The following is a 235,829-nucleotide window of genomic DNA, read 5'->3' as shown; positions in this document are numbered from 1 at the left end:
GAAAATGAGCCGCTCAGAACTCCCAACAGTGGGGAGCGTAACTGACTGCTGTTCCAGCTTGTAAACTCTGAAAATCCATAACTGCATCCGCAGTAGGGCCACACTTCCCAGGGGTTATTCCAGGCAATGACTGAGGATGGCAGGGATACTGAGGCCCATTTCTAGGAAAGGCTGAACAGTTCAGTCTCAATTCAGTCTGTTTCCACCCACACATCTTTCCATCCCTCTCCATTTCACACAGGGTCAGACCTGCATCGTGTTTAACGGCTCTTTCACTCACCCAATTTTTCCTACAGATGTTATCCAAAATAATTTTTTTCGCAGAGCGAATTCCTCCTTTTTTTTTTAATGTTTATTTATTTTTTAGAGACAGAGTACTAGGAAGGGAAGGGCAGAGAGTGAGGAAGCACAGAATCTGAAGCAGGCTCCAGGCTCTGAGCCGTCAGCACAGAGCCGGATGCAAGCCAGAACTCACGAGCCATGAGATCATAACTCGAGCCAAAATCAGATGCTCCACTGACAGAGCCACCCAGGCGCCGCCCCCCCCTTTTATTTTATTTTATTTTTTTTTTGCTAATTTTTGTATTATGGTATGGTAAAATGCACAGGACACATCTGGGTGGTTCAGTTGGTTAAGCGTCCGGCTTCAGTTCAGGTCATGATTTTGCGGCTCATGAATTTGAGCCCCACATCAGGCTCTGTGCTGACAGCTCTCAGAACCTGGAAACTGCTTTGGATTTTGTGTCTCCCTCTCTCTCTGCCCCTCCCCTGCTCGTGTTCTGTCACTCTTTCTCTCAAAAATAAATATTTAAAATTTTTTATTTTTTAATTCTTTAAATCTTATTTAGAGAGAGAGAGAGATGGTGTAAGTGGGCAGGAACAGAAAGAGGGAGACACAGAATCTGAAGCAGGCTCCAGGCTCTGAGCCATCAGCACAGAGCCCAACGCAGGGCTCAAACCCACCAACCATGAGTTCATGACCTGAGCTGAAGTCAGACGCTTAACCGACTGGGCCACCCAGGCACCCCCCAGAAATTTCTTTTTTAAATGCACATAACACAATATACCATGTTACACATTTTTTTCTTTATTAGTATTTTTTTAAGTAATCTCTGTGCCCGATGTGGAGCTTGAACTCACGACCCTGAGATCAAGAGTTGCATGCTCTACCAACTGAGCCGGTACAGTTCAGTGTATTAAGTTCATATTGTTGTGCATCCATGTCCATAATTTCTCATCTTGTAAAGCTGAATCTCTATACCCATTAAATATTAACGCCCCATTCTTCCCTCCTCCCACCCCCTGGCACCAACCATTCTACTTTCTCTATTTTACTGCTCTAATTACCTCATATAAATGGAATCATACAGTATTTGTCTTTTTGTGACTGACTTCTGTCACTTAGCATAACGTCCTCAAGGTTCACCCATGTGGCAAGATATGTTAAAAATTTCCTTCTTAGTGGCACCTGGGTTGCCCAGTTGGTTAAGCAGCTGACTCTTGATTTCAGCTCAGGTCATGGTCATTAATTTGAGTCCCATGTCTGGCTCTGTACTGACAACGTGGAGCCTGCTTGGGATCCTCTAAACATGGAAGAAAGAAAGAAAGAAAGAAAGAAAGAAAGAAAGAAAGAAAGAAAGAAAGAAGGAAGGAAGGAAGGAAGGAAGGAAGGAAGGAAGGAAGGAAGGAAGGAAGGAAGGAAGGAAAGGAAGGAAGGAAGGAAGGAAGGAAGGAAGGAAGGAAGGAAGGAGAAAGAAGGAAGGAGAAGGAAGGAAGGAAGGAAGGAAAGAAAGGGAAAAAAGAAAAAGAAAAGAAAGAAAGAAAAGAAAGAAAGAAAGAGAAAGAAAAAGGAAGGAAGGAGGGAGGGTGGGAGGAAGGAAGGAAGGAAGGAAGGAAGGAAGGAAGGAAGGAATTTCCCTTCTAAGATGGAATGATATTCTATTGTATAAAATACCACATTTTGCTTATTTACTCTGTCAGTGGGATACTTGGGCTGCTTCCACATTTTAGCCATTACAAGTAATGTTGCTATGAACGTGGGTGTACAGATATCCCTTTGAGACCCTGCTTTCAGTTTTGTTCACCCAGAAGTGGAATTGCTGGGTTATGGTAATTCTGTTTTTAATTTTTTGAGAAACCACCATACTGTTTTTCCATAGCTGCTGTACTATTTTACATTTCCACCAACTGTGCACAAGGGTTTTAATTTCTCCACATCCTCTCCCACCTTTTTTTGTTATTTTCTGTTTTTGTTTTTGTTTTTTTAATTTTTTATTTAAGTACCCAACACGGGGCTCAAGCCCAAGTCCTAAGATCAAGAGTCGCATGCTCTTCTTCCCATTGATCCATCCAGGTGTCCTCATTTTCTGGGACCTTTTTGATGGTAGCCATCCTATTGAGTGTGAGGTCATGTCTCATTGTAGTTTTGATTTGCGTTTCCTTTATGATTAAGATTATTTTAGTTTCCTAAAGAGCTTGAGCGGGGGAGAGGGGCAGAGGAAGAGAAAGCTAAACAGGCTGCATGATCAGTGTCGAACCTGACACAGGGCTTGATCCCATGACCCTGGGATCATGACCTGAGCCGAAATCAAGAGTCGGATGCTCTCTTGATTTCAGCTCAGATCATGATCTCATAGTCTGTGAGTTCGAGCCCCACATTGGACTCTATGCTGACAGTGCAGAGCCTGCTTGAGATTCCTGCTCTCCCCTCTCTCTCTCTGCCCTTACCCCCACTTGCTCTCTCTCTCTGGGATAGAGAGAGAGGGATAGCTAATTCCCTTTTATTGTCTGCTTCCTGGCAAACATAAACTAATAGAAGCTGTTCTGGGAGTGTTCCAGAAAACAGGTAGTAAGATGGGGATGATGGGACCCCAGAATAATTAAGACCAGATGGTGGTACTTAACTGCAAGCATTGAGGAGACCACAATTACCATTAATGCCACCAAGACTGAAGAGGCAACCAAAGGGTCAATCATCAGGGAGTTGTGGAGAGGGTTAATAAAAGATAGCATCCCTAGGGGCAAAATAGATGCAATCAACAAGGGTGATTTTTAAATCCATAACCAAAAAAGTCCATAGAAATGGAAGAGTGGGGCACAAAGGGTGGCCATCTCCAGTAAGTCATGTTCCTGTGCCCAGTGTCTAGACCTAAGCCAATTTTCAGATCCAGAACAAATCAATGGATGAATAAGTAGCTGGGAGCCTACAAACAAAGATCCTGCAACACCAGGGAAAATGTATACCACCACAGTGATTTCCTCAGTCCTTCCCCCAGAGAGATTCATGGCCATTTACTTGGGTGACTGGATACTGGTGAAAGGGAAATAACCAAATATTTTGAGGACCATTGGACACTCGATCTGAGTTGACCCTTAGAGACCAAAAGTATCACTAGCCCCCTGGCCTCTGGGGGCCAGTAATAAATGGGATCCTGGCTAACGTATGGCTCATAGTGGCGCCCCTTTGTCCAGCGATCATTTCCCAGTCCCAAATATATAACTGGAAATGATCTAGAATAATGCCACATTGCGTTTCTGGCCTGTGGGATAAGAATTATAACCGTAAAAAACAAATGTAAGCCTTGGAAACTGCCCTCCATTACTGGCCAAAACAGTAAATTAAAAGCATTGTTTTATTGGGGGATGAAGGATGGTGGAGATTAGTGCCACCATTAATGACATGAAGGATACAAGTGTGACTCTGAAAGATGATGGAGAGTGAAAAATATTCCCAACAAATGGAATTGCAAGCCGTGCCCTTGGCTTTCCACTTTGTATGGAAGGGCAAGTGGTCTAAGGTGAGATTATGTACAGTTCCTGGGCAGGTTCCAGTGGACTGGTGGATGTAGATGAACTATATGGAAGAAGGTACAACATACGATTTTTTGGATATGCCAATGCGCACCAGAAAGCCTCCACCATGGAAGAAACACAAACAACCAAGTAGGCAAAATGACTAGGTCAATCGACATTAGCCCGTGTTCAGTCCTTGCAGACTTGACATGCTGGGCCCATGAACAGAGTGGCCATGGTGACAGAGATGGAGGCTACATATGGACCCAAAGTCCATATGGGAGAATGGGCTCCCACTTACCAAGGCTGCCTCTGAACGTCCACCCTGTCAGCGATAGAGACCGACACTGCATCTCTGATATGCACTATTCCTAGAGAAGATCAAGCAGCTTTGTGGTGTTAAGTCTGCCACAAAGTGCTCCTTCCTTCCGAGAAGGCCCAAAATTCATCCTTGTAGGGCTATTCTGGATATGGATTTGCCTTTCTTGCTCTCAGAGCGTCAGTCAGCAAAATGCCTGATTGAGGCACAGATTACCACACAGCATAACATCTCACCCACGGGACTCAATTTACAGTGAACTCACCACCCAGGGTTGCAGAAGGGGGCCCATGACCATGGTATCTGCTGTTCATATATACGACATTCTCCAGAAGCAGCCAGCTAATAGAACACTGGTAATGACCTTCTAAAAGCACAGCTGAAGCACTAGCTCAGAAATAACACTCAAAGCATGGGGTGCCATTCTTCAGCGTGCAGTACTAAATAAGAGACCTCCATATGCTGCTGAATCCCCAGTAGGAGGAATACATGGGTCCACGAACCAATGTGGGGAAACAGGAGTGACCCCACTTACCATCACTCTCAATGACCAGGGTGATTTTGTGCTTCCCATCCCAACAACTCTGGGCTCCACATGGTTGAAGTCCTGTGTCCCTACAGGGGGTGCACCTTGCCAGAGGACACAGCAAAGGTCCTCCTGAACTACAAGTTATGACTGCTACTTTGGGACCTTGTGCCCAGGGACCAGTAGATATAAAATGGTGGCAGAAACTAACCCTGATCAATAGGAGGAAGTAGGGCTGCTTGTACATAAGGGCGGGGGGTGGGGGGGGAGGCAGGAGGAAATAGCCAGGTGGTCTGCTTGGGTGCCTTCTGGTTCTCCGTTGACCCTCTGTAAGTATAAACAGATATGTGCAACAATACCGCACCAGACTGAGAAGGGTACAATGACCAAGGATTCAGACACTACCACCACCAGCAACCCAGGAATGAAGTCTTGGGTCACACTACCAAGTAATCCACCGAGACGTCTAGCTGCTCGTTGAGGGTAATAGAAATTCAGAATGGAGAAAAGTGAGTACATTGCAGCCCTGAGACAACTTGCAGCAGTAGATGCTAGTTTATCTCGCTGATGTCGCTCATCTGAGTTCTTACCTCAGAAAAAGAGATCCGTGGAAAGTATGGAGTAGCTGTTCACCAAACTAATGGAGAGAAAGAACTCTGCGGGGTCCAAAGGGTGGAGTATGGTGGTCATGAAAACTTGCCTCTCAGATCTCCCACGGTGGGAGCTCGGTTGACCGACAGACTGATAGTGCTCTGAAATCCATCACCGCGTTCACGCTGAGGCCACATTCCCCAAGGGCTACTCCTAGCCAATGACTGAGGTGTGGCAGAGATGCTAAAGTGGGCTCATTCCTGGGAAGGTTTCATCCTCATGAATCTCTTCCATGGCTCATCCTGTCTGGAGACTTCTTCTTCTCCTTCTCCTCCTTCTCTACTTTCTCCTCCTCCTTCTCCTCCTTCTTTTTAATTTTACTTATTTAAGCAATCTCGACACCTAGCATGGGGCTCGAACTCACAACCCCACGATCAACAGTCACAAACTCCTTTGACCGAGCCAGCCAGGCACCCTTGGAGATCGCTTCTCAGAGAACCCAGAATAACCCGCCAGAAGGCAAATGGTGGAGTAGATAATGAAATGGCTGTCCTAAGCCACAGTGCCATCCCCAAGGCAGGAAATAAGAGATGCTCAGAAAATAAGTGCTATATAAATGAATATAAAAATGACATGTTGACAAGGGGTTAATCTTCCCAGGGAGGCTTCAAAAACGTTGCAACCTTTTGAGAGGAGTGTTGAGGAATAAGAAAAAGAGTTTCAGGATGGAAGTGTTAGAACTTCAGGGGTCAGTGGTGACTTCTCTTTGATCCTGAAATCTTGGATATGGCAAAGGTCAGGCAGTTGCCTGAGGAGAGGGAGGCCACCAGAGCAGCCCTATACCAGAGTACCGGTTTACTGAGGACCCGCGGGGATCAGTGCCAACTTAGTTGGAAAAGGCACACTCCTGGACACCATAATCAGACACGTCTGCAAATCGCTCCAGTGACTGAGCTGCACGGCCAAGTGTGGGGAAGTGATGCTGAACTGTGGAAGCCGCCACAGCCCTCCAATCAGAAGACTGTAGGAAGGGGTGGGCGACTGATCTACCCAATCACCTCTTTTCACCTTGTTTGCCCAAACAGCAGATGACGGAGCAACTGGAGGGTTTCAGGCACTCAGGACCCTTTCAGGCATCCAGCAGTAGGAGAAGCAGCTTGGCCATTCAGTAAGTCCTCACCGATTGCCCTCCGGGTGCCCAACACCACACCGAGCACTCTGGGGGTGGTTGTGACGTGTTTAAGGACTCTACCTTTACTAGCTCTTGCTTGGCGATCAACTCACACCCCTGCTGAAAACCTCCAAGGGCTTCCCGTTGCCCTTATATTCTTTTTCCCATTGCGCTTAAATTTAAGTGGATTTATTATTTTTTTTAATGTTTATTTAAAAAAAATTGTTAACGTTTATTTATTATTGGGACACAGAGAAAGACAGAGCATGAGCATGGGAGGGGCAGAGAGAGGAGGAGATACAGAATCCAAAGTAAGCTCCAGGCTCTGAGCCGTTAGCACAGAGCCCGACTTGGGACTCCAACTCACAAGCCTTGAGATAGTGACCGGAGCCGAAGTCGGACGCTTAATTGACTGAGCCACCCAGGTGCCCCAATGTTTATTTTTAAGAGAGAGAGACAGAGTGTGAGCCAGGGCGGGGCAGAGAGAGACAGAGACAGAATCCAAAGCAGGCTTCAGGCTCTGAGCTGTCAGCACAGAGCCCCACACAGGGCTCGAACCCATGACCCATGAGATCATGACCTGAGCTGAAGTCGGATGCTCAACCGACTGAGCCACCCAGGCGCCCCAAAAAATCACATTTTTAAAAAAAATTCCAGGGTTTATTCCATCCCTGATTATATACTATGGGAGTCATACATTCCACTGTTACATCTGTTATAAATCCCTCACTATTGTTGCTTAAAATCATATTCATTGTCCACATATTTATTCTGTCTGTGCTCTTTATTCCCTCCTTCAGTCCTAGACTTCCATCTGGGGTCATTTTCTTTCAGCCTAGACTAGCGCAGGTCTGCTAGAAACGAGTTATCTCACTATCTGAGCTTCAGTTTTCGGAAAGTATCTTCACTTAAACTTTTTTAAGTGGATCCAATTGTATTAAAAATTTTTTTATTGAGATAAAATTCACACAATATAAAATTCACTACTTTAACCATTTTTAAGTAAGCCATTCAGTGTTTTTTAGTATATTCACAAAGTCATGCAACTATCACCACTATCTGATTCTAGAATATTTCCATCACCCCCAAGGGAAAAACTCCATACTTTTTAATTCTCCCTCCCACCTTCCCCCCGCCATCTCCTGGAAACTATTAATCTACTTTTTGTCTTTATGGATTTGCCTATTCTGGGTATTTCATATAAATGCAGTCATACAACAGATGACCTTTTGTGTCTGGCTCTTTTATTCAGCATTATATTTTCTTTTTTTTTTAATTTTTAATCCTTATTTATTTTTGAGAGAGAGAGAGTGTGAGCAGAGGAGGAGCAGACAGAGAGGGAGACACAGAATCCGAAGGAGGCTCCAGGCGCTGAGCTGTCAGCACAGAGCCTGACGCGGGGCTCAAACTCATGAACCGTGAGATTGTGACCTGAGCCAAAGTCGGATGCTCAACCATTCCTTTCTATGGCAGAATAATATTTCATTGTATGAATATACCACATTTTATTTATCCACGCATCATTTCATGAACGTTTGGGTTGTTTCCACTTTTTGGCTTTGATGCATAATCCTTCTATGAACATTTATGTTCTTGTGTCAATACATGTTTTCAATTCTCTTGGGTATATACCTAGGGATGGAATTGCTGGGTCATATGGCAACCCTACGTGTAACTTTTTGAGAAACTGCCAAACAATTTCCCATAGTGGCTGCACCATTTTACGTGCCTGCAAGCAATATATGATGATTCTAATTTCTCCATATCCTGTTCAACACTTATTATCTGGGTTTTTTTTTTTTTTTTTTTTTTTTTGGTCTTTTTCTTTTTTACTATAGTCATCCTAGTGGGTGTGAAGTGGAATCTGGTTGTGATGTTGATTTATATTTCCCTAACGACTAATGATGTTGAGCATCTTTTCATGTGCTTATTGCCTTCTGTATATCTTCTTTGGAGAAATGACTATTCAGATCTCTTGCCCACTTTACAACTGGATTATTTGTGTTTTTATTATTGAGTTATAAAGATTCTACACATATTCTGGATACTACATATATACTTTGTAAATATTTTCTCCCGTTCTGTGGGCTGTCTTTTCACCTTGCTAGTGTCCTTGATGCACAAAGGGTTTACGTTTTGAGGAAATCCAACTGTTGAGGAAATCCATCTGTTCTCTTTCGTTGCTTGTGCTTTGGATGTCATATTTAATTTACCTTCATTTATGAAGTACATGTTCTCTGGGTGTACAATTCCAGGTTAGCAATAATTTGTGGGGTTTTTTTTTCTTCCGGTATTTAAAGTATGTCATTCTACTGCTTTCTGGCTTCCATAGGTTCTAGTGAAAAGTCAGATATTAGTGTTAGTGCTACTTTGAAGATAATATGTCTTCATCCGCTTTTAAGATTTTTTCTTTCTTTTTGATTTTCAGCAGTTTCATGATGATGTACTAAAATGTGGTTTTCTTTGTGTTTAACTGCTTAGGGTTCATGGAACTTCTTGAATCCAAAGGTTGATACCTGTCATCAGTTTGGGAAAATTCAAAGCATGTCTCTTCAGATATTGAGCTGTGCCACTGCCTTTCTCCTCTCCTCTTGGGATTCTAGTTATATAGATGTTAGAACTTAAAAAAAATTTTTTTTTAATGTTTATTTATTATTGAGAGACAGAGAGACACAGAGCACGAGCATGGGAGAGGCAGAGAGACAGGGAGACACAGAATCCGAAGCAGGCTCCAGGCTCTGAGCTGTCAGCACAAGCCCAATGCAGGGCTTGAACTCACAAACTGCGAGATCATGACCTGAGCCGAAGTCAGACGCTTAACTGACTGAGCCACCCAGGTACCCAGAACTTTTTTTTTAACATTTATTTATTTTTGAGAGGCAGAGACAGAGCGTGAGCGGGGGAGAGGCAGAGAGAAATAGGTTGACACAGAATCCGAAGCAGGCTCCAGGCTCTGAGCTGTCAGCACAGAGCCCTATGTGGGGCTCAAACCATGAGATCATGACCTGAGCCAAAGTCGGATGCTTAACCAACTGAGCCACCCAGGCGCCCCTAGATGTTAGAACTTTTGACTGTGTCCCATGTATCTCTTCCACTCTATCCTTTTTAAAAATCTTTTTATTCTTTCTGTGCTTCCTTTTGGATATTTTCTATTGACCTGTTTCCCTCCAATAATGCTGTCTCTGCCATATAGACTGTTTGTGTCCCCTCCCCAACTATGAAATCCTAACTTCATAGTTTCTACTGAAAAGTCAGATATTAACGTTACTGCTCCTTTGAAAATGACGTGTCTTTGTTTTTAAGAGTTTTTTCTTTCTGGGCGCTAGGGTGGCTCAGTTGGTTGAGCTCCTGGCTTTGGCTCAGGTCATGATCTCACAGTTAGTGAGCCCAAGCCCTGTGTCCCATTGGGCCCGGTGCTAGCAGCGCGGAGCCTGTCTGGGTTTCTTGCTCTCTCTCTCTCTCTCTCTGCCCCTCCCTGGCTTGCGCTGTATCAGGTGTGAATGAATAAACTCAAAAAACTTAAAACTTAAAAAAAAAATAAAAACATTAAAGTGTTTTTCTTTCTCTTTGATTTTCATGAGGGTACACAGAGGTCTCATGAATGGGAACAGTGTCTTAGAAGAGACCCCAGAGAGCTCCCTAGCGCCTTTATGCCGAGTGAGGTTTATAGCAAGAAGATGGGGCTGTCCGTGAACCAGGAAGTGGGCTCTCGCCAGGCACGAAATCTGCCAGCACCTGGAATTTCTATTGTTTTAAGCCACCCAGTCTATGGTACTGTGTTACAGCAGCCCAAACAGACTAAGGCACTGATGTTAAAATCATCTAAGGAATTTTAATTCAGTTCTAGAACGTCCATTTCATTATTTGTAGAGAATCCAATTTTCTGTTGAAATGCTCTCTTTGTCATCTATTTTACCTTCTCTTTCTCTTAAGATTTTTTAAAAAATAATCTCTGCACCCAAGGTGGGGCTCGAACTCACAACCCTGAGATCAAGGGTCACACATTCCACTGACTGAGCCTGCCAGGCGCCCCTATTTTATCTTTTATCTTCTCTATTAGCCACAACGATTTTAAAGTCCTTATCTGATTAAATCCAATATCTGAATCATAGGGAGTTTGCTTTTGTTGACTTTTTTGTTCTTTTTGGTTTTGGTTATTTAGTTCAGTTTTGTTTTGTTTTTAGCATGCCCCATAATTTTCGATCCAGTGCTGGATCATGCAGATTAAAAATTGTAGAGGCAGGGCACCTGGGTAGCTCAGTCAGTTAAGCACCGACTTTGGCTCAGTTCATGATGTCACGGTTTTTGAGTTGGAGCCTCTCGCATTGCGCTCTCTGGTGTCAGCCAGAGCCCGCTTTGGATCCTCTGTCCCCCTTTCTCTGCCCCCCCCCCATGTGTGTGTGTTCTTTCTCTCAAATAAATAAACATTTAAAAACATCTTAAATGCATTTTTTTTTTTTCAACGTTTATTTATTTTTGGGACAGAGAGAGACAGAGCATGAACAGGGGAGGGGCAGAGAGAGAGGGAGACACAGAATCGGAAACAGGCTCCAGGCTCTGAGCCATCAGCCCAGAGCCTGATGCGGGGCTCGAACTCACGGACCGCGAGATCGTGACCTGGCTGAAGTCGGACGCTTAACCGACTGCGCCACCCAGGCGCCCCAAAAACATCTTAAAATAAAAATAAAAATAAATAAAAGTTGTAGAGGCTTTCGATGATGTTATCTGTCTCCAGAAGGATTATGTTTTCTTCCTACAGAGTACTGGTGGGTCACTTAGACCCCACGGAGGCATGTTTTTATTAGGGTTGAACTATTGTAATTTTGCCTTTTCTTCTGGGCCAGTATCCTCACTCCTCGGGTGTTGTCCTTTCTCCTGGGGTGTGGCCTTTGTTCCCAGGGTGTAACCCTTCCAGTTTAAAGCCTGAGGTGTTTACCAAGGCCTCTGTGGGTCAGCCGGCTTTAAACTCTAACTTGTATTTCTTTCTTTAGCACACATGAGGCTCCTGAAAACGCTCTCAGTTTATTGCTTTCTCAGCTATTGTTTGCTTCTGAGTTTGCGGAGTCTCACTCTGTGCTTGCACAGCTTAGGAGTCAGCCAGAGACTTGAGAGAAATGTATTCGCAGATTTTTGGCTCTTTCTCTGTGGTTTTCTTCTCTCCAGTATTTTGACCCTTAAGCCCCAGCCACATTGGGTGCTTTGAACGTGTACCTGTGTATTTTCAGCCCTATGAGATTGCTGCTTTCTGTATGGGCTCACTTCTTTTGAGCCACAATTTGGATAGTACAACTCTGAAAAAAATCTGGGCTATGGAATTCCCTTTTCTCAAAGATTGTAGACCTTCATTTCCTGGTTGCATCTGTTATTTCTTTTAAAAACAATTTTTTTTAATGTTTATTTTTGAGAGAGAGAGAGACAGAGCTCGAGCATGGGAGGGGCAAAGAGAGGGAGACAGAATCTGAAGCAGGCTCCGGGCTCTGAGCTGTCAGCACAGAGCCCCATTCAGGGCTGGAATCCACAAACCACAAGATCATGACCTGAGCCGCAGTCGGACTCTCAACCGACTAGCCACCCAGGCGCCCCTGAATTACTTCTAATGTCTTCAAAGACATTTTAAACTTTTTTTTTTTAAGTTTATTTATTTTTTATTTTTTTAAATTTTCTTATTTTTTTAAGTTTATTTATTTATTTTGAGAGAGAGCACAAGCAGGGGAGGGGCAGAGAGAGAGGGAGAGATAGAATCCCAAGCAGGCTCCACGCTATCAGTGCAGAGCCTGATGTGGGGCTTGAACTCACGAACCATGAGATCACGACCTGAGCCGAGATCAAGAGTCGGACGCTTAACTGACTGTGCCACCCAGATGCCCCTTTAAGTTTACTTTTATTCATTTTGAGACAGACAGACAGACAGCAAGCAGGGGAGGGGGAGAGAGAGAGAGGGAGGCGGAATACCAAGCAGGCTCCACACTGTCAGGCAGACTCCATTGCCAGTCTCGAACTCACGGATCGGGAGATCACAGCCTGAGCTGAAATCAAGAGCTGGTCATTTAACCAAGTGAGCCACCCAGGTGCCGTTCAAAAATATTTTACGTATGTTGTCTAGCTTTTATGATTTTCTTTCAGTGGGAATACAAACTCTTTGTTTGGAATCGGAATCCTCCCCAATTACATGGATATATAGAGTCTACAGGGCCCTCCATGATCTGCCTCTGACCAGTTCTCTGACTCCTTCCTCTATTCTCTTCTTTCCTCATTTGAAGTCAGCCATATAGGTCTTTATTTTGAAAGCTTATTCCCATGCCAGGGTCTTCAACTTGTTACTCTCTGCTTCTGAACATTTTTGCCGTGGTCTAAATGTTTGTGTCTGCCCTAAACTTATATGCGGAAATACTGATAGCCAATGTGATTATATTAGGAGATAGGCCTTTTGGAGGTGCTTAGGTCGTGAGAGGAGAGCTCTCATGAATGGGATTAGTGTTCTTATCAAGAACCCCAGAGCACTCCCTAGCTCCTTCCACTGTATGAGAACATGGCGAGAAGTGAGCAGTCTGCAACCCAGAAGAGGCTTCCCCAGAACCTGGCCATGCTATCCCTCTGATCTCGGACTTCCCACCTCCAGAACTGTGAGAAACAAATGTCTATTGTTTATAAGCCAACCGGTCTGTGATATTTTGTTATAGCAGCCTGAGTAGGCTAAGCCAACTTGAGATCCAGATGTTTTATGTGGTTGGCATCTGTATGCCAATTGGCTCTTAGTTCAGTTATCACTCAGAAAGCCTTTCCCCACCTGCCTTTCTATAAAAACCCTCCCATGGGGCGCCTGGGTGGCTTGGTCGGTTAAGCGTCTGACTTCAGCTTAGGTCATGATCTCACTGTCTGTGAGTTCGAGCCCCACGTCGGGCTCTGTGCTGACAGCTCAGAGCCTGGAGCCGGTTTCAGATTCTGTGTCTCCCTCTCTCTCTGCCCCTCACCTGTTCATGCTCTGTCACTGTCTGTCTCAAAAATAAAAAAACGTTAAAAAAAATTTTTTTTAAAAACCCTCCCTGCCTCAGCCACCGCGTATCTTTTATTTTCTTCAGAGCACTTAAACCATCTGAAATGATCTTGTTCTTTGTTTATTGTCTTACTGTTTATCTCAGCCAGTTTTTGAGCAATGCCTGGCATAAACAAAACAAAACAAAACAACCCAAACTCAACCTATACATGTTGAGTGCATCAAGGAAGTGAGGAACAAGAAACAAAAGGTACAATAAAGGGTAAACTGAATTCAGAGTTTGTGATAGGGACAGTCTATTTTGTACTGAAAAGTCATTGAGGCCAGGAGACCCAGGTTAGGTCAACCCTCTTCCCACTGGCTCAGGGGTTTGTGCCTTATATAAAGTCTAGACTTGCCTAACACAGTCTGGGCTGGCCAGGTTCCCAGATTTCTCTGGGTTTCTCGCTTCTCGGTCATTGTGATTTCAAGATCAGCACATACACTCCTCCCTATCTTCAGAGGCAATCTGTGGCTGGGTATGGGGTTTCCTCAGTAAGGCTGAGAGATAGGCAACTGCTGGCTTCTTTTAACAGACTGTCAACTGCTAGCCTTAAACTATTTATCTTTTAAATTTTTAAAAAAGTTTTATTTATTTAAGTAATCTTTACATGCAACGTGGGGCTCAAACTCCTGACTTTGCGATTAAGAGTCACATGCTCTTCTGACTGAATAAGCCAGGTGCCCCTAGCCTTAAATTAGTTTAAAATAATCTCCCACTTGTCTGAGTGCAATGCAGACCCATTACTGAAAATTAATGGCCCTTAGTGACTTTTTAAGAACTTCCGATGACTCTAGCCTGCTGACAACTTACCTATGCCATGTATCTGTTCATGAATATGTACATTTATGTGGCTTACCCTGGGCTGACTTAGTCAATGCTGAAGTTCGGCTGCAGCCTCAGGACCATTTTATGGCATCAGCAGGGGTGAGTGTTGCCAGAGAGGCCAACACACCCTCATTCCCAGAGATAGAGGCCTGCTGTCAGCCAAAGTGGGCAGTTTGTACCCCCAGAACATTCTCAATCTCAGGGGATCCTTATGGGTTCCCTGAGTCCACCTGGCTTTTTAGACTAGTTATGTCTGATCTGATCTTCACTGCCCATTCCTCTGTGCTATTCCTCAGTTGAATTAGAATCCAACCCAGGCCTGATACAAGGCTCAAATGACACAATGGATGTGTAGACCTTTGAGAAGGTATACTGTCTCTTAAGGACATATCCTATCTCTTAAGGAGAGGGAGGGACACCAGTGTGAAGTGAATCAACCATTCCCTAAAGTGCCCAAGATGCTGCTTTCGGGTAAGCACAGTTCACCCTGAGCAACTTGAGGCCTCAAAGATCTTTTTTCTTCTCCTCCTTTATTATTACTTTTAATTTTTTTTTAATGTTTATTTTTGAGGCAGAGAGAGAGAGAGAGAGAGTGCGGGCAGGGGAGGGGCAGAGAGAAAGAGATAGAATTTGAAGCAGGCTCCAGGCTCCCTGTTGTCAGCACAGAGCCACACACGGGGCTCAAACCCATGAACCTTGAGATCATGACCTGAGCCAAAGTTGCATGCTTAACCAAATGAGCCACCCAGGCGACCCTTCTCCTCCTTTAAACAGGAGGTTAAGTTCTAGTCTACAGTCGGGACTCAGGCGCAAAAGGCTTCCCATCTTATTCATAGTATTGGCTATAACTTTTTGAATTCTATATTGTGGGCCAGGCACTTTCCTTATTATTATTTCTAAACTTCACAATTATACTTTACGTTAGAGCTCCTCCTCTTCTTCATGGGACGAGAAGAATAAGGCTCAGAAGTTAAAGGGCTTTCCTAGTCTTCAGAGCAGCAAAGATTATAACCGGGTCTTTCCTTAACTCGGAACCTGTGCTCCTAACCGGGGCTCCTACCCCTTATCCAATGCTGCCTTCTTCCCTGGGTAAGAAAGGTTCTGAGGCAGGTGGAAGGCAGCACGGAGAGATGCAAGAAGAGACTCTCAGGTTTCGGAATACACCTGATCGTGTAAAGTTCACGTCTACACACAAAGTTTTTTGTTTTTGTTTTCCCCCCACCTACCCCCGTCACTGAACAGGCGACATACTCTACCGGCCATCTTGGTTGTGGCAATCCCAATTCCTTTTTATTCTCCTGTGACGACAACCAAGGGAATTATTCATAGCCGCCCTGCCCAGGCTTTTTAAGGAACTCCAGCAATTTCCCCGGCAAAGAGCCTCTAAGGCCCAGGGCGTGGGCCGTTTCAAGCGCAGCCTCCTCCGGGGCTCTGCTCTCAGTACCCCGGTCGGCGCCAGCAGAGGAGGGGCTCGGGTGGGCCCCACCGGGCCCCGCCCGCGCCCCGCCCCCTCATTTAAATACGCGGCGCCGGCGGGTGCGTCGAGCTCGCCGCGGACCCAAGATGGCGGCGTGTGGACGTGTACGGAGGATGTTCCGCTTGTCGGCGGCGCTGCAGCTGCTGCTGCTCGCGGCGGCCGGGGCCCAGAAACTCCCGGGCCAGGGCGGCCACGGCCAGGGCCAGGGCCCGGGGGCCAACTTTCCGTCCTTTGTAGGGCAGACTGGAGGAGGCGGGCAGGCGGGTCAGCCGCTGCTCCAGATGCCTCAGTCATCTCAGCTCCAGCACCAGCAGCAGCCACCGCAGCAACCGCCTCAGCCGCCGCAGCCGCCTTTCCCGGCGGGTGGGCCTCCGGCCCGGCGGGGCGGAGCGGGGCCCGGCGGGGCTGGCGGGGGCTGGAAGCTAGCGGAGGAAGAGTCCTGCAGGGAGGACGTGACCCGTGTGTGTCCCAAGCACACCTGGAGCAACAACCTGGCAGTGCTCGAGTGCCTGCAGGACGTGAGGGAGGTAAGGAGGAGGCGGGACGGAGCCGGGAGGGCCAGGCCTGGTGCGGGCCTGAGGGTGTTGCCGGCCTTGGAAGCCGCTGACGCCGGTCCGCTGCTTCTCTCTCTTCCTCCGTGCTGCACTCGCTCCTTCCCTCCCCGTCCCTAGCTAGCTCCCCGGCGCATTCCGAGAAGAGGACCCCACCCCCACTCCTCATTCCCTCGCCGGGGCGGGGGTCTGGGAGTCAGACCCTGGCTCCTGGCCGCTATCTCCGAAGGCCCAGAGCATGTTTATGTTTGCTTCGGTCTTTTGTGTGATGCTCTAAGCACAGTAGCTCCTCGCCGAAGACCGGCTTAGAATTTTGCTATTTGTTTCGACTTGGACAATTTGTAGCAGCCCTTTTAAACATGAAAAAAAAAAAAAATGGTTGTCGTACTTAAGCCGTTAAGAAACGCTCTTCTGTTTATTGGCAGTAGGTAAGGTTTGTTTAGGTAGCTTGTGTTCTGTTCTGATGTGTATTGTAGTCCAAACATCGAATTTACTGTCTTTACCCTATTCTTTTCTAATTCGCAAATTCTTACTATGAATACGTGCTGAAACTAATGTATGCCTTTTATTTTCTTAATTTCTTTTGGTCAATTTGTAGTGCATCTCAAGTTTAAGCTGTTACTCCAAGTAATTTAGAGTCCCAAAGCTTGAAAAGTTGGGACAGCAGTCGAAGCTGTAATACCTATACAGTATTTGTGATTGGGTTGTGGGATCTTGCCTTTCTGACGTCTGAATATGATTTTAACAGGACCTCTTAATGAGATCTAGATTTGATATTCTTTAACGTGATTCAGTTAAGTGACACAGAGAATGTCCTTTCTAGATTTAATGCTGCAGAATATTTGACAATTATCAAAGTGTCGGAGCAAATCTGGTAGGGGTTTGTTTTGTTTTAAGGTTTAGGTGTATAGAATTAGGCCCAAAGGTTGACAAATAGAACGAAACTGCTCTTGATAACAGTTTTATTTGGGGAATTGTATCATCAGAATTGTCTGGGGTGTTCATGATCATGGGAAGACCACTGGTTTGTAGAAAATTGCTAGCTTTGGCAGTACACCCCTACCCCCCTCCCACTGTGGTATCTGCTTTATCTAGTATTCTATACGGAGTAGTTCACAAGAGGAAAAGACACACATAATCAGAAGACAGAAAGGAAGTTTCCAGAGCCAACAGAAATGTGGGGCCGCAGATGACTTCTCATCTACAGCTTGAAGACTAGAAGGATAATCCATTGTTATTCCTTATTTTTCAGCTACTTCTCTTGTAGATTCAGCTAAGATTCTTAACTGTCAGGCTTTTTGGAATTTTCTGTTTGGTCTCTGAGGGTATATAATAGATGTTGTTCCCTCAAAGTAGGACCCTAATATTGGTGACTGAACACTTTGTTAGTGGTTGTGGCAGAAACAGGATGTTATTAGGGAATAGCAAAAAGTGGCCCATGCATGGAGTACATGTCTCTTTCTTTGTGTGCATTAGGGGCGTTTGGAAACCTCCACTTATGGGAGCTGGCTTCCTTTGTCATGCATGTAGAAGTGTGTAGCAGCATATGTAATCCATAAATAACTTAGATTTGGCCACTTTTTGGAGTCTGTTTAATTTTGTGGACACTGTCTTGCATTACTTAGTGTAAAGAACCTGGCTTGATGTAGTCCCTGCTCCACATTGACTGTGAGATTCTTAGCAAAGATATTTTTCAGTAACTATGTTTTTTTTTTTTTTTTTTTTTTTTCCTTTATGGGGATGATATATAAACTCCTTGAGGGTAGTTAGTAGCTCCTATATTTCCTTTGTAACTTTCCAGAGTACCTAATTCATTGCTGAGACTTAGTAAATATTGCCGACTGATTGAGGATGAATAAACTAATGGAGTCAGTTTTCGCTCCAGAGGAAGAAAGAAAAGGTGTCATGTAATTTGGAGGTGGGGTATTTTGGAGAGCAGGGCTTTCCAAATTTCCAATTTAATTAACTTTCCTATAATTTTATAAACTTAAAAGTTGAAAGAAGAGTACCATGAATGACTGTGTTATTTCTCAGGAGGTGAAACTTTTTTTTTTTCTTCTGTTTTAAGTAGGCTCCACATCCAAAGTGGGGCTTGAACTCACAATCCTGAGATCAAGAGTTGCATGCTGTACAGACTGAGCCAGCCAAGCATCTGGAGGTGGAACTATTTTGAAACTACTTTTTCTTCCTTTAAAGACGGCAGAAGGAAATTTTAACACACTTAGTTTGAGAATTAGTTAAATCTCATTTATATGTTTGAAAGAGTATATCTGAATTAAAGAAATAAACTGCCTAGGCACATTTGAAGTAAAATTATGGAATATGTTTTGTCTTTGCTTTTTGGTAAGTGGGACTGTTTGATAGGGAAGTTGACATAATGTGCTTCTTTATCCCTTTGGATACAAATTTGGAGAAGATTGTTCTCTGTGTACTTGCTATGAAAATTATGAAAAGGCAAAGCGTGTGAGTATTTAAATGGTAGTATAGTAGGGTTGCCTAGGTGGCCCAGTCGGTTGAGCATCTGACTCTTGATTTTGGCTCAAGACATAATCCCAAGGTTGTGGGATTGAGTCCTGTGTCAGGCTCCGTGCCCTCTCTCTCTGCGTCTTCCCCACTCTTGCTTGCTCTCTCTCAAAATAAATAAATAAAGCATAACAAAATAATAATAATAAATGTTAGTATAGTAAACATTTTTATTTTGAAAAATGTTGTTTTTAATGTTTATTTATTTTTGAGACATAGAGAGACAGAGCGTGAAGGGGGGGGGGTCAGAGAGAGAGGGAGACACAGAATCTAAAATAGGCTTCAGGCTCTGAGCTGTCAGCACAGAGCCCGACGTGGGGCTCGAACTCATGCACCGCGAGATCATGACCTGAGCCAAAGTCGGAAGCTCAACCGAGTGAGCCACTCAGGCGCCCCAGTAAACGTTTTTATTTTGAAACAAGATGGGAGTATATAGTGTTAAATCTTAAGTTCAGATATTTTAAGGTTTTTACTGTAGTGTAGTGTTCAAAGTTTTATAGTAATTCACTTACAAAAGTTATTTGCAGGTATTTATGGTTACCTTTAAATAATTTCAACTGATACTTTCAGTTTATTTAATGCATCATGTGCCAACAAATTAAAAATCTATGTGTAAAGTATAGTAAATTTGCAAATGGGCTATAGTTCACAGCTTTTCCTCACTTTGTCCATTATTTTGAAGGTTATGTGTTATGTGAGGGATTTTTTTAATCCTCTCAGATGAATCATGCTTTTTAAAAAAAAAAATTTTTTTAATGTTTATTTTTGAGAGAGAGACAGTGTGAGTGAGGTAGGGGCAGAGAGAGAGAGGGAGACACAGAATTGCAGCAGGCTCCAGGCTCTGAGCTGTCAGCACAGAGCCTGACGTGGAGCTCAGACTCACAGACTGCTAGATCATGACCTGAGCCGAAGTTGGATCAGCTGCCCCAGATGAGTCCTGCTTTTTTTTTTTTTTTTCAACGTTTATTTATTTTTGGGACAGAGAGAGACAGAGCATGAACAGGGGAGGGGCAGAGAGAGAGGGAGACACAGAATTGGAAACAGGCTCCAGGCTCTAGCCATCAGCCCAGAGCCTGACGCGGGGCTCGAACTCACGGACCGTGAGATCGTGACCTGGCTGAAGTCGGACGCTTAACCGACTGCGCCACCCAGGCGCCCCGAGTCCTGCTTTTTAAAAGGTCAAAGGATAGGGGCACCTGGGTGGTTCAGTCAGTTAAGTGTTCTAATCTTGACTTTGGCTCAGGTCATGGTCTCATAGTTTGTGATTTCAGACTCTGCACTGACAGTGTGGAGCCTGCTTGGGATTCTTTCTGTCTCTCTCTCTGCTCCTCCCCTGCATGCTCTCCATCTCTCTCTCAAAATAAAAATACATAAATAAACAAACAAACAAACAAACAAACAAACTTTAAAAGGTCAAGTATACCTGATGGGTGCACTATTAAATAATAGATGTAAGAGTAGTAATGGTAGTATAGTAGTCCTAGTTATTTTTATATACATATACAGATGTATATGTGTATACATTCATGTATATTTACATACTTGTATATACATATAGAACTAATGGTAGTTCTAGTAATTAAAAAAATATAACAAGGATGTATAAAGGGGAAAAAGGAAAAAATATACTCTAGGCTATTCTACCAGGTGGAGGAATAATAATACCAAAGAAAGAGAAGATACTGCTGTTTAGTTAGTATTTAATAAAGAGATATTAGATATTGTATTGAGAGTAATTTTAAGATACTTTATTTTGGCTGAAATGACCAGTATTATCTTGTGTTTAGAAGTTTCTGATGGAGACATTAGTTTTTTGGGAAAAGTTTATTACTTATGTGTATAGTTTTTCTTAGCTTTTTATTTGTGTTGTTTTTTGTTGGGTTTTAAAACAAAAAACTTTGTGGGGCATCTGGGTGGCTCAGTTGGTTAGCATCTGACTCTTGATCTCAGCTCAGGTTTTGATCTTAGGATCGTGAATTCAGACCCTGCATTGGGCTCCATGCTGGGTATGGAGTGTACTTAAAATTAAGTAATTAAGTAAGTAAATGAATAAATAAATAAATAACTTTCTGCTATGGAAAATTTCAAGTATATACATAAATAGAGTAGTGTGGTGATTCTCCATGGTATGCATCACCTACTTTCAACTATCTCTACTAATTTTGTTTGTATGGCACAGGAGTTGGGAGACTGGCATCCTTTAAAGCAAGTCCCAGATACATGTCATTTCACTTTCTAACTACTTCAATATGTATCTTTGACAAGGACTTAAAAAAAAAAATGTAGATACTTATTTAAGATATTTTATGTATTGAATAGGAATTAACATTTAAACATTACAAACCATAAACCTGCTCTTAAACTCATAGATGAGAATTTTTGTTACTCTCTTCTTTAAAAAAATTTTTTTTTAAGATTTCTATTTTTAAGTAATTTCTACACCCAGTATGGGGCTTGAACTTACAACCCTGACATTAAGAGTCACACACTCCACAAACTGAGCCAGCCAGGTGCCTCTATTCTCTTCTTAACCTTTCACTTAACTGTATCCTAAGATCATGTTCTGCACTGTCTATATCATCTCATTTAATGCTCTTGATAGTCCTGTGAGGTGAATATCTTATTACCTTAGTTGAGAAACAGGTTCAGAGAGATGGAGTGATTTGTCTGATGTTATGTCCTAAGTGGTAAGACCTGGTATTCAGTAAGTTCTTTTTGACTTCAAAAGACCTTATGCTTTGCAATCTACCATGGATGGTTGCAGCTAAGGAAATTGAGACTGTTGAGAATGCCAGGGGTTCAGAAATGTACACAAAATAAGAAGAGTCACCTGGAATTAGAATCCTCTTTTCTTCACTACCAAGAACAGTTGGGTAGCAACAGCTCCTATGCATTGGAATATTGTAGGTTTCTCAGGCAGACAGACCAGCATTATTAGACAAAGCTAATTTAATTTATTAGTTTAAGTCCATCATGAGCAGAATTTCTGCTTAATGAAAAGATTTTCAAATTCCATCTCACCTTAAGCAGGATTTGTATAGTATAATGGAAAAATTTAGATATATTTCTCTACTATTTGTATTGAATCCATGGAACAGCACAGTGAACTAGGACTAGAGGTGGCACTGCCGTTAGGAAACCATATGACTGTGAGCAAGTCTTCTTACCACTCTGAGTCCCAGTTTCCTCATGTATTAAATGACAGGTTTGGGCAATACAATTTGTAAGACCCCTGTTATTTAACCTGTACAAGTTTCTTATATCCTCTGCATGCATATGTCGTATGGTTGCTAGGATTTATAGGCATACCATCTCCTGATTCCTTTTTCATTCATGGGAGGAAATAGTGATATGAATAATGCAAATGGCAGTTAATCCAAACATTGTTTGAGTTTAGGATATATTATGATTGTTCTGTTTGAGCCAATGTGGAATTTCCTCCAATGCTAACTCTCAGTGGTTGGAAGCAATCTAACCACAAAATCAAGGCATTTTTGATCTCTTGTTCTGCACCTATCATTGTGAAAGAACACTAGTACTTTAAGACACCGCCACTGCTTATAATTGGTTTGATAAATGAGATTATAATCAAGAAACAATTATATAGGACAGTGTTAATCCCTTGATGTCATATAGGCAGTAGATTCTTTAGGGCAATGAAAAGAGCAGAAAATTAGGATTTAAACTTGGATGGAATCCAGCTCTGCTACTCCAAGCTTAAAAGTTTCCTGCCCCCTTGGTAGTCCTGGGTGGCCCAGTTGGTTACACGGCTGACTTCTGCTCAGGTCATGATCTTGCAGTTCGTGAGCTCCAGCCCTGTGTCAGGCCTCTGCTGTCAGCTTGGAGCCCATTTTGGATCCTCTGTCTCCCTCTCTCTGCCCCTCCCCTGCTCACACATGCTTGTGTTTGCAAGCCCACTGTTTCTCTCTGTGTCTCTCTAAAAAATTAAAATTAAAAAAAAAATTTCCCCTCGCTTAAATTGTGACTGTCTACTTTAACCATGTCATAAGTGAAGATATACATGAATTTTTGAGTTTGATGTGACAGTTATATTTTTCTAATATACACTAAACAAAATATATGGCAGTTAAAGTATACAATACTAATACCATCTGAAATTATCTTGCTTACCTTTTATGTACCTTTTACGGTACATGCTTTGGAAAATGCCAAGACTGGAATATCTCTTAATAGCTCTGATACTTTGTGATTCTGTGATCTGTAAGAAAGCAATTATGTGCAAGTGAATTCTAAGCACAGGTGAAAAGGGAAAATGCTTTAAGAAATTTAGGGGGTTGTACTGTCTGAAATAGAGAGCTTGAGAATTTTTTCAGAGTCCAGATTGTAAAGGGTTTTACATATACCACTGGCTTGTTTTTCAAGTAAAGCCCAGAAATGGGATGTGTTTTCATCCCAACCTGAGATAAAAATATTCCTGCAGATAATTGAGAGTTACCTGTAAAATACCACTGTTACTGATGAGGAATACTTTTGTTAATCTCTACACCCCACATGGGGCTCGAATTCACAATCCTGAGGTCCTGAGTCACATGCACCCCAAGAAATACTTTTTTAAGAAGTCTCTTGATAAAGAGTGCTTAATAGCATATATTTGCTTAATAATTCATTGTTTTTTTGGAAGAAAGTAAAATACTTGAACAGTCTGAAAGATAAAATGGTACATTTCCTTTTGTACATTTCGCCTAATGTGTTCAAAAACAATTTAGCCAGCAACAATCCAAAAAATAAAACTTACCTGTTTATTTATTTAAATATTTATATTTGAGAGAGTGCAAGTGCAGGAGGGAGGGACAGAGAAAAGGGGACAGAAGATCTGAACGGGGCTCTTCGCTGGTGGCAGCGAGCCCATTGCGGGGCTCAAAGTCCCAAACGATTTGATCATGACCTGAGCTGAAGTTGGACACTCAACTGACTGAGCCACCCAGGTGCCCCAAAACTTACTTGTTTATATGAGACATTTATATATTTGAAAAAGAAGCAATTAAAATGGGTTATAGGATGTCATGCAAATTAGTTTTTCTTCCTTCAACAAACATTTATTGAATACCTACTATGTGTAAGACACTGTGCTTAGTGTTAGAAGGTATAAATACATGGTAATTGTTAGCATTTATTGAAGGCTTTTTGTGTGCCCTGTGCTAGCTAAGAGACTAGATGTTTTCTGGGCATTATGTCTCATTTAATCCTATCAGAGATGTATTATTATTATTATTATTAATTATTTTTTAATGAGGAAACTGCCTCAGGGCTAATAAGTAGTGGAATTAAGATTTGAAAGCAAGTCTGTCCAACTGTAAAATAGCTCATTCCTCTTCCTTCTGCCCCCGTGGTAGTCCAGTGTGGTAGTCACCACTTACATGTAGCTGTTGAGAAACTGAAACATGAATTGTCTGAATTGGGTTGCCCTATAAGTGTGAAAGACACACTTGATTTTAAAAACTTAGTACAAAAAAAACCCAAATTTAAGATATCTCATTAATTTTTTATATTGATTACATGTTTAAATGACAGTTTACTTTGGATATATTGGGTTAAGTGCTTTATTAAAGTCAATTTTTTTTTACTTTTTAATATGACTATATAACAAGGTTTAGATGTGGTTTATATTATATGTCTATTAGGGCTGATCTAGAAGAAGAAAAAGAGTTTTATTAAAAATTATTAATATAAGTTATAAAATAGTATCATAGAAGAATGGTAAATTAAATGCTATGGGCATTTATGATATGAGTAGAAGAAATGGTTGGGAGACTCAGAAAAAAGCTCTTCATTCTTCTTAAATTGGTTATTCATATCATGAAATTCCGTTTTTTTTTTTTTTTTTTTTTTTTTTGTAAGATTTTATTTTTAAGTAATCTCTACACCCAGAGTGGGGCTCAAACCTACCACCGTGAGATCAAAAGTCTCACGCTATACTGACTGAGCCAGCCAGGTACCCCCATATCATGAAATTCTTAATTTAGCTACCTTAAAATGTCTCCTAATCTGGTTTATGGATGAATCTTGTCTTCCCTGTGTCTAACTTATGAATTGTAAGGGGCACTCCTTTAGCTTGAGAAGAGCAATACTCATAAAACTGGAAGTCAGTAAGTGGTTCATCTTTGGTTGAGTTACATAAATTTGAAACCTACGAAGGAAGCTCAAGTGATGGTCCTCCGAACAGTGCCAGTACTAATCCTTGTATCTGCATCAAAATAGAGTGTGGAGGAACAAGAAGTGTGGACTGGAATCTAAAAACAATTAAGAGAACTAGGCATCTATTTTCATTCAGTTTTAATAATTTTATTGAAATTGGAAAGTTATGTTAGATTGAATTCATAGTATTTATAGTACCTTCTCCTAATGAAGGCTTGAATAACATGTATAACTCTTTGTAGGGGAAGTCATAGTGAAAATGGGTGCTGACTTGAATTCCTGGATCTGTACACTTATAAAATAGAACAGACTCTGAAACTGTTTTTGTGTTCCTTTAAAAAAAAATAACAAGTGTGATATATTTAGAATCAGAAGCAAGATAAACAGTGAGTTGAAATGGCATATAAGAAAAATTAACCAGGAGAATGTGCATACAAGCTATAAATCAGTTTAAGTGCAGAGTAACAACAACAACAAAGAATAAAAAGAAATGTTTAAAGAAAGATACAGAAGGTATTTTCATTTGTAACTTAAGTTTAACTAGAAAGAGCCTGCAGGTCACTTAACAGAATTCCCAAAGTTCCTGCGTTGTCCAAAGCAGCTCTGTAATGTGATAACCACTCTGAAGTGGACAGAAATTTCAAGGAGGGAGAAGGGGATGTAAAGGAGGGCTTTAATTATGAACAAAATCTGCCATCTGTTAAATTAGTGCCATCTACTGAGCACACCTATTAAGGGAAGATATAAAAATCAGAATTACAATCCTGGATTCAAATCCCAGCTCACTTATCGCTTACTGTGACCTTGGACAAATTAATTTCTCCAACTTTCAATTTTCTTATCTATAAAACTGAGATATGAAACCTACTCCCACAGGGTTATGGTGAGGATCAAACTTTTTAAAATATGTAGACCATGCATCAAATTGCATTTGCCCATAAATGGTCTTTGCCTTCCCTTTCTCTTTGTTGTTGCAGATGAAATTGTTCAAGATGAGGTTTTATGTTCACTGTTTTAAAAGAAATGTGAAGTGAAATGTAATGTGTCACACCTTTTATGTAATTCTTCCTAGGCTCCTTCATGAAAACTTTAGTTGAACTTACTTGAAGAGGAAGATCAAGAACATTTAGTCTTTACTGAGTATTAAAAATGTGTGCGCTTTGAGATTATGGAGTGCAAAGGAGTGAATTCTCTGGGTAGAGGAATTCAGTTCTCCCAAATGTTCTTCAGTTCTCATGGCCTAAATGATGCCTAAATTTGGAATATACTGCCAATCAGACAAAGAGGAAAGTCCCGTTCGTAAATAGGAGAGGAAAAGAATTAGTTCTTGTATTCTGAAGACAGCATTACTTAACGCAGATCCTCCCTCTGTAGAATGGAATGACTAAGAACATAGCTTTTTATTAGCTGAGAAAAAGAACGCATTGATTCTTTTTGCCCTTTGTAAAACCAGATACATTTCAAAATCACTAAAATTTTCCTGAAAATTGGCAACTTTTCAGAGGGGGAGTAATATGTAAAGACTTTGATATTGCTAAGGTTGCAGCATTCTCTGGCTTGTGAAACAATCTATATTAAAGTATAAATACATAAATTAATCATACATTAAGGGCATTGCAAAATATTTGCAGTATGTAAGCCTTCTTCTTGAGGTTATTTGGTAGCAGAGTTCTTTTTGAGTAAGTGTTGAAACAGTTAAAATTCCAGTCTCCTATTACAGTTGATTTGTTTATTAGGAACTCACAGTTGTTTATCATTTTAAGAAGTTTCAAGAATTTATACTATTGTATATTGATTTCCAACGTTGTAGCGTATCTAAAATGGGAGAAAGTAGAGCAGTGAAAGCAGAAGTCAGAAGACATTCGTGTGGTTCCCTTCCTCTTGTGGAGACAAATTTACATTCTTTAGTGGGATGATCTATGCCTCTTTCTCCAGCTCTGCCTCCTGCTAGCTCATGCAACATCCTGCTGTTCTCCCACACAAATACATAGCCTAGTGGGGTAGGCTTCCAGAAAGCACTGCCTTATAGCTTGTGAGCTTACAGTTTTTATGTAAACAACATTTGTTGGTAAAGATTTTATATTCAGTGATTTGGGAATATTCTGCCCCAGCATATTGTTTAGTATCTTTCCCTTTGCTTGGTCCACTGCCCCTGTCCCCCTACCAGCACTTCTAATATTCGATCATATTTGACTTAGAAAAAACAGCAGTTTCATATGGTTCATCATAGTAGTTCCGATTTTGAGTAAATAGTATATGTGTTTGCAGCAACTTCATTGTTTACTCTTTTGTATCTTGAAATTTACAGCTAAGAGTGAGGAGATAGGATGAATTAGTCATTTTCGTGTAGGGCTTCACCTTTGGAGTCTTCCTGAAATTTTCCCCCCAAGCTTTTCATTTGGTTTATCTGCCCCCAGAAAAAAAGAAGAGAATTGGTGTCGATTCACTCATCACTTGTAAATATTTATTGAGCACTCACTGTATGGGTTAATTGATGAGTGGGATTATCTGGCATAAAAAAGATGACTTGAGAGTTTTGTTTCATATAAAATGATGTATTCCAAAAAACTTCTTAGCTCTTTTTTTTTTTTTTTAAGAAGAATAAACTTTTTTTTGTTTTTTGTTTTTTGTTTTTTTTAAACGTTGGCGTGATATCATGACCTGAGCTGAAGTTGGATGCTTAACTGACTGAGCTACCCAGGTGCCCCAGCTTTTCTTAACTCTTGGCGTAGGGGAGGGGAGATGTGGGACCAGGTGTAATGTCAGAGAGGAACTCACCCTAATATGCTTGCTTTTTATAAACTAAGTATTGGCCTAACAATCTTCTCCCTAAATAATTACTATGAGTCATGTAAGTTGCTATTCAATATGTGATTTATGGAATGCTTTTTATATTATTTCCAACTCTTGACAAAATATACGGTAGATAGGACAGATTACCAGCCTTATTTTACAGATAAAAAAATGAATCAGATGGATTGTGATTTGTCCAAGTCATATAAGTTTTAAGAATAAGAGCTAGACTCCAACCCAAATCTGTTTAAATTTAAAGCCTCTGTCTTTCTGTGTTATCACATTGCTTTTCTTTTCTCTTTCCCTTTCTTTTCTTTTTTGAGGGAGTGCATGAGTGAGGGAGGAGCAGAGGGAAATGAAGAGAGAATCTTAAGCAGGCTCCAGACACACCGTGAGATCCTGACCTAAGCAGAAGTCAAGAGTCAGACACTTAACCCACTGAGCCACCCAGGCACCCCTCCACAGTGCTTTTCTGATAACTTTTACATTTACATACATATTTTCATTTTGTTTTTTATAACCCTTTTCCATTTTTAAGTAAATCTGTCGATAAATTTTGAACATATACTATGTGCCTGTTATTTCTTCAAATAGTTTTTCTGTCCTTCCTCTCCTGTGCTCTAATTTTTCATAGGTTAAATTGCTTGCTATTGTCTCAAGTCTTGAGGATCTGTTCTTCACCCTCCCCTCTCCTCTCCCCCTCTCCCCTGCACCAACAATTGTTTTTTCCCCTCTCTGTTTCATTTTGGATAATTACTATTGCTGTATCTTTGGGCTTTCTTCCGTGGTCTTCAGTCTGGTAAAGCCATCTAATGTATTTTTCATTTTTGATATTTTATTTTTCATCTGTAAAATAGATTGGGGTCTTTTATATAATATTATATAGTATCCCATTTCACTCTTTTATTATGTTCATGTTTTCCTTTACAGTCATTTTTTCAATTTTACTTTTTAAAAAAAAATTTTTTTTAACATTTATTATTGAGAGAGAGACACAGAATGTGAGCAGGAGAGGGGCAGAGAGAGGAGGAAACACAGACTCCGAAGCAGGCTCCAGGCTCCGAGCTGTCAGCGCAGAGCCCGACGCGAGGCTCGAACTCACAAACTGTGAGATCATGGCCTGAGCCGAAGTTGGTCACCCAACCAACTGAGCCACCCAGGCACCCCTTTAATTTTACTTTTAAGTAATCTCTACACCCAACATGGGCTTGAACTCACAACCCCAAGATCAAGAGTCACGTGCTCTACCAACTAAGCCACCCCTTCCTTTATAATCTTTTAATTTATTTATTTATTTTGAGAGAGGGGGGGAGAGAGAGAGAGAGAGAGAGAGAGCACATAGGTGTGCATGCATGCGTGAGCAGGGAAGGGGCAGAGAGAGAATCCCAAGCAGGCTGTGTACTGTCAGCACAGATCCTGACATGGATCACAAACTGTGGGATTTGACCTAAGCTGAAAGCAAGTGTTGGATGCTTAACTGACTAAGCCACCCAGGCACTCCTACAATCTTCAGTGTATTTATAATAGCTGTTTTAAGGTCCGCATTTGCTAATTACATCAGTTGTCATTTCTTGGTCTTTTTCTACTGATTAATTTTTCTTCCTGTGGGTCACATTCTTGCTTCTTTGCATGTGTGGTGGTTTTTTACTGAATATTGACCACTGTGCATCTTACATCTTTGAGTGCTGAATTTTGTTGAGTTACTTTAAAGAATGTTAGATTTTGTCTGGCACAGAGGTTACATGCAGATCAGTTTGAGCCTTTTGAGGCTTGCTTTTAAGCTTTGTTAGGGTAAGTCTGGAGCAGCCTGTAGTCTGTGCCTAATTGAATTCTACTAGTAGGATGTGACTCTTACGGGACTCTACCCAGTGTCTCAAGTTATTTAAGGTCTCTCTTTTCTGGCTGCTGGAAAGGAACTACTGCCTTCCTTGTGTGAATGTCAGGAATTAATTGGTCTATTCGCTTTTCAGTTTTTTTTTGTTTGCCACCACACGTGCATAGATAGGATAGGACAAAACCCAGGGTGATCCCTCCGCAGATATCCCGTATTCTCTCTTTTCCAGTACTCTATCTTGCAAGTTCTAGTCCTCTTGAATCCATTGAACTTTTGATTTCTCTCCTCTTCTCAGTGAGAACACTAGATTCTGTCTGGGTTCCCCCTCCTGTGCTGCAGCCTAGAAACCACCTCCAGGCAGTAAGCTGGGGTAGTCATCAGGTACACCTTGTTCATTTCCCTTCTCTTAGGGATCACAGGCCTATGCTGCCTGTTGTCCAGCCACTGAAAATTATTTTATATTTTGTCTACTTGGTAATTACTATGGGGGCAATTCCAGTAATCCTTCATAAGCAGTAGTAGAAATCACTGTGACTTGAATTTTAATTTCCGACGTATCAAATGGGAATGAATAGGGGTAATTTGTTAGAAAAGGAGATCGTGAATTATTTATAAAAATTGTAAAAAATGTATAGATCTTTTGACCCAATAGACCTTCTTCTGAAAATTTATATATAACAGTATGAACGATGTGTAGGAAGTATTTGATTGACGATTTCATTTTTTTTTTTGTAATAGCAAATAATTGGAAACAATCCAAAACCTCTTAATAAGGGGGTGATTAAATAAGTTATTGTGTATCCATACAATGAGCTATTGTATTGCTGTAGAAAAGAAGGTGTTTATGCCAGGTATGGAAAGATCTCCAAGATCTGTTATTAAATGAAGAAAGTAAAGTTACCACTTGGTATAGTATATTACCTTTTTTGTAATCAAGAACAAAGTAAAAAGAAGAAAAATATTTATTAGTATTTGCTTGTATTTGCATTAGAATGCTCTGAAAGGATACAGAAGAAACTAGGCTATTGGAGGATAAAAATGTGTGAGAACTTTCCAATATGCCCTTTATATTTTTAATTAAAAGAAACTTGAGCCAGATATGTTACTTATGTGACGTTTTTAAAAATTAAGTTAAAGATCTTTATTGCCCTATGTTGACAAAACTACTTTAGCAGGAGAGTGCCATAGGTTTAATTTTGTTAAGTGTCAAGGGGTCAGCTTCTCTCTAACTGGGTTGAACCAAGCCTTTTACTAACTTAGAAGATAAAAGATTTCCTTTCGGTTAATGTATTATTTAGGGCAAAACTAACTGCCACAGTGAATTCCAAAATATCAATGGCTTAACATAGGAAAAGTTGTGGGAGACTGTCAGCCATCTGGTGATCCAGAGACCCTGGCCCCCTCCAATCTTGTGTTTTTGTTTCCTAGGGCTTTTTTTTCCCAGTTAAATTTTTTTTTAAATTTTTATTTATTTATTTATTTTTAGCGTGAGGAGAGAGAGAAAGAATCTTAGGCTCCACCCTCAGTGCTGAGCCTGACCCATGGGGGCTTGACCACCCAGGCACCTCCCCGTTTTGTTTTTTTTTTTTAATTTTTTTTAATGTTTATTTATTTTTGAGACCGAGACAGAGCATGAACAGGGGAGGAGCAGAGAGAGAGGGAGACACAGAATCTGAAACAGGCTCCAGGCTCTGAGCTGTCAGCACAGAGCCCGACGCGGGGCTCGAACTCACAGACCGCGAGATCATGACCTGAGCCAAAGTCGGACGTTTAACCGACCAAGCCACCCAGGCACCCCATCCCCCTGTTTTTTTAACCTTCCTTCCTTCCTTCCTTCCCTCCTTCCTTCCTTCCTTCCTTCCTTCCTTCCTTCCTTCCTTCCTTCCTTCCATATAATCCACATAACATAAAATTCACCCTTTCAACCTCCTGTTCTAAAAATCCCTGGCCCTCAGGTGATCACCTCTCTCTTATTCACATTCCAATGGTGATACCTTTTCAGGTGCAGGTACCTAGATACACCGGGGACGAGTAAGTACTCCGAGTGACAGTTTGGTGCTGTGAAAAGGAGAACAGAGCACACAAGTCCTGCAGACAGCTAGCAAGCTTTGTCTTAGTTGTCTGGGCAAGTCAGGTCAGTTTCATGTGCCAGCCTTTGATTTGTCACATGAAGAAGTCATGTTCCTTCCCATTTTCTTTAGGAAGGTGAAAGTTGATAAACAATCAGGTTTTTCTTTTTTTCTGTTCTAAGGGTGTAGAAAGTTTTTTCTTGTGATCAGTTTTCTCTGTTATAGTCTCTTTCATATAAAATATGGAAGCAGTTTCAATAGTACATAATTGATCTCAGTTCCAATTTTATAATATTTTTTAAATTTATTTTTTAAATTTGTATCCAAGTTAGCATACAGTGCAACAATGATTTCAGGAGTAGATTCCTTAATGCCCTTTACCCATTTAGCCTATCCCCCCTCCCAGAACCCCTCCAGTAACCCTCTGATCTCCATATTTAAGAGTCTCTTATGTTTTGTCCCCCTCCCTGTTTTTATATTATTTTTGCCCAGTTTCATAATATTTGCTGAGGATCAGGCAAATCTTGACCTGTTCCTGGTCATTAAGCCCCAAGCCCTAGGTTATTGAAACAGTCTTCCTTCCTTCCTTCCTTCCTTCCTTCCTTCCTTCCTTCCTTCCTTCCTTCCTTCCTTCCTCTTTTTTTGGTGCCATGGTTTTTAATCCATCCTTCTTCCTTCCTTTTCCTGGCAGCTAGGGGATTCTCATTTTCTTCCGAGTTTACCTGTGACTTTGAAAGGATTTCGTTTATACTGTTTATTGATGAAGGCTTTTCAAGTTATGTTCTTTGCTGAAGAACATATATGTTGCTAGAACCTGAAGTTGTTGACTTTTGAGGCAGCCCATTCTTTGGATAACTGACCTTGTTCAAAAGGGACAAAGAAATTATACAGGGCACCTGCTCTGTGCTTATGTACATTATCTTGTTTAATGACCACTGTTTCTAAGAGGTACATTTCATTTTAGCCCCCATTTTATTATGTAAAATTTCAAGCATACAGAGAAGTTTAAAGAAATTGTACATTGAAAAAAAATCATACATTGAACACTCACATACTCAATCACTGAAATTCTATTAATATTTTACTACACTTGCTTTATCACATAAAGATGTTAGTTTTTTTTAAGATATTTGTCAGTTTTTTTAATGTTTATTTATTTATTTTGAGAGAGAGTGCACATGTGCTCATGCGAGTGGGGGAGGGGCAGAGTGAGAGAGGGGAGAGAGAATCCCAAACAGGCTCTACACTGTCAGTGCAGAGCCTGATGCTGGGCTTGAACTCACGAACTGTGAAGTCATGACCTGAGCCGAACACTTAACTGACTGCGCCACCCAGGCGCCCATGTTTTTTGTGTTTTTTAATATTTATTTATTTTGAGAGAGAGGGAGAGTGCTCACACGCGTGCACGAGTGAGGGAGGGGCAGAGAGAGAGGGAAAGAGAATGCTGAGCAAGTTACGAGCCGTCAGGACACAGCCAGCCTCCATCTCATGAACCATGAGATCATGACCTGAGCCAAAATCGAGTTGGACACTTAACTGACTGAGCCATCCAGGTGCCCCAAAGATGTTAGTGTTAAACACTTACTGTAAGCTGGGTGAAAAATTGTATTCCATGTCAATTTTAATTCATAGTTTTTATTATACCTACTAAACAAAACATCATCCTACTGCCAGAACTTAAAACAAACAAACAAAAAAAAAAACAACTCATGGGGCGCCTGGGTGGCGCAGTCGGTTAAGCGTCCGACTTCAGCCAGGTCACGATCTCGCGGTCCGTGAGTTCGAGCCCCGCGTCGGGCTCTGGGCGGATGGCTCAGAGCCTGGAGCCTGTTTCCGATTCTGTGTCTCCCTCTCTCTCTGCCCCTCCCCCGTTCATGCTCTGTCTCTCTCTGTCCCAAAAATAAATAAACGTTGAAAAAAAAAAAAAAAAAAAAAACAACTCTTGCACCTTAGTAGAAAGCAACTGAATTTCCCTTCTTGAAGTTAGGAAAACCAGTGTCTTTTCTGAAGCCAGGTTGGCTTCATTCGGCCCTGGAAAGCCAGTATCCTTAGACTTTCCTTTTTCACTCAGTTTCTCAAGATGTTTTTTTCATAGTTGTCTGGTTCTGGATGTGTTCTTTCCATTATTTTAAGTATCAGTTTACGTAACTTAAAAGGAATTCCAGATGCTTTAAGGTATACCAAAGTTGGGAAATTGAGCTTTCTCCTGAGTGGCAGACCCTGCAGCAAAGCATGGCAATCTGAATTGATACATGTTGGAACTTTTGCTATTATACATGAGAGTTTAGCAATGCCACATAATGGTGATTTATAGATTGCCTTGAGGTAGTGAGATAGATTTATTCTTTAAATTAATTAGAACATATCAAGTAGGATGTAGCAAAAATGCAGAATAATTGTTATTCCGAGCCAGTATCCTCCATCACCCAAAATAATTGTTTGTTTAATAATTTAGTTATAATAATAATAGTTTCTATAGGATGTTGTTAATCTTTTGTGAAATGTCTGTGTTTAGTTTACTTTTTAAAAAATTCCATTATTTCATTTCTCCATTGGGTGATTGAGAAATCAGTATTTTGTGATGATAAATTAATTCCGTTGACACGCTGAAGTTTAGACATAGGTTTATTCTGTATTTCTTGGATTCAGAAGATGGCTGTCAGGTGAAAGTTTCTAAGTCAATTTAGTATGATTGGATATATGTTAAAATGCTTTGGTGTTAGTAATGACTCCTTTTTGCCAGAAGGTGTTTAAAATGTAGGGTTCTGGGTTATTTTTTCTTTAATATGTGGTTAGGTTACAAACTAGAATACTTGTGAAATGATGCTACTTGTTGAGGCAAACAAACTCATTTATATAAAATGTATTTATATAACATTTATATAATATTTCTCCCCAGTGGTTAATTTCTTTCCTTGCAGCACTTTTGAATTCATCATATTTCTAGCAGAAAAAAAAGAAAGTAAATTCAACCATGGCAAATGTTTGCTATCAGCACAGAAACAGATTATTCAAGAAATAGTTGTGTGTATGGTTTTTTATTTTTTATTTTTTAAAATTTACATCCAAATTAATTAGCCTATAGTGCAACAATGATTTCAGGAGTAGATTCCTTAGTGCCCCTTACTCATTTAGCCCATCTCCCCTCCCACAACTCCTCCCATAACCCTCTGTTTGTTCTCCATATTTATGAGTCTCTTGTGTTTTGTCCCCCTCCTTGTTTTTATATTATTTTTGTTTCCCTTCCCTTACGTTCATCTGTTTGTCTCTTAAAGTCCTCCTATGAATGAAGTCATATGATTTTTGTCTTTCTCTGACTAATTTCGCTTAGCATAATACCCTCCAGTTCCATCCACATGGTTGCAAATGGCAAGATTTCATTCTTTTTGATTGCCGAGTAATACTCCATTGTATATACACATATATACCACATCTTCTTTATCCATTCATCCATCAGTGGACATTTGGGCTCTTTCCATACTTTGGCTATTATTGATAGTGCTGCTATAAACATGGGAGTGCATGTGTTTCTTCAAAACAGCACACCTATATCCCGTGGATAAACACCTAGTAGTGCAATTGCTGGGTCGTAGGATAGTTCTATTTTTAGTTTTTTGAGGAACCTCCATACTGTTTTCCAGAGTGGCTGCAGCAGCTTGCATTCCTAGTGCATATAGTTTTTGCAACAACATGTAGTCATTTTGCACATATTCAAACTAGTGATGCCCATTATTTAGTGTTTGTTTGTATTTGTGGGTTTTTTGTTTGTTTTTGTTTTTTTAAAGTTTATTTTGAGAGACAGAGAGAGAGTGGGGTAGGGGCAGAGAGAGAGGGAGGGAGAGAGAATCCCAAGCAGTCTCTGCCTGGACAGTGGGGCTCGAACCCATGAACCATGAGATCATGACCTGAGCCAAAATCAAGAGTTGGGCACTTAACTGACTGAGCCACCCAGGTGGCCCAGTATTTGTGTTTTTAATTCTGCCCCACCCGCCCACCCCTGCCCCACAGCAAACTGATTAATTGGCGAGCAAACATTTAGTTATTCATTGTAATGAATTCTTTTTTTTAAATTTTTTTTTTCAACGTTTTTTTAATTTATTTTTGGGACAGAGAGAGACAGAGCATGAATGGGGGAGGGGCAGAGAGAGAGGGAGACACAGAATCGGAAACAGGCTCCAGGCTCTGAGCCATCAGCCCAGAGCCCGACGCGGGGCTCGAACTCACGGACCGCGAGATCGTGACCTGGCTGAAGTCGGACGCTTAACCGACTGCGCCACCCAGGCGCCCCTGTAATGAATTCTTAATATCCGATTTTGTCACACAACTTAGTTTAGAAAGTTAGTGGTTATTTTCAGGCTGTTAGGCCTATTCTGTTACTAATGGTTTATTTATTGATGAAGGAAAGTATTTTGATTAAGGATGAATATATATAATACTTTTTAAAATTTTGGAGTCAGAAATCCATAGATGCTAAATTACTTTGTGCAGGTCAATTTGGTGAGCTTGTTTCTTTAACTGTAAAAGTGAGCAGTTGTAAGGAGTAAAGATTGAGTGAGATGTACTAGACTTGAAAGCATTTTGTAAACTGGAAACCTTTCTGTGGTTTATAAAGATCTCTACTACTTATCAGGATGTTCTGTGGGAGTTGGCAGATTATTTCATGTCAATTTAGGGTTACTTGGAAGAATTATGGGTCTTTTCAATTTTTGGAACAGCTTATGAACAAGTATTTAAAAATTATTTTTAGGGACGCCTTTGTGACTCAATTGATTATGCGTCTGACTTAGCTCAGTTCATAATCTCACAATTCCTGAGTTTGAGCTCCGCGTCGGGTTCTGTGCTGACAGCTCGGAGCCTGAAGCCTGCTTCAAATTCTGTGTTTCCTTCTCTTTCTGCCCCTCCCTGTTCACACTCTGTCTCTCTCTCAAAAATAAATATAAACATTAAAAATTAAAAAATTTTTAGATAATTTAAAGTAAGTATTCCCATTAATGTATGATTAATTTGATATTTGTATGTAAACTTGGATTTGATTTAATATTTTGGATTAGCGTTTATAGGCTGGTTTTTATGTTAATGATAAGTTTAGTGATAGAGGCCTCTTGGTGTTATGTGTCTACACTGTTTGGCTTAACTTGAGGGCTGAGACCTATGTCTGTATTTGCTTTACACTTTTAACAAAGGTAATTATATGCAGTACCATTTCAAAACAGGTTCTGTGCTTATGCCACTATATCATCCTTATACCCTTTCTCCTTTGTTTTCATTTTGGGCAAATTACCTAATGTCTCTGGATTTAATGTTACACTGGAGATAAAACACAGAACAGTTCAATTCCTTGTTTAGTTCCTTTTGAAAAACCAAATTGGAATTCTTTTTAAAAATTGGTGGCAAAATTCTCATTGTCTTTTTTTTAGTTTGGATATGGTGTGAGGACAGAATTATTTCATAAAGTTCAAGGAGTGTGACTGTTAAGGTTTTTTGGTTTCTTTTTAAATAGTGTTTAGGGACGCCCACGTGGCTCAGTCGTTAAGCACTGGACTTCATCTCAGGTCCATGATCTCACGGTTTGTGGGTTCCAGCCCTGCGTCGGGCTTTGTGCTGACAGTTCAGAGCCTGGAGCGTGCTTCAGATTCTGTGTCTCCCTCTCTCTCTCTGCTTCTCCACCACTCGCTCTCTTTCAAAAATGAGTAAATGTTAAAAAAAAAAATTTTTTTAAATAGTGTTTAATCATGAACCGAGGTCCATTTCATTCTCTGTAAGCACTAATTTTTGCAAGACTATTTGATAGTCTTCCCTTCCTGCAGAATTCTTGGGTCACATTTACTAGTGGTTTTCTAGTTATGTGGTACCTGCCTGACTGTTTGCCTACCTGTTTATTCTTTTTCTAATCTAGAGGTATTCTAACTTTAATAATGCAGCTTTTTAGTTCAGGAAGTTGTTTGTATTAAAACATGAATCAAATTATGCAGGCATGGGATTAGATCTTTTAGGTGTAGTATAAAGGTTTTGAAAATGAATCTTTTCAAATTTTGTTAATATTTCTCTCTCTGTGGTTCTTAACTATACATAATGTGAAAAATCCGTCTGGGAAAAACATTATACTTAAGATTAGAAAACCCACTTTATTTATTTATTTATATTAATTTTTTTTTTTAATGTTTATTTTTGAGAGAGAGAGAACACGAGCAGGGGAGCAGCAGAGAGAGAGGGAGACACAGAATCCAAAGCAGGCTCCAGGCTCTGAGCTGTCAGTACAGAGCCTGACGTGGGGCTCAGACTCAAAGACTGCCAAATCATGATCTGAGCTGAAGTCGGATGCTCAACCGACTGAGCCACCCAGACGCCCCTAGAAAATCCAGTTTAAATTACTGGTTTAAATAATGAGAAAGTAAGCCACTTGATTGTGTTACATACTATTGTATTTCATAAAGATTTTTGTATCATAGCATAGTGACATATTATGGTTGACTTTTTTCTTATTTTTAAGGATATGTTTTATTTATTTTGTATAGAAACAATTTTTTGAAAAGGAAATGTGAAGTTTCTGAATGAAGTATATTATACTGATAGATTTTTCTAATGTTGAACCAGGCTTCATCTGTTGTTTTTGATAGCAGAATTTAATTTGCCATAATTTTACTTAGAATTTTTGAATCAGTGATCATTAGAATTTCAGGACAGATTTATAAAATGAAATTTTTTGAAACTATAATTGATAAGAATATTATAAATAATAATATTAATTGTACCTTGGAAGAAACACATCCTAAGAGATGGCTTGTAAATCTGTTGCCAACAAAACTTGGTTAATTAATATTAGGCATTTGTGATGCAATTAATAGTAACATTTCCAAGGTAATATTACTGGTGGTGGTCTGCAAGGAACTTAGAATAAAGGGGATTCAAAGAGAAGGAAGAATAAGTGTGTTTCAAAGCCATGGCTAGTGGGAAGAGCTGCCCTGAGTAGCTGACATTAGTATTCATGGCAAATTGAGGTTTTTAGTGAAATGTCTGCATTCATTTAGATTTGTTTTTGAGAGAAATAAGAAGTTCCTGAAAATTATGGGTTTGGATAATGGCATGGTAAAATGATTTTTGTGTTCAGTGTAGATTGACATAAGGAAAATATGAAGGAGCTCATTGAGTAAGCTACTTTTGTAATTCAATTGTGAAGTAAAGACCTGGACAGTGGTGGTCTAGTAGCGATGGAGATGGGATTGATGGGAGACTCATTAGCTAGGAAACATTTAGAGTACTTCTGTACATTTATTTGAAAATTTTGGGTAAATATTGTTTATTTCACGTCCAAAACTTATGATGGGTGCTGGGAATATGGTGATTTTCATACCCCTCACCTCCCACTCTTGAAAAGACATGCTCCCTGCTCTCATGGAATTTACCATCTAGTGGAAGAAGTAGCCATTAAAGAATCCACAAAATAAATGGAAAATTAGAGCTATGAGAAGTGCTGTGAAAGATAAGTATGTGGACATTTGATTAATCAGAGTCAGGAAATATTTTCCCGAGGAAATGATTGAGCTGAAGGAACACTAAGGCTTAAGCAGGTGACAGGAAGTCAAAGTTTAACTGTTAGGCTATCTCCAAAAATACATAATTCTTAGCTTGTATTGAATTTGAAATGACAGCCAGGTATTTCAAGCAATTTCCAGTAAGAGGATGTAAATTTGGAACTACATCTTGAACTGAATCTAAATTTTAGTCATTGAGCTTAAAAGGCTGTAGTTGGAGGTATGAAAGTGGTTGGAGCCTCTTAAAGAATGTGTAAATAGAAGAGTATGATTGCAAGGACTGAGCCTGGGGAATGCTCACAATTGAGGGTTGGAAAGAGGCTTGTGAGGGAATTACAGGCAACAAAAGGAGTGGTTGAGAGTTAAAAGAAGATTTAGAAGAGTTTAATTGTGGAAACCAAGGAGGGAAATTTTAGTTGTGGGAGCCAAGGAAGGAGAAATTTGAAAGGAGGTGGTAGTGGTAGTAATCAGTAGGGTAAATAGCGGAATAGTTAAGGTAGATAACTGAGAAAAGAGCATTACTTTTGTCAAACTGAGATAGAACAGTTTCTATAGAATCCAAATTTGGACTCTTTGAGACTGTTTTAGTCTATTTCAGAAGTTTGTTAGAGGCAGGAGGGGAGACTATCTGGAAGGAGGATATCCTAGTTAAATAAAGATTTTTCACGATTAAGGAAACAAGTTTGTTTTAGTTTAAGAGGAACCAATAGAAGGTGAAAGATTGGACGTGCTGGAGAGGAAGAGGATGAATATAAATGCTTATACAAGAAGAAAGGGGTGAGCAGATTCAAATCAGTTTGATAACAGAAAACAAGATATATAATTTTTTTGAAGTACTAAAAGGCTATACCCCTGGACTTTACAAATCTTACCAGTTCCCAAGAGAGTTGATATCTCAGGTTTAACTTACGATCCACAGAGTAAAGATTATTCTGCTTTTCTTCTTTTTTTCCTTCCTCAGAACTGTTTCATTCTGAAGTTAAATTTCAGCAAAAGTAAAAAGATGTTTAGCTCTATTGTCCAAAATAATTGTGTAGCTACTTTCTAAATTGTCATAGTGTTAATATTGCAGAGTAGTTTTGGGGTGAATCCAAACCCTGGAGGCTTTGCACCCCACAAATAATGCCTGGGTGATCTCTTAAGAAAGTAGACAAAAAATGGCTTAAATGCCATTCTGGAATAGATCCAGAACAGTTGGGAAAAGCACCACAAGCAGCTCCTGTAAAGAGAAATTGTAGCTTTAGAAATGTAAAATGTCAGGATCACTAAGAGTAAACATTCTGGATCTAGCTAGAAGTTTTTCAGTACATTATATAATACCTAAACTTTCTCAGTGCGTCTCCTGATTTTGTGTCTGTGTAGAAGGACCTAGCTTTGGGGGGCTCTAGGGACTTAGTTGGTTAAGTGTCCAACTCTTGATTTTGGCTCAGGTCATGATCTGACAGATTGTGAGCCCTGTGTCAGGCTCTGTACTGACAGCGTGGAGCTTGCTTGGGAGTCTCTCTTTCTTCTCTCCCTCTGCTCTCGCTGTCTCTCTCTCTCTCTCTCTCTCTCTCTCGCCCATGTGTGTGTGCATGTGTTCTTCTCTCTTTCTCAAAAAATAAATAAATGCATAAAAAAATAGTAACCATTGTAATGAATGTGAAGTGATATCTTATTGTGGTTTTGATTTATTCCCTAATGATTAGTTTTGTTGAGCATCTTCATGTGCGTATTGACTATTTGTATTCCGTCTTTGATTTGTATACCTTTGTTGGAGAAATGTCTATTTAAGTCTTTGCCTATTATTAATTGGGTTGTTTTTGGTTGTTGAGTTGTAGTTCTTTATATATTCTGTATATTAACCTCTTATCACATAAATAATTTGCAAATTTTTTTCATCCCGTGGGTTGTCTTTTTCACTCTGCTGATTGTGTACTTTGATGCACAGAAGTTTTTAATTCTGATGTATTCCAGTTTATTTTGTCGTTGTTGTCTGTGCTTTTGGTGTCATAGCCAAGAAATCATTGCCAGATTCAATGTTATATTAAATGTTTTCCCCTGTGCTTTTTTTTATAAGAGTTTTATAGTTTTAGCTCTTACATTTAGGTCTTGGATCCATTTTGAATTAAACTTTGTACTTGCTGCTGTAAGGTAAAGGTCCAGCTTATTCTTTTGCATGACGATATTCAGTTTCTTTAATACCATTTGTTGAAAAGACTGTCCTTTCCCCATTGAATGGTCTTGACATCTTTGTTGAAATCATTTGATCATATATGCCCAAGTTTATCTCTGGGCTCTTTATTCTTTCCCATTGGTCTATGTGTCTTTATGCCAGCAGCACAGGTTTTGTTTGTCGTTGTTGTTGTTGTTTGTTTTTTGTTTTTTTGGAGGGGAGGGGCAGAGGGAGAGAGAGAATCTTAAGCAGGCTCCACACTTGGCACTGAGCCTGACATGGGGCTCGATCCCATGACGCTAGGATCATGACCTGAGCCAAAATCAAGTGTCGGGCGCTCAACTGACTGGATCACCCAGGTGCCCCAGCACCAAAGTTTTGATTACTATAGCTTTGTAATAAGTTTTGAAATCAGTAAGTGTGTTTTGGCTATTCACGGTAGGGTCCGTTGGGATTCTATATGAATTTTAGAATGGATTTTCCAAAAAACATTATTGGGACTTTCATAGGCATTGCGTTCAGTTATAGATCTCTTTGGTAGTATTGACTGCATTAAGTCTTCCAGTCTGTGAACATGGCATGTCTTTCCATTTATTTGTGTCTTTAATTTCTATCCAGAATGTTGTGTGGTTTTCAGTGTGTAAGTCTTTCTCCTCTTTGGTTAAGTTTATTCCTCTGTATTTTTTTTTTTCTTTTTGATGCTGTTGTAAATGAAATCATTTACTTAGTGTTATTTTCATATCATTCGTTCTCCTGGGTTTTTAACTCTCAAGCTTGTCTACACTGAGCCTGGAGCAGTCATCAATTACAATTCCTGTGTTCCCCTGAGTACTGGTTCTAGCAGTGGTCTCCTCCTGGGCTTCAGCTTCCGGTAAGCTGTGATTCTCTGTACTTACCTGTCTCTCCAATTTTTTTCTAATGCTTATTTTGAGATAGAGAGACAGAGACAGCAAAGGAGGAATACAGAGAGAGAGAGAGAGAGAGAGAGAGAGAGCGCGAATCCAAAGCAGGCTCCTGGGCTCTCAGCGCAGAGCCCAACACAAGGCTCAAACTCAAGAACCTTGAGATCATGAACTGAGCCAAAGTCAGAGGCTTAACTGACTAAGCCACCCAGACACCCTTGTCTCTCCAAATTTTGGCCAGAGTTTACCCTGTGACTTCAGTTCTCTGATAGATGTAAGAAGAATTGTTAATTTTTAGTTAATCTTTTTTCTTGTTGTAAAGATGGGAGTGATGATTTCAAAGCTCTTTACATAGCGACCTAGAACCTGGAAGTCTCTTAGGCTCATTTTGTACTATTTTCTAATCCTTAGCTCTACAATCAACCACTTCTCCAAGGATCTCTTTGCTTTTAGTGGAGAATGGTATTTAGAAGCCAAGGTCCAGGTGCTAAATGTGCTCAATGCTTCTGAAGTGTTACTGCTTCAACAGGCAGAGCCAGAAAATGTATAAAGTATATGTGTGTGTGTGTGTGTGTGTGTGTGTGTGTGTGTGTGTGTATTTACATACACACTTTCATATGTACATATGCGTACCCAAATGTGTATGTATACACACAGACATCTGTTCATATCTATATGTATAGACACACATGTTAAAAAGTGATTTTTATTCATATCAATACCTCCAGCACCAGAAGGTTCATTCTAGCTTTCTCCCTTTTCATGTTTATAATTCCCTTCTCTGACAGTGAAAAACTTGGTTCCTATTATCCTCAAATTATTTATTTAATTTCTGAATCCTGTAGTATGCTTAAAATAATTTTAGAATGCTAAGCTATGCCTTTGTGAGAAAACCTACTAGAGTTCAGTGTTTGTTTATAGCACTTTTTGTCATTAGACTGAGGATATAGAGTAAAAAAAATACTGTTAATGAGCCACTTAAGTTATTCTCCCTTCCCCTTCCTTCTCTCTCCTTTATGGTTATGCTGTTAATTTGAAATAGAGTTAGGTTTATTTTTTTTTCCTTTGAATTGCATTTTTGCCTCCCCCCAGTCTTATTTTTAAAATTTTGGGTCAGTAAAAATAACATGGTTCTAGAATTACCTTCCTGCTGAACCTTTTACCCCATTCCCATCCTTCCATCCTTTCCTGCACATCCCCAGTGTAGCCAGGCTCTCAGTTTTTAGTGTATACTTTCTGTTTTTTTTATGTACAGGTGAGCAGATATACATATATTTTCTTAATTTCCTTTCTTACCCCAGATGCAGCATAGTTTACTCTTTCGCATTTTGCTTTTTTTCACTTAACATTATATTTTGGAAATCACTTTAAATCATTTCATAAATATCTTCCTTAGTTTATTCAACCACTTTCCTATGCATGAGTATTAAAGTTATTTCTCTCATTTCACAGCTATGAACAATTCTGCAGTGAAATGCCCTGTACTTAAGTACATTTCCTAGAAGTGCAATTTTGTTGGCTTTTGCTACAGCACCAGCAGAATATAAGTTCAAAAGAAAATAAAAATTTTTGAAGTTTTGTACAACTTATTGTTCACAAACAGTTGACTTTTCAAAAACCTATTAATAGATGACTTCCCAAGTACTGCTCCTGGGTGATGTAACCTGGCTGAAAAATTCCACCTAGCTGAATTGTTCTAAAAGTTAAACATGCAAAAAATCGAAACAAGAAGCATCTCCTTATCTCAGTAAGTTATATTCAAGTTCGTAAACTCACTTCTAAGTCAAAAAATATTATATACTATTTCATAATTATTTTTCTTAATTATTTGTTCGTAGTTGCAGTTTTGGGGAAGAGATTATGTCATCTACAGCTCTGCAAATAATATGAAGTACAGGCCTGTCACTTCTAGGGGAAAAAAGCTAGAAGTATATTAACAATACTTAGACTTTTAAAAATTGGTGCTTGATTTAAAAACCAAAAACGTCACAGCATCTGTCGTTAGTATGGATTTGATTCTCAGGGACTTCCTATGGTGAACCGTTGTTTTTCTCTTACCCAACCCTTGGATCTCCTAGGCCTGGAAAAAGCTCACTGGGATTTGTTCTTATCCCTACTAAGAGCAACATTTTCAATTTAGTTCTTTGATTTAGCATCTTTAATAACCTTTAGGATTTAGATCTGTGTTTTTAAAAAATGTGCAGCATGAGATTCAGCTATTCTGGAAGTGTTGAGCTAATACCTTTAAATGAAGATCTCTTAAGTTTTTAAAATAGTTTATGCACTTAAATTTTCAAATCCTAGTGTGTTATCACTACTTAACATTTCTGGGGTAGCCTTGAACCGTCTGATTCATGATCCCAACCCATTTATATGGATTATTAAGAGCTGGCTCTTAAAAAACAGTTTTCAGGATCAGGACACATTAACCTATTTCCAACTAGTTAAAGATTACTGAAATGCCTTGTAAAACCGTGTCATCTTGGTGAAAACATTGTTTCAGAGGTCTTTTCTTTTTTTTTTTTTTTAATTTTATTTATTTGAGAGAGAGACAGCTCGGGCAGAGAGAGACGGAGACAGAAAATCCCAAGCAGGCTCTGCACTGTCAGCGTGGAGCCCGACATTGGGCTCGAACTCAAAAAACCATGTGATCATGACCTGATCCAAAACCAAGAGTTGGACGCTTAACCGACTGAGCCACCCAGGTGTCCCTGAAAGGTCTTTTCTTAAGTCTTGTTTTAACTAGAGGACTCAGGATAATCTATGTAAATGGTATTTTGGGAGAAATTAAGAAAGCCAAACCAAGTCAATATTTCTAGACTGGGTAACTTTTTGCATACTGAACCACAGCAGAGCAGAATAGTGGTACAAGTTCAGAAGATGCTCCCATAGTCTCACATAGACACTATATGTCCTGGCAGGCATATGGCTTTAGTCTTTTTCCCTCTCCCACTTTTTTTAAGTGAATTCTTTTTTTTTAAGTTTATTTATTTTGAAAGAGAGAATGAGTATGAGAATGAGTAGGGAGGGGCAGAGAGAAAGTGGGGGGACAGAGGATCTGAAGTGGGCTCCATGCCCACAGCAGAGAGCTCCTTGGGAGGCTCAAACTCACAAACTGTAATAGCATGACCTAAGCCTGAGTTGGATGCTTAACTGACTGAGCCATGCAGGTGCCCCACCCATCCTTTTTTTATTCAAGTAATACATACATAGTTTTAATACATGATTATACAAGTCAGAGTGCTACCAGGTTTATAATGGAAAACTGTAATCTCTATTTTAGCTCTCCCCACTTTGAACTCAATTTTAGCGTTTTATTTTTGCATTTACCTAATTTTTAAGTAGAATATTTATGTTGTTCTCTTGTTACTTTTTAATATTAGATGTTATCTATTGATTTATTACAAATGATTTACATTTAGTCCTCATAAAGCACACTTGACAGTATTTACTTTGAAATTGAACTTAATAGAGCAAGAAATCCTACAAAGCAAAGGATAAAATAGACTGCTATACCACAGACAGTATTCAGACAAGTCTGTAGATGTAGAATATGGTATTAATTGGCTCAGTTCTGCAGAAAGCTTTTACCTACTTTAATGAGATCAATTTTGGTCCATTTCCTTTTTGTCTCTGTCTCATTTTTATTCATCAATCATGAGTCATCAACATACTCATATAAGTAAACAGTTTTCCAAAAGAGAGATCAAACCCATTGCCTTTAGGTCTGGTTGGTTAAAAAAAAACAACAAAAGCAAAAATCAACCCAAAGTTTTGTTTTATTCATCCTTTTAGCTTTAACAGAGAACAGAAAACAAGTCTAAGTGATTGCTATAAGAACATTTTAGTGTGAAGTCAGAATACTTAGAGCAAAACATGTGATCCCCCTGCTTTGATGTTTTATACTTTTTGTCATTGTATGTGGGATTCTCATTACAGATTACAGTCGTTACAGATTACACTCCTTTAGCTATGTTTCTTTCTCGATCCATAGTCATGGCCCATTTTAACTTTGCAGAGTTCTTTGTCAGAAGACATTTCTAGAGTCTGCCTTTGGTGGTTTCCTTTGTGATTCAAACAATTGATCGGAATAGATTTACTTAGAACGTGTGTGAATCTAGTTTTTAAATTGGGAAATGTTTCCTTCTACATAGGAACAGCTAAGCGTATATATCTGGTCACTTTGACAGAGCTTTATCTGAATTGGCATTCAGTTTTTAAGTTTAATAACTACTGAAAACACCATTTATATAAAACTCCCTATGGATTTATTTTTCCCTTTATAAACAAGTATACCAGGCAGCACTAATACAAAAGCTGTTGCCCTAGCTTTGGCATTTTACTGATCTTAGAGATTCATTTCTCTTTCTTGACGTTTATAGAACCTGTATAGGCTTTGCTATTAGCAAAGTGGATAGGATAATCCTCTGAAAGTTATTCTTTGTGTATTTTTGTTGAAGTCCAGGTTTGTGGAGGGTGGGGTCCAATATATAAAGTATGATAGAAGTCATTAGAAAAAATGGTTTGACCTCAGTAAGATTTCAATGTCTATTTTCCTACATTAGAATTGATACATGATTTTCTCTAAGAAGTAAAAATCAAAATATTTCTTCAGCTACTCATTCAGGTTCCTATGCATAAACAGAACCTTGTCAAGGATTGGATTTTATTTAAAAAAACTTTTTAAGTTTATTTATTTATTTTGAGAGAGAAACAGAGAGAGAGAGAGAGAGTGCGTGAGTGAGTGAGTAGGGGAGGAGCAGAGAGAGAATGAGAGAGAATCCCAAGCAGGTTCTGCACTGTCAGCCCCAATTGTGGGGCTTGATCCCATGAACTGTGAGATCATGACCTGAGCCCAAATCAAGAGTTGGACACTCAACCGACTGAGCCACCCAGACACCCCCAAAGATTAGAATTTAAATGTAAAGAATAAAAAATAAAGTTTTTTTCAGTAGGCCTCATTGTTTTGTTTTGTTTTGGTTTGGTTTAGCAGTTCTTGTTAAAGCATTTTTCCCAAACCTATTAAATTAAAATCCAGAATAGATCTGTTCGCTAATTTCTTTAGCAGTCTTGTTTTATGAAGCACCCATTTATGCCCATTTATATCTTAGACCAGACATTGGCAATCTACAGCGCATGGACTAAATCCAGTCCACAGCCTGTTTTTGTGAGTTTCTGGAGGTAAGAATGGTTTTTATAGTTTTAAAAGATTGTTAAAAGAAAACACCAAGGGGCGCCTGGGTGGCGCAGTCGGTTAAGCGTCCGACTTCAGCCAGGTCACGATCTCGCGGTCCGTGAGTTCGAGCCCCGCGTCGGGCTCTGGGCTGATGGCTCAGAGCCTGGAGCCTGTTTCCGATTCTGTGTCTCCCTCTCTCTCTGCCCCTCCCCCGTTCATGCTCTATCTCTCTCTGTCCCAAAAATAAATAAACGTTGGGAAAAAAAAAAAAAAAGAAAGAAAACACCAAGATTGTAGAGATTGTATGTGGCTTGCAAAGCTGACAGTAATTATGACATGTCCCTTTGTAGGACAAATTTGTCTTAGAATATAATATATTATGTACATATATCTCTTTTTAATGGTTTACAGTCCATCCGAATTAGCATCATCTTCAGCTAGAACAATGTTTTGCTATAATCTCTTTAAGTAATCCTGCATTTTTGTAGGAATTTTCTGAATTTGTCAGTTTTTATATTTGGTATGGACTTTTATTAATTAGGGCCAGTGTGACGCTGCAGACTTTGATTAAACTAGTTTGGGTTTTTGAGAGACAGAAAATGTGCATGGTGCACACGTGAACCAGCACACTTATGCATTCTCTCTTGGGTGGGTATGTACATTTTTGTGATACTGCTTTAGGGGTGGTAATGAATTTGAATATTGCTATTTCTCCATAGATGTAACATTTTCTCTTTGATACCTTTGCTGCATAGAGAGAGTGTTGTTTCCTTGAGGCTGTAGTTTTGATGTTAAATTGGGTTGTGTATGGTTGGTTTGGCTGAGAGTTTTAATACTGGTAGACAGCTTCTGGCAAAAATCCCCTCGTTGCCTGGTTATAATGTTTTGTCATATTTTATTGGTGGTAAAGCATACTTTTTATTTTTTACCTTAACATCTTTGAAATCAGGATGCATCTTAAATTGTATGACATAATTATAATTGGCAGAGTTTTTTTTGCTAGTGGTACATGAAATAATGGGGCATCTTAAAATCATTTAGGTATGGCTTATATAATCTGCTTATATATATTGTCTGTTAGGTGCATCATTTTCTTATTCCTTACATTAATTTCATTCCTTCTTACTTTGATATTGCAGCCAGAATTCATTACTTTGGAATCTTTCATCATTTAAGCGTTTTAAAGGTTGGCTTTGAGGGTTATTGTAATTCTTAAGTTCGTGTATTGATTTAGATCATAAGCACCATCAGCTGTATCTAGTCAACAGAGCAATTTTAGGAAAATGAGCAGTTAACATAGAATATTTTGAGTAGCACAGTATCCAGATCTGTTATTGTTAGTTTAGTTAACAGATGGCCTGTAGCCTGGTCTTTTATATTAGTTACTATTTTGTTCAGTATATTGTAGAAGAACATTAACCAGAAAACCTGTTTAGCTTTAGCCTTAGCTGAAATTTTCTTTAATGCTTGCAACTGGGAATACCCTGTGAATTTATAGTCATATCCTCTTGATGAAAAATAATTAGAAATTACATAGTAATTGTTTTAAGACCTTTAATATCTCCCAAGGTGAGCCTCTTTGTATTACAGAAGACAGTAAGTTTTTAAAAACTTATTTCAATGTAGAATCACATGTCATTAACTTCAAAAAAGGCAAGCCAAATAAAAGGAGAAAGAAGGTGGGGATTAATGCCAACTTTAAATATGCAAGGCCTAAGATAGTGATTCCAAACCCTAATTGCACTTTGGGTGATTTTTAAACTATCAGTACCTAGATGTCTCAGGTAAATTAAATCAGAATGTCTGGGAATGATTGCTGACATTGATTTTTTTTTTAATTTTTATTTTTTAGAAAGAAAGAGCATGAGCAGGGAAGAGGGGCAGAGGGAGAGAGAGAGAGAGAGAAAGAGAAAGGGAGTTGGAGGGACAGAGGGAGGGAATCTTAAGCAGGCTCCATGCTCAAGTGTAGAGCCCAGAGCCCAATGCGGGGCCCAATCCCATGACCCTGGCATCATAACCTGAGCTGAAGTCAGGAATCTGACCTTCAGCTGACTGAGCCACTCAGGCGCCCAGAGCGTTGAATATTTAAAAAAATTTTTTAATGTTTATTTATTTTTGAGAGAGAGAGGGAGAGACAGAACACAAGTGGAGGAGGGCAGAGAGAGAGGGAGACACAGAATCCAAAGCAGACCCCAGGCTCTGAGCTGTCAGCACAGAGCCTGATGTGGGGCTTGAATCCATGAACCGTGAGATCATGACCTGAGCTGAAGTCTGACGCTTAACCCACTGAGCCACCCAGACGCCCCTGGAGCATTTAATATTTTAAATACTTTAAGGGATTGTTATTGTATTATAAAAGCAACTGGCATTGAATTTTTTTTCATTCTATTATTTTATTACAAAATCAATATTTTTATAGATTTACCCTCATATTTAGCACTTTCTTTGTTCCTCATGCCTTCTTGCATCTCTGATCTTCCATTTGGGACAACTTTCCTTCTGCCTACAGTACATTCTTTGGAATTTCCTTTAGTGAGGGTCTCCTAGTGGCCAGCTGTCAGGTTTTGTTTGTCTGGAAAGGTCTTTATTCTACCCTATTCTTAAAAGATATTTTTGTTGGGTCTAGGTGTCAATTATCTATTTCTGGATAACAGACCATCCCAAACTCAATGACTCAAAAACAACAACTGTTTCCCCATGTATCTGTAGGTCAGCAATTTGGGCAGGGCTCAATGGGATGGCTTGTCTCTGGTTTACAGGGTGTCAGCTCAGCTCATTCGTGTATCTACAGTCATTTGTCAGGTCATCTGGGGGCTAGACAGTCATATGTCTGGTGATCGGCTAGGGTGAGAGGGGTAACTGGGCAACATACCTCTCATCATCCAGCTGGCCAGCCTAAACTCCTTCACGTGGTGACTAGCTTCAAAAATCAATGTAGAAATGATAAGTTCCTATGCACAAGCACTTTACAAACCTTTGCTGTCATATTTGCTGATGTCTCATTGACCAGAACAAATTGGGTAGCCAAGCCAAGATTCCAAAGAGTGGAGGAATTAGCCTCCATCTCTCTCTTTTTTTTTTAACTTTATTTATTTTGAGAGAGAGAGAGAGAGAGAGAGAGAGAGAGTGTGTGTGTGTGTGTGTGTGTGTGAGCTGGAGAGAGAGGAGAGTGTGTGTAAGTGAGAGAGAGAGGGAGAGAGAGAATCCCAAGCAGACTCCATGCCGTCAGTACAGAGCCTGACACAAGGGTCAGTCTCATGACCCAAGAGACAATGGAAACAGAGTTTAGTGCTTGACCAACTGAGCCACCCACGCACCCCTAGACTCCATTCCTTGATGGGAGTAATGACAGTATCAGATTCAAAAGGGTGTTCATAAAGAAATGGGAGGGGAGGGGCGCCTGGGTGGCTCAGTCGGTTGAGCAGCCGACTTCGGCTCAGGTCACGATCTCGCGGTCCGTGAGTTCGAGCCCCGCGTCGGGCTCTGGGCTGACAGCTCGGAGCCTGGAGCCTCTTTCGGATTCTGTGTCTCCCTCTCTCTGACCCTCCCCTGTTCATGCTCTGTCTCTCTCTGTCTCAAAAATAAATAAACGTTAAAAAAAAAAATTTAAAAAAAAAAAAAAAAAAGAAATGGGAGGGGACAAAAAGAAATGGGAGAAATTCGTGGCCTTAAAAAAAATCTTTCCGTAGAGAATTTTAGTTTGGAATATTTTTTCTTTTAGCACATTTCCTTCTGTCCACTGTCTTTTGGCTTTCACTGTTAGTATTGAACAGTCAGTTCCTGTGGCTTCTTTTCAGATATCTTCTGTTTCCCTCATTCACTATGATTTTTCTGTGTGGTAATTTCCTTTTATTTGTTGGGCTTAGGGTTTACTGAGTTTCTTTTGATTTAAATTTTTGAATTATTTTTATTTATTTTTTTGAGAGAGAGAGTGCACGTGTGAGCAGGGAGGGGCAGAGAGAGACGGGGAGAGAGAGAGAATCCCAAGCAAGTTCTGTGAGTCAGTGCAGAGCCTGATGTGGGGCTCAAACTCACAAACTATAGATCATGATCCAGCCAAAATCAAGTTGGACGCTCAACCAGCTGAGCCACCCAGGCGTCCCTGAGTTGTTTTTTTTTTTTTTGTTTTGTTTTGTTTTGGTTTAGTGTCTTTCATCCATTCTGGAAAATTCTCAGCCCTTAACTGCCCTACTCTGTCTCTTCTAGAACATCAACCAAGTTAGATTTCTTACTGTTTTTCCATGTTTATTTATTTATTTCTGTGAAGGTTTTAATATACACAGAGTGGGGAGAGGGCTCAGTCCTTGGCAGCTGCAGTACTCTTGGCAGTCAAGACTTTGCTCAGGTCTTCATGTTTCCTATTGGCCTGGTTGTGTGTCCTCACTCTTCTCTTGATGATCCTGAGGGCCTGCTTATCCTTGGAGACTTATAACAGCTTCAAGGTGCTCTGCTTGTATGAGGCAAAGCCACATAACTTTCCGGTCATGTCCCAGAGGAATTTGGTATGTGTGGTCAGGCATCCACAGTGGTGCCTGTGCCTCAGCTTGCTCATGTTCTTGGTCATCTTGTGGCCTTTGTTGAGGTGCATGGCCATGGGGTATCACAGAGCCTTTTGTTCTGTTCTGCACTGGCTGCTGTGGTGGAAGGTTTCACATTTATTAACTTCTTCATGCTATGTTCTGAATAATTTCTTTTGACTTACCTTGCAGTTTACTAGTTTTCTTTTCCATTATGCCCAGCTGCTTAACTCTTTGTACTTTTTTTTTAAACTAAATTACTATAGTTCATCATTTTTTCCTTTTTTACATTAAGATATACTTTACATGTAGTAAAATTTGCTTTTGTGTGTATGTGTGCACACAATCTGTGAGGTTTTTTTTTTTTTTTTTTTAACGTTTATTTATTTTTGAGACAGAGAGAGACAGAGCATGAACGGGGGAGGGGCAGAGAGAGAGGGAGACACAGAACTGGAAGCAGGCTCCAGGCTCTGAGCCATCAGCCCAGAGCCCGACGCGGGGCTCGAACTCACGGTCCGTGAGATCGTGACCTGAGCTGAAGTTGGACGCTCAACCGACTGAGCCACCCAGGTGCCCCAATCTGTGAGTTTTAACACATGGATAGATTCATTCCTTTTGTCTCTATGCTTTTGCCAGTATTTCACTCTTGATTACATTTGCTTTATAATAAGTCTTGAAATCTGGTACAGTGTCTTTTTACTTCTCTTTTTCAAAATTGTTAGGCTCTTCCGGTTCTAGATCTGCTAGATCACTTTTTATATTTTATTCTGTAAAGATTATGTCAAATTTGTCTCATTTCTTTAACTTTTGCTGTACTATAAGGTTCCATTGGACCCAGTTTTAGTTTTTTAGTTTCTCTTTTGAAGAAGAGTATTTGTAAGAATTGATATCTCAAGACAGATACTATATGTTTTCACTCTTATGTGGATCCTGAGAAACTTAACAGAAACCCATGGGGGAGGGGAAGGAAAAAAAAAAAAAGAGGTCAGAGTGGGAGAGAGCCAAAGCATAAGAGACTCTTAAAAACTGAGAACAAACTGAGGGCTGATGGGGGGTGGGAGGGAGGGGAGAGTGGGTGATGGGTATTGAGGAGGGCACGTTTTGGGATGAGCACTGGATGTTGTATGGAAACCAATTTGACAATAAATTTCATATATGGAAAAAAAATAAAAATAAAAAAAAAGAATTGATATCTCATGGCCTTTATTCTTTCTTAGAAGTCTTTCAAGGAGAATTTAGTTTCTATCTTGCAGTTACCATATGGATGCATTACACCCTTTGGTAATTCTAAGATACTATTTTCATAGTTTAGGCTTTTGTTGAACACAGTTGAAAATTAAGAATTTTTCATTTTCTGCCCATACTGGCAAAGAGAAGAACATTGACAGAAGAAAATACTTCACAATTATATGAATTAGGAGAGAAATGTAAAGAGACAAATAGCAGCACTATAGATTTATGCTTTTTATTTGTTTTGAGAGAGAGAATAGGGCAGAGAGAGTGGGAGAGAGAATCCCAAGCAAGTTCCATGCTATCAGTGCAGAGCCTCATGTGGGACTTGATCCCATGACTACAAGATCATGACCTGAGCTGATACCAAGAGTCAGACACTCAGTCGACTGAGCTACCCAGATGCCCCTACTTTTTGGTATGGTAGCCACCAGCTATGTGAGGCCATTGAGCACTAAAAAGTGGACTTGAGATGTGCTGTAAGTGTAAAATATATATGGGATTTCCAAGACCTGGAAAGAGAAAAAATGTAAAATATCTCATTTTTTTATGTTGATTACTTGTTGAAATAACATTTTGGATATATTGGGTTAAATAAAATATATTAAAATTAATTTCACCTGTTTCTTTTTACTTTTTCTTTTTTTATTTAATTAATTAATAGATTTTGGGGGGTTGTATAGATTTTATTTTTTTAATTTTATTTTTTAAATTTACATCCAAATTAGCATATAGTGCAACAGTGATTTCAGGAATAGATTCCTTAATGCCCCTTATCCATTTAGCCCATCACCCCTCCCACAACCCCTCCAGTAACCCTCTGTTTGTTCTCCATATTTAAGAGTCTCTTATGTGTTGTCCCACTCCCATTTCTTACATTATTTTTGATTCCCTTCCCTTACGTTCATCTGTTTTGTATCTTAAAGTCCTCCTATGAGTGAAGTCCTATGATATTTGTCTTTCTCTGGCTGACTACTTTCACTTAACATAATACCCTCTAGTTCCATCCATGTGGTTGCAAACGGCGAGATTTCATTCTCCTTGATGGCCGAGTAATGCTCCATTGTACATACGTACCACATCTTCTTTATCCGTTCATCCATCGATGGACATTTGGGCTCTTTCCTTACTTTGGCTATTGTTGTTAGCGCTGCTGTGAACATTGGGGTGCATGTGTTCCTTCGAAATGGCACACCTGTATCCCTTGGATAAATACCTGGTAGTGCAATTGCTGGGTCCTAGGGTACTGCTATTTCTAATTTTTTGAGGAACCTCCATCCTGTTTTCCAGAGTGGCTGCACCAGCTTGCGTTCCCACCAGCAGTGCAAAAGAGATCCTCTCTCTCCGCATCCTCGCCAACATCTGTGGTTGCCTGAGTTGTTCACGTTAGCCATTCTGACAGGGGCGAGATGGTATCTCGTGGTGGTTTTGATTTGTATTTCCCTGATGACGTGTGACGTTGAGCATTTTTTCACGTGTCGGTTGGCCATCTGGATGTCTTCTTTGGAGAAGTGTCTATTCATGTCTTTGGCCCATTTCTTCACTGGACTATTTGTTTTGTGGGTGTTGAGTTTGATAAGTTCTTTCTAGATTTTGGATACTAACCCTTTATCTGATACGTCGTTTGCAAATATCTTCTCCCATTCCGAAGGTTGCCTTTTAGTTTTGCTGATTGTTTCCTTCGCTGTGCAGAAGCTTTTTATTTTGAAGAGGTCCCAGTAGTTCATTTTTGCTTTCGTTTTCCTTGCCTCCAGAGACGTGTTGAGTAAGAAGTTGCTGCGGCCAAGGTCAAAGAGGTTTTCACCTGCTTTCTCCTCGAGGATTTTGATGGCTTCCTGTCTTACATTGAGGTCTTTCATCCATTTTGAGTTTATTTTGTGTGTGTGGTGTAAGAAAGTGGTCCAGGTTCATTCTTCTGCATGTCTCTGTCCAGTTTTCCCGGCACCACTTGCTGAAGAAACTGTCTTTATTCCACTGAATATTCTTTCCTGCTTTGTCAAAGATTAGCTGGCCATATGTTTGTGGGTCCATTTCTGGGTTCTCTATTCTGTTCCATTGATCTGAGTGTCTGTCTGTTTTTGTGCCAGTACCATACTGTCTTGCTGATTACTTTTTATTTTTATTTTTTAAATAGGCTTCACACCCAACGTGGGCCTCGAACTCAGTGACCGTAAGATCAAGAGTCACACACTATGCTAACTGAGCCAGCCAGGCACACCTCTGTTTACTTTTTTAATATAGTTACTAAGAAATGTAAAATTACATATGTTGCTCATATTTCTGTTGGGCAGTACTGGTCTATAATATTATAGAAGCATCATTTTGGACGGAGTATTCAAATGACAATATCCTGGGTAAATTTTCTGAAACTAAAAATTCAGTGGGTGAACAAATTATTTCTAAGGATGAAAATGAAATACATCTCATGTAATTAGTTATTCATCAAGAAGGTCTTCATCATGCAGTATTTTATGACAAGTACCTAGAACATCTTTTGCTAGAAGAGTATGTGGCAGTGTTTGTACATCTATTATATTTTTGCACCAAAATTTACTAGACCAGTGGACAAATGCTTAAGTCAAGTGTGTATACAGAGATTAATAGAAGGATATAGGTGAAGTAGAAATGAAAACATTCTTTGGGTTTATTTTTCTGATTGGCTTTTATTAATACATAAATAAAATGTTTTGTGGTAATAGAGCAAAGAGGCAGTCCTGTTTCCCACAAAATTATGAGGTATCAAAATTTTAAAAACTGTTGCATTTTGATAATGAAAGTACAGGAAGCAGCAGAAGCAATGATGAGATGGAATCTATTAAGGATGTATTTGAAATCTGGGATCAATATTTACAAGGCGGATATGCTTTAGATTTGTCACTGACAGCTGATAAAGAGCTGGGTATGTACCTTCAAACCCAGGATAATACAGAATAACTGTTTGGGTGTACTGTGTTAAAAGGTATATCAAGATTTTTAATTAAGTTTTCTACTTTGACTTATTCTACTATAAATTATTTATGAAGTATTTAATATAAAAATGGTAAATGATGATTTTCCTAGTATTTTTCTTAGTATTCTGATGATTCTGGTGATTACCTACATGATTTTTCCTAGTATTCTGAAGGTTAAGTATACCATTTATGGGGGCAGGACCATCTTTGGCTCAGGTCATGATCTCATGGTAATGAGTTCAAGCCCCACGTTGGGCTCTCCTCTGTCAGCACGGAGCCCACTTCCACTCCTCTGCCCCACTTTCTGCCCCCCCCCCCCACTGGCCCTCTTCCTCTCAAAAATAAATAAACATTTTTTTTTTAAAGTATGGCAATTATGATTGTTCTCTTATCTAATTGTACCAATAACTGAAGTCTTTAAAGATCTGTTTCTTTGTCTTTCTGCTGATTCTCATTCATGGTGTCTTGTTGCACAGTATGTTTAGTTATTTTTACTGTATGCCACTCCTTGTTTTTTGGGGAAATTATTTGTAGGAATGATTTGGGGCCTAAGATAAAGTGCTGTTTTTCAGAAAGGATTTTTATTTCTTCTGTTAGGCATTTCTGACTGCTACCAGTTCCATCACCCATCACCACACCAGGATCACCTTAAATCAGTTTCAGAGTTTTAAGGTTTTCTGAAATGGCCAGACAATGCAAATCTGAGGAAGAGCTAGTTTAATTGTAGTTTGCCCTTAAGAGTGTAGCCTTTTGAGATTCCAACTTAAAGCAAGAGCATCTCTTATTAGACTTTTTACCTTGGGCAGATCTTGGCTTCATTTCTGCCCACATAGCCCTTCAAAAAGGAGGACCCATTTTGATAGGTATAGCAAGTATATTCAAGGCAAAAATGAGACTTTGAGTTCTATGTTTCTAGGTATCCTTCTTTCTTTCAGCACTAGCTTGGCAATACCTATAATGTTGTTAGCTATTTGTTGCTTTTAAGAAGATTTTTAAATTTTTCAACAATTTGAGTTGATTTTGGTTGGGTTTTTTTCTAAGTAACCAATAACCGATAACCTCCATTATAAGAAATATATTATCACATCTGTTTTTTGTTTTGTTTTTTTTTTAAAGCTTCTCTAGTAGATCACATGTACACTAGGTTTAGGATACTATTGATTAAGCAAATAGAAGGTATACATAGAACTGTAAAAATTAAATAGGTAGGGAGTCAAATTTCAGGAGGGAGAACCCAAGAGTCATTAAAGTCATTGGGTAATGTTCAGTTTAAACACACACACACACACACACACACACACACACAAACACAAACTTGATTTTCTTCAGTTTAAGAAAAGAATTATCTTTGGGTCTTTTGAGTTGGTCAGATATGTTTGTTGTTGTGCTTACCAATATAGAAAATTTAGGCTTGTTAGGAAAAAAATGATTACCAAAACACTTACTGAAGACTTCTGTAGTGCCTGGACAGAAGATCACCCACCCTGTACTCAGAACTTGTGACATGCCTAGTGGAAATGTAATGTTCAACTCTTATATCAACATTATTTTGAAGAAAGCTTAATCTAGTAACTGATATTCATTTTAGGTTTCAGCAGTTGTTTTTTTTTACATTAAGCCGTTTTTCTAAGTTACCTTATATATGAGAACCAAATCAATTGTAATTTGACATTCTCCAGTCTAAATCTACAGGTGAGATGTAAAAGGATGTCATCTAATTATTTTGATTCCTAAAGATTTTCCCCTTCCAAGAAAACAAATCAGAAAGATTTGGGTAAGAAATACCCAATTTCTGTTACATTTACACACTGGTATAGCTAGGGAAATGACAAGTTTTTCTTAACATCTAACAAGTGGCTTTGCTGGCTACTCCCTTTTAAGAATGTGGTTTATTATGTTGCTCTGGACTACACAAGCTAGGAATTAAGGTATTTAAGTATTACAGGAAGATGAGATATTTTAGTCATTTATAGTAGACTGTTGCTATGATTCTTGGTTTTGGTGTTAGTGGTCTCAAATTAGTTATGTCTTGAGTCGCAAAACAGAGTTTTAGAGCAGTATGTCAGAGACATGGCAGAAGGTGAATCAAATTGGTGTGGTGATGAATGGAAGCTTAAGAGTTGGTACTTAGGTCCCCTCTCATACTGAATCTTGTGGTTAACAGAGGCAAAAGAAGTGAATTACTTAATGTAGTTGTGCCATAAGGGATGACATTTTTGCCCCGTATGTGATTTGACAACTCTGCTTTGTAATGTGCTTTGGTTTATTATGCATCAAAGTCAACACTGATGTTTACATTTTACACAATGAATTATGTCTAGGATCATTGTCAGCTGAGATAGTCACTATAAAGTCAAACTGGGGTTATTCCAGGCATTGAATAATTCAAAATGCTATGAATTGAAAAATTGAGAGTGTTAGTATTTATTAGGCTGTAAACATTTAACCACATTTAAAAAAAAATTTTTTTTTAATGTTTTTATTTATTTTTGAGACAGAGACAGAGCATGAGCAGGGGAGGGGCAGAGAGAGAGGGAGACACAGAATCCGAAGCAGGCTCCAGGCTCTGAGCTGTCAGCAGAGCCCGACGTGGGGCTTGAACCCACAGACCGCGAGATCATGACCTGAGCTGAAGTCAGATGCTCAACTGACTGAGCCACCAAGGCACCCCTTAACCACATTTTTATATCAATGATCCAGCCCCACTGTTATGAAAATTTGAGCAAGTTCTGTTGCTATACTTGTCTTTTTGTTTAATACACTTTTTTTGTTTTTTCTCTCTTGACTCTTGCATCCTTATAGTAGTTGCAGCAGCAACAAAACTCTGAGTTTTGATTGGTTTCATTTCACAAACCTATCTCTGAGAAAACAAATATGATGACTTCTTTCCAGGGGTACTTACATGTCACCACCTTCTGGGTCTTCCAGAGAGGCAGGCATTTTATTTTTAATAGTTCTTCAAACCTCATTTGATTTGTTCTGCTGTGAGACTATCATTGAAATACTTTTTAGGATTTCAGCATACTATAGCTGTAGCCAGGGATCTGTTAATAGAATTTGTTTAATATTGAGATATAAACTTAGTAGTTTGCCAGGTGCCCATTAAAAAACAGATGAGACTTCAAATAAGTAGGTGAAAATTTAATAACTCTTCTAGGCATTATTGAAAAATATAATTTAGTAGGCTGAGAGATCCCATTGAGATTAGAAAGATAAATGATACAAAAGTACGTCACGTTACTTTTAGAAGATACTAGACAGAAATTGTTGTATTTAGGAACTAAACAGGCCCATTTGCTGGAGTATAGAGTAGTAAACTTTAATGTCTTAAAAGTATTATGTTTCTTTTTCCCATATCCTCTTAAATTTGACTAGTGACTTCATTGCACTCTGCATATAGTATGCATAATACTATTTGATTTCTTGAAAAGAGACCTTTACTGTGTTGTCATTACAACTTTAAATAAACAGGGTTATATTAAAGATAGTAAAATTATTCTGTGCGGCACCTAGGTGGCTCAGTTGGCTGAGCATCCTATTCGTGATTTTGGCTCCGGTCATAATCCCAGGATCTTGAGATTGAGCCCAGCCTCAGGCTCTGCGCTGAGCATGGAGCCTGCTTGAGATTCTCTCTCCTTCTGTTTCCCTCCCCTGCTTGTGCTTGCACACATGTGCTCTTTTCCTCTCTCAAATGAAAGAAGTTAAAAAAGAAATAAAAGATAGTAAAATTGTTCTAATATTTTTTCTTCACCTTTGTTTTATCTGAGTGACATTTAAGTAAGTACACGGTCCTCACTAAATCAGTTAAGGGTGTGACTCTTTTGTAGTGACAGGAAGCCCTCTCCAAACTAGGTTAAGCTAAAAAGAGAATTTTCTTCTTATAACTATAATAAGGAATAGCAGTGGCTTCGGAGTTAGCTAGATACTGGAGCTCAGCCTCTTAGCTGGACTCATTTTTCTCTTCCCTCCACTTCGGGGTTGGCTTCCTTCATGGCCTCTACCTGGTGGCAAGGTAGCCCGAGTAGCTCTGATCCCTACTGCATCTGTGCCAGCATTATTTGCAAATGTTTTATTGTTTGTTATTGTCTGAGTCCCCGAAACACTTAGGAATGTCACATGTATAGTCTGAGAGTGGAATCATTTGATTTACTTTCTTAGGAATGAGTCCCACCTGAAGCCATTGGAACACAGTAGGACTAAAAGTGGGAGAGACAAACAGGACCTCACTGTATGTAATAGGGTTTGAGTATTGGAAGCAGTGATTTTTGTCTTTGGGAGTTTTACTTCCGAAGTGACCCAAATCAAGATCAGTCCTGTGTCCTAGGAAACTAATGTTTTTGATTCACTTCTTTCATTAGAATAAACAGATACCTGCCACTTGGCTCATTTCACATTCTAACGAGCTGGCATTACAAACATCACTGAACCACTGTGAGCCAGGCTAGAGCTGAGGGAGATAGATGTTACAACACAGATGATTGTGTTCCTTTCACCAAACAACAACAACAACAACAACAACAACAACAAAACAAAACAAAGGAGGCAGAAAATTCTCTCTCTCTCTGAAAGGCAACTCTAAGAAGCCAGTACTCATGTTTCATACCATGAATTATAGATCTCAGCTGTTAATCATTCCTCAGCAATAAGCTTGAGAACTGTATAATAATGAAGTTTTGGTGTTTTGCTGATTTAAACAGTTTTCAACCTTTATGCAATCATATCTCCCTATATTAAAAAAATAAGAATTTAAAATTCTTTCTAGTCAGAAATGTTATTAGCATTTTATAAAAGCAAGGCAAAGTAAATGACATTTGGGAAACTCACACTTTTATTTCCTCAACAAGAGTAAGATTTGTCCCCCCTCCCTGCCTTGTTTTTCTGTTTTTGTTTTTGTTTTGCCACTGTCCTACCATCCTTTATTTCATGTGTTAAATAAATAGTTGGCAAAGCTATACCACGTTATCTCCTGCTTACAGGTCAAGAGACAGGATTGGATCCCTGTGGTATAGGATATGTCATTTTAGTCAGGATTTTCTCCTGTAGAAAGGTCAGGACATCAGGTTTGGGGAGACTGTTGAGGAGTCTGGATTCTTAGACTCCCTACATTCTTTTTCCAGACAAAGACATTTTTCTTTCCTTAGCTTCTTAGTTATAGTTTTGCAACACCTTAAATATTTTCTTATCTAACATTTACGTACCTCCTTGTACATTTACATTCTTTCACACCTTGGCAATATATGTTAGGTTTAAAATAATTAACATTTAAATATTTCTATTGTTTATTTAATTTTTTACAGGCTGTCTTTAATTCCTACCATGGAGATTACTGTGGTGAAGAAAAATATCGTTGTATTTTCTACTTCTCAGCATTTATTTATTATGCACTTTCTATATTCTAGATACAAATCTAGAGTCAAGAATAGGGTTTCTACCTCTGCAAACATTTCTTTCTCATACAGTATGATTGTGTGATATGAAAGGCAGATTGGAGCCAAAAAACACATGGAGGGAAAAAAAAAATGAGATGTGCTCAGAGCTTATTTAAGTCGTCTAGAAGATGAGGATGGCCTGGATTAAAGCAATGACAGAAGAAAAAGATATTGACTAAGTCTGAGCAGCAGTGAAAAGTGACTTGGGAGAGCTTGTTATAGGACTAAGATACAGAACACGCAGGAGTAAAAGGAATCAAAGTAAACCCAAAGTTCCATTGGGTATGTGGGGGTTGCTCACTGAGAAAATGCTGTTGCCATTCATGGTTGAAAGGAGAACTGACGTGGAGACAGAAATTAATTTTATTAAGTCAATAAGTGGGAAAGAAGAGACAAGTTCCTATATAGAATAGCAAATAATTTATATGGATATTTCCCCCTTTAGAGGTAGAGCTTAGCTCTTGAGTATGGGCTGAGCTTAGTTCATTGCTTCCACCTTGAGTATGGGCTGAGCTTAGTTCGTTGCTTCCAAAGAGTAGGCTCTGGGAAGGTGGATGGGAGTCATTTTACAGTGGAGAAATCTGGCAGACACTCCCTTGACCAGATGATCAAAGTTAGCATCATTAGTAATGTCATGTTTATATCATGTATGCCTTTGATATGATGTGTTGAAAGTGGTACTTCCTCTCCAAAACCTGTAACCTGTGAGAAAAATACCACATAAACCTAAATTGAGGGATAGTCTACAAAATACCTGACCATGCTTCCTCCAAACTCTCAGAGCCATCAGAGACACAGAGGCTAGAGAGATATAATAACCAAATCCTGGATGAGGATAATGTTTGACTAAATGTTTGGGCACTCTTTGGCCTAGTCAAGTTGGTACATAATCTTATGTCACTGTCCAAAACTAACAGAGGATTGAGGGTTAAAGAGGATAAAGCATTAAGGAGGAGAGAGTTGTTTTTTAAATAGCAAAAACAGCAGAAAAACCTCAAGATGGTTTAGAGAGGATTATTTTTAATGATAAAAGTCACATGAAGCAAGAAATAGGGAACTGTAGTTAGATTCTTCATTTAAAAAGTAAAAGGAAGGTGTACAATGACAGAATGGATAATAGAATTAGCTTAAAATTTTGTTTTATTTTAAGATGAGATTAACTTTTTGGAGATGGATTTAAATATTTTTATCTGCCCTTCTCTTAGGACATCCTTTTCTTCTAACTACTTTAGTTTCCCAGTACCTGTAGGGCCAAAGTTAAGTAACTAATACATAAAACTGTCCTCAATTCCTGGGGAGAGAAAGCAAGTTTAACAGCCCCTCCTCTCAAAAAAAGCAAATTCTTCACATCCTCTAAAAATGTCGTGAGGTTCTCAAGTGCTCAGATTTATGAACGTGTATTCATAGAAACATGGATGGAAGCCATAGAGGTTAAAAACTTAACGTGTTATAAAGCAGGTGTTCAGTGAGTTAACAAACATTATAAAATTCTAAATTGCTCTTAATCTTTTAGGTACAGTCTTCAGTAATATAGTTCAAATATTTGTGTACATTCTTTCATTTATTATCCATCCTTCATAATTGAGTACATGGAAAACCGGCTTAAGAACAGAAAGCAATCTGTTCAATTAGAGATGCTTCTTTTTGCTAATATTAGCACTTGTGCCCTCCCCCCATCTTTCCCCACTAATTCCTTTTTTTTTTTTTTTTTTTTTTTAACATTTTTTTTCAACGTTTATTTATTTTTGGGACAGAGAGAGACAGAGCATGAATGGGGGAGGGGCAGAGAGAGAGGGAGACACAGAATCGGAAACAGGCTCCAGGCTCTGAGCCATCAGCCCAGAGCCCGACGCGGGGCTCGAACTCACGGACCGCGAGATCGTGACCTGGCTGAAGTCGGACGCTTAACCGACTGCGCCACCCAGGCGCCCCTCCCCACTAATTCCAACTAATGCTAATAATTTCATAAAGGTGCACCTTAAGTGGTGTTACTGCCAAAGGTGAAATATTGGTGGGCAGGTGGTACCTCCACTTAGTAGCTCAAAAGTTTGTCAGCTGGAAAAGTTACCAAGTACACATAGTCATCATAGGGGATGACCATACACAAGACGATTCCTTCAAGTTTAGGAGAAGTAGCTGCTCCACCTAATCCGTAGAAACAAATACAGAAAGTCAAGTAAAATGGAGGGACAGAGAAATATGTTCCAAAAGAAAGAACAAGAAAGAACCTCAGAAAAAGAACTAAATGAAATGGAGGTAAGCAATATGCCTGTTAAAGAATTTAAACTAATGATCATAAAGATACTAACTAAGCTGGAGACAAGAGCCGAAGAACTCAGTGATACCTTCACTAAAGAGATAGTAAATAAACAAGAACCAATTAGAGTTGAAGAACACAGTAATAAAAAACACACTAGAAGGAATCAACAGAAGATTAGCGATGCAGAAGAATGTATCCATGATCTGGAACCCAGGGTAATGGAAAGCACACAAGCTGAACAGCAAAGAGAAAAGAGTGTGAAAAATGAAGATAGGTTAACAGATCTTTTGGACAACATCAAGCAAACAAACATTCATGTGATAGGGGTCCCAAAAGAGGAAGAAGAGAGAGAAAGGGGTAGAAAACTTATTTGAAGAAATGGTAGCTGAAAACATTCCTAACCTTGGGAAGGAATTAGACGTCTAAGTCCAAACAGCACAGAGTATTAACAAACAAGATGAACCCAAGAAGTGGGGCATCTGTGTGGCTCGGTCAGATAAGCATCTGACTCTTGGTTTTGGCTCAGGTCGTGATCTCACGGTTTCGTGAATTCGAGCTCCACTTTGGGCTCCGTGCTGGCAGTAGGGAGCCTACTTGGGATTCTCTTTCTCTCTGTCCCTCTCTCTCTGCCCTTGCTGTCTCTGTCTCTCTCAAAATAAATAAATAAACTTAAGAAAAAAAAAAAGAACCCAGGCCAATATCTGTATCTCTAATGAACATAGAGAAATCCTCAGCAAAGTATTAGCCAGTGGCACATAAATACATTAAAAAGATTATTCACTATGTTCAAGTGAGATTTATTCCAGGGCTGAAAGGATGGGTCAGTATTCACAAATTAATAAACATGATATACCACATCAAAAAATGCAGGATAAAAACCATATGATTATCTCAACAGATGCACATAAACATAAAGCATTTGACAAAATTCAACATTCATTCATGATGAAAACTCTCAACAGAGTGGGTTTAGAGGGAACATACTTAAACATAGTAAGGGCTATGTATGAAAAATCCATAGTTAACGTCATCCTCCATGGGGAAAAACTGAGAGCTTTGTCTCTAAGACAAGGCAGAAGAGAAGGATGTCCAGTTTCGGTACTTTTATTCAATGCAATACTGGCAGTCCTAACCACCAGCAATCAGACAAAAAAGAAGTGAGGCTTTTATATTCGTGAAGAGGAAGTTAAACTGTCAAGTATTTGCAGATGACTGATACTGTACATAGAAAATCCTAAAGACCTCACTAAAAAAACTACTAGAAGTAATAAATGAATTCAGTAAGTTGCAAGATACAATAAATTAATACGCAGAAATTGGTAGCATTTACATACACTAGCAATGAAAGTAGCAAAGAAATTAAGAAAACAACATCACTTAGAATTGCATCAAAGAGGGGCACCTGGGTGGCGCAGTCGGTTAAGCGTCCGACTTCAGCCAGGTCACGATCTCGCAGTCCGTGAGTTCGAGCCCCGCGTCGGGCTCTGGGCTGATGGGTCAGAGCCTGGAGCCTGTTTCCGATTCTGTGTCTCCCTCTCACTCTGCCCCTCCCCCGTTCATGCTCTGTCTCTCTCTGTCCCAAAAATAAATAAACGTTGAAAAAAAAAATTAAAAAAAAAAAAAAAAAAAGAATTGCATCAAAGAGAATAAAATACAAACAAACAAATAAATAAGGGGTGCCTGGGTGGCTCAGTTGGTTGAACATCCAACTTTTGATTTTGGCTCAGGTCATGATCCCATGATCATGGGATCGAGCCCTGCATCGGGCTTCGTGTTGAGTTTGGAGCTTGTTTAAGATTCATTCTCCATTTCTCTCTCTCTCTCTCTCTCTCTCTCTCTCTCTCTCTCTCTCTCCCTCTCTCTCCCATCTCCCTCCCTCTCCCTCCCTCTCCGTCCCTCACCCTCCCTCTCCCTCCCCCTCTTCCTTTGCCCCTCTCCCCTGCTCTTGCTCTCTCTCTTTAAAAAAAAAGCTTTGGCGCAGTGAAGGAAACCACCAATAAAACTAAAAGGCAACCTACTGAATAGGGCAAGATATTCGCAAATTATATATCCGACAAGGGATTGATATTCAAAAAATATAAAGAACTTACATAACACCAAAAAACAGATTAAAAAGTAGAAGATATGAATAGATATTTTTCCAAAGAAGACGTACAAATGGCCAACAGACACATGAAAAGATGCTCAATGTTACTAATTGACAGGGGAATACAAATCAAAACCAGAACAAGATATCCCTTTACATCTGGTAGAGTGGCTAAATTAAAAAAGACAAGAAATAACAAGTGTTAGCAAACATATGGAGAAAAGGAACCCTCATGCATTATTATTGTTGAGAATGCAAATTGGTGCAGCTACTATGGAAAGCAGTATGGATGTTCCTCCAAAAATTAAAAATAGAAATAACATATGACATAATAATTCCACTATTGGATATTTACCTAAAGAAAATGAAACACTAATTTGGAAAGATATATACACTCTTTTTTTTTTTTTTTTTTAAGTTTATTTACTTATTTTGAGAGCGCGTGAGAGAACAGGGGAAGGCCAGGGAAAGAGGGAGAGAGAATCTCAAGCAGGCTCGGTCCTTTTAGCACAGAGCCCAACGCAGGGTTTGATCTCACGAACTACAAGATCATGACCTGAGCAAAAATCAAGAGTCAGACACTTAACTAAGCCACCCAGGTGCCCCAGAAGTTATATGCACTCCTATGTTTATTGCATCATTATTTACAATAGCTAAGATATAGAAGCAACCTAAGTGTCCACTGATAGACAAATGGATGTGGAAGATGTGATATTTATATACAATGGGATATTTCACAGCCATAGAAAATGATGAGATCGTGCCATTTGAGACAACATGGATAGATCTAGAGTGTGTTATGTATTATGCTGAGACTGAATAAGGGAAATGCCATTTGATTTCACTCTTGTATCTAAAAAACAAACAAATGAATAAACACAAGCAGAATCACACCTATAAATACGGAGAACAAACTGATGGTTGCCAGAGGTGAGAGAGTGAAGGAATGGGCAAAATGGATGAAAGGAAATTACATTTTTTTATATTAGAATCTCATTTTTATTTGGGTATCTATCAGTAGTAGTTCCACTGTTGAGCAGAAAGCTAGTTAAAGTGACAGTCATGTCATTGGATTTGCAAGTTGAAGAAATTAATATTAATAAGATACATCATCAAAAGATAATTTTATTCATGCATTTTACAAAGTTTGCGTCTCTAACAGTTCTTTTTCTGTTCATTTTCATCATGGTTTCATGAAGTCCCATCTAACTTTAAGTGACCAACTCATATTTAGCAGCAGTCTATTGAGAAAAATGTAGGAGTCCCAACCATTTATTGAAGAAATCCTGTCTTAAATCATTTTGGAAAAAAAGTAGGATTTAAATACGTAATGCTGAGGAATTGAACAAAAAAAAATTTTTTTTCAAAACTGATTTTGTGCAAACAGTAATTCCCAAGCATCTCCTGTAGATGACCATTTTGTGTTGTACCACCTGGTTTCTAAAGACATGCCACTGAGGTTTATCGTGGTTACAGCCATGTTGCCACAGTTAAGAATGTTGGATGCATATGCTTTGATTGAGGATCTTTAATAATCTCATAATAAATCTAGATTGATAATTTGTATCTTTGTATATGTGAATCCTGATGATGGGATTTTTAGGGTGATTGTGGGGAGTTTGAAGCTGATGGCCAAGAAAGAATTCTTGAAGATGTCTTTGGTACAAAAAGGTGATTTTATTAAAGCACAGGGACAGTACCTATGGGCAAAAAGAGCTTCACTGGGGTTGTGACAGGTAACTGATTATATATCCTCAGGTTGGGAGGGGTTCAGTAACGGCGTAAGTCTCTAAGGAATTTTGGAAGCTGGGTTTCCAGGACCTTGAGGTGCTAGCTGCTGTTAGGAAAATGCCATTTATTACTGTTAATAAAACCTCAGTCATGAGACCCTTCAGATGTATATCAGGAGGCGATGAGCTTGGAGTATGATTGCCAGCATATACCTTGGGGGAGTTGAGATAAAGGAAGTTTCCAAAGGAATTTTTATATGTTAAAGTAGATTTACAGGATCCTGTGGAATGGGGTGGGGAGGGGGTCAGGATAATGTTAAGCCCATATTCCCTTTTGCCCCTAGCAAAGTGTCATCATCCAGGCAGCTGAGCTTCTTGAAGGATGTCACCCTGTTTCAAGGACTTGTCAATGGGCTGTAGCCAGTAAAGGAATTTAATTTTTCATTTGCCTTAGTTTCCCACATCATCATGGCAAACACTTAAACCTCTTTCCTTTGTTCTTGGGTAGCCAGGAATGTCTGAGGATTATCACACATATTCTACCTTGGGAGAGGGGGCATGCTATTAGCCTGTACTTTGCCCTCAGCTTGCTCTATGCTCCCTCATCACTGCTGTTATCACATGGCTCCTTCTATAAAAGAACTGTTTGCCATTGTGGAATTTGGATATACAGTGAAAACTCAGCTTTTATCAGCCACAAGAAGACCAAAATAATGGCAAAGTGTAAGAACTGGAATTGAAACTTCTGTGGGGTCTATACCTGTTTTAAAGAATATTCAATAAAGTTGTCAGTTATTTAACTAATATTGTTAAGTTAGAATCTAAATAGTCAAATCTTGAAGAAAGATGAAGCAGGGTTTTGTGATTCAGCCATGAACTGAAATACAAGTTACCAGGGAGAATTTCTCTCTCCTAGAAGAGGAAGTAAAAGCTGGATTTAGTGAGTTATTTGGGAGAATGGGGAATTCTCCCTGAATCATAACCCACATTCTCCTGAGGATATGGCTGAGGTGTGGCTGCTGAAACACTGTAAAGATAACTCCTTTGAAACCACTTCTGTTGCTCTGGGTCCTTATTGTGCTTGAAATGACCCAAGCTAATTTTGATTTAAAAAAAAATTTTTTGTAATGTTTATTTTTGAGAGAGACAGAGACAGAATGCGAGTAGGTTGGGGCAGAGAAAGGGAGACGCAGAAGCGGGCTCCAGGCTCTGAGCTGTCAGCACAGAGCCTGATGCGGGGCCCAAACTCACGAACCGCAAGATCGTGACCTGAGCCAATGTCGGATGCTCAACCGACTGAGCCACCCAGGTGCCCCTAATTTTGATTTTAAAAAGGCATTTGCAGTAGCAGACTGAGTGATCCAACTCATACACACTACTTTGACACTGGTATATTTGTGGCATATTTACAAGGAAACAAGTTTCCCTCATTTTTAAAGAGTTGAGTGATATGATAAAAAGTATATTTGGTCTGACTGTCCCCAGTTCCAGGCTCAGAGCTCCTAAAACCCATGGAATTTCCTGAATGATAGGAATTCTTTTGTTATTCATAACAAGCCTCTTTCCATTACACCTGAGTTTAAATGAATGGGGTGAGGCCCCTAGGTGGGGCTGGTCATTTGAAAGACCAAGTGATTAGAGGATTGGAATTTTTCAGTCCCACCTACCAACTCCTAAGAAGATGGTGTGGGCAATTGGCTAGAGGTTGAGCTTCATAAAAGCTCTTGAACTAGAAGACCTTCGGAGCTTCTGGGTTGATGAACATATCAAGGCGTTGGGAAGGTGCTTGGAAGCCCTGTGACTCCTCCTCCCACTTTGTCCTAAGCATCTCTTCCATTTGGTTATTTCTCAGTTGTATCCTTTATAATGAAGTGGTAAATGTAAATAAAATGTTTTCCTGAGTTTTGTGAGTCAGTCTAGAGAATTATCAAAACTGAAGAGGGAGTGTTAGCACCCTCAAATTTGTAGCCAAGTTGGAAAGAGGTGTAAGTGTCTTTGGACTTGGGACCTCTGACTGGTGTCTGAAGTGTGGGCAGTCTTGTGGGACTGACCTTCAATCTTTGGGGTCTGTGCTAATTTGGGGTAGTATAGAATTAAGTTTTTTGGCACCCAGTTAGTGTAGGAATCTGAGAGTTGTCACAAAAAGTAAGTTTTGCTTTGCTTTTACGTGTGCTTAGTAGATATTAAAATTTGCATTAAAAAACAGTACATTAAGAATAAGCCTGGTGAAAGAAAGTAAAGATCTAAATAAATAGAGATAATCTTCCTGGATTTGGAAGACTTGCAGATTCAATTGAATGCAATCCCAATCAAAATCCCAGCAGGCTTTTGCAGGGGAGGGGAGGGATGGGAAGGTAGGAAGTAGAAACTGACAAGCTGAGTCTAAAATTTATATGGAAATGCAAGTGAACTAGAAATAGCGTCGACAACTGAAAATAAAATTGGATACTTTGCATTATTTGTATTTCAAGACAGTTTATAAAGGCTTACTATAAAGTAATCAGAACAGTTTGGTATTATCAGAAAGATAAACTTATAAATCAGAGGCCTGTGAAATGGCCGTGTGTTTTGTAAAGAAAGTTATATTGGAACAAAGCAACCCTGTTTCCTTAAAGATGCTTTTGAATACAGTTTCCACGTTGAGTATAAGAGAGACTATATATGGCCCCCAAGCCTAAAATACTGTCTATCCCTTTAAGATGAATGGTTCAGAATAGAAAGTCCATAAGTAGGTCTATATATTTGTGGTGTTTATTCCAGTTGGATGGGGGCCCCCAAATGTGGGGGTGACCCAATTGGGTGGAAGCCGGAGGCACTGGCAGTGAAAGAATTCACTTGAGGTAGAGCAAAGGAGATAAAAGTTTATGGAATATACTTTAAGGGAGTGGGTGGCCAGGACGGCAAAGCAGAGATTTTCTGCAACACAGCAATGGTAGGAGGGTGTGTTTAAGGGGGGAAAGTGAAGGAGGTATGGGAACATGTAGAATTTTCCATTTTGATACCTGTGCCTTGTGGTAAGTAGCCCATTGGTTAGAGTTTATGGATATTGTGAGGTGGGTTGCCTGACAGGCCTGTTTGTATTGAGCCAGGGGGTTAACAGTGGGTCCTTTTCCCTTGGTCAGATTTCCATTGCTCAGGTCTTTTGCCTAAAAGCGGCCTCTACACATATGAGTGGTCAAATAATTTTCGACAGAGGTGCCAATCAGAAGGAAAAGGTAGTTGTGCTAGCACAATTTGTTGAAGAGTCTGTTATATGAGAAAAAATGAATTTCAACCCTACCTCACACCTTCACAGAATTCAAATTGAAATGGATCATAGACCTAAACTAAAACCGAAACTAGTAAGAATTCTAGAAGAAAATACAGAATATTCTTCATCAACTTGGAATAGACAAAGAATTTTTAAGACACAGAGGTACTAACCATAAAAAGAAAACGATGGGTAAATTTGATTTAAAAAAAAAATTTTTTTTTTTAATGTTTATTTATTTTTCAGACAGAGAGAGACAGAGCATGAACGGGGGAGGGTCAGAGAGAGAGGGAGACACAGAATCTGAAGCAGGCTCCAGGCTCTGAGCTGTCAGCACAGAGCCCGACGCGGGGCTTGAACTCACGGACCATGAGATCATGACCTGAGCCGAAGTCGGATGCTTAACCGACTGAGCCACCCAGGTGCCCCTAAATTTGATTTTACAAACTTTAAAATTTCTGCTCTTTTAAAGTCACCATCAGGGTCACCTGAATGGCTCAATCGGTGGAACATGTGACTCTTGGTCTTGGCGGTGTAAGTTTGAGCCACACGTTGACTGTAGAGATTACAAAAAATAAAATCTAAATACATACATACCTACATACATAAATATATAAATATAACCATCAAGAAAATGAAATGGTAAGCCACAGATTAGAAGATATTTGTATCTAGAATAAATCAAGAAGTCTTTAAAAAATAATAACTCCATTTTAAAAATAGGAAAGGGGCTCCTGGGTGGCTCAATTGGTTAAGCGTCCAACTTCAGCTCAGGTCATGATCTCACGGTTGGTGAGTTCAAGCCCCACATGGGGATCTCTGCTTTCAGCATGGAACCCGCTTCGGGTCCTCTCTCTCTCTGCTCCTTCCCTGCTCACTCTCTCTTTCAAAAATAAATAAAAACATTTAAAAAACCAAAGGAAAAAGATTTGAACAGTGCTTTCCAAAAAATATTAAAATGGACTTTTATTACATGCATAAATTCTGTATATCATTAGTCATCAAGGACATTCATATTAAGCCATGAGATACCACTTAACATCTACTAGAAGAGCTAAAATTAAAAACACAAGCAAGTGTTGTCAAGGAGGTGGAGCAGCTAGAGCTCTCATACGTTGCTGGTGGTGATGGGGTCTGAGTTGATATAACCACTTTTGAAAACTGTTGAAATTTTCCTCTTTCAACATACACTTAACACGTGACCCAGAAACTCTGCCCTTAGATATTTACCCAATAGAAATGAAAACATAGTGGGGTACCTGGGTTGCTCAGTTGGTTAAGCCTCCAACTCTAGATTTCAGCCCAGGTCCTGATCCTTGGTTTGTGAGATGGAGCCTCAATCTTGGCTCTGCACTGACAGTGGGGAGCCTGCTTAGGATTCTCTCTCTTCCTCTCTCTGTTCCTTGCACATGTGAGAGCACTCGCTCTCTGTCTCTCTGTCTCTCTCTCTCTCTCTCTGTCAAGTAATAAAAAAAAAAAAAAAAAAAGAGGGGTGCTTGGGTCGCTCAGTCTGTTAAGCTTCGGGCTTTGGCTCAGATCATGATCTTACGGTTTGTGAGTTCAAGCCCCACATTGGACTCTTTGCAGAGCCCGCTTCTGATCCTCGATATCTCTCTTTCTCTCTCTCTGCCGCTCCCCAGCTCCAACTCTCTCTCCCTGTCAAAAATAAATATTCAGAAAAAAAAGAAATGAAAATATACTCACATATAAAGATCTTCATGTGAATGTTCAGAAAAGGTTTATTCATTAAGAGCCCAAACTGGGAACAACCCAATTGTGGGTGAATGGATAAGCAAATTACGGTGTACTTATGCAACAGAGTACCACTTAGCAGCAAAAAGGGAATAAATTACTGATATACACAATGGCAGGAATGACTCTCACAGGCATTTTGCGATTAAAAGTGGATAGACTTGGAAGTGTTTCCATTCATAGGAAATTTTGAATAGGCAGATGTTATCTACTGTGATAGAGCAGAGACCATTAGTTGCCTAAGGCCGGGGTGGGGACAGAAGAGATTGTAGAGGGGCAGGAGTGAACTTTGGGAGATGTTTTGTATCTTCATTGTGGTGGTGATTATGCAGATACATTTGTCAAAAGTCATCAGCCTGTACACTTAAAATATGTGAATTTTATTAACGTAAAGTATGCCTCACAATTTATTTTTTAAAAGAATTTTATTGAAAAGTGATGAATAAACAATTTCTTTTACAGAAGTAATTTCATCTTGTCTATCCCCTGATTGAACCTTTAACACTGGGGTGCCTGGGTGGCTCAGTTGCTTGACTTTGGTTTAAGCCATGATTTCATGGTTTGTGAGTTCGAGCCCCGTGTTGGGCTCTGTGCTGACAGCTCAGAGCCTGGAACCTACTTGATTCTGTGTCTCTCTGTCTGACCCTCCCTACCATTAACACCGTCTCTGTCTCTCTCTCTCAAGAATAAATAAACATTAAAAACTTGTTTTGAAATCCTTTAACATTTTCTCATTGCATTTCTAATAAAATCTAAACTCTTACTTTTAAAGTTGATTTATTGTGAGAGAGAGTGCACATGCATCATCAGCAGGGGAGGGGCAGAGAGAGAGAGAGAGAGAGAGAAGGAGAGAGAGAATCCCAAGCAGGCTCCTTGCTGTGCCCAATATGAGGCTCAGTCCCACAACCGTGAGTTCATGGCCTGAGCTAAAAATCAAGAGTCAGACGCTTAACTGGCTGAGCCACCCAGGCAGCCCACTCACTTTCTTTTTGAATACATTTTCTGCCGCTTCACTTCTCTCTGTGCTCTGTCCACACTGCCTTCTTTAGCTGCTAAAACGTGCCAGACTCTTTATTATATGATGTTCCTTCTGCCTAGGCTGCTCTTGGTGCCTCCCCACCTCTCCTACTCACTTTTTCACAGCTGCATCCTTTCCCTTCAGAGCTCAGCTGAAATGACATCTACAGAGAAGCCTTTCGTGCCCTCTTCACCTAAAATAAATTCCCACTGTTATTCTTTATTCACTGATTTGTTTCTTTCACAACAAAATTTCCTGTAATTTTCGTCTGCCCCTTTTTTCTTTACTAAAGTACTCTCAGAATTTAAGCTCCCTGAGGGAGTGTCCATGACTGTCTCAGGCGGCACTCGTCTCTAGCGCATCTCTAGCCTCTCTACCAGAGGAAATGAAGGAGTGAATGAACACTGTCCCCTCAGCCTGAAATCTCTCTTCCCTCTCATCTGTTGAAATCCCCCCTCCTCTTTCAAGAATTCTTCCTCATTCTGGTGCATAGTTCACCTGGTGCATTTGAAACCAGCCATATAACATCGTTTTAGCCTTTGGCATAACACTTAAAGGCAAGCCCCCTGTCTCCCAACACGCATACTTGCACACAAAACCAACTGCACTTTAGTTTTTTTCAATTTTTCAATTTTATTTAAATCCAAGTTAGTTAACGTATAGCGTAATAATGATTCAGGAATAGAACCAACTGCACTTTAAAGTTGATATTTTCTTTTATTAAAAAAAGTTGGGGGGTGCCTGGCTGGCTCCGTAGGTTGAGCGTGTGGCTCTTGATCTCAGGATTGTGAATTTGAGTCCCACTTTGGGTGTAGAGATTACTTAAAAATAAAATCTTAAAAAAGAAACTGCACTAGGGGCGCCTGGGTGGCGCAGTCGGTTAAGCGTCCGACTTCAGCCAGGTCACGATCTCGCGGTCCGTGAGTTCGAGCCCCGCGTCGGGCTCTGGGCTGATGGCTCAGAGCCTGGAGCCTGTTTCCGATTCTGTGTCTCCCTCTCTCTCTGCCCTTCCCCCATTCATGCTGTGTCTCTCTCTGTCCCAAAAATAAATAAACGTTGAAAAAAAAAAAAAAAAAATTAAAAAAAAAAAAAAAAAGAAACTGCACTCAAAGGCATTTCTTATTTCTTCCTGTCATCAGCTTCTGATTAATATATGACTTCTAGGCATTGATATTCTTAGGAAATTATAACAGCAAATGTAGCAGAAAAAACCAAAGTTGTTAAATTGCTTTTCAGCAACAATGATCTGTATTTGGCATATTTTATTTTTCTTATATCAAAAGCCCAAGCCTTCATTGGTTTTTAAACTAAAGCATCCATTGAGTCATCTGCAGCCTTGAAGTTACAACACAGATTTAGTAGATCTATGGGTAGGGGTCTTAAGAATTTGCAGATGCTGATATTGCTGCACTTTGAGAACCTCAGTAGCTTGTATGACTGTTTCTACATATTGGGGATGGCTGAACCTCAGCTTTCTTTAGGTGAAAGTTATTTGCATTTACAGTTCGCTTTACTGTAGATAATTTGTGCAACGTATTGGGCGGGCAGGAAAATGGAGTTTTCACTTGTAATATTATTTGTTTTATTTTTTAATATTTAGTTTTGAGAGCGAGAGAGACGTAGCACTAGTGGGGGGAGGGGCAGAGAGAGGGAGACACGGAATCTGAAGCAGGCCCCAGGCTCTGAGCTGTCAGCACGGAGCCCAATGCAGGGCTAGAATCCCAAGAGCGGTGAGATCATGACCTAAGCTGAAGTCAGACGCTTAACCCACTGAGCCACTCGGGCACCCCTCAGTTGTAATTTTAGATTCAACCAAGTCCTTAATCTTCAGATTTTCTTGTCTTATGTAAAGCACTTCATAAAACCCATTTTATTTCAGGGCAAACTAAAAGCTATTTTTATTACTTATAATTAACCTAATTCAGGAAAAAGGAGCAGGCTTGGGGAAAAGGCTAGCATTGACACAAGTGTGGAAGCTCAAAAATTGCTTTTCTGAAATTAATATTACCAGCCTTAATATAGCATTTGAAGTTGTTGTTTTTAGAATCCTGGACCTACTTACTCCAATCTAGGACTGCACTTGTAAGGGTTAAGTACAAGCACTTGTAAGTAGTTTGTTGGATTCAACATGAATATTTCCAGGCTTGCTCTGACTTCAAACATTAGATCAGCTTATTTGAGTACTTGGAGTTATCTTACTCTGCTAAAACTTGAAGTGGCTAGAGAGAAATATAGAATCCATCCTATGGATGAACCATCTTTGACCTTCTCATATATACTGCCTTCGTTTGATGTTTTCACAATGTAGTATTTCAAAACCTGTTTTATACATTGCACCTTTATATTTGTGGTATAACCATGGAGTTTTCACTTCAATCCTTAAAACATTATTTTCAGAGAAGAGCTGCCAAGTATTCCCAACTCTTGACTTTTATGTGCATATTTGTCCTATTTCAAAGACTGAGAGCAGTTACCCTATTGAGCCTTGATTACAAAAGTCCAATATTTGAAATCTTTAAAAAAAGATGTTTTTTAGTTTAAAAATTCTTAATGTTTTAAATTTGGGATTTATCACGTTTCATGGCCGAAAATAGCACATTGAATTTTTGGCAGCTTCTGTCCTGCCCATGCCAATAAAAGTAGCACCATATGGTATGAGTGCTGTTCCACTAGGAAACCCACACCCTGTGGAGACATTGCCTGGCATGAAGCAAAGCCGCTGCTCCCCATGTGCTTATCTTTTTAAGTCAGCATTTGGCCAAGATATATTAAGATTCCAGGACATTATGGTATATACAACCAGTTGAGTCTTGCAGCTCTTTTTCCCACCAGCTTTAACGTTTGGCCACATTATAAAAACACATACTCAAAATTTCATGGAATCTCTCACCCATCTTCAGAAAAAAAGCTTTTGAATGACTTGCAAGAAAGGGAAGTATATACTTTTTAGAACACAATTAATACAATAGATTTAGTACCCTTGTGGTTCTAGTACTCCACCTCTGTCTTCTCTGAATAATAATCTCTTCCTCTCCTATCCACCTCCTTCCCTGATCAAATATCCAAAGGAAAGTTATTTGCAAGCATTGGTCCTAGGTGTGGGCAGATGTGTTGGAAGATGGGCTGAAATTTGTAGTTCTATGTGATGGAAAGAGTTTAGAACATGACAGACAGAAGGGACCAATTGCTGTCCTCTCACTTCTGTGTATTTTGTCCTTCCTTCGAATAGGTATATTGTATTTTCCAAATAAGTGTCCTCTCCCTGTTCTTTGTTTTGTGCTAGAGCTGTTATTTAGTTCATTGTGACCTTCATCCAAATGTTTCTTTTTTTTTTTTTAATGTTTATTTATTTTTGAGAGAGAAAGAGAGAGAGAGAGAGAGAGAGAGAGACAGAGCATGAGCAGGGGAGGGACAGAGAGAGAGGGAGATGCAGAATCCAAAGCAGGCTCCAGGCTCCCAGCTGTCAGCACAGAGCCTGACACGGGGCTCGAACTCATGAACCGTGAGATCATGACCTGAGCCGAAGTCAGACGCCCAACTGGCTGAGCCCCCCAGGCTCAGACATGCAGATAAGTTTTCTTTATCATATAGTTTACTAGTTTTCAATACCCTTGTTTATTTATTCTTAAAACAGTTGTAAGCACCTACTGTGTGCTAGCTAAAAAAGTGGAATAGACAAAATTTCACCCTCCAAGAACATAGAAGCATTTCAGTAATACAGTTTAATGATTTACTAGAGAGATATACTATGCTTGTATTCTCAGGCAGCTGATGAAATGACACCTTCTAATATTTTTTAATGTTTTTATTTATTTATTTTGAGACACAGAGAGAGCATGAGCAGAGAGAGAGGAGAGAAAATCCCTAGCAGGCTCTACGCTGTCATCATGGAGCCTGATGTGGGGCTCCATCTCGCGAAAGTTGAGATCATTAAGCGGAAATCAAGAGTGGGACATTTAACTTACTGAGCCACCCAGGTGTCCCTACACTTTTTAAAGGCTCACAGTGGGGCGCCTGGGTGGCTCAGTCTGTTAAGGGCTGACTTCGGCTCAGGTCATGATCTTGCAGTCCGTAAGTTCGAGCCCTGTGTCGGGCTCTGTGCTGACAGCTCAGAGCCTGGAGCCTGTTTCAGATTCTGTGTCTCCCTCTCTCTGACCCTCCCCTGTTCACGCTCTGTCTCTCCCTGTCTCAAAAATAAATAAGACGTTAAAAAATTTTTTTTAAAAAATAAAGGCTCAAAGAAAAATACTACATTTCAGCAGTACAGACAAGTGCTTACAAATGTTATTGCTCTGTCTGTCAAAGAAAATGCTTAAAGCTGAGAGGGAATTAATAAGCCTGGTTCCAACTAAGTGACAAATAACTGAAAAATTAAATATCTCTTTAAATACTTGATGTTGTTTCTAAGATTTGAATATCTGGTAGTCATGTGTGATCTTTCAAACAAAATTTGGGGAAATTATATTTTTGATTTGCATATAGTAGAATACACACACACACATGAACACACACACACACACATGTATTTAAAATTTTAGAGAGAGAGAGAGAGCAAGAGTGCAGCAGGGGGAGAAGGGGCAGGGGGGGGGCAGAGAGAGAGAGAGAATGAATGAATGAATGAGAGAGAGAATCTTGAGCAGGCTCCACGCTCAGCACAGAGCCTGAAACAGAGCTCCATACCACGACCCCAGGATCATAATCTGAGCCAAATTCAAGAGTTGAATGCTCAACAGACTGAGCCATTTAGGCACCCCTAATTTGGAGTATTTTGTTGGTAATGTTGATGCCTTATATTTAAATATTTTAGAATAAGAACCTACAGGTACTTTACCTTTTGAGATGCTAATAGGAACATGGTTCAAATTGGTGTTTTTTCAGGAAGAATGCTTTTGGTGTTTAGGAGGGACCATTCCTCATTGTGCAGGACTGTCCTGTGCATTGAAGGACATTTGCATACTAAGCCCCTTTTATAGTTTTTGTATTTTTATCAAAAGATAAATGCCTGCTTAGAACTGTTTGACCTAATAACATCAAGGCAGCTTTTATTAAGTGTAAGTGAATACAGTATATATTCCTGATTTACTTATTTTTTATTTTTTTTAACGTTTATTCACTTGTGAGAGAGAGAGAGACAAAGCACGAGTGGGGGAGAAGGAGAGAGAGACACACAAACACACAGAATCTGAAGCAGGCTCCAGGCTCTGAGCTGTCAGCACTGAGCCTGATGTGGGGCTTGAACTCACGGACCATGAGATCATGACTTGAGCTTAAGTCGCATACTTAACCAGCTGAGCCACCCAGGCTGCCCCTGATTTATTATTCTTAAAAAGAGTAAATTGTAGTTTAAACATTGCCCTCTAAATGCCACTGTTACCCCCAAGTCAGTGTGATAAACAAAATTTCTCAATATTTTCAAATATACCTGACTGGGAATTGGTTACTGTTAAAAAATAAAATACAACTGAGTAAATTTAAAGGTCAAATTAGCTTTACTCGGTGATGAATCGCATAGCACCACATGTAGCAAATAGAAAGGAGCTCTGAGCTGTACAAAATGGGAGACTTGTGTAGGCAGAACGGGGCAAGGACAAGAACAGACCAAAGTACCTCATATATTTCTTTGGGGACCACAAGGGATCTTTCAGGCAGAAGACCTCACTAGTGCTGACTAGGAAATTCCAGTTTGAGTGGTTTAAGATTACATTCCTGAGAGAGACTGAAACTGTCAATTAGGTTAGGTATGAAGTCTTGAGTTAGTACAAGTGACTCCATTTTGAATCTTTTAAAATTAAATACCATCTATTTATAACCTAATACCTTTGCTTTCTGTATATGTGTACCAGATTTTACTTTCTGACCTTTGAGGACTGCCATGAACTTTAATAAATAAAACATTTCTCTCTCTTTTAAAAAAATTAGAATACATGCTTAGGTATCTGTGGGAGAGGTTTCCAGCTTGCTTGGTGTGGGAGCCTATAAATTTTCTTTATTATAAATCTCACCACACATTTTCTTACACTAGAAATAGTATCCATATCACAGTGTGGAAGATGCAGTACTCAACCTTACCTTTTTTTCTAAACAGCTTTATTGAAGGATATTTAACATAGCCACTCATTTCAAGTTTACAATGATTTTTAGTAACTTTACTGAATAATGTAACCATCACCATGAATCAGTTTTAGAATATATTAAGAACTTCTACATCTCAACACCCAAAGGACAAATAATCCATTTTAAAAATGGGCAGAAGACATGAACAGACATTTCTCCAAGGAAGATGTACACATGGCCAACAGACACATGAGAAGATGCTCGACATCATCATCAGGGAAATGCAAATCAAAACTACAATGAGATATCTTCTCACACCTGTCAGAATGGCTAAAATAAAAAACACAAGAAACAACAGGTATTGGCAATGGATGTAGACAAAAAAGGAACCCTCTTGTACTGTTGGTGGGAATACAAACTGGTGCAGCCACTGTGGAAGATAGTATGGCGGTTTCTCAAAAAGTTAAAAATAGATCTGCCCTATGATCTAGTAATGGCACTACTGGATATTTACCCCAAAATTACAAAAACACTAATTCAAAGGGATACATGCACCCCTGTGTTTAATGCAGCATTATTTACAGTAGCCAAATTATAGAAGCAGCCCAAGTGTCCATTGATTGATAAATGGATAAAGACGAGATGGTGTGTGTGTGTGTGTGTGTGTGTGTGTGTGTGTGTGTGTGTGTGTAAGATGGAATATTACTCAGCCATATAAAAAAGAATGAGATCTTGACATTTGCAACAACATGGATGGAGCTAGAGAGTGTAATGTTAAGTGAAATAAGTCACAGAAAAACAAATAGCACATGACTTCACTCATGTGGAATTTAAGAAACCAACAAGCAAAGGGTAAAAAGAGAGAGAGGCAAACCAAGAAACAGACTCTTAACTATAGAGAACAAACTGATGGTTACCAGAGAGGAAGGGGATGGGAGGATGGGTCAAATAGGTGATTAAGGAATACACCTGTCCTCATGAGCACTGAGTGATGTATAGACTTGTTGAATCACTATATTGTACACCTGAAACTAATTTAACACTATATGTCAACTAACTGAAATTAAAATAAAAACTTTGAAAGACATTGCTCTGTGGCTTTTCTGTCAGATCCTTCTTTCTCAGTCACCTCCTTATAATCAGGTGGTTAAATGTCATGATTCTATTCTTACTTGGTTGAGGTAATTTCATTCCCACCTAAATGTCGTGATCCCCATATCTCTGTCACAGGCCTAAACCTTTTTCCTAAGCTCCAGAAACATAACTGTATGCGGAGGAACTCCAGAAATATAATTCTTGATAACCTTTTTCTTCCCTGTCCTAGTGCTTTTCCATCAAGAAACCAAAATAGTGGACTTAATTTTTTAAGAATAGTGCTCTTTGAGCTCTTTATTTAGTAATTTTTTTGTCCTGTCCAGCTTAAAGTCACTGCATAGTTTTGGTTTTACTTTGGGGCTGTGTTTGCTTCAGATTCTGTCTCCCTCTGTTTCTGCCCCTCCCCTGCTTGTTCTCTATCGCTCTCTGTTTCTCAAAAATAAATAAACGTTAAAAAAAATTAATTTGGGGCTGTGTTAGAGAATTAGTGTTGAAATTAAAAGACCTGAGGGGTGCCCTGGTGGCTCAGTCGGTTAAGCCTCCAACTTCAGCTCAGGTCATGCTTTCATGGTGAATTCAAGCCCTGTGTCAGGCTCTGTGCTGACAGCTTAGAGCCTGGAGCCTGCTTCGGATTCTGTGCTTCCCTCTCTCTCTGCCCCTCCCTTACTTGCACTCTGTCTTTCTCTCTCTCAAGAATAAATAAACATTAGGGGGCACCTGGGTGGCTCAGTTGGTTAGGCGGCCTAATTTGGCTCAGGTCGTGATCTCGCAGTTAATGGGTTGGATTCCCATGTCTGGCTTTGTGCTGACAGCTCAGAGCCTGGAGCCTCTTTGGATTTTGTCTTCCTCTCTCTCTGCCCCTCCCCTCCTCATGTTCTGTCTCTCTCTCTCAAAAATAAATAATAATTTTAAAAAAGTTAAAAAAAAAAAACAGAATGAACAACAAAAAAAATTTTTTTTAATTAAAAGACCTGAAAAATAGACCCAAAAGGAAGAAATTTCAGAGAAGTTTATTTCATTGTGATGCCATTGTCGGACAGCTTGCCTTTGGAAGCCTAGAGATCAGATAGGATTTCTGTCAACCAAATAACAAATGTATATGGAATGCCATTGTATGCCTGGTATTGTGGTGGCCCAAACTGTGATCACTGCCTTCCCGGAACTGCCCTCAGTTATCTTAAAAAGAAAAACACTGCCAAAGACTGGGGGGTGGGGGGTGGGGGTGGGGTGGGGGGGTGTGATCAACCAAAAGTTTATTGCATTAGGATTTTAATACTTTCAGGAAGAATTTCAAGACAGATATAACTTGTAGCCAAATTATTGCAGCACAGTTATTTGTGCCACTGCCTGCTCTGTGATGTCATGGTTGCACCAAGTAAGAATTAGAGCATAGCTTTGAAATTCTTAATCAGTTCAGAATGAATAAGGTGCCCTGTGGCAGATATTTTTAGAGTGGAGGAGCAGCTCCAGGGCTTGCTGTGAGTCAGGTTCTCATTCAGAAACTGATCCTGAATATCGACTTTAAAACTTGGAATCTTTCATCCTGAATTAGTTATTCTTTTGTTCTGAAAATTCAAGTTTAAGCTGTCCTCAGTATATCTCACAAGAATGCAACTTTTGGATAAGAGACCATTTAAATGATCCCTCTTATTGGAAGTGGATATTTTTCACAGATACAAGCTGTTGTGAGTTGGTAATTATACTACCAAAATTGTCAGAGGGCTTCAGAAAGGTATGGCTCTATTTTTTGTAGGGAAAAGGTTTGAAAAATGTGTTTTTCTCTTTTCACTGTAGTTCAAAATCAAAGCATTCTGTGGCAGAGGATGAGATTAATAATTGGCTTTGCCCAGATCATAGCATAAATTAACTGGTAGAATAAGAATCTGAATTAACAAGTTCATAGTCTTACCCGGTCAGTTGCTTTCCTCGCTATGCAAAAAGAAAGCTTAAATATGAAAAAAACCTGAATTTTGTCATGAGTAGAAACTGTAGCCTTAAGCCATTACATAGATGGAAGATACTTTTGTCTGATCTCTTTTGGTCGCAACTAATGATGTAAGCTAGAGCTACTTAAATTCTAAGGCAAGGGTGATTAGTCATCTTTGGAAGAAGAATGTTTATTTTTTTTGTTTTTTATTTCTGACGTTTTTAGAGAAGATCGATAATTATATTAATTAAGGTATTGGTGAAATAGGGAAAAGGTTGAAAAGAAAATTTACATTTATAGGATTTTTTTGTGTGTGCTTGCTTTTAATTGAGGCACTACCCCCAAGAGGGCAGGAGAACAAAATAAAACCAGAAAAACTTAGGAATTTTTAGTGGCCCCAAAGTGAACTAATAAGAGATTGTTTTAAAGCAGAGAAGTCAATTTCCTATTCTTATGCACTGTTTCTTCATCTGGAAGCAGGGACAGTTTTAGTAACCAGTTGAATAAATTATCTTGGTAAGTCGTGTATATTGAGGTCATTTATATAGTGGCAGACCTTTTGGAAAGGAGGTATTAATGCATTCACTTTTCTTTTGAAACTTCATTAACTTGCTCTTAGGCCAAAATTATTCCATATTATTTTATGTTTTAAAACATGTATTTGTTAATTAAAAAAAATTTTTTTTAATGTTTCTTTATTGAGAGACAGAGTGTGAGTGGGGGAGGGGCAGAGGGGAGACACAGAATGTGAAGCAGGCTCCAGGCTCTGACCTGTAGCACAGAGCCTGACGTGGGGCTCAGACTCACATACCGCGAGATCATGACCCGAGCTGAAGTCAGATGCCACCCAGGCATGCCTGTTTGTTCTTTCTTTCTTTTAAGATTTTATTTTTAAGCAATCTCTACACACACGTGGGTAGATCAAGATCACCCAGCCCCAAGATCAAGAGTTGCACACTCCACTGACAGAGCCAGCCAGGCGCCTCTGTGTATTTGTTGATCTGAGATAAAGTTTTAAAATTTTAAAAAGTTATAGCCAAAGGTTTTTGGTACATTACTTAATTAGTACTTAATGTGCTTCTTGAATTCCTTAGGTTAATGGCATAACTAGGTAACAACATTTATAACGTTGTAAGATTCTTTTTTTTTTTTTTTTTTTTTAATGTTTATTCATTTTTGAGAGACTGAGAGCACATGAGTGGGGAAGGGATAGACGGAGGGAGGCACAGAATCTGAAGCAGGCTCCAGGCTCTGAGCTGTCAGCACAGAGCCCGACGCGGGGCTTGAACGCACGAACTGTGAGATCATGACCTGAGCCGAAGTCGGACGCTCAACCGACTGAGCCACCCAGGCACCCCAAGTGTTGTAAGATTCTTAACCAGACAAATGACTCAGAGTAGACATATACTAATGTACAACACCGTTTACATCTGAAGTGTATATTTTAAATGTCAGAATGTTTCATTTTGTGGATTTTATTTATAGTACGTATTACAGAGAAGGTAAGTCTCATTTAAATTTATTTATTTATTTATTTATTTATTTATTTATTTATTTATTTATTTATGAGAGGGAGAGCACATGCATGTGTGGGAGAGGGGCAGGGAGAGAGAGAGAGAGAGAGTGAGAGAGAGGGAGAGAGAGAGAGAATATGAATCCCAAGCAGGCTCCAGGTCCAGTCAGAGCCCGACTGGGGGCTGGATCTCACAAACCATGAGATCATGACCTGAGCTGAATCAAGAGTCACACACCTCACCAACTGAGCCATCCAGGCGCCCCCAGTTCCTCTCATTTAAATCTTAAAACTTTTGGGGCGCCTGGGTGGCGCAGTCGGTTAAGCGTCCGACTTCAGCCAGGTCATGATCTCACGGTCCGTGAGTTCGAGCCCCGCGTCAGGCTGTGGGCTGATGGCTCAGAGCCTGGATCCTGTTTCCGATTCTGTGTCTCCCTCTCTCTCTGCCCCTCCCCCGTTCATGCTCTGTCTCTCTCTGTCCCAAAAATAAATAAACGTTGAAAAAAAAAATTAAAAAAATAAATCTTAAAACTTTTGGGGCGCCTGGGTGGCTCAGTCGGTGAGGCATGTGACTCTTGATTAGGCTTAGGTCATGATCTCACGGTATGTGAGATCCAGCCCCCAGTCGGGCTCTGAGCTGGACCTGGAGCCTGCTTGGGATTCTCTCTCTCTCCCTCTCTCTCTCTGCCCCTATCATGCTCACTCTCTTTCTCTCTCAAAATCAATAAATAAACATTACAAAAAAATAAATGCTTGAAGGTTTTTTTCTTGCATACTAAAGTAAATAAAAATAAATAACATGGAGAATCTAGGTAGCAGGTTAAAAAAATTCTTCTTGGCACCAGAATCAAGACTTTTAGTGAGAGCAGTCCAAGATTGACTTTCTGCTATCCATCCCACCCTGGTCTTTTTTTTTTTTTTTTTTAAACTAAAATGTGTTTTGGTTTGGGGGGGGGAATCTATCTATCTATCTATATGGATGTATATGTATATGTTTTGGGTTATTAGATATCACCTCTTGCTTCTGAGTAGGTATATTTTCCCTGATACAGAGAGCCTTTCCCCAGACAAATTCTGTATTGTGGATTATTTAGTGAGATTTCAGTTAGGAAAATGTTTGCGTGCTTTTTGTAGCTCACTTATGTTGTTTATAAGGTCTGTCCTTTTTCTCTGGTCCATGAGACATTTCATTTGTATCACATGTTAGCATTTAAAATATTATCTTTGAAATACCAAACTTTACTCCAGTCATCGATTCTTATCTTCTCTATTTCTTGTGTAGACTAAAGATCTAAAGACCTTTAATCTAAGCCCTGTATTTTTTAAAGTTTATTTATTTATTTTGAGGGAGACAGACAGACAGACAAAGCAAGGGGGGGGGGGGGCAGAGAGAATGGAAGAGAGAAGATCCCAAATAGACTCTGAGCTCAGTGCGGAGTCTTATGAAGGTTTCAGTCCCATGAACTGTGAAATCATATGGGGCTCGATCCCACAAAATGAAATTATGACCTGAGCTTAAATCAAGAGTTGGACACTTAACTGACTGAGCCACCTAGGCGCCCCCAGAGCCCCATATTTTAGACATTAGATTTCCCATACTCTTCGGAAGAATAATAATTGTGATGATCAAAGTTTTAAAGATACTGTTGTAAGATCTGAGTGTATTTGAAAGAATTATGGTATAGTCCTAGACCTCGTTTGCACTGTTTTATATTTATTACCTGTTTATAGGTGGCTGTCAAGTGATTTGAAATAACACAGACAGATGCATGACATTTAAACTGAATTGTCAAAGTCATTGATCTTGCCTATTAAACTGACCACAAGTAGTATTTACTTGCACAGAAGGAGTCCACTTGAGTTTGGTGTGAGGAGAGAAGTGCATTGAATGCCAATGGTAGGCTAAAAACATTTCCCAAGTAAAATTTAGAAAAGTGATTTTACTTGAGTAATAGCCTTAGTTTGTTTGCACATTTAAAGAGAACTGCATCTGAACAGTTGGATTTAAATACAAAGGCTGTTTGGAGCCTTAAAATATATGAGTGAACAAAACCAAAACTGTTTAAACCTCTCATGTTTACGTAGAAGCAACCTAAATGAAGTTGAAAATAGGTATCACATCTGGATTTGTATATGGGTATTAGATTGAGAGGTAAGGGTGGAGGCAGGCAGAAATTCCACACACACATAATTGTGCTAAGCAACTTGATGAAGTCACTCAAAGATTGTTCTTTCCATTGGCATAAGATTTTTCTACCATAATTTCCTAAGTTAATTTATTCCTTTACTCCAGTTTATCCTAATGTAATTTGGATAATTACATTAATAAATAGTTACATAAATAATGTAGCTATTAATTATCACTTTTGTAATTGAACTCTGTGTGTGTGTGTGTGTGTGTGTGTGTGTGTGTGTGTGTAACTTATTGTCAAATTAGTTTCCATACAACACCCAGTGCTCATCCCAACAGGTGCCCTCCTCAATGCCCATCACCCACTTTCCCTTCTCCCCCACCCCTATCAACCCTCAGTTTGTTGTCAGTATTTAAGAGTCTCTTGTGGTTTGCCTTCTTCCCTGTCTGTAACTTTTTTCCCCCTTCCCCTTCCCCCTGGTCTTCTGCTGAATTTCTCAGGATCCACATATAAGTGAAAACATATGATATCTGTCTTTCTCTGCCTGATTTATTTCACTTAGCATACCACTCTCCAGTTCTGTCCACGTTGCTACAAATGGCCAGATTTCATTCTTATTGCCAAGTAGTATTCCAGTGTGTGTGTGTGTGTGTGTGTATACATATATATATATATATATATGTATACACACACATATCACATCTTCTATATCCATTTTTCAGTTGATGGACATTTAGGCTCTTTCCATAATTTGGCTCTTGTTGAAAGTGCTGCTATAAACATTGGGGTACAAGTGCCCCTATGCATCAGCACTCCTGTATCCCTTGGGTGAATTCCTAGCAGTGCTATTGCTGGGTCATAGTGAGGACCCTTCACACTGTTTTCCAGAGCGGCTGCACCAGTTTGCATTCCCACCAACAGTGCAAGAGGGTTCCCGTTTCTCCACATCCTTGCCAGCATCTATAGTCTCCTGATTTGTTCATTTTGGCCACTATCTTTTATTCATTTTTTAAGAGAGTGTGGGTCGGGGAGGGGTAGAGAGGGAGGGAGACACGGAATCTGAAGCAGGCTCTAGGCTCTGAACTGACAACACAGCCTGACGCGGGGCTTGAACTCACAGACCGTGAGATCATGACCTGAGCTGAAGTCAGACGCTTAACCAACTGAGCCACCCAGGCGCCCCTGTAATTGAACTGTTAAAACTGAAGTTGCCTTCCTCTGGCTAAGAATCTATAGATCTACAAACTTACTCCTGAAGTTGAGGCTTAAAAGAAAACCTCTTTTTACTTACTTTTTTCCTTATTTCTGAGATTGATTTATTGCTGTGTTTTGGAGTTAGGGCAGTACAAAATTAATAATCTTCTAGAAGTATACTATAATAATATTATAGATAATATTTATTGTATGCTTATTGTGAGTACTCATAGGTGCTTTATGTGCTTTGCCTAATTTATTCCTGCATATGTAATAAATACTCATCCCCATTTATAGATAAGGAAATTTAGGCTTACAAGAGTTAAATAATTAGTCCAGCTAGTACTTGGAAGAACCGAAATTTGATCCTAGTTCTCGCAAGTCTATGCTGCATAACCAGTGGTGTAGACTGTATAGTAATGAGTGCTTAGAAATACCTGGGAGCATCTTTAGTTTCCATTATTTGAGGTGAATGTTCTTTACCTGGAAAGTAATGAGTACTTGAACCATCGGCATACTTTATAAAGTATTTAAAAATAGTAAATCTAAAAGCATCTGGAACTGTTCTACCTTTGTCCTTTCACCTTCTCCCATGAACTACTCTTTTTCTATACTTTCACTATTCCCTTTCTGTAACAATATTTTCCCTTCCTCAGAAAGGTAGTATTGGTTTATGGAATCATAGTAGATATGCAACTAGTTGGAGTCAGAATGTCTCACTTTTTATGTAGTTTTCCGCCAATTCCAATTGAAGTGTTGAGAGTTATGATCTATTTAGGTCATACAATGAGCACTGGCTCAGTTGGAGTACCATTAAAGGATCCTCCTGGTCTTTTGTTCTTTACATTTTGATTTCAAAATCCATTAATTTTCAACGTTTATTTATTTTTGGGACAGAGAGAGACAGAGCATGAACGGGGGAGGGGCAGAGAGAGAGGGAGACACAGAATTGGAAACAGGCTCCAGGTTCTGAGCCATCAGCCCAGAGCTCGACGCGGGGCTCGAACTCACGGACCGCGAGATCGTGACCTGGCTGAAGTCGGACGCTTAACCGACTGCGCCACCCAGGCGCCCCATAAATCCATTAATTTTATAATAGAAAAATACCACTTTAAAAGGCAAAGATATGGTTTGGAGATTGTGGATAATTCTTGTAAAATATTGCATCTTTATTGTTTACATTAATCTATCAATATTTCCCAAAGTAAGTGTTTAATTTACATCACTTCAGCATTTGATATAGTGGTGATTATTGATGTATACTTGGTAGTATCTTGTTCTATCAACTGTAGATTGATGTTATCTAAAGAAAAATGTGGGAAACTTGAGAAGATTTCATTAGATTATTCATGTTACTGATGTTTATAAACCACAGAAGATTCAGTTTTTAAAATATATCATTTGAGGTTTTTCCAATTCAGCCCCAAAGTCCTTCTTTGAGCTAGATATTGAAGGATCAGTTGGTATGGACCCCAATATACTTTTCTGAATTACGCCAATCTGTTAATAAAGCAAACCTGAATTTATTAGTACTTACTACAGATAGGAGGATACCACCTTGACAGGAAGAAGTCAAAATTGGGATATTTAAATGCCTTTGAGATCTGACATAAAGTGGTTTCAAAGGGTCTTTTAAAGAAGGGAACTGATTGTGATTGGACAAAATTTGCAATACAACAATTTAGAATTGGTGGACACTTCGAGTTAGAGGTCGTAAAGCAATTCTTCTTAATGTTTTTTTTTAATTAATTTATTTATTTTGAGAGAGAGAGAAAGAGAATGACCTGAGGAGGGGCAGAGAGAGAGGAGACAGAGGATCCAAAGCGGGCTCCAAGCCGAAGACAGCAGAGAGCCCAATGTGGGACTCGCACTCATGAACTCTGAGATCATGACCTGAACTGAAGGCGGATGCTTAACCAACTGAGCCACCCAGGCACCCCTAAAGCAGTTCTTATTGCATAAATATGTTAGTTAGATAAGGAAGTCATTTGCTCAGATGAGAAGATTCTTGTCTCTGGTAAATTGATCTATTAGGAATTCCCTGAATCAAATGGTGAAGTTATTGATTTGCAGTCTGTCTTTCTTGGGCAGAGATTCCCTGAAACAACAACTATGTCATGTTTAACATAGGTGGTCTACAGTCTTACGTTAACAGAATTGGTCTTGGTTATCTGTCCCCTCTTATCCTTCTTCAGCCCAGACTGAAAAATGGAACATTATCATCTGGGAATATGATCAATCTGGGTGTAGACCACTGTTTTAAAGAATTGTGGTTGCATATCCAGTTTCAGGTAGTAGTCATTTCATCCACTACATATATCAACTTTTCCTGTTTGTATTGTAGGATGATTATTTGTTTGTTGTATCATCTGATCCATCATTTAAGACTGGAGATGATGCGTTTGAACACTGCACCTCAAACAGGAGAGAGATTATGATCAGAGTTTGCAGTCCATTTCTAAGCCAGGAGCCTAGAGTGCCCAAATTAAAACAAAAGAACACATCTCATCCACAGTCCAAAGAGATATTGTCCATAATCCAAAGAGCCTGTACATCTACATGTTGGGCTATCAGCCAGATTACTTAATTTCATAATTTCTTTGATTGTCTAGTTCCCATTTCAATCTGTGAACCATAGCATATAAGATTTCCCTAACTTTGTCATTTATAAAGTGTGTTTGAAGAAGTTTGAGGGTAGAATGAAACAGTCCAGAATTCTTGTTGAGTAGTTAAGTCTCCAGATTTCAAATTGAGGCCCACTTCTTTATTTTACTGGTATTTTATGGTAAATACTCATAACATAAAATTTACCATTTTAAAGCATACAATTCACCACAGAGGCCCACATTTTCTCTTTCTTGAGGGAAGTTATCTGGTCTCATTTTTTTTTTGGAGAAAGAAGGGGACTGGTGGACCAGAATGGACCCTGACTCACCATCAGTTTACCAAGCTAAACCTGTCCAGTTTGCTGGCAGTAACCAATAGGCTTTTGGTTATTAGGATCAGTCATTAGGGTCTACCCAATAATGATCAGTTCTTGACCAGAATATTCCTATAGGATTGCCAAAATTTAAGGTATAGTGTTGCCATTCAAAAGAAGTTAGATGCCAGGTAGGAGACTATAAAGTAGAGATATCTCAAGTAGATAAATGGCTAGATTTGATAGGGAATCAGAAGAGTTACTTACAGAGTAAAAGGCCTATAAATATGAGACAGGTATTAAATACACACCATCTTTTTCATGTGACAGTTTGGTTATAGACTAGCTCCTGAAAATAATCATTAAGTGTTGTTTCAGTGGAGGCTGAAACCTGTTTCCTAGGTGTGACATGACAGGAGGTTTTAAATTTGGGGTTTTAGAATGGAGGTTTAAGAAGTAAAGGAAAAGGTGGAGTTTTCCCTTGAGTTTGGATTTTTGTGTTGTGGTGCTGGCTTTGCTTTTTGATTTTTGAAGGAATATATATATTTTTTTTTTACAGCGTGTTTTCAAATCTCAAAACAATGCTCAAGTATGCTAGGTTTTCCCAGTTCGGTTTTCACACAGATTGAGTTTTCTTATGTACTTAATAGCATTTATATGGAACCTTAAGGTTTTCATTCAGCCGTCAATTGATTCAGTGACATTGAGCAAACACCATCCCCATTTTGGACTTAAGTGGAGGGGTAGAGTGGTACAGGGGTGGTTGGGGAAGTGGTTTGGGACTACCTCAGTTGTGTTGAGTCTGTGGTGCCTTAGATAGTCATGAGGAGTAAGGAGGAGGTCCCAAAAGTTTGAAAATTTCTTGGATAAGTTATCTCTAAATTACGCTTTTAATTCTCTGACCTTCTGATGATTCTCTAAGCTTCAGGACATAATATCTTTTAAAGCTTTTGATCAGAATTATTTGCAGCAATGTCTGTAGGTTCTGATAGCTATATTTGTCATTATCTTTAACTGTATTCAATTTTTTTTTTTAATTTCTCTGTTACATTTATCTTTCTCCATATCTACTGTTGTTCAGTGGTGATTACTTTTCCTCATATAGTTTCTTGATGTGACTCCCTTTCCAGGAGACACTATTTGTATAAAACTATTTGCTGTTTCTCTGACACTTTTTGAGTCCATTTAAGCATCTATTGATGCCAAGGTACCAGGTACCCTTCTTCCCGCATTTCAGCTTAGCATTTCCCAGTATTCAGATGGCCTTTATCTCTCTCATCTAACCTAAGATTTGTCCCCCTGAGGCTCCTGCTTCAAAGCTTACACATGCTTCAGAATTATGCAGTTGCTCTGTTATTCAGATGGAAGGCTAGTCCCTGACTCAAAGCTGTTCTCTTCAGAAGCACCAGTCATAGCGGGACCTGGGTGGCTCAGTTGGTTAAGTGTCCAACTTTAGCTCAGGTCATGACCTCACGGTTCGTGAGTTGGGGTGCCACATCGGATTCTCTGCTGTCAGCACAGAGCCTGCTTTGGATCCTCTGTCCTCCTTTCTCTGCCCCTTCCCCTGGTTTCTCTCTTTCTCTGTCTCTCAAAATAAATAAATAAACTTAAAAAGAAGAAGAAGAAGCACCAATCATTTGCGCTGGGTTATACAGAAAGGGCTCCTGCACGTTCTGGCAGCTCTGTGCTCTTTGCCTCTCTTTAGGCCAGTTAAAGTAAGTAGTGCACTAACCCCTGGTCAGTATGGAAGAGATGTGGTATTTTTAGATACTTGAGTATGGTTCATGAGAAATTATATTTCATTTTGGGACTTTTTTTGCATCTTGTAATTTTATATGCCTTTTTTGTTTTTATCTTCTCACAATTACAGAAGTAACATAGTCGGATTGGAGGTACTGAGCTGCATTGACAGAATCAGTCCAGATTTACTGGCCGTAATCCCTAATAGTATTGTCACATGCCTGGAAAACTTCTCTCTTTTCGTTTCCCACTTTGCATTTGGCTCAGTAGCTCCTGCTTTGACAAATTTGGTCCTGTGTATTCAGCTGTTCCAAATCAACTGAGATGGCAAATTAAATAAAACATATAAAGGATGCCATATAAAAATTGATCTTTTGTTCCTTATTCATACTATGTCCTTCAGAGAATTTTGTTTTCACTTCTCATTCTCAAACTCCCACATAGAAGCGCTTGGGTGGCTCAGCTGGTTGAGCGTCCGATTCTTGATTTCAACTCAGGTCACGATCCCAGGGTTGTGGGATCAAGCCCCACATCGGGCTCCACACTGAGCACAGAGCCTGCTTGAGATCCCCCTGTCAACTCAGGCCCTCTTCCCACCTCCCTGTGTGTGCATGCATGCTCTCTCTTTCTCTCTCTCTCCCCCCTAAATAAAATGGAAAAGTAAGTAAGTAAGTAAGTAAGTAAGTAAGTAAATAAATAAATAAATAAATAAATAAATAAATAAATAAATAAATTTCTCACCTAAAAGTTGAGCATACTGACACAACTAAACCATAAAATGGTTAATGTGCTTTTCTTAGAACTACTAATCTAAGACTCTTAAGAGGAGCAGATTGCTACTTGCCATGTTCTAGAAAGTGTGGATTTCCCATATTTCCCTGCCCCAACCATCCCCTTTAAAATACACACTGAAAGAGAAAGAAAACAGAAAAATATGGACTGCAAAGAGTGTATCATCAGATTCCCTTAGGTGCCTTACCTATGATGTATTCCATATATTTTCACAAGTGTCTCTGTTTGTCTTTTTTGTTTATTTTTGAGAGAGAAAGAGAGAGAGAGAGAGAGAGAGAGAGAGAGAGAGAACAAGCAGGGGCGGGGCAAAGAGAGAGGGACAGAGGATCCTAAGCTGGCTCCATGCTGACAGTAGGAAGCTGGATGTGGGACTTGAATTCACAAACCATGAGATCATGACCTGAGCTGACGTCTGAAGCTTAACCGACTGAGCCATGCAGGTGCCCCACTCTGACTTCTTTCTGTTATCCTACCCATAGTGGGTAAGGGGGACTTTCTTCATTCTTTAAAGTATCAGGCCCTCTTCCCACCCCAGACTCCACTTTTTGTATAATGGTTAGGTGTAGACTCATGTTTTATCTTCCCTACCACACTAATTGATTTACTTGAAAGCCAGCATCTATAATCTGTGTCTCATACCCTTTTTAAAAATAAATCTCCCACTGGACCTTTATAGTAAATTCATTCTGAAAAGTTGGTTGAATGTTAAAGAATCACACAAAAGCACAACTCTTTAGTGAATCAGAAAAGCATTGTTGGAGGGCACAAAGCCTATGCTGGTCACTGTCCTTTTGGAAAAACAATACTTAGCAGCAATCCCTGGGTACAAATAAGAAAAGTTAATTCTCATTGGCCAGAATAATGTACTGAAAAGAACTTGGTTATGCATCTGACAGAAGATTAAAATTCAGTTTATACTTGCTCACGGAAAGTTCACCAAGACTAGAAAACTGACTTTAATCATTATCAACTGTATTATATTGAGTTTGCTTTTTTTTGGTGGGCAGGAGGCAGGTGGATTGGGTCATGTTAATAAATGAATTGTTCATATGATTGGCACTTTACTGGGTTCTTAATGAACAAACTCCCAGAAGAAGAATCTCCTTACTATTGTAGGAGAATGTTTCTAATCACAGGGAGACATCAGGTTGTTGCCCAGCCTTCAGATTTGTGCAAGGCTATAAAAGCACTGATACTGTTGACATTTTTTCTTTGTTTTCTCCCAGGTGATTAATAAACAGTGTCTATTATCACTTAATTTAGTACCAGGTGTGATCTGGTGGGTAGTTCAACTTCAGTCTGTCTAACTGTAGAACGTTCCAAATTTTAGACACAGTCCGGCTCCCAAGCATTTCTATTTCAGAAACTGGGACAACTTCCAAGTAAGTTTTGTGAATCCTTCAATTTCTCCTGCCAGACTCATTAACTCAGCCTGTTCACCTTGGGGAGATCAGAGTTCAGACTTGTACTTTCTGTAAAAACCATCCTTTTAAGTGAATGTGATGGTTGATTTAATTGAGAATATTCAGACTCAGGCTTTTCAGTAGTTTATTCTGAAACCTGTTGTGCTTTGGCCAGCAGAGAATGATTAAGATGAAGCACTGGGAAACTGTAGTCATAATATGCAAATTACCCACATTAAAAGACATGCAAATCAATAAATACTTCTATTTCTATTTTCCACATCTCACATCTTATAGCCTCCTACAGCTGCAAAGAATCTCAACCATCTTAGACCACTGTTTCTTAATTTTTTGGTGCCTTATGGTTCTTTGTGAGATTTATCATGACAACTATGAATTCTCAGAAAAATATACTTCCGCACAAAAGTTTGTATTCAGTTTCAAGAGAGTCTCACCCCTAAAGTCAGTTCATGATCCTAGGTGAAGAAATCCCTGTTCTGTCCTCAGGGGTCTGGAGAAGTTAAGTGACACACCAAAATCACACAGCTTCTATAGCTGAATATTTTCATGAATCCGTTGTCTTTTTTCTGTCATTGTATCCCTTTAGTTAAAACCCATTTTGAATTCACAGAGCTTAGAGGAAGGACAAGTAGTTTTAAGCCTTAAAGTGAACTACATCATCTTTTGCTTACCCAACAAGGAGACTGGAGTACAGTAATACCCAAAACATTTAAATCATTGATTTAGAAAGGCCAAGTGAACTAAGCAAAGTTTTTTTTTATAATTTGCTGTAGTTACCATAGGGCTACTCTGGATTCATAGTTGGTCTAATTACTCCAGTCTTTACTTACCTGTGCTTCCTGCATGTAAATTCATCATGTGGCTGTCAGATCATTCTAGAGTACTTGTTCTGTTTATTCATGCTGTCTGCCTTTCTTTTTCTTGCACCTCCTGAAGACCCTCCACCCCATCCCCCACCGGTCATTGTGCTCAACCTGACCTTACGGAGCCTTTTTTGGGAGGCATCACGCTAAAAGCATCACAGTGAGCATTAGTTGCCATTTATTAGCATTATTTAAATTCCTGTTGTGCTGTCTCCTAGAAGTGTACTTTGATCACATTACTCAGTTTTTCTGGATTTTGAGATCTTCATCTGTAAAATTGGACACAAAACCATTTATCTTGCAGTCCATCATGTCAGAAATGAATTTGACATCTAGCTCAGTTAAGTGACACTTTTACCTTTTCCTGCTATCCATGACATTCTTTATTGGAGTCAGGCCGATGTCTCCAAGCACTCAGTGCTTATCTCCTTTATGGTGTTATTGCCACATTGTTCATTCAGCATTATTTGAGCTTTCTCTGTTTCAGTCACTGCCGTGTTGGGTTGAGGGGATGTGTCACACTCTCCTTTTCTCTTTCCTCTGTTCATAAAATTTTTTTATTGATACTAATAAATGTAATTTCAGCAGTCTCTTCTACAAAGTTTGGTCATTAAATTAACAGCTATTTATGAGGCTTTTCATAAATTTTTCTCCTCCCAGATCCATTGCCAAGAGGACAATTATTTATTTTCCATGAGGAAACACTTGATGTAAGAGACACTTATTTCGTCTTTTGTCTTTAATGTTTATTTATTTTTGTGAGAGAGAGTGCCCATGTGAGAGTGCATGTACCAGTTGAGGAGGGGCAAAGAGACAGAGACAGAGAATCCCAAGCAGGCTCCATCCACACTGTCAAGGGCAGAGCCCGACGCAGGGCTCGAACTTGTAACAAAGAGATAGTGACCTGAACCGAAATTAAGAGTGTGATGCTTAACCCACTGAGCCACCGCAGCACCCCACAGACACTTCTTTTGAAGTCCACCGTTCTGTCTCTAGAATGATGGAGAGCAGCTAATAATATAGCAAAGCTCAGCTTCTCATTTGATAGTTCCACAGGCTAGGAGCCTGCTCTTTGCCTCTGATTTAATGGGGAGAGAGTGAGGATAGGACTCCTAAACTGGTTACAAGGAAGGTTTCAGTTCTTAATCCTCTATTTTGATCATGTTCTTCTTTATCATTTGAAAAAATTACTACATATACCACAATATTTTATAGTTACTTATAAAATATTAATTCTTTTTTTTTAATTTTTAAAATTTTATTTTTGAGAGAGAGAGATAGAGCACGAACAGGGAAGGGGCAGAGAGAGAGGGAGACACAGAATCCAAAGCAGGCTCCAGGCTCTGAGCTGTCGGCACAGAGCCTGACATGGAACTCGAACCCACAAACCGCCAAATCATGACCTTAGCTGAAGTTGGATGCTTAACTGACTGAACCACCCAGGTGCCCCTTAAGTATTCTAATATATGCATTATAAAACCTTAAAATGTAAATTAAAAGATGATTTTTTTTAAGAAGAGGTTCTCTGGGCGCCTGATTGGCTAAGTCGATTGGGCACCTGACTCTTGATTTCAGCTCAGATCACGGTCTCGCGGGTTCATGGGTTTGAGCCCTGCGTGGGGCTCTGCACTGACAGCGTGGAGCCTGCTTCGGTTCCTCAGTCTCTTTCTCTCTCTGCCCCTCTCCCACTTGCTCTCTCTCTCAAAAATAAATAAAACATTAAAAAAGTAAAGAGAGATTCTCTTATTTTCTTCTTGAGCTCTAGGGGATTATCTACCCTGCGTATTCCATGGAAATCATTCCTTTGTCTCAACTTTCAGGCCTAGCTCAAGTCCCAGTTCTTGCTTAATTGCATGACTTCACCATTTTATCTCTTCAACTGGATTGTAAACCACCTGAGGTTAGAGACAGTGTCTTATCTTTCTTCTGTATCCCACAACAATCCCTCACACAATTTTGGGTCCATCATAATTATCCAGTATTTACTTGTTGCTTCATTTCTTGGGATCATTTCAGAGTATTATTTCATTGATAACAAAGTAAACAAAAAATCCTCAGCCTTATTCTACCTTAGTAATTCTGGATTTTATTCTCTATGCGATTCATCTTCTTAGGTTAAAGGTAATCAAGCCTATCTGCATTTATAGTTTTGCAGAAGTAGATACATACTATGTCTGATGAAGTGATTTGATTGGGACATCATGGGAGTGGTACAGTCTGAGAATCAAACCTGCATCCGCACCCACATCTGTTTTTGGTCCCTGATATTTTTGCCTTTTAGAGTCTTATCAAATGGTCGTGCTAAACCAAAGCATTTTCTTTTTATACTTCCTCTGGAGTTACTTTGTGCTGGCATTCATGTTCCCACTGTTTGGGTATACTACTTTATTTTCTATATTTTGCAGATAGGTCTCTGTTCACTTCCTCTGAACCATCTCTATGACCTTTGATTCTACAGACCCTTTTAAATTTCTGAAATTATTTGCAGTTATACATAGAAAATCTTCATAGCTGTTTAGTTCTGTTAGTCTCAATGGCCTAACATCATAACCTGGTTCTTTTTTTTTTTTTTTTTTTTTAATGTTTATTTTTGAGAGAGAGAGAGAGAGAGACAGAGCATGAGTGGAGGAGGGGCAGAGAGAGACAGACAGACAGACAGACAGACAGAATCTGAAGCAGGCTCCAGGCTTTAAGCTGTTAACATAGAGCCCCATGTGGGGCCTGAACTCAAGGACTGAGAGATCATGACCTAAGCCAGAGTCGGGTGCTCAACTGACTGAGCCACCCATGCGCCCAAATCATAACCTGGTTCTTATAGCATTCCTATGTTGTCATCTTCTCTTTCTTGGAAGAGATACTAAATCTAAAAAGAAAAAAAGTAAGTTTATTGCCTGTTGCAAATTAAGATGACAAAAGAGACCAAAACGAAACACTGGGCTCCAAATGTGCAGTTCATTTGTGTCTCTGTGGCTCACGTGTTTCTTTCATAAAAGGCTATAGTACTCTGTATTTACTAACATAATTCACTAAATTAGATTGTAGCTATTATCAATTGTGGCTTAATGGATTTCAGATTTTTATTATTCCATTTGCTTGATAGGTATATTATTCATTTTTTTTCTTCATAACAATCTCCCTCAATTTCAAGTTCTCATAATGACAGATACTTACTTTTCTTGCCCGTGGCTCTGCAAGTCATTTAGGATGGCTCTGCTCTGGGCTATAGGTAGGGTTTAAGTCTGCTGCACATGTCTCTTTTCCTTGTACTAGCAGCTGCCTGGACGTGTTCTTCTCTTGGGAAATGGCAGGAGTGTGAGAGTGAAAAGCACATTTAAAACTTCTTCTATTGGGGCGCTTGGGTGGCTCAGTCGGTTAAGTGTCTGACTTTGGCTCAGGTCATGATCTCCTAGTTCCTGAGTTTGAGCCCCGCTTGCCAGCGGGCTCTGTGCTGACATCTCAGAGCCTGGGGCCTCCTTTGGATTCTGTCTCCCTCACTCTGCCCCTCCCTTGCTCATGCTCTCTTTCTCTCTCTCTCACTCAAAAAATGAATAAACATTTTAAAAAGTAAATAAAATCTCTTCTATTGTGTCTATTTAAAATCCCATTGGCCAAAGCAAGTCAGTAGTAGCCTAGCCTTATATCAGTGGAGCAGGGTGTATACTCATTGCGCAGCAGGAGGCTGTGCAGAGTTACAGAGCAAAGGTTGTGGATATCAGATGCTATTAAAGAGGAGTAAAAAACTAGGGGAAATAATCTAGTCTACCAATGTAGGGAAGCAAGCCATTAAAACTGTCAATTTGCTCGTATAGGTCCTGTGAACTGTAAACATAACACTTTTTCCATGAGCAACTTGCATATTATTTAAATAAATTATTTTGAAAATACTCCAATGCTCTGGATTTCTTTCAAGAATTCTCCTTTTTTAGGGGCGCCTGGGTGGCTCAGTCGGTTGAGCGTCTGACTTCGGCTCAGGTCATGATCTCACGGTCCGTGGGTTTGAGCCCCGCGTCGGGCTCTGTACTGACAGCTCAGAGCCTGAAGCCTGTTTCAGATTCTGTGTCTCCCTCTTTCTCTGACCCTCCCCTGTTCATGCTGTCTCTCTCTCTCTGTCTCAAAAATAAATGTTAAAAAAAAAAAAAAAAAAAAAAAAAAAAAAAAGAATGCTCCTTTTTTAAAGTAAGCTGCGCTTTCAACATGGGGCATGAACTCACAACCCCTGAGATAAAGAGTCGTATGCTTTACTAACTGAGCCAGCTGGCTAGCCCCCCTCAAGAATGCCCCTTTAATCCAAAGTTATTGTGTAGTAGAAATGAATACTAGTTGAAATGATAGTGTTACTCATTGGCTTTGTGCTTTGTTTGAGAAAGAGCAAGAATTGCTGATTGATTGGAAAATATTTAAGGGATAGATTAAAACAGGATAAGGCAGAAAGCTGCCTAAACAAAATAAAGCTTTATTGCTAATAATAAACTGTTAAGAGATGTAAGACAAGCACTTGGGATTGAAGTGGAGGGAGCAAAGTTAAGCTAGTTTCAGTCATAGTATACAGGCTGATTTCTGAGACTAGAAAGCCCCCCCAAAAAGGCATTACCTGTTTTTATGTAGACAAGTGGGGGAACAGTCCAAAGATGGTATGTTGTAATTTTATGATTACCTAGGAATCTAATTAAAGTCACTTTTCCTTTTGTGTGTGTGTGTCTATTGATTTTGAGAGAGAGTGTATGTACGTGGAGATGAGGGTCAGAGAGAGAGGGAGATAGAGACCCCCAAGCAGGCTCTGCACTGACAGCACACCTCGGGGCTCAATCCCGGTGAGATCATGACCTAAGCCAAAATCAAGAGTCGTACGCTTAACCGACTGAGCTACCCAGGCACACCTAATTAAAGTCAGTTATAATATTTTATGAATAAGTACAAAAACAAGTTTTTATATTAGTGTCAATGCCTATTAAATTCTACAGTGGAATTAATAGTTCCCTAGAAAACTTTTTCTTTCTGAAGTGATTGATGCTAGTTGTGGCTGCTTAACTTGTTAGTATTTACTATTTATTGCCTTATCTCTATCCGTGAATAGAAAGAATCTTTTTATTTTGAAAATGGCATCTTTTAGGACCTGCTTTGGTGATATTTCATAGAAGGTGCACAGAATTCCCTTCCTTTGAACAGGTTGGAATGTTATGGAAACTCAAATGAAATGGTATTGTCTTACAATTGTATCTTTTTTAAAGGCATGAACAAGGAAACTAAATATGTGTATTGCCGTTATGTAACATTAAGCATAACCTAGCTTACTTTTTAAATTATGGAATGGAAAGTTCATTTTACTTCTGGTACATGTACCTGGCTTTGCAGAGCACATATAGTCATGGGACTATATATATAATTTCTATTTTTTAAAAAAACTTTCTATTTTAAATGATATACTTGCAAGATTATAGGCTCCTAAGAAGTTACATAGAGGTCCTATGTACCCATGACCTCACTTCACCTAGTGGTGGCATAAGACTAGTTTTTAAATCATTTGATGGACCTTCTTTGTCCTCCTTAAAAATCTTTTTCTTAATATGTATTTATTTTTGAGACAGAGACAGAGACAGACAGTGATCGGGGTAGGGGAGCAGAGAGAGGGAATCACAGAATCGGAAGCATGCTCCAGGCTCTGAGTTGTCAGCACAGAGTCTGATGCGGGGCTCAAACTCAGAAACTGCAAAGTCATGACCTGATCCACAGTTGGATGCTTAACCGACTGAACCACCCAGGTGCCCCTGCCCTCTTTAATAAGTCTGTTTTGTTTTGCGTTGTTTTTTTAAGATATCTAACTTTAGAAAGGACACCTGTATTGTGCCTGATTTTCTTTACCTTTCAGAATTATGAAGTGTTCTGTAAGGATCCTGATGTCCCTATAGCTTTGTTTCTTTAGTACTTTATTCTCCCCTGTCCCTATTTTCAGATCAAACCATTGATTACAAAGGGGTTATGTCTCATCTCCTTTTCTGGTATATTTCTCCCCAGCTATCTAAAAGATATATAAGCTCCATTTTCCTTCTTAAATTGAAGAAGCATATTCAGTTAAATATTCCCATTTCTTGTTTTGAGTTTATTTTGGTGGTGTTTGAAAACTTGAGTTTTTTTTTTTTTTAACATTGTCTTTTTTTCCCCCCCTTTTAGCCTGAAAATGAGATTTCTTCAGACTGCAATCATGTAAGTATGGATTTTCCAGAGTTCACTGTATATGCTTTATATGTGTGACGGGTTCAGGATGCTTTTCCTGTTATTCTGAGAAATATTATGTCTTCTTAGATTCCCTCCATCTTAACCACGATGATCGGCCTTATTTAAGGATCATGGTAAATCTGCAAATACCCTTCCATTCTAGAAACCAGCAGGTTTTGTCAAATAATATTTACATACTTAAGTTTAAATTTTACTTCAGTTATAGCTACCATATGAAAATAATTGTTTCTCTGCTTATCAAGTTTACAACTTTAGAATTCCATATTTTAAAGTTGTTTTATTCAGTCATAATACAGTCACATACTATGTACCGTACACTGTGATAGAAACTACAGGCACCTACAAGTGAACACCTAAGGTGAAGACAGAGGCCTGTATTAGAGTTAGCGGAAAGAAAAGTGAATTTTGCTCAGGGGGGATTGATGTCAAGAAAGACTTAAAAGTGGAAATGAGACTTGAGTTGGGTCTCAAAAGAGGAGTGAGTAGTCCTATATCTGACAGTGCTGGAAGAAATCACTGTCACAGTGTAGAAGGCAGTTTGGAGGGCAGATGTAAGAGCAGAGAAGCAGGCTAACTGCTTAGATTGACTGCTTAATCTAAAGAACGTGTAGATAGGTCAGAGATTCAAAGTAAAAATAAAACCACGGGAGTACTAGAAGAAAACATGAACATGAGGAAGGTGTTTTAAAACATGACGGAACATTAAGAACTATATTTGTAAAAAAAAGATTGGTAAATTTGATTGCATTAAACAAACTCAAAAGATTTTATTTTTCCTTCAAAAATGTTCGGTATATTATAAAAAAGTATTTGCAACACCGATAAAAAGGCCTATATTCTTTAATAGAAAGCGCTGTTAATAGACACAGGCAACAGATATTTATATACTATTCACAGGTAAAGAAAAAGATGTCCAGTAAATAATGAAAAAGTTGATTCTCTCTTATAGTTAAAAGTGTGAAAATTAAAAGACAAATGAGTGCATTGTTTTCACCCATCTGATTAGCAAATATAAAAAAATTAATAAATACACAGTATTGATGGGAATATGGGGATTTAAGCTCTCTAGCCCACTAATCAGCAAACTGCTACCCATTGGCCAAATCCAAACCACTGTTACACATAAAGTTTTATGGGAATGCTCCCACGCACATTCAGTTACATATACTGTCTTTGGTTGCCTTCCACGCCATAATGGAAAGGTTGAGTAGTTTCTACAGAGACTTTAGGTCCCTTGAAGTATAAAAGAAAAAGTGGCTAAACACCTCTCTAGCCTATGGATAGGAATATAAATATGAAAAACTTCTTTATAAAGCAGTCAACTTAAAATGTGTATATTCTTAAAAGAATGGATTCAGATGTGTCTATAAGATAATATTTGTTGTGGCATTATTTATAAAGCATAAGATTGGGAATAAAATATCTGCCATAGGGGAAATCCCAGAAAGCAGCTTATCTGTGCCCTAGAACCCCAAAAGGCTTTGGGGGTTAGGAAGGATTTGACACTACTGAATATGGGCCAAATCGTATACAGAAAACAGGAGAATTGATGTCCTTATAAAAAGAGAAGATTAGGACATAGACACAGAGGGAAGACCATGTGAAGATACAAAAAGATGATGGCCATCTACAAGCCAAGGAGAGAAGTCTCAGAAGAAATCAGTACTGCCAACACCTTGATCTCAGACCTCTAGACTCCAGAGTTGTGAGAAAATAAATCACTGTTGTTTAAGACACCAAGTCTGTGGTATTTTGATGGCAGTACTAGCAAAGTAATACACTTTTGGGTCGGAATAGGATGCATTATAATTTTTCCCATTAAAGTTAATGGAACACATTTTAAAAATTAAACAACTTTCCACCTAATAGGGAGTTCTGGAATGAGTTAGTGTTGTCAAGCAAGAGATAAGATTAGTTATGAACAGTTTTTAGGCCAATGCATTTGAAAATGTTTACCCAATGGACAAATTCCTAAAAAAACAAACAACCAAAACTAACACAGGAAGAAGTAGAAAATCTGAGTAACCTGTATTTACTTTAAAAAAATGAATCTGGAGGTAAAAATCTTCCCATAAAGAAAACTCCAGGACCAGATGGATTTATTGTTTTGGTTTGGTTTTGTGTTTTTAAATAAACATTTAAGGAAAAAATAATACCAGTCAGTAATTAGAGATTACAATCACACCTGTCAGAATGGCTGTTATCAAAAAGACTACAAATACCAAGTGCTGGTGAGGATGTGGAGCAAAGGGAATCCCCATGCACTGTTGGGAATGTAAATTGGTGCAGTCACTATGGAAAATAGCATAGAGTTCCTCAAAAAATTAAAAATAGAGCTACCATACGATCCAGCAATTTCACTTTTGGGTGTTTATTCCAAGAAAATGAAAACACTGACTTGAAAAGATATGTGTACCTTCATGTTCATTACGGCATTACAGTAGCCAAGACATGGAAACAACTTAAGTGTCCATTGATGGATGAATGAATAAAGAAAATGTGATATATATACAGTGGAATATTATTCAGCTATAAAAAAGTATGAAATCTTGCCATTTGTGACAACATGGTGGGACCTTTGAAAGGCATTATGCTAAAGTGAAATAATGCTAAACATTATGGGTTTTTTTGTTGTGGTTTTTTTTTTTAACGTTATGTTAAAGTGAAACCCAGTGAGCTCTGCTGAGTGCCTGGCGAGGCCTCCTGTCCCTGCCTCTTCTTTCCTGCTGGAGGTGGGGATCAGGCCAGGCAGACTAGTTGTGGGTGTTTGGGACAGGGGCTGTCTTTTAAATTTTTATATTGTTGGGGTGCCTGGGTGGCTCAGTCAGTTAAGCATCCAGCTTTGGCTAGGGTCATGATCTCATGGTTTGTGGGTTTGAACCCCATGTTGGGCTTTGTGCTGACAGCTCAGAGCCTGGATCTTGCTTAGGGTTCTGTGTCTCCTTGTCTCTCTGCTCCTCCCCCACTCGTGCACTCTGTCTCAAATATTAAATTTTTTTTTTAATTTTATATTGTTGTTTTTATTATTTGTAATTTGAACCCAGGGACTTGCACAGTTGTCGTCTTCACCCAGAGGAGGAAGACCCGGGCGCTGCCTTCCCTCTTGTTGGCGGGGATTTGGGGGACCTGGCACCTCAGCAGCCACCAGGACTTGAGAGTCCATCCTGGCCTGGGCCAGAGCCGGGGAACTGGTACCCCCCAAACCCACCTGGACTCTGTGACCTCTGGGAGCCAAGCCGGCTCCTGTGTCAGCCCTCAGGGTCTCGCTTTCCAGACCCTGCCCCACAAGGCCTGCTGGCCTCTGGACTGTTCCTGCAGGAGCCCCACCCTCCCCCAAGGGCTGTCTGCAAAGGCCTGTAGCCCCAGTAGTGCCCTGACCCCTTCTCCTCCACCCTTGGGCAGGAATAGAGTAAATGTTTGTATGGATTTTTTTTAAAAAAAGAACAAAAACAAAAACACTGGATGCTCCCTCTTCTGTGCTGAATCTAAATAAATTTAAAAATTAAATAAACTAAGCTCATAGTTACAGAGAACAGATTGGTGGTTGTTAGGGGAGTGGGACAAAGGATGAGAGAAATGAGTGAACTGTTTTTTGGTGGTTCATTTTGTTTTTTCTTTTTAATTTAAGTGACTTTTAAAATAGAAATTATGCCATAAGATACAACATAACTATTGGATGGATAAATTTGAGATAAGCCATTTAAAAAAAAAAAAAGGAAAAAGGAAGGGTACCTGCCTGGCTCAGTTGGAAGAGCATGCGACTCTTGATCTCCAAATTCATGAGTTCGAGCCCCACATTGAGTGTAGAGATAACTTAGATACATAAATCTTTAAAAAAGGAAAAAAAAGAAAAATGGGTAAGATAGTTGAACATCCATTTCCTAAAGATGATGGTTGAATGACCTATAAATACATGAAAAGGTACTCAACCTCATTAGTAATCAGGGAAATGGAAATTAAAACCTCAGTGATTCACCATTAGATAAATTGCCAGAATTGTAAAGACTGATGGTATCAGTACCAAGTATTGATGTGACTATGGAATAAGGAAATTTTCATGCATTGATAGTGATAATGTAAATTAGTATAACTACTTTTGAAGCTGCTTAGCATTTACGTTCTAAAGCTGAACATAAGCATAATACATGATACAACCATTTCACTTCCAGATATTTATTAACTCAACAGGAATGTTTGTGTGTCATTTCAAGAATGTTTATAGCAGCTTATTTTAATAGTCCTGTGAGTGAAAGGTTAGTAAAACCCTTTCCCTTTCCTCATGAGAATTTGAATTCTACTCACTATGTAACTCAGATCTCTGGTGGTCTGGTAGTAGTAAAATGCTGACTAAGCTTCAAGGCAGTATAGGTCATGATGAAAATGATCCTAAATGGTACATTCTGTTGGGACCCGAAAGAACTGTAAGTGAATTGTAATTATTCGATAGGGGTGCCATACTTGGGGCTTCCCTGATGCGGTGACTCATACCTGAGTGTGTCCCTTGCAGAGACCCTGAAAGCTTTGCCCAGAGGGTTGTTTTAAGAGATAGTGGTTCTCACGGGGCATGAGTCTTCTAAGCCAGGGCTCCTCCCTGTGCCCATTGTGAGTCTTTTCTTCTCACACCTGAGCTGTTTTCTGGAGAGAACACAGATGACTAAGCAGACTGCCGCCAGGGTTTCCCTGGCGCAGTTGATGACAGTGTGTGGTTCCTGTCTGGTTCCTGTCCTGTCACCTGTGTTCTCTGGTGACAGTGTGTGGTTCCTGTCTTTTATCTAGCCTACTCCTTTCCACAGAACTCCACGCTCCAACTGCTGACTTTATATTTTTACTCTGCCTCATAGTCCTTTCTAGAACCAAACTCTCTACTTTTCCAGTTAGAGATTGGGGATTAATTGGTAATGACCATGGAGAAAAATAGGCCCATGAAATAAATGACTGTGAACTCTGTGACAGACTATAAGTGGAAGGAATGAAATAATGTTCTATATAGCTCAGCATGTATACTTTTGTATAGCATCACTAATGTAAATACTCACCATCTGACATTATGATTTAACTATATTGGGAGAATTGGGATCAGGAAGAAGCATATAAAAGTTCATTCCTTCTCTTTTACCATATAAAGTTTTATAGAATATTACAGAATATCTAAAACTAACAAATCAAGAAATAGCAGTTAATTAGGTAGTTTAAAATTGTAGAGGTAATTTCTGTAAAAAAAAAAAAATCAGCAAAAGGAATTTGAAATATTTGTCTCTGGGGAGTTGGTAGGACTTCAGAAAAGGACTTGTCTGGAAACTGCTTGTTTGTTTTGATTTTTTAACTACTTATTCAACTAAACAAGATTTAAAAGTTGTAAGATGAATGGAAGAGGAAGTGGATAAAATGAGCTATACTTTTCAAGGAGCTTGGCTGTGAAGGAAGCTTTTTGCTTCACCCTCCACACCCAAAACTTGTCATTATCCCAAATACCTCAGATACATCGCATCTTCTTCCAGCCAGCAGTACATGGCTTTTAACTGGTCTGCTAACCTCCCCTCGTCTTGCCCTTCTCTGCACTGTGACCAGAGTTAAGCTTTTGAGTTCTCTGGTTAAAATTGTTGATTAGCTTCCCATTTCTTGTAAGGTAAAATACGCATTCTTTAATGTGAGCTCTAATACACAGTGTGATCTGACCCCTGCCTGTAACCTGCCAGCCCCAGCTTTCATCCCTCAACTGCAGCTGTTCTGAACTGTGGATGTCCCCAGAAGTTATTATTGCGCTCTCTGTGCTCTCTAGCTTTGTACTCCTAGAACCCCAATCTCCCACCTGACAAAATTCCTTCTTATTCTTGGGGATCAAGCCCGGTATAACTTGGTCTTTGCTTCCCACACCTGCCCTTCCTCCACATTCACTGAGCTGTATTCTTCCTTTGTATTCCCGTAATATCTTCTGCATGCATCTGGTGTCAGATTTATCACACTATATTTTTATTGCTTATTTTCTTCTCAGTCTGACTCTTTCAAATCTTTTGGCTCCTATGGTTGAGCTCCTTGAATGCCGAGACGGTGGCTTTTTTCCTTCACTCTTCTCAATTTTGTCACCTAGCTGGATTCCAGATTATAGCAGTTACTCAATATGTGTCTGGGTGAGGGAGATGGGTATGTAGATGAATTAAAAGTGAACATCTTATGTTTAAGAAAGTTGAAGCTGAAATGCATTCTGCTAACTGATAGCACTTATTGTCAGTTGCATTTACTTTTCTTAGTTGATTATAACCACTCAGGAGAGGACATTTATCAAGTATGGTATGAGTAATCCACTGTCAGTAATGAAGTGTGCAATGTGTGTTTTTTAGAGGAAAAGATACTGGTGGCTTCGTGTGCTGAATTCCCTTTCTACTTAGAGTAATAATCATTACTAGGTCATGTTAAAAATAAAAGAGCAGGGGGTGCCTGGGTGGTTCATTTGGTTAAATGACTCTTGATTTTGGCTCAGGTCCTTATCTCACGATTCGTGGGTTCATGCCCCAAGGCGGGCTCTGTGCTGACAGGTTGGAACCTGCTTGAGATTCTCTCCATCCCACCCCCCCATCTCTCTCTGCCCCTCCCCCCCCCCAATAAATAAACTTTTTTTTCTAAATGTTTGTTTCTTTTTGAAAGAGAGAGCACGAGTAAGGCAGGGGCAGAGAGAGAGGGGGGTGGGGACAGAGGATCCAAAAGTGGGTTTCGTGCTGACAGTAGCAAGTCCCTTGTGGGGATTGAACTCAATCTCATTGAACCATGAGATCATGATGAAAGCCAGAGTCATGCTCAACTGACAGAGCCACCCAGGTGCCCCAATAAATAAACTTTAAAATATAAAAGAGCAGGAAATAGATTAATGGTTGCCAAAGAATGGGAGCAGGAAGGATGAGGAGTGACAAAGTGAGTGTAGGGTTTCTGTTTGGGGTGATGAGCATGTCCTAGAATTAGAAAATGGTGATGTTGTACCACCTCTGAATACACTGAAAACCACTGAATTGTACACTGTAAAGTGGTGGCTTTTATAGTATGTGAATTCTATCTCAAAGTAAAAGAAAGAAAAATAAAGGATGAGGGGTGCCAAATTAAAAGTTAAAGACATTTCAGAAGATCTAAGTGATTATTTAAATGGCTTTGACAGAAAATCAGTTTCTAGCCCATCATAGGACATCTGAGTTTGCATAAAAGTAGGGAAGCAATCTGTGGTTTGTATTTTATAATTTTTCTGTCATTTCTTGCTGTTTACTCTAAATCCTTGAGCTATCAGACAGCTTTTCTTGCTTGCTTGCTTGTTCTTTCCTTCCTTCCTTCCTTCCTTCCTTCCTTCCTTCCTTCCTTCCTTCTTTGTCTGTTTTCTTCTTTCTCTTTCCCTCTTTCTTTCTTCCCTCTTTCTCATTCTTTCTTTCTTTCTGAAAGAAATGGCATTGAGTCAGCTACAAGTCACTCAATAAGGAGGGAAATTTTTAATCTATCTTTGGTTAGATATACATACAGAATATTAGAATGTTCTTAATTTTAAAAGAAGAATGTTGCTTTAATTTTAAAATATAAAATTTAATGACCAAGTAGTACGAACTGAATTAATAGATAATTGTAAAATGTGTTTGTCTAAATTCTGACCTTGTCTTTTGATTCACTGGATTCATCTTTGCTTGTGAGGAACCAGGAGGCCCAAGATTTCTTCAGTTAGAGCTAAGCTTCTGTTATACCCCTTCTCAGTTTGGCCTCATATGTCCTGTTATTTGAACTTGTCACTCATAATGGTATAAGTTTGTTCTTTTGTATGTCTGTTAAACAAATATTTGTTGATACCTGTGTGTTCCATCATTCCCTCTTCAGGGCACTGGGCATACACTGTGCTGAACAAGGCAGAAGTTCGTCCTCTTAGAGATTTTGTTATAGATGGTGGCCAGATTCTACTCCTTTTTTTTCTAAAAACTCACTTATTGATGAGAGTCGAGAGATTAGAGCTTTTTGCTGGCTTTTTTTTTTTTTTTGCAAGAAGAGGAGCAGAAATCCCACTCATTTTTCATGTTTTATTTATTCACAAAATTTTCTTTAGTACTCCTATACAGAATTAACTGCTTATTTCTGTATTGTTCCTAACAGGTTATATAAGACTGTTCTCCTTCTAAAAAGCAGATCTGGTCATGTCATTCCCTTTCCCTTTAGTGACTCCCTGTTATTCTCAGGTTGGAGCTCAGACATAGCTTATTAGGGGTTTATGATCTGGCCTTGGGCTGCCTCTCCAGAGTCAGTCTTCCATTGGACTCGCGTTCCTCTGGCATGCCCTGCATCACTTTCAGTGAGCTTCTGTGCATCCTGTTTCGTTTACCTAATAAAATAGTCTTCTCCTTACCCCTTTACTATGGCTAACTGCTTGTCTTTCAGGTTTTATCTTAGGTAGCACTTTCTATGATAAACTTTACTGGACCAAATGCCCCAGCGCAGTCTCGGGTACTCCTTCCCTGTACTGTTGTGGTACCTTGTGTTGCTGTTAATCAAATACTTGCAGTACTTTGCCATTGACCATAGCCACCACTGGACAGTCTTTGTCTTTCTCCTCTTGTTTTAACTCCCAGCTCCTGAAACGGTACATACTCAGAACATTTTTTTCTATTTCCTGTAATAGCCTATGAAGACCTTGAGTTTAGACTTGTGTGGTAGATCATAAGTGCTAACCAGATGTTTGAGTGAATCAGTGAGCGATTGATTGCATTGTTTAGTCTTGGAGTATAGGAGAAAGACTTGTGAACTGCTTCTCCCTCCCCAATCTCTCCATTTTCAGCATCATACAAAGTCCCTGCTCTGTCTCTCCAGCTGAGCCTAGAATAAGGGCTCCTTTGGGCTACTTTTCAGAAAATGAATCATATATTGGAAAAATTTTAAGTAAAGCTGCAAAGCTAAGGTAATATTAAGCCCTCACCTGTGAACAGTAATGGCTTTAGATATTTTGCAGTTTAAAACATGTTAAAACAGTTGTGTAAAGTAGACCTTATGGTGTATATGTCAAGACAAGGGAGAATTTTAAAGGAATAAAGATAGGAAAGGAATTTTAAAGGAATAAAGGAAACTAGATTCCGGGCATCTCTCCTTCATAACACTGATCTATGAAAGCACCGTGGATTGTGAAATCTGCAACTAAAGCTACCAAATCTGAGCTTCAGGGTTATACTTTTAATAGGCTTAATAAAATTTAGCTTGTACAACTTTATTAATGTTTTCTCTGAAAACCTTACCAGAGATTTTAATTGCAGTTTTTTCTTGACTTAAAAAAAAATTCTTCTTAAGTGAAAAAATAAACAAGTATGTCTGAGTGGTAATATTTTATTTTGTCTGCACATTTTTTTAAATGTTTATTTATTTTGAGTGAGAGGGTGAGCAGGGGAGGGGCAGAGAGAGAGGGAGACACAGAATCTGAAGCAAGCTCCAGGCTCTGACCTGTCAGCACAGAGCCCGACATGGGGCTTGAACTCTCAAGTTGAGCTATGAGATCATGACTTGAGCTAAAGTCGGACCAACTGAGCCATCCAGGTGCCCTTGTCTGCACATTTTTTTAAAGAGAGAGAGCATGTGTGCATGTGCCTACGTGAACTGGGGAGGCCCAGAGAAGAGAGACAGAAAACCAAGCAGGCTCTAAGCCATCAGCACAGAGCCTGATGAGGGGCTCAGACTCACCAACTGTGAGATCATGACCTGAAGCAAAAGTAAGAGCAGGACACTTAAGCAACTGAGCCACCCAGGTGCCCTCATTTTTTTTTTCCCTTTTATCTGTAAACAAAATGACATTTTTATCTTACTTTTTCTTTTTTTTTTTAAGATTTAATTTTTTTAAGTCATCTCTACCCAACGTGGGCTCAAAGTCACAACCCCAAGACCAAGAGTTGCATGCTCTACTGACTGAGCCAGCCAGGCACCCCTCTTACTTTACTTTTCATTAACTGAATATGCTTTTATCTGACTCTGTGTAATGGACTTTTGTCACTTACGGTAACCATTGATGGAAAATTTCATACTATTTTAACTGCAGTGTTTTGTTTGTTTTTTTTCTCTTATACCTAGTTGTTGTGGAATTACAAGCTGAATCTAACTACAGACCCCAAATTTGAATCTGTGGCCAGAGAGGTTTGCAAATCTACCATATCAGAGGTAGGTTGTGACAGAATTTTGTGGGTATTTAATGGCTTAGAAGAGAAAATTACATCTGTTGACCAGACCAGTCATTAAGGGAGGAATAACTGACTCAGTTACTTTACTTCCCTTGGAATTCACATCTACATGGTCTGAGAGAGGCCACTGCAGTGGGGAGTATAACTAGCCTCCTGTATTCACCTACAGTTACAGTAGGACGCTATTGATTCAGACATATTGGAAATCAGGCTCCGTTGGTCCCCAGATGGAGGACACAACTGCTTCTGTCATCAGTGCTGCGGTCACACTTTTTACGATCTGCTGATGTCTGAAGCATATCAAAATGGTCTCCCCAAGAGGCTTATCAACGTTTCTGAGTTACACGTTTGGATCAATTGGACCACAGAGGCATATGCTTCAAATAATAGGAGTTAGCATTAAAAAGGTTTGTGGAAGGATTGTGTATGTTGTTATAGTTAGATGTTGAGTATAAAAATAAAAATAATGAAAATAGTATAGCATTGTATGGGTGCTAATTGGGGAAACTTTTCAACTGCCTTGGTTCAACAAATGATATTAGTGAAAATTGTGGTATTGAAATTTTTATTTTATTTTTTGGAATCAGTGATAGGAATTTCAAAAAGCCAGAGATTTCTGCATACTGAAGTATAAGAATCACAAAGAACAGTTGCTGTTTTTCCACCTCAGAGTTAATAATTGTACATTTTGCAACATCTAGATCTGCCCTCAAACTACCCTACTGATGACTCAATTCAGGACCACTTTCTTAGCTCTAAGGGTTCTTAGCAGGACCACCCCTTCCAACCAGATAAGCCCTCAGCTTTGTTCCTCAATTACATCATTACGGGACCCTGTTTAGAACCTGTTTGCTTCCTCACACCTTCTAATACTGGATCTGATATGTTTTATTCTTTTAAAGCAGTTACCCTTCTTCATAGTTACCTTGGGGCTTCAGAACAGAATAGCGTATCTTTGAAAACATTGGGCTTCGGCTTTTAGTATTGCACACGTCATAGTCCCTTAGCTAGCTATATGGTTAGCTGTTTATAGCACTTTGATTGCCTTGTGGAAATTTTGCCCAGAGTCTCTGCATATTCATCAGAAAAATTTCACTCTTGGCTGGCTTATAAAAGATATATATACGTATAATTGGTTTTCTTATAATGGGTATGTAATGATGGTTCTCTTGTAACCTTTTGGGGTGTTGTGGTTTTGTCAAAGATTTCAAGTAAAAACCGGAATTTATCCCTCCCTAGGAGGGAGATTATACTGGAATCAGGAAAATTAAAATCAGGAAGAACCTAATTGCCCACAAAATGTTTTATTCTACATCTCTCTCCTATCTTCTTTCTTGCAATCCTATTTGCAAGGAGAAAAACAGCATCACAAGAATACCTGCAAATTGCAAACCAAACTTATTTACTCTCTGTAGTTGAAGCAAATACTGCTCGCTTCCTGCTTTCCTCCTGCTTCCCTCCTGCTTCACGTCAAAAACAGAGTGACAGCAGCATTTTTCTAATGGCACCTTATGAATCTGCTCCCCAGCCACTTCAGAGTTTACTCCCATTCATAAATATGTTGATGATTTATTGCGGTTCTTGCTGTTAATCTTAGAAATTTTCCTTCTGTCTTATTAAACTTCTAGCCAATGGAATGGCTGAAGGAAAGCATAATCTTCTGAATCAAACACCATGCCCTATTGTAACTGGTGGTGAACTAAAATACAAATAGGTACTCAGTCTCTGTGCTTCAGTAAAATCTCAAGTGATTAAAGCTAAATACACATTTATTTTCTTATTGGGGCTCCAATTCAAAATGTGCTCCTGGCTTTTCTTCAGATTTATAAACTTGATTGCCCAGTATAAGGGCTGTATTGAACTCTTGCACTTTATTAAGTTTTAAAACCCAGGTGTCTGCCACTAGTTTTGTGTTCTTACACAGGCTTTTCATTGGTTGAATTACAAATGCCTTCCTTTCACTTTTGAAACTTTTGTTTTACTCAAAACAAAACAAGCCTTTTCCTGGAAATACATTCATGACCCTCTTTTTTAGGCATCTCCAAAAAAAAACAAAAAAACAAAAAAACAAAAAAAAACCCTCAGGGTTAAGTTGAAAGAGTTGCATTCATCTTGATTGTTGAAGGTCTCTGCTGCCTCTTGAAGCCAGAGTGAGACTATTTACTTAAATTCTCAAGTTTGCTTCTTTAAAAGTAAACAGTCTTCTGTCTTGAACAGAGTGTCTGACTTGATCTGGATTTGATACAAGAATTAGACTTGAAGAGACCTAGTGGGCTATAGGATGATGTGTGTGTGGTGTATTTGTTTTGCCCTCTATACATATTTACGATAAGTGTGATAGTAGAGAATGGTCTCTATTGGTTTCAAAAAACCAGTAAAACATTCTCTTCTCATTTATAGTAAAAATAAACATTTACATTTGGGCCCCTTACTCTTGTCAAAACTACCATTTTTGTTTGTTTTTAATTTCTTCAAATACAGTAGGATTTTTGCAAACAACTTTCCCCATTTTATAATTCAAGCTTACAACCCTATAAGTAGATTTTATTCTTTTAGGACTGAATTTCAGCATTTTTTGGCTAGTTTGCTTCATTAGCACTTGTGGTTTGGGATGCACTTTGCAGGAACAGTAACCATGTGGAATTACTCTGTGCTTGATCCTCTAGAACATGTTGTCTAAACCACCCAAATTAGATTTGCAGTGGCCTTCCCCTTCTCAGACTTTTTGCCAGACTGCACTGAGCATCATTTTAAACATGTTTGTGTTCCAGACCACAGTGGCAAAGCTGGGACTCTACTAAACTTCAAAAACACATGTCCAAATCCACAGTTAATTCAGAACACATTAATGTCATGTCAAGAAGTAATATTATGCCTTCCTGCCTCCCTCCTTTTGGCCATTAGGTTTCCCTGACAGTAATGGTTTGCTGTGTAGCTTGACTTGGGACATGGTACTAGACTTCACTTCTGCACCTGTTTTCCAGACCTGCTTCCCAGATTCATCTCACTGTCCATTGCCTTCTTTGCGTCGATAAAGGAACTTTTCAGTACAGCCATTCTGAAGCTGTAGATGTTAGAAGCTCTTTTTATTTATATCTCAATAAAGCTGAAATTGTAAAAATTTCTTGCAAAACACATTTAGTGGGTATTTCCTAGAGAGTACAACTATCTGAATATGCCCGCCACTATTTTCTTTAAAATAAATGTATTTCTAAGTGTTTTCCTCTTTTTCTCCCAAATACAGAGATGGGAAATCAATAAGAAAATATCACACATTCTCTCTTTTATAAAAGTTACATGATAGGAAAATAAAATACTTGTGTAAAACAGCCACTTTCTTTGGAGCAGATTAAAGAATGTGCTGATGAACCAGTTGGAAAAGGTTACTTGGTTTCCTGCTTGGTGGATCACCGAGGCAATATCACTGAATACCAGTGTCACCAATACATCACCAAGATGACGGCCATCATTTTCAGTGATTACCGTCTAATCTGTGGCTTCATGGATGACTGCAAAAATGACATCAACATTCTGAAATGTGGCAGTATTCGGCTTGGAGAAAAGGTATCTACTATACTGGCTTCACCAAAGGGGTCCTGCAAACTTGATGAATGTAAAGTGTTGTATAACTGGCATGGGAAAAATTTAGGGCTGGAGGTGGCCTTGAAGTAGAGGTCCAGACAGCCCTCAGATCTAAGACTCGTTAACCTGTGAATGCATTTCGTTTGTTTGTGTTTCAGTATGGGGACGCAGAGGAATTAATATCAGCCAAGAGTAGTGTCATCTTCAAAATACTAAACCACTTGCCGGGTACCTGTATTGTTCCTTGCCAGAGCATTTTGTCGTCTGTGGGCAAAGTGGTTGGATTAGAAGAGACTTGAATTTTCTAACCTTTCTCTGCAAATACCTTATTGCTGCTATAAAAAAAAAAAAAATTACTTAGTAAGCACACTGCTACAAAAGAAGATATTTAAATATTAGAAAAGTTATTAGAAAATAACTACCTAGCTAATTTCTTCTTTCTTAATTATATCTATCTGGTCTTCCTTTTGTTCCTATGAATCTGTTGTCCAGGAGGTCATAATGGAGGTTTGGCCAGGTTTATTCTGAATTTGTTGGCTCAGCAAAATGAAGGAAACTCCTGAGAAGTAACAGCTGCCGAGGGAGAGGTGGTCTGAGGCATATGTCTGGCATCAGCTATTAATTGCCACTGCTCATTAACCTGCTCTTTAGGAAATATGATAGGAAATAAAACCCCTTTGTCGCTTTGCCCTCTATTTGTTCATTGTCCCGTGGTTTGCGGGCTTCTGTCACTGACCAAGGGGGCCTGGTGTTAGAATGCCAGAGCTGCACACACCAGTTCATTGGAAGCTTTTAGTGCTGGTTCTTACCTGGCTGTCACCAAATACCTTTTCCTTCCCACCAGCACAGGGCTCTGGCCCTTTCACAGGGCACCTCTGAGTCAGTCTTGAAAGTGCTGTGAATTTGGCATACAGCTTTTGGCAGCTAAAGAAAGGCCAGTTTTAATCAAGAAGGCAGATTTTTTTCCTTCCCAGCAGACTCTAGAAATGGCACAAAAGCACTTAAGCTACCCTAATTATTCAGGAAGCGCCTCTGCCTTTATTTAGGGTGTGAGAGATTATTTCCAGTTCCATATCTCACTCTTTTTAAAATCTTCACATAAGTGTCCTAGACACATTTTTTTAGGAATCAGTGATGACACTTTTCCATATTTGTGATTAGTGGTCCACACCATAGAGTAGACCATTACGATTCATCTCTCTTTGTAGTAGTTTTTCCTTTTGATACCAAGGTAGTTGCTGTTTAGCTTCCCTCCCCCTGGCAATCTGAATTGTCAGAATAAAACCTGCTTTCAACTGCATATATGAGTTATTAAGTTTCAGTGACTGAGACGATCGCAGAACACAGTAGTACTTAGAGCCCAAAGACAGGACAGTGAGGACTATTTGCCCAGCTTTGTTAAAATAACAGAAACACACAAAAGGCTGCGCATTTTTGTCATGGTTATCTTTTGCCATGCCTACTGCTTAGGTGAATTTCTGTTTATATCAGATCCCTATCCTAGCATCAAAGACTTTCTTCTGTATTTCGAGGACAAGAAGATAGATTCACACCTGCACTTGAAAAAGCATGCTCCCTCCTATATAACCCACTCTGGTACTGCAGCCAAGTTTAAAAAGGAGGGAGGCAGGTCTTTAGCCTTTCTTGGCTTTTCTAAATGGGAGTTTCCTTTTCTGAAGCCAGTTGTTTAGATATACAGATTATCCTGAAAATTAATGAATCAGCTTCTGACCACAGAAGAAAATAGGCTCATCTGTTTCATATTTGCCAATGAAGCTTGCAAATTCCTCTGTGACTGGCTTTGAACTGACTTCCTCCAATGGTCAGAGGAAAGGGGTCATGGTTAATCTGTACCCTGCCTCTGTATGAATATAGAAAAGTCATCATTTTAAAACTATTATTTTTTTCAAAATGTTAGTATATATAAATTTGAGAACAAAGATTATGAATTTTTTTATAATGTTTATTTTTTGAAAGTGAGAGAGCATGAGCAGGGATGGAGAAGAGAGAGAGGGAGACAGAGTCTGAAGCAGGCTCCATGCTGTCAGCACAGAGCCCGATGTGGGGCTTGAACTCACAAACCACAAAGACCATGACCCGAGCCGAAATCAAGAGTCGGATGCCTAACTGACTGAGTCACCCAGACGCCCCAACAAAGACTATATATTAATAACATTTTTTTCTGAACAAACACAGTTAAAATGAAAGGGCAGATCATCTGAAGAAAAAGTACGGTGTATCATCCATTATAGGAACTTAATTAAGGAAATGTGCCACATTATTACTACTTTTAGACTTTTCATTCAGTAGTTAAATAATTTTATCATTCCCTGCTTTTAACCAACTGCTTTGAATATGTTTGGACGGTCTTTTTCTCTCTTTGTCTAGTAAGGAAGATCAAAGAAGACACCAAAAATATTGAAATAGAGAATGGTTTATAGCAGAAATGAAAACTGAGTTCTTGCCTACCTTTTTGAGATTAATGTTATTTTTCTCTGTTCTTAAAAAAAAAAAAAAGGACAAGGTTTAAGGGGAAGAAAAGATACTACCTATCAAATTGCTAAAAACTGATCAGGACACTTAGCAGTAGTTTTGAGACCTTTGTCTCACCACAGAACTTTTAAAGTTTCATTTTAAGTCCATTAGCAAGATCATTTGTTACTCAGTGTTAAGCCTATATATTAGTAATGTAACCTTTTTTAACCTAAGTAATTTTGTTTTCCTGTCAATGATGTGCCACTGTGCAGTTTTCCTCCCTTGCTTTCATTCTTATTCTGGAATTAGCCATACAGTCTTCTTTTCAAATATTTACATACATTTCAGTTATAAAAGTAAAACGGGCTAGACTGAAAAGCTCAGAGACTCTGGGGGAACCAATATGAATACTTGAAATATCTTTATTTGAAAAAATTGTCTATCTAAAGTTAAGATGAATGAAAACCTCTAATGGAGATGATGTTATAGCCCAGTACCAATATGTGGTGCTACAATTGCTATAATTATAATTAAATCTTAGATTCCTTAGGGGGTCTTAAACCCTGATGCTGCTGCCTTTATTTAAATCCAAGAAGAAGCAAATGGAACCATTAGGAAATATAACAGCCCTAAATAGATAATCTTACTGATGGCACATTTAAAACCATTACAAACCCTGACTATACAGGGAAACACTTAAGACTCATTACACGGAAGTCATTTCTTTACCCTGTGACCCAAGACTAAAGACTAAATATAAATCAAGAGTTGACTCTCAGGGGGTGCCTGGGTGGCTAAGTCGGTTAAGCATCCAACTCTTGATTTCAGCTCAGGTCATGATCTCACGGTTTCATGAGTTCAAGCCCCGTGTTGGGCTCTGTGTGCTGACCATCCAGAGCCTGCTTGAGATTCTCTTGTATCCCTCTCTCTCTGCCCCTTCCCCGCGCACGCACACACGCACGCACACAAACACACACTCACTCTCTCTCTCAAAAAAAAAAAGAAAAGTTGACTATCAGATTATTATTTTCATGTTTATATGATTAAGACCTAGTTGCTAGCAGCCACCTAATTAAGTTAATGGGCTACTCAACTTTGGTAAAGGATCTTGTTTTGTTTTATAAAATAAAATCATGTTTATAATAATCTTTTATATACTGTGAATAGTAAGTGACTGAGGTTTCTGGCCAAGCCTTTGTTATCATAGGTTTGTTTCTCCTTTGGAAAGTGGAACATGTAGGCCTTGCTTAAATGGGCCCTAGTCAGACAAACCTGAGTGTCACTCATGATTTAGGAAGAAAAAATGAGCCTTATTCCAGATTTCTGGGGTTTGTGTCAACTTTTCTCTCTGTCCTTATCTTTTTGTCACTTGTCTCTTGGAGTTTTGTTTACCTATTCAGAAGTGCTCTCTAAAAAACCTTCTTGGTCCTCTTGGGTTTTTAAGCATGGGATAGAATCATACAGCTAGTGAGCAAGGTTCAGGTACAGATAGAGAATAGGAGGCATGAGAATCTGCTAGTAGAGTGTGCTTCCAAATCTTTTTTGGGTCAGTACACCTTTTGAAAATTTAATGAAAACCGTGAACCCTCCTCAGGAAAAATCTACAACATCCACATACAGATTATAGGAATATCCTAGAACCCCGAGGTTTGGACAAATAAATGATGGACTGTTAGCTAGGCACCTTCCCTTCTGCAACTCAAGACAAGTTGATAAACTCTAGGCCTGTATTTACTCCTCTGCACAAGAGGTACCACAGCTCTTATCCCCTCTCCACAGGTATAATGGGAGACAACTTGGGCATTTTTCTGGAAATAATTTAGAAATTAATGTGCTATATAGAACAAATCGCATTACAACAAAGTAGAAAAACCACAATTTTTTTTGTTGAATTGAAATTTCGCTTAAAGTAGATGTTTCCCTGCTTGTTTTAGGAATCGTTTTAATATGTACAGATGATTTCATAGATATGATATTTTAGTCTAACAAGATTGTGTGTATAAATAAAAGATAGCATATACTTCCTACCGCTTGGTTTGCTGTATTTATGGTTATACCTGTCACGTTTTTGAACCATATCTTCAGAGTATAGCAGATTAGGACTCCTGAATAAAAAATATTTAGGGGAAATTCCTCATATTTTTAGTGAATGGATGCTTGTGGTTGCCATGGGGATGATGCAATGCACAATTAAAGATAATTGGATGGTTTTAGGAGAGCTCTCAAAAGCAGTTTGTATAAAGGGTGATAATCTCATTAAATCTCATTAGGATAAATCCAAAACATCAAAGTGAGTATTACACTATAAATTGTACATATTGGGGTCTTTGTGGACAGTATAGAGTAGAAAAATGAGAAGGAGGGTCTCTGTAACATCTTTTCTCAGTGGATTTTGTGGTTTGCCTTTTTTTTTTTTTTTTTTTTTCCCAATTTGACTATTGGGGAAATACCTCACCTTTGAGGTAGACGAACAGAGATTTCTGCAGTGTTATTTCAACATTGACATGAACCACAATCAGAACGTGGAGCTAATGTAAATTCTTAAAATTTTTCTGACATTTTAAACTTAAAGAATTCAGGTTTCTGTTTTTTTCTTTTTTTTAATGTTTATTTTATTTTTGAGAGAGAGAGAGCGAGAGCTCATGTGCGAGCTGGGGAGGGACAAAGAAGGAGGAAGACACAGAACCCGAAGCAGGTTCCAAGGCTCTGAGCTGTCACCACTCACGAGCCCTGAGATCATGACCTGGGCTGAAGTCAGACACTTAACCAAGTGAGCCACCCAGGCACTCCCTCAGGTTTCTATTTCTAGTGCTAACTTAACTATACTTAAATCTCCCAGGATCTCTCTTTCCATTTGTAGTGTGCAAGTATTCCATTGTAATAGAAGACTGTTGAGGACATTTTCTGTAACTTCCACAGTGTGGTTGGTTCCCAGGGTGGTTGGTTCCCACCTGATTTCTCAACAGAACGTGAATAAGCCAACTATATATTGAATTGAGAATTTTTTTTTTTTAAAGCAAATGATGTTTATTTGAAACTCATTGTGGTGAGAGTTTTACAATATTAGTATCCTTGCTGTTTTAGGATGCACATTCACAAGGTGAGGTGGTATCATGCTTGGAAAAGGGCCTGGTGAAGGAAGCCGAAGAGAGAGATCCCAAGATTCAAGTCTCTGAACTCTGCAAGAAAGCCATTCTGCGGGTGGCTGAGCTGTCCTCAGATGACTTTCATCTAGACCGGCATTTATATTTTGCTTGCCGAGATGATCGAGAGCGTTTTTGTGAAAATGTGAGTCAGCTCAGAAACTGTTCTTCTCTTTAAAATATTTTTTAATACTTTAGTCCAAAACAAAATAAACCACACACTCTCCCGTGCACATAAGGCACTGAAAGGGAAGGTGGAGTTGGTCCCAGGATAACAGAGACTGATGGAATCCTGTTCATACCTATTTCGTGGCTAAAACTACCATATTACATGTTATTTGTTTTGGGCTAAGATAAACAAAACAGCAGGTGGCTACCTTTTAAAATGAAATCCTTGATTGCTATCTGCAGACCTTATAGAAAAACTTGCTAACACATGAAATGGAAGAGTCTCCATTCTTACAACAAAGAACTGAGAGTAACTTGTGTACATTTCCACCCTCTGCTGTTTTGAATAAGCAGTTTTAGCCATCAGAGCCACTGATTATGAGTTTTATTGGCTCCAACATAATGTAAGAAGAGACTGACAAGACACTTCTCTTGGTTCCCTGATTAACATTATATCTGGGAACAAAGGACAGTAGCCACGCATCATGGGAAATTTTTTTTCATCTTTCCTGCAATCACCATTTTCTTCCAAAGGCCACTAAATGTTATAAATGGCTGAGCCATTTGTTCAGAAGTGCTCACCATTATAATAATTTAACAGGAGGTTCTGTATAAGGTTGTGGATAGGGCCCAGCATAACTACTCAGCTGATTGTTATCATCCTCATCATCATGTGTGTGTTCCATCTTACAGACGCAAGCTGGTGAAGGCAGAGTGTATAAATGCCTCTTTAACCATAAGTTTGAAGAATCCATGAGTGAGAAGGTCAGTATTATTTTGAAATACACCAGTATTTTATTCATTTCTTAAAAGTTTTCTCAAATCCTCTCAAATAATATTCTTATAAACTCATTACCAGGATATAAATGATAAAGCTTACCCTTTTCAGAGGAGAGACACTTGGCTTTCAGTAGAGAACCAAAGCATATTTTGCTTAAGCCCAGAAAATGAAGCATTGTGATATTAGATACCGGGAAGCTAGTTGAGAATCAATTTTGGAAGCAAAGTTGGAGAATTTTGTATCACAGTCACATTGAAGCCAGCCTCACATACTCAGGAAGTTTAGGCTAACCAAACCAATGTGCTTTGCAGGTAATTAGCTATTTAATTTTTCGGCAGCTGTCTCATTAAGCATTCTCATTACCATTAGTCTGCTGTTCCTGGATAAATGCAAGAATCTTTTATGACTTTTAAAAGAATAATTATTCTTGGTTTTGCTCTCCTGCCATTTACTGTCATATGCAGCTGAAGAAATGTTTCATTTCAGTTGCTTATATAATTTACTATTGAATAATTATATTTTAAAAGCATAGAATGTAACTTACAGAGTGCTCTGTCAGTTGCCACTTTGATTCTTGTGAAATTTACTTTAGGGATATTGTTGAAGAGGAAAAGCATACTTTGTCAAGCTAATGTATTAGAATCTACCAAGTATGTTTTTAGGTACTGTTGCAGCAACAGTCAGTAATTCACTGTAGAATTCCAAGGGTTTCTCCATCCATTTATCCCTGCCTCTTACCCCAGCACACTTGTGTTCACTTTTAGCCAAACTTAAAGGTAGGCATTTTGGTAACGACCGCAGTTGTTGACATACCCTTGACCACGAGCCTCTGCTTGTATGTGTGAGCAGCCGAACCACCTGAGTGGTCTTACTCTTTGCTACACTCTTTATTCAGTGTCGAGAAGCACTAACAACCCGCCAGAAGCTGATTGCCCAGGATTATAAAGTCAGTTATTCATTGGCCAAATCCTGTAAGAGTGACTTGAAGAAATACCGGTGTAATGTGGAGAACCTTCCACGGTCTCGGGAAGCAAGGCTCTCCTACCTTCTGATGTGTCTGGAGTCAGCTGTGCATAGAGGTAAGAATTAATTTCTTTTTCTCCTTTTCATTCCTTTTGGATTCACATTCTAGCGTCTCTTGTACACGTAAATGTTAATTTCCTCCTGTATTTGCCCTTCTGAGTTTACATGTGCCTTGTGACTCAGGAGCCTTTGTTTGCAAGCATAACTCCTGGAGCTGAAGGCTTAGTATCCCTAATCCTTATTAAAGGCCTCTTTCTCTTAGCTCAATAATTGCCAATTTTGTTTTTCTTTACATGCCAGCTTGTTTTTTTTTTTTTTTTAAGGTATATGTCTCAAATGCAAATAGTTTAATTTTAATTTTTTTTTTTTAATTTTTTTTTTCCAACGTTTTTTATTTATTTATTTTTGGGACAGAGAGAGACAGAGCATGAACGGGGGAGGGGCAGAGAGAGAGGGAGACACAGAATCGGAAACAGGCTCCAGGCTCTGAGCCATCAGCCCAGAGCCTGACGCGGGGTTCGAACTCCCGGACCGCGAGATCGTGACCTGGCTGAAGTCGGACGCTTAACCGACTGCGCCACCCAGGCGCCCCTTAATTTTAATTTTTTAATTTTTTAATTTTTTTTAATGTTTATTTTTGAGACAGAGAGAAACAGAGCATGAACGGGGGAGGGTCAGAGAGAGAGGGAGACACAGAATCTGAAACAGGCTCCAGGCTTTGAGCTGTCAGCACAGAGCCCGACGCGGGGCTCGAACTCACGGACCACGAGATCATGACCTGAGCCGAAGTCGGGCACTTAACCGACTGAGCCACCCAGGCGCCCCTCAAATAGTTTAATTTTTAAAATGCATATTCAACATTTTTAGGAGAGTCATAGCATAGTAATTTAGTGTATGAGCTTTGGGTCAGAGAGGCATGGCTTTAAATTAATGGCTCTATCACCAAATTTAAATTAATGGCTAAGTGACCACTGTTAATATTTCTTAATCTCTCCCAAACTCATTTTTCTTTTTCTCTTTTAAGATTTTTTTTTTTTTTTTTTTTTTTTTTTGAGGGAGCGCAAGTTGGGGAGGGGCAGAGCGAGAGGGACAGAGGATCAGCAGCAAGCCCAATGTGGGGCCTCTAACTCACTGCAAGATCGTGACCTGAGTCGAAGTCAGACGCTTAACTGACTGAGCCACCTGGGTGCCCCACAAACTCATTTTTCTTATCCAAAAAACATAAATAATATTTATGGTGGGTTTTTATGAAGATTGAATGAGGTTATTTGGAATAGCACTTAACATTCAATAAGTGATAGGTACTGTTATTGTTACAACATCAATGATACTAAGAAACTGAACAGTAGGGGTGCCTGGGTGGCTCAATCAGTTGAACTTCCAACTCTTGACTTCAGCTCAGGTCATGATCCCAAGGTTGTAGAACTGAGCCCCCCATCAGGCTCTGCACTGAGCATGGAGCCTGCTTAAGATTCTGTCTCTCACTCTGCCCCTCTCCCCCACTCACACTCTCTCTCTCTAAAAAAATAAATTAAAAAAAAAAAAAATAATAAAGAAACTAAGCAGTAAAAGAAGAAGGGATTGACCCCTTAGAACCACACTCATGGTCTGTTGAGTCCAAAAGTCAACCCCTGAAAAGGAACCAAGAAGGTCGTATAGAAGATGAGGGTTGTCTTTCTGAATATTGGCTGTAAGCTGTAAAAATTAATTTCCTAGCTCTTATTAAATAAATGATGCTGGGACAGTTGGTTAGTGATTGAAAAGATAAGGGGAAAAATCAATCATTAAATAAAACTCGGAACTTTTTGATGATTTTTTTTTTTTTTTTTTTTCATATCTGGATAGTGAAAAACTCCTAAGCTTCAAAGCCATGGAATAGCAACCTGGGACAATGCATGGTCTTGGGTTGAATACCAAATAAAGGACATTTTGGAGACAAACAGAGATTGTTGATTATGGTGTGGATATTAGATGAGATTGTCCTAAAATGGAAAGGTAGAGATTATTGACTAGTACAAGAATATTGTGAAACAGTATGCATAATATAATCTGATTTTGGTATTTATAAAAGTTAATATTCTTAAACTGCAGATTAATAAGAAACACAGGAAGACTCAGTAAATACACTGCCAAAGGCTATGTGAAATAATTCAGAAAAATTACACCAATTGCATAATATTAAAAAGACTGACCATATTACGTGTTAGTGAGAATGTGGAGGAACTGGACTATCTAATGCTTCTGATGGAATTTAACATAGTACAACAGTTTTGGAAAATAGTTTGCCAAATTCTTAGAAGTTAAGCACACATCTACCATATGACCCAGCCATGTGCCCAAGAGATATGAAGGCATATATCCATATAAACTCTTGCAATTGAGTGCTCATAACAGCTTTATTTGTAATAGCCCCAAACTGGCAGTGACCCAAATGTCCAACAACATTTGAAGGAATAAAGAAATTGTAGTCTGTCCATGTCATGAAATAATATTACTTAAAAATAAAAAGGAATGTGCTGTTGATACATGGATGAATCTAAAAATAGTTTTGCTGAGTGAAAGAAGTTAGACAAAAAAAGAGTCTGTACTGTCTGACTCTGTTTATATCAACTTCTAAAAAGTAGAAACTAGTAAACTAGTCTGTAGTCACAGAAAGCAGATCAGTAGTTGATAGGGGAGGGGCTTAGGTGGAGAGGGAGGGAGAGATTCTCAAAGACCATAAGAAAAGCTTTTGGAGTTGGCGGATATGTTCAATATCTTCGTTGTGGTGATGGCTTCAACAACGTATACATATGTCAAACTTCTCCAATTGTACGCTCTAAAAATACAGTTTATCTTATCTTAATTACACCTCAGTAAAGCTGTTTTTTAAAAAACTTTCTTAAGATTTCCCAGTTGGCATTTTTTAGCTCAACGAAGGGGGCTGAAGAGGCTGTAGTGAATATTTGAAGTGTAGTCTTTTCCACAGGCTTTAACTGTGCATACCAGTAGGGGTTGTTCTTAGCTTTCATTGTTACTCTAAAAGTTACCTTATTAATAAGACTTCGATGGAGAGCCTGGGTGGTTCAGTCAGTTAAGTGTCCAACTTTGGCTCAGGTCATGATCTCACAGTTTGTGGGTTCGAGCCCCACGTCAGGTTCTGTGCTGACAGCTCAGAGCCCGGAGTCTGCTTTGGATTCTGTGTCTCCTTCTCTCTCTGCCCCACCCCCACTTGCACTCTGTCTCTATCTCCTTCAAAAATAAGTATTAAAAAAATTTTTTTAATAAAAAAAAATAAGACTGCCATCGGCCCAGCATGTGCATTATTAGTTTAGTAGTATAAAATCTGTATAATGCAGAATACTGTCAAGATAAACCCTAGTCTCTGAAGTCTCAAACTCATTTTATGCTGATGCTTGCTATATCCTAAGCTTTTCAGTCTAGCTAATAGCATAACTGGTATTATATTCTAGAGGAAAACATGTACTTTTATGTGTGGTGATATCTGATTGTAATGCGCACCAGCCATAATGTCGTGACTTAAATCCTAACTTAGGACGACAAGTGAGCAGTGAGTGCCAGGGGGAGATGTTAGATTACCGGCGCATGTTGATGGAAGACTTTTCTTTGAGCCCCGAGATCATCCTGAGCTGTCGGGGCGAGATCGAACACCACTGTTCTGGATTACATCGAAAAGGGCGAACTCTGCATTGTCTAATGAAAGTAGTTCGTGGGGAAAAAGGGAACCTTGGAATGAACTGCCAGCAAGCGGTAAGGAAAAATTTTCTACTGCCATTTGGAATGTTCTATTTTATCGGCTAAGGAGTCTCCTCCTGATGCTGTCCCAGCTTCCTTTGTCTAGATCGTTTGTGGCATCACAGTTAACACTGGGCACTAGGAACCAGACACAGAATATTGTTCAGGCATACCTTAATAAGAACATGGAATTTGCTGCAGAGCGAAAGTTTGAATTTCATAAACAATAAATGGAGCTATATACTTAAAGAAATAGGTAAAATGCATTGTTTGCTGGAGTTTTTAAAGGAAAGTAACTTGCTAGATGAAATTTCTAAACTCAGAACCAAGGCAAACCAGGTTCTGGTAAATTAGAAAACATCCTGCACCAAAAGACGATGTGCCTTTCTCTATAAGCTTGATTAGATTGAGGCTGAAAAAGAGCTGAAAGGAATTGAAAGTTTCTAAGAGTTTGTTGTTTTTTGTTTTTGTTTTATTTTTATTAATGTGCAGCATACTGTGAATTCTTGGCCACAAGGATCAAGAGAGCATGTTATTTTCAAAATGACACCATCTTTCTTGTTACACCAGGGGCAACTGTGCATGGAAGGGTCTTTCTTTCTCTGGCCCCAAACTGTACATGAATTCTATAAAGATATTTGGAAAAGATGAGTGTACTTCTTGGGAAGATAAAGTTATTCCTTTTTTTCCCCTTTTTTTAAAGATAAAGTTATTCTTGATCTAGGGTTCATGAACAGTTGAATAACTACAGGTGAGGGGCATAATATAAAGTTAACAAAATACTGTAGGTGCACTGCATCTGTTTCATTACCATTGTCCACATTTATTACTTTTTACTGAATAAGAGTCTTTGAACCATTCTCGGTACCAAATGGAACAGTGGTACCCTGTACAGTGTACCCCATACATCCCTTAGGACGCACAAAAGATACCATTTAGCTTTGTATCCTAAATTAGGGAGTTGAGTTTCTCAGTGAAACTTTAGAAAACCACAATTCAGTTGTTTTTTGTTGTTGGCATTTTTATTAAAAAATGAGTATTATAGAAAGCCAGGGGCGCCTGGGTGGCGCAGTCGGTTGGGCGTCCGACTTCAGCCAGGTCACGATCTCGCGGTCCGTGAGTTCGAGCCCCGCGTCAGGCTCTGGGCTGATGGCTCAGAGCCTGGAGCCTGTTTCCGATTCTGTATCTCCCTCTCTCTCTGCCCCTCCCCCGTTCATGCTCTGTCTCTCTCTGTCCCAAAAATAAATAAACGTTGGAAAAAAAAATTAAAAAAAAAAAAAAAAGAAAGCCAGAATTTGACCATCTGAAACACAAAATGTCCATAGAATTTTGATGTGGAGTAAAATTTCATCTTCGCTTCTCTTACCCTGACCCAGAGTCGAAAGTAAATTATACATCCAGTGGTGGAAAAAATAGACAAATATATATATATATATTCTCCAGAATCCCGAACCCAGCTAGAAGGAAGGCTTCAGGAATCTACTGTGGTTTTAGTTGGAACATTGTGGTTCTTCAGGAACAATTCTTGCTGGTGATTGTCCTGGGAAACCTCTGTGACGATATGTGTGCTTGGGCCTCAGACCAAGAGTGAATCAAGACATCCTATACTTGAAGCTCATCCTTAATGCAGCATGTAAAGGGAAGGGAGTTGGTCAGGAATAAACCTCTTTACTGAGGCTACACTTATACCAAAGTGTACAAAAAAAAACAAAATAAGTTGGTTTAACTTAATTTCACACCATCTACCTCCAGGGCTTTTTGAAATTTAGCTTGTTAAAAAGAACTAGTGGCTCATCTTGGAAGGTAAATACGGACTTCCCGTCTCACCCTTTTTGTCTAGAAGAAAATTTCTCACAAGCATTTCCCCAGTTTTTTCCTAAGCAGTCAGGGGCTGGAATAGATACATAATCACGTAGCGATTTATGTTCATAGTGTTTGTTTCCCACACTGCTGTCCCTGGGCTCCAGAGTGGCAGTGATCCCTTGGGCTGATAGCCCTCTAGAGTCTGTAAGGCAGTCATTGTCTCCTTTTAGGAGCTGCAGTCTGGTGTGTTCATTTTGAATTCTCAAAATTTGCCTGTCACTTATGAATATTTAACCTGTACAGTTCTTGCAGAGACTTCCAAATCCCCATGATACTTAAAACTTCCCTCAGAAAAAGATGGAAATATTTTGGTCTTTGTCAGCAAACGTTACTACTAAAATTGATGATAATCTTCCTATCAGCTAAGCAGAGCATTTTGTAGCTTCTCCAAATTGCCACCGACAATTGGTATAAATAACTTCCTTCCCAGAATATTGAAAATCTTTTGTTTTCTTTTCTTTTTTAATACTTTTTAAAACATTTTTTTTTTTTTAAGAGAGAGAGAGACAGAGTACAAACAGGGGAGGGGCAGAGAGAAAGGGGGACAGAGGATCCAAAGTGAGCTTTTCACTGACAGCAGAGAGCCCAAGGCAGGGCTTGAACTCAAAAACCACTAGACCATGACTTGAACCAGTCAGATCCTCAACCACTGAGCCACCCAGATGCCCCAGAAATCTTTTCTATTTCTCTCATCTTGATTGTTGACTTTTTAGGATAGATAGAATTGGGATTTTCTTTCTTCATTTCCTTTTGATCTGTGTTCTCTCCCCCCATGTGTGATGGGGTCAGTGCTTTCGTATGAGCCCCTGTGGGATTGTAGGTCACATGTATGAAGATCAGAGAAGACTCTCCTCCAAAGGCTAAATCTGTGACACAGAAAGGACTTTAACTTGGAAAATAGGGAACCCAAACCAGAAGGATTCTAGTTTTTAAATTTGTTGTCTGTTATTTAAGATTCCCACCCCAAAACACCATCTGCTATCCATCTGTACTAATAATGATCTTTTACATATGTAAAGTGCTTTGCAGTTTATACATCCTTCTCTTGTATATGACTCTTTCTTGTAATTCTTCCTCAGTTCAAGAAACTGCAGCTAGAGGTTAATCATGACCATGTTCTCAAAGTTAATTTCTGGCAGAGCCAGAACTATTAATAGAACTCAGGTCCTCTCATCCCTAATTTGGAGTTTTTTCCTCTGCCCCAACTGCTTTCTCCTCAAAGACCGGAAAAAAGAATTAGAGGCCCATCTTCTCATGCTCTCACTTTATTCCATGACAGAGAATGGACCAGGCAAAAATAGATGTTAAAGAAAATACTCTCATTTTCAGCTGTATCATGACAAGCATTTTTTTTTTTTAACGTTTATTTATTTTTGACAGAGAGACAGAGCATGAGCAGGGGAGGGGCAGAGAGAGAGGGTGACACAGAATCTGAAGCAGGCCCCGGGCTCTGAGCTGTCAGCACAGAGCCCGACGCGGGGCTCGAACTCACAGACTGCGAGATCATTACCTGAGCCAAAGTCGGACGCTCAACCGACTGAGCCACCCAGGCGCCCCGACAAGTATTTTTCTGGATATGTATAATGAGCAAGTTCTGCTTTACCTCTTCGTTGTATAAAAGATAATTGAGGAAAAATGGAAATTATAAGTATTGCATTCTTTTTTTAATTGATATTTCTTACAAGTTAAATGAAATCTCACATTTGTTTTTAATAGTGTGGAGCATGCTTGTTTTAATGCCAATGTATTGGCTGCATAATCCAAATTCTAGATTCTTACGACCAAATTAGGTCTCTGACTGGAAATGTCTTCTCTTTACCCTTGTCCACTCAATTCTGGCTTGGCCGTGAGGGTCAGATTTAGCAATCTGATTAACAAATAGGCAGATATGAGGGAAAAGGCAGGCTTTATATCATAAAGAGCTTTTGTTTTGGAAATGTCCAGAGATGGTCCAGACAGGTAGACAAGCAATCCCCACAGTAGCTTAAACAGAAAAACTGAGGCTCAAGGTAGAGAAGCCAGTTGGAATGTATTTGACAGGAGCTCTTATGCTTGGCCAGTGACAATTGTTAATTGTTAAACTTGTTAACAGTACATTGTGATATACCAGACCAAGTAAATATTTGAAAAAATGACATTGCTCTTCCCTCATATGTAAGAGATGTTCCTCTTTCTTAATTTTCTTTTAATCCAGCTGCAAACACTGATTCAGGAGACGGACCCTGGCGCAGATTACCGCATTGATAGAGCTCTCAATGAAGCTTGTGAATCTGTTATACAGACGGCCTGCAAACACATAAGATCGGGAGACCCAATGTAGGTTATCTTATTTGTAGTATTTATTTACATTGTATTGTATTTGGCAGTGTAGCGCCAGAAACATTCCTTCTAAACAGAAACACATACCAACTTTTGATAGAACTAGTACTGAAATGGAGCCCTTGGCTCTGCCTCATCCATGATGTAGAGACACCGAGACCCAGCATTGTGCTGAAGTTCACTGACTGTGACCGAGCATGTATGGGCCTGTGCATTAAGTCTGAAGCTGAATAATCCGTTTAATGGTCAAATGAAAACGAGAGAGAAACACTCAGGATAAAGTGACACATTACTTTGTCTCTGTAGTTCATCCTATTTGTATATTGACTCATTGTATACATTGGCTACTTGATAATTATTAGAAATTAATTAATTCTAATAGAAATAAAAACTGTTGTGGTTGGAGGATATAATCATGAATAAAATGAACTCTGAAGTTGCGTCCAAGATTTAGGAAAGCTATAAAATGCTATGCTAAAGTATTTGAATGTCATGCAGTAGTTTTCTCCATGTGATGCACAAACTAGTTTTAAAACCAAGTTGCAAGTAAAGAACAGGTTTCCCATTCTGCACAAATCCTCATAGCCTGCAGCTGGCAGTAATCAACAATAAAATGAATGCAGTCCATATTTGTCATCATTCTGTTATGCATACACTCCTGCTGTTCATGCTATAGCAGGGGATTAAAAAAGGGTATTCTTCTTTAAAGTTTTTTATGCAGTTGGAGGAGATAGACAAACACAGTGAAGACTAATTAAGAATATTTACCAATATAAAAATAACTGCATTGAGCACGAGGGGTCAAGGGAGAGGGAGGGAAGGAGAGAACTGCTATAGCTAAAAATCATTTGAAGAGACTGTCAATTAAATGCAGCGTGTGGACCTTTTCTGGGTCCTAGTTTGAATGAACATATAAAAAGGCATAAGAAAATTGGGAAAAAATTTGAAAACTAACAGGATATTACATGACATTAAGGATTTTAAAAATTAATTTCTTTTCGTGGGTTATAGTATTATGTTCTCATAGAGAAACATGCTCAAGTATTTATGAATAAAATGATAAGGTATCTGGGATTTGCTTCAAAATACCAGCAAGGGGGTGTAGAATTAAAACAAATTTAGCCATACGTTGATAAAGTTATGGGAAGGGAAGGTGGCTAATGTGTGATTCTTTACTTTTGTGTATGTTGGAGAATTTTCACAACTAACAGTTAAAAATAAAGCAGCTGCACACAGATCTTAAGTAAGCTGAGTCCTAAGTGCTAAGTGATCCTGAAGTTAGAAGCCATAGTCATTGTCAGACTGATTTAATTTGAGTTATTCTCAGAAAAGTAAATCCCTGATTGCCCTCAAAAATAGCTCAATGACTTTTTCTACAGACCAAGGAAATAATGATGTGAGAATTCCAAACCTGTTGCTACAATTTCATCCCTGTTTTATTCCCAGGATCCTCTCGTGCCTGATGGAGCACTTGTACACGGAGAAAATGGTGGAAGATTGTGAACACCGTCTGTTAGAGCTGCAGTATTTCATCTCCCGAGATTGGAAGTGAGTATTTTGAAGCCAGAATCAAGTGTAAGCCTCAGCATGTTCTCCTGTGTAGTCAGTATCTTTTGTATTATTTGAAATAACCGGTAGGAATATGTTTTTAAGTTCTGGGATAGCTGACACACTCCAATCCCTTGGGAAATCTTTCTTGCTTTCAGAATAGTATCTCAAAGCTGAGGCAGCCCCTGCAGGTCTGTCCCAGTGTACCCCCATTCGCTACTATTTTGGAAGTCAGAGTCAAATGTTTCTGATACCACAAACATCTATCCTGCAAGGACTTGGGCACCTGTGGGGCAGCAGAAGCTCTTCAGATACGTTTCTAAGAAGATACTAGTGCATTTTAATTTGTATTGATTTGTGCTGGATATGGGAATTTACTTTTATTCCTTTAATTATTCAAAGTTACTGAATTTTCTATCTTAAGAGGCTCTTATCAATAAGTGACAACTTGATTCTCTAATTCTCTTCTCATCCTGTTAGTCAAGAAAGGAGGGGTAGGGGACGAAATAGAAGAAGGATCTGTGTTGCAGTCAGAATCACTGTAATTTACTGGCTTCAGTGCCCTCCTCTTTTTATGTCTCAGTTTCCCTTCCACTTCCAGAGCAGCCAGGACCCGACAGCTTGGGAAGCTGGCTTTTCCTGCCGCACCCAGGCTCAGCTCCTTCCTGACTCAGTTATCTCAACCCCTGGAGTTTGGTCATTAACTTTTTCTAGTGATTGAGTATGTCACCCACAAACTTTACTGGGAAGTGATTACTCAGAAGGTTCAATGTATTTTTATTTCTGTGTCCTCAGATTAGCTCTGGAAAGGACTACAGAAAAGTACATGGGAATTTCTCTGTACTTTCTCAGGCCGTCTAAGCCTGAGTTTAGACTTAGAGTCTAAACTCTGTTTACGTAGTTTACTGAGTTTACTGCCTTAATCAAAACTCTGTTTTTCCTCTTCTGTAACTCCTTTACCCATGATCAAAAAAATGCTTCACAGGCCTAAAAGCTACTCATTAAGTATTAGCTTTTCTCCTCCCATTCACTAGCTCTCCCCTAAAGTTGACATTATGATGTGGACAGAATTAAGCATCTATTGGTCTGATTTGGAGAAGCTGCAGGCTCATTGCCTTAATCCATTGTCTCCAGAGTCAGAGTTAAATGTCAAGTTTTTTAAGTTGATAAGCATATTCAGGTAAACTAAAAATGGAACTGCCTTAGCTTGCATGGGAGGAAGAAGAGTAACAGTTTTACTGGAAAGGAAGTCGAGTGAGGGATTTTGTTTATCTTGCCATTTCCTGATCCTATTGAATCTAGTGTATCAGATAGGATTGAATTTCACACTTAGAAAAAAAGTATTGAGTGGAAAGTTGCGAATTGCCTGGTGATAAGCTACAGCCCTTATTTTCTCATTTCAGCCTGGGCGTGTTAGTGCTGAGTCTGCTGTTGTAATGTTGCGCATCTTACATAGCTGTCTTGGCCTCTTTGAGGTAGAACTTAAATCTTCTGTGCCAAGGTCAACAGACTTCTACAGATTGACCACTGTGTGTTCCTGAAGAACAAAATTCAGGAATATCTTTTAACTTTATAGGCTGGACCCTGTCTTATACCGCAAGTGCCAGGGAGATGCATCTCGTCTTTGCCACACCCATGGTTGGAATGAAACCAGTGAACTTATGCCTCCCGGAGCTGTGTTCTCCTGCTTATATAGACATGCCTACCGCACGGAGGAACAGGGCAGGAGGGTATGCATTCAATACTGACTTCATTTCTTCTTATCAACCATTTGTTTTTTTAGTTAGTTTGTTGTATTGTGCTGACTTCTGTTATTGTAGGAAACTTTGTTTATTAGTATATCTGGCAGGGAGGGGTTGCTGCACTACTAGAAACTTCCATTATTCAGTGACTAATCATAGAGTTGCTTCACCAGCTTCTTTCCATCTGATTTTACATTTTCAACAAAGTAAGTCAGGGGACATTTCCAGTTTTTTCTTTAAATTACCAAAATCTTTTTTTTTTTTTTTTTTTTTTTTACACATTGATTTATTTTTGAGAAACAGAGTGAGACAAAGCGTGAGCGGGGGAGGGGCAGAGAGAGAAGGAGACACAGAATCTGAAGCAGGTTCCAGGCTCTGAGCCAGTGGTCAGCACAGAGCCTGATGTGGGACTCGAACTCACAAACTGTGAGATCATGACCTGAGCCGAAGTAGGACGTTCAACCGACTGAGCCACCCAGGCGCCCCTAAATTACCAAAATCTAAATGACAAATAGATATTGCCACCCTAATTTTATTTAACTTTAAAGTTCCATTAGAAGCTCTTAACCAGGTTACAGACGGTTTTTAGACTTATTGTGAGTTTTGGTAAATTTGAACTTAATGTTCCTGACCCAAGTGTGTGCCTTTTCCTGAACTGGAGCCCGCATTCTACCCTACATTCATAGAGTAATAGCAGATTAGTTCCGCTAAACAAAAAACTCTAACCTAACCTGAACAAATCCGGTTCACTTTTTATCAGAGTATTTTGAGAAAAGGATGTTGTCTCAATAGTGTATTAGAAAATATTGAATGTATAATCTCATTCCTAGAGATACAGGCTTTTAGAAGTCTCCTAGAAAATTTAATCCTTATTCTGGAAGAGATTTGAGGTATAAAGTTTATGTAAATTACTATAACGTTCTCTGTTAGTTTCCTGACAACAGATATCCTTTATCTAGTGCTTTTTTGTTTCGGTTATGGTGCTTTTTTATTTTAATGTTTATTTTATTTTTGAGCGAGAGAGAGCGAGTGTGAGCAGGGGAGAAGCTGAGAGCGAGGGGGACAGAGGGTCCTAAGCAGGCTCTTCGCTGACAGCACCAAGCCCGATGTGGGGCTTAGACTCATGAACCATGAGATCATGAGGTCATGACCCAAGCTGAAGTCGGATGCTCAACCAACCAGGCACCCTTGCTTCTGGTACTTTTAAAGTATTTTGCTTGTTCTTTCTCATACAGCTTTCACGAGAGTGCCGAGCAGAAGTCCAAAGGATCCTACACCAGCGTGCCATGGATGTTAAGCTGGATCCTGGCCTTCAGGATAAATGCCTTATCGATCTGGGAAAATGGTGCAGTGAAAAAACAGAGACTGGACAGGTAGCTCACATAGCCACCTATTTATCTTATAGTAGTAATAATAATCATCATCATCACAATTAACATTTTATATAGAGTACAGACCATAAAATACAATCTTTATTTTTGTTACATCATTCAGTGTCCTCTTCATAAGAAATCCTAAGGAAATTTTCTCTTTCGTCTCTGTGGAAGGAATAATACTACTTTTCCTAAGCCGTTGGTTTGTTTTTATATTATGGTTACTGTATTTTGTAAGCGATTATTTTCCCCCTTCGTGTTGCCTCTTAAAAAGCCTGGAGCCAAAGGTATGACCTGCCTCTAGCAAGTATATGAGATTTTGTGGTAGGCTTTTGTGTACCAGGTTTGCTGCTAGCCCCATCCCCCCTTCTTTACCATATTTTCTTTTTCTTCCTATTTTTTAACTCATTCTAACTTTATTTTATATTGCCTTTTTTTTCTCTTCTCACTTTTATAAGGTACGTTAAGTCCTTTCGAGAGAAGGCAGTGTATAAATATAAACAATTCTAAATACTGGCATACATGAATAGCATGCATGCCATCCAGTAGTCCTATAAGATATGTAGGAATGGGAATTATCTTTTCCATTTGGTAATTGACAGAATTGAGACTCAAGAAGTGAAGGAAGTGTACTGACTTCCTTTCCTAATACTCAGGTGTAATCCTAACCAGACATCTGGTCCATTGTGTCATAACCTCTCCATACCGGAAAGCATAGAGAAGAAGCAGCCCCCAGAATTATATGCATGCTGTGAGTGGTTCCTAACGATTTTGTGCCTGCTTTAAAAAAATAGAAAAGCTACATTACTGCTTTCTAGCAAATTAAGTTAGAAGGTAGTGTGTCCTCTGTGGTGAGGAGTAAGTCCTTGTTTAAAGCTCCAGTAATACTAGAACAAAGTGTGAACTCAGGTTTCCAGGTTCCATTTTTACTACTCCAGAACATCCTCTGGGATTAAACTATTAAAAACTTACCCATGCAGGAATTGGGTATGTTTAAGAAGCAACATGGCTCACTATTCAGATCTGCTCACCCTGGGAATGCCATTTTCAGCAGGCTACCTCCTGGGCCTGCTGCAGTTCTGTCAAATTTATTGTTAGAAAACGCTTGCAGTTCAGCTTTCTGCTGCCTCTGTCTAATGAAACAAAAGATATGGTCACATGGAATCCCAGAAAACAGTTTCTTTCCATACCCCCTTTGAAGTAACAGTGAGAAAGCTATGCTGTGTGGCAGTCCATTGCTGTGAAGCTTGGCTCAGGAAAGGATTCTATGACTGGGATTTTTCCCTTAGCCATTTATCTTACTCCCGAGGTTTTATGCATTTTCCTTTAGGGATTCCCCACCCCACCCCCGCTTTCTGGGCATTGTATAATTCCTACACCCCCCTGCTCATCCCTTCCTATTCTAATTCCAAAACAGAGACTCTTGCAAAATAGTAAGTTAAACTTGATCCTTTGATAGAGCCCTTTGCTGAGAAATATCTGTTGATATGCTTTAAGAAAATGAGCTTCTGTTCTACTTAAAACCTCTATGTTTCTAAAGGGAATAGTCATGGAATGATACTACGAGGTCTCTCCAGGTCAGTTTCCAAAGCCTAGACAAGATAGTGTTAATGTGCTCACTTGCTTTGCAGTTTTCCTCAGGATCTTTCTATGTGGGCCAAGGTTAGAATCCCACATTTGACTTGCAGGAGCTATAAGTTCTATGCTGTGTTTTGGATCCTGGGTCCCAGCCTACTTTGCTCATGAAAAGTCTTAAAATATTCCATGTCTTTCCCTGTAAATCTGTTGTTCGTTGATTATTATTGGTGCGCAGATTTAAAATGGGAGCAAAGGTGATCAAAACATAGGTTAAAATTGAATGGCAGGTTGTTGGTAGAGTGGAATAAAGGCCTGATAAAATTTTTAGACTCTGAAGACGTCTCGACATTGATTCTTGTTGGACTTACTGATTGGGCCTTCTGGAGGATTTGCATGGCTATTGTAGCCCCTTGTGACCCTCTTAACCACCCTTTTACATCAAGTACTTATTTTTCAACAATCCCAGTTTGGGGACTCAAACAAAGCTTTAGTGTTCTGTTCAGTGAAATAGTTTTTAAAAGGAAAGATAAGGAGCACCACTGAAAAGGAAGTAGTAGACCCTGTTCTCTCTGCTTCCCTTGTTCATTTATATAATTGACACATGCCAAGGGATTGCTTTCTTACTTGCAGGAGCTAGAGTGCCTCCAGGACCACCTTGACGACCTGGCTGTAGAGTGCAGAGATATAGTCGGCAACCTCACTGAGTTAGAATCTGAGGTAAGCAGTCTGCAGCTTGTAGATGGCGGCAGCCCTGTCAGCAACCTGTCCTCTGTTCTCAGGCTTGCTGTTTTTCAGCCCCGAGAGTGTCACTTCTCTCCGCTGGCTTTACCAAGAAGTGTTTTGTTTTGTTTCCTAAACCCCTCTCCTCATTTCTCCAGAGAAATAGCCCATACATTTAGCCCTTTGGTTTTCTTCGTAAATTAGAATTATCACAGTGATTAGACCAATCTTTTCCCTGGCCTTTAAGAAAAGCTAGCAGCTGTGCTTCAGATCTCTCAATCACGTGCAAGACCAGTCCGAACATTCCCGTTCCTGTTCTCTTACCTTAGCTCTTTCGGTTAGGTCATCTGGTAATGTTTGTGTCATCATTAAGAAAATAAAAGGCTGGGATTTCCACTTAAATGTGGAAGATTGAATACACGTGTTTATCCGTGTTTCATCCTGTAACTCACTAAAATATTAAAAAAGAAATTAGAAAGTCTCATAAGCAAGAAATACTATTTAGAAATACAGCATTACTGGGGAAGGAGCAGATAAAAATGTTAAAATGGTCTTGTGGGAGCAGAAATCAGGGAAACGGGAAATTGCTATTTTTTTTATCATAAGCCTTTTAGAACTGTTTGAATTGTCAAAAGTATCAATACGTACAATTACATTGCTCAGCTAGTCTTTTTTTTTTTTTTTTTTTTTTTTTGCTTTCTATTTTTCAAAAGTTTATTGCTTTCTTTCATCTTCTGTCATCTCCCTTCTCCAATTTTCATTGTCCTTATGGGCTTTTGAGGACATTCTGGGGTGTGTCACTCTTTAAAGGAAGATATTATTTCAGCAGCTAGTGCTGCACAGAGGTTGCTGTCTGCTTAAAGGCATTTGTGTATGTTCCCCAGAGGCAGTGGTTTGTCGTCTGTTTTAGGAGCTTATAAACTAAAGACAGATGTCAGTTACCCGCATTTTCATTTTGAACTGCTTAGCCATTTGGAAAAACTCCAAAGGCTAAACACTAGGATTACTGTTAAATGTTTTATTTTCTGTACTGTTCTTAATTCTGCCTTATCTTTTGCTCAGGCCCAAGGGGTATCTGCCTCTAGAAAACCTTGCCTTTCAGAATATAATGAAGGAGCAATTCTCTCTGTGCTGTGGCTGTCTAACCTAAAGACCAGACTAGCTTCCAGATGGACACCTTAGATTATGGCGATGGCAAATGCCCATCAGTTGCTACTGAGTCAGAAACACAAACTTGCCCCGCTTCCTAAACTACTGGCTCTTTCTAAAGCAGAATTATTAATATGTTTAATCTCCCACAGGATATTCAGATCGAAGCCTTACTGATGAGAGCCTGTGAGCCCATAATTCAGAACTTCTGCCACGTAAGTAATGTCTGGAGAAATGGATTCAAAACAAAACCAAATTCACTGGGACTTTGTGTGTTGCACTAACTTCCTTGTCTTCGGCATACATTACTCCTGAGTGATCATCAGATTGACGAATTAAAGTGAAAAATGTAAACAAAATCAAGAGATGGGTGCCACCATCCTCAGAAACCTTATTTGATTATCATTGGTAGATGACCTGGTATGTGGTTAATGGCAGTTGTGGAGATGCCCTTTACAGGGGGCAGGGGGAGGCCCTCCTGAGCATAGCTGTGTTGCCGCCAATACATCAGCCTGGGGTTTGTTAGCATTAATAGTAGCTGCACCTCCCGACTCTCTTCTTGTAAATTAAATTAATTCTGTTATTTTGAACTAGCTAAATTACAGGGGTGAAACCATGCAGGAACCAGGAGGCAATGTTGGGTGTGATGCTGAAAGCCAGCTGCTGGCATCATGTAGGGGAAGGAGTAAAAACCCTGCACAGTTCATGTTCTTGTCGGAGCTTCATGCAGGGCAGCTTGCTGTGCCAATACTGATAAACACTGATGAACATCCCTTGTAATTTCGCAGGCTTATTTTGGTATAATTTATGAGGCATCTTGTTGGTGAAGGCTCTAGAATCAGTCTCGTTTTCCATTTTTCTATGAACTAGGGTGCACGATTTGTTCACTAATTGTTAGAAATGAAATGTAAATGTGCACTGCCTTCCCCAGGATGTGGCAGATAACCAGATAGACTCTGGGGACCTGATGGAGTGTCTGATTCAGAACAAACACCAGAAGGATATGAATGAGAAGTGCGCCATTGGAGTTACCCACTTCCAGCTGGTGAGTAACACCAGGCAAATCCTGACTGTCTTGGCTGCTTCGATGGCTCTGAATTCTTTCTCTTCCAGAGCATCAGGGCACCTCTTCCGTGAGAAATCTTTTTTCTCCAAATATATGTCCTCTCTGGTTCTCAAAAAATACGGTCTTTTCCACTATGGCCAGGCACGATGGTAGGCTCTAGGAATGCAGTGCTAAATAGAGTCTGTACCCTTAGGGAACAGGCGGTCCAGCAGGAATAGAGATGAGTCACATTGTTTGCTTTTCATAAGATACGTTAACCTTTGCTTGCACAGCAAGTATGAGTGGGATCTGCTGTTTTGTCATTGTTCAGTGCAGCAGCCCAAATGTCTATCAGTGTACTGAACTCTTAAGCCTTTTTTTTTCTTCTAAATCGTACTACCCAGGTCTGGCATCCGCATAAGGTTAAACTGTACTTTTCACAGTTACACATGTCTAAAGAAAGTGTTTCTGGTAAAGCAAGCACTTCCTTCCCGGGAGGATGGAATCTGTCATCTGTATAAAATTGATCTCTTCCCAGGGCCTATGGGCTACGTGGCTGCCTTTACCAAATGATATTGAGGGCCTCTGGAGTGTGGGTACTGGAGACAGTGGGCAACAAACCCTGCCCTTGTCTGTTCTGTGTTCTAGTAAGAGAAAGACACAAAACACATTTACAAATAAGTACAGAGTCTCAGGTGGGCTAGAGCTGCATAAGGGCTAGAGGATGAAGGAGAAAGGGGACTTGAGAAGGAGATGTTTGAGTAGAAATGCTGAGGAGGTGATGCGCGGACCAGGGAGGATCTGGGAGAAGGGCTTCGTGGCAGAGGGAGCAGCATGATTGGAATGGCAGGAACGCCAGGGTACCCTTAGCAGAGGGAATAATGGGGAGGTTGGCAGGTCACGAAGTCTGAGATGGAGGGCAAGTTTCACAGGGCATGGAAGGCAGGCTTCTGCAGTCTCTGTGCAATCAGCCAGCACTGCCAATCGGAACTTGCCACAGAGCTGCTGATTTTCTTTCTCATCATCTTTTTCAGGTGCAGATGAAGGATTTTCGGTTTTCTTACAAGTTTAAAATGGCCTGCAAGGAGGATGTGTTGAAACTCTGCCCCAACATAAAAAAGAAGTATGTAACGTTTAATTGATTAATTCTGCTTCCCTAAACTCTGGACAAACGTCCTGTGTACTGGTAGGGTTAGCCTTGGAGGCCTGCACACTCCCTTGGTAGTACGGCCATGCACTTGGGCTGTGTGGCCACATGATCTTTGTGGCTGTCTGCAGCCACAGGGGACGGTGGTGGTTCTGACACAGAGAGCCTGGAGGCTAAAGGGGCGATTTTAATGTTCCCAGGTTCGGGCTGTCTGACTGAAGAGGCAGATTTAGATTGTTACTTAGAGAAGCCAGTTATAGTATGAATAAGAGGTTAACTGCCTCCCAACATCATTCCATTATGTTAACTCTTTGGGAGAGCAGCAGGGGCTTTTACTGAATTAGAGGTCTAGTTTGGAAACAAAAACTTTATTCATTTATGAATTCAGTCTCAGGGCACCTGGGTGGCTCAGTCGGTTAGGCGTCCCACTTTTGATTTTGGCTCAGGTTATGATCTCACAGTTAATGAGATCAAGCCCCGCATCGGGCTCTGCGTGGACAGTGCGGTGCCTACTTGGGATTCTCACTCTCTTTCTCTGCTCCTCCCCTGCTCACACTGGCTCTCTCTCAAAAATAAACTTCAAAAAAAAAAAAAAGGTCTCAGTGAAGACAGTGATGGGCTTTTACAGCATGGCTGCCTGAATTCTTCCATCTTACTCTTTGCAAAGGCATGTTTCTAGAACACATCTCTCTCCCTCATATAAATCAAGTTCCCATTTTGCTCAAGGTTCTGTACCTCTCAAGAATGAATTTCACAGCTCATCAAAGAAAGACACAGTCTAGAGTTAAGAGCAGCATTCCTCTCTGGTCTCATGTTTTTTTTTTTGTTTTTTTGTTTTTTTTTTTAAATTTTTTTTTTTTTTTTTTTTCAACGTTTATTTATTTTTGGGACAGAGAGAGACAGAGCATGAACGGGGGAGGGTCAGAGAGAGAGGGAGACACAGAATCGGAAACAGGCTCCAGGCTCTGAGCCATCAGCCCAGAGCCCGACGCGGGGCTCGAACTCACGGACCGCGAGATCGTGACCTGGCTGAAGTCGGACGCTTAACCGACTGCGCCACCCAGGCGCCCCTCTGGTCTCATGTTTTTAGCAAAACAAGCATCGAACTGTCCTTACGTCCCCTCTGTGGCCTCCCTACCTGTCAGGATTGTAGTGCGCTTTCAGTCATTTGTGACATAGAGAGGTTACTGCTTTTAGCGCTTTTAACACAATGAGACTTCTAGAAAAAGCATTCAAAAACGTGGTGAAGAGGGTCATGCATTCTGGAGTGTTGATGTGGCCCCTGCCCCAGCTCAGCCCCTGGCTCTCTGCCCTCATGTGGCTCCAGCCAGTCTCAGCCTTCTCCTTTCCTTGGCAGGGTGGACGTGGTGATCTGTCTGAGCACCACTGTGCGCAATGACACTCTACAGGAAGCCAAGGAACACAGGGTGTCCCTGAAGTGCCGCAAGCAGCTGCGGGTGGAGGAGCTAGAGATGGTAATGCCTCATAGCACAGCCTCTGGTCCCAGAAACACAGAGGCGGGTCTGGAAAGTTGGGTGAAGGGTGAGGGCAAATTGAAAGGTTTTAGCCATTATTATGGTTGTTAAGATTTGGAGCCTTGTGCTCAGATCTTACCGTGTGACAGCTTCTTGCTTCACTTTTCCTAACCGATAAAGTATTTTTACCACATGTAACTGGAAGCTCACTATAGGACAAGCTGTAAGCACATGATACAGTCCGTGCATCAGTAATGCCCTCAAGGATCAAGGGTCTCTCCCTGTTTGCTTTGCTGTTCATGGCACCAGCTTCATGGTAAGGCTGCTTCCCCTCACCATGGCTACCTGCAGCGGCTCTGGCCTCCTGCTCCACGTCGTCTCCAGCAGGAAAGTAGAACAGGAGAGACCTCCTCCCTCCCCCACAGCCTGTAGCCAGATCCTTCCCTCAATTTGCTCGTGTCAGCTGGAGATCTGTGCCCACTCCCTGACCAACAACAGTCTCCAGGGGAATGCCATGCCCTGAAGAGCTTACAGATCACGAGGTACAACAGTTACTGGCAAGTCGAATGCAGTGTGCGCTCTAAGGGGAAACTTATGTTACTTTTGAGGTTAAGCTAAACAGCTAAAAATGTTTAGTATATTCTGTATTGTGAATTCTACTTATTTCACTTCAGTCTAAATAAAAACTAAAAACTAGTAATGAACACCAAACACCAGTAATATTGCAAAAGTTACATTACTAGATTTTCACGTAGGGTGGGAGTGATTCAGTGGTAATTATGTGTTAAGTGGAGCTCTCCTCAATATCCTAGTGTAATTGAGACTTTGGGTCCCTAGCGTTGGACCTCGCTCTTTCAATAAAACAATAATAAAAGTAGAACCCTACGTTTATATAATGCTTTAATTTCCTAAAGTGGTTTCCACATCATATTATCTTACTTCATTTCACAGCAGTCCTGCGAAGGGGCCGGGTAGGTGGCAGCATTTTGTTTTGCAAAAAAAGTCCAAGGCCATCTAGCTAGTTAGTGCAGAATTGAAACTAAATGCCAGCTCTCCTTTTACTGCGGTGGCCCACTGCTCCTATTTTGCTGTGTAAAGGTTGTGGTCACTAGACAAGATCTGGTCAGTACGTGAATATGTAGAACATTTGACATCTCTAGTTTCGAGTAACCTCACTTTTCCATGCTGGCCGCCTCCCATACAGACAGAGGACATCCGTCTGGAACCAGATCTGTATGAAGCTTGCAAGAGTGACATCAAGAACTACTGTTCCACTGTGCAGTATGGCAATGCTCAGGTAACTGTCTGTTTATATTTTTTAATTGTGAAACTGTGAAGGTAACATTTTGGGACACCTAAGTGGCTCAGTCGGTTAAGTGTCTGACTTTTTATTGCAGCTTAGGTCATGATCTCATGGTTCATGAGTTTGAGCCCCACATTGTGCTCTCTGCTGGCTGTGAGGAGCCTGCTTGGGATTCTCTCTCTCTCTCTCTCTCTCTCTCTCTCTCTCTCTCTCTCTCTCTGTCCTTCCCCAACTTGTGCGCTTGTGCTCTTTCTCTCTCACTCTCTCAAAATACACTTGAAAAAATTTTTTATTGTTATGTTTATTTATTTAGAGAGATTGAGAGACAGAGTGCAAGGGGGGAGGGGCAGTGAGAGAGGGAGACACAGAATCTGAAGCAGGCTCCAGGCTCTGCACTGTCAACACAGAGCCTGATGTGGGGCTCGAACACATGAGTGTGAGATCATGACCTGAGTCAAAGTTGGACATTCAACTGACTGAGCCACCCATGCACCCCTCAAAATACACTTTAAGTAAAAAAAAAAAAAAAAAAAAAAAAAAAGAGAGAGGGGCGCCTGAGTGGCTCACTCGGTTAAGTGTCTGACTCTTGGTTTTGGCTAAGGTCATGATCTCACAGTTCATGCGTTCAAGTCCCACATCAGGCTCCACACTGACAGCACAGAGCCTGCTTGGGATTCTCTCTCTCCCTGTCTGTACCCCCCCCCCCCCCACAATCTCTCCCTGCCCTTTCTTTCATAATAAATAAATAAACTTAAAAAAAAAAAAAGAAAATGTGAAGTTAACATTTTAGCCGTGAATTCTTTGCTGGTGGAATGAGCCTCGTCACATTCTGTCCAGCCTAGTCATCCCCTCCTAAGCTTTACCAGACTTTCCTAAAGGAAGTTCCTTACCTGCATTCCTCATGTTCTCCTGTTCATTCTCTTCCCTCTTTCAGGTTAGCTTGTCCTTCTCCACCTTGTCTGCCTAAGAAGCTCTTCACAATCCTTCAAATGTCTCCTCCTCTCTGTAGCTTTTCTAACACCGTGTACCTCCAGAATTGATTATTCCTTTACTCTGTGCCTGTTGCACAAAAGTTCTTAACTGGAAGTCACATAGGAATCACCTGGGAAATCTTGTTTCTTTAACGCACAGAACTGGGCCCTGTCCTGAATTAGTATTAGTCAGGAATGAAGTACAAAGAAGTGATTTTTTTTTTCTTGTAATGTTCTTCTAGTGACTCAGCTACGTTTTCTAGTTCAGGGAATTGCCCTGAAAGCACCACACTGGTGCTTTAGCCTTTGAGATAGTGGCTTCATTATCGTCTTGTATCTGCTATTGCTGATGTCTATCTCACTCTCGTGTCTGTGCAGATCATCTACTCTGAATTTTCTCTTTATCTTTAATGATCCATAATTCCGCTGGCATGTAATCAGGGATGGGTTTTTTTGTTTTTGTTTTTTTTCTTTATCTTAGTTGGCTCTTTCAGTCTCAGAATTCATGTTTTTCTCAATTTGGGGACATTCTCGATTATTGTTTTCTTCCAAATACTGCCTTGCTTTTACTTCCTTCTAGAACTCATATTAGACAGTTGGAACATCTGAATCTGTCCTCCATGTCTCTTCACTTTTTCTTTCATACTTGCCATTTCTTTGTTATTTGTACTGCATTGAGGTAATTCCTCAGGTCTATCTCCCAGCTTAAAGATGTATTCTTCAGCTGTGTCCATTCTGTTTTTAGAGAGACTCCCAGTTGGGAGTTTTATTTTTTGTTTCCAGAATCTGTTACTGGTTCCTCTCATAACCATCTGTTCTTGATTCTGGTTTACCATTTCTTTCTATATTGTTCTGAGGACATTAAATATATTTTTTTAATTGTTCTCTTACTTTTTCCTCTCAGTTATTTGGTGATTCTTGGTTCTCCCTTGAGGATTTCATAGAAGTCTCATGACTTTATGCTACAGCTCTAGTTCCTGCAGATTCCCATCTGCTTCCCTTCTTTATCATTTATTTCATTTTTTAAAAAAATTTTTTAATGTTTATTTATTTTTGAGAGAGAGAGAGAGAGACACAGTGTGAGCAGGGGATGGGGAGAGAGAGAGGGAGACCCAGAATCCGAAGCAGGCTCCAGGCTCTGAGCTATCAGAGCAGAGCCTGACGTGGGGCTCAAACTCATAAACCGTGAGATCATGACCTGAGCCGAAGTCAAGGCTTAACAGACTGAGCCACCCAGGCGCCCCTCATTTTTTTTTTTAATAATATCTAAAAGGTTGGTGTAAGGAAGGGGAGATTTATACTCAATTCACTATCTTAAAATCCATCATATGGCACTTTATGCTTTTATGTTAACCCGCTCATCTTTTTTTTTTTTTTTAAGGTTTTTTTTTTTTAACGTGTATTTATTTTTGAGAGAGACAGAGCGAGACAGAGCATGAATAGGGAGGGGCAGAGAAAGGGAGACACAGAATTCGAAACAGGCTCCAGGCTCTGAGCTGTCAGCACAGAGCCCTACGTGGGGCTCGAACTCACAGAGCACGAGATCGTGACCTGAGCTGAAGTCGGACGCTTAACCGACTGAGCCACCCAGACGCCTCTCATCTTTTTTTTTTAAGTTTGTTTTTGAGAGAACGAGAGACAGAGTGCAAGTGACGGGAGGGTCAGAGAGAGAGGGAGATACAGAATCCAAAGCAGGCTCCAGTCTCTGAGCTGTCAGCACAGAGCCCAACACAGGGCTTGAACTCACGCACTGTGAGACCATGACCAGAGCCGAAGCCAGATGTCCGATGAATTGAACCACCCAGGCACCCCTCGTCTTTTTTTTTTCTCTTAGATATTTGTTTATTTTTTGAGAGAAACAGAGGGGAGGGTGGAGGGGAAGAAAGAGCGGAAGAGAATCCCAAGCAGGCTTTGCAGTGTCAGCACACAGCCTGACACAGGGCTCGATCCCGCGAACCATGAGGTCATGACCTGAGCTGAATCCAGAGTCAGATGCTTAACCGACTGAGCCACCCATTGTTTTATTTATTTATTATTTTTTGATTTGTTTATTGTAGTTGTTTATAAAAGTTTGCCCTGTGAGACTGTGTATTTATCAGGGGTAGCGACTGGGCCTCATTCATACCTGGCATCTAATGCTCTATTCTCATGGGGTAAATGGTGAGTGGAACTGAACCTCCTAGCTTGTGCCTACTGACTAGTCAGGGATATTGCTCCCTAGAAAAACAGAGTGCCTAATGTGTGCTCCAAAAGGAGTCTTGACAAAGAAGAGCTAGAGGACAGAAAAAAACAAGAGTCTTGAGGGGGATTCCTTCCCTTTAGCCTCCAGTGCAGCCTGCTCAACTCATCCATTATTTTTATACAGTCTGGTTCACTGTTAGACCTAAAGCTGTAAATCTGCAAGCATAATTCTCCTTAGTGAGGAAATTCTGACTCCTCTTACCTTGGAATTAGGAATAGAATGAAAGAGAGGGGATGCACTAAGAACTGAATGCTGTAGTGAGAACATATAGATTATCAATCCCTGATACATCCCTTAACTTGACCATAATTCTTATGCCCTAGATTATTGAATGCCTGAAAGAAAACAAGAAGCAGCTAAGTACTCGTTGCCACCAGAAAGTTTTTAAGCTACAGGAGACAGAGATGATGGACCCAGAACTAGACTATACACTTATGAGAGTCTGCAAGCAGATGATAAAGGTAAGGGATCTCAAACCAGGGGCTAAGTACAGGGTAAATAAAAATAACAACATAAGCTTCTTTAAACTTTGGAGCAAATTTTATAATCTTTCCACTCAACCTGTTTTATACAGAGGAGACAGTGGTTCTCGTGGTGTGGTCCCTAGCTCAGCTGCATCATCACCCCCTGGAAACTTACAAATGCTTGGGCCCTACCCTCTGCCTACTGAATCAGAAACTCTGGGAGCAGAGCTAATAGCTTTAACAAGCCTTCCAGTTGATTCTGATGCACGCTCAAGTTTGACAACCATCGAGCTAAGCTAACTGACCTCACTTTGACCTAAGGCACAAGTAAATAGATACCCAGTAAATATATGATTGATTTTGAGGGCAGTTAGTGGTAGGTATGTTGAGAAAGTCACCACCAAATGTCTTGATCATCCACCTACCACAGTCAAAAGGCTTTTCTATTTTATATGTTCTTTTGTTTCATATACTTCTCCAGTGAACATTCTCTGTAACAGGCTAACTTGAGAACCTAAATGCCAGTTCCTTGTTGTATCCACATGTATAAAGAGATTTAAATTTAAGGTTCTAATACACTTAAGATAAAATAAAAGCAAATGCTTTATTAAAATAAAATGTTACTTAAAAAATAAAATACTACTTTTAAAATAAAATGCTGGTCCACTCTGGAAAACAGTATGGAGGTTCCTCAAAAAACTAAAAATAGAACTACCCTACGACCCAGCAATTGCAAAACTAGGTATTTATCCAAGGGATACAGGTGTGCTGTTTCGAAGGGACACATGCACCCCCATGTTTATAGCAGCACTATCGACAATAGCCAAAGTATGGAAAGAGCCCAAATGTCCATCCATGGATGAATGGATAAAGAAGATGTGGTGTATACATATACAATGGAGTATTACTCAGCAATCAAAAAGAATGACATCTTGCCATTTGCAACTACGTGGATGGAACTGGAGGGTATTATGCTAAGTGAAATTAGTCAGAGAAAGACAAATACCATATGATTTCACTCATATGAGGACTTTAACAGACAAAACAGATGAACATAAGGGAAGGGAAACAAAAATAATATAAAAACAAGGAGGGGGACAAAACAGAAGAGATTCATAAATATGGAGAACAAATTGAGGGTTGCTGGATGGGTCGTGGGAAGGGGGATGGGCTAAATGGGTAAGGGGCACTAAGGAATCCACCCCTGAATCATTGTTCCACTATATGCTAACTAAACTGGATGTAAATTTTTAAAAGTTAAATTAAAAAATAAAAAATAAGTAAATAAATAAATAAAATAAAATGCTGCTTTTCACTCTTTCAGATACCAAATAGAATTGTGAAAGTTAGAAATGTCTTTAGTTGACCCTGGTAGATTTGAGTCCTGTGTAAAAGCTGAAATGCCAGGCTCTGATCTGAGGGAATTTTGTAAGATTTTGATGACTTTTGTAAAAATCAGTCATCAACTTATATTAAGATATCCATAGGCTGTAATTAGCAGATACACTGTTGATTAGCAGATAGAGGTAGAATTTATTGTTAGTCCAAAATGGATCTCTGACTTCAAGGACACTAACAAGTGTACAGGGACTAGCCTCACACCGTTTGGTAGCATTATAGCCCCCATAGTTAAGAGATGAACTAGACAGGTCCTTAACCCACATTCCTGTTCACATTGTTCAGTGGGTAATTTTTAAATTTCCTATTGGGATTGGGTGGATATGGCTTGAGGGCTACCTGGCCACCTGGTACAATGTTATGTTTTTACTTAAACAGTGTTTAAGATCATGAGATGCCATGTAATGTAACATAGGCATGCAGGTACAGAATCAATCCTGTGCAAAATAGGAAACAGTGAGGGTAGTAGGGAGAAATGTGAGAGATATAGTAGAGACTCGATAAAAGGAGAAGTGGAGTCTGGGTGTTTATTCAGGCTTAGCTGTTTCTCTTGTACCAAGTGATATCTTCAAGCTGATTTTGTCATTAGCTCACCAGTAGGTGGAAGGGTGATGCAGATGATGTTCATTGCCATATTTGGATAACTACGTTTGTAAATCTTTGTTTCTTGCAGAGGTTCTGTCCAGAGGCAGATTCCAAAACCATGTTGCAGTGCTTGAAGCAAAATAAGAACAGTGAATTGATGGATCCCAAATGCAAACAGATGATAACCAAGCGCCAGATCACTCAGAACACAGGTAACATCATGGCTTGGCTTTCCTGGTTCCATTGACTGTGGCTTAAATGGAGCTGAGTCGACGTATATCTACCTAATTAAACTACAGATATTTTGTTGCCTGTGGATTTCAAGGGAAGAGTCTGGATCTAGTAAGGAAAATAACATATTCTTCCTTCAAAGAGTATTTGGCAGAATGAAAGTCATAGGAAAGAGGAGACAGAGGAAGTCAAGGCTGGAGTTCTTTGAAAAGTCTAGAGATTTAACAAAACTTCATGCATGTGGCAGGAGAATATATGGGTAATGTTTTTTAGAACAGAGAAATTTCAGCTCTGAGTTGCAAAACCTTATAACATAGTGGGCAAGATGAGTCCAGTATTCTCAGTGTTTTCCAAAACATCTGTTAGGGGAAGGTTGGTGATGGCTGAGTGGTTTTTTTGAGAACTACTAAAGAATACTGGTACCAGCAGACCCCACAGACGTGCTGCAAGGTAGAATTCCTGGGGTCTCTGTGTCCACATCTACCCTTTCATTTAATTATATTGCTGATTAAAAGCAGTGTAGTCAGGACTCTTGGGTGGCTCAGTAGGTTGAGCATCCACCTCTTGATTTCAGCTCAGGTCATGATCCCAGGGTCTTAGGATTGAGCCCTGTGTTGTGCTCCACGCTGAGCCCACGTGGAGCCTGCTTAAAATCCCCCCTTCTTCCTCTCCCCCCCCCCCAAAAATAAAAAATAAAAACATGCACCCAGAAAAAAATTTTTTTAATTTAAAAAATAAAAATAGTGTAATGAATGCTCGGTAAATGTTTAGCAAATAAACAAATCAGTAGTTTATTTGTGGTCATTGATGTAATATGTACCCTTTTGAAAGGTAGATCTTGAATATTTTTGAATCCAGGTGGAATATTTTATCACATACTGACAACTTTCCACTCTAGATTACCGCTTAAACCCTGTGCTAAGGAAAGCCTGTAAAGCTGACATTCCTAAATTCTGCCATGGTATCCTGACTAAGGCCAAGGATGATTCGGAACTGGAAGGCCAAGTCATCTCGTGCCTCAAGCTCAGATATGCTGACCAGGTAAACAGTCCTGGGCTCCCTGCGGAGGTGTGTTTATAGAGGCCCCTCTACTCCTGGCAGGTTTTTCTTTGGAAGCCCCTAGCTTACTCCTACTTTCCCAAGACCTTTTTCGTACCTTCCCAAACCAGGGACCAAATAAAAAGCTCAAGCTGTCTAATAGGCTGATGAACTCTCCTTTTGTCACATGTAGCGGCTCTCTTCGGACTGTGAAGACCAGATCCGGATTATTATCCAGGAGTCTGCTCTGGATTACCGACTAGATCCTCAGCTCCAGCTACACTGCTCAGATGAGGTAGGATTTGGGTCTGAAGCTGGTTGTGAACAGAGCTGGTCAGAGAAGTGTTTGTTGAAGAAAAGTTCTGTACTGTCTTTCCCTTTAGCCCTGAATCCAGGGCCCATCTTCTGGACTTTTCATTGTTTGAATTTCTGGTTCCCTGTGACACTGAATTAGACTTGACATTCATCCTATCACTATAGAGTGTTGGTTCTATATTTCTCTGTTGTATTAGAATGTTCTTTTACTGTATCTGTCTCCGTATAGTTCTTCCTTCTCCTTATTCTGATGCTCAACCTAGAACTCCCCAAGACTTGCCAGAAAGAGAAAGTGCTCCTGGGGTGCCTGGGTGGCTTAGTTGGTTAAGTGTCTGACTTCAGCTCAGCTCATGATCTCACAGTTCATGGGTTTGAGCCCCACATTGGGCTCTGTACTGACAGTTTACAGCCTGGAGCCTGCTTCAGATTCTGTGTCTCCCTCTGTCTCTGCTCCTCCCCCACTTGCGCGCGCACGCTCTCTCTCTCTCTCTCTCTCTCTCTCTCAAAAATAAATAAATGTTAAAAAAGTGGGGGGGGAGGGGGAGAAAGAAAGTGCTCCTATAATAGCACTAAAGAAATGCCTGTCTTTGGACTTTGACTTCCTAGCTAGAAAAGCCCATGTGGAGAACTGTGTTCGACATATGTCAGTTTTAGGGGTCCATAGCTGAAGATTTGTTAAAGATGCTCACTCACAGCTCCCAAGGAAGACTTAAGTTTTTAATCTTTGGTGTGGACTGTGTTTTAGAACCTGTGTGTGTGTGTGTGTGTGTGTGTGTGTGTGTGTGTGTGTGTTGCCAAGTTGTGAGTTGAGGTTGACTCCGAACCTTTATAGATGTCAGCCATTTGCTTTTAGTATTTCACTTGGCTATGTAACCTTCCTCCTGTGGAATCAAGGAGTAGCCTTCTTTGTGACCAGTCCTGGGACACTCTGACTCAAATGTCAGGTTTGACAGCATAAACGTCAGTATACTGACTGGTTTTTGACTCTGTGTGCCAGTCTTTGTGACAGTGAATGGAGCCCAGCATTTCATCCAGGACAGGGGGCGGGGCGTGAAGTCCACTAGGAGACTGAGGAGACATCCAGACCATATGGGAGTGTCAACAAACCTGCAGGTTTCAGAGACAGGGTTTCTGGTGACAGCAGAGATGTGTTTTGTGTGTCTCTGGAACAGATCTCCAATCTGTGTGCTGAGGAAGCAGCTGCCCAAGAGCAGACAGGTCAAGTGGAAGAGTGCCTCAAAGTTAACCTGCTCAAAATCAAAACGGACGCATGTAAAAAGGTAATACCGCCAGTGGCCTTGTTTCCCTGCCTGCTTTTCACAAAACTTTTTCTTCCCTTCTGATGCTGTAGTCTGCATATCTTAGCAAGAACATCTAAACCTTCCTTCCCGGGATTATACGTTTCTTCCCTCTTACGAAACTTTCACTAGATTCTTGACAATTAATCACCTATAACTGAAATATTCTTCCACGTGTACTGATTATTTATGAACATGTCTGATCCCCATGACCAGGCCATGGTTTAAGGCCCTGTGAGTGCAGAACTGAAAGCAAAATGTCAAGTCCAATAGTATCAGTAAAGATATTGCATTCATAAAAATCATTTCAGAAATAGCTTATAAAAACGAAGTTATCAAAACATGACTATTAAGCATACATTATCTTGGAAAATTGCAAATGAAATAATATATTTGATCTTTTTAAAAAAGCTTTGTCTTTTTTTGAAAAGTGTTTGAGTGATGTCATTTTTGAGTCACTGAATATTGTACACAGATATTTTCATCTGCTGAAATGTTTCTGATTCCACACGGCCTGAGGAATAATGGGAGATGGTTAAAAGCTAAATCCATATGTTTTCCTTGGACTAGTTTGTCATCAGATGATCCCATTTAACTTTGAAGAGTAATATTTGAGTTTTGTTTTTTGTTTTCTTGTTTTTATTATTGTTGCTTTACAGGGCCTGTAGTCTTTCTCTTGAGAGCAAACTAATTTTTATTTAAGAAAGCACTTTTGGCCTGTTGTTACCTCCTGTTCTTTCAAGTCTAAATGGAAAGTCTGCAGAGCTGATGTCACTTCCATCATGGTTATGTTCCTCTTGTTTAGGACATCTTTAGACTCACTAAGAGTTTTTCTTGCAGTAAAAATTATGCTCTGTGAATCTTTTTTATCTTTTGAGGATAACGGAGGTAACATGAAACATTATGCAAACATTTTTCTTTGTTTGCCTGGGAGTTTTAAAACTCTGGTTTTTATTTTTTTATTTTTTTTATATATTTTTTTAGTGTTTATGTATTTTTGAGAGAGGGATAGAGACAGATTGCAAGCAGGGAAGGGGCAGAGAGAAAGACACACACACAGAATCTGAAGCAGGCTCCAGGCTCTGAGCTGTCAGTACAGAGCCCAAGGCAGGGCTTAAACTCACAAGCTGTGAAATCATGACCTGAGCCAAAGTTGGACACTTAACCAACTGAGCCACCCAGGTGCCCCAAAACTCTGGTTTTTAGATTTCACATTTTCATTTTTCTTAAGAAAGTAGCCGTATTATACCAACCGATATAAATACTAACATTTAGTATGCAACATATACAGCCCACCAGACTGCCAGAAACCCACATCTGATCTTGTAGCCCCCGCTTCGTTTAGCACATAGCTTTGATCATACTAGGCCTCCGAGTGTATGGAATCAGTTGCTGAGAATCTGCATTCTTTGTGTCATCACCACATTGTCCCTGTGTCAGAGTAAGTTCTGTTGTTAACCCACACCCTTCCCTCCTTGACTTTACTCTTCGTATGTAAAGTATTTGCAGATAACAAATCTGATGTATTTCCTCTATAAAAGCTTGCTCTACGATGATTCTTCCTTCTTAGGAAGTGTTAAACATGCTGAAGGAAAGCAAAGCAGACATCTTTGTGGACCCAGTTCTTCATACAGCATGTGCCCTGGACATTAAGCACCACTGTGCAGCCATTACCCCCGGCCGAGGGCGTCGTAAGTCACTGTTCACTCTGGCCCTCTCTGAACTACCTTGGGAGGAGCACAGACTCCTTCTGAGACAGCACTTGCAGGTACTCTGTTCTCTAGCTGCAGCACAACCACAGACAACATCCTCTGGGGGCCTGGTTGTTGCCGGGACTAGGCTTTTGTGGCAGAATGAAGTTAGGAATGAATAATCCTGCAGGTTTGAACTGACCTAGCCATAACCAGAGGTAAGGTTCTGATGAAAAGGGAAGGTTGAGTTATTTATCAGGGAAGCAAAACTTAACTCATGATCATGGCCTCTTCCCCCTTGGCCAAACTAGAGCAGCTTCATCAGCTCACCCAGTGGCCATACTGGGTGGATCCTGGGCAGGTAGAAGAAAGTTGTTTCTAAGCCAGACATGCCCAATAAAATAAGAAGGTTTTAAGGGTCTCTGGGCAGCTGGTCCCTTGGAAGCTCAACATCATTTTTCTCCATGTTAAATCTTTGGTCCAATTTCCTAGAATGGATTTAACTTTGTGTAGCCTATACATCTGAATTCTCTGGTGATAAGGTGCCTCCTCCCCAACCTCATAGAAATTTCTGTTCTGTACAGTTTTAGACTCTTCTCATCCCTTTTCTTTCACAGAAATGTCCTGTCTCATGGAGGCCCTGGAGGATAAGCGGGTGAGGTTACAACCTGAGTGCAAAAAACGTCTCAATGACCGGATTGAAATGTGGAGTTATGCAGCAAAGGTAATGCCCAAGAGAGTCTCCTGAAGTGGCCATCTCTGTCCGTTCCCCAGATATTCCACTTGTCTTTTTGTCCTTGTTGCGAGACCGGCAGTAAGTGTATTTGAAAAGTCTGTCACTGCCCTTGGAAGCCTCCCTGGCTGTCTCTGAGCCTGCGGCCACCATCTCCTTTTGCCAGTGTCTGCAGGCTTTGCCGGGGCCACTGCTTTGTCCTCACTTGCCCATAGTCCACCGTGGAAAAGTGAGTCACCCAAAGGATGGGATAAAAGCCAGCTGTGCAAAGAGAACCAGAAATCATGCCCAGGGGAAAGCAACCAGGCTGGCCACTGTTGTCTTAAAGCTCGTTTTTCTGATTTTAGTCAGTGTTTGGCAGGAGCATATGTATGTGGGACTAGCCCCGGCCTTTGCCCTCAGCTAGGCTGAAACAGGAACGCTGATAGGGTAGAGAGACATCAGGACAGGTGAATGTGTGTGATACCCAGGCAGACTTGGGCTAAGGGAGATTTTTCCTACAAAAATGCAGCCTCAGCGAGAAGAGTAAGTTCTTCTCATGTGCACATTGCTTTGTGGTGCATAACACTTCGCTGGACATACTACCTCACTGAACCTTGAAACGCAGCAGGCTAAGTGGAGTGATTATTTCCCCACTTTACAGTGGAGGAAACTGTGACCTGCCCAAGGTGCCTCAGCGAGAAAGTCAGGTTTCTAGATCCACATTCTATCACCCCACAACGGGATGGACATTGCCAGTTGCCTTAGGTTAAGAAAGCGATCATGAGGACCCCCCCAGCTTCTTGGCCAGTTCCTCCTGTCACCCACATGAAAGGTCAAGGGTACCAGGCAAACAGGAAAGACCATGACAAGTCTTCACACCTAGAAGTAAGGGAAATGAAGAGAAGGGATCGCAGCTGTCCAAGTAGCACATACGCCCCTCACCCCTTCTCCCGAAGGAACGAAGTTGGCTTGGAAGCCCTCCGTTAAGTAAGGCAGCGGAGAGGGGCCAAGTCAGTCTCTTCCTTCTCTCTGCTTCTGCCGGGGAGCTGCTAAACGTTGCTGCAAAGAGATTCCACTGCTTGTTTTGTGTCGACAGATGTCAGTGCTCAGATCACGTTAATCTCACTCTGCTCTACGTATGCGGGACGAGCATAGAAACAGATGTAGCCAGACATCTCTGGGCACACCCTCTCAGGCACCCAGGCTAAGTTGAGACCCAAAAGAGCAGGTCCCTGTGCACCCGGGCAGCCTTTTGGCCCTGATTCTGCCATAGCAGGCTGCATAGAGAGAGGTCCGTTCAGGAAAGCAGTGAGGCTGAGAATGAAGACTGGCTAGGCTGCAGAGCCTGTGATTACAGGAGCAATGCAGTGTACTCGGTCAGCCTGAGTCATACTTGCACACTGTTTCTGATGGGACCGCGCTCCTTATTTAATGGTGAGTGACAGGGAGTCAAGATACAGAACCAGCATCCAACACAATCTCAACTGTTTGTTCTCTGTGGTTGTTTTTTGTTTTTTGTTTTTTGTTTTTTAATTTTTTTTTTTTCAACGTTTATTTATTTTTGGGACAGAGAGAGACAGAGCATGAACGGGGGAGGGGCAGAGAGAGAGGGAGACACAGAATCGGAAACAGGCTCCAGGCTCTGAGCCATCAGCCCAGAGCCCGACACGGGGCTCGAACTCACGGACGGCGAGATCGTGACCTGGCTGAAGTCGGACGCTTAACCGACTGCGCCACCCAGGCGCCCCTGTTCTCTGTGGTTTTTAATAATAAATCAGAATACCTAAGACCCTGTGTGACCTGGTACAAGTAATCACGTCCCACCCCTTGGCCTGTGGGTCTTCATCTGTAAAATGGGAGGAATACAATCTACTCTCAAGGATTGGTACGAGGACTAAATGATTGAAAACCTGTTGAGTGCTCTGCGAGGGCTTATGTGGCCAGGTCTTGAGTGTGAGGGCTGCTGTCAGGTTGGCAGGGGCGGGGATGGCGTGAGGTGGATAATATGAGACCCCACCTCTTTGTAGTTGTCTGTATTTTCTCGCCTTATGTAGTAGATATATACCATAGTGTGATCAGGAAAAGGAGTTGTAGCTCTGTGTTTGATTGTCTTGTCCCTTGCCCTTTCTCCCAAAAGGAAATGACATAAATTAAACTAGGAATTGAGAGGGGCAAGTTAGAGCTAGCCCTGCCTCCAACCCAGTTCTGTGTCCAAGGCCTGTGCTGCTGTGTGTCCTTCCAGGTGGCCCCGGCTGATGGCTTCTCTGACCTCGCCATGCAAGTGATGACATCTCCATCAAAGAACTACATTCTGTCTGTGATCAGCGGGAGCATCTGTATATTGTTCCTGATTGGCCTGATGTGTGGACGTATCACCAAGCGAGTAACACGAGAGCTCAAGGACAGGTAGAGCCACCGTGACCACCAAAGGAACTACCTGTCCAGTGCCCAGTTTGTACAGCCCTCCTGTATAGTGTACCCACTCACCTCGTTCTTCTAGGAGGTGGCATCAACACCCATGTTAGAGCAGCAGCAGGTGTCCTCTGCGTTGTCCCATCTCAGACTTCGCCCGTGTCCATGGTGTCCTCCTCCTTCTCGACCATTTGTGCAACAGCAGCAGCTGGCCGCTTTGGTTATCGCCTTTGTTGGCAAATTTGGGTTTACCTGCCCGTAGACAAGTCTCTCTCGTACCAATGGAACTACCAGTACTTCCAGAACCAACTTACCTGACCTGCAACTCAAATGATTTTTAAAAAAAAACAAAACAAAACAAAAACCACCAAAAAAAAAAAAAAAAGAAAAGAAAAAAAGAAATTTTTAAAGAAAGAAAAAAATGTATATAATAATACATCTCCTCCAGGCTTGACTTGGGCAATGGGGTTATTTCTTCTCTGTGACTGTAAAATGAAGCAGGACTTACGGGGAAAACACAGCACCCAATATGCTATATAACTGGGATGTCTTGCTCATTTCTCAAAAGCACCTTTGGACCATGTAGGGGCCACGGACTTCACCGACGAGTGGGAAATCAGTGACCAGTCTGCTTTGGGTCTTGTTTTCTTCTGCTAAAACAGTGATGCCTTCCAGATCTCACCTTAATAGAGCCGCTGCTGGTCAGGACCCCAGGCCATGAGTATTTCTATGACCCCCTCACTTCAGTGAGGTAAAGCAAGCATGAGCTTCCCTAAGCCAGAGGCAGATGGGTTGGGGAGGAGGTCAAAAGTGGGAAGCTGGTCAGAGGCTGGACCCTGAGTCCCAAGGAGCAGGATCCCAGGAATCTTCCTCCTCCAGGCTAGCACAGGATTCAGTTACATTCGGATTGACCCTGCTGGGGATGGTGGTTAGTCTGGAAGGCCTGCGGGGAGGCAGGGACTGCAGCAGAGAGGGAGCTCGGGGCAGGAAGGAGGAGCAGGGATTGGTTCACTTTGCTCAGTTTTTAGGCAACAGTGCAAGTCAAAGACAATGGCTTATAAAGATTTAGTGTGGTCTCAAGATGCGACTGGCAGTCCAACCTGACCCTTGTGCAGGCTCAAGGCCACCTTCCCAGACAAGCTCCCTTATGCCTCTTTGTAGAGAGGACTTGGAAAGTTATTACGTTAAAAGATGGAGCCTTTTATCTGTTTTTTTCTTTCTGTCCATTTGCTGCGTACACCCACTGTAGTAGGCATTGGCTGAGTGTTGTACTTTGATGAATCATCAGATGTTGTACTTCCAGAATCTAGCTTTATGGAAGCAATCTTCCTGGCCGTCCTCCTTCGTCCCTCCAGTGTGGGATGGCAGGTTTGGAGTGTAAAAGGGGAGGAGTGCAGGCATCACAGTGCAACTTGGCACACCTTGGTTTGAGTTTGGGGCATGGAGTTAGAGTGGGTGCACAAGAGGGCGGCATGTACAGTAGGAGATATATTTATATAATATATATTTTATTAACCTGTTAGACGTCCACAGAGTATTATAAATCACGTGCCTAAAACTGTCCACATAGACCATGGCGCCCCTCCTTGCCCTGCCCCCCCTTTGCCACTGTCCACATGTGCTGCGGGACGTATGCAACATTTGTCTCCCCTGAAATGTGTTCGATACAAAGTGGGTCAGTTTGTGGATCGGTTGATGCAGATTACTCCTTGTCTCATCTGAATGATGTATATTTGAATACTGTGGTTTTCTTTGCTCGTTGCTCCCCTTCCGGGGGGCAGTGCAATCCAGAAGCCAGCTGTATCCCCCTGCCTAGGGTACTGCGAGTTACCAAGGGGAGCTGCTCAGCTGCTTGGTCCCTTCAGTCCTGCTCTTAGGGTCTTCCTGATTCTCAACAGCTGTCCTGGGGTTCTTCCAAAACTTGAAACTCTTGGAGTCCGAGCAGCATACCCCTACCACCACCGTTGTTGGACTGAATTGAGCTGGTCCGGATAGTCCACCTCCAGGAGTTCCCACCTGGGCCTGGGGGCTTGGGATTGAGAACCGGGGATGTCCTCTCAACGCAGGCCCCCACTGACCTGTCTGGCATGGTTCACAGGATAGAATAAAACATTCACCATTTGGTGAGTGTGCGGGTACCATTCTCCATCTCTGCGTTCTCCCTCCTAGTGTTTGTAAAACAAACCAATAGTTTAAGGTATCTGGACATTTTGGCTTTGTCTGAAGCATATCTGGAAGCTTGAGAAGGATTTTGATTCTTGGTACATTTATCATCTTTAGAAATGATACAATAAATAAAAGGGATAATTCTGCCAGTATTTTTGTTGCTTTTGCTAGAAAGCATTTCACCATCCTGCTTGGAATAGTTTCATATGACTGGTTCTTGAGAGTCCCAGGTAGTGTCCTGAGCAGTTTTCTACCTGCAGGGTGCCCAGCACCTTCTGAACCTGCAGCTCAACTGTATCCATTCTGCCCCCCATTTGGTATAATAACACAGGTTCTGGGGCACCTCTGGTCACTGGCCTCAGAGGTCAATCATGAGTAAATCACCTAGTCGACTCAAGAAGAAATCGCCCTAGTGGAGAAGCTGATGATGGACCTTGGCCTTTATCTCTTCTGATGTCTAGCCTGTGGACAATAACAAGCAGCTGGGGGTGGGTTTTCCACAGTCAAGGCCTCAGGCGTTTGCCGAAAATCCAGGTAACTCATCTGGCCTTATTAGCTCTCTCCAGGGTCTGGGGAAGTCATATGAAGTGTGCTCCAGAACACTCCAGAGGCCCCGAGAGGTTACTCTCCTGGCCTGGAGGCCCTCCGGTATAGGAGATTGGAAATGAAGGGCGACTGTCAAGAACAAGACTCTTCCCTCTAACCGAGTTTCTCTCCCAGAATGGTAGCCCTGGAAGTGAGACCCTTACCCTGGTGCGGCCCTCACCATCCTCTGCTCTTGCTGCTCTCCCAGGAGACGTGTGCTAGCAAGATGTGCTGAGGTAGGAGCATAGCCGAGGCTTGGGTTCACTCCAGCAGGAAAGTCTCCCTCCTCTACATTCCCTGGAGGCCCTCTGGCTGCCACTGCCAGTTCTGTGGGTCCAGTCAACGCACTCCAAACCAGTGCATCCTGAGTACTGGTACTCAGCGGGCATTGGCTCGAATTCACTGCAGGCCTCCGGCTGTCTGATATTCTGTGCTTCCTTTTCTGGGGAACAGTGAGCAGCTCTGCCTGGGCGAGAGAGGGAGGGAGATTCTGCTTTCCTAGAAGAGGTGACAGAATTGTCAGAGTTCACTTCTTCCTATTTCCTGAAGTTGTGTCATAAAAGAATCCAGTGGTAAAGAGGTCTATAGTATCCATTTACTCATCAGACAAAATGGAACGGGACTTCTGTGCCGACTTCCCTGTCTTCCCAAGAAAAGATTCACTCTCTTGTGTGAGTATGACTTCTGGAAATGTCTCCCATCCTCCCCACCCCCAGGCTTGCGGTACAGCTTCTGTCCCACAGATCCCCACTCTAGGGAGTCATCCAGGGAGAGAGAGATGGCTTCATGGGCCTCCTTTCTTACTTAGCTGGTCTCAAGTTCTTCTGAGAAAAAGCTTTCATATCCCATTTCTTCCCCTCCCCCACCAAAAACTACATGTTCTCCACATCCAGCTTCTTTTAAGCAAGCAGATACAGAGAAGGAAGCTGGAAAGGACCCGTGGCAGCCAGCCAATCCAGCCTGACCCATTCAACCTAAATTTTGGCCACAGAACCACAAGCATAGGGCTTTTTGAATTGTGTGCATTTTGGTATATATATTTGTATTTCAGGTTCTTCTGGATTTGGGAAACCTGAAAGATCCTTTTTTTCTCCCCCGCTTTGGACAGCACCTACGTAGCTTTATCGAATGCAGCATTCTGGTACCCTGAATTTCTCCTCGGCCTTCAGGGACACTTCTCTCCTTCACCTCTTCTCCACTGCTCCCTGATTCCCAAGGGCCGTGGGGCCACAGCTCCTGTTCTGGCCTGCCCCTCCTCCCTTCCTCCCTCTCTCTATCTCTCTCTCTTGTCTTTGGTTGGCCATCTCTCTAATACACTCCTCTTGGTCCTCCTCTCCATTAGGACCAGGGTCACATGTTAGGGCATTCGAGTCTGAAGCCGAATCCCCCTTCTTGCCCTGACCTCAGACAACAGATAAGTCATAGCAAACCCAGACTGACTCTTCTGAGTGACAAGCTTCTCCCAGCCGTCTAGTGAGATCACTATGGAGACCCCAGGACTGCTTGTTATCTGGAGCACAAGGTGGAAATATCTGTTTAGTCTGGTGGTAGCAGGATCCTGACGGTGGTTTCCTCTCCTTCCTCCTCCCCAAGATCTGTCACAACACACCGGTAGGGATGTTGTTGGGATACATGGAGTAGAGAAACCTTCCTGGGCAAGGAGAAAATTCAGATAGTGCCTCTATATTCTGTTTTTGCCTTCCCCCAGCATGGAACCCATGGAACCCATGGAACCCATGGAACCTGGACCCCAGAGCCCAGCAGGCCTATGCCAGGAGCTAGGGAGGTTGGAGAGGCCCCGGGCAGACTGCAGTCAGTGCACGGGGTCGGGTGGCCAGCAGGACAGCCGGCAGCAGGAGCCTTCCTAGCAGCTTCTCCCGGCACAGTGTTCCCAAGGTCAGTCCAAGCAGGAAAACAGACTGAACAGCAGATGCTGTGTGACATCTTAGGCCTTGAACTTTTTTTTTTTTTTTTAAGAAAGAGAAAATACAGAAAAGTAAAATTAACAAGCCTCTTTTGTAAATGATTTTTCTTTCTATGTATAAAATCCCAGCAGTTCCTTGTTTTTACATGTTCATGCTGTGTAATTTTGAGATGTTACTGAGATCCTGAACATAATGTGCATTTTTTTCTGTACAGATGAAATGGGAGAATTTAATAAAGAGTTTGCAGGTTTTTACTTGTTAAATCTTCTCTGGTGACTGGGAGGACGCCCCCAACCAACTGCTCTGTGAGGAGCATCTCCCGAGCTGTGCACCCTGACCCTACTCGCTGCGCTTGGTGGTGTCGTTTCTGTCTCCTCAGCTAAATAGGTCAAGCAGGGTAGGACCACAGGAACTTTAGAGGCCGGATCCAAGGTCTTCTGACCGTCAGGTTGATGTGTTGGGAATTACTCACTTTAAACCACATCATAAGGCTCCTTCCTGGGGAGAGCGTAGCTGGGACCCATCGTTGCACATAAGCACGTGGATGCACTGGTCTCTAGTGGTCACCTTCCCTCTGGGCCCAGAACTAGGCCACATTTCTTGTCCATGCCCTGTCAGGTCCCTGTTCATCAGCCCTCACCTCCCCGTTCCAACAGCCCAGTCCCAGGGCCAGTGACCCCTGTGACACCCTTCCTGAGGCTTCTGTCTCCTTCGCTATGGCAAAGCGAATTTGCGTGTGGGTGTTACAAAATCCTCACTTAAGGAGTTTGCATGGACACAAGGATTTCTCGAAGTAGAAACATCTGTACCAGGATCTGAGTGCTAGGATGCCCGGTGAGAAAGGACCAGAGGACCCTGGGCCCAGGGTTTCTTCTCAGAACTCAGATCCACTTTTTGAAGCTGTCACATGGGAGATGGTGGGCCTGCGTGTAGCATGGAGGCCAGGAGAAGGCGAAGCATAGAAGAACAAAAGAGGAAGAGAGAACAACTGGAAACACTCTGTAGGGAACTCTGGGCAGCCATCGCCCTGGATGGGAGGAGTCTGGGGCCAGATGCTCCTGAGAGTCTTAGAGAGGCTGCCTGCTGTGGTGCAAGTGTGGGAAATGAAGTCACTGGTATTCCCACAAGGGAGAAGTGGGTTCCCTAGCTCGCAGCATCGGCCCCTTGACGGGATGCCACAGCAGTAGTGGGGACCGTGCTGCCTTAGCAGTCTCTGAAGGAATCACCCTACCCTCAAATTCTGTGTGATCTTTCTGATTAAAAACCCTTGGCCAACTTAAATCCTCAGAGGCATTTGGCATTTGTTCTCAAAAGGGGCTGAGGAATGAAAGGATTTTAGCCAAAAAGGGGGAGAACTTTAGATACCCAACCCTCTGCTAGATGAAGAAGTGAGAGAGGGTGGGTGTGACCCGGCTTTCTCAGCTAGTGAGCAGCAAAACATGACGGTCTGCCCCTGCCACATGCATTTCCCTCTGACCGGCCAGAGTGGCCTTGGGACCTGTATGACTTTCAGGCTCCAGCCTGCAGTGGCTGACCTGTCCTCAGGGCCAGACCATACCCTGGACGTCCCTCCCCTGGAAGCTATTGGCCTTGGTCCCAGGATCCCACCTCCCTTGCCCAGAACAACCCACAGCACAGCAGTAACTTCTCAAATTCCCTGTATTTATGGAGAAATTTGGACAGCCTGAGAGAGAAAGGGGGACCCGATGGGTAACGAAAGGCAGCAGACTAGGAGGAAGCCGGCCGGAGCAAGGAGGGAGGGTCCGGAGCATGGGCAGCCCCTCGGAGGACATGGAAGCCCCTCGGGCTCGGCCACTTGTGCTCCGGGGCTGCAGCAGGAGTGCACCTCCTGCCCACCTGCGCCCTGGAACCGGGGGCCACTCCTTGACCCCCTCTGGGGAGTGGCTCCGTAGGGTGGGCCCAACAACAGCGATTCCTCCAGAGAGCAGCCAGGATGAGGCCGTAGATGAGAAATGCGCCCAGTAGTCCCAGGTGGCAGTAGGTGGTGGCAATGAGAATCTGCTCCAGCTCCACTGTGAGGGAGACAGGCACAGGGTGAAAGTGGGCCCACAATGAACAATGCATCTTCATGGGCTTCTCCCTGCCCCTGCCTCCTCCTAAGGAGGCCTCTCTGGCTCACTTTATCCTCTGTGAAGTTGTGTTACTCCCCATTTATAGGATAAAAAGTTAGACTTAAGATCTGTAAGTGCAGAGATGGTCTGGACTGGATGGGGTAAGTAGGTAGGTGGATCTGAGGCCAAGAGAGGGTAAAAGACTCCTCCTCCACCTCCCCCCCCCCCAACTCTCCCCCACCCACCCTAGGGGCCACAGAATGTTGAGGGCTGAACCAGGACTAGACCCAGGTGCTTTGGACTGGGTCTACACCTTTTCCAGCCAGAATCTCAGGGCTCAGCTCTGACTGCATCAACACAGGAGCTTCCCAGACCCCCCTGCGGGAGGGCCCCTCTCCTGGCTGAGCTCCTGAATATTTCCTGTGTTCCTGTCCTAGCACCTTTAGTGCAGTGTTCCTTGCATTTTAAACCTTGGTTCAGTGTCTGACCTACCCCTCTAGACTCACTAATATTCAGACTGTGTTCCAGTCACCTCTCTGTCCTGGCAAATACTTAGTACTCCATAAAATGATTGCTGAATGAGTCGATGACCGTGAAAAGTCAAGGCTTCACCACCCAGGGGGTCCCACGTCAGTGTCAGGGGGTCCGTACCTAGAAGAATGTGTCCACTCTTGTTCGCATTCTCCACTTCCAGCATTCTCCTGTGCCCTGGAACAGAGCAGATGCCCTTCGTATAGCTTCCCTCTGCTCTGTCCCCCAAAGGAAATAAGCATGCATTCACCACTAGGGAACACAGAAGCCAGGAGTGACAGAGTAGGTATTAGGACTTTGGGGGTAGCTGGTCCCACAACATTGCACGGGCTCCCAAGCCACGTCCAGGCTTCACCAGAAGCTAGGGCAGAGCCAAGGGTTCTTTGCCACACACAGCAGTGCTTATCTGGACTTTCTGGTTTGCCAGGGAGTAATTGATGTCTGGGTTCCAGGTGTTTGCATCAGGAAGACTGGAGCACAACCCCTGGGTCCTCTCTACTCACCTCGGCCCCAGGGCAGGGGCAGCACGACTTCTAAGACTCCACTCTGGTGCAAGCCTCGGCAAGTCACAGACATTCCTGCCACCTCCTGAGGCAGCTGCAGCCAGCTGACCATGGGATCCCCAGCTCCCCCCGTGGAGTCCTCTTCCTCCTGGTATTGGCCTTCCAGGACCCAGGACACCCTCAGAGGGTCAGGGTTATGTCCTAGGGCCACACAAAGTACATGGAAGGGAGGGCCGTAGGCTGGGATGAACAGGCTCAGCTCAGGTGGCTGCAGAGCCAGGGGTTGCCTCTTAGCTGTGGGGAATGAGAGGAAGAAGGATGTTACCCAATACCACCAGCCTCTTCCAAACTCAGTCCTATTGATCCCCTCCTTCTGGGGCCTCTGGAGACTCTTCTACCCTTCCTCTATGGCCTTCCGTCACCTTTGTCAGAATCTACTTTGCCCCACAACTGGCCTTCTGGCCTATTGAGCAGAATATGAGCTGAGCTTATCTCTGCCACATGTACCTTCTGCCCTCCGGGCCTCCAGTATCCTTACTACAGAGCAAGGGAAGGGAAGGGATTTAATGTTCTTGATGAGGCTTCCCCTCCCAGGACTAAAAAATCCGGTCTAAGGTGTTTCTGTCCATCCTCAAATGCTTCCAGCCAATTCCACCATCCAGCAGCTTGAGCATTTTCCCTGCTGGCAGTCTACTCTCCTGGCCCTCCTTCTCTTTCCCTCATCCTACCGACAACAGCTTCCTCCAAGGGGACTCCACCGTCTACACCTTTCTGCCCACTGCCACCAGCTCCATTGCAATCGTATGCACTAGGGGCACCAGATCCCCACGCTCTTAGACTCACCCTGATAGAGCAGTCGGGTACCTTCTCCAAAGACATACTGGCCTGAAAACCATATGGCACAGTAGTGGGTGCCCTCATCAGCAGGGCTGGCATTGCCCACGGTCAGGAGCGCAGCATTCTGGGCTGGGTCCATCTCTGCCAGAAAGCGAGGATTCACACCAAAACCATAGGTGGGGGGAGCCCCTTCTCGCTGACTCAGCAGGAAGGTGGGGCCACTCCCCTTCAACTGCTGGTACCAAGATAAGACATGAGCCCTGGCAGGGCTTCCCTGCACCACACACCAGATCTGTGGATTGCCTCGTCCACTCACCACAGAAGACCGAGGCTGGGACAGAGAGGGCTGGAGGACTTCTGAGGCACCTGAAGAGGCAGAGAGGATAGTGACCCACTCAAAACAACTCAGTAGTCCTTTATTAGACACTGTCAGCTCAGCCAAAGCGTCCGTCTCACCAGAAGGCCATTTGACAATACCTGTCAAAACTGTACGTCATCACACTCTGTGATCTGGCAATTTGATTTCCATAAATTGACCTTAGGAAAATAACTGGCCTCAGGTATATTGGTAGACCTACAAACAGGACTGTTTGAATGAGAAAATAAATGTAATTAGAGGAGAGGATAAAGTTTTAAGTGAGACACCCGGTCGATGCAGTACTATGCAGGCCCCATAAAAGGAAAATGAAGAACTCTCACTTCTGGGTAGGATGGAGTTGTTGGCAGCCAAATAATGTTCCCACTGAAAACAACTAGAAAAGCCAGAGGAACAGACAATATTTCAGGTTTAAGAGAGGTACAGAAGCAACAGTGGCCAGAAGGGTTAAGGATGTGCGGAGGGAAGAGCCACGGAGGTGCAAAGTGACAACGTTCAGCCATCTGCAATTGCCAATTCTGGCAAGAGGCTGAGGACCCAGGTTTTCCCCAGGGGGAAGGCTGCAGGTGAGACAAGAGGAATTAGCAGAGCCGTTTATACTCTCACAGGCTGCGGTGACAAAACCGAAAGCCTGAGGAACCTCAAGTATATGTTCAGTTATCACCATTACCTGAAGTCTGAAATTTTATAAGATGGGAACCTTAAAAGCTAAGCCCAACCTCTGTGAAGCAGAGCAGAATTTTGCAGAGTCACAGTGCTGAGAAGATAAATGATCAGAGTTTGACACCTCAAAAGGAAACACTCTGCTGTATACACCAGGATTTCAGTTCAATGTCCCAAATGGGTCAGCCCTAGGAACAAGGAAAATGAGTAGTAAATGGAACTCTATTAAAACTGCATTCCATACACTTCTAATTGTAGAAGGAATTCTGGAATTAGGAAGCCACCATTTGACAACCACCATAGGTGGGGCGCCTGGGTGGCGCAGTCGGTTAAGCGTCCGACTTCAGCCAGGTCACGATCTCGCGGTCCGGGAGTTCGAGCCCCGCGTCGGGCTCTGGGCTGATGGCTCAGAGCCTGGAGCCTGTTTCCGATTCTGTGTCTCCCTCTCTCTCTGCCCCTCCCCCGTTCATGCTCTGTCTCTCTCTGTCCCAAAAAAATAAACGTTGACAACCATCATAGGAATCATCACTCAGACAAGAAGCATCAATAGATGATAAAACATTTTGGGTTTGGGTAAGTTTATTTATTTATTTATTTATTTATTTATTTTTGAGAGAGAGAGAAAAAGCACGAGTGGGGGAGGGGCAGAGCTAGGGAGAGAGAGAATCCCAAGCAGGCTCCACACCATCAGGGCAGAGTTTGACGCGGGGCTCGATCCCATGAACAGTGAGATCATAACCTGAGCCCAAATCAAGAGCTGGACGCGGAACTGAATGAGCCACCCAGGTATCCAGCCACATGAGCAAAATTAATATCAACAGGAACGGGGCAAATAGACATCATGTGCCTCCTGATACAGGGCACTGAGAACACAATCTTTCAGTGGTATTCCTGTCATAAATGCATGCCTGAATCTAATCATGAGGAAACATCAGGTTTGAAGCATCAAACCCAAGTTGACGTATATTCTACAGAATAACTGGTCTGTACTCCATCATGAAAGGTGAAAACTAAGGAACTGTTCCAGATTAAAGGAGAATAGAGACATGATAACTAAATGCAGTGTGTGATCATGGATCGGATCTTGGACCATATATATATATGGTCCATATATATATATAGACCATCTATATATATTTATTTTACTCTAAAGAATATTGGAGAGAAAACTGGTGAATTTTGAGTAAGATTTGTAGATTGAATCATAGTAATTTTGGCTTCTTCATTTTGATCCTTGTACTGTGTTACACAAAGACTGATGGATGACTTCTCATCAGAGATGATGGAAGCCAGAAGACAATGAAAAGACATTTAAAGTTCTTGCGTGAAAACAAACAAACAAACCTGTCAACATAGAATTTTTTCTTACCTAATGAAACCGTCTTGAAAATAAAGATGTTCCCAGATAAAAGCTGAGATAATATGTCACCTACAGGAATCCTAAAGGGAAATCTCCAGGCAAAAGAAAAACGACCCTAGATGGAAACAGGGAAATGCATGAAGGAATGAAGAGTAATAGAAAGGGTAAATATGTAGTTAAATATAAATAAATATTGTCTGTACAAAGCAATAGAAATGTGGACTTGAAATGTCTTATAAGAACAACACAGAAGTTGGGAGGAGGCAAGTGAAGTTAAAATACTCTAATATTATATCCTCATTAGAGAAGTGGTCAAAGTAGTATTATATTAGACCATGAAGTCAGAAATGCATATTTTAATCTGTAGGAGTAGCCACTAAAAGAATAATAAAAGAATGTATAATTAACAAGTTTTTAGAGGAGGGAATATTTTTTAAAAGAATCCAGGAGCACCTGGGTGGCTCAATTAGTTGAACATCTGACTCTTGATTTCATCTCAGGTCATGATCTCACAGTTAGTCTGAGCCCTGCATCGGACTCTGCACTCACAGTGTGGAGCCTACTTGGGATACTCTGTCTCCCTCTCTCTCCCAAAAATAAATTGAAAAAAAAAAAAAAGAAGAAGAATGCAAAAGAAGACAACAAATAAGAGAAAAGGGAACGAGAAACAAGGACTATAGTAGGTATAAACCCAAATATATTAGTAAATACGTTAAATATAAGGGGACTAAATTCTACAATTGAAAGACTAGGATAGACAGAATGGATCAAAATCTAACAACTATAACCTGCTAACAAAGATCACACCCTAAATATTAGGACTTGAAAACACTGAAAGTAAAAGTAGTATTATCACTGATACACCTATGTTAACATCAGATCAAATAGGCTTCAAGGCAAAAAATAGTACGAAGAGATGAAGATGTACACTTAACGATGTAAAAGGGTCATTCCACCAGAAAGACATAAACCCAGCCATTTCAATAACCATATTAAATGTAAGTGGTCTAAACACCTCAATTGAAAGTCTGATTGGACATGAATCCTGTGGATATTCCATCCACAAGAAACCCACATAAGGACAAAAATAATTTAAAAGAAAAAGGATGGAAATGTCATACTATGCTACTATTATTATTATTTTTTTTTAACAGAAGGGGTAGTATCGAAATCAGATAAAGTTGATTTCAGGGCAAAGAATACTAACAGTAAAAAGTTTTATTTCATAATGTTAAAGAGTTCAATTCATTAAGAGAATATAACAATCTTAAACACTTACACACATAATGGAATTTCAAAATAAAAGAAGCAAAAGTAATAGAACTGCACAGAAAGACAGACAAATCCACAATAATGGCCAGAGATTTCAACACCCATCTTTTAATATTTGATAGAACAAGTAGGTAGAAAATCGTTGAGGATACAGACGCCTTGAATAATACCATCAACCCAGTTACAAAACGGTACTTATAGAGCCCTCCACCCAACAACCCCCAATTACACTTATTTTTCAAATGCCCACGGAACCTTTATCAACTTAGATCATATTCTGAACATAAAACAAGTCTTCATACATTTAAAAGGATTCAAGTCACACACACATTGTTCTTTGACCACAGTGGAATTCAATTAGAGACCAATGACAAAGATGTTTGGAAAATTCCCAAATGTTTGGAAAATAACTTAGTTCTAAATAACCCATGGGTCAAAGAGTAAATCTGGAAGTATAGCAGTATTTAGAAGTAAATGAAAATAAGAAGGTGATGGGTCAAAAAATGTGTGAGTGCTGCTGACACAATAACTGGAAACAGACACGGGGGATCTATCCAGATGATAAAAGTGCTCTAAGACGCAATGCTGGTTATAGTTGCATTGGTACACTACATTGGTAAATGTACCAATAAACTTGGTACATTTGCTGAAAACAACTAAATTGTACAGTGCATCTAAATTGAGTGGATTGCGTGACACGTATACTTCACAGAAGTTGTTTCTAAAAACACCTAAGGACTGTTAAAGAAGAAATAAAATTGCTTTTGCAGACAACCTAGTGGTAAACATAATAAAATTTTAAATGTATAATCTGTTAGAATTAATAAATGAGTTTATCAAGGTCACTGGATATAAGGTAAGTATAGAAAAATAAATTATAGTTTATATTAACTATAAATAGACAATAAAATTAACAAAATACTACTTATGATAGCATCAAAACCAACAGATACCTAAAAATGAATCTTTTTTTTTTTAAGTTCATTTGGAGAGAGAGAGCACGCACACAAGCTGCAGACGGGGAGGGAGAGAGAGAGGGAGAGAGAGACCATGGCAAGCAGGCGCCGTGTTGTCAGCGTGGAGCCCCATGTGGCGCTGAAACTCTAGAACTGTGAGATGATGGCCTGAGCCGAAATCAAGAGTCAGACGTTTAACCGACAGAGCCACCCAGGTGCCCTCCCTAGAAATAAATCTCTTAAAACTATGCAAGTCCTCTACAGTGAAATCTACACAACATTATTGAAAGAAATGTTTACAATGTAAGTAAGTGGAGACAGATACCACGCGCATGCATTAGAACATTCGCTGTGATGGAGTTGTCAGTTTTTCCTAAAGTGATACACAGCGTCAAACTTAGCTCGTCTTCTGAGCCATAAAACAAGTCTTAGTACATTTAAAAGTTCCCATCAAACCCCAGCAGGTCTTTTTGTGGAAAATGATAAGCGGATTCTAAAATTTTTATGCAAATGTAAAGTTCCTTGAATATCTAGGGCAATCTTGAAGAACAGCAGAGCTGGAGGAGTTACACTCCCAAGAACCAAAACTTTCAAGGGGCTGATGTAATGAAAACAGTGTGGTATTGGTGCAAGAATACACAAGGGATCAGTGGAACATGAGCCAGAATCCAAAACGTGTCTACAGTTTTATGACAAAGCGATGCTATAAGGCTATGGAGAAAGGACAGTCCTTTTGTGCTGGGTCAACTGGATATGCACATATGCACAAGCAGTGAGTTTGTTTGTTTGTTTGTTTTGCACAAGCAGTGAACTTTAATCTCCAACTCTAACTGGATTACAACCAAAAATTTCAGCTGGATTACACATCTAAATCTGGAATGTAAAACAGGAAAGCTTGGAAGAAAACATAGGATAATATCTTTATTTATTTATCAATGTTGAGAGAGAGAGAGAGAGAGAGAACGAGAAGAGGAAGGGCAGAGAGAGAGGGGGACAAAGGATCCTAAGTGGGCTCCGTGCTAACAGCGGAGAGCCTGATGCGGAACTGGAACTCACAAACTGTGAGAACGTGACCTGAGCCGGTCAGAAGCTTAGTGAACTGAGCCACCGAGGCACCCCGAGAATATCTTTATCAGCATAAACCTCGGAAAGAAATCTTAGTAGGCAAAGATTTCTTAAATACGACACCAAAAAAAAGTCCGTTTTAATGGAAAAACTATTATGTAAACAACATTAAAATTGGGAGTGGCTGTTTATCAGAAGACACCATTAACAACAGCGAAAAGATCCATGGGCTGGAAGATACAACACAAATACCCAACAGAGGAGTTCTATTTAGATTTTTAGATTATATAAAGATCTCCCATAAATCATGAACAAAAAGTCAAATGAACCAATAGAAATATGAACAGAAGATTTGAACAGGCCCTTCACAGAACAGGATATCCTAAAGGTCAACAAACATGAAAACGCGCTCAATGCCATTATTGATCAGGGAAACAGAAATTAAGACTATGGGGAGATTAAAAATTAAAAAAAAAAAAAAGACTAGGAGGACATCAGGCGCACACGTACCTCAATGGCTAAAATGAAAAAGACAGTTAATTCTCAAATCTCGGCAAAGATGTGGAGGAACGGGAATTCTCTTACACACGTACGTATCAGTTTTTGCTAATATCCCAAAACCTGAAGGAATTTTTAACCGTTAACAGCAGTAGCGTGTGGGTTCGGGACCATGGGAGGTCTTAGGGCTTTTAATAAATCTACTGCTGTGTAATTTTACTTTGCAGGTTTTACTATCACCGTCAAAAATGACAAGTTTCACATTTTGAAAAGAACCAGTCTCTCCCATCACGCTCGAACACCAAGACCCAGGACGTAGTGGTATTTCCTCGCCCTCATCTCTCTTGACCTTTCTGTGGCACTTACCTTGACCACTCCTGGGTCAAAGCCGGGTCTGCCTTCAAACCCCAGGGGCTGACCCCACTCTGCTCCCCTCCCACCTGTCCATCAGCCCTTCTGGTGCCTCAGTCTCGGTCCCTGGGATCTCTCTGTCACCCTCTCTCCTGGCTCCTGGACAAGCGCACCGGGGGTAGCTCTTCCCTGAGGGCTCCTCAGTTTCTCTCCGGCCTCATTTCCACCAAATTAGAGTGAGGAAGATCCACCCCCCACCCCTGCATTCCCCATCCTCCAGCTTCCCCAGCCTGCAGACAAGTCCCAGTCTCCTGGTCCTGCAGATCCTGTCACACAGCTGTCCTCCCCTCCACCAAAGCCTCTTGAGCCTGGGTCACCTCCTGCCACCCGGATGGCCCCCAGCCTCCCGCTGCTCCTGCTGGCCCCAATGTCATGCCCCAGCCCATGTCACACCCTCCCCCCCAACTCCACCGCTTTCACCAGACCCCCATCTACTAGCTAGCTGTGTGACTGTGGACACCTTATCTAAGCCTCAGTCTCACTGTAAAATGAGGGTTGTAGAATCTACCTCACAGAATTGTCATAAGGATTCCATGAGATAAAGTCTAGCATACAGTGCCTCCTTAATCAATGTCACCAGTTTCTACTCTTTCTGTTCAGCTCCACGGGACCGCAAGGCACGGGTGATCTGACCCCTTCCCCAAGTACCGAGACCGCCCCTCCCACCCCTCAACTGCCCCGCCCAAGCCCCTCTGTCTGTCCAGGTCCAGCCCCTGCACCTCCCCCGCCCCCCTTCTCGGCACCCTGCAGTCACTCAGGCCTAGGTTCCTCATGGGAGGTGGGAGTGAGGGGTCCACCCGGCTGTGCACCAGCCGCTCTCCCGCCTCCCGCTTCCAATAGTCCCCGCTACGCTCCTAAACCAGAATCTGTCCACAGTCACAAACCTCCATCCCCATTAAACGCGAGAGGGGCGCCTGGGTGGCTCAATCATTGAGCGGCTGACTTCGGCTCAGATCATGATCTCACGGTGGTGGGACAGCTCAGAGCCTGGAACCTGCTCCCTGTCTCTGCCCCTCTCTCGCTCTCTCTCAAAAACTAAATAAACATTAAAACAATATTTTAAACGGAGCGAGAGGCCTAATTAGGATCTGGGACAGGGAGAGGGGAGAAGCTCACCTGAGACAGAGCGTAGCAGCCAGACACACAGGGCCCAGCCACGCCAGGACGCCGGGACTCTACTGGGGAGCTTTGGTGGCAACGCCATCTCTCTCCGTATCAGCCCGAGGCTGGACGGAGCGTGCAGCGCTTCTCCAACCGGGCCCTTCATGTGGCCCCAGAACGAGGGGCCTGACGTCGCCTCCTCCCTAGGTGCGGAGGCGAGGGGGGGCGGGGGGTACAGACACAGGCGAGGTGCAATTGTGGGCCAACCCCAATATCCGGGTCTCTCGGAAAGCCCCTGGAGGGGTGGGGGTGGGGCCTCTGAGTGCTGGGGCGAAGCACAGAGGACTACTTGGTTTGCAAGCAGTTCAGCAGAGGACTTGGTTTACTGGCCCCTGAAACCAGTCCCGGAGAGGTCCCGGCCTCGGGTCTGGCTGGGTCCGCAGGCCTGACCTGTGATGTCAGAGGCACACCCTTTTCTTTCTCTCTGCTCTGTAGCCGTCTTTCTTTCCTTCCGTTTGGTTTGCGGGCAGGCTCTCCACACGTGGTGGAAAGATGTCCCCCAGGGCCCAAGGCTCAGGTTGGCCAGCGTAGCCACCTCGGGGAAAAGGAAGAGTCTCCTTCCTGTTACTTGAAGCAGAGGTCCGAGGCTGATGTTGGTCGACCTAGCCTGGACCATGCACCTGCCCAAACCCATCACTGTGATCAGTGGGCTGGCTGGGCCTGGGTCACCTGTGCCCTCTGGAAGCTGAGGCACGGGGGCAGTTTCAGAGGGTCTTTGGGGACTTGGAGTCACAGCGTGGTGGTTCCCAGAGGAAAGCTGGACGCAGTCACCATAGGGTCCAGAGCAGGCACCTACCTGTCCAAAGGGGCTAATGTAACAGAAGAAGGGGAGGCCACTCCGGCCCAAGAGGGGCCCCTCTACTACCTCCTTCCAGCTTCTCAGTTCGGCAGCCGTGTCCCCACACCCTCTCACAAAGCCCCCACCCGTTTCTCCACGTTGCTCTGCTTCCTGACCGTCCCAAGAAGTGCCCCCCAGTTTCTCCTGCGGCTCGGGAAGGAAAGCCTTGACGGCCTGCTCACCAGAGCCCTGAGACATCCTTCAGTCCCAGAGAGACCCAGACCTCGTGGTTCTGTAATAGCAACCAAGATAATCATAACAATAGATAATTGGCCACCTCCTCATCTTCCCTCAGGTTGGGTTGTCCGGTGGACTCAGCGCCAGTGCCACGAGGCACTTAGCACACACGGTGCCCGGCATGTTGGAAGCACCTGGTGAATGAGGTAGGTCATGTTTTCCAACATGGCCACCACAATGCATCTCCCCCCACACGCCCTTTCTTTTTCCACCCAAGTTGGTATTCATTTTCTAAGCTGAGATACAGTTGATGCACAGTAAGCTGTACCTATTCAAAGTGTGCAGCTTGGTAAATTTTGACGTGCATATGCCCCTGAAACCATCACGGCTATCAAGATGTCGAACACATCCACCAGCCCTAAAAGTTTCCTGATGCCCCTCTGTCATCCCTCCCTCTACCCCACCTCTAACATCTGCAGGCAACTGCTGGCGTGCTTCCCGGCACCACAGGTCAGTTTGCGTTTTCTAAACGTTTTATGTAAATTGAATAATACTGTGCATGCACTTTTTTGTCTGGTTTCTTTCATTCACCGTCATAACTTTGAGAGCTGCCCACGTTATTCTATGTACCCATAGTTAATTAATTTTTATTGCTGAATTGTATTTCACTGTATGCCATAATTTACTTATCTGTTCACCTGCTGATGAACATTTGGGGTGTTTCTCATTGTTGGCTCCTTCAAATAAAGCTGCTGTGAACATTCATGTGTAAGCCCTTGTATACACTCTCCTTTCCTTTCGCAGGGATTACCTTGGAGTTACATGGCTGGGTCACAGGGTAAGTGGATGTTTAACTTCCTAACAGACCTCCCGGCCCTTTTCCAAAATGTTTGTACGAGAGCATCCTTGACACCCCTGGGCATGGTCAGTCTTTTTGGTCTTAGACATTCTGGTAGGGGTGTAGTGATAGCTCATTGTGGTTTTAATTTGCCTCGTCTAATGACTGATAATGTTGCTGGGTTGCCGTGCTGGGAGGAAGCCAAGCAGCGGCAGGCAGAGCCCACGTGTAGGTGTTCAGCTGACGACCAGCCACAAGCAATAGACATGTCGGTGACCCTCAGATGGTTCCAGGCCCCGGCCTTCAGGCCTTCCACTCCCCCCGCCGATGCCACACGGGGTGGAAATAAGCTGATGCCACCAAGCGCTGCCCAAAGGACAGATTCATGAACAAAGGAGATGACTGGTGTTTTATAAATGACTTTTTTAAGCTTATTTATTTATTTTGAGAGACACAGAGACAGCACGAGTGGGGGAGGGGCAGAGAGGGAGGGAGAGAGAATCCCAAGCAGGCTCCGCGCTGTCAGCACAGAACTGGACGCGGGGCTCCAACTCACGAGCCGCGAGATCCTGACCTGAGCCGAAGTCAGACGCTTAACCGACTGAGCCACCCAGGCGCCCCCAGAGTAGAGAATTGAGGAGCTTAAGCCCTCCTGTTGTGCTGCCTGGATTGGGATCCTTCCTCCACTACTTCTCCTCTAAGTCAACCAAATTCTTTAACCTCTCCGAGCCTGAGTTTTAGCTTCTTCAAATTGGGAACAGTAGAACCTGCCTCAGAGGGTGGTTATGAATCTAAAATGACCCGTGTCTGGCACAAAAACAGACTTTCAGATCAATGGAACAGAATAGAGAACCCAGAAATGGACCCACAAACGTATGGCCAGCTAATCTTTGACAAAGCAGGAAAGAATATTCAGTGGAATAGGGACAGTCTCTTCAGCAAGTGGTGCCGGGAAAACTGGACAACGACATGCAGAAGAATGAACCTGGACCACTTTCTTACACCAGACACACAAAATAAACTCAAAATGGATGAAAGACCTCAATGTAAGACAGGAAGCCATCAAAATCCTCGAGGAGAAAGCAGGCGAAAACCTCTTTGACCTTGGCCGCAGCAACTTCTTACTCAACACGTCTCTGGAGGCAAGGGAAACGAAAGCAAAAATGAACTACTGGGACCTCATCAAAATAAAAAGCTTCTGCACAGCGAAGGAAACAATCAGCAAAACTAAAAGGCAACCTTCTGAATGGGAGAAGATATTTGCAAACGATGTATCAGATAAAGGGTTAGTATCCAAAATCTAGAAAGAACTTATCAAACTCAACACCCACAAAACAAATAGTCCAGTGAAGAAATGGGCCAAAGACATGAATAGACACTTCTCCAAAGAAGACATCCAGATGGCCAACCGACACGTGAAAAAATGCTCAACGTCACGCGTCATCAGGGAAGTACAATCAAAACCACCACGAGATACCACCTCGCCCCTGTCAGAATGTCTAACGTGAACAACTCAGGCAACCACAGATGTTGGCGAGGATGCGGAGAGAGAGGATCTCTTTTGCACTGCTGGTGGGAATGAAGTTGGTGCAGCCACTCTGGAAAACAGGATGGAGGTTCCTCAAAACGTTAAAAATAGAGATACCCATGGGGCGCCTGGGTGGCGCAGTCAGTTAAGCGTCCGACTTCAGCCAGGTCACGATCTCGCGGTCCGGGAGTTCGAGCCCCGCGTCGGGCTCTGGGCTGATGGCTCAGAGCCTGGAGCCTGTTTCTGATTCCGTGTCTCCCTCTCTATCTGCCCCTCCCCCGTTCATGCTCTGTCTCTCTCTGTCCCAAAAATAAATAAACGTTGAAAAAAAAAATTAAAAAAAAAAAAAAAAATAAGAGGAAATAGTTTTGAATCCCACTTGCCATCATTAAGAATGCAAAAATCCATGGGGCGCCTGGGTGGCGCAGTCGGTTAAGCGTCCGACTTCAGCCAGGTCACGATCTCGCGGTCCGGGAGTTCGAGCCGCGCGTCAGGCTCTGGGCTGATGGCTCAGAGCCTGGAGCCTGTTTCCGATTCTGTGTCTCCCTCTCTCTCTGCCCCTCCCCCGTTCATGCTCTGTCTCTCTCTGTCCCAAAAATAAATAAACGTTGAAAAAAAAATATTAAAAAAAAAAAAATAGAGATACCCTACGACCCAGCAATTGCACTACTAGGTATTTATCCAAGGGATACAGGTGTGCTGTTTCGAAGGAACACACGCACCCCAATGTTCACAGCAGCGCTAACAACAATAGCCAAAGTAAGGAAAGAGCCCAAATGTCCATCGATGGATGAACGGATAAAGAAGATGTGGTACGTATGTACAATGGAGCATTACTCGGCCATCAAGGAGAATGAAATCTCGCCGTTTGCAACCACATGGATGGAACTGGAGGGTATTATGTTAAGTGAAAGTAGTCAGCCAGAGAAAGACAAATATCATAGGACTTCACTCATAGTAGGACTTCAAGAGACAAAACAGATGAACATGAGGGAAGGGAAGCAAAAATAACATGAAAACAGGGAGGGGGACAAAACAGAAGAGTCTCTTAAATATGGAGAACAAACCGAGGGTGGCTGGAGGGGTTGTGGGAGGGGGGATGGGCTAAGTGGGGAAGGGGCACTAAGGAATCTACTCCCGAAATCATTGTTGCACTATAGGCTAACTAACTTGAATGTAATTAAAAAAAATATAAAAAAAGTAAAAAAAATCTAAAAATCAATAAATGAATGAATAAAAGGATCCATGGCAAGAACTTAGCCGACTTAGCCTGGCACCTGCTGCTGTTATTTTTACCAGCGTTGTCCGATGGCTGTACGGATATAGAAACGCCCTCCCTCGTTCTCTCCCAGGGAGCTTGTCTGCCCGGCTCCTGGTGGAAAGGCCTCAGGTGTGTGGGTCGGTCGAGTTAATATTGATTGGTCTAGGCAATTGCCAAACATGGGATCGCTCGGGGTTTTAAAATCTGGACTCTCTCTGGGGCGCCTGGGTGGCTCAGTTGGTTAAGCGTCCGACTTCGGCTCCCGTCGTGATCTCACAGTTCTTGGGTTCAAGCCCCGCGTTGGGCTCTGTGCTGACAGCTCAGAGCCCGGAGCCTGCTTTGGATTCTGTGTCTCCCTCTCTCTCTGCCCCTCCCCTGCTTGCGCTCTGTCTCTCTCTCTTTCAAAAATAAACATTAAAAAAAAATGATTTAAAGTCTGGATTCTCTCCTTTTAGGGCATGTATTGCCAGGCAAATGTTCTACCCTCTGAGCCTGCTTCTTGCCCCCCAAAACAGGGTCAAGGCTGTCTACCGAACAGGGTGAATACGTAGGGATGTTATAAGGCACCGTTCGGACACAAAGTGAGTCCCTGATAAATAGCAGCTATTAACACTAGTAACACTTATCCTGTGATACAGCAGGTAACAAATTAATGACTTTGGAAGGAAAACAAGGGTGGGGAATAACCTTTTTTTAAGTTTGTGTTATTTATTTTGAGAGAGGGAGAGAAAAAACGCATAAGTGGGAGAGGGGCAGAGAGAGGGGGCGGGGGGCGGAGAGAATCCCAAGCAGGCTCTGCACTGACAGTCCAGAGCCCAATGCAGGGCTCGAAGTCATGAACCGTGAAATCATGACCCTAGCCAATGTCACATGTTTCACTGACTGAGCCACCCAGGCACCCAGGAATCACTTTTTAATGCAGAATTTTGGGAGCTTTAAAATTTTTGTATTATCTATATTGTTTTAAAATTGTAATCCACATTTTAATAAATTTTAAGAAGATTAATACATTCAAATTATCAATAGAAATTTAAATATGCTATATTGTGTGCCACATACACATTTTTATCCCCATTTACAGGTGACTTGAGGCTCTCATTCGCTTCTACCAGACATTCCATTTGCGACCAACGGCCGCTGGTCAGAGCTCGGTTTCCTGACCGTGGTCACGCCACAGTCTCCCTCCTGCTGGCCTTACAGAAATTCAACCCAAGTATCCCACAAACGACTAAATTCTAGAAAGTTACACAGCTGTGGAGGAGGGGAGGGGCTGTACTCCTGGGGAGCCTAGATGGGGAGGGGCAAGGCCACGCCCCGGGTCCCCAGTGGTGCAGGCTCCGCAGACTCCCGATTTTCCACCAGTGCCCTTCTCCCTGAAGAGTCCACACCTCGCAGGGAACTGGAGAACAAATAAACAAGAACAATGACATAACATACTGCCTCCGAAGGTCCCTGCTTGAGGGGAGAAGACGGAGTGAGGAGGAGAGTGCTAGATTCATGTCAAAAACCAAGGGAACCAGCGGTTATCCCATAACAGAGTCCTCCAGCTCACGGGAGAAACCAACAGACAGACCTCCGTGGGATTCGGGGAGGATAAAGAGCCAGCTCAAGACTCTGCCGTGCCAGGGGGCGCCTGGGTGGCTCAGTCGGTGAAGTATCTGACTTCGGCTTCGGGCCTGATCTCATGGTTTGTGGGTTCAAGCCCCGCGTTGGGCTCTGTGCAGACAGCTCAGAGCCTGGGGCCTGCTTTGGATTCTGTGCGTGTGTGTGTGTGTGTCTGCCCTTCCCCTGCTCACACTCTGTCTCTCTCTTTCAAAAATAAACAAACATTAAAAACACAAAAAAAGACTGCGGTGCCTAAGTAAGTGGGTGGAGTGAGGGAAGGGAGAACACTGCAGCAGTAGTTTTGATTCATTCTGCAACGGTTAGGTCTAGTCGCTTAGCTGTGCGTGTAAGAGACTGGAAAACAATTGAAGAAAGATTCCCACTAACTCTGACGTAGGAGTTTCTCAGCGTGGGGCATCGATCGGGTTGTCTGGTGAGAGCTGGTGTCCTCAAAGCAAAGAGAAAACAGACTTTGCTCAATTACACGCCACCGACATAACGGTCCGAGCGTCTCAAAGTGCTCACGTGAGCAGCAGTGAAACAGATACGATTACCTTGAAAGGGAAAAAGAAGATTCTGAGAGCCGACCACTGTCAGGTGGGAAACAGGAAGCCAGTAGCCCCGTGCTAAGCGATTCATCAGCAGATAACGTTGAGTGGCTTAACGTAAACACCCTGATGGAAGGCTGCCATTAGAGCTTCAACACAAACCCCTCGAGGAAGAGGAGGAAGAAAAGCAGGAGTTTTCAGTTTTTAAACAGACAAATTTAAAAATGAGTATTTCTTTAAGAAATAGAGCACACACATACACTACGCCCCCCCCCCAAATGTATAAGAAATGGTACACGTAGGTTTTTCATTGTAAGTAAATTTTACTCCCTACCCCCTAAGAAAACAAAACCAAAAACCAAAAACTTGAAATACACATGGAACTCTAGTTAATGCTACAAAAGCTGAACTGTTTTGGAGGAGGAGGGGTCAGCTTCCATGATGAAAGAGAATGCTCCTACCAAGCTGACCTTCCAAACGGTAACAGTTACACGTTTAGAACAAAATACAGAATGCAATGCCCCAGACGAACAAAGGCAGGCAGTTTTTAGAGGTGGGTCAAAACGGAGCAGCAGCCTGAGCCACCGAGCAGCTGAAACTCCAACAGTAAAACCCACCAAGCTCTGGACACCAGGAAAGGCGCCTCAGAAGAACCCAGGCTGCAAGAGAGCAAAGGGGAGCCTGAGAAAGGAGACTGTCAGAGAAGGAAGATGCTCAATTACAGTGAAAACTCGCTCAAGTCTCAGGCTGGCCCTAGAAATGTGCTTTGTGGGCAAATCATTTCAGATATGCCAACCCCTAGTCCCGGGAGCCCAACTTTTCCAATCTCTACTCTCTCCATCTCTCTCTCTCTCAATCTATATATTGGGAGGGAGGTATATGGATATATACCCACATACCATATATATATATATATATATATATATATATATATATATATATATACATATATATATCGGGAGCTTTAAATTTTTTGTATTATCTATATATAATATATATATTTATATATCTATATGTATAGATATAGATATATCTCCTATAGGCTCTCTCTCTCTCTTTCTGTATGGTCTCTATTGGCGCCTAATCCAGAGGCGGCTCAGGAAAGCTAACATCCCAGAGTCATCCACCAAGGAAGAGGCAGTGCAGGCATTCAGACCCAGGCCAGGTCAGCTCCAAAGTTATGCTCTTGACCAAATAGGACAGCGACCCTCTGACCTCGGACTCTGGGGGACTGAGTCAGATGATGCCCCAGATCCAAGTGTCTGAGGGCCCCTAACTCTACAGAGGCCCCTGGAGGTGAGGACAGCAGGAAGGAAAGCGCACCTCGCTCTTTACGAAGCTGCACCAAAGAGCCTCTCCTCAGTCCCTCCCGTGCCACGGGGGCCGCATGGATTATCACCTCTCGGGGGGAGATCTGACGAGTCTGATTTGGGTTTCTAGTTAATCCTGACTACCTGCACTCCAGATGCGGGGCTGGGAGACCCGGGAAACCTCAATTCACGTGTCTCAGCGCCACCTACCGGTGAGTTGGTACACCCAAGGCAGAAAAGAGTCCCCTCTGCTCTCCGAGGCCACGAGGCCACGACGACACTGCCATTTCACAGATTGGCCAACGGAGCTCGCGCTCACCGCTCCCCCTCAAGTAATCATCTGGTGGATGCAGGGCGCAGCACAAGATGGTTACGGGGAAGCCAGTCCTCTTGGGAGGGACTGACACGCGAGGAGGGGAGAGGACCACGTAAAGACAGAGGCGGAGAGAGTCCAGCGGCCACACCAAAGGGAGACCAGGTGTTGTAGGGAAGGGGAGGCTTCACCGAGAGATGGTGGTGATGTGGGCTGAGGTTCTGAAATTCTGGACGGTCTGCCAGGCTGACTGGAGGGGCTTGGGGGGGGGGGGGGGAGGGTCATTTGATCCTGAATGCAGAACTCTTCCCCGAGCACAGCGGGACAGGTGCCAGGAAGGGCATCTCAGCGAGCGAGAGATGGGTCTGGCGGGTGTGAGTGGAGAGCAGGGTGAGAGGAAAGATGAGCCGCGCACACACACGGGGCAAACAGGCCAGGAATCGGGCCCCAGCGTCGCACAGTGTGTGGGCCCAGAGCGAGTTCCACCATGAGGACCGTGCTCTGCCACACGCTGAGGAGTCCGGACGCAACCTCCGCAACGACTGGAGTCATGAGGACGTGCTAAGCCAGGGAGCACAACGATCCCACGTGTTTTGGAAAGACAGCCCTGCAGAGCGAGGACAGGGTGGGAGCAGGAGCGGGGCCATCTCTTCGGGGATCGTCATCAAAGCGAGGGATGCTACTCTCTGAACGCCGGCAGCAGCGGCAGGAACGAGAGGCCGGAAGAGACCAGAGGTCCGGGGACACCACTCGGTCGTGCTGGGTGACGAACCGGAGGTACGGGGCGAAGCCAGCGGGGCGACCAGATGACCCCGCGGTTCCTGACCCGGTTGACCATTCGTGGACTGGAAACACAAGGAGATTTGGATGATGAGGTCGTTCCGACGTGTCAGCTTATGGGGTTCTCACACGTAGCGGCTCAGAAGCTGGTTAGATGAGCGGAACAAAAGACCGGTGACTCCCGAGTTCGCGGCGAGTGAAGAGTCCCTCAAGGAGACGGAGGCCCTGACTGCGTCGTTCCCGCGTGGCCATGCGGCCAGCCGCCCTCTATTCGAGCCGCGAGATGGCTGCTACACCCCAGCCCGGGACGCGGTGCGTCACACGGGCACTTGGCCTCACGCTTACGGGCCCGCAGGGGGCTGCGGTTTGGCGGGCGGCCTTTGCGGGCTGGGGGTCGGCGGGCTGGCGTCAGGCCGGGTTCAGATCTGTTTCCCGAGTCTCCCCTCCGGTGTGATCTCATGATCCTCCAAGACACGGTGGCCGCTCAGGGCACCATCGCTGATGAAAAGCCGCACCCGGGAGGGCTACGGACACGCGCGTAATTTGCCTTAGGGCCTCTCTCCGGGCCTGCACACCGCGGTCTCTGCCGACCTTTTCTAAAAGTCCTCAGGACGGCTGACACATATACTCCAACCCTTTCACGCACTGCAAGGTCACCTGGCAGACGGCACGAGGGCCTGAAAAGATCCGGGGAGCACAGCTAAGTGGGGCTCCTTACTGTTACATTGCGTGCTCTTTTCTCGCTCTCTGTCCCCAGCCTCAGACGTCCTCCTGGCCACCTGCCCTATGCTACGGCGCAGATGGCTTCTGGATTCAGAATGAACACCTCGGCTCCGTTTCTAGATCTTCCCACAAGCGGCGTGATCTTGGAAAAGTCACGTTACCTCTGAGCCCCCATCGTCTGCTAAAACCTCACCTCCTAAGATTGTCACAAGATCAAAGGGGATGAGGTATGAGAAGAGCCCTGTCCTGCTCTAAGTATCTTCCTTAGGAACCAGCGAAAGTCCTTCTGAAGCCACAAAGCTTTCACAGCTACCGTTTGGCCTCCGGACTGCTCAACTCTTGGCACCCAGCGGTTTCTAGACACGAGAGAGGTTCCTGGAAGCCTCTCGAGAAGTACGGGTCAGACTTCCAGCCTGGTTGATTCCGGTTCACTCAGAGGGTGTTGCTTTACGTGTCCCGAGACGATTCCGAGGCACCACCGCTGGTGCCTACCGCATGCTTAGCACTTTCTTGGCTGGTTCAGTCTTCCGCGTGTTAGAGACTTAGATGCGAGTCCTCACAACCTTCAGAAGAGTAAGGGAGGCTATCTGTCTCTAGCCATGCCGCCACTGCGCGGAGGGTGATGGAATGCCTGTGTGTGCTGTGCCTCGCTTTCCAAATCCTGTTTTATGCTCTGGTAACACAGATGGATACGGTTTTGTGTACCGTGTTTATCCTCTGTTATGGCAAATACTTAACACCCTGTCGCCAAACATGAAGCACGTTTCACAGTGGACTCAGCCAGAGTAATTAACGTGTCTGTTTATTCATTTGCAGACCCAGTCGCATGAAAAGAACACGTTAACTAAACTCCGGCTTGATGGAAATACAGGGTAGGATGTTAATACCGCGCCCGCGGAGGCAGAGATGCTGGTCACTCTGGGCGCCTCAAGTCCCCGGGGCTCCTGTGAAAGAGCCCGTGCCCTAAAATGCCTCACGTGTCCTCAGCACCACCTGCTGTCACTACACACACACAGAAAGGGGCTGAGCAAACTGCACATTTACAAAATGTAAATAAGGAGTTACAGCGCTGTACGATAATTACAATGGCATTTTCCTGTATCCCAAGAGCACACCGGCGAGTGAAGCGTTAACTGTGCTGTTAGAAACCCCTTGATTGAAACAAGCTGCAGAAACTTTCTACCCAGCAGGCCAGGCCTTTGATCTGGGGAAGAGAGGCTATGGGGGGTGGAGGGGAACCCTCAGACCGAGTGATTGACTTTCTCTTTGTCCTTCCTGTCTACACCTACCGCGGGACATTCTGGCGTAAGGCATGAGAACCGAGAACCGGGCTTGGAGCAGAGAGGTGCTCCGAGCTCCAGTTCCTGGTGTGCAAAGGAAATCCTGGCATGGATCTTTTGAAACAGATGCTGAAACTATCCTCCCCACCCCTGGTAATTTCAGTCCTTGCGAGACAGAAAACCAAGAAGGCAGAATGTTTGCAACGGTGAATCCAAATACCACGAGTGAAAAGTCCTGTCAAGACGTGTAATTGTGCATGGGATGGTCTGCTCTGTGAAGTATCGTACAAGAAGTCACTCTGACGTTTCGTGGAGTAGGAGAAGCCCAGAAGAGAAAACAGTCAGTCCTCCTGAAGAATAGGGCATTTGGTGGGTATGAGAGCCTAGAAAGTACAAGAATCAACGTCGACGATAAAGGAGCCGTGGGACTTAGCCTTTTAACGTGGAGATGTAAAATAGTGACGGTTGAGGGGCACCTGGGTGGCTCAGTCGGTTGAGCCTCTGACTCTTGATTTGGGCTCAGGTCACGATCTCAGCGTTGGTGGGTCCCAGTCCTGCGTCCGGCTCTGCACTGGTGGTGCAGAGCCTGCTTGGGATCCTCTCTCTCTCTCCTTCTCTCTCTGCCCCTCTCCCCTGCTTGTTCTCTCTCCCTCTCTCAAAATAAATAAACATCAAAAAAATAGTGATGGTTGAGGTAAGCAGGGAGAAATGCGTACAGCGTGTTCACTACTTAACTGCACGTAAACAGAATGGAATTTACAACACCATCACTTCATTTCACCCACCGTTTCGCACAGACAACTAGGTTTCTCCCCAATTCACAAGCCTGAAAATGGCATAGGTGAAACTACTCATCAGGAAAACTTGTGAAGTTTTTCTCCCCGAACTGCCACATCTGGGACGTCCTCAAGAATACCACCTCAGATGGGTTGGTCTATTTCCTCTTCCTTTTGGGTAGTCAGCTGACACCAAGCTCTAAGCCATTAGCTAAAATACTGAAGAATTTCTCTGCACAGAAGCGCAGAATGTCTTCAACTTTTATGCGTCAGACCAGCAAGAGGCGGAGTTTCCATCCTCAGGCAGCCAGAACCCGGTGCAATGTAGCGTGTGAGTTAACTGGCGCGTCAGTGGGTAGACAGTTATGCAGGCTGTGGGCCGGCCTGGTGCCACCGGGGTCCCTGAGCTTTCCTGCCACCCCCTAAAATGGCAGCAGCCCTCCGGTTCTTGTGCACTGCGGAATCCCATCATCAGAGGCCATAAGGAAACAAGACTGGCTCGTGTGGCAAGACGGGCTTCAATCCCAAGACCGGGAAGTGGAGAGTGTGGCCCACCGTGCGGTGGCGGCCGTGCCCTCAGAACGCTCCCCATTCAAAGAAATACTGACTGGACCATGCGCCAAGCGCTGCTGCAAATGCTGCCGTGCCTAAGATTGAGGTTCTGTCGACAGGGTCCGGGGCCTGCAACTGGCGGCAAAGGCAGTCAGCGAACACATACTTTAGATAGTGATGAGTTCCACGAGGGAAAGAAAACAGGGCCAAGCGATAGGAAGGGAGGACTGGACGGGAGGCTTCTCAGAAGATGGAGTGAATGACTCTGCTTCCTCGGGCCCAGGCAAGCCAGGAAGGTGCAGAGTGAGATCCCGCCCAGAGCTCAGGGTCGCTAAACCCGCCTCCGAGGTCGGGCCAGGCCCGCAGACCGGATTTCAGACGCTCCGCTAGAGCCTGGCCCAAGGAAGAGCCGAGCGCCTTCCAGAGACAAGGGACTGTCGGTCCATGCCGCCCTTTTGCGCCAGGGACTAGAGTGGCTTTGAGCCGCGGACCCGCTCGGGGACAGAAGCGGCAGGGCGCCTGGAGGGCAGAGCGAAGCCCCGCGCTCCCGACACCCCGGCAAGGCCGGCGACCCACCGCAGCATCCCCGCTCCACTTGCACACTTCAGAAAGCAGCCTGGACCACTGGGGCGGGGGCCGAGCTCCCGGGGCGGGGCCTCGCGAGACCCAAACAAGCCCCACGTGGCAGGGGCGGGGCCGCCGCGGGGACGTCACGGCGCGCGCGTGCGCGTGTGCCGGCACGCGCGGGCGTACCCTTGCCGGGGGCCGTAAAGCGCGGAAGGTCGCGGTCTCCCGCTTCCCCGGAACTTTTTACTCCCTCCGCCCCGCCCCCTTTCCATTCCCAGTGCCCCGTTTCTGGCGGCGGGACCCCCGGCAACTGTTGTGGCTGCTGTCCCGCTGCCGCCGGGGAGCTGCTGACGGCGGAGCCCGCGGCGGCCCGTGAGGTAAGGAGACGGCGGCGGGGCCGCTCTGGCCTCCCCTCCGCGCGGGTCTCAGCGCCCCCCTTTTCGCTTTGGTCTTCCTCGGGGGTGGTCGCGGCCGCCCCTCGTTTCCTGTCGCTCCTGCCGGGTCGCTGGGGACTCCGGCGGCCCGGGGCGGAAGTGGGTCTGCCTCGTCTCTCTCAGTCGGTCTGCGGCTGTGCGGCGTCCGGCCGAAGGGGTCCGGGGTCCGGGCCTTGGGGCCCCGTGCACGGCTGCCCCCGGGCCTGCGCTCCTCAGCCCGAGGTCCAGAGCGGCCGGGGTGCCCTCGCTTCGGGCTCCCCGCCTCGGGCTTGCACAGAGCCTGGCGCAGGTTTGGCTGGTCTCGCCCGCCCTTCTCCCTCTGCAGGTGCAATCGTTTTCCCGCCTGGAGACGTGCGGTCCGCCTCTGCTTCGCTAACTTGTACGCCTGCTGCAGAGTGCGGCAAGCCGAGTTACCGGGAAAAGTGTAGGCCAGGGTGGTGAACTGTCTTCGTGATGTTTGGTCACTCGGGACCCCTGTGAAGGACATTCACATTAGATTCGGGAATCTCTGTAAGCGTGACCTCCGAGCACGCGGGGGGGAGGGGGGGGGAAGGGGAGGAGGGGTGCCGGTGCCGGGCCACGGGGCACACTTTTCCAGCGCTAGGGATATGTATTAATTTCTTAAACTTGCCTGATCACCTGGTGGCACGTTTTGACAGATACACCCCCGGGACCAGCAGGATCAGACTCTCCAGAGAAAGAGCCTGGGATAGCGTTGGGGTTTTTGTCTGTCTGTTTGAAAGAAATGTCCCAGGTGGCCCTTCTTCTGAGGCAAGAGTGGGAAGTGTGTCGGTCGAGCTCCACTCACTAGGCTTCCTTGTGACCAGCGGCCCATTTGTACACACGCTGGGACCATACAGGGGAACAACCCAGAGGGACTTGGAGCTGTCCCTTGCTCTTCTTGTGTGAGCACAACCAGTCCCAATATTGAGGTTGCCTTAGCGATTCTTCCTAGAGGGACAGAATATTATAGGGCCATCTTAGTTTTTTGTTTTTTGTTTTTAAATATAACTTATTTTAAACCCGGCTACACCTTTTATTTCTTTGTCTTTGACATCTTCAGATTCTTCTCTACCGGGCTGGGTGGCTCAGTTGGTTGAGTGTCCCACTCTTGGATTTGGCTCAAGTCACGATCCCAGGGTCATGGGATGAGCCCCAGATCGGGCTTCATGCTCAGCGTGGAGCCTGCTTAAGATACTCTCTCTCCCTCTGTGGCCCCTCCCCGGCTCCTGCTGGCTCCCTTTCTCTCTCTAAAAAACAAAAAAAAAAAAAACCCGAAAACAATTTTAAAAAATTACTCTATGTGATTTAGATATCCCCTGAAATCTTGGAGCCTAGCCTCAAGGTCTCAGAGTCCTCACTGAATTTTTTCCCATCTCGTTTATTGTATATTCTCACTCCTCCGTCGATTATATTTCCTAGATGCCTACCCTGAATGCCGGCAGAATCACGTTGAAGTGGTAACGGGTCTCAGCTCCCAGAGAGCTCCATTGTAAGAGGAGACTAAAAACTAGCACTTACTGAGTGCTTCTCGGGTGCCAGTTACCGTGCTTTTCCTGTATTGTCTGTATTCCTGTAGTCTTTGTGGCAACCCGGCGAGGCAGGTGTTCGTAGCTCACCTTGTGGATGAGGAGCCTGGAGCACAGAGATGGAATGACTTGCTCAAAGCCATAGAGCTGATGAGAGGTGGGGGAGATTTTCAGACCCATACCTGTCTGCCCCCAAAGCCTGCATTTTCAGCAGGGTCGTTGTGCCGTTTCCCTGATTGGCAAACAGGCTGTGACAGTGTGGGAGGCTCTGTGCTGGAGAAGTGCAGGGTGTTGTGGGAGAACACAGAAGAGTCACCTGAGGCGGTATTGGGGGAGAGGGGGTCTGATAAGCTGTGAAACGGGGTGAGAGCTGAGGGGATTATCCATGTTTGGGGGGCAGGGGGGCAGGAACTATGCCGTGCGGTTCGAAGGAACAGTGTGCCCAGATCCTGGGGGTTTCAGAGAGACTCAATGCCTGTCCTGTTGGAGGAATTATAAGTATGTCCGTCTGGCTGGAGAGGAGAGAGAGAGACCAGAGGTCAGGAATGAGCCTGATGATGAAGGATCTTGCACACTTCCTGTTCAGGAGAATGCTTTTTTCCTCAGGGCATCAGAAAGCCATGGCAGAGTTTTGAGGAGGGGTGTGAACAAGAGTTTCATTTGAGGAGCCTCCCTCCACGCCCCTCCTCCGAAGGATTGAGGGGGGGGGTGGGGAGAATGGTGTGCGGAAGCCCTGTCGGGAAGCTTCTGCCTTCATCTGAGCGGGGATGGCGGTCTGTACTCAGGTGATGGCAGTGAGGAGGGGGAGAAGTCGATGGTCTGAGGGAAATGTCGCCTGTGGAATTGTTAGTCCATGACGGTTGGCCGCATAGAGGAGGTGAGAGAGAGGGAGGAACCCAGGGTGACACCTGGGATTCTTGTGTATGGTGTCACTGCGGGACACAGAAGTGGAGCAGATCTGGAGATTGAGGCAGGTGGGTTTCCCTTCTGGATGTGCTCGGTGTGACCCACGGGAACCCAAGTGGACATGGCCATTGTTCAGCTCGAGGTGCAGATGTAAAGCTCGGGGCTGTTGTGGGCTTAGGCGTCAGTCTTGGTACGCGTGAAATGACCCTGGAGGGTGGCAAACTGAGAGGAGAAGCTGGTCCCAGACACCCTGAGGGACAGCAACACAGAAGGATGGGCAGGGGAGAGAAGGCGGTGTAGATGTGACCGGGGTAGTCGGTGTCAAAATAAAACAGGGACAGAGTGCGTGAGTAGCGGGAGCGATCGGCGGTGTTCAGTGCTGTGGAGAGGGTGAGTGAGATGGGCCCAGTGTCCCTGGAAGGTGGCAACAGTGGCATTCCTGGTGAGAGCAGTATTCCGGCCTGCGGGACGGGAGCTTAACCGCTTGGGTTCAGGACGGTGGAAAGGGGGGAAAGTGACAGATACCATAGGAAGCCCTTCTTGTCAAGTGAAAAAGACAGGTTGTGACGTCAGAGTAAATTTTGGTGTAACCCGCCGGCAGACTGTGCAATCACTGAGGTGTAACAAAAAGGACTTTAAGACAGGTGGTGGCACACAGGTGGGTGTCAGGGGAGCACGTGCTGCGAGATAAATAAGTCTGGGGAAATTTCATCAGCCCTGGAATTGAGTATTTTGCATGATGGGAGATCTTAATTTCCTTCTACGTTTGTGTTGTTTACAAAGACCACAATTTTTGTAATTCAGAATTTGTAAAATTAAAAATCACCATTGGAAGACTGTTATGGAGCCTTTCTTGTATTTCTTAAGTCAGTTGGGAGGGACTTGAGCGTATTAAAATGCTGAGGATTGGAGGGGACACTGAAGGTACGTGGAAGGGGACAGTTGATGGAGCGGAGTCAAGGGAAGGAAGGAGAGAGAGGGATCCAGGGCACGTGGGGAGGGATCAACTTTTGACCCTACGAGGTGGAAGGAAGAGGTGGTCGTAGATGCAGGTGGAGTCTCAGGGGTTGAGGAGACAGGTTTTGTGTTTGGAAGGAAGGAAGGAGGTGGGGTCCCAGGTTGGGAGAGGAGCAGTGTTGTGGGTTCAGAACCTGAATGTAGACAGACATCTGCCTGTGGCTGAACACGCAGCGGCCCGGGGCTCGCTACGGGGTGCCTGCTAGTGTGAGCCATGAGGGAACGGGGTCTTTTCAAGCATGACCAAGTGGTACTGGTTTTGAAGGGAGAAGGGTGCCCGCCTCCCCCCCTCCTGATGGCAAGGTCAGTGGGACGGGCTGGCCACGTGGCAGTGGCGTTTCCCTCAGTAGAGCTGTGTCTCTGTTGAAGCAGAGGTGGAGAGAAGCTAGGTGAAGGGCTGGGTGTTCCAGTTTGGAAAGGATGTTCTGGAGGACATGGTGGAGAGGTTTGGAGGGGAGGACAGCAGACAGAGAGAGAGAGAGAGAGAGAGAGAGAAAGAGAGAGAGAGAGAAATCGGTCATATGGAGATGAGATTGTGGGAAGTCTGGCTGTGGAGAAGCTTCTGTCTTGAGACGGTTTGGCGGGGACCAAGGAGGTGAGGCCTGGAGGTCACCACGAGGTGGCCAAAGTAATCAGCCCTGGTTGGATGGGATTTCCTTGGGACGCAGTGGAGGCCAGCTCGGTCTCAGTTCTGAGATCCTGTCTGATGGATGGGCACCCACACCTTGGCCTTGGACGACCTGGGCCGTCGGGGGCCCTCCGTGGGTCCCGGGCTGGCAGTGGCGTGCTGGTGGGCGCACGGGCTGCCAGGGCTCTCCTCTGAAGTGTCGCCGTCTCCCCACACTCGGAGACCGTGCCTTCGCCCATACGGCTGTCTGCAGTTTCTTAAAAATTGAACAGTCCTCTTATGCCCTTAGAGTAATTCTCCCTGGTGGCCTGAACCTGTCCGCTTCCTAATCTACCTCGTGGTGTTAGTCATCTCAGAGGGACATGCGCTTGGTCGCAGCCTGTGACTCCCGTGGTTCGTCATAAGCCCGCCATGACCGGTCCTCCCCTGCTTTCAGGAAGGGGCCGTGGGACCTGGCGTCTCCAGTCTGTGGCCTGTGCAGACGCGGGGCACGCCGTCCCTCACTGCGGCTTTGGGTTCTCTCTCTCTCTCTCTCTCTCTCTCTCTTTCTTTCTCTCTCTTCTCTTCTCTTCTCTTCTCTTCTCTTCTCTTCTCTTCTCTTCTCTTCTCTTCTCTTCTCTTCTCTTCTCTTCTCTCTCTGCCTTCCTTTCCAGGACCTCATTCTTTGTCACCGCCTCTCCTTCCTCCCCCACCTCTTTCCCTCTTCCTGGCCCTTCTCGCCAGCCCTGAAACAGTCTCCGTGGCTCCCACCTTTATAGACAAATAGCCTTGCTCCACCCCCATTCTCTCCTCCTGTCTGGGGTTTCTGCTCCCTTCCGGACAGCACGTGAAGAAGCTGTGCACACTCCCTCATCTCCTTGCTCTTGAGCTTGCTCTAGTCCGTACTTCGTCCCTGGCACTCCCCTGGGAATGTCCTCTTTGAGGACACCAAGGACCTCTGTGTCGTCAAGTCCCAGCAGGCACCTGGCCGTCTTGCTCCATCCCTGGCCACCCTCTGTAGTGAACCATCTCCTGTCTCGGCTTCTGTGACACCTCTGCCCGGTTCCCTTTCTGCCGCTCAGCCGTTTGGATGCTCTGTGAGTCTGCCCCGGCGCGCAGTCCCCCGTCCAGTACTTTCTTTCTCTTGCCAAGCTGTGCCTGCTGGGGAGCCTCAGAGTTGTTCCTCAGACTGCCGGGTCTCCGGATACCCCATGTCTTCCCCAGGCTTCAGGCCTGGTTATCTAGCTGCTTGGCACTTCCACGTGAATGCCTGCTAGGTGTCTCGCCCTTGACACCTCGGTATGCGCGCACGCGCCCTCACCGCCTCCCTCTCCCTCTCCTTCCCGCCTCCCTCCGCATCCCTAGTCCTTCACACCTTAGGAAGTGGCACCCGTCGCTTAACCTGGAAACTTTGCCATTGTCCGTCTTTCTCCCGCTCCCCATCTTAATATCCGGCTTGTTGGCAAGTTAAGTACTGTCATTTCACCATCCACAACAATCCAGTCATGGCTCTGACTCCACCGCCACCATCCTTGTGTGAGCCACCGTGCCCTCCCTCTTGGACTCCTGCGGTAGCTTCCTAGCCCTGCCTTTCCTCCAGTCCAGTCCCCACTGTGGAGCCAGGCTGATCTTAGGAAAAGCATATCAGATCATTTCATTCCCTGCTTTAGTATTTTCCTTTGCACTTGGGAGTAAAATCCCAGCTCCTCGTGAGGCATCCAAGCGCTTGTGTCATTGCTTTCTGCCTGCCTCTCCGGCCTCGTCTCTGGTTGACTGTGCCTTGCCGTCGAGCTGTGGGCACGCTGGCCTCCCTTCTGTGCTCGGACTCCTTCAGGTGTGCCTCCCCTCAGGGCCTTTGCATGTGCTTGTGCCTCTGTCTGGATGAGGCATGATGATGGTCATTCTCTGTTGCCTCCTTTTCTTTTGTCACTAATCCGGCGCACTGAGTACAGTGGAATGAAATCTGTTTGCTTTCTCTGTCTAGTTTGAATTGGGGAGAATCTCCTCTTTGGCCGAGTGGGAGCACATCTCCGAGCTGCTGACTGACAGACGTGATGTTTTCCCGGTTGCTGTCGGTGGCCCGGAGACAAAGGACCGGCCGAGGATGGCAGAACTGGTCGTCGGGGAGAAGCGGTGCGCCAGCTGCCGAGGCGCATTCTGTCGCCCTGCCTGCCCAGGCACAGGTGGTCATCTGTGGCGGTGGAATCATGGGCACATCCGTGGCCTATCACCTCTCCAAGATGGGCTGGAAGGATATTGTCCTTTTGGAGCAGGGCAGGTAAGGACCAGACGGGACCCGGCTTGGGGCCATGTTGCACCAACTGCATGGGCTTCCCTCACCCCCTCTGCTCCCGGTAACCTGTCCCGGCAGTGGCTAACCTGTCGCTAAGTAGCGTGAGAACGGTCACGGAAAGGCGAAATCTCCTGTCCATGGTTTCACGATGTGCAATACCCGTGTTTTTGGGCTCTGAGAGAGGTGGCAGATGCCGCGGAGCCGAGTATCCGAAGAGGGTGCGTTTTATTTCAGGGTCCAGGCACATCTTACCATCTTGTTCTCTGGGTAGGGGCGGTCAGATGGCAACATAGACCCCGTGGCTCTGGAGCTCCCTCTATGGGCTGAAATGAAATTGGCTGCATCCTGTCTTATTTTTCTGTTCCTTCTTTTTCCCCCCACTGAATTAACTTATTTTAGAGTCGTGCTAGATTTACAGAACAAATGCAAAGGTTGTACCGAGTTCCCGTGTGCCTCGCGCCTGTGTGCACCTGGGACTGACATCTTAGGTTGGGGTTACCGTTAAATATGATGAATCAGTATGGATACCTTATTACTGACTAAGGTTCGTACTTGGTACAAGTTGTCTCACTTTCCCTTGAAGTCCTCTTTTGTTCTATTGCCTACCAGAAATTGAATGACATTTAACAAGTCTGTTGTAATTCTCTCCGAATAGGCAGTGCATTTACACGATTCAGAATTAAAAACTGTAAAAGAGTGTGCAGGGAAAGTCTGCTTCTCATCCCTGACTTCTAGCTGAAGTTTCCCTCGCTGGAGGCAAATTAAGTTCCTAGTGTGTCGTTGCAGACACCCCCCGTGTGTATAAGCAAACGTGTTGGTCAGTGTGTACGTGTGTACGTGGGTCTTCACTTGCTATTTTTTTCTCTTTTTTTGTACAAGTTAGTAGCCTATTAAGTAGTGCTCCTCCCATGCTGTTTTCATTAGGATTCCCATATTGTTGCAGAAGAGCGTTCTCGTGCCTTTTTTATGGCTGCGCGGCGTCCCGTCGTGTAGGTGAACGCCAACATTTGAAATCCCTCTCCTGTCGGGATATTTAGGTTTCCATCTTTTGATATTACAGTCGGTGCTAGTAATGAGGGTCTCTGAACTAGTTGCATTCACAGATATGCGAGTCTACCTAACAGCATTTTGGATCCATCCCGCAGGCTGGCCGCTGGCTCTACGAGGTTCTGTGCCGGCATCCTGAGCACCGCCAGGCACTTGACCATCGAGCAGAAGATGGCAGACTATTCCAACAAACTCTACCAGCAGTTAGAGCAAGAAACAGGGATCCAAACAGGTAAGCAGGTACTGTGCCATTTACTGGTCTGCCTGTGGCCCGGACTCTTTCACTCAGTACCATATGCGGTCCGACACCAAGCCTGCCTGGGGATTTTAGGTGAGGCTTGAGTTTCAGTCCGAGCTCTGCACTCGTCCTGGTCTTACCTCGGGCAAGTGTGTGAGCGTGTTGAGCTGTCTCCCGTTTCCTTATCTATCGAGGGGATTCGGTCATTATCTCGGATCCTATCCAGATGCCAGAATTCCTATGATGTGAAAGTTTTCCTGTGCCATTTCCTAGTTCACTCTCTGAAGTATATATTAGGTGGCCACATCTGGCTCCTGAAGGAGGAAGAGAAGGAAGTGCTTAAGTTTTGGTGCCTGACAGTGAAATCATAGTCTGAGCCACTGAATTTCACCAGTTGCGCTTAAGGATATTTGTGACTGTAAAGCTTAAGCGTATGTTACCCCTTGTGCGCGTCACCAAGGGAAAAGAACCCGGGGAATCGTGAGCCGAATACGACTGGAGCAAGTAGAACGGGGAGACCAGGCTATGGGGCGGTCCCATATGATAACAAGTAGGAAGCAGGTCTGTCAGCTTGTCGCGAGGTGATGGACTAGCCAGAAGCCCAGGGTTGAGCCTGTGTCGTAGCTGGCGAAACCGTTTGGTGGCCGCGGGAATTGTCCTAAGCGAGTAGCTGGGCCTGGTCGCTCGTGTAGCTCAGGGCTGCTCTTAAGAACGCCTGCGTGATTCAAATCACAGAGAAGTCAAGACCCCTCCTGACAAGGACGGTAGCTCGATCTGTGTGCCAGCTGAGGTGGCTCTGCCATGTGGTCACGGGGTACGCACGGCCTGTGGCTCACTTTGCCGGCCAACTGGAAATTATGTGGCGTAGGACACAGTTTTCACTGGGGAAGGTGAGATTATAATCATTAGAGATTCTGACGACAGACTACGGTTTTACAGCTTTCCCTTTCATATAATTCGTACTCTGGTGAAGTGTGACCTTGTTTGTCAATTCTGGGTTAAGATGAGCGTCCTGTAACAGGATTGGGTAGACGTGGCAGTGGAGAAGGGGAGATGCCAGGAGAGGAGCTACAGGCAGGCAGGAAGAGGCTGTACGTGCTTGGGCACGTGAGCAGGGTTCCCCGGCCGGCCCTGCGCTGGCCCAGTGCTGAGAGCGGGCGCCTCAGCCGCCTCACCCTGGTCCCTGCCCGGTAGATGAGCCCGACTCCCATGGTGTCCTCGCTCTCGGCCAGGCTTGCTTTTGAGAGGCGAGGACTCGCGAGTGAAGATGGTAAATGTGCTTGGTGCCTGCCGCTGCACCGTCTCTGGCTTCTGTTAGGGAAGATGCGGGATACGTGCAGGACAGGCGGGAAGAGTCCCTCTGGGTTGGATTCAACTTGATGGCAACCGGTACTTGAATCGGGTATCTACCAGGCAGGGATTGAGTCAGCAGAGGGTCCGTGTAATGGGCCCAGCGCCAGAACTGCTGACTTCTGGTCCACCGGTTCAGTTCCTTGTGCTTTGCCGGGCCTTGTTTTTATGGCTCAGAGCCCCTGCTGAGTTCCCTCCTGCGTCGGATGCCAGACCTGGAGACTCTGGAGATCGTGAAGTTGGTCAACTGCCCCGAGACCTTCACCCCAGACATGAGGTGCATCATGGGCGAGTCTCCTGCAGTGCAGGGCTACTATGTCCTAGTGGGAGTGAACTCTGCTGGCCTGTGGCTTGGAGGATGGGCTTGAAGGTAAGTCATTTTGCTTAGATTCTGCTTGCTGAGCTCTGCTCTGCTTCCTAGAGTTGCTCGTTACTAATATGGTGTGGAATGTGTGTATAATCCGGTGTATTGATAGTAAGGAGGAGATACACGTCATTTGAGAGTTGTCCCCTTCAAGGAATCATTGTGGGATATTCTAGCAATGTCACTGTGCACAGGGTTTCAGGAACCCTTATTTCAGAATTACCACAGAGCCTGTGGGATGTACTTTTGTATTTAATGTTGATCATTCGATGATCTGGAAATTTAACAAGTGGTTTTGGAAGACAGATTCATGCGATTATTATAGACATGTTTGCCTATCTCAATTTACAGATTGTAGCTGCTCAACAGTAGGTCAGTAAACAAAGGCCAGTGGCTACATTTTTAGATTATAGGGAAAGATCACTGGGTGCTCCTCTCCATTTTCTTCTCTTCCTACTGTGTGTGCAAGAATATATAGAGAGCCCATTTTTCCATGCCAGCGTGGGCTTCCACATGGATGGGGGATATGTCAAGTGCCAGGTTCCTTACTGTGCAATCAACCGTAAGGCAGGATACACAAAGGGTAACATAATGCTTATGTCTTACTTTGGTTTCCACATTCTTTTTTTTTTTTTTTACGCTTTGGTATAAATGGTTTTATGGGGAGTGCTTACCCCTTGTGATGGCAAATACATCAAGTTACTAGAGATGAAGAACATTTCACAAGTTGCTATGACCAGAGTTATTAAAATGTCTCTTTATTCATTTACAAACTTAATAACATGAAGAGAACATCTTAATTGGAATCTGGCTTGAAAGAAATACAGGGCATGATGTTAATACCGCATTCATAGAGGCAGAAGTGCTCAGTCACCCTGGGTACCTAAAGTCACCAGGGCTCCTGAGAAATCCCATGCCCTAAAGTGCCTCACATGTCCTCAGCAGCACCTGTCACTACACACTAAGGGGCTGAGCAAACTGCATATTTACAAATGTAAAGGAGGAGTTACAGCACTGTACAGTAATTACAATGGCATTTTCCTGTATCCTAAGAGTAGACCGGAGAGTGAAGTGTTAACTGTGCTGCTAGAAACCCCTTGATTGAAACAAGCTGCAGAAACTTTCTATCCCTGTTTGATATGGGGAAGGGAAGCTATGGGGGGTGGCTGGGGAAACCCTCAGACTGAGCGAAGTTTCTTTTCATCCTTCCTGTCTACACCTACCATGGGACATTCTGGTGTAAGGCACGAGAACCAGGCTTGGAGAAAGGTGCTCTAAGCTCCAGTTCCGGGTGTGCAAAGGAAATCCTGGCATAGATCTTTTGAAACAGATACTAAAAATACCTTCCCCACCCCTTGTAATTTCTGTCCTTTAGAGACAGAAAACCAAGAAGGCAGAAGGTTGGCGAAGGATAAAAATAGGTACATCTAAATATGAGGAAGAAAGCCCATGAAGAAATGTGTAATTCTCCAAGGGATGCAGATTCTCTGCTCAGAAGTCAAGAATCATATTATACAATGACTAAACTCTGGTGTTTAATGGACAAAGAGAAGGCAAAGACATACAAAAATAGTTCTCTTGAAAAATAGTGCATCTGTAGTGATGAGGGAGTGTGAACCCGGGTCCTGTACGGATGATGGAAGGAGCCTTACAACTCAGCACCTTAACATGGAGGCCAGGGTGGGGGTCGCGGGGAGAGGCACAGCCAGGAGACCCAGAGCTTGCTCCCAGACTTGTCACCTACCCTATCATCCCCTCTGACAATTCTTGACTTGTGCAAATTTTCCTTTTTTCATGCTGATGAAAAGCTGCTCCTGGCAAGTTTGGGAGGGATGTGGGTTAAGGGTGGTGTGCAGAAAGGAAATGAAAACCATGGAAAGTTCTTCAGTACTAAGCACTAGTGACCAAACTCCTACCTCAGATACTAAAGGGGACCCTTGCTGATTATACTGACCATGCAGCTGCAAAGATACAAAACACTGAACCTGGTGGCTAACCCTTGAAAGCAAAGCCAGTGCAGTTGTACCAGGACACAGCCTTCTGGGGTGAGAACCAGGACTACAGCTTATGGAAGATTCCCTTTTATCTCCCTTAGGTTGTCAGAGGATGGTGAAGACTCAGATGCCAGCACATGCGTTCATCAGGCAGAGGATAAGAAGAGCCAGAAATCAAGGTGGTGGGTTCTCCCTTCAGTGAAGCAAAACCACTTTTAGAAAACGGTCATTCCTGCCACTTCCATGGTGGGGAGGCGGGGTTAACATTTCAAATGCATTCAGAGGCAGGGTAAGGGAGAAAGGTGGAGTTACTTTCCACTTGTAGAACGGAAAGAGGTAAAACTGTTGGTGTGTTTAAGAAGGTAGAATCCAGGGACAGCACGTCTCCTGGTGAGAGTCCAAGTAGCTGGACTCTCCTCCTGCAGAAACGGGGTAACTGAGGTTACTCACTGAGCTTAACGGTCTCTGGGCCCCTGTTCTGAACAGCATCTCTTGTATTTGGGGGTACAGGGCCCCCCAGCCAGGCACAGGACAGGAGATAGGCTATCCAAGCAGGTAGATCTTGTCCCTTTTTGCTCTGTGTTCGTCTGAGGCTGGCACACTTTCTGTTTCCAGATAAAACAAGATTGTCCAGTTGAATATGTGGACAAGACAGAAGAACACAGAGCCCCTCCCTCAAGAGACCATAAGAAGTGATGAAGGATCATTTCACAGAGAAAAAAGTACCAGCCATCTGAAACCCAAGTCCTACCACGCATTCACAAAGCATCCAGATCCTTTGAATCTCTAGGGACAGAGGAGCAGACACACAAGGCAAACCCGTGATGGGAACGACAGACTGCAGGATGTTCTGTCAGGTATGCTGAAGTCAGGAACGAGTCACCCACTTCAGGGTTAGGACCAAAGAGAGACAAGTGCCAGATTCACATTGTTAACCAAGAAAGATTTCCAGGGTGAATTTTAAAGTGCCAAAAGCTGAGTGTGTGTGTCAGGGCACTCAATAAATACATCTTGCCCGAGTCTCAAAAGTGTGCCCCTATTTATGGACAAGATGTAATTTACACATAAATCTAGAACTTCTTCTAAATTCTTCAAAGACGGGAGTGGTACAGGGCAGGGGATACCTTTAGCTCTACAGTGCCTGTTTCCAGCTTTCTTGGTCAGTTGGGCCCCTGCTGCTAACACCTGTGTTGAGCAGGTGCCTGATTCCTGCTCTCCCCCATGTGTCACAGCTGCTGCGCCCTGTCCTACGAGGTGACACCTCTCCCCCAACTTCCCCCCTCCTTGCGGCAGCATCTCTCAGCCCATCACATAGCCAGGCCCTAACAGTTGTAACCACATACTCCCTTAATAAATCAACGAAGACCTCTTTTAAAAAGTGGACACTATAATCAAGTAGGAACTGTCTGGCTAGGCAGAGGACAAGAAGTTTCTATAGGGAATCTACCAGATGAAGGGGGTAAACCGAGATCCCAAAGAAACGCCAGAGCAGGCAGACACACGTGAGAGTTCTAAGCTGCTCACGGAGAACAAAAGGCCCTTCTATAATGGACTGACAGACTCGTCAGAGCTAACGCTTCCAAGATATCAAGACAACGGTTCATTCAAATCTGTGACAGCACTTTGCATATAAACTGCCCCCATTGGACTTTAAGTGCAAAGGGTGGACAAGTTTCTGACAGCCCAGCCTCACCTTTAGCAGACAGACACTGCGTAAGAGAGTGGAGGGCCCGGTCATTTTCTCTTCCAGAGCTACAGAGAGATGGCTGGATGAAGAGCAGACTCTCACAGGACCCTCCCCAGACTCCTGAGGGTCATCTCTGTGCAGATCTGTCTGTTCTGTGCCCGAGGAAGCAAAACTTGATTGTCCAGTAGCTCTTGAACTCTGCACGGCCAGCATGGTTTAGTTCCTCCCCAGGACCACACACCCTCCCTGTTCCAAAGGGACAGCAGTGTTTGCCGAGTGGGCCTGCTGCAGAAGGGGCAGGTAAGGAGAGGGGACAAAGATGCACCTGGAGAAGAGGAAGGTCAAGATGCGAAGAGTGAGCTTTGAGCAGCTGAAAGCAGCAGCACTGTTCGGACAGCAGAAAACCACCTCTGTGCAGTACATTTTCCAAGAAGATCAATACAAAAGGCAACATGGTCTTTCCCTTTCAAACACTGGCTTGTTTACTCAGGCCCCCAGACCCTCTTCTAGAGATCAGCAAGACGTGAAGGAAATGTTAGGAGGGTGGCCCTGATCTGCAAGTCTAGTAACTGGGTCAGTAGGGAGGCTGGGATGTCCCAGGCCGGCTGTTTACTACAGACCAAAGAACATGCACGTGGTGCCGCTCGTGAATGAGGTAGATGGTCATCCTCTTGTAGAGGGATCGGTGCCAACCCCCAGCACGGGCTCTCGCAAGGGGCTGCCTCGGATCCACAGCAACCCGCCAAGATGAGCAGGTTATTCAGAGAAAAGTCAGCCTCACAGAGCTGGACTCTTGCCCTGCAGCCTTCATACCACCAGCTTCCCCTGCTTCTAGACACAGCCAGAGAAATCAGACCCCTGGCTCCCCACTTCCACGAGTGCAGTCTTTACCTGTCCTGCCTGTCACACATGCTTTGTGTCACCATGAGGATCTGAGAGGGGTGGAGTGGGGGGCTGGAAGAACAGCCCAGAGGGCGTATTAGATGGTTAACTGCACTGCAAAAGGGAGGAGGGAAGGTGGAAGAAGAGAGGTTGCGAAGCAAAAGGTTTAAAGCAGGTGAAGCTTAAAATCCTATCCAGGAGGTAAAAGATGGGAAGCAGAGGGTTGGGACTGGAGGGGAGCCCGGCATTACTTTCCATGCAAGTCACTTAGCTCCACATCATCCTTTCGGCGCTTGTGGGTAAAGAGGGAGGTGACAGGGTAGAGCTTGGCCTTGGCCTGGAACCGGTGTCCCGCGATGTCAATCTCATACTCTCCCCGGTTGATGAAATCTGCCGTCACAACCTGTTCTTCCCCAGTGTCTTCGGAAAAATTGTGCACGAAGCCCAGGCAAACGTGGCGCTCCAGGGTGTAGCTGTAGGCGCTGCTGGTGGTCTTGCCTGCGTACTGCCCGTTGCGGTAAATGGGTTCTCCCCACCAGGGCCAGAGGTCCAGGTCGGTGTCGTGATCGTCCAGAATGAACATAGTGAGGCGTTTGTACACCCCGTTCTGTTTCTGCTGCAGCAGGGCATCCCGGCCAATGAAATCCATCCCCTAGGAGAGAATGGCAATGCTGAAAGCAGGCGGACGTGCTGATGCTGGGCGCAGAAGGGGCGGTGGGTAGGGTCCCCTGATGTCCCTGCCATGGGGGCAGCGCCCCCACTCCCCAGATTTGGGGAAAATGTAGGTTTTCCACCTTGTGAAAAAACTGCATTCACAATATAGAAGACCTACTCAGAAAATTTCTGTAACACAGGTGTACATTTTTCTCTTTTGTAAACAGATTTCAACCACAAGACCACACAGAAAAAAAAATACTTAGGAAGAAAAATTCAAAAATACTTGCTATAATTGTTTTCAAAAAACCATGTTTTTAGATGATCTCAAGAGAAAGCCCACACATGTATGTATATGAATGTGCGAGAAACATGAGCAGGGTAAAAAAAAAAACTCTTAAGTGATTATGTACAGATAAAATAGGTGATTTGGGGGGCACCTGGGTATCTCGGTTAAGTGTCCAGCTTCGGCCCAGGTCATGATCTCCTGGCTTGTTAAGTTCGAGCCCTGTGTCAGGCTTGCTGCCCTCATCTCAGAGCCTGGAGCCTGTTTCAGATTCTTTCTCCCTCTCTGTCCCTCCCCTGGTCACACTCTTTCTCTTAAAAATAAGCATTAAAAAAAAAAACAACTTATAAAATAGATGATTTTTAATTTTCTTCATATTTTTCCCTATTTTCCAAAATTTAGTATTCATTACTTTTATACCTGAGAGAAAAAGTGATCTGTAATTGCTCACAAAGACGACTAGAAATCTCCTGTACTGATAGGGGTATTTTGTACTGCTAAGGTATTTTGTTAGGTTTAACCTAAAAAAACAAGGTGTGGGGCACCTGGGTGGCTCAGTTGGTTAAGAGTCTGACTTTAGCTCAGGTCATGATCTCCTGGCTCGTGAGTTCGAGTGCTACGTTGCTCTCTGTGCTGATAGCTCAGAGCCTGGAGCCTGCTTCAAATCCTGTGTCTCCCTCTCTCTCTACCCTTCCTCCGCTCATGCTTTCTCTCTCTCTGTCTCTCTCTCTCTCTCTCAAAAATAAACATCCAAAACAAAACAAAAAGGTGCAGTAATACAGCAGGCGTGTGGTGCCCAGCCATCCAGGTTCAAGTGGGGAAAGTGTTCGCTTGTGTGTTTGCATACTCAGAGTTCTCGAAGCAGAGACAAGCTTCTGCAGCTGGTAGTGCAGTTTGCTGGGCTTCAGAGGTGGGAAAGAGACTTGTCACTAACATCCTCTGGACCTAGGACTTTGTAAAAAAATGATGTTCCTATTTACTCTGGGGGAAAAAAAGTCTGTTGAATAGAAGATTGATTTTTACAAATATCTGTGGCACGTTCTTGGAAAAACTTCCCTGGAAGTGCCAATCTAAAAGGGAGCCGAGTGGGGCACACGGCTGCCGCAGTTGGTGGAGCAACTCCAACCTCAGGGTGGTCCAGGTCAAAGAGCAAGCCAGGTGCTCAAAACCAGTGTCCTCCACATACTATGTTTTCCTATCAGGCCGGACACACTTTTCATCCTGAGGACTCCTCACTGTCTTCGTCCACCCGAGGCCCTTCGCGGGCCTCCGCTTCAGCCCTTCCTTGCTAGGGCAGAACGTGCCGATACCATACCTTGTCCAGTTTCACCCGAGATTCTCGTCCACATTCCAGGGGTGTGGTGAGGGTGTTTAAATCCTGACCCCAGAAAGCAAAGAACTTCTCGATTCGAAGACTACGAAGGGCATAATAGCCAGCATTCCGGATTCCGTATTTCTGCCCAACACTCATCACTTCGTTGTACACATGGAGGGCATACTAGAGGGAGAAACGAGAGGTCAGCAGCCCGCACACCTTCAGAATTCAACACGGAGTGTGTCTGGCAGCACCCAATGGGGGACACCATGAACCTCAACAAGTGAGGAGGGTGTATGAAATTCTCAGGTTGTCTCATCCTCGAGCAACTGAAGCATCACTGCCCAGGAGTAATGAGCCAGGGTTACCCTAACCCGACTTACACTCCATGGAAGCAAGACCCATAGCTTTCCCTTCTCTGTGGAGCCTGGGACAGGGAGCCAAGTACACAGCAGTCCTCAAATGAGAATCCTACACACACTCTCACCACCCCGTCAACGGCCAGGCCCACAAGTGCCTCTCAGTCCGCTCAGCCACCGCGGCTCTGCTCTCGCCCCAACTCCCCACCCCATCCTCACTCGTGCATTGCCCGTGCTGGGAAATGTGTGTCACACAGGACCCCATGGGCAATGTCTGTTTTTTCCACAGATGGCACATCTCAGAGACCCACACCCCCCCCCCCCCGCCCTTCAAGTGACTGAGCCAGGAAGGCGGCGCACCCTACCCGTGTCCCACAACAGCCAGCCTCTCATGTTATTCTTGGTTCTGGAAACTGTAAGTATCAGACACCCTAAATAAAGTTTCCTCAACTGAAGGGAGACACTCATACTGTGTGATGTTTAAATGTATTCTGTGACGTCTAAAGCCTAGTAACAGACTACATTATTAGCTTTAATAACTAAAAAGACAAAATGACAAGAGAAATTAATTAGAGAAACGTCTCATGATCGCATTCATGTGTACAATCGCAAACAACATGACCCAAATCTGCAGAAAAAGAGGCTGGAGTTGTTGGCAGAGGTGGGGAGAGCAAAGTGGGGACTGGCGGAAGGGAGGCAGAAGGTACAAACTTTCAGTTACCAGACAAATGAGAACTAGGTACGGAATACCCAACCTGATGTCCGCAGCAGACACTGCTGTGTGACAAGTAACACAAGTTGTTACAAGAGTAAATCCTAAGTGTCTTCATCCCAAGGAAAAAAACTTTTTAACAGTGTTTATTTTTGAGAGACCTAGCCGGGGTGGGGCAGACAGAATTCCAAGCAGGCTCCATGCTGTGGGCTCGAACTCACAAATTGAGATGGTAAGGTGAGCCGAAATCAAGACTCAGATGGTTAACCCACTGAGCCACCCTGTGCCCCACAAGGATCTAGGACACACGAATCTATGAGACATAAATGGTGCAAAATGAAACTTACCACGGCAGTCATGTCACAGGGCATGTCAATCCATCATTCTGTGCACCTTAAACTTGTACAGTGATATATGTCAGTTATATCTCAATAAAACTGGAAGGACAGAAAAGAAACTGGCTTCACTGGTGTTGCAGTTCTGTACCCTGGCTGGGTCTGCTGCCCTGCGTGTTGCTCTCCTGCAGCCAAAGAGGCAGCTACTGAATGGCCACGGTGGTCAGCACAACTTGAAAAGAGTTGTGGAAAAAGAGAACCTGTGCTATTGAATCCATACACTGTGTGGCCCCCGTGCAAGTGACACACCTGAGTGAGCAACGGTGGGGGCAGGAGGCCCATAGGGATGGACAGGAAACAAGAATAATCAAAAGCCAGCATCTCTGTTGCACTCACTGCTTCAGTGTCTCCAAATGAATCGTTAAGAGGAAGGCCAGGGAATAAAGATTTGAAGCAGGTAACTAGTCTTGGATTAGATGAGAAAAGCAGGTCCCCATCATATATTCCTTTTCTTGCTGTTGGGGATTTAGTGTGAGCCAAACAAGAACCTGCCATCTGTCCCCATGTTTTGGGGATGTTTTTGTTTCCCCTCAAAGAGACAAGTACAGTTAACATGGGTTTGAACTATGTGTGTCTCACTTCGATGTGGAGTTTTCAGTAAGTACAGTACATGACTGTAAATGTATTTTCCATATGATTTTAATAACATTTTGTTTTCTCTAGCTCACTGTATTAGAAGAATATACAACACGTGTAGCACACAAAACGTGTATTAACAGTAAGGCTTGCAGTCGACGGTAGGCTATTAGCAGTTAAGGTTTTTGAGGAGTCAAAAGTTCTATGTGGAGCTTTGACTGACCCCCATGTTATGCCAGGGGAGGCTGTATACCCTTCTTGAGGACAGGAGCCAGCTTGTAAAGAACCCAGGCAGGGCACAGACCACCTTGTGGACTCACTGAAAATCATAAAAACAAGACCAGCCCAGGAAAATGAGAAGTAGAAACCAAGGCCTCAAGTAACAAACCTGCTGGAGCCACTCTTGATCGAGTTTAGTGAATTCATGACAAGGGCACCCAGGTGACATTTCAGAACCAGCCCCTACCTGTACAGGGACAGCAGATCAGCTACATTTGTAGCAACTCTTCTCAAATTGCGAATAATCCCTTCACCTTAGTGTTGTTACAGTTGTCTCGACAAGCATATGGAATTTCATGGGCTAGTAAATTTGTGCTTCAGTTAGTAACTATAAGAAAGCCTAACCCTGTAAAAGTAATACAACTAATATCAGGAACAAGAAAGATGCCTACAATCCCTACTCCTTGTCACAAGTGGACAAGAGAAAAAAATTGTAGGAATTAAAACTTAAGAAAGAAGAAAAACCATTACTGTCTCTGTGATAAGACTGAACCCTGAAAATTCCAGGTACTCAACTAAAAAACAGCTATAATAAGATAAATTAGTAAAGAAATATAGACTAGAAAAAATAGCTTTCAAAAATCATAATCACTTAAAAGACAATGGAACAAAGACACCCTTCCCACTCACAACTAGCGACAACAAAATATTATTCAAGTAAACTTAAAAAATGTGTAACATCTGGGGCGCCTGGGTGGCTCAGTCGGTTAGACGGCCGACTTCGGCTCAGGTCATGATCTCGCAGTCCGTGAGTTCGAGCCCCGCGTCGGGCTCTGTGCTGACAGCTCAGAGCCTGGAGCCTGTTTCCACTTCTGTGTCTCCCTCTCTCTAACCCTCCCCCGTTCATGCTCTGTCTCTCTCTGTCTCAAAAATAAATAAAAACATTAAAAAAAATTTTTTTTTTAATAAAAAAAAAAAATGTGTAACATCTATATAAGGAAAACTTCAAAATACCTCTTAAGGTCACCAAAAAACTTGAGTGAAACTAAAAGGCATTCTTTGTAAGATTTAACATATTTCGTCAATTCTCCCTAATATATAAATGTAACATAATCCAAAAAACAACAGCAGCAGTATAATTATACTAGATAATTATAAAGTTTCCAAAGGGAAATAAGGAAACAGGAATTACTTTTTTCCAGAGTTTGCAAGCTATAAGGGACAATAAGCACTAGCAGGTATTAAAATATATAATAAAGACTCCATAATTAAAATAGCATAATCCTGGATCATGAACAGATAAACCAAGGGAAAAGAATAAAGGTCCAGAAATAAACCTGAATACATACAAGAATTCAGTATCTGGTAAGGGTACGATGTGAAAGCAATTGGTCATCCCTGTGGAAACATGTGTGATCCATAGCTCATCAAGTACAGCAACAGACACTGCAAAAGGATGGAGCATTTAAATATTTAAAAAAAACACAGGGGCGCCTGTGTGGCTTAGTGAACCCACTAAGCGTCCAACTTCGGCTCAGGTCATGATCTCACAGCTTATGAGTTTCAGCCCCCCATTGGGTTCTGTGCTGACATCTCAGAGCCTGGAGCCTACTTTGGATTCTGTCTCCCTCTCTGTTCCTTCCCCGCTCACACTCTTGTCTCTCTCTCTCAAAAGATTTAAAAAAATTAAAAAAAAAACCCACAAACCCATACTCAGCAACACCACTAACTGTAAAAGTAATGGAAGAAAACTGGGAAAATTTTATAAGCCTGGAGTGGAGAAGTCCCTTTTATATATCAAACTCTAGAAGGCACAAAAGACCGGTCGACTCAATTACAATAAAAATCAAAAAATCTTCTGCAACATATGAAACATTTTCCTAATTTTTTAAAAAACCCTTCTACATGACAATAAATGAAAAGACAAATGACAAACTGGGAAAAAAACTTATAACTCAACAGCAAGGATTATCTGACTCAGACAATGCTCAGAAACTGGTAAACAGACCAATCATTCAATACAAAAATGTACAAAGGTATGACCGGAACATTCAGTTATGCAACATTTCTTAAACATTTACTATGTGCCAAATACTTCTCTAGGTGCTGGGGAAATAAAAGTTAAGACAGGCAAATATTCCTGCCTTCGGAGAACTGACACTTAAACAAGGATAACTTACCGAACAAAATAAAACAGATTTTATCAGACAGTGGTAGGCACTACAGAGAAAAAGAAAGTGGGAAGGAGGAGCAGGGGAACCGGGGGGATGGGGCCTCATCCAGCAGATACCACTCAAATAAGACCTGAAGCAGGCGCAGCTGCAAGAGTCTGGGGGGGTGGGATGGGGGGGGGGGGAGGACGAGCCAGGAGAGGGAGAGGAAATGCAAAGGCCCTGGGGAAGGAGCAGCAGCACATTCAGGGACAAGCAAGTAGCGGGACAGGTAGAGAAGGTAGGATCACATCAGAACAGGGTGGCGGACGGGCAGGCAGGAGTGTGCAGGTCCTATAGAAGAGCTTTTCCTTGGAAATGCATTCCAAAAAGTTGCTTCATACTCTGGTTTCTCTTCAGATCGCATAAATCTTTTGCCTTTTACAAAAAGTTGCTTCATCCCACGTATAAAGAAAATTACAACTGCACTGACAATTCTCTGTCAGCCCAAAGTGTGAAAACCCCGTACTGGTACACGCACACACGTACAAGGAAAGAGATGCTCTTGTACACGGAACTGTTTATAACAGCAAAGGCCTACAACCGGAAACGCCTCTTAGTACCAGCCTAATGATTCAATGATCTGACAGAACACTATCCTGCTGTTAAAAAAAGAAACCGGAAGTGCTTCCTCTTTAGGGACTGACAGGGCAGATCTATACCATCAATTGGTGAAGAGATAAAGGACAGCAGTATGCTTCCATCTATGTTTCTAAAACGGGACTAAGAATGTCTCTGAACTTGCATATGCACAAAAATCTCTGACATGACCTTCAAATACTAATAGTTGTATCACTGGTAGTGGTTGATGGGAACTGGTCGGGTGGCACTAAATACTTTCCATAGGTTTTAAACCACGTAAACGTATTTCCTATTTGAAACAGTAAGTAACTTAGTCCAAAATGTTAAAGTGCCCCTAATGCAGCCTGCCTCCGTTCCCGAGGTCCAGTCAGATCTGGCTCTCTAACCCTGCCAGTGCCCGGCAGGCGTGCGAAAGCCGGCCACCTTCCTCCGCGGGGCTCACCTCTATGGGGATGTAGAGCATGAATCCCGGCTCTCCTGTGTGAGTCATGCTCATCACCCTGATCCCATTTGCGTAGCCCACACTCATCTCCTGTGGAAGCAAAGGGAGGAGGTCAGCACGGAGAGTCTCCAGAGGAAGTGAGCGCTCAACATGTGTGTTTAAAGGAACGAACACCTGAGGTAAACCTCTTATCAGCTCTGCACCCTTTGACCCTACGGCAGAGCCATGCGCCTGAGAGAAATTCATCCCCAGAGTGGTCTGTTTCCGAGTACTGGGGTCACCAGAAACGGAGGACGGTCTTTACACTCTTCTCATGAAACATCACCATTTCAGCCAAGCTGCTGGTGGGAAGTGGAGGCGAAGTCTTTACAATCGTGAAACATTTCTTTTCACAAAGTCCTCCTAAAGGTTTGTTTTAGGGGTGCCCGAGTGGCTCAGTCGGCTAAGCGTCTCTTAATTATGGCTCAAGTCATGATTTCAGGGTTCATGGGATTGAGCCCCAGTGCACAGCTTGATTGGAATTCTCTCTCCCTCTCTTTCTGCCCCACCCCACTTGTGCACTGTCTCTAAAAATAAAGAAAGAACCTTAAAAAGATTTCAGTCAAGAGTGTCAAGAGCAACAAAGACCAGGCCTGTGTCTTCTCTGGGGCATCTGGCAGGCAAGTCCAGGGCACCTGCCCTACAAGAGGATGCCTGATGACCACAGAACATGGTGCACCTGCTACCCTGGGGTCAGAGATTAGGCTTCTAATTCAAAATGTGTTTACAGCAGCTCAGTTACCTAACAGGCCTCTGACACAATCCCTGTTCCTATAATGGCAAGTGGTTAAGTCCCAGAAGGCACTGGAGCAAACTGTTCCCACAGGAAGCCCAACAGAACTTGCTACCCTGTAGGCTCACATATGTGCATCATTCGTTCCAGAACCCAAGGCCATGCAGGGAAGGGTTGCTGATGGCTAACGGTGAGACCGTTCTGTTGCTTTCACTCTGCCACGGAGAAAAAGGGACACTGTACAATGAGTACGTGGATCTCAGCTTAGGTTTGAACTTCAAAGAGCCTCCATCAGTCAGTAGCTGCCCCACAGCTGTTTTGCTACAGGTTGTCAAAACACTAGTCTGTTTGCACCTCTCTTATCAGTATTGTTACTACTTCTTTTACTCAGTTCCAAGATGCTACTGCTGCCAAATATAAGAAACTTATGTAAGTTGTTTAGGGCTTCACCTGAACATCTCTTACCTGGAGATACTACACACACAGAAGTGACTCTGTGAATGGAAAAGGAGAAGCACTGCATGGAGAGAAGGAACCCGACCTTAATTGGCATTTTTTGGCGTTAGTGTCCTAATCCTTTAATTTACACATTTAATCCACTGCTACAAAAAGCAGTAAATAGAAAGGACTGATATTCAGAGAAGTTAAATCCACTTCAAAGATATCCTAATGCTTATTAAATAAGGAGACCTAGAAAGGTGAAAAATAAAGGGACGAATTTATTGAGACATTTTATTTGCTCCATAAAAGCCCCAACACCCTCTCTCTGTGGACATTAACGCTGTAGTAAAACTGTGTAATTGCTATCCCTATAAAAGAAATATTCCCTGTCCATTTAAAAACTAGAACTTAATTAGCACCCACCTTGCAGAACAGACTTGGGAAGTGGTCTGGAGTCATAGGGGCATAGGACAACTCGGACAGCACATCCACAGCTCGAGGGCCAATCAGATTGAGGGCTAAACAGAAAAGAACAGAGATGTCTGGCCAGTCCAGTCACCGCTGAGCCAAAGGGAAAAGTCTGTTTGGGACTTGCTCTCTCACGGCCAGGCCTGGGTGATAAGCCCACGAAAGCGCCTCTCTGCTTAGGCAATCCCAGGATGGACACAGAGCACCCCAAGTCAGGCAGACACCTCTCCTGACAGGCCTGGTAAATGCATGCACTGCTGACTGCTGGCCAGAGACAGCCTGGCCAGCGTGTTTCCTCTTCCCGGGGACACGGGGAAACAACATCCCATAGCCACCTTTGTGGTTAGACTGGGAACGTGAGACCGCGTCCTGGCCAGGGCGATGGGAGCCCACTTCCAGGGCCGGCCACAAACCTCCCACACGGTTCCCATCGCCTCCTTCCTCCCACTGTTGCTATATGGTGAGAGCGGCCCAACCAGCCCAGGTTCCGTCATGGCACAGCAGCCTGTGGAAATTATACCCCAAACACCCTCTTGGGCTGGGAAACAACTTTGGTTCAGTAAGATCGTGTAGTTTGCCAATCTGGCAGCAAACAGTCAAACAGATCTGCTGCTGTGATGAACTGGCCACGAGGACATGTTGGGGGTGAGGGGCAGTGAAGTGGGGGATAGGCAAGCATTAAAGCTGGAATGAGGAGGTGAGGGAAGGGGCTGCTCCCTGACAAGACTGCTGAGGAAGAGGTAGATCATCAGGAAATTAAGTCCTCCTCAAAAATTATTCACTCACTTACAAAAAAGTTGAGAAATTTTGAAGAAAACAATATTTAGGTAGTAGATTTAAAAATGTATTTTCGAAGTGATTTTCACTCATTCAACCAATATTTGCACTCCTCCATCCTGGCTGGAGGGGGCACAGCGGGAAACAAGACAAACGGACTGAAGCACAACTCACCCCTCACTTGCAAAAATGCAGGGACATATCAGAGATCAGTGTTCTATGACCAGGGCGCCTCTAGCACGCTTCTCACTCTGACCCCCATTTCTGAATGTCAGCTATAAAGAAGGCAGATGGAGAAGACGTATCTGGACAGGCTGGCCTCTTGTGCAGCTGAGCCTGGAGGGCCGGCTTACCGGTGTATTTCCAGGTGACATCCTCCAGAAGCAGGTTGCTGTCTTCTGGCATGTGTTTCTTAAGCCAGGCCCAACAGTGGACCTGCTGGTCAGTTGGGGAAATCATGAAGAAACTGAAAGGGAGACCGGAAAGTAATGTAAGCCAGGCAGCAGAAAAAGCATCAGGAAGCAGTCAAGTTAACTCGTTTCAAAGCAGCCAATGAATGAGCAGAATACTGGCAAATGACCTCTTCGCCTTCAGAGGAGGCCAGGGGCACATAATTCTAGGATATACCACATAAGCACCGAAGATCCCGGCTTCCTGTTAGTGCCAAGATATACAGACCTACTGACACACCAGAACACTTTTTCCCAGTAGGGGGACTGTTATTTCCACATCGATTTGTATATAATCGGGTATGTTTCTTCCCCATTTTCCCCCGTGGCTTCTATTTGCACTGCATGGCTAAGGAACTGGCCAGGAGTTCCCGAAATGTCTTTTCGTCCTCAGTATGGTCATGGTTTCCCGGACCGTGAGCCGGACGCTCTGCTCTGCGAGGACACCTCCGGGAGGCAGCGCACCACAGGGGTTGGGGGGTGGGAGGCAGGGCGGCAGCCAGCCTTACCTGCGCTTGCTGAGCCGCGCTATGCTACAGTCGTTTTCATACCCTCCACCCTCATTGAGCATGCCGGTGTGCACAATGTGGCCCACGGGTACATCGAGGTCATTGGAGAAGAGGTACTGAAGAATTTCCAATGCCTGGTCCCCGGTGGACTGGAGGGTGAGGGAAGAAAGCAGAGAGAGTGAGCACAAGAACAGCTGGTTGGTAACACAGTCTGCTGAGCAGTGTGTCCCCCTGAGGCAATTCAATTAGCCAGTTCCCAACTGCAACAGTATCTGCGGATTTACTCCGCTGTGAGAAGCTCCAAAGAAAGCTGGTTGTTTTTGTTTGTTTTCTTTTTACTGTTTACTTATTTTTGAGATACAGAGAAGACAGCATGAGTGGGGGAGGGGCAGAAAGAGAGGGAGACACAGAATCTGAAGCACGTTCCAGGCTTTGAGCTGTCAGCACAGAGCCCGACGCGGGGCTCAAACTCACAGACCACGTGGGGCGCCTGGGTGGCGCAGTCGGTTAAGCGTCCGACTTCAGCCAGGTCACGATCTCGCGGTCCGTGAGTTCGAGCCCCGCGTCGGGCTCTGGGCTGATGGCTCAGAGCCTGGAGCCTGTTTCCGATTCTGTGTCTCCCTCTCTCTCTGCCCCTCCGCGTTCATGCTCTGTCTCTCTCTGTCCCAAAAATAAATAAACGTTGAAACTCACAGACCGCGAGATCATGACCTGAGCCAAGGTCGGACGCTTAAGTGACTGAGCCACCCAGGCGCCCCAACTGGCTCTTGATTCTAATGGTAAGTGGGCCTCTACAACCAGATTAAACCCCAGAAACAAAGAGCTAAAACTTCAGAAAAATGTATTACAGTTTAGTAAAACACTAAAACATACCAGAGGTCTTACGAAATTGGTTTTGAAGTGGCAGATAAAAAAGGAGACTTTCAACAAATATTCAGAAGTTTCTAATCTATTATTTGGGTTTCTCAAGCACTTACTGTTATTTCGAACTTTGTGAAAGAGGACATGTCAATGACACACACAGCTTCCTTACAGCACTTGACTTCAGACTCCACAATGTCAAACCAGTCTGGCTTATAGAAAGTCTTGCTCTGCTCCAATGCCAGCAGGTCTACAGACCGGCAAACAACAAAAGAAAAAGAGAAAAGGACATTTATATTGAGGACTCTCCCCGTGTGGATTAGTATAGTGTGACAGGTTTTTCTTTATTCCTCCAGGAACACATTCTAACTGTAATACATTTAAAAATGGGTTTTGGGGGCGCCTGGGTGGCTCAGTCGGTTAAGCGTCCGACTTTGGCTCAGGTCACGATCTCGCGGTCCGTGAGTTCGAGCCCCGCGTCGGGCTCTGGGCTGATGGCTCAGAGCCTGGAGCCTGCTTCCGATTCTGTGTCTCCCTCTCTCTCTGCCCCTCCCCCGTTCATGCTCTGTCTCTCTCTGTCTCAAAAATAAACAAAAAACATTAAAAAAAATTAAAATAAAAAAATAAAAAATAAAAATGGGTTTTATTAGTTCTCAAGGCAACAAAAGAATAAACATGAGAACGGGCCTTCTTACCCTTGTCTGGTGGCACGAAGTACTTTGGCCTCTCAAATCCATGTTTTTCCATCCACCTGGCTCCTTGTGCATCCAGCCGGTCATAGAGAGGAGATGTGCGTAACTGCCTCCCGGTCTGGAAGTCCCAACGGGGAACCTTCAGATCATACAGCAGAGCTAGAACAAAAGTAACAGTCTCTGCAAACCCAAACCACCGAGCCGAGAACACAGCATCTCTAGATTCGGGAGTCGCTCCTGTTCAAAAGAGCATGCTTTCCAGGCTAACGGGACCTAATGTGCAAACAGTTCCCAGTATAACAGGCAGGCTCCGGAAGAAAGAATGACGTTGCAAGAGCTGCCCTGATCTTTCCACAGAGTTACAGGGCCGTGAGTCAGGTTAACAACTCCAAGTCTCTGTTCTCAATGACTGTTTCAAGTTAGTAGGCAGAAACAATGGGAGAAAGGTCATGCTTGTAAACCTTGCTAAGTCCCACAGCAGAGACGAAGACTGTATCTGAGGAGCAGAGTGTGAAAACATGGCACTTGCTTCTTTACAGTGCCTGTGTTGCTTGGATCTCAGGACTGTTAGACACATTTCCTAACATTTAACCCGTTTCTGAGGTGAAAGGGAACATAGCATACCTTGATTTGGTGGCTGCACAGTACTGTCCCAGTCACATTATTCACATAACAAAGCTAGGGTCACAATTCATTTCTCCTAATGTCCAATCTGCAACAGCAATAAGTAAAAATAGCCAGAAAGAGTGTGATCTCTAGTCCCTTCCAAAGAGAAGAGCTGACCTCAAACTATTCCAAACAAGAGGTACATCAGAATGGGGAGGAGGCTGAGAAATTAAAGAGAAGGAAGCCACGCTGGTTGCCTTATCTTGCGACAATTTTTCAGTCTTCTCTGGTACTTTAGGTTCTATTTACCCTCTTCTCGTTTCCTGTCATGCCTCCCATTTCTATTACATGAGAATCAGAGAAGGCTACCCAGCGTGTCAGGTCATCACAGGGAAACTCGAGCTCCATTATGATTTGCACGGGTTCTAAAGTAACAAATGGCTGGGGAAATTGAGACTTCTGGCGAGTCAACATTTTAACCAAAATATTTGCCAAAAATAACCCTAGCGGCCACCCATACGGCTGCCGGGTTGTCTCCCACCAGTAGGAGTTCTCTACGACAGGCTAAAAGTGAATACACAGGCGCTAAAGGTCGTTCAAAGGCCTCACCGTGAATGGGACCGCCTGCTATTAAACCAACAATTCACTGTTAAAGGATGGCAGTCACAGCATATGTAGAAACTCAACTGTGAACATAAACATGCCCCAAGTATCTAGCTATATATTTTGGCAAAGTCTCAGAATAGTTCCTCAGTATAGGAAGATGAAATTACAATCTGGTTTGGTTCAATTCTTGATACAAAAGCTGTCTCTAGAAAATAAAGGTAAGGTAGAGTAACAAGTTAGAATAAAGCTGGAGAGAAGTAGGAATGAGGAGAACAGAAATGTATGTTTTGTATTTATATGAGAAGTAGTTTCCTATCTTGCTAGCGTGTGACAGTTATGACAAAAATCACTCAGAGAAGCTTGAAGCTTTGAGAACAAGCCAAATCCTCTGCCTTGGAAAGCAAACTGTAATCTCAAAGATCAAGTGAGGAGAGAGAACATTCACCTGACATGGGCGCTTTCCAAGCAAAGTGGAAAGCAGACAATGCTAGGAATATACAAGAAGCTGCTGCGGGAAGTCTGATGGCAATTACCACCTGTAAGTCCTTTTCTTCTTTCCTGTTCCCAGAGGTAAATAAAGGACAACATACTAAAGAGATGGTTATGTAAATATCACATGGGGCCTAATGCCCCAACATGGGCCCCCTACCAGTCAAACTTGAGAGGCCAACTTGAAGCAATTCTTAAATAACTGAGAGAAAGATCTGCTCCTCTGAATGATCCAACAGCCCCCAAGAAGACACCTTCGACTAGATGCAAATGGGATCAAACTCTACTCACGCATGACTTCCATGACCCGGTGGCGCAGAAAGGTACGGCTGCTCTGGAGGGCTCCAAAACGTTTCAAGTCCAATTCCCAGATGCTTTCTGATGGATAACCATGCACCATCCATTCAGCGAGGTACCTGTTTAGATGGGGAAGTTGCTGGGCCTCAGATGGGATACTCTCCTAACTGTACTAGGAAACAAGAACCAACAGAATCAAACATCCTGTCTTGTCACAGACTGGTTGAGAAATTCTGGGCAATTTCCTTAATTTTTCTGAAGAAACAAACACGGATCCATCTACTGCTCTCAAATCTGCTATGACAATCTTAGTTCTAATGATAAGGTTCCCTAGAAAGTGTTTTAAGACATAAGTGACATCTATGAAAAACATACTTTATTCATACATCCAATGGGCTTTTTCTGGAAAACCTTCAGGAGGTTATACATCTATCTGATCATATCTCTGCTTTTGGTAACTCCTCTTCCATGACTGTTTTCAGAACCATTCTACAAGTCACTCAAGAAAAAGTGGCCTCAGTTGGTTAAGTTTCCAACTTCGACTCAGGTCATGACCACACAGTTCGTGAGTTCAAGCCCCGCATCGGGCTCTGTGCTGACAGCTTGCAGCCTAGAGCCTGCTTCGGATTCTATGTCTCCCTCTCTCTCTACCCCTTGCCCACTCACACTCTGTCTCTCTCTCTCAAAAATAAACATTAAAAAAATTTTTTTTAATTAAAAAACAAAGTGGCCTCGGGGTGCCTGGGTGGCTCGGTTGGTTAAGCTTCTGACTCTTTTCAGTCAGTTCAGGTCATGATCTCATGGTTTGTGGTTTGAGCCACGTGTCGGGCTCCACACTAATAGTGCCGAACCTGCTTGGGATTCTCTCTCTCCCTGTCTCTCTGCCCCTCTCCCACCAGTCTCTCGGTAAACTTAAAAAAAAAAAAAGTTTCCTCATTGATAAAAAAAAGTAACTTTTAATTGTGGCAAAATACAAAGAACATAAAATCAACCATCTCAGTCATTTCTAATTGTGAGGTTCAGTGGCATTAAGTACACTGACACTGCTGTGTAACCATCACAACCATCCACCCCCAGAACTCTTCATCTTCCCAAACTGAAACTCCATCCACCTGAGAAGCAGTCCCTCTCCATTCCCATCCACAGCCTTGGCAACCACTGTGATACTGTCTGTCTTCATGAACGGTACTGCACACAGTATTCGTCCTTTCTGACTGGCTTGTTTAATCAGTATGTGATTTTTTTATTACATATACAGATACATGTTTGTTTGTTTATTTTGAGAGAGAACAGAGAGGAAGGGAGAAAGAATCCCAAGCAGGCTCCACACTGTCAGTGCAGAGCCCAATGTGGGGCTTGAACTCACGAACCTTGAGATCATGACCTGAGCCAAAGTCAAGAGTCGGCAGCTCAAGCAACCGAGCCACAGAGGTGCCCCATAATCAATGTGTAATTTTTAAAGAAAACTTGTACTACTCCAACATGATCGTCTGTGTCACTCACCATACTTACTGTTTACAAACTCAAATGCACACTCAAAGGATCAAAACAGCTGAAAAGTACATCCCACAGGCTCCGTGACTAATTCCAAAAAGAGTTACTGAAACCCTGTGCACAGTGACACTGCTAGAATATCCCACAGTGATTACTTTGAAGGGGACAACTCCCAAATGAGGTGTATCTCCTTCTTACTATCGACACACCGGATTATATACACACACTACACACCATAATAGTAACAAGTAACTCTGGGAAGCACAGCAGAGCCCAGCAAGCAGAGTCTAATCAAGAGAGACTTACCTTCCAGCCCCTCCTGCAAACGACAGGCCAGCAGAGTTCATTCCCACCAGGACGTAGTAGCCCTGCACTGCCGGAGACTCGCCCATGATGCACCTCATGTCTGGGGTGAAGGTCTCGGGGCAGTTGACCAACTTCATGATCTCCAGAGTCTCCAGTTCTGGCATCCGACGCAGGAGGGAACTCAGCAGGGGCTCTGAGCCATAAAAACAAACCCAAATAGAGTCCTCAGCTTTAGGGAATTCAAAGACTTCCAACTCCTTATACTTTCTGACTCCCTCTCCTTTCAGAAGATCACTTGAAAGGGGTTTTCTCAGAAGAGCCAAATGGGCCCTAGATCAGAAAGTAGAAACCCTGGTGTAATTAATGGACACACCTACAAAGCGCGTGGCATAAAGACTAAGAAAAAGGACACTTCTTTGCAAAGGCCAGGAGCTATGGAAGGGCACACAATACATGTGACTACAGATAAGATCTCCAAGGGATTGCTGTTTGTGGAAAGCTCTTCAGTGACACTCGAGGAGACATAGGATAAAGGCAAGGATTTCCACAGTTGGAAAAGCTGCAGAAGACAGGACCTTGGCCTGTCTGAAAATAAGTCCATCATATGGGACAGTGGTAAGAAATGAAACCAGACTAAAGCTGGCTGGTGGGTACACAGAAGGTTCTGTATACTATTCTCTCCACTTCTGACAGTTTAAAATCCCTCAGAATAAAAAGTTTATTTTTAAAAGGTCCATCAAGGGTTGGGAGGCAAACTCTTCATTATAGACAGTTTATCTTTTGAATTTGGAAACATGGGCCTTTATTAACTATCCAGTAAATAAAATTATTACAAAACTGAATAGAACATAAATATCGAATCACTGTGAGGCACACGTGAAACTAATACAGTACTGTAGGTCAGTTCTTCAATAAAAACAAAAACCGAGTAAAAGACTGTATTAACAAAACAATTCTGCTTTCTAAAAACGTCTTCAGTCTTACATGCAGTCCTACACAAAAGGTTTCCTCCTAGCCTAGAATTTCAGCAATGATTTTAGTTAAGTAATCAGCCTGGGGTCCCCTAACCAAGATTTTCATCCCCCGAATCCAGTACCCAGTGACCGCAGCCTTAGACCAGGCAGACCCTGTGGACTGCCTTCTGTAAGCACCTCATGGGGCTGTTACAAAGATCAAAGAAGAATCTCTTCTTGAAAACGCTTTCAAAAAGATAGCATCTTACACAAACACAGGGCATTATAGTTATCCTGTAGCTCACACACCAAAGTGATCCCAGTCTTCCTGCAGATTCTGAATTTCCAGCTGGTTCTTGCCCTCAGTAAATATTGGCTTCGGGTTCTTCTCAAAGCCCCCAGACAAGATGCCACCCTGCCAGTTCCGGATATAAATTCTTCCATCAGCATCCACAACAGCTGAGGAAGAGAAATGACAAGGGAGTCGGGGGTGGGGTGGGTAGAAGGGAAAAGCAAGGTTTAGAGGCAAGCCAGCTTTCTAAAGGGACAGAAAAAAGCAGAACAAAAACGCCTACTGGCTCTGTTAGTGAAGAGCATCCAGTGAACACAGAGCTTTCAAGGTGATGGGGGAGGATCCTCCCTCTCAGATTACAGTGGAGACTATTTCTCTATCCCTGACCTGCTTAGTTCCCTAGAAGCTCTGTCTAGTCCTCACAACCAGACTATGGAACTGCTGTAGTGACCGTGAAAGCCTAGCAGAAAGGGGGTACGGCGAGCTCATTCTAGGGATTGAGACCTGCCACGTGACGTCAAGCCCTCTCCTGTGGTGCTTGGGGTCCCTGAGCAACCTGACTCTGTAGCTTACCAATAAGCTCTCTACAACGTATGCCATTCAAGTCAAAAACTCCAGGTTATATTCCAAATATTCTCAATTTGGACCTCTGTTTGGGAATGCAATTAGCTTTCAAAACTAACAAACCAAAACACGGCTTCAGCGGAATGCCCATTTTATCCATCCTTTCGTAAGGAGTTCTTACGGGAAAGTTAGGATTGGGTCCGCCTCCCTGTAACATGCTTCAGAAAAGACAAGGCTCTCTCAAGCAGAGTCTGTCCTTAGCACAAAGTCTTCCTTTTCAGAGGACAGAACAGTGGCAAGGAAATGAGATTAAAGACAAAGCGTAAGTCCTCACTTGGTGTGTTGCTCTGCAGAGGGGTCTCCAAGGGGCGAGTCAGAAGGTAGAAGTGTTCGCAGGCATGTAACGGGATACTAACCGGCTCCTCGTTGGACAGACCCAGCTCGTATGCCCACTACAAACGGACGGATTGATTTGTGGGTGGGAAGAGGAACAGAAAGACAAATGAGCAAGTTCAGCCGCTTGAAAAGAGTTTAATTCAAGTGGCCTATGTGTGCTCTTGTCCCAACGTCTGGGGCGGGAAGCCACACTGCAGCCTGCTTTATTTAGCTCAGTTCATGGGGGGGAGCAACACCATGCTTGTTAAACCATAACCATTCTTTTTTTTTTTTTAACCATAACCATTATTCTTATACCAAAGAACGACAGACTTAGGAGCTCGTGGGGGGCGAGTGAGGCCCTTCCAACAAAATGCCTGACCTTGACTACAAACCCCGAATACCATCATATGTGATCTTCATGAGGCAAAAAGTACCCGTAGGTCACCTGAAGATTGTCGAGTGGAAGGCAAGGCACCAATATGCCTTAAAAGTAGAAGCAGCTTAGTGCTCTGAACTGAATCCAGGCTCCTGACACAAAAGATAGCCTAATACTTATGTGCTAGGTTGTAGAATAAAATGAAACACCACAGGAAGACCCAACAACGAGGATGTGTCAATGCCCAACCGTTTTTGTGGCCTTCCTGGGCAGGAGAGCACACATTAACCCAGGGTGGAGGAAGGAAAAGGTCACGACGGTGCTTTTCCTTGAGGACTAGCTACAGGCTTCTGATGGAGCGCACAAGAATTCTGAGGTTTCTAGTCCAAACAAGGAATAGGTGGTCCCTGACACCTGCTTAGTCTGTCACAGTATTAACCTTACGTCTTCACGCCCCAAATCCCGGCAGTGACTGTTGTTACGTTAGATCAGTGACCCAGTGTTGTTGCTAACCTACCTGACCAGCACAGTTGACAAAATACTGGCACTCAATCTGTCCTTTATCGGTCTCCACGCCGGTTACTTGGCCTTTTTTGACCATTACATGAAGCACGCTTGTACGGTCATAGATCTGCACACCTGTTCCAAGGTAAAGAAAGAGGCAGTGCATCCATCTTCGGATGGCCCAGAATTAAGGCAGCAGCAGATTCTGCAGCAGATTCTAAACCCGTGATAAATGATGAAAAAGCCAGGTCAATGCTTTAATTTAAAAACACAAAAACTTCCAGGAACCACATCCTGGGACAGTGTCCATGGGCCTCTTCCGTGACTGAAAACAGCAGGTCACTTTAGTACACAATTCAATTCTAGGAACCATAAAAGGGGGAGGGGAGAAGAAGGTTAAATAGGGCGTCTTAAATCCAAATCCACCCACACCGTGAATCAGTTCATCCAAAGTGCAGAACACCATGGACACTACTTAGTCTTCCCCTCATTCATTCCAAACCCAGGACATGACCAGCTTTCGGACTCAGTCCCCACCAGGTCTTCTGCCCTTGGAGCTTCTCACGTTCTGTAGGGGGGGAATTCCCCTAAGTTTGAACTTATGGTCATTACTAAAAAGCAGTTCCTTAGAACTTTAATAAGAAAAATGTGGCCGTGAGGAAAAACACTTATTAACTTAAGAGAGAATATTCAAACATTCTAAGAGCCAGTGTTCAAATATGGAAGCCGAGTTGGGGTCACTGCCGATTGGGAGACACCTTCTTACATGACCTCTTTCCTCCTCACCCAGAAACATGCTTACCATTTTGGGAGGCAGCACTTGCCAGGGCAAGAGCCACATCAGCAGAGGACACCACCGCATCCTCGGGAACATGCATGGCCCCCACCAGGTCGTGCACGTTTAGGAGAGGGTGAAGTTCGGCCACTTTCTTGGGGGAGATGATCTCAGAAGGGATGCCTATGACACTGCCACAGAACACAAGGGGACAATGACATGCATGGCCCTCTGGCAGAGGTCAGTCTGACAGGAGTGTCAGGACAGGCTTCTAGTCTCATACATACTTCAGCCTGGAGTTGATACGCTTCAGGGAGATGAGCCGGTCCTGAGTTTGGGCCAGAAAGATGGAGCCTGTCCTTATGTAACCTGGAAGGAAAACCAGCCCAGACTGAGCAGACCAGGCCAGCTACAGGGATCAGGTGGGCGAGCCCACTAGGTAACAGGTTAGAAGACCCGTGAGCGGCCCTGGCATAGCCCCATCCAAACATACTCGGCTGGGGTTTGGGGAGGAGTGAGTAGGATTTTAATGTACATCTTAAATAATCACTCTATTTTTTTAAATGTTTGTTTATTTTTGAGAGAGAGAGAGACAGAGCATGAGTGGGGGAGGGACAAAGAAAGAGGGAGACAGAATCTGAAGTAGGCTCCAGGCTCTGAGCTGTCAGCACAGAGCCAGAGGTGGTGCTCGAACTCATAAACCGTGAGATCATGACCTAAGCCAACGTTGGATGCTTAACTGACTGAGCCACGCAGGTGCCCCTTTAAATAATCACTCTTAAAGTCAAAATGAGAGATAACTGTTGCTACAAAGCCTTTGGGAGGGGAATGTACCCCCAGAACCCACCTCTTTCTTTGGTCTTTTTAGGCTTTCTCCTCGTGGTTTAGGTGGAAGTATGGCCCCAAATGCAGGCCACTCACAACATGGGCACCCAGGAGCTACACCCACCCTTTCCTTCCCCAGCATAGCCAATGGGCACGTGACCAAAGTTCAGCCAATCAGACCCCCTGGGATACCGGGTCTGGAGCAAGTGGGTGAATGGCTGGAGGCCAGTCATCTCGGAAGCAGCAGCGTCCTGGCCAGATCGGCCCCGTTTCAGTTGAGGGGCTACCTGTTGTGGGTTCCCCACGGCCTGGCCTCCACATTGCCTGATCCAGCCGGCAGCCTCCTACCAACTCACTGGCTCCGAGGGCCTTCCAACAAACTCCTTTTGCCCACGCTGGCCAGATTTGATCCCTGCTCTTTGCAGTCAACATATATGACACACCCGTGATCATGCTTTGGTCAGTGACGACCCCCCTAATGTGCAATGATTCTCAGTTCTAACGATGAAAAAACTGAATCAGCTACCATTTTGGTTTTTTTTTTTTAATTTTTTAAATGTTTATTTATTGTTGACAGAAAGAGACAGACAGCATGAGCAGGGGAGGGGCAGAAAGAGACAGAGACACAGAATCCAAGTAGGCTGTAGGCTCTGAGCTGTCAGCACAGAGCCCAATGTAGGGCTCAAACCCACTGTGAGATCTCACAAACTGTGAGATCATTACCTGAGCCCAAGTTGGATGCTTAACTGACTGAGCCACCCAGGCACGCCTCAGCTATCTTTTAAAAAGGCACTACAAGAGGATCATTTAAATATTTTCCTCATCTCTTTTGAAACCATCAGATAAATATGTCCTTCCCTGAACTGACAAGAATGACTATCTAAGTTTGGAGAACTGAAATTTCAGAGAATGGCTTTTAAAAACTATAGCTAGGGGAACCTCAGTGGCTCCATCAGTTAAGCATCCGACTTTGGCTCAGGTCATGAGCAGAGCCTGCTTCGGATCCTCTGTCCCCCTCTCCTACCCCCCCCCCCCCCCCGCTCATACTTTGTCTTTCAAAAATAAACATTAAAAAAAATTTTTTTTTTTTTAAATTTTTTTTTTAACGTTTATTTATTTTTGGGACAGAGAGAGACAGAGCATGAACGGAGGAGGGGCAGAGAGAGAGGGAGACACAGAATCGGAAACAGGCTCCAGGCTCTGAGCCATCAGCCCAGAGCCCGACGCGGGGCTCGAACTCCCGGACCGCGAGATCGTGACCTGGCTGAAGTCGGACGCTTAACCGACTGCGCCACCCAGGCGCCCCAAAAAAAATTTTTTTTAAATAAAAAATAAAAACTGTAGCTACACCAGACCAGTGCAATGATCCTGGCCAGTAATTCACTGGCTCATCACACTCTGAATCTCACTGCAAAGGGTTCAGCAGTCACTTCCTACTTACTACCAAAGATCCCACATGGGAGGAGAGTGTCACTGTATACAAAGCTACACAACACATCGCATTTCACACATGATGTCAAATTGTGCTCTTCCCAACAGAACCACCTGTGATAACAACATATCACCTGTTAACAAGATTAATGGTCTGTTGTTTTCCCACAGAGGACTTTTAAAGTTTGGTTTAGAGCTTTCTGACACAAAATTTCCTGTCACAGGTGTGAAGCCATAAAATAGAACTCTTACATTCAATAAGAACAAAGTACACAACTAATATTAAAAGACGAGTTAGAAAAGAAATATAAATAGCCAATAAACCCACAAAATAATGTTTAAAAGAAAGAGATGCAAATTAGGATCTGATAACTTCTTCTATCTCTCAGATTAGCATAAAGAATAATACCCAATGTTGGGCGCCTAGCTGGCTCAGCGGGTAGAGCCGGCAACTCTTGATCTCAGGGTCATGAGTTGGAGCCCCATGTTAGGCACAGAGATTACTTAAGAAAAAAATAATATAAAAAATAATACCCAGAGTTGAAAGACTAAAAAGATATAACTGCTCTCAAACACTTATGGTGAGAGGGTGGCCGTTTCAGAGGATGATCTGGCAATACCTAGCAGAGTTTAAAATACACACACTCTTTGCTCAAATTATCCACCTTTTAGAAATCTATCCATTAGAAATAACAAGAGAAAACAAAGATATACTGACAAGGATCTTTACTGCATCATTATTTAGAACAAAAAAAAAAAAAAAAAAAAGAGGAAACTATGGGGTGCCTGGGTGTCACAGTCGGTAAGTGTCTCACTTCGGCTCAGGTCATGATCCTGCGGTTCGTGGGTTCGAGCCCTGGATTGGGCTCTGTGCTGATAGCTCAGAGCCTGGAGTCTGCTTTGGATTCTGTGTCCCCCCTCCTTTCTGCTCCTTCCCCACTCATGCTCTATTTCTATCTCAAAATAAACATTAAAAAAAAGGGTAAAAAAAGAAGATAAAACTATAAACGTCAGGTAATGGGAAAATGGATAAACAAACCAACACATACTATGGCACTTTCCTCTGCAGGTATAAACAAAGACGACGAGTTATTTATATGAGCTGATTTGAAGAGCACTCAATAAAACACATTCATTATTTTTTTTTAACGTTTTTATTTTTATTTTTTTTGAGACAGAGAGAGACAGAGCATGAACGGGGGAGGGGCAGAGAGAGAAAGAGACACAGAATCTGAAACAGGCTCCAGGCTCTGAGCAGTCAGCGCAGAGCCCGACACGGGGCTCGAACTCAAGGACCGCGAGATTGTGACATGAGCCGAAGTCAGACGCTTAACCGAGTGAGCCACCCAGGCGCCCCTCATTTAACTATTATTAAGAATGTTTCTGGGGGCGCCGGGTGGCTCAATCAGTTAAGCTCTGACTTTGGCTCAGGTCATGATCTCACGGTTCGCGAGTTCAAAACCCGCGTCGGGCTCTGTGCTGACAGCTTAGAGCCTGAAGCCGCTTTGGATTCTGTGTCTCCCTCTCTCTCTGCCCCGCCCCCCCCACCCCCGCTTGTACTCTGTCTCTCAAAAATTAATAAACGTTTAAAAATATATTTAAAAATATTTCTGTATTTGAGGAACAAGAAAGTAACACAGAGTGGAAAAATAATCCCCAATAAAAAGATGGGACAAAGAGCATATGATAAACTGTTAAATAAACAGCACTGACAAAGGTAAGGCAAAATTTGGAGAAAAAAATTCCGCGTGGGCTACATGGTCTAGAACAGGCACTGCATGAAGTACTGATGTGTCAGAATATTTAAGTAGGGAACATACCCCTCACGTAAATGAACTACTTTCAGAAGATTAGCATGTAGTATCCTAATCGTGAAGTCCAGGTTGTACACAGGTCACTCGTCTTCATTTAATGTCTCAAAACCAGCCCACTGACTGGCAGCGATCCAAGTAGCACGCACCTGCGCGTTCTGCTGGGTAACAGAATTTTCCATCGGGGTACCCCAAGTCACCTTTCACTGCACCACCGCTAAACTGCACTGGGGGTGATGGATTGACTGATCCCCGGACTCTCCCTTGCCTGACTTCTGTGCTGTCCCACAAGCATCAAGGGGATACAGGACCTAACAAGGGTTTCATGGTGACCCAAAACTCAACTAAAATTGTTTTACCTTACGGAAAAGAGGCCTAAGACCTGATTCCTCTAGCACCCAACCAGCTGAGCACCACAAGGCCCGACAAAGCACGAGGAACTGAACCGGTGGACCAGAAGTCAGCAGTTCTGGCGCTGGGCCCATTACACGGACCCTCTGCTGACTCAATCCCTGCCTGGTAGATACCCGATTCAAGTACCGGTTGCCATCAAGTTGAATCCAACCCAGAGGGACTCTTCCCGCCTGTCCTGCACGTATCCCGCATCTTCCCTAACAGAAGCCAGAGACGGTGCAGCGGCAGGCACCAAGCACATTTACCATCTTCACTCGCGAGTCCTCGCCTCTCAAAAGCAAGCCTGGCCGAGAGCGAGGACACCATGGGAGTCGGGCTCATCTACCGGGCAGGGACCAGGGTGAGGCGGCTGAGGCGCCCGCTCTCAGCACTGGGCCAGCGCAGGGCCGGCCGGGGAACCCTGCTCACGTGCCCAAGCACGTACAGCCTCTTCCTGCCTGCCTGTAGCTCCTCTCCTGGCATCTCCCCTTCTCCACTGCCACGTCTACCCAATCCTGTTACAGGACGCTCATCTTAACCCAGAATTGACAAACAAGGTCACACTTCACCAGAGTACGAATTATATGAAAGGGAAAGCTGTAAAACCGTAGTCTGTCGTCAGAATCTCTAATGATTATAATCTCACCTTCCCCAGTGAAAACTGTGTCCTACGCCACATAATTTCCAGTTGGCCGGCAAAGTGAGCCACAGGCCGTGCGTACCCCGTGACCACATGGCAGAGCCACCTCAGCTGGCACACAGATCGAGCTACCGTCCTTGTCAGGAGGGGTCTTGACTTCTCTGTGATTTGAATCACGCAGGCGTTCTTAAGAGCAGCCCTGAGCTACACGAGCGACCAGGCCCAGCTACTCGCTTAGGACAATTCCCGCGGCCACCAAACGGTTTCGCCAGCTACGACACAGGCTCAACCCTGGGCTTCTGGCTAGTCCATCACCTCGCGACAAGCTGACAGACCTGCTTCCTACTTGTTATCATATGGGACCGCCCCATAGCCTGGTCTCCCCGTTCTACTTGCTCCAGTCGTATTCGGCTCACGATTCCCCGGGTTCTTTTCCCTTGGTGACGCGCACAAGGGGTAACATACGCTTAAGCTTTACAGTCACAAATATCCTTAAGCGCAACTGGTGAAATTCAGTGGCTCAGACTATGATTTCACTGTCAGGCACCAAAACTTAAGCACTTCCTTCTCTTCCTCCTTCAGGAGCCAGATGTGGCCACCTAATATATACTTCAGAGAGTGAACTAGGAAATGGCACAGGAAAACTTTCACATCATAGGAATTCTGGCATCTGGATAGGATCCGAGATAATGACCGAATCCCCTCGATAGATAAGGAAACGGGAGACAGCTCAACACGCTCACACACTTGCCCGAGGTAAGACCAGGACGAGTGCAGAGCTCGGACTGAAACTCAAGCCTCACCTAAAATCCCCAGGCAGGCTTGGTGTCGGACCGCATATGGTACTGAGTGAAAGAGTCCGGGCCACAGGCAGACCAGTAAATGGCACAGTACCTGCTTACCTGTTTGGATCCCTGTTTCTTGCTCTAACTGCTGGTAGAGTTTGTTGGAATAGTCTGCCATCTTCTGCTCGATGGTCAAGTGCCTGGCGGTGCTCAGGATGCCGGCACAGAACCTCGTAGAGCCAGCGGCCAGCCTGCGGGATGGATCCAAAATGCTGTTAGGTAGACTCGCATATCTGTGAATGCAACTAGTTCAGAGACCCTCATTACTAGCACCGACTGTAATATCAAAAGATGGAAACCTAAATATCCCGACAGGAGAGGGATTTCAAATGTTGGCGTTCACCTACACGACGGGACGCCGCGCAGCCATAAAAAAGGCACGAGAACGCTCTTCTGCAACAATATGGGAATCCTAATGAAAACAGCATGGGAGGAGCACTACTTAATAGGCTACTAACTTGTACAAAAAAAGAGAAAAAAATAGCAAGTGAAGACCCACGTACACACGTACACACTGACCAACACGTTTGCTTATACACACGGGGGGTGTCTGCAACGACACACTAGGAACTTAATTTGCCTCCAGCGAGGGAAACTTCAGCTAGAAGTCAGGGATGAGAAGCAGACTTTCCCTGCACACTCTTTTACAGTTTTTAATTCTGAATCGTGTAAATGCACTGCCTATTCGGAGAGAATTACAACAGACTTGTTAAATGTCATTCAATTTCTGGTAGGCAATAGAACAAAAGAGGACTTCAAGGGAAAGTGAGACAACTTGTACCAAGTACGAACCTTAGTCAGTAATAAGGTATCCATACTGATTCATCATATTTAACGGTAACCCCAACCTAAGATGTCAGTCCCAGGTGCACACAGGCGCGAGGCACACGGGAACTCGGTACAACCTTTGCATTTGTTCTGTAAATCTAGCACGACTCTAAAATAAGTTAATTCAGTGGGGGGAAAAAGAAGGAACAGAAAAATAAGACAGGATGCAGCCAATTTCATTTCAGCCCATAGAGGGAGCTCCAGAGCCACGGGGTCTATGTTGCCATCTGACCGCCCCTACCCAGAGAACAAGATGGTAAGATGTGCCTGGACCCTGAAATAAAACGCACCCTCTTCGGATACTCGGCTCCGCGGCATCTGCCACCTCTCTCAGAGCCCAAAAACACGGGTATTGCACATCGTGAAACCATGGACAGGAGATTTCGCCTTTCCGTGACCGTTCTCACGCTACTTAGCGACAGGTTAGCCACTGCCGGGACAGGTTACCGGGAGCAGAGGGGGTGAGGGAAGCCCATGCAGTTGGTGCAACATGGCCCCAAGCCGGGTCCCGTCTGGTCCTTACCTGCCCTGCTCCAAAAGGACAATATCCTTCCAGCCCATCTTGGAGAGGTGATAGGCCACGGATGTGCCCATGATTCCACCGCCACAGATGACCACCTGTGCCTGGGCAGGCAGGGCGACAGAATGCGCCTCGGCAGCTGGCGCACCGCTTCTCCCCGACGACCAGTTCTGCCATCCTCGGCCGGTCCTTTGTCTCCGGGCCACCGACAGCAACCGGGAAAACATCACGTCTGTCAGTCAGCAGCTCGGAGATGTGCTCCCACTCGGCCAAAGAGGAGATTCTCCCCAATTCAAACTAGACAGAGAAAGCAAACAGATTTCATTCCACTGTACTCAGTGCGCCGGATTAGTGACAAAAGAAAAGGAGGCAACAGAGAATGACCATCATCATGCCTCATCCAGACAGAGGCACAAGCACATGCAAAGGCCCTGAGGGGAGGCACACCTGAAGGAGTCCGAGCACAGAAGGGAGGCCAGCGTGCCCACAGCTCGACGGCAAGGCACAGTCAACCAGAGACGAGGCCGGAGAGGCAGGCAGAAAGCAATGACACAAGCGCTTGGATGCCTCACGAGGAGCTGGGATTTTACTCCCAAGTGCAAAGGAAAATACTAAAGCAGGGAATGAAATGATCTGATATGCTTTTCCTAAGATCAGCCTGGCTCCACAGTGGGGACTGGACTGGAGGAAAGGCAGGGCTAGGAAGCTACCGCAGGAGTCCAAGAGGGAGGGCACGGTGGCTCACACAAGGATGGTGGCGGTGGAGTCAGAGCCATGACTGGATTGTTGTGGATGGTGAAATGACAGTACTTAACTTGCCAACAAGCCGGATATTAAGATGGGGAGCGGGAGAAAGACGGACAATGGCAAAGTTTCCAGGTTAAGCGACGGGTGCCACTTCCTAAGGTGTGAAGGACTAGGGATGCGGAGGGAGGCGGGAAGGAGAGGGAGAGGGAGGCGGTGAGGGCGCGTGCGCGCATACCGAGGTGTCAAGGGCGAGACACCTAGCAGGCATTCACGTGGAAGTGCCAAGCAGCTAGATAACCAGGCCTGAAGCCTGGGGAAGACATGGGGTATCCGGAGACCCGGCAGTCTGAGGAACAACTCTGAGGCTCCCCAGCAGGCACAGCTTGGCAAGAGAAAGAAAGTACTGGACGGGGGACTGCGCGCCGGGGCAGACTCACAGAGCATCCAAACGGCTGAGCGGCAGAAAGGGAACCGGGCAGAGGTGTCACAGAAGCCGAGACAGGAGATGGTTCACTACAGAGGGTGGCCAGGGATGGAGCAAGACGGCCAGGTGCCTGCTGGGACTTGACGACACAGAGGTCCTTGGTGTCCTCAAAGAGGACATTCCCAGGGGAGTGCCAGGGACGAAGTACGGACTAGAGCAAGCTCAAGAGCAAGGAGATGAGGGAGTGTGCACAGCTTCTTCACGTGCTGTCCGGAAGGGAGCAGAAACCCCAGACAGGAGGAGAGAATGGGGGTGGAGCAAGGCTATTTGTCTATAAAGGTGGGAGCCACGGAGACTGTTTCAGGGCTGGCGAGAAGGGCCAGGAAGAGGGAAAGAGGTGGGGGAGGAAGGAGAGGCGGTGACAAAGAATGAGGTCCTGGAAAGGAAGGCAGAGAGAGAAGAGAAGAGAAGAGAAGAGAAGAGAAGAGAAGAGAAGAGAAGAGAAGAGAAGAGAAGAGAAGAGAAGAGAAGAGAAGAGAGAGAAAGAAAGAGAGAGAGAGAGAGAGAGAGAGAGAGAACCCAAAGCCGCAGTGAGGGACGGCGTGCCCCGCGTCTGCACAGGCCACAGACTGGAGACGCCAGGTCCCACGGCCCCTTCCTGAAAGCAGGGGAGGACCGGTCATGGCGGGCTTATGACGAACCACGGGAGTCACAGGCTGCGACCAAGCGCATGTCCCTCTGAGATGACTAACACCACGAGGTAGATTAGGAAGCGGACAGGTTCAGGCCACCAGGGAGAATTACTCTAAGGGCATAAGAGGACTGTTCAATTTTTAAGAAACTGCAGACAGCCGTATGGGCGAAGGCACGGTCTCCGAGTGTGGGGAGACGGCGACACTTCAGAGGAGAGCCCTGGCAGCCCGTGCGCCCACCAGCACGCCACTGCCAGCCCGGGACCCACGGAGGGCCCCCGACGGCCCAGGTCGTCCAAGGCCAAGGTGTGGGTGCCCATCCATCAGACAGGATCTCAGAACTGAGACCGAGCTGGCCTCCACTGCGTCCCAAGGAAATCCCATCCAACCAGGGCTGATTACTTTGGCCACCTCGTGGTGACCTCCAGGCCTCACCTCCTTGGTCCCCGCCAAACCGTCTCAAGACAGAAGCTTCTCCACAGCCAGACTTCCCACAATCTCATCTCCATATGACCGATTTCTCTCTCTCTCTCTTTCTCTCTCTCTCTCTCTCTCTCTCTCTCTCTGTCTGCTGTCCTCCCCTCCAAACCTCTCCACCATGTCCTCCAGAACATCCTTTCCAAACTGGAACACCCAGCCCTTCACCTAGCTTCTCTCCACCTCTGCTTCAACAGAGACACAGCTCTACTGAGGGAAACGCCACTGCCACGTGGCCAGCCCGTCCCACTGACCTTGCCATCAGGAGGGGGGGAGGCGGGCACCCTTCTCCCTTCAAAACCAGTACCACTTGGTCATGCTTGAAAAGACCCCGTTCCCTCATGGCTCACACTAGCAGGCACCCCGTAGCGAGCCCCGGGCCGCTGCGTGTTCAGCCACAGGCAGATGTCTGTCTACATTCAGGTTCTGAACCCACAACACTGCTCCTCTCCCAACCTGGGACCCCACCTCCTTCCTTCCTTCCAAACACAAAACCTGTCTCCTCAACCCCTGAGACTCCACCTGCATCTACGACCACCTCTTCCTTCCACCTCGTAGGGTCAAAAGTTGATCCCTCCCCACGTGCCCTGGATCCCTCTCTCTCCTTCCTTCCCTTGACTCCGCTCCATCAACTGTCCCCTTCCACGTACCTTCAGTGTCCCCTCCAATCCTCAGCATTTTAATACGCTCAAGTCCCTCCCAACTGACTTAAGAAATACAAGAAAGGCTCCATAACAGTCTTCCAATGGTGATTTTTAATTTTACAAATTCTGAATTACAAAAATTGTGGTCTTTGTAAACAACACAAACGTAGAAGGAAATTAAGATCTCCCATCATGCAAAATACTCAATTCCAGGGCTGATGAAATTTCCCCAGACTTATTTATCTCGCAGCACGTGCTCCCCTGACACCCACCTGTGTGCCACCACCTGTCTTAAAGTCCTTTTTGTTACACCTCAGTGATTGCACAGTCTGCCGGCGGGTTACACCAAAATTTACTCTGACGTCACAACCTGTCTTTTTCACTTGACAAGAAGGGCTTCCTATGGTATCTGTCACTTTCCCCCCTTTCCACCGTCCTGAACCCAAGCGGTTAAGCTCCCGTCCCGCAGGCCGGAATACTGCTCTCACCAGGAATGCCACTGTTGCCACCTTCCAGGGACACTGGGCCCATCTCACTCACCCTCTCCACAGCACTGAACACCGCCGATCGCTCCCGCTACTCACGCACTCTGTCCCTGTTTTATTTTGACACCGACTACCCCGGTCACATCTACACCGCCTTCTCTCCCCTGCCCATCCTTCTGTGTTGCTGTCCCTCAGGGTGTCTGGGACCAGCTTCTCCTCTCAGTTTGCCACCCTCCAGGGTCATTTCACGCGTACCAAGACTGACGCCTAAGCCCACAACAGCCCCGAGCTTTACATCTGCACCTCGAGCTGAACAATGGCCATGTCCACTTGGGTTCCCGTGGGTCACACCGAGCACATCCAGAAGGGAAACCCACCTGCCTCAATCTCCAGATCTGCTCCACTTCTGTGTCCCGCAGTGACACCATACACAAGAATCCCAGGTGTCACCCTGGGTTCCTCCCTCTCTCTCACCTCCTCTATGCGGCCAACCGTCATGGACTAACAATTCCACAGGCGACATTTCCCTCAGACCATCGACTTCTCCCCCTCCTCACTGCCATCACCTGAGTACAGACCGCCATCCCCGCTCAGATGAAGGCAGAAGCTTCCCGACAGGGCTTCCGCACACCATTCTCCCCACCCCCCCCCTCAATCCTTCGGAGGAGGGGCGTGGAGGGAGGCTCCTCAAATGAAACTCTTGTTCACACCCCTCCTCAAAACTCTGCCATGGCTTTCTGATGCCCTGAGGAAAAAAGCATTCTCCTGAACAGGAAGTGTGCAAGATCCTTCATCATCAGGCTCATTCCTGACCTCTGGTCTCTCTCTCTCCTCTCCAGCCAGACGGACATACTTATAATTCCTCCAACAGGACAGGCATTGAGTCTCTCTGAAACCCCCAGGATCTGGGCACACTGTTCCTTCGAACCGCACGGCATAGTTCCTGCCCCCCTGCCCCCCAAACATGGATAATCCCCTCAGCTCTCACCCCGTTTCACAGCTTATCAGACCCCCTCTCCCCCAATACCGCCTCAGGTGACTCTTCTGTGTTCTCCCACAACACCCTGCACTTCTCCAGCACAGAGCCTCCCACACTGTCACAGCCTGTTTGCCAATCAGGGAAACGGCACAACGACCCTGCTGAAAATGCAGGCTTTGGGGGCAGACAGGTATGGGTCTGAAAATCTCCCCCACCTCTCATCAGCTCTATGGCTTTGAGCAAGTCATTCCATCTCTGTGCTCCAGGCTCCTCATCCACAAGGTGAGCTACGAACACCTGCCTCGCCGGGTTGCCACAAAGACTACAGGAATACAGACAATACAGGAAAAGCACGGTAACTGGCACCCGAGAAGCACTCAGTAAGTGCTAGTTTTTAGTCTCCTCTTACAATGGAGCTCTCTGGGAGCTGAGACCCGTTACCACTTCAACGTGATTCTGCCGGCATTCAGGGTAGGCATCTAGGAAATATAATCGACGGAGGAGTGAGAATATACAATAAACGAGATGGGAAAAAATTCAGTGAGGACTCTGAGACCTTGAGGCTAGGCTCCAAGATTTCAGGGGATATCTAAATCACATAGAGTAATTTTTTAAAATTGTTTTCGGGTTTTTTTTTTTTTTTGTTTTTTAGAGAGAGAAAGGGAGCCAGCAGGAGCCGGGGAGGGGCCACAGAGGGAGAGAGAGTATCTTAAGCAGGCTCCACGCTGAGCATGAAGCCCGATCTGGGGCTCATCCCATGACCCTGGGATCGTGACTTGAGCCAAATCCAAGAGTGGGACACTCAACCAACTGAGCCACCCAGCCCGGTAGAGAAGAATCTGAAGATGTCAAAGACAAAGAAATAAAAGGTGTAGCCGGGTTTAAAATAAGTTATATTTAAAAACAAAAAACAAAAAACTAAGATGGCCCTATAATATTCTGTCCCTCTAGGAAGAATCGCTAAGGCAACCTCAATATTGGGACTGGTTGTGCTCACACAAGAAGAGCAAGGGACAGCTCCAAGTCCCTCTGGGTTGTTCCCCTGTATGGTCCCAGCGTGTGTACAAATGGGCCGCTGGTCACAAGGAAGCCTAGTGAGTGGAGCTCGACCGACACACTTCCCACTCTTGCCTCAGAAGAAGGGCCACCTGGGACATTTCTTTCAAACAGACAGACAAAAACCCCAACGCTATCCCAGGCTCTTTCTCTGGAGAGTCTGATCCTGCTGGTCCCGGGGGTGTATCTGTCAAAACGTGCCACCAGGTGATCAGGCAAGTTTAAGAAATTAATACATATCCCTAGCGCTGGAAAAGTGTGCCCCGTGGCCCGGCACCGGCACCCCTCCTCCCCTTCCCCCCCCCTCCCCCCCGCGTGCTCGGAGGTCACGCTTACAGAGATTCCCGAATCTAATGTGAATGTCCTTCACAGGGGTCCCGAGTGACCAAACATCACGAAGACAGTTCACCACCCTGGCCTACACTTTTCCCGGTAACTCGGCTTGCCGCACTCTGCAGCAGGCGTACAAGTTAGCGAAGCAGAGGCGGACCGCACGTCTCCAGGCGGGAAAACGATTGCACCTGCAGAGGGAGAAGGGCGGGCGAGACCAGCCAAACCTGCGCCAGGCTCTGTGCAAGCCCGAGGCGGGGAGCCCGAAGCGAGGGCACCCCGGCCGCTCTGGACCTCGGGCTGAGGAGCGCAGGCCCGGGGGCAGCCGTGCACGGGGCCCCAAGGCCCGGACCCCGGACCCCTTCGGCCGGACGCCGCACAGCCGCAGACCGACTGAGAGAGACGAGGCAGACCCACTTCCGCCCCGGGCCGCCGGAGTCCCCAGCGACCCGGCAGGAGCGACAGGAAACGAGGGGCGGCCGCGACCACCCCCGAGGAAGACCAAAGCGAAAAGGGGGGCGCTGAGACCCGCGCGGAGGGGAGGCCAGAGCGGCCCCGCCGCCGTCTCCTTACCTCACGGGCCGCCGCGGGCTCCGCCGTCAGCAGCTCCCCGGCGGCAGCGGGACAGCAGCCACAACAGTTGCCGGGGGTCCCGCCGCCAGAAACGGGGCACTGGGAATGGAAAGGGGGCGGGGCGGAGGGAGTAAAAAGTTCCGGGGAAGCGGGAGACCGCGACCTTCCGCGCTTTACGGCCCCCGGCAAGGGTACGCCCGCGCGTGCCGGCACACGCGCACGCGCGCGCCGTGACGTCCCCGCGGCGGCCCCGCCCCTGCCACGTGGGGCTTGTTTGGGTCTCGCGAGGCCCCGCCCCGGGAGCTCGGCCCCCGCCCCAGTGGTCCAGGCTGCTTTCTGAAGTGTGCAAGTGGAGCGGGGATGCTGCGGTGGGTCGCCGGCCTTGCCGGGGTGTCGGGAGCGCGGGGCTTCGCTCTGCCCTCCAGGCGCCCTGCCGCTTCTGTCCCCGAGCGGGTCCGCGGCTCAAAGCCACTCTAGTCCCTGGCGCAAAAGGGCGGCATGGACCGACAGTCCCTTGTCTCTGGAAGGCGCTCGGCTCTTCCTTGGGCCAGGCTCTAGCGGAGCGTCTGAAATCCGGTCTGCGGGCCTGGCCCGACCTCGGAGGCGGGTTTAGCGACCCTGAGCTCTGGGCGGGATCTCACTCTGCACCTTCCTGGCTTGCCTGGGCCCGAGGAAGCAGAGTCATTCACTCCATCTTCTGAGAA

The 235,829-nt window shown here is 43.1% G+C and overlaps 4 protein-coding genes and 1 pseudogene across 15 annotated transcripts; 2 read left to right on the top strand and 3 right to left on the bottom strand.

Annotated features, from left to right (window-relative positions):
- Window positions 1-15,797: 15,797 nt before the first annotated feature.
- On the top strand, window positions 15,798-162,167 carry GLG1 (golgi glycoprotein 1). 2 transcript variants are annotated; one of them, XM_045443536.1, is made up of 27 exons: window positions 15,798-16,265; window positions 101,475-101,507; window positions 111,606-111,692; window positions 115,061-115,276; window positions 120,854-121,057; window positions 121,774-121,845; window positions 122,757-122,940; window positions 126,420-126,634; window positions 130,677-130,798; window positions 132,248-132,349; window positions 133,926-134,079; window positions 135,327-135,464; window positions 137,673-137,759; window positions 139,064-139,126; window positions 139,843-139,956; window positions 140,991-141,079; window positions 142,461-142,578; window positions 143,783-143,875; window positions 147,418-147,555; window positions 149,630-149,753; window positions 150,671-150,813; window positions 151,004-151,105; window positions 152,298-152,405; window positions 153,994-154,114; window positions 154,732-154,838; window positions 157,072-157,235; window positions 158,270-158,445. In XM_045443536.1, exons 1-27 carry the CDS (start codon window positions 15,825-15,827, stop codon window positions 158,343-158,345), a joined length of 3,615 nt encoding a protein of 1,204 aa, XP_045299492.1. In that variant the 5' UTR covers window positions 15,798-15,824; the 3' UTR covers window positions 158,346-158,445. The 2 variants fall into 2 exon arrangements, with proteins under 2 accessions (XP_045299492.1, XP_045299490.1); XM_045443534.1 differs by having other exon boundaries at window positions 15,799-16,265; window positions 157,072-162,167.
- On the bottom strand, window positions 51,602-57,633 carry LOC123578441 (annotated as a pseudogene).
- A 1,391-nt stretch (window positions 162,168-163,558) lies between the features above and the next one.
- Window positions 163,559-173,936, bottom strand: LOC123579447. 2 transcript variants are annotated; one of them, XM_045443537.1, is made up of 5 exons: window positions 173,578-173,936; window positions 165,867-166,226; window positions 165,024-165,317; window positions 164,641-164,697; window positions 163,559-163,950 (listed from the first exon to the last, which is right to left on the bottom strand). In XM_045443537.1, the coding sequence occupies exons 1-5, from the start codon at window positions 173,726-173,728 to the stop codon at window positions 163,646-163,648; spliced, it is 1,167 nt and encodes a 388-aa protein (XP_045299493.1). In that variant the 5' UTR covers window positions 173,729-173,936; the 3' UTR covers window positions 163,559-163,645. The 2 variants fall into 2 exon arrangements, with proteins under 2 accessions (XP_045299493.1, XP_045299494.1); XM_045443538.1 differs by having other exon boundaries at window positions 165,867-166,001; window positions 173,578-173,934.
- A 12,938-nt stretch (window positions 173,937-186,874) lies between these two features.
- On the top strand, window positions 186,875-204,137 carry LOC123579445 (pyruvate dehydrogenase phosphatase regulatory subunit, mitochondrial-like). Of its 8 annotated transcripts, none has more exons than XR_006702773.1 (6): window positions 186,875-187,095; window positions 193,196-193,489; window positions 194,650-194,783; window positions 196,317-196,509; window positions 198,599-198,676; window positions 199,113-199,520. XR_006702773.1 is itself a non-coding variant. In XM_045443531.1 (6 exons), exons 3-5 carry the CDS (start codon window positions 193,266-193,268, stop codon window positions 196,505-196,507), a joined length of 549 nt encoding a protein of 182 aa, XP_045299487.1. In that variant the 5' UTR covers window positions 188,630-188,644; window positions 188,732-188,838; window positions 193,196-193,265; the 3' UTR covers window positions 196,508-196,509; window positions 198,599-199,520. The 8 variants fall into 8 exon arrangements, 5 of the variants coding, with proteins under 5 accessions (XP_045299485.1, XP_045299489.1, XP_045299488.1 ...); XR_006702771.1 differs by adding an exon at window positions 203,970-204,137 and having other exon boundaries at window positions 186,876-187,095; window positions 198,599-199,354; XR_006702772.1 differs by having other exon boundaries at window positions 186,876-187,095; window positions 198,599-198,679.
- PDPR (pyruvate dehydrogenase phosphatase regulatory subunit) lies at window positions 197,245-235,333 on the bottom strand. 3 transcript variants are annotated; one of them, XM_045443525.1, is made up of 18 exons: window positions 235,126-235,332; window positions 228,722-229,015; window positions 227,428-227,561; window positions 221,713-221,794; window positions 221,453-221,616; window positions 220,664-220,785; window positions 219,727-219,844; window positions 218,846-218,995; window positions 217,584-217,776; window positions 215,778-215,902; window positions 213,789-213,944; window positions 213,210-213,343; window positions 212,233-212,381; window positions 211,628-211,740; window positions 210,453-210,547; window positions 208,817-208,906; window positions 203,322-203,504; window positions 197,245-201,718 (listed from the first exon to the last, which is right to left on the bottom strand). In XM_045443525.1, the coding sequence occupies exons 2-18, from the start codon at window positions 228,943-228,945 to the stop codon at window positions 201,314-201,316; spliced, it is 2,637 nt and encodes an 878-aa protein (XP_045299481.1). In that variant the 5' UTR covers window positions 228,946-229,015; window positions 235,126-235,332; the 3' UTR covers window positions 197,245-201,313. The 3 variants fall into 3 exon arrangements, with proteins under 3 accessions (XP_045299481.1, XP_045299482.1, XP_045299484.1); XM_045443526.1 differs by lacking the exon at window positions 235,126-235,332 and adding an exon at window positions 233,382-233,770; XM_045443528.1 differs by lacking the exons at window positions 218,846-218,995; window positions 219,727-219,844; window positions 220,664-220,785; window positions 221,453-221,616; window positions 221,713-221,794 and having other exon boundaries at window positions 235,126-235,333.
- Between the last annotated feature and the right edge of the window lie 496 nt (window positions 235,334-235,829).

Source organism: Leopardus geoffroyi, chromosome E2, assembly GCF_018350155.1.
Source record: "Leopardus geoffroyi isolate Oge1 chromosome E2, O.geoffroyi_Oge1_pat1.0, whole genome shotgun sequence".
Taxonomy (NCBI): domain Eukaryota; kingdom Metazoa; phylum Chordata; class Mammalia; order Carnivora; family Felidae; genus Leopardus; species Leopardus geoffroyi.
This window is presented reverse-complemented; position numbering and strand designations above follow the sequence as displayed.

What these genes read in the sequence shown, in the direction of transcription:
- GLG1 (XM_045443536.1), top strand. Translation starts at nt 15,825, where the DNA reads ATGGCGGCGTGTGGACGTGTACGGAGGATGTTCCGCTTGTCGGCGGCG. An exon ending in GGAGTCAGCTGTGCATAGAG is followed by an intron (nt 122,941 to 126,419) that starts GTAAGAATTAAT and finishes ATCCTAACTTAG; the next exon opens with GACGACAAGTGAGCAGTGAG. An exon ending in ACACGAGAGCTCAAGGACAG is followed by an intron (nt 157,236 to 158,269) that starts GTAGAGCCACCG and finishes CTCAGTTTTTAG; the next exon opens with GCAACAGTGCAAGTCAAAGA.
- PDPR (XM_045443525.1), bottom strand. Translation starts at nt 228,945, where the DNA reads ATGTTTTCCCGGTTGCTGTCGGTGGCCCGGAGACAAAGGACCGGCCGA. An exon ending in GTCCTTTTGGAGCAGGGCAG is followed by an intron (nt 227,562 to 228,721) that starts GTAAGGACCAGA and finishes TCCATCCCGCAG; the next exon opens with GCTGGCCGCTGGCTCTACGA. An exon ending in AAGTGCTGCCTCCCAAAATG is followed by an intron (nt 220,786 to 221,452) that starts GTAAGCATGTTT and finishes ACCTTGGAACAG; the next exon opens with GTGTGCAGATCTATGACCGT.
- LOC123579445 (XM_045443529.1), top strand. Translation starts at nt 193,266, where the DNA reads ATGTTTTCCCGGTTGCTGTCGGTGGCCCGGAGACAAAGGACCGGCCGA. An exon ending in GTCCTTTTGGAGCAGGGCAG is followed by an intron (nt 193,490 to 194,649) that starts GTAAGGACCAGA and finishes TCCATCCCGCAG; the next exon opens with GCTGGCCGCTGGCTCTACGA. An exon ending in AGAAACAGGGATCCAAACAG is followed by an intron (nt 194,784 to 196,316) that starts GTAAGCAGGTAC and finishes TTTATGGCTCAG; the next exon opens with AGCCCCTGCTGAGTTCCCTC.
- LOC123579447 (XM_045443537.1), bottom strand. Translation starts at nt 173,728, where the DNA reads ATGAAGGGCCCGGTTGGAGAAGCGCTGCACGCTCCGTCCAGCCTCGGG. An exon ending in GCTGCTACGCTCTGTCTCAG is followed by an intron (nt 166,227 to 173,577) that starts GTGAGCTTCTCC and finishes CTGCCTCTTCAG; the next exon opens with GTGCCTCAGAAGTCCTCCAG. An exon ending in GAGTGGACACATTCTTCTAG is followed by an intron (nt 163,951 to 164,640) that starts GTACGGACCCCC and finishes TCTCCCTCACAG; the next exon opens with TGGAGCTGGAGCAGATTCTC.